Genomic DNA, 288,358 nt, shown 5'->3' with positions numbered 1-288,358 from the left:
TGGAAGTACACTTCAACATTTAAGGGCACTAATTTTCTGAATAGGATGTGGTAGCACATAGAACTGACAAGAAATAGCTCATGAAACAACAAAGGTTCTGTGAATGTACCTGGGTTAAGCTCTATCACATTATTTCTGTGCCTGAATGTGTCTGGCACTTCCTTTCCCACAGACCCTACAGACTTTTTTTTCTTTTCTTTTCTTTTCCTTTCTTTCTTTCTTCCTTCCTTTTCTTTTCTTTTTTTCTTTTTTTTTTTTTTTTCTTTTTTTTTTTTTTTTTGAGACAGGGTTTCTCTTTGTCTTTGAAGCCAGACCTGGAACTCGCTCTGTAGACCAGGCTGGCCTCAAACTCATAGAGATTTGCCTGCCTCTGCCTCCCAAGTGCTGAGATTAAAGGCATGTGCCACCACCGTTCAGACCTACAGTCTTTACTTACAGTAATAGGCCAGAAGATGAAAGGCATGTATCTGTGGATGGCAAAGGAGTTAAGGAAGATGAAGAAAGCGATAATGGACACTTCCATAGTGAGAAGCAGAATCAGAATTGGGTGTGTAGTCGTTGTTTCAAAGATGTGTAGTCCAACGAACATGCAGACCTGGGTGGAAACATACACACATTTGAGCTGGTGCAAGGGTTTGCCCCTACTTCTGAGGTCCTCCTCCACAGACACACCCAGACACACCATTCAGCTTACCAAAGTCAGGATCTTGACCTCGGCGTGACCCATAATCCAGAATTGTTTATTGCTGTCTTTGAATTCCCACCTGTAGCGTCGAAACCCTCTTTTTGCGCCTGCAGCATCTTTGGTATGTAATGGTGTTTGGCCAGGCGGAGGTGCTGCCATGGTTAGCAGTAGTTCTCAACTTTTCACCGCCCAGCCCCGCCTGCAGTCCCTGAACAGGCCCAGCTCGAGAGCCTGGTGACTTCAGACCTGTTTAAGGGCAGCGCTCAACTGAATTCCAACGCTTATGCTTTGTTCAGCACGAGCACACCTCATCTCGTGGACCAGTAGGATCCCCTCCACCATGGCAGAGGCCAGATATTTCCCCACCTCTACGCATCCCTGTGCGCTAAGCCCCACTGGTCTAGGCTTTCCTAGAAAAAGGAGTGGCAGCTTTTGGTTGCAGCTCGCTGGGGTCCTGCCTCTCCCATCCTCCTGGGGCTGCCTTGTGGTGGAGTGGAAGTGGAATGCGACTTTTACACAAGGCCACAGGAGGAAGCAGAAGTTTTGCCAGCTTAGCAGCCCTGTCTTTATGGTCACACACAGGTGGGCTTTGGGGATCAGTGATTATACGTGGACATGGGTTTCTGCCAAATGGCTGGAAGGGCTAGGTAACTTCAGCATAGCTCCTGCCTCGGTGTTAACGTGGATGTCTTACACTCCCAGGACCTTCCTCATGTCATTCTTCATCTTCTTGGTGACCAACAACATATTGCAGATACACATAACTGCAGCCACGAGGCACAGGATCTGTCAGACACAAGACTGGTAGGAAGGAAAGCCAGATTAGTTTACCACTAGCTCAGCCTCCATCAAAGAGGGCATATCTCCAAAATATACAAAGAACTAAAAAACTAGTCAACAAAACACCAAATAACCCTATTAAAAATGGGGTACAGAACTGAATAGAGAAATCTCAATAGAGGAAGTCAGAAAGGCTGAAAAACACTTTAAAAAGTGCTCCACATCCTTTGCAATCAGGGAAATGCAAATCAAAACAATTTTGAGATACCAACTTAGTCCTGCCAGAATGGCTAAAATTAGAAACACCAATGACAACTCATGCTGGAGAGGATGTGGAGAAAGGGGAACACTCCTCCACTGCTGCTGAGAGTTCAAACTTGTACAGCCATTTTGGAGATTAGTATGGCTGCTCCTCAGAAAAATGGGAATCAGTCTACCACAGGACCCAGCAATCCCTTGCTTAGACATAAACCCAAATGATCCACATCCACGCAACAAAGACATCTGTTCAACTATGCTCATAGCATCATTATTTGTAATAGCAAGAACCTGGAAGCAACCTAGATGGCCCTCATCTGAAGAATGGATAAAGAAGATGTGGAAAAAAAAAAAAAAACCAATGTAATCTTGAAATTCACAGGCTAGTGGATGGCACTTGAAGAAACCATCCTGAATGAGGAAACCCAGTCACAAAAAGAGGAACATGGTAAGTACTCACTGATATATGGATTTTAGACATAGAGCAAAGGATTACCAGCCTATAATTCACACCGCCAGAGAAACTAGGATACAAGGAGGATTCTAAGAGATTCATATAAGGTCCCTCACAGAAAGGGAAAAGGACAAGATATCCAGAGCATATGAAACGTGGCAGGGGGGGGGGTGTCAGTGAGTGGAGAGGGAACTAGGAGAAAGAGAAACAGAAGAGACAAAAGCATGTGGGACTAGGAAGATTGTCAGGGGAGGAATAAACTAGAGAAGAGAGAGAGAGAGAGAGAGAGAGAGAGAGAGAGAGAGAGAGAGAGAATAAGAGAGGGAGCCTTTATATGTTTGAAGAGAAAACTGAACCTAGAGAAATGCCGAGAGATCTACAAGACTGACCCCAACTAACAATTTCATCAACAGTGGAAAGGCTACCATGAATGCCCTTCCCTGATGAGGTCGGCGACTAACTTATCTACCATCATGGAGCCATCATCTAGTAGCTGATGGAAACAGAAGCAAACACCCACAACTAAACACAGAAGGAAACTGGAATCCAGATGCAGAGAGGGAGGACAAGACCAGGCTACAGAAACCCACAGAGTCAGCTGACCTGAACAAGGAGGAGCTAATGGACCCCCAGACTGATAGCTGGGAATCCAGTGTGGGACTAACTCAGACCCCCTGAACATGGGTCTCAGCTAGAAGGCTGAGAGTCTAAGGGACCTTGGACAGTGGAACCAGGATGTATTCCTGGTGCACAAAAGGACTTTGGGGGACACACACCCCCATGGAGGTATACTCCCTTAACCTAGAGACAGGAGAGAAGGCCTAGACCCTACTACAAATGACTTGACAGATTTAGATGACCCCTCCTGGAGGGCATCAGCCTACATGTGGAGTGGGAGGGGGTGATGGGATGGGAGGGTGGTTCGGGGGACATGAGAGGGTTGGAGAGAAGGAAAGATGGAGGGAGGGAGGGAGGGATGGAGGGAGGGAGAGAGGATAGGGAGGGAGGGAAGGAGAGGGAACTGGGATCGATATGTAAAATAAAAATAAAAAATAAATTAATAAAAAAAGAAAAAAGAAAACAATGCAAAGAATCAATGAGATCAAGGGTTGGTTCTTTGTGAAATTCAACAAAATAGACAAACCTTTATCCAAACTAACCAAAAGACAGAGAGAATATACAAATTAACAAAATCAGAAATGAAAAGGGGGACATAAGAACAGACACTGAGGGAATCCAGAGAATCATCAGGTCATATTTCAAAAACCTGTACTCCACAAAATTGGAAAACTTTAAGGAGATGGAAATTTTTCTAGATAAGCACCACATACCCAAATTAAATCCAGAACAGATAAACAACTTAAATACACCTATAACTCCTAAGGAAATAGGAACAGTTATCAATAGTCTTCCAACCAGGAAAAAAAAAGAAGATCTAATATCAATACTCCTCAAATTATTCCACATAATAGAAACAGAAGGAACACTGCCAAACTCTTTTTATGAGACTACAATTACCCTGATACCCAAACCTCACAAAGACAGACCAATTTCTCTCATGAACATAGATGCAAAAATATTCAATAAAATGCTGTCAAACCGAATTCAAGAACACATCAGAAAATCATCCACTATGACCAAGTAGGATTCATCCCAAAGATGTAGGGATGGTTCAACATACAGAATTCCGTCAAAGTAATCCACTATATAAACAAACTGGAAGAAAAAAACACACATAATCATTTCACTAGATGCTGAAAAATTCAACACTCCTTCATGATAAAGGTCTTGGAGAGAATAGGGATACCTAAGCATAATAAAGGCAATATACAGTAACCCAACAGCCAACATCGAACTAAATAGAAACTCAAAGCAATCCCGTTGAAATCAGGAACACGACATAGTACATGAAGTTCTAGACAGAGCAATAAAACAACAAAAGGAGATCAAAGGGATGCAAATTGGAAAAGAAGTCAAATTCTCACTATTTGCTGAAGACATGATAAGTGGTCCCAAAATTTATACCGGAGAACTCCTACAACTGATAAACATTTTCAGTAATGTATCAGGATACAATATTAACTCAAAAATATCAGTAGCCCCGCAATATACAGATTATAAACAGGATGAGAAGGAAATCAGAAAAACATCATCCTACACAATAGCCACAAATAACATAAACTATCTTGGGGTAACTCTAATCAAACAAGCAAAAGACCTGTCTGACAAGAACCATAAGCCTTTAGAGAAAAAAATTGAAGAAGATCTCAGAAAATGGAAAGATCTCCCATGCTCCTGGATAGGCAGGATCAGCATAGTAAATATGGCAATCTTACCGAAAGTAATTACAGATTCAATGTGATCTTCATATGGAAAAGCAAAAAAAAAAAAAAAAAAAAAAAAAAAAAAAAAAACAAAAACAGGATAGCCAAAGCAATCCTGTACAATAAAGGATCATCTCTCAGGGCATCACCATCCCTGACTTCAAGCTATGTTATAGAACAATAGTAATGAAAACAGCTTGGTAGCTTGACATAAAAACAGACAGATGGATCAATGAAATCGAACCAAAGACTCCAATGTCAACCCACACACCTATGAACAGCTAATTTTTGACAAAGAAGCTAAAAGTATAAAATGGAAAAAAGAAAATATATTCAAGAAACGGTGCTGGTATAAATGGCTGTCAACATGTAGAAGAATACAAATAGATCCATATCTATCACCATGCACAAAATTCAAGTCCAAATGGATCAAAGACCTCAATATACATCCATCCACGTAAACCTCATAGAAGAGAAAGTGGGAAATACATTCAAATGCATAGGCACAGAAGACCACTTCCTAAATAGAATACCAGTAGTAGCACAGACTCTGAAAGCAAGGATTAATAAATGGGACCTCATAGAACTGAGAAGCTTCTGTAAAGCAAAGAACACTGTAACAAGACAAAATGGCTCCCTACAGAGTGGGAAAAGATCTTCACCAGACCCACATCTCACAGAGGGCTGATCTCCTATACCAAGAACTCAAGAAGCTAGACATCAAACTACCAAATAATCCAGTTAAAAAATAGGGTACAGATCTAAATGGAGAATCCTCAACAGAACAATCTCAAATAGCAGAGAGATACTTAAGGAAATGCTGAACATCCTTAGTCATCAGGGAAATCAAAACCATTCTGAGATTCCATCTTGCACTGATCTTACACTGGCTAAGATCAAAACCACCAATGACAGCTTATGATGGAGAGGATGTGGAGAAAGGGGAACATTCCTCCATTGCTGGTGGGAGTGAAAATTTGTACAGCTGCTGTGGAAATCAGTGTAGTGATTTCTCAGAAAATTAGGGATCAATGTACCTCAAGACCCTGCAACACCACTGTTGGGCATATACCCAAAGGAGGCACATTCATACCACAAGGACATTTGCTCAACTATGTTCATAGCATCATTATTTGTAATAGCCAGATCTTGGAAACAGCCTAGATGTCCCTCAACTGAAGAATGGATAAAGAAAATGTGGCATATTTGCACAATGGAGTACAACTCAGCGGTAAGAAAACAATGACATCCAAAAATTCACAGGCAAATGGACAGAACTAGGAAAAAACATCCTAAGTGAAGTAACACAAAACCAGAAAGATAAATATAGTAGGTATTCACTCATAAGTGGATACCAGACATAAAGCAAAAGATACTCAGCCTACAATCCACAACCCCAGAGAAGCATGAACCCTCTCCCAGAAACGGAAGCAGATGCAGAAATATGCAATTAGTCAATGGGCCAAGCTTCTGGAGTACAATTGAAGTAAGGGGGGAGCGATAGTATGACCAAAGGAGTGAAGACCGTGGTGGGAAAACCCACAGAAACAGCTGACCCAAGCTAATGAGAGATCACTGACTCAGGTCTGACATATGGGGAACCTGCATAAGACCGAACTAGAATCCCTTACTGTAGGTGATAACAGTGTGACTGGGACAATATATGAGACCACTGGCAATGGGTCTAAGATCTAACACTAATGCACAAACTGACTTAGTGGAGCCCATTGTATATGGAGAGATACCTTGCCCAGCCTAGACACAGGGGTGTGGGGATGGAGAGGTGTATTGGTCCTGCCTCAACTAGATGATGGGGCAGACTTAGTAGACTCCCTAGGGAGACTCCTCTATGTGGAACAGATGGGAGGTGGGGGGAGAGTGGGAACATTGGGAGAAGAGGAGTGAGTGGGAACTGGGATTAGAATGTAAAAAATAAATTAATAAAAAGAATCCCAATTGCTTTACCAATCTGCCAAAAATTTCAGTGAACAGTGATGCATACCCCATCTGAGTGGAGACCACAGGCAGTGAACAGTCTGGCTGAGGACAGCTAATATGTAACTGAGCTGAGAGTGGCAGCCCAAGGAGAGGGGGTATAGGGAAACCCAGCAACCCTCCATGATGGAGTGAGAGAGAGAGACAGAGAGACAGAGAGAGAGACACAGAGAGAGAACCAGCTGGTCTAGAGCAGACAAGTCCTGTGGTGTTTGGAGCCCAGGTGCTTCTAGAGTTTGGGTGCAGCTGAAAACTACTTTTAGAGGCTGCAATAGGAAAATCGCAAACTCGCTCAGAGGCTTGGGGAAAAACGAAAAGAAAACCTAGCAGGGAGGGGTGGTTATTGTGGAGGAAGCCCCACATACAGCTCCACCTGTACTGGTGACTGCAAAGCCACAGACAAGTGACTTTTTCATGAACTTGGGCCTTTTAGTTGGGCACGAATTTGCAACACAAGTTCTAATAGGTATTAATAAAAAAGCCCAGAGGCAAACATAGAGGAAAATGCTGAGAGATCAGAGCGATAAAGGAACAAACCACAGCCCTTGCCTACTCAACTTCCCAGCCTAAAAGGGATTGAGGTCCTGTCTCCTCCTCCCTCCTTATGACTTCCTCTCTCCGCCCAGAAGGATATAATATTACCTGAGTAAACAGAAAGTGTGCTGCAAGCAACTACCAAAACTCTAGAAATGACAGAGACATCTGGATTCCTGAACAGTGACCCAAAGTTCTTCTGTAATGTTGGGGCATCCATCTTCAGCCTTTAGACCTAGAATATCCAGCAGATTTCTCAGTGATCAGGAAATCGGAAGGACTTCCCTGTCTGTTTTGGCAAAATTCATCAGTTGCTTTCTTCTGTGTCCTGCAGAATTTCTGGCAGTCTCTTTCATGAAGCATGAACCCTGAAGGACTGTACCACCTTGTTTTGGCAATTTCAGCAATTGTTTTGCTGTGACTCCTACATGTTAAGTTCATATAACATACTGTCCAGCAGCTTCTTGCCCAAATGGCTAGCCTTGCCACATCGAAAGCAAACTTCATAAGGGGCTGCTTCAATGCCTATCATCTTCTTTGAAGTAATTGGTGCTGCCAGGAATAGACTTCTCTCACTACTGAAGTCTAAGTTCTTAAAACATGTTAAATGTCATATACTGCAGGTCTTTGAAGTGTTTAAAAAGATTGCCTATCTAACTGAAATATATCATTGTATACCCAAAAAACCTAACTAATATGACTATAAGGTAGACTATTATAGATGACTATTAATCTACATTTGAATTATATATTCTATTTTGTTTTTTATTTAATTTATTATTTTACATGTCGATCCCAGTTCCCTCTCCCTCCCTCCTTCCCCTCCCTTTTACCCTCTCTGCCCTCTCACATACACCCTAACCAGCCTTCCCTCCCATCTCCCCACCGCAATTCCATATGTAGGGCAATGCCATCCAGGTGGGGTCATGTAGATCTGACAGGTCATTTGAAGTAGAGACTAGGGCTTCTCTCCTGTCTGTAGGTTAAGGTAGTTATCCCTCTGTGGGGGATGTATTTGCAAGGTCCTTTTGTGCACCAGGGATACATCCTGGTTCCAGTGTCTGAGGTCCCTTAGACTGCTCAGTCCTTCTGGCTGAGACCTATATTTAGAGGGGCCTGAGTCAGTCCCATGCTGGATTCCCAGCTATCAGTCTGGGGGCCCGTTAGCTCCTCCTTGTTCAGGTCAGCTGTCTCTATGTGTTTCTGCCACCTGGTCTTGTAATCTCCATCGGCATCTGGAAATAGAAAAACTGGGCAAAATATCGGCAACTACGGACACAAGCATAACCAACAGAATTCAAGAGATGGAAGAGAGAATCTCAGGCACAGAAGATAAACTAGAAGAAATAGATTCATCAACCAAAGAAAATCATAAATCCAGCAAATCCTTAACACAAAACATCCAGGAAATGTGGGACACCGTGAAAAGGCCAAACCTGAGAATAATGGGCATAGAGGAAGGTGAGGAAGCCCAGCTCAAAGGTGCTGAAAACATATTCAACAAAATCATCGAGGAAAACTTTCCCAATCTGAAGAAGTACATGCCCATGAAAGTACAAGAAGCATACTGAACACCAAATAGGCTGGACGAAAGAAAAAGGACCACTCGGGGGCAGCGAATGGAGAGAGAAGTAGGAGAAAACGAGGGGGAGGAAAGGAAAACATGTGCAACCAGGAAGATTGAGCCTGGATAGGAATAGAAGACAGGAAAGAGAGAGACAGAGAAAGAGAGAACATAAAAGTGGGAGCCAATATTGGTTTGAAGATAAAATTGAACACAAAGAAAGGTCTAGAGAACTACAAGACTGCTGCCAACTAACAATCTGAGCTTCCCTGGAAAGGCTACCATAAATGCCCTTCCCGGAGTGTGAGATCAACAACTAACTTATCCATGGAGCCCTCAACTTATGCCTGTTGGAAACAGGAGCAAACACCCATACATAAACACTGAGTCAAAGTAGAACTCAGATGCAGAGGGAGAGGACAAGACCAGGCGGCAGAAACACATACAGACAGCTTACCTGAACAAGGAGGAGCTAACGGGCCACCAGACTGATAGCTGGGAAGCCAGCATGGGTCTGACTCAGGCCACCCTGAATATGGGTCTCAGCCAGAAGGACTGAGCAGTCTAAGGGACCTCAGACAGTGGAGCCAGGATGTATCCCTGGTGCACAAAAGGACTTTGCGAACACATCCCCCATGGAGGGATAACTGCCTTAATCTAGAGACAGGAGAGAAGCCCTAGTCACTACTTCACATGACCTGTCAGACCTACATGACCCCTACTGGATGACATTCCCCTACATATGGAATTTGGGTGGGGGGATGGAAGGGTGGTTAGAGTGCATGTGAGAGGGCAGAGAGGGTGAAAGGGAGGGAAGGAGGAAGGAGAAAGGGAGGGAGTGAGGGAGGTTGGGAGAGAGGGAGGGAGAGGAAACTGGGATTGACATGTAAAATAATAAATTAAATTAAAAAAATGCTTTTCCTCCAAAATTTAAGTTCAAGGACAAGTTACTGGGGAAAAGGATTTCTATTTTTGTTTCCACAGAAAATGAAAAGATGTGGATTCCTTCCAGACTAATATGGTTTGATCAAGCCAGACCCCCTGAAACAGAGTTCCAGGTGATCCTGCATTTAAAACAGCTGGACAAAGCAGCCTTCAGACTACAGCCAGGATTTCTGCATCTTCTTAGAATCCCCCATGACAGCGCCCCTTACCAGCAGGAAGTAGTTTGGTAAGAACGACGCCCAAATTCCCAAATATTGTCTATAAATGTTTGTTTTTATTTAAATGGACTTGGTTATATAAAATAAATAAAATTTTAAAAAGTCAAAAACATAAAAAAAACAATATTTTGGGAATTTAGACATAGTTTTCTAGACTACTTTCTGCTAATTGCTGGGTGCTGGTGATCTTGAAGGATCCTGAGAAAATTTAAAGTTAATGGCCTTCAATCTCATAGGAGACCTTGGGGGGGGGTCTTACTTAATCAAATCATATTAGCCTGGAAAGAAGCTACAGCTTTTCATCTTTTGTAGAAACAAAAGCAGAACCTCTTTTCCAAAGCAATGTATCCTTAGAACCAAATTTTTAAGTCAAGATACGTTTAAAATATATGTATTGGTTTAACTTAGCAGCCTCCACAATCAAATGTCTATCAGCAGTTAGCTCATTAACAGTCAAAAATTTCAAAGAAAATAAAATAATACACATAATCCAGCTTCTCTATATATTTTGCATCTTTACATGGCTTATTAATTTTTTTTACTCTATTCCTGTTTCAAGGAGGACCTCACTTTATTATCTTTGAATTACTTTTTTAGTTTATGGCTGTCCCTATACTTTTTTTTCTCACACCTAAGCCTACATACACTTTTTAAAGATACTGTGTCCCTTTTAGAGGTTTCTTTTTGTCTGAATATGTCTTTATTGTGTGTCTGTAATCTTTTTTGATCGCTGTTTTAAATTGTTAAGCGGGCATGGCTAGGACCAGAGTGGTAGCTTTGGCTGCTGGACCTACCCCATTCAGCTATCCAAAATGGGGGAGTGGGTACATTTACCACCAGCTCTGGAAGCCATGTTTACCACCCCAACTCTGAGAAACAGTGGGTCCATGCAGCACCCTGCCCACAAAGCCCCAGGTTGGGTGTCATTTGTAACCAGAAGTTTCTCTCCTGCCCACCAGTTCTCGACATGTTAATTATAAACTGTTTTGCTTATTATCTCAGGCTTATATTAACTAGCTCTTACAAGTAAATTAACTCATTTCTATTAGGGTATATTTTAACAGAAGAATTTCAGCTTACCTCACATCTTGCTTCCCTGGTGGCTGCGGGCATCTCCCTGACTCTGCCCTTCTTCTTCTCCCTGTGCCTCTGCTTGGACTTCCCACCTGGCTCTGTTCTGCCTGCTATTGGCCAAATCAGCTTCTTTATTAAGCGATGGTAATAAAGCATATTCACAACATACAGAAAGACGTCCCACATCATTAAGGTATATAAATATTATCTCAACTGTTATAAATTTAACATTATGAATATGTTTAAATTTTCTGTTGTGATACTAATGATCACATGAAATACTAATTCTAGAAAAAGGCTTCTTCTTCCTTTCTGTACATGATTTTGAGTTTGAGTCTATCAGGTAAGCAGACTGCTCTTTAGCCTGCTGTTCCTGCAGGCCAGGCAATGAGAGCAGGTCAACAGAGTTGCCCTTGCTGTTCTTCTGGGCAGTTGTGGATGCTTTTCCTGAGTACCTAGCTTAACCAAGAGGAATAAATATACTAGAATTTTCCTAACAGACAATCATCTAGAAAGACCCCGATGTTCCAAAAGAGATAGACTGTGTTTCCCTCACAAAGATGGAGTATGCTACTGGACAGTATAAAGAATTACAAGCTGAGAGAATAACATGAGTGACTCTCACAGATTGAGCAAAAGAAACCGGATATAAAGGAAGGACATGCCATACTGAATCAGGAGCTCTCAGGGGAAAGGCCCATGGTGAAAACTGCAAGTTGTTCACATATGTTACTGTGAAAACAGAAGCTGGGGTTCAAACGAAAAGTAAGGGCTGCAACAGCAGTATCTAGGACTCATGGGAAGGTGAATAAGAGAGTTTAGGACTAGGTGCAGGACAAGTCAAACTAGCTAGATAAAAGAGAGGGAAATGGTCAGTGACATCAGGCCACTGCCTCTGTCCCTGCAGAGCTCTTGAGGGCCATGTGTAAGGTTCTATTGTCTCTTCACACATGCTTATTTATATGCAGGTAATTGTAACTATGTGGAAATTGAATCTAAGAAAGCCTCCTCCTGTTTCAGAAAGAGTCCACGACCTTAATTAAGAAGTTAACTAAGAGTATTTGTATTTTGGTGGCCACAAGGAACAAAGAGAACCTAGTATATAGTTAATGGTAATTCAGACATCATCAAGATCAGGGAAGAGTAGCAGACGCAGGGTGAAGGGACACTAGCCCACTCAAGCATGTAGCTCTGGCAGGCCTTAACTTTCTCTCCCACTCCCTCTGCCTTGCTAAAAAACATTCCTAAAGCTAGTCATCAAGATCTATTCCCTTATTTGACCACTTCCTCCTCCTGAGGCTGACAACCAAGGTTCAGCTATCAAAGTATTAAAGTCTAGAAATCAAACCCCCCCCCTTTGGATCACCTAATTAACATGCCCAATCAAAATACACCTAGCCCATTCTCAGCTAGCCAAAATACATCCTAGCCCATTCTCACACAATCGTCCCCTTTTCCTCCTCTTAAAAACCACACCTGCAAGATCATTTGTTGTTATTTTTTGCCTGAGTCAGAAAGTAGTCATTAGCTTATCTTCCCTGCTTAATAAAGGCTCTGTCTATGAAGATGAGTATCTGGGTGTGGTTTGTACCTGATCCAGGGTCTGGGAGGAAGCACTACAAGGAATCTCCTTCACAGGGGATAGCCAGACTCCCAGGTAGTTCGAATGAGAATGACCCCCATAGGCCCATACATTTGAACACTTAGTCCCCTGTTAGTGGAACTGTTTGGGAACGGTGAGGATCATCTAAGGTGGGTTTTGAGTTTTCAAAAAATTCATTCCATCTCCAGGGCACTCTCTGTCTCCTTGTGGTTCAGGATGTTAGCTCTCAGCTGCACCTCCTGCCACCTGTCACCAGCCACTGCCACTCCATCACCATGAACTTTAACCCTCTGTGGGGGTTTGAATGAGAATGGCCTCCACATAGGCTCATATGTCTGAACACTGAGTCCCCAGTTAGTGGAATTCTTCAGGAAGGATGAAGTATCACTAGGAGTGAACTTCGAGGTTTCAAAATCCTGTGGCAGGGCCAGTCTCCCACCCATCCACCCACCCCTTATCTCTCTCTGCTTGTCTGTAGATCAGGATATAAACTTTTAGCCCCATGCCTGCCTCCCTGCCGCCATGCTGATCATGGGCTCAGCCTTGGAACTATAAGCAAGCCCCCAATTAAATGCTTGTTTTAAATAAGAGTTCCCTTGGTCACCATGCCTCTTCCAGTTTACTTAGGTAATATTATATCTTTTTGGGGCCTTTGATGGAGTTGAAGACTAGATACTTATAGTTTTCCTTAGTTATGACAAAAGATAAATTAGATACAAAACTTTAGATTCACAAACATAGGATAGATGATAGATTTTTTTTTTAAATTTTGCCAAACACAAATAGACTAAATATTGTAATTCTTGCTTGGTAACTGTTTTGTTATATGTAATTTTACTGTGTTAAAGTTAAAACCTTTCTTTTCAATTAGACAATAAAGAGGAGATGATGTGGGATGTCCTTCTGTATGCTGTGAATGTGTGTTGCTATTATTGGTTGATGAATAAAGCTGTTTCAGCCAATAGCCAGGCAGAATAGTGCCAGACAGGAAATCCAAACAAAGATACAGAGAAAAAAGAAAGCGGAGTCGGGAGACATCATGTGTCACAGGGAAGCAAGATATGAAGTAACAAGTCACGAGCTTTGTGGTAAAAGATAGAATAATAGAAATGGGTTAATTTAATTGTCAGTAATAAGCCTGAGTCATTGGCCAAACAATTATAATTAATATAGGCCTCAGAATGATTACTTAATAAGCAGCTGCGGGGGCCCGGCAGGTGGCCCCTAGTGATCTACTTCCAACCATGCCCCAGGCTCTTAAAGACTTTACAGTCTTCAAAATAGAGTCACAAGCTAGGGACTCATTTAAAAATGAACCCATGAGAGGCATTTCAAATTCAAACTCTAAGTCTGGGCTGTTTATTTTTTATCTGCATGTGTACATACCTATGCATATGTGTGAGTGTGACACGTGTATTGAAGGGGTTAAATTCTCCCACTCTCACAGCTGAGTTCTCTGAAAAGGACAAAACAGACATCTCTCCCACAAAGGGCCATTTATCTGCAATGACCTTATATTCAGAGACGAGGCCTGAGCCAGCTTCACAGTGTCTCAAGGACAAATCCAGCAGCCCCTTCTGAGTCACATCGAAAGTGGGACAAGCTTGTGCAAGTATGTCCAAAAAATGACGACTAAAAATCTCAGCCAATTAAAAATATACTAACATAGCTGCTGCTTGTTTAACCAATCATATATGAGATGACCTAACAATTCCTGAAATTCCCCTTAGCTCTACTTAAAAGGAGCCTGCACACGCCTCTCAGGGTCTCTGTCATTTTGTACAGGTGAACAACCCCACATGCATGCTAGAATATTAATAAACACTCTTTGCTTTTACATACTATTTGAGTCTGGGGTCATCCTTCCTCTGACTGTCTGTGTGTAAGTGTGTGGGCCTTTGCAAGTGGAGGCCAGAAGGAGGTGTCAGGCCATTCCTTGACCTGGAACTGTTACAGATGGTTGTGAGCTACCATGTGGGTGTTGGGAACTAAACCCTCGAAAGAACAGCAAGTGCTCTTAACAGCTGAGCCATCTCTCCAGCCCTCCAGGATCCATCCTGTTCAGAGCTACCTGGTGCAGCCTGCCCTCTACCCTAAGTAGCTAGGGCTTCCTCATATCCCGTGTTTCTTGCATGGCTTCTGAATGTACAAGGGAATGTAGGGAATGTTTTCCTGAAGAAATCACACTGCCTTACCATCAGTGGAGAAAACCATCATGTAAGAAGGTAGAAGTAGAAGCTGGGTAGACATCTCATGCAAAAATGTGCCTGCTGGATCTGAGTTGGATCCCACATATAGTGGTAATACTAGTTCTGAGAAGGCAGGAACAGAACATCACCTGGAGCTGTCGGCCAGGTTAATATTGTGGAAATCCCATGCACTCCAAGTTCAGTGAGAGATTGTCTCAAATAAATAAACAAACAAAAAGGGACCGCCCCTGGTCTCTACCAGCAACTAGACACAAGAGTATGCATGTGAGCATGCATACACACAAATGCACACATGCACACCCATGGCTAGAAAGGACAGATGTACAAAGGCCCCTTGGCAAAATGAAGCATCAGTTTGCGTGAGGGAGCATGATTGGTGATTTAAGTGCATATCTGACTGACAAAAAAAAAAGCAAGAGAGCCTCCGCTGCGACCGGCTAGCAGTGAGGGAGGACAAGGACAATTCTCAGATCTCTGGTTAGTCCAACACAGGAAGAACCTTAGGCAGCTAACAAAAGAGGTGCGGAAGGACAGGCTGAGAACCAACAGGCCAGGGAACTGGCTGGGAAACTCCAGCTGAGAGGAAGGAAGATGGGCTAGCCAAGGACCAAGGGAAGGGTGGCTGGGGAAGTAGCAGGAGCTAAGAGAGGGGAGGACACAGCAAGAGCTGACAGCTTAAACCTCTGGTGGTGGCACAAGCCTTCAATCCCAGCACTCTGAAGTCAAAGGCAGGAGGATCTCTGTGAGTTCGAGGCCAGCCTGGTCTACAGAGCGAGTTCTAGGACAGGCTCCAAAGCTACAGAGACACCTGTCTCCAAAAACAGTTGACAGCTTGGTGAGAGCTGAGCCAGGAGGGTCCCTGCCCTAGAGATGTCTAGGCTCCTGGAAGGTGCAGGGCAGAAAGTTTAAGCTTAAGACAGAGAGCAGAGACAGGTGGTGGGGTTTTGGAGCGCTCAGGGGAGGTAATAAGAGGGTCTATGTCTGCCAGGAAGGGGTGAGGAGACAAACAATACCAGAAAACTCCAGGCCAAGCAGGCCGCACAGAGCAGACAGGGCGGACTTGGGAGGACCTGATACAGACAGAATCCAAGGGAGCTGGTTGGAGTGGGGGGAGAAAGGGAGGTAGGCTCTAGAAGGGAGCTTGGGAAGGGGTGGGAGAATGGGGCAGAAGATAGGCGTGGCAGGGTAAAGGGGGCTGTGGGAGACAGAAAGGAGGACGGAAATGTGGGGGGGGAAGGCTGAGAATAGGGCAGGAGGGGTGGTCGGAGGATAGAGGGTCAGGGATGGTCAGGAAGGCAGTGAGTGTGGTTCGGGGGTCAATGGATGGGGAAGTGGGCGAGGTGAGGCAGAGTCCGAGGGGGAATTGAGAATGGAAGGACCGGGCGGAGGAGGATCCTAGGGGTAATGAGGGGCGGAGGGTGAAAGTGGAAGGATGGAAAGCATAAAGAGACTAGGTCTGAGGGGTAGTGGAGGGGGTTGGGGAGAACGAGGGCGGGATATGGGCCGGGTAGAGTCAGAGGGGCAGTGGGGGAGGCAAGGGAGGGAATGGGAGGATGAGGGAGGAGCATGACAGCGTCCCAGGGACATAGTGTGGGGAGGGGGGATGGGCGGAGCAGGGTCCGAGGGACAGTTGTGGGTGGTGATGAGGGGGGAGGATTGAAAGTTGTGGAGGCGGAGCAGAGGGGGAGGAATCCCGGGCCTATTCTAACTCCACTTTTTCTCTTCCGCACAGCGGGTTTCCGCTTCCCTCCTGGGCACTGGGTGAGGCAGTGAGGCCGAGGCTCGCAGAGGCAGCGCCGCTATGTGGCCCCCGGACGCAGAGCCGGAGCCCGATCCGGAGTCCCCGGACCGCCACCGCCCCCAAAGTGGCAGGACAGTGCCGGCGCTCCGCGCCCTGTTGCCGGCGCGCGCCTTCCTCTGCTCGCTCAAAGGCCGCCTCCTGCTGGCAGAGTCGGTGAGTGCGCGGGTTCCCCGGGTGCCAGAAGCCCCGTCCCTGTAGCCCAAGCCCCGGTTCCTGCGCCTCCAACCCAGGAGAGTCGCGCGAAGTTTGGCCACCGTCCCCAAACTTGGGGCAGCTTTTCCGTAGCTGAGCACGAGTCAAACTCAGGCCGGAGCCGTGGTTTTCCCAGCTTCTCCAGCCTGTGAGGCCCTCGAAAGGGACCAGAGAACACGGGTTTGGGGACTTAGTCCCCGCTGGCGCCGCGGCCTGGCCGCTGAGTGACCCTGAGCTCCTCCTCCCTGTGCTCACTTGGCTCCTCCTGGCTTTGGTCCCTGTTCCGCACACCCTTCCACCTCCCTGGGTGAGACCCGGGGGTGCGGATCCTGCGGAGTGGGACGAGCCCCCGGGGAGTAGGTGAGGCTGGGCTGAGTAGTGAAGGTGCAAACAGACTGACTGTCTCGGGGTAGTGAACCAATGGGGTGACTTCATCCCCTTCTTCCCCCCTCCCCAGCCATGCTCCTTCCTCCTTCCCACTAGTCCCCACCCGACTAGGAAGGTCTCCTTTGTCCTCTTAACACTCCCGCATCATCGCATGGGGCGGGAACTGGCATGGGGCCTACGGAGATGGTGAGAGGGTTGGGAGGAAGGACGCTCGCTGGAAGGAGGAAACAGCCCTTGGCAACAGCCACTTGTTGCTTAGATCCCTAGCAACTCGATATCTGATCTGTTCCCACTTAAGGCGCCCGAGGGGAGGGGGGCACGGGGACGGGACAGAAATTGCCTTTAACTTAATCGAGGGGCCCTGAGATTAGGTGGGAGGATTTCTGCCCTTAGGACTTCTCCCTTGTGCCTCCAGGACACATGGAGGAGACATCAACCCTGAGGCCACTGGTAGAATTCAATACTTTGTTCCAGGAACTTTGTACCAAGCAGACCTAGAGCCCACTCTTAGATTGGCCATCTCAGATCTCTGGAAGCCACGGGGGTAGGGGAACTTTGAATCATTGACTCACAGGCTATTGAGGAGGCTTCAGCCCTACCCTACCCGTGGAGAAGGGGGGAGTGCCAGTCAGAACTCAAAAGATGTCCTTGGCCTAGCTAAGTGCCAGAAATCCAGGCCTAGAAAAATAAGAAGGGTAAGGGGTGACTTCAAAGGACCCTGGTCCCATGAAAGTAGGGAGTCTGACATGGATAGGAAGCTAGGGGGAAGTGGACACCAAGAATTGGGGGAATAAGAAAATTTGTGTGTGTGGGGGGGGGGTTCACCATAATCAGACTTTATTGAGGGGGAGAATGAGAACAGAAAAGGGAGAGACATAGAGCAGCCTTTTAGCAAGGAAACACAGTGGGAGCTGATGACCTGGAAATCTCAAAAGCCTTTCTCTAAGCCTTAGTGTCCTGTTTGCCCAAGAGAAGCTCAGCTTCCCCCATGGCATTTTCAGGGAAAGGGGTGGGAATGGGATCCTAGAGATCAGTTCATTTGTCTGAAGCAGCCATAGTACTTCCTATGGGACATCAGAGTTTCCCCTTTAGGCACCTTAAAGTACTGAGCCATGGACAGACTCAAACCTGGCCGTAGTGACTGATATATGCCAAAGAAGATAAAAAGGCCTTTAATGCCCTAAGTACAGATGTGACAGCGTCCTGTTAGCTGGGTGACGCCAAGTCTGCTCCTTTTAAAGATAGGCTGTGAGTGACACATGATGGTGTTGAGGAACAAATTCTATTAGTCGTAGAAAGAATTAGCAAGAATTGGGCTTGAAAAGCCTCTGACCTATCATCTTCATCTTGTTTCCCTGCCATGCACAAAGTCTGAAGGACTAACCAGCAACCTTAGCATCCTCCACCCTACAGCTTTGTGGGTCAGGCTTCTGCAGATATAGTATAGTTAGCTCCACCTTTCATACAGGCTATCTGAACGGTACAGCAGGGACCCAGTGTCAATGCTGTCTCCAAGGGAGTTAGAATTTTGTTGAGATAGGGTTTCATGTATCCCAGTCTGCCTAAAACTTTCTACATAAAGCTGAGGATGACTTTGAACCTCTGACCTTCCTGCCTCCACCTCCCAAATGCTAGGATCACAGGCTTGTAACACCAAGCCTGGTTTATACGCAGTGTGTGGGATCAAACCCAGAGCTTTGTGTGTGCTAGACAAAAACTTTACCAGCTGTGCTACATTACATCTCTGTCCTCATGCATGGTTTTTAAAATGAAGATTTGTAGATGCACAAGAGTGTCAAGAAATCTCTATTAACAGCCTTGCATCCACCAGCTGAACGCTACAGTGGCTAACACTGCTCTAGCTGCTTTATCTTCTGCATCCACCAACCTCCCTTGTATTTCCCTACATTTAAATTCAATTGTAGACATCAGTACATTTCAGCTTCAAACACTTCAGTATGCATATCCTTCTTAAATGAACTTAGGGTTTTCATGAAAAGCGCATTATCTTAGGTTTTGGGTGTGAACTTTTCAAAGCAGAAGCTTTTAACTCCAGCTTGCACCCTTGTGGACATACCTGAGTTGGGTATGTTCGATTGTAAAGCCATGAGAGGAGCAGCCAGCCCCACTAGGTGGCCTGGTGGGGTGAAGTAGGAGGTGGGTGGCTATAGCTTCAAGATGAGGTCCTAGAAGGGACTCAGCAAGGTATGTGGATCAGGGTCCTGTCCTGGACTGGGGGAGTGGCAAGAGGTTGACTCTCCTTGCTCTTCCACAGGGTCTTTCTTTCATTACCTTCATCTGCTATGTGGTATCCTCAGCATCTGCCTTCCTCACGGTACCTCTGCTAGAGTTTCTGTTGGCTGTTTACTTCCTCTTTGCTGATGCCATGCAGCTGAATGACAAATGGCAGGGCCTGTGCTGGCCCATGATGGTAAGGATCGGGGATCCAAGATGAAAGGGTTGCCTGTCACCTGAAGAATCTGGGGTTCTGCAATTCAGCCCTGCTATCTTCACCAATGGTGGGCAGTTTTAATTCAGGGCCCTCACACCTCCACCCCTGCCCACCCAGCAGCAATGGGACAATGGGACCTGATGCAAGTAGTAAGACCTCCAGAGTCTGTGACACTGGGCACCCAAAGAAGGCTCCTGACCACCAGATGGAGCTGTTGCTCTGGAGGAATGTGCCTCAGCCACAGGCATTCAAGCCATTTCCAGCACAGTGGGGACTTGTGGGCCTTCCTAGGTTCTAGGCATCTGGCACCTGGCCTTGTTTAATCACCTGAGGATCTTCCAGTCCTGAAAGAGTGCTCTTTTAGTGGATAAAATGCATCACAGAGAATAGGCAGCAAAGGCTAGGCTTGAACTCTGCTCTCTAGAATTTATCTCCAGCATCCATGTAACCACCTAGTAATAGTTGCCCTCAATGCAGCCCCACTATAAGGACTAAGCAGAGACTATGATCATAAATGGATCTCGCTGTGGCAAAGCCAAGCCTCTTGGGAAGCTAGACTTTCTCCACTTCCCATTTCTGCCAAACTGCAGAGCCAGCTATAGCATAGTATACACCCTACTTGCTAGCCACAGGGCAGAGAAAATCCAGCTGGACCAGGGATGGGGCAGTATAAGCTGCCTGAGGCCTGCAGAACAAGAGACAACTAGATCAGGGCCAGGCCATGCAGGTAGAGCCAGGACAGGGACTCCATGGGTGCTAGAGCTAAGTGTGTTGGGCCCCCTTGTGTGCCACATTGTGGGAGGTCGGAACAGGGTGGACATGTCCCTCTCTCCTCAGGATTTCCTGCGCTGTGTCACTGCTGCCCTCATCTACTTCGTCATCTCCATCACTGCTGTTGCCAAATACTCAGATGGGGCTTACAAAGCAGCTGGAGTGAGTGGCTGCCCTACCCCCTGGTGGACATACCCAGCAGTGCCCCTTCCCTGATGCTACAGGTCATTCCCCTTCGCACCCACTTCTATAGTGGGTCCCGGGCATATCCTGCCCCTGCTTAGGCTCTGGGTCCCTATGTGGGTCTCTGCTGTTCCAGTCTAATTAAAAATTGTCCTGAGTTGAGAGGCTGTGTCTACCAGGCTCACAGCCCATCTCCCTCAGTTGCCATAACTCAGAAAGGCTGTGCCTGCCCATCAGCCCTGGTTGGGCCATTTCCTCAGTGTTGCTTGCATATGCCCAGTTTCCTGGTCCAGGAGCCCTGAGTCCTTGTAATGTTCCCATCCATTCTGTCCATGTTCCCTGCCATATGCCATGCATGTATCCCACAGGTTTTTGGCTTTTTTGCCACAATTGTGTTTGCAATTGACTTCTACCTGATATTCAATGAAGTGGCCAAATTCCTCAAGCAAGGAGACTCTGCAAACGAGACCACAGCCCACAGGACAGAAGAAGGTGAGTAGCCACTCCACATGGTCTCTGAAGAACCTCGCTGGTCACTTAATTTAGGACAGCTGTAGATTTCTGCCCTTCTGTGGGGACACTTGGCTAGTTTGAGGCTGAAGGAAAAGTGGGAAATGTTTTGAGGGAAAAGTGAGTATATGCCTGTACCTCTGGCACTGCAAGGTACCCTAATGTTCCCTGGGCAGCTTGTCGGGACACCAATCCATTTGGGACCAACCCACCTCTTTTTCCTTTCCTGCTTGGAAGCCCACAGTACCCAGGCAAACATAGGCAGTATGACTTGGGTTTTGTTTGGGTTTTTTGTTTTTGAAACAGAACTTCACTCTGTGTAACTCAAACTGGCTTAGAACTTACTTCATAGCCTAGGCTGGTCTCAAACTCATGGCAACCCTTACCTGGCTTGTTTGGATATTTTTTCCAAAGAAAGTACATCTGGGCCAGGTACTTTTCTGGAACAGGCCAGCAGTGCTAGACAGAGTTGTTCTCAGGACTGGTCTAAGCTGTGGATCTTCCCCATTGAGTACTACATGTCTGAAGTAGGACCTAGTTGGTAAGGTTTAGGGACCACCAGCTTCCCACTGGGATTCCCAGACACTGTCTGGCTGCTAAAAATGAATGTTACCCCAACTTATTCCTGATCTGTGACAAACAGGTTAAATGCTCCTGGATGCTGTCTTCTAGGCTTTGGGACCTGCACCAATTGCTGGTCAGCCAGCTCAGGGATCAGAGTATAAATGTCCATGGAGACATGCATTTTGAATATTTGGTGTGGTTTTAATATAAAAGTTCTTTTTGCAGCAAAAGTATTCTTATATGTTAGATGTGACTATAGCAAAATTTCCCTACTTATACAACCCTGGCTAATGGATGAGGGGGAAGAACCAGGGCTTGGAGAGGGAGGTAACCAGCATCAAAATACAGCCACCAGTGCTAGGGTCAGATACTGGTGAGGCATGAGGTTCCAGGAGGCTCTACAGAATCATCTTTAAAAAGCCAGATTCCATGAGCCATTAAAGTTACACCACTAACTGACCCTGACATGTTTTATATTCATTTCACAACACAAAATATATAGCTAAACTCATAAAATAGCTTCACAAACAAACAACTAACTAAATAAGGCTTGCCCATTTTCTAGTGTATTTTAGTTCAGGGACAAGAAATTAGTTGTCTTTGCCTTGTCTTGTTGAGTAAGGGTGGAGAAAGGAGTGCAGGTGTACAACTCCAACATCCTCAAGTGAGAGAGGGCATCTTGGGCATTCCTGGACCCCCTGGGAAGGAAGCATTTGGGCTTTGGGCTGAGTAGAAGTACCTCCTCTACCCCCTTGTGCCCCAAGGCCCAGCCTGCCATTAAGATGGGAGGGTGCCTGCTGGCAGTCTGGGGGTTCTTCCTCCTACCCCATGCTCCAGGGACTGGTGCTAGCATCTTCTCTTTTCCTTTCAGAAGATAATTCCAATTCGGACTCGGACTCGGACTGAAGGCCTATCTGCACCTGGCAACTGGAGCCACTCAGGCCTCCCACCCATACCGTCCTGGTGGGACTACAGGGGCACAGCAGTGGATGTGATTGCCCACATAAGAGCCAGTCTCTCGAGGTGACACTCCTGAGCCTCAGACTCAAAATTGGCTGTGCTGGCTTTAGTGCTGCTGAGCCAGCACATTAGGGCACTCTGAATATCCTACCTTCTCCCGTTTCCGTCCTAAAGAAGACCTTGAGTCTTTTAGCCTCACTGCCCCACAGGCACATCAACTGGAGGCAGTCACTGCAGTGCATGTAGCTGTCTTTCACTAACCAGGAAAGACAGAAACCACAGCAGGCTGACCCAGCCAGCCTCAATGGGCTCTGCATGGAGTGCTCCTATTCACACCTGCACTTTGTTAACTTTCAGGAATCTTTGTTCAAGAAGTTTTCCTTCTCACTGTGAAACGGGGGAAAAAAAAAAAAAAACCTAACTAGCCAAGTCCTCCATTGTAGGTCTGAGACCTTTTCAGAAAAGAGCCCAAAGGCCTGTTTACCAGGGCCGACAGGGAGCCAACCAGTGCAGGGGCAGTCACAAGTGGCTGGGCAGGCCCAGTCAAGCCCTCTCCTCCTGGGGACGCTGCAAGATAAAGTGTTTCCTCTGAACACCTGGGCAGGTCCACTGGTAACGTGGGCCTTCACTTGGTCGCTGATACTGTGTATGTTGTTGATGTTTTCTAACATTTTGTAATTTTTTTTTATTCAAAAGCAATGTAACATGGCATTTTCTGTGATCCACAAGGCCCCATGAATGTCTTGGGCCCATGTCTTGGGCATTTGTAATCTTCTTCCTACCTTGCATGTGAATCCTCTCCCTAAAATAATGCCACAGTGGATTAAAACAAACTGACTACCTTCTCGGAGTGTGCCTGACTGAGAAACTCACCCGCTGCCTACAGTGACTGCCCATGTCAACACAAGCAAGCACAATGGGTCCAGGCAAGTCACCTCTGCTGGGCATCAGGGCAGCATCTGATCACTGCTAATGCCTTTTACCCATTCCTACAGTCAAGGCAGTAAAGGGTAAGCAGACACCCTGGTTAGGATGGTATCCTGCAACAATTGAAACTTGGGGCTTCATGAGCAAGGAACCTCAGAGCAGATGCTTCGAGGACCCCAGCCAGTGCTCAGGCCCAAGCACACGGACAGCAGCAAAGCATTCCTTCAGCTCATGGTTACTGCACATGCACCAAAACACACAGAGGGTCAGACACAGAGGCCAAGAGGCTGTGCAATGCCCTGATGCCTGGCGAACTGGTACTTCCACAGTCTGGTTACAGCCTGTTGCCTGTGGCTCCATGTCATCCCCAAAGCAAGCTTGGTGCAAAAGTGGGATCTAAAGCTTTTGGGGAGAAAGAAGAGACTAAAACATTTTTATATGTCCATTTATTAAACAAGAACTCCTTCATGACAATACAGTATTCATTAGTGATTAATGTTGAGAAAATTATTTCCTTCTACATACAAAAATACAGATTTGAACACTATGAAAACAATCAAGACAAGTACCATGAAAAATTGGTCCTTCAAAGGAAATTGGGGAAGCTGAGGGCAGTGTGAGGCTTGGTCTGCTGTCAGGGACAAATCAAGGGGAGCAAATGCCATGGGACTCCCACATCACTTACTTAAAGCACAGGGTCAAACCTGGGAGTCAGGGGAGGCCCACCCATGGTGGCCATGTCAGATGGACCATGAGGCCAAGTTCAGTACTGCAAACAATACAAACCAGTTTATTCAACAGCCTTCACCTTGGAATGCCCACAGTCATGTCTATAAACTGCCAGAAAAGGAAAACTTGGGCATGGCCATACACTCCTGTATCTCAGCATTTAGGAGAAAGGGGCAGGATAATTGCTACAAGTTAAAGGCCAGCCAAGACTCTGTCTCAAAGATAACCAGACAACAGGAATAAAATGTGCTATTAGCGATGTCGCCGCAAAGTGCCACTAGTCATCCTGGCAGAAAGCTATCAGACACCTGATGACTTTTTTTTTTCTTCACAGAATCACATGTTTTGACTCTTCAAAAGAACAAAAACAAAGAGCTACAAGTTAATGTTTCAGAGAATCCGTACCTTTACTCAGCAACGGCTCAGCGAGTTTTTCTTGACCCAGACAACTCCCAAGATGCAGGGCCAGGAAAGCAGAGTGAGTGGCTAAGTCACCCTGTGCCCTGGCTTTACCCAGACCGCCACAGCAGGGAATCTACTGAATTTTAGGCCAGCCAGAATGCAGGCCATCCACCAGGGGGATCCACAGCCCTACCTGGAATCCAAGTGGGGTGAGCTCCAGAGCAAGGCTGTGGCGCTATCAGGAAGCAGTGGCACTTAGCCCGTCCCAGGAGACAGCCAGAGAACAGCCTGCAGCTGGCTAGGGTGGGAGGGCAAGGAGCCAAATGCAAGCTCTTCCTGCCAGACTCAGCAAGCAGGAAGGCAGGGCACAGGTGAAACTTGAAAAAGCGAGACCACTACCTTCTTATTTTTGGTGAGCAGCAGCTCTCCCAGTCTGACAAATAGTGAATGATGTCAAATAGTATTACAGGGACAAGACTTTTTTTTCAAAGAAATGGCCTCCGACCCTCAGAAACAATCAGCAAAAGTGCGTTGTGAGGAGAGCACAGTGCAAGGGGTAGGAGGAGGAAGTTTGACTTTGAAATTTCAAACACACAGGAAATTTAAGAGGAAAATGGCCCAAATTTCAAGACTGGTATTGTGGAAAGCAACATTGAAAGGACACTATCATGCTACAAAAATAGTGCTATCTGTTTTAACTAAATGTATAACCCCACCCCCCAACTCCATGATTGACAAGAGTGCTTATGTGACACATGGAAGGCACCAAAGGTGAAGTGATTATCATAAAATATACAAAGACAAAATTGCCTACTTAAAAAAAATACAGACTGTAATAAATAGCTTAGTGTTTCTGCCATGGGTTCCTAAACTCCTATGAACTCCAACACACACAGACAGCTTCACTCCCTAGCATCCCTCTAGATGGAGCCATGTCAAACAAAATCAAGTTATTAAAAAGCAATAATTTTAGGCAAACGATCAATTTCATCATGATTTGAATTATTTTTTTAAATGGGTTAGGAATGAAAGAGTTGGGGGCAGGTGGGCCCGGGCCACAGCATGCCCTTGCTCTTGCCCTCTCTAGCCCCGTGACTAGCTAATTTAAGCCCTGGATGGTAGTCATCTTCACTGCCACAGAAAGAGGAACAGAGTTGTGAAACTTGCTAAGTCAGAGGCGGGTGAGTGGAAGGGACCCCTGTCAGTCAGGCCTGGCCCTGCCTTGGGTTGGAGGAGGTGAGGTCATTCCTGCTGGGGTATTAGCAGCATCTCTCTTCGGAAACAATTATGAAAGAAATTGTCCGCCAGACATCCCATTAACAAGGCTGACTGAAATGGCTCCACGCATGTTCTTGCCATAATTATAACCAAACAAGTTCCACTAACTCACCATGGTCCAAGTGACATTAACCCTTAATCAGAGCCTCATCTGAATCAAGTAACCTAATGACACAAATACACTGTTCAAGGACCTATAATCTAAAGTTGATTGTAGGCAAGTGGCTAATGCTTTGAGCTTAATGGACTTGTGCTCCCTCAACCCACATATCCCCTTTCCTCTTAGGCTTTTTTTTTTTTTTTAAATAGGAGAAACTAGAAAGGGAAAAAAAATTCCCAAAGCCTCAGAACTTACATCCAATGCTACATAGGTTATCATGAAATCCAAGAAAATATTCCCTTTTAGAAGAAAATTCTAGATCTAACACTGATGGTATTTTTCCTTCAGAAATAATGGCTACCTAAACACAGCTAGGTTAAATATTTCAAATTACTTTCTCAACCAGACAGGTCTGATTTCTTTTAAAGATGTCTGCTACGATGAGAGAAATGACAGATTAAGGAGTTGAGCACTAACAAAGCCAAGAGAACGGGCCTGTCAGGTCTGCATCCTGTCTGGAATGCACCTGAGGCAGATGTCACCTGCTCAAACCCAGACTAGATGCCAGCACTGAGGGATGGTGGTCTCCAACATCCAGCTTTGACCTCAATTACACTAAGGGAGCATAAGACCTAACTCTTCTGAGGAGAAGGAAGTTAAGGACATGCTTCTGGGGCAGCAGAGGTTATGAACAACACATCAAGTGCCATCTATAATGTCACATTGCTCCTAGTACAGCCTCCTCATGCCAGGCCTGTCATGCAAACCTCATGAGTTCACCAAAGCCCCTGCCTAGCTGGCCCCCTATGGGGGCAAATGCTGACAAAATCAGGGAGAGAAATCCTAGACCATGCAACTTTATGGTAACTAATAGGTACATGGAGATGTCACACACTAGAAGCAGCTTCCCCGCTGCTTGAGAATCAGTCAACAATTCTCTACCCCTTCTGCTATCTGCTTAGTGTCACTATTGCTATGTAGATGACATCTTGAGAAAAGGCAGTCAGGCAGGAACACACTAACCATGAACTACTCTGTGTTCTGAACACAAATGGCAGAGTAGGAACCACCTACATTGTCATTAAATTAGACACAAGTCTCCAGGCTCCTAAGACTGACCCACAAGGAATCTGACATGGTCAGGAATGAATCCCCAGGCCACCTCATAGATAGGCAAGGAATTTCCTCCAAATAGTACAGTTTGTGTCACACACAGAGCTAGCCAAGACTCATTCAAGGCAAGCAAGAATTCACATACATGCAGAGACAAGAGAGACCTTCACTTCTTCTAAGACTGCCTGAACCACTAGAAACTTGAAAAGAAAAATGTTTTCAGGTGAGCCATGAAACTCTCTCCAGAAGCATCCAGCTCAGGGTGGAAGCCAGGGGTACCAGATCTGTCTATGGGTGTGAGCCTTCCAGCCAGGGGCCTGTAAAAAAAACCCAAAGCCAAGTGCTCACTGCACAAGGACCAGGGTGGTCCTTGCTGGTTTCCATGTGCCCAGGCTCTGCCCACTCTGATATTTTAGCATATTGCTAAGAAAGATGTGGGTACTGGGTGTGGGCAACTTACTGCACTCATGCTTTTTTTGTAGACAAAAGCAATCTGCCCTGCATGGCTATCTACTTTAAATGGAAATTCTCTGAAGAGAATTCCATCACAGCCCTTTCTAGGAGCCAATAAGTATCTTTAGGTTTTGACTCTCCATTCAAAAGGAAAAAGGGCTTGCCCTCTGTGCTTTTGGCAGGGAGGGTAGAGGAGGGGAGTGGTAGATGATACCCAGTAAACAGACACAGCGCCAAAATATACTTTCTCTGAGGATGTCAGTATTTACAACCGTCAGAACAACTAAATGCAAGAGGGCTCCAACCCCATGTCTCCATGACCACACCAGATGTCCCCAACAACTATATTTCCCTTCGAGTTTTGCTCCAACTAGGAAAGTCAGTTCATCCCATAGGCAAATGGAAAAATCTAAGTGACTTAAAATGCCCAAAACCTAAGTGACATTGGTCCATAGTAGACTTAAATAAAAACAAAAAAAAATTTTTTTTCCAATTTGCAGAGGCTATTTAAAACTCCAAATCTAGATTATCTTCTGTTTGCGCAGAGGCATGACAGGAAAAATATAGGTGTCTTTGCATTCACTGTAGGCAGCCATATTCCCCTCATGGCTTCTTACCACATTGGTTGTAGAGGAATGGGGCTGTGCATCACACTATTAGAAGGTGTACAAGCCACTCTGGTTCTATGGGAGCTAGTTAAATAGTACAAGGAAATACATATACAAAAGCCACAGGGAAGCTTCATAGCACAAAGGATATTAAATAGTTACTGGGATATAAATAATTACAAAGATAACAATTCTGACACTAAGATGCAACTAACTCTCAAGTCTTTCAGGCCCTAAAACACCACCACTGTTATCATCTCTCAGTATTCCCGGTCTCAATGGGCCTCAGGGTTAGTTCTTTCAGCTGATAACGCTCTCAGAAGGCCTCCTTTCAGCACATGATAAAATGGTTTTATTGAAATGATTTGGGAAAATGACCAGCAATCCAGTCTGAATGCTTTTTTCTTCTGGCTCACTTCAAAGATGGCCTTTTCCTGAGGCCTAATAACAAGATGAAGCTCTTGGGTCCTTCCAAGTGGGCCCCATCTGATGCAGGCCAAGTCTTTGTCACCCTGTTTTAAAGGGAATTCTCCAAGGGAGAGAAGCCCAATTTTGATTGTGTAGACATAATCAAGACATGCAAAATAACCAAGTAAAAAACTAAGATAATAGAAATCCAGATGTCATCCACTTCCCCATATCACAACATACAACAGGTTCAAAGTTGATAAAACACAAGGTCACAACATCCAAAGACAGACATCAGGAGCTGGGCAAGGCCAGAGAAGCAGGGAGGGGAGGTACACCAGACTAGCTGTCTTTGCACACGTGGCCTGGACTACTGCCAATATAGAACTGCAGCAGAACTGGATTACACTAGATGTTGGGTTTAGGGAGCCAGCCCCTAGTACTCCCCTGGCCCTGGCCCCAATCAGATATTGCCTGATCCTATTTCCTGTGGACTCCTGAGCCCTGCAGTGGTATATGGCAACAGTCCCTCTTTGCTATTCAACCATACAATGATGGTTGAATGATGTAGAGCCATGGCACACAGGGGCATCTCCTCAGACTTTCCTCCCCCAGCCTTGCCACCAGTTTCTGGCTTATGAACTACAAAGGACACTCACTGTTCAGGCTGTGAACAGTCTCAGTGGGAGACAGTGGGACTCTCTACTATTGCAATATCTTTCTACCAGCCATGTCTTCTCCTTGGTGAGGCTATACACAAAATATTAGAGCTACAACAAGGTCTGTAAACATCAACAGTTCAGAGTGAGAACCTGACATGTTAAAATAATTTTCCAAAAAGTTATAATTAGTCTCTGACAACATCAAAATTACAGCATCATTGGGGCCTGCTCAATCCTTTCACCACCAATATAATCTTCAGTTTATCAAGAACCAATCCAAAAGCCAGATGTAACTAGGATTCCTAACATGTTCCAGGACTTGTGTTCATAGTAAGGATACTCAGGCACCCAAAAAGACAACAGTGCCTCATGGCATATCTGTGGAAAGATGTGTCCTGGAGCAGATTCAAGTATTTTCAAATCCTAGATAAACTGACTCTGAATCACATTAGAGCTTGTCTTTGATGTTCAGAGAATTACACATGTCTATACAATAGAAGTGTGAGTTCGAGTGTGCCATTCTGTAACACACACACACACACACACTCTGCCTGCCCCCACATACACACGTGATCCTTGAGGCCAGCAAGTGGGCAAGTGCCTCAGCTGGTGGAAGGACTGTTTCTTCTGCAGCTTTCACCCAAGAAGGTAAAAGTGCTGAAACTGCAATTCAGCCTCAAGACAGGTAAGGTAGGCAGGTGACTGGCAAAGATGATGGTCCCCTATCCCGGGAAGTGAATATGGACCACAGGAAGGTGATTCATTTGAGGAAAAATCAAGTGCTTTCTCAGCAGGGTAGGAGACAAATGGTCACTGTTCTGTGAGTCAGTGTTCTCACAGGTACTCACAGGAAACTCACAGGTTTCCTGTCCCTGTAACATAAAGATCTGGCAAGGAAGTCACAGGAGAACATCCATTTGCCAAGCCCCTCAGAGTCCCACCCAGGTCAAGCTGGCTGCCTAGATTCCCTGGGCATGGAAGACAATGAGGGTGGATCTAACCAGCCAGACTCAACACCCACTCATAGTTCGCTAGGGGGCTGTCCAAGGGCCTCACTGGTAGCTCCAGCCCTGTACCTGCATCTTGTGACATGAGGTTCTCTTCTCAATGCCATTTCATAAAATTTTGACTCAGTACACATGACAGGTCAGCTCAGAGTCAAATGAGACCGTGTGTTCTGAGACAGACAGTTAAGACCTAGAGCAGTCAAAGAAGTCAGCTGCTCTCACAGGCACCAAATGCTGGAGGACCTGGGCTCTTCACACCACCACATATCAGTCACTGGGCCACTCTAGGCACCCTTTCCCAAAGTGAATTTTTACCAAACAGGACAAAATTCAACTGGATCACACAAAAATCTGACGTGCTGAGAGAAAGAAAACTTGATTAGAAGAATGGGTGTGAGGGCAGTGGGAAGAGACTCCAAAAGGTTCTCATGTGTCCAGGCGCTGGATCTCAGGGCGACTATCCACATCTCTAGATTCAGTGCGAGCTCGGATGTAGTCATTAGCGCTCTGCTGGCGAAGGCTGACTCTCCATTTCTGCACGGCCAGGAATGTGCTCACTGCATAGGCTGCTGTTGCCAAGAAGCCAAATATCTAAAATACACAGTCACAGTTTACCCTTGTGCATGAACACTGAAGCTGAAGCTGGGTGTTGTCATAGCGACCATAGCAACCCAAGCAGTGTGCAGCCCCTTCCAGCAGTACCAGTCCCCCAGCCCTAGTTGATGCACAGCTACCCACACAGAAGAAAAATCTAGGCTGGCATGAAGATAACTAAGAGATCTTTTAAATCTATTTCTTATTTCTTTTTCTTTCAGTTTTTTTTTTTTTTTTTGAGAGAGAGAGAGAGAGAGAGAGAGAGAGAGAGAGAGATAGAGATTAGATTCTCTTTGTAGCTCTGGCTGTCCTGAAATTTGCTCTGAAGACCAAGCTGACCTTGAACTCACAAAGATACAACAGCCTCAGCCTCCCAAGTGCTGGGATTAAAGTATACTCCAAAACTGCCTGGTTTGTTTACTTACTATTTCTCTCTCTCTTCTCTCTCCCTCTCTCCTCTCTCTCTCTCTCTCTCTCTCTCTCTCTCTCTCTCCCCCCCCCTCTCTCTGGGGGAGAGGGACAGGAGTGTCAAGCATTTGGTGGTCAGAAAACAGCCTTGGCTGTCAATCCTCTCTTGGAATAGCCAGTGAGGTCCCTGGACAGTCCCATAGTGAGCCATGGTTGGGTGTTGAGTCTGGGTAGTTAGTTCCATCCTCCTGACTGCCTATTCCAGCCCTGTACCTCTGTCTTGTGGCATGTAGTTCTCTTCTCAATGCTAGACAACCCCATGAACCTCCGGGGATTTCCCTCTCCCCATCTTGCCTTAGGACTACTGGGATTACATATGTACCTGTTACTATATCTGGCTTTACATGCGTTCTGGTAACTGAAACTCAGGATCTCATGCCAAAATGGCAAGCACTTTACCCACTAAGCCAACCTCTCAGTCCATTATCTTTTTAAAATATGTATTAATATTATTGTTATTATTATATTATTTTGAGGTTCTCACTATGCGGCCTTGGCTGACTTGGAACTTTCTATGTCAAATTTAAGGCAACCATCCTGCCTCCAGAGTGTTGGGATTACAAGTACCCACCACCACACCTGGCATTAAACTTATTTTATTTTTAAATCACAAAAGTACCTCTTTTAGTGCATGTAATTCACTATTATTAGTCCCAAAAGCAAAAATATAATGTAGACCAAATATGATATAGAAAGAATAGACTCTCACATGAGAACCCCACAGTAAGCCACCAAGCCCATGTTCTGTATCACCACAGCCACTACTGCCTCTCATCTGGGCAGCACCAGGCAAGATGAAGTAGGGTTTTAACTATTTAGTAATGGATCTCATGATCATTACTAAACCATGGTCAGTTTCATGGTTTTCAAAAACTTGCTTATTACATTCATTTATTCATTATTTTGTGTGTTAGGGGATGTTGGCACATGGGTGGATATAAGAGGATAATTTGTAGGGGTCAGCCCTCTCTTCCCATGAGAGAGCTAGGGCCCTTTACCTGCTGAACCATCTTGCTGGCCTGATTGCAGTGGTTTTTTTAAAGCCTCTTACCTACCCTCACCCATCACAAAAGTATTACGTGTTCTTTATTATCTATTTATTTGGTTTTTCAAAACAGGGCTTCTCTGTATTATTTTGGAACCTGTCCTGGAACTAGTTCTGTAGACCAGGCTGGCCTGGAACTCACAGAGATCTGCCTGCCTCTCTCTGCCTCTCGAGTGCTGGGATTAAAGGGTGTGCCACCAATGCATGGCTGATACGTGTTCTTTATAAATCAATAGCAAGGCAGAAGAAGGGCATCAAGAGTGAACCCTTTCTAATATCTGACCACTGCCTTTCATCTCTTGGTACTATCAAGGCCAGGATAGGGAAGACCTAAAGGAGGGTGGATAGGACACATGCCAGGAGACAGAGGAGAACAAGTCTCAGAAGCTACAAACTCAGCCTGTTTAAACCCATCTAGCCTGCTTACCACGGCAGCAATCTCTGCTCCGGTTCTGTGGTTTAAAGCAGCCAGTACAATTGAAGCAATAAAGAAAAAGAAAGTGCTGAGTCCAGTGTTGACCAAATCCTAAAGAAAAAGAGAAAGTAGAATTACTTGCAAAGCAACTAAAAAACTTTCCAACTAAGGCCCATGAAGCTCATTTCTCTTGTGCCTCAATCTCAGTCTTGGTGTCACAGGGATATTTACTCACTGGAAGTGGAAGAGAGTATTAAGGGTTTACAATACCGTCTTGACTAGAGAGCAACCAAAACTGGTACCATTCAGGATTTGAGTCAATTAATTCACCTGCAGTGCTGAACATCGAACCCAGGTCTTTTACATATACAAGCCAACAGCCTGCCAGTGTCATCTTTTCATTTTAGTTTTTGAGACATGCATCCTTGTCTGGTCTGGAGCTTGCTATGTTGACCAGGACGGCTTTAAACTAAGAGATCCACCTGCCTCTACCTCCCAAGTGACGGCAGTAAAGGTGTGCATCACCATGCCTGGCTATTTGTCACCTTTTAAAAAAGGTTTTCATATCATTGAGATATCATTAGGTCAAGCTTTCCAAGAATACAAATGTACTGAAACGGGAGCACCTTCCAGTATTCTCTTTCCTGTATGGCATCAAAAACATGGCATTCATACATTGAAAACATACTTTCTTAATATTAACAGACTTTCAAGCTTCTATGTCACCAAAGCCTGGAGGATTTTCAACAAGCAAAGTGAGTGAGATTACTAAATTATTGCTACATAAATGTGATTGGTGCATTTCTTTTGGAAAGGACAGTAATGATGGGGGAAGTCATTCTGTAAATATGTTTCTCTTACTGATTAATGAATAAAGCCCTGTTGGCCAATAGGAAAGCAAGATAGGCAGGACTAGGAGACAAGGAGGATTCGGGAAGAGGGAGGGAGGAGATTCAAAATGTAGGACCAAGAGAGAACTCCGGACCCTCTCTCTGGTAAGATAAGACCACGTGGGAATATTTAGAATAATAGGAATGGGTTAATATTTAAGACAGAGCTAGCGAATAAGAAACGCTAGTAACAGGCCAACAGCTTTATATTTAATACAGTGTCTATGTATGTTATTTGGGGCTGGCATGGTTCTGGGACCAGGTGGGTAGAAAAACTGCTCATAACACAGTAACACAGTGATTATGAGTCACTGCCACACGGGACCTAACCAATGAATGACTTGAGATAAGCTGTTGTGTTTCTCTGTGTTTAAAGTGGTAATAATCCCTTCCTCCTGGAGCTGTTCTGGGAAGCAAATGGATGAGTCAAGCACAGAGTCTGGCCCACAGCTAGGGTCCTCCTTTAGGCATTCACCAGCACTTTTGTTATTCCTGCTCTAGCATCAGGTCCTCAGTGTCCTGGGTCACACCTCATAGGCTCTGTGAGCTTCATTGGAGGAGAAACAGTAGGGAAAATATAATCTGTTTATGTGGTTGGCTGACTACACTACCAACACTGGCAGGTCCCTCAGGTCTAGCCTGATTCCCAAAGGTTGATTTTTTTTCTTTCTTTAATTTTTTTTTTTTTTAAATATTTTATTTTTGAGACAGAGTCTCACTTATAGCCTTGGCTGGCCTAGAATTCGTTATGTAGATCAGGCTTAAACTCATTGAGATCTGACTGCCTATGCCTCCCAAGTACTAGGATTAAAAGCACATGCAATTATCTCACACCCTGCCAACACTCTATCTTAATAGTACATCCTTGTGTAGCAGAAACCCAGAAGCCAGGGCTCCTACTGAGCTTCTGCATGGGCTAGAGGAAAGCTTCAAAGCAGGGAGCATGGCCTCTGTTCAGAGCTGACTACCAGCTATCATATTATTTAGCACACCAATAACTGTTAACACAGGCACAGTTCTGCCTGGATCCACCAAATCAATGCATACCAGGAGCACACACGCCCAGTGACCTGAAGAAGTTGATGTTCAGAACCCAAGGCACTGAGAGAGGACTCATTCCCTTCTCTGTGAGAGCCAAGCAGCATACTCACTGTCAGATTCCAGTTGATCTGGGGGATCCTCATGTGAAGGTTGACACTGAAGAGAATCAGCAAGACCCCAGTCACCACAAATGCACTGCAGCTTACAAACTCAAAAAAGTAGAGGCCTTCACATGGGGAACACTCCATGATGGTCTCAATGCAGATGAATGCAATCAGGGCCAAAATCTAGCAAGGAAATTGGAAATACATGTATACATTTAGTACACATCTATAGACATACATGCCTGCTGTGTTTTTAAAACACAACTGCACAGTATACTGTAGCAGGGTTCTCCTCTGCAGAGAGCAGTGTAACTAACAGAAACATGACTAGCTTCAACTTGTAGGCAGAAAGAGGTAGAGGAATTGGAATGGAAGGTCAAGTTCCTAAAGAAAACAGTGAAGGTCCCTTTACTGCTATACTGAAACCAGCCACGCATGGTATGGCCCTTTTAGGCCCTTTGGTCCTCTGGAAAAAGGAGGAAAGAAAAGTTTCTCTGAAGTGTGCTAGCTATCCCTTTGATCTTCCTAAAAAGAAACACTCCAGCTTCTCTTTACCTTTCACATACTAAAGACAAAGAGCCTGTCTTCATTAGCTCATATGCTTTTGGAAAGTGGGTCACTGGATTTCATTAATAGGTGGGCTGGTAGTTTACTTTTTAAAAAAAAAATTTTTTTTTAAATCTTTGAATAGAATCAATTTCTTCTGAGAAGTCAAACATTCTAGCATTGTGCCCCAAAAATTCAAAGATCATAAAACAAAAGAGATACCAGTAGACATGGCCATATGAACATCCAGAGTCCAGGAGAAGAAGGGGGTCTCAGTCTATGTTACTAGCCCTCTAAGCAAGGGCCATTAATAACTAATGCCTGCTCAGTCTGGATTCCAAGACTCTACTCATAGAGTTATCCATGTCAGTCCTTTACCAGACCCAGTTCCACTTCCCTGAGACATAGGTCAATGAAGCAGAGGTAAGCTGTTCCAAGGCTCTCCAGAGCCAGCAATGCAGCATTCCCTTGGGTTGGTTCAAACTGTGGAAGTTCTACCTCAGTTTTTGCCCTTCTTTCCCCAAGTTTCGTTCACACCTTTCCAAGCTTCCAATGTTTCCTCCCCAAATCTTCCCTGTGGTTTTCCCTACCAGACATGATTTCAGTCCACCATCTAGGTGTTTGACAATAGTATTAGACCACCTCCCTCTACTCGTATGGCATCAAGGACTAAAATGTGCACAGAGGCAACAGGGGACTTGGTGAGCCACAACCTCACACCTACCCTTCCTGAATCTGTCAGATTCTCCCTCTGAAAGGAAAGTTGGCTCTGCCATTCCTGCTGTCAAACCATCCACCTTTCCTAACCTACATGTCCGCTTGCTTTTCTATCCAAATCAACACACAGGATATAGGTTTGTCTGTTAAGGGATACAAAAATCCATTTAAGAATTAGTTCAAGAGGTTCACTGTGTAGCATGATGGCCCAGCATCTCATAATAGATACAAGTTTTCTTAGTCCAATATAAGATGAAACAAAGTCACTTACTACTTGTAATTCTTCAAAGCATAGACCTTAATTCTCCACCTGAATTACAAACCTAACTCAGTTCACAAAAGGGAAACACTGAAATGACTTTTTTTTCTTTTCTTTTCTCTTTCTTTCTTTCTTTCTTTTTTTTTTTTTTTTTTTCTTTCTTTTTTTTTTTTTTTTTACTCCTGTAATCAGATCTACTATCTTGAACAAGAAATAACACACTGTGCTGATGAGTTACAAATATTTCTGGTACCTACCTTCGACCACATTTAGGTGGAAAGGTAACACTTAAATTATTAAAATAAAAATGGTTCAAGGATATGCAAATGTGATAGGTCACTCATTCAGCAATGAATACAACAGACAAGAAGCCCTGCTTGTGATCTAATAATGATGTTCAGAAGTTAAAGGGGAAAGCTAAATTGCTAAGAACAAAAGAGAAAGAATAAAGCACAGGAGGTGAATGAAGATGCCAGTAGGCAGCTTGTAGAAGCTGTAGACCTGTGTGGCTTTGGGAAGCTTGGCTGCTAAAGGGGGTGAGGGAAGCAAGAGAAGGCCCAGAGGGAAGCTGCTAGGAGCAAACTCTCTGGGGCTGCAGCATGGTAAGCACCAGGAAGATGCCCAGGAAGGAAGGCTAGATGCACAGGGACAAGATCTGGGCACACAGTTGGCCCGTGGTTCTCTTCTCTTTTTTTTTTCAGTACCAGGGAAGGGAAGAGGTACAATATGATTTGAGTCTCATATAGGGAGAAGACAGCAGGGAGAGGACCATTACAGAGGCTGGAGAACAGGTGGAGGGCCTCTGCAATGACCTAAAGGGGAGGGTGGCACAGAACAGGAAGGTGACAGCCCAGAGGGTAAGCAGGGGTAAGAATTCTGGACATATGCTCAGGGAAAAACCCATGGGATTTGATAACGAGATTTGAAAAGAAATGAGACCAATGTAATTCTAGAATTTTTGCCTGAGTGATTAAAAGAATGACACTGCTACACTGACATAAGGCAGCTTGCCAGAAATGAGCAGGAAAGATCAGGACTTTGGCTTGGGACATGCTAAGGCTGAAATAACCTGCAGGCTGGAAGGAAAGCTGGGCGGGAGACTAGCATCCAGGGTGTGGACATTCGAAAGGAGGAAGGCCTAGGGGTAGGCCTGGACTATCCTGGACGCAGATGACAGAAAGAACTAGTTGATTTAGACTTAGATCTCAGGTTGCCAGAGACCAATGGAAGTGTTAAACTGGCCCCGATCATCCACACCTCCCTGATATTCTTATTCTTGCTCCTGTAGCACAAAACAAAGGGCTGAGATGTTACTTGATTGTGCAGCTTGTGTCAGAAACATCATTGCAGAGGCTGACTTGTTCTCTCTCACTCCAAGGTTACACTACTATGGAGTGACAGCCAAGTGAAAAGATATGGTGGAAGCCAACATCCTGTCTAGGAGCACAGAAAGGAGCCACAGCTAAACCATTCCAGGATTCTTGATCTCCCAGAAGAAGCTGGGGGGAAACAAAGAACTACTGTCCCAAGCCACTAAGTTTTGGGAGTCATTAGTTACCCAGAAATAGATAATACACTAAGGGGAACTTCATTCATAATACAGCTACTATTAGCAAGCAGTACCTGCTACTCACTGGTTACCAAGAATCAAGTACTATATAGGAATTTCATGGATTACCATTAACACAAGCCTACAACATAGGCATCAGTCCCATCTTACAGATAAGGGAACAGGGAACAGGAGACAGGGCCAGGATTCATAGCCACAACCAGGACTTCTTGCTGCCTTACTCTACTACCTCCTACCAAAGTGACCACTGTTTTGTATATCTTAATGTGTTCCAAATACCAACAAAAAAATTACACAACAGTATAAGCCATATACAAAAATAAAACCATGTTAATGGGGCTGGAGAGATGGCACAGCAGTTAAGAGTGATAACTGTTCTTGTACAGAACTCAGGGATCATTCAGTTCCCAACACCCTCATCAAATGGCTCATAACTGCCTATATCTCTTGCTTCAGGGTATCTGATACTTTCAAGCCCCCAACCCTGCACATATGTGCCACAAATAAACTTACACAGGCACACACAGAAACACATCATTTAAGTTTTTTTTTTCATCTGTAGAGGCTAGAAGAAGGCATCAGATCCCCTGGAACTGGAGTTATAGATAGTTATGAGCTGACATGTGGTTACTGGGAATTGAACCTACATCCTCTGGAAGAATGGGAAGTGCTCTTTACCACTGAGCCAACTCTCCAGCCCAACACATAAATTTTTTAAATGTTAAAATCTATACACAGCCAGGCACTGGTGGTGCACACCTTTAATCCCAGCACTTATGCAGTAGAGGCAGGTGGATCTCTGTGAGTTCGAGGCCAGCCTGCTCTACGGACCTAGTTGCAGGACAAGTTCCAAAACAATACAGAGAAACCCTGTCTTGAAAAACCAAACAAAAAAAATAAATCTATACACAGAACCTTATAATTTAGCATGCTTTTTAAAAATAGCATCCACAGGTATTTCTAAATAAATTATCACATAGTATTTACATGTAAAGATAAATCTATATACAGCATAATTTAAAATATCCCCAATGATAGCTACTTAGCTGTTTTTTTAAAGCTCTGCCATTATCAGCAGTACATTTTGGGGAGGGGGTGGGGTGGTGAATAGGCACAGAATATGCCACAAACTCTTCCAGAACAGTGAAATATAAAAATCACCTGTGAAGTAACCAATAAGAAGAAAGGAAAGATTTGGCCAATTGTGCTGGGAGCACCCCCCCCCCCCAATGTCACGGCAACCAAAGAATTAAACCACTGGACTGGCAGAAACCTTGTAAAAGACACAGATGTGAAAACCCTGACTGGTCTGAAGGGTAAATAAATGAGGAAAACTACAGCTTTTGCTCATCAGGAGGATCTGGCTGATCTGTAGGACATATTATTTTCAAAGCTGATTTGTAAGCTGATATTGAAAAGACTGTCAGGTTTCTACTACCTGTAGCTCTGGTGACATACTGTTCATGATTTAATAAAGTTTGCCTGGGGATCAGAATGCAAAGTTAGCCACACTAGCTAGCCATTGAGGCCAGGCAGTGGTGGTACACACCTTTAATCCCAAGACTCAGGAGACAGAGGCAGATGGATGACTGTGAGTTCAAGACCCAGGGCTATATGACAAGAGAATCATTCTAAAAGAGAAACAGAGCTCATGCCTTTAATTGAAGCATTAGAGATGTATATGAGGAAGAAGCAAAGGGCCTCAGGTGAAATTCAGTTTCTAGTCAGAGGGAAGACAGGTCTCCATTTCAGCCTTGGTAGCGGTAAAAGCTGCTTTGCTTTTCTGATCTTCAGCTTGAACCCCAATACCTGTCTCTGGGTTTTTATTAGTCGTGCTACATGTAGCTGACTGTCAACGTCAAAACAGAGGAAAGGAGAGCAAGGGAGGCCTGGCTGGCTGGTCAAGTTATTATATTAATTAGTACTTTAAAATTTTTAAGTTTTATTACATTCAATGTGTAAGAGAGAGACCTGGGAAGTGAACTCAGGTCATCAGGTTGGCAGCAAGTACCTTTACCCAAAGACTGATACTGCCAGTTCTACTCACGCTTTTTAAATAGTGAGAAAGCCCTACATTACCAGGAACCTGAATGTAAGCAGCAGTCAAGGCCTTCCCAGAGAGTGCTCTTCCCAGGACAACCAGATCTCTTGTGTGTCTGTGCATGGTGGAGCTGCATAGAGATCTATGCCGCGTGACTTTCCAAAGGCAGGCTCATTGTAGACGATGAAGCTCATGCTTCAGAGCTCCTCTCTTGCTTCTGCCCCTTGCAAAGTCCTGGAAGGGATCCCAGCAATGCACTCACATGGCTGTGTTTTCAAAAAGCCTATAAAATCAAGCTATTTAAACTGCATCTGCTCAAACTGCCACCTCCTTCCACTCCAAAGTCTGCTCCTTGTGTCAAATGATAAGGGAACAGCAACAGAGACATTCAAGGGTTCAACTAACTGTAAGTTGAGTGAAGAATGAATTAAATTTGGGGCTAGCTGTCTTTTCCACAAATGGTTAAATCCCTGTACCTTTACCCATGCAGGAATAGCTTCTGAGATACCCCACATTAACTACACTGGCCAAACTGACTCTGTGACAGAGGGTCAGGCCCTCAAATTTGTAAGATAAATGTATACTACATGCCAACTAGAAGCTTATAAGTAGTGGAGGAGAAATGGGGTTTGAACCCTATGGAGCAATCAAGTTGTCTTAAAATTTTTGCTGATGACACACATTGGGCTGTGATGGGAACCTGAGAAGTGGGGTCTCCTGGCTTGGGGATATTCTCAGCAATACAGTACATGTAGCTGCGAGCCTGCTCTACAGCTGCTCTCCTGGGTGGAAGTCACTTTAGAGAACTTACTCCAGGGTTTGAGGGGCACCACCCTATAGCAATATCACAAACTGCAAGTATGTGTGAGAGGTACAGAGCTGTGTCTCCACCTGTCAGGTTGCACCTCAAGATTCCAATAGGTTTTTGTTTACTTCTTTGGTTTTTTTTGAGACAACGTTTCACTGTGTAGCCCTGACTGTCCTGGAACTCTGTAGAACAGGTTAGCCTCAAACTCAAGAGATCTGCCTTCCTCTGCCTTCTGAGTACTGGGGATGAAAGGTGTGTGCCACCACTGCCCTGCTCAGTTTCCACAAATCCCGACAATCTCCAGTAAGATGGTACACAAGGCTACCTCCAACTCTCAAAACCCCCTGAAGAAATCAGTGTTCTGGTGACTCCTGCGTATATTTATCAGAGTCAATACCCTTTCCTCAAAGCACACAGTGCAGCCTCAAAGCAGTAAGGCAGAGAGAAGTGGGTGGGGTTACATGTGCTGACAGTAAAAGACATCCAGACACACCTAGCAAAGCAGCAGAGCTGAGTGAGGTGGTGCCCTTAGGAGGCAGAGGCAGAAGGATTAGGTCATCCTCAGAAACGTAATTAGTTTGAGACCAGCATAGGTGACACATCAAAAAAGCTAGGTGTAGTAGCACACCAGTAGGATATGAGGAATAGGTAGAGGCAAGAGAATCTCAAAGTGGAAATCAGCCTGGGCTACACCTGATTTTAAAGGTCAATGATTGCCTTCAATCCTGATGACCTAAATTTGATTCCAGGATCCCATGGTGGAAGGAGAGAACAGTCCCAAAAGTTGTCCTCTGACCTCTACATCCACAACCTGGCACTAGTGTGACAACACTCATACACATAACACATTCATATACACAACAGAAAATACAATTTAGCACATAACATTGAGCAAATAAGACAAAAAACAAGTGTTTGTATTCACAATCTTACATATACTGAAGCATTTATACTAAACAGTGTAAAACATTTCTATGGAATAGGACTGATTGAGGAAGAGGAATCAAAGATTTTTCTTCTTTGTATTTTAAACATCTTTTGTGGTAGGATATATGGGAAAGATGTACTTAAGAATTCACACTTATACAGTTATAATATATGTGTTAGAAACCTAATTATATCTAACTGTACACATATATAATAGGTAGATCACATGTACCTAAATTTAAAAAAGATTAGCCAGGTGGCAGTGGTGCATGCCTTTAGTCCCAACACTTGGGAGGCAGAGGCAGGGGACCTCTGTGAGTTCAAGGTTAGCCTGGTCTACAAATCTAGGACAGGCTCCAAAGCTACACAGAGAAATCCTATCTCAAAAAAACAAACAAAAAAAAAGGGGGGGGAGGAAGATCTACAGTAAAATAATAAAATATTGGCTCTTAGAGGTTACTAGCATTTAGCCCATAAGTAAATGGATATTTTTTAAAAACCATCTGAGTGAGGGTTGAGGATGTGGTTCAGTTGATGGAGTGCTTGCTCAGCATATGGCTAAGTGAACGATTGGTATTGTTTTCTGTTGTTGGTTTGTCTGTTTGGTTGGTTAGTTTGGTTTGTTTGCTTGTTGTATGATATTTTGTTTGTGTTCTGACAAATAAAACTTGCCTGGAGATCAGAGGGCAGAACATAGAGGCCAGACAGTGGTGGCATGTACCTTTAATCCCAGCTCTTGGGAGGAGGAAGCAGAAAGATCAAGGCCACCCTGCACTACACAAGATTGAACCAGTCTAGAAGAGAAACAGAGCCCAGCAGTGACTGCTCACACCTTTAATCCCAGCACTAGGGAGGCAGAGGCAGGAATATATAAAGCAGGAGGAGACAGGCACTCATCGGCCCCCAATTTGGTCTGAGGTTTTGTAGAAGTCCCTAGTGGCTGGCTGCTCTGTTTGTCTAATCATTCAGCTTTCACCCTCAATATCTGATTCCAGGTTTTTATTGTTAAGACTAAGTAGGTTCATGCTTCATTTGTTTTTGTTTTTTCAAGACAAGGTTTCTCTGTTCTGGCTGTCCTGGAACTTGTTTTGTAGATCAAGGCTGGCCTTGAACTCAGAGATCCACCTGCCTCTACTGGGCCTAAAGGTGTGCACCACCACCACCTGGCCAAACAGTGCATTTTTAATGGGGAAAAAAAAATGTTCATACATAGATCATTCATGGAACCTTGGTCTCCTATAGCCGAGGCTAGCCTTGAACTCACCATACAGTTAAAGATGGCCTTGAATTTTGAACCTTCCTGCTGTCCTAAGTGCTAGAATTAATCGCATGTGCTAGGCAGGCAAGCACTACTGTTTGAAAAATAGCCAGGTTTACTTATGGGTTAAATGTTAATAGCCTCCAAGAACCAATCCTTATTTACTTTGAAACCATTCATGAATATTTTAAAATGAAACAAAAAACTTTAATGGAAAATGAAAGCCACTCTGTACACATCTATGTTGATTCCATTTCTTTATCAGAAGAGTTCATCCGCTCTAGAGCCTGCTTGATGAGCATGCAAATACCAATGTACCTGAGGCTGACCAAATGGACCCACAGCAAGAGGCCAGCCCCATTCCCTCAAGCCCACAAGCAAAGACCCCCAGGGAAGACACTGGCCCTAACATTTTTAGAGGTACCTGTAATAATCAGCCTAACTAAACCCTAATGTCAGAACAGCTTTTCAAAGGATCCCACAAATTACAATGTGAAAGATACAAGCCCCCCAAAAAATTATACCACTTACTTTTTTTTTTTTTTTTAAGTCCTGCTCTACACAAGAAGCCCAGATGCTACCATGACCCTTGTGGAAAGCTGGTTTGTATGCTAGAAACATTGGGCAGTGCAGCCAAACTCTCTAGTTGTGAAACAGCATCCAAAACTGTGGCCATACAGCTCTGGAATTTCTCAGGCTAAGCATCCAAGGCCAAGTCCACCTTAACTACATTTCTGGTCTTGGGGTGCTTTCCTCTATTTGATACATGGGTTGTATGCCTTGAACACAAGATGCCCCTTCACAGCATATTTAATAAAACTACACAGAGATGTATAAAGGGAAGACGTGATAGCACTCAACCTGACCAGGTCATGTACAATTCACAGAGTGAAGCACAGAACCCTACTGACCCAGTAGGGTGGCAGTGCCGAAGTCTGCCGGGGACTGAGTGAACACACACATACTCAGCAGTGTCTACATGGAGAAACAGGTGGAACTAATTTTGGCGTGCTCAGAATTTAAGGTTACCAGTGGAGGCAGCACGTACCTTTAATCTCAACATCCAGGAGGTAAAGGATACCCATTTGTACTGCAAGAGTCCCCACTCTGGGAGTGAAACGTGACCTGTATTCAACAACACAGGCAATTACCAGCTCAGTGTTATTTCTTCTCTTTGCTATGACAAAATACCTCAACTTAAGGGTTTGTTTTGGCTTACAATCAATCACAAGCAGGCAGCTGGGCGGTCACACTGCATCCAGTGAGGAAGCAGAGAGAGATGAATGCTGCTGCCTAGGCCACAGGACGGTGCTGTCCACATTTAGGGTATCCCATTTCAGTTAACCTAATCTAGAAACTCCCTCACAGGCATGGCCAGGTTTGTCTCTCAAGATCTTGTCAAGTTGAAAATTGCTATGAACCATCATAGCTTCTTTAGAAGACCTGGGGTCAGTCTCTGTAGAACAGAAAAGGCAGGGAGGGCAGAGCCTAGGCTGTGTTTGCAAGCACAATAAAAGTGGGATCAAGGAACTAGAAAAGGCACCAGGCCTCCCCACCATTTTTCTGAGTCTAGAGCAGAGAGAGACATGGAGTTGCTCTGTATGTGCATATGCTTTTAAATGGCAGATCTTAAAACCTCAATCACAGACTGAAGAGATGGTTCAGAGGTTAAGAGCTCTGGTTGCTCTTCCAGGGGTCCTGAGTTCAACTCCCAGCAAAAACATGGTGACTCACAGCCATCTATAATGAGATCCAATGCCTTCTTCTGGCATGCAGGCATATATACAGGCAGAACACTATGTACATGATAGATAGACAGACAGAAAACTTCAACCACATTATATGGTTTGGAAAGGGACTTTTGTTACTGAGCCTGCCTCCGGAAGCACCCCAAAATGTCAATAGTTCACACTGAGTATACATCTGCATGTAAGGAAACTATCCAGCTCTGAAACATACACCTTCTATGTCCAAGGCCATAGTCTCTGTGCCATAGTCTCCTACATGAGATGCCCACTATATTTGGGATATGGGAAACCCCATCAGACAGAGTTTTTCTTCAAGGACACAGCATAAAAGTTGGGTGGCCAGTGCCAAGAGCATATCTGACAAAGTACATTCCTGATGACCATTTTCAAAAGGAGCTTGCTCTAGAAACACCTTAATTTTCCTAAGAAAGAACGTCTCTGGGCACTTCCCTCCCATGGAGGCCATCTCATGAGGAAGGAAGATCTTTAACAGTGCCCTCTCACCACTCAGACAACAGCACAGCCAGAGAGGAGTTTTTGGTTCCGATACAAAGGAATTCACAGCAAGTATAAATTACTTAACCCACAATCAACATTTCTTCAAGTTAACTTTGGGTTCTCCATTTTTCTCCAGATAAATAATGCCAAATTCAAAGATTTAAGAGTTGCAAAGGAGGCCCAGTGTGATGGTGCACACCTTTAGTCCTAGCAGATGCAGGGAGGCAGATGCAGGAGGATCTCTTAGTCCGAAGCCAGCCTGGTCTACAAATGGAGTTCCAGGGCAGCCAGGGCTACACAAACAAAGCTTATCTTTAAAAAAAAAAAAAGATTTGCAAAGAATGCTGGTCAATGGGGTGCACACCTGTACTACCAGCAATTGGTAGGCTGAGATGGGAGAATTTCAAGTTCCAGGTTAGCATAGCCTACATAATGAGTTTCAAGCCAGCTTGAGCTACAACTGAGACTTAGTCTCTAACAGAAACAAACAACAGAAAGGAAAAGAAGAAAGAACAACGGAAAAAGGAGAAGAAAGCAGACAGGCAAGCCAAATGAAAAGCCAAACACCTTCTCTTTAAGGGTGGAGGTGGAGATGGCCCCAGGTCCTTAATCTACACACACACACACACACACACACACACAGAGAGAGAGAGAGAGAGAGAGAGAGAGAGAGAGAGAGAGAGAGAGAGAGAGAGAGAAAAGCTGCCAACGGCTCATTCAGAGCAGCCAAGGTGCATTAAAAGAATGGTGCAGGCTGCTAGTGACCTAGGAAGTTATTGCTTGTCACCAAAGCCTACCAGTATTCTGACAGGCTTTTCAAGGCAGGTTCCACTCTATAAATAATTTTGTTGTTGATCTCCTAAAGCCATGAAGTGGAGCTTTAAAAATGCATTACTTTTTTTTTTTTTTTTTAAGTAGCTGTTTATACTTGCAGCCTGAGCAGGCACTAGTGTACACAGTTCAACCTGTGAGCTGCTTGTCAATAACGGCCTGCAGAGGATCACAATCTATTTGAGGATGTCTAACTCTTTAGAGAACACAAACTGTTATACAAAATATTCTCTTTCTTGTTTTTAAAAGGAAACCTGGAAGATCTCTTGTGGTCTGATGATATTCTTGCACGTGATTTCAGAGAGCCACAAGGTGGTCAGTATCTTTCTTGCCAAGAGAATACCCACAAAGTTTTACGGCAAATGCCACTCTGTCCCAAAACCTCCATTTCCAGATTGTTTAGATTAGTAAAGGAGCAAAACAACTATGCACTTGCAGAGGAAACAGCAAGTAAAAGGCCTTCAAACCAGACCCAGCTGAGGATGTTCAGAGACGTTGCTGGCACTGGAGTCCTTCCCACTGTTGCCTCCTCCCCGTGGTCCAGCTTCATTGGGTAAGGCTGAAAGCCCAGAAGGTGGCACCCATCCCCACAGGATTCAAAAGCAAAGCCTCCCCTCTTTCTTTCTACTTTAGTTTCAAGTAACTAATGCCACCCAATGGCTCTGGCATCCCCCTTAACCAAGTAAAAACAGGGCACTGCTCTGCTCACTGACCAAGAAGTCAGCAGTCTGTAAAAGTTTCAACTCAGGAAAAGAAAGTGAACTGTTCTGAGGGGGATGGTCTGTTGGGGGAAAGCTTTCTATGTCCCATTGCCCTTGAGGACCCAGATTCTCTGCCTGATCCACTGAGGGAGAGAGCTAGCAGCCCACTGAGCATGAAGCCTGTGCTCCAAACTTCAACCCCGTGCCTACTATAAAGTGCAGTGTTTATGAATGGTGACACGGCAGCCTCAGTGATACCCAGCTTCTGCAGGGGCCATCCTCAGTGCTCAAGTGGGCACTCAAAAGCATTCTCTCTTTAATTTACTCTTTATCCACCCTGTGAAAATCAGGGTCAGCCAACTGGTTTTTAATTGAGGTCTAATTCACAGTCCATAAAATTCCTAGTTGAGTGTGCAACCGTTTGCCTCTCCCAAAGAGAAGTCTGGTATTCTTGGAGTTTTGTTTGTTTGTTTTTTGCCTTACACATGCTGAACTTGCATTCTGCCACTGAGTTACATCCCAAGAATACTGACTTTTGTGGGATGTGTGTGAGTGTGTGTGTTGCACACTTGTGTAGCACCTTGGAGGATGTCAGGTGTCCTCTATTGACTGCCACCTTTTCTCCCAGAGACGGGATCTCTCACTAATTTGGAGCTCATCTATTATTCAGCTAAGCTGGTGACCACCAAGTCTCAGTGAGGATTATAGGGGTTTTAAATTGTTTTGCTTGTGTGTATTGCCTTTTGTGTGAGTGTGGTGGCAGTGCAGGGGTTGGGGTGTCAGTGGACAAGCCAGAGCAGTCAGGTCATTAGGATCGGTGGCAACTGCCTTTACCTACTAAGCCATCTTGCCAGCCAATCAGTTTTTAAGTTCCATCTTATTAGTAAGGAAAATGAGGCAAAGATGTCTTGCAACATGCCCTAGACTCATTAACAGCAGAGCTGAAGCCAAACCCAGTCTCTAGAACCCTTGACAGTAAGAGTGAGCACCCAGACTGGCATTCTACCAGAGAAAACAAAGGTTTCTTAGTGAAACTGATCTGAAGCAGAAAAAAGGAGGGAGGATTGGGGCGGGGGCAAACTAAGGGAGGGGGAGCAAGCCAGGCACAGTGTTGTGTGGGGTAAAGCCAAACCTTCATTTCTAAATACTATCTTTTTTATTTGTTTATTTAGTTAAAGGAGCCAGGGCTTCTTGACCAGTTCAGGGCTGTGGTGGGAGAGTCAAATGTTCGGCATGTCTTGTGCTCAGGGAAGAAGGGAATATGTTCCATACACATGGGAACTCACACTAGCCAAATCTGAGACAAGTTGAGCTTCAAAATACATAATGGGGGCTGGGAGCTCAGCTCAGTGGTACAGTTCCCAGCAGCAAACCACCAAAGCTCAGGAGCTTATGTGGCTATAAGTAAAGATACAGGGAAAATGGCATAGTAGCACATGCCTGCAAGCCAGCATTTGAGAAACTAGTGTGGAGGATCCATGTTCCAGGTTCTTAGAGTCAAAAAACAATTCATGGATTGAAAGCCCTGTTAGAAAGGGCAGATTAAAATCACTGTTTGGCAGCCTTCATAAAAATACTTGATTTGAGTAAGAATGATCATGCACCATTAAAGGTGATGCATGGAAGTGTGAGAAAGACTTGCATAGTCTAATAGTATCCTCCATAAAAAAAAAAATAAAATATTAAGAACATAAGAAAAGTGCAACTTGGCAGTGGAGACGCCTGGCACCAGTTACTTTCAGTAGGCTGGGATCACTAAAAGGAATGCGTCATCATTTCTGTGGTCTTCCTGACAGTACCACAAAGTGACCAGAATCCAAACAGCAGAAAACGTCAACAAACCCAAATTGAGGGCCATTCTACAAAATAACTGGCCTGTATCCTTCCAAAATGTCAACGGCATGAAACACAAGAGCTGACAAACTATTCCAGAAGCAAGGAGATTAAAGAGACATGATGCTAAACTCAACTTCCAAGTCACTCCCTTTCAAGATGGAGTTTTGAGACAATAAGGGAAACAGGAACAAAGTCTACAGAATCACTAATACTAATGCTTCCTGATTTGGGCAATTACACCATGATTACATCAGAAAATGTTCTTTGTTTAGGTCACTAAAGTATGTATGTTTTTTCTGTTTGAAGACAGGATCTCAGTATATAGTCCTGGATAACCACCAACTCAGAAATCTGTCTGCCTCTGCCTTCTGGTTTCATTTCCCATAGCCCCTGCTGTATCCTCAGAGTTCAGGGTCACTAGGAACCCTAATATAGCATATGCTATACTCAGAACAAGGTTTCCCAAACTTGGCTCTACTGACATTTTGGACTGGATCATTCTCTGTTGTGAGGGGCACCCTGATTACAGTATGGTGCATAGCAGTACCCCTGACCTGCCCCTGAAGTGGGTGCCAGTGTTCATGTCCTTCCCAGTAGTATCAAACATATCTCCAGATAATGCCAAAACCTCCTCTTGCCAGGTGTGGTGGTGAAAGCCTTTAATCTTAGCACTTGGGAGGCAGAGATAGGCGATCTCTTTGAGGTGTGAATGGTTGGGGAGGCAGGGGTTAAACAGTCAATATTATTCTCACTAAACATCAGTTACTGCTGCCTGTTCACATGGCTGCAGTGGAACACATACACAGTGCATGGACACAACTTTCTGTCTTCCAGCATTTACCAGTTCAGAGATGATGAATGAATAGGGTAAAGTCCTGTGGGAAGGAGACTCCAACTAACACTGACATGTAGGACATACACTTGAGGAATGGCCTCATTTCTTCAAGGAAGAAACAGCACTGATGTGGCTGGGGATGTGGTTCAGTGGGCACAGTGTTGGAGTTTGAAGCCACACAGGTCATGTGTAGTGGGCTATCTGTAATTAAAGTGTTCCTGTGACAAGATGTGAGGCTCAGAAACTCATGAGCCACGTAGCTTGGTGTACACAGAAGCAAACAGGTGACCCTGTCTCAGGGACACAGAAGTCACATCCAACCCAAGGCTGTAGTCTAATTGCCACACATGCTGCCCCTCCCCCCAGTGCAGTGCCAAAGAAGACCGGAGCTGTACAGACTGAAACTGAGAAATGGGTGCTGCAGAGGTGGCTGAGTAGTTAAAGAGTACTTACTGCTCTCAGATAGGACTTAAGTTCCCCCCCCCCCAGTATCCACGTCAGGTGGCTCAAACCTACCTCTAAATTCAGATCCAGGGGAACCGATGTCTCTGGCCTCAGTGGGCACCTGCGCTCACACATACAGACCTATACGTAGATACACACTATTTTTTAAAACAGGGTTTTTTGGGTCTGGGGTGTTTTGTTTTATTTTGGTTTGTGGTGGGGGTTTCACCCTGTATCCTTGGCTAGTGTTTACTATGTAGGCCAGGCTGGCTCAAACTCAGAGATCTGTTCCCTGACTCCCAAATGCTGGTATTAAGGGCAAGTGCCACCACACCCATTCATAAATCTTTTTTTTTTTTTTTTTTTTTTTTCATGACAGGGTTTCTCCATATAACAGCCTGACTGTCCTGAAACTCACTTTGTAGACCAAGCTGGCCTCAAACTCAGAGATCTGCCTGTCTCTGTGTCCCAAGTGCTAGGACACCATGCCTGGCCTAAATAAATCTTTTTAAAAAATAGAAATATATTAGGCAAATGCAATGATCTTGTTGTATAGATCCTATTTTCAAATAAAACAAAATGATAATTGTGGGGCTACTGGCACAAACTGTGTACACATCAGTTATTAGAGAACATCAACGAATTAACTGCTACAGATCTTACAGCTGTTGGAAAGTTACCAGCTGATACAGATGTTCACTTAGTATTTACAGCTGAGTGTTACGATGATATAGTGTTACGATAGATCTGCTCTAAAATATTACAAAATGGCTCAGTGGCTAAAAGCACCTAGGTTCGATCCCCGGCACACACAGGTGGCTTAGGTCACTAGTCACTCTAGTCCCAGCCCTCTTCTGACATCTGCGGGCATCAGGCATGCATGTAGTACACATACATACATGCAGACAAAACACCTACAAAACACATTCTTAAAAGCCAAAATATCATTTTTTGAATAAAATATTAAAGTTAAAAAAAGGAAGGATAGAGACAGAGTGTGGAGTGAAACTAACTGTCAAAGAAGGTGAAGGTATCTGGGGATTTGTTTCACTATTCTATTAGTATGTGTTAGAAGGCTCTATTTCAAGAAGCTAAAAAACAAAAAACAACAACAAAAAAAAAAACATTTTTTTTTTTTTTTGACGGTTAGCAAGGTGACTCAAGTTAAGTTTGGGTGATTGCCACCATGCCTGGAATCCACATGGTAGGAGGAGACTTTCCTTTTGACCTCCACTCATATGCAGTACTACATGTCCCTACTCCAAATGTATGAACTGACATGAAAAACACAGATGACAAATAAGCACAGGATTATCATCATTAGCCACAAAAGGAATGCATGTTCAAACTACTATCACACTCTCCATACCTACTAACTACAATGACTCCAACTTTAAAAACGCCAAGTGACAGCCAGGATTCCAGGTGTGTGACTTCATACTCCACTGGTAAGGAGGCAAATGGTGCAGCCTCCGAGAATGGTTTGACAGTTTCTTATAAAGTTAAACATATTCATACCATATGGCCTGGCAGCCTCACTCCTTGATATCACCCCAGAGAAATTATAGTCACCTAAATACCTGTTATACAAGTATTCATGTTGACACAACTCATGACCACCTAAATCTAGAAACAACCCAAATGTACTTCAGTAAATAGATAGCAAGCAATGGTAAATCCATCGAATACAAACTACCCAACAAGAAAGAAGAATGGATTACCAACACTTGTAACAAGGATTAATCTCAAGAGATCTACTTTAAGTAGGTAAGGCCAGATTCAAAAGGCTCCAGGTGATCTGATTCTATTCAGATGATGTTCTGGGGAAGGAAAAGCTATGTGGAAGAAGAATTAATGATTGAAAGGGATCAGTTGAAGCTGAAGGACGTGGTTGGGAACAGTCAGATCAGTGGTACAATGTGTATTTATCATGCACTGAGGCCCAGGGTTCCATCCCCAGCACACCTCAACACAAACAGACAAAAAATTATGTACATGGTAAACAGCTGCTCATCTCAGATTAGTAACATCAGGAAATCTTTTCTTTTTTGCTTACTGGCATGTTTTTAGTATTACTTGTAAAATTTCCTTAACAAGTAATTTTAAAGCAAAGAGATATAAAATTGACAACTCCTCTGGAGAGCATCACAAATTCCCTTCTGTTGCTCCAGGCTTCTCTGAGACTCCTCAAAACACATCGCCCTGGAACTTGGCTCCTCTCCAGTCACGTACTACCTACAGGGAACCTCCACCTGTGCCCTGTTCCTGGAATTATGTTCAGCTGGTTCCCTGCTCTATCCCTGAATATTCAATAAGATGGCTGAGCAATGACTGACCAGCAACCGGAACAGCATCTACGAGCCAACCACTAAACCATGTCCACAGGTAACTGGACATCTCTAACAAGTTATAATTAATGTCTCGTGTCAGCCCAAAGCTCAGGCTCAGGTGAGGCCACATACATTTCTAAGAATCATTAGAGAAAGGCTGTAGAACTAGCCCATGGCCTGCACTATTTTATGGATTAGAGATTTGAAACAGCACCCAACACAAGAAGTTACAATCTCCCCTGCGGCAGCTCCCTGGAAGTCCAGAACAAGGGTAAGTGACAGGCAGAGCAGAGGGGCCAAGTGAAAACAGCCCTGTGTCACAGGGAACTTAAAGCAGAAGCAAGCTTATTTTTGGTGGGAAGACTGAGGGGCCACCAAGCTTTTCTAGAAAACTTGATTTTCACATCCACCTTGGAAACCCATTTATTAATATGCAGATACTAAAATTAAGCACAAGCCTTATTAAGATGGATTCTTTTCCATGATACCTAACACAAGCCACACTCATCCAAGAATGGTTTGTAAAACATTTGTTTCCTATAAAAACAACAACAAAGGTCAGGTAGTGGTGGCACACTCTGGGAGACAGAGGCAGGCAGATCTTTGTGAGTTTGAGGTCAGCCTGGTCTACAGAGTGAGCATCAGCACAGCCAGGGCTACACAGAGAAACCTTGTCTCAAAAAAACAAAAACAACAATAAAAAAAAAAAAAAGAAAGAAAGAAAGGAAGGAAGGAAGAAAGAAAGAAATCAAGCACCACAGAGCAAAGCAAGCTAACAGCATGTCAGCTACATACCATAAAAACAAAAAAATATCACAACTCTGACATTCTAGTTCAGTTATGAAGCAAGTCCAACTCTAGCCTGCTCCCTACTGTTTCCTTGTGAACACTGCCTAGGGCAGGTTTTCAGAGCAGGTCTCTGGAAACAAGTAAAAGGGTAGAGAAGACCAACCCCAAGCCAGCAGCCAGGGACCTACCTGTTTTCCCTCCTGCATCCCCAGGTTAGATCCAAAGTTGCCTCAGACCCAGAGCAGGGAAGCAGGTGTAGTCAGAGTCCAGGCAGTGGGCAAGGGAGTTCTTCATGCTCATGGACAAGGAAAATCATGAAGTTGTTCCCTCATTCTCTTACATTCCAGACCCCAGGCTAGGTAGTGGTGGTGCACACCTTTAATACCACCACACAGGAGGCAGAGGAAGGAGGATCTCTGTGAGTTCGAGGAGAGCCTGCTCTACAGAGTGAATTCCAGACGGGTTCCAAAGCTACAGACAAACCCTGTCTTAAAAAAGCAAATACAAAAAACAAACAAAAACATTCCAGACCCTGGGCACCGAGGCAGCAGAGGCAGATGTGGACACTTACAGCTCTCAGAAAAGGACAGAAGAACTAGTCCTCACATATGGTTTCTTTTTTAATTTATTTATTCTGTGTGTGTGCACTAGTACACGTGTATACAGGTGTGTACATGTACATACATGTAGAGCACAGCCTAGGTTACATGACACCATGCCTCAAAAAAGAACAATAGGGATCAGGCTTTGTGGCACACATCTTTCATCCCAGCACTGTGGAGGCAGAGGTGAGCAGAAATCCATGATCTTAAGGCCAGCCTGTTCTACACAGGGAGCTGCAGGGCTACATAGTGACCCTGTCTCAAAAAACAATAAATAGGTACAAATAAAAACACCTTGAGTAAGTAACTCCTAATCCTCCTCTTCTTTATAATATGACTGACAAGTGCAAAATATCTAACTTTCTGACATGGTTTCTGTGAACTCCAGGAAGCAAAGTAGAACTACGAAATTGTGGTGTTTACAACGACAAACAGACCAGATGTTAGGATTTATACAAACGTGATTCCTAGGAAAGCTGGAGTGACTGTTAACATCAGACAAAGAAAACTTCACACAGAAAATTACAATGAAGAAAAGAGAACACTATTACAACAAAAATCCCAATTTACTAAGAACAGTCCCAAATGTGTACACAACTAATAACAGAGCTTCTAAAAACATGCAGCAAAAACTAATCACACAGAAAGACATTAGCAGCACAGTTGCAAGAGTCAACATTCTTTTCTTCATAATTGGTTTCAACCAGTAAACAAAAAATCTGCAAGAATACAGAAGTGATGAGGGAGAAAGGCCTCAGCACAACCCACCACTACTAAACACTTAGAAGAAAGTACTGCAAGAGCTTCATGACACTATTTGCTAAGAATTCCTTGAATATGACACCAAGAGGTAAGCAAATTCAAGTTAACATACAGAATTAGTACTACATATATCAAAACATAAAGGTACGAAAGGAATCCACAGAATGAAAGTGAGAATTTTATGAATCATGTATGTATAGCAGAGTCAATACCCAGAACATACAAAAGAACATAGGTACAAACCTATAACCGTAGGACTAAGGAGCTGACACAGGAGGATCACAAATTCAAGGCCAGCCTGAGCTACACAGTGAGACTCTTCCTCTACACAGACAGAATAAATAGGAGAGACTATTAAGTGTGGGCCAAGCAGAGCACCTAGAACTGCCATACACTGCTAGTAAGAATACAAATAATATGCCAGGGGGTGATGGCGCACAACTTTAATCACAGCACTCGGAGATAGAGGCAGGTGGATCTCTGTGAGTTCAAGGCCAGCCTGGTCTATAAAGCAGATGCCAGGACAGGCAGGATTGTTATGCAGAGAAACCCATGCAAAAAAAAAAAAAAAAAAAAAAAAAAAAGATATATCCACTCTAGAAAACTGTTTACCAAGTTCTTAAATAATTAAAAACAGGGAGCTGAAAAAGTAACTTAGTGGATTAAGAGTACAGGCTCAAAGGGCCAGAGTTCAATTCCCAAGATGCATGTGGCAGCTTGCAACCATCTGTTACTACAATGCAGGGATCAGACACCTTCTTCTGGCCTCCTCAGGCACCGGGCACAGACATGATGCACAGATATACATTCAGGAAATACTTCCATGTATGTAAAATAAAACATTTAATTAATAATTAAAACACACATTACCCTATAGCCAGCAACCACAGGAAACTCTCTGTGTGTGTGTGTGTGTGTGTGTGTGTGTGTGTGCCAATGTTGCTGGAGCTATGTTTTTTAGGAAAAAATAGTGAGCATCTCCTAACTTAACATTTTTAATGTAAATTAGCTCTAGGTTCAATAGAGGGGGGGAAAAACAAACTTCAATTTTGTCACTCAATCATGAAACAAAAGTTCCATTTCCAAAATGGTACCTATAGCCAAACAAGAAAGAGTTTGCTAGAGGAGACTACCTGAGACTGCAAACACATAGCTAGAGGTCATTTCTACATACATTCTGAACTTCAATAGAAATTCTCTCTCTCTCTCTCTCTCTCTCTCTCTCTCTCTCTCTCTCTCTCTCTCTCTCTCTCACTCTGTCTCTCTGTCTCTCTCTTTCTCTCTCTCTGTCTGTCTCTGTCTCTGTGTGTGTGTGTGTGTGTGTGCGCGCGCGCGCGCACAAGCATGCACATGCAAACAAGCACACAAATACATGTTGTTGCTGTATGGATATGCTCATGTGGGTGTATGCACATGTATGAGTGCATGTGTGGTGAGTACATGTGGAGGTCAGGGATCCGCACCTGGTGTCTTTTCTCAATCATTCTTCACCTTTATTTTTTGAGGAAGGGTCTCTCATCAATTCAGCTCGACTGGATGGCCAATGAGCTAGTGATTCACCTGTCTCTGCCCCCATCCCCTAGCACCAGATAAGTTATGAACTAGCATCCATAGTATGCCATCCCATTAACCTGAACACAGGAATAAAGGCTAACACAACATACATCCAATCATGAAGAAGCCATCTTTAATAGCTGAGAATACTGGCAATTTTCACTTTAAAATTTTTTTGCTACTTTTTTTTTTCAAAGGCATAAATATTTTAAGAGGTTGTTTTCCTATTCTGTGGTCCATAGTCAAGTTAAAAGTGTGCCATTCCTAATACAAATGTGTTCAACTCTGAGGACACTGACATAAAGGAGCTTTGTAAGCCCTGTGCAGGCCCAGATTCCCCAAAACACTTCACCAGATGTGAGGCTGGAGCAGCAGAGGAAGGACTGGCTTCAAGCGATAATCTGGGGAGCCTCGAACAGAGGACAAGCAATCAGAAAGGGCAGCTGAAAGGAAGCAGGTGGCCAGCTAGAGCCAAGAAGTAGGAAACCAGAGAGATGTGTGGGAAGACGGCGGCAGCAAGGCCAGTGATGCAGAGGGCAATGCAGCTTCAAGAGACCACACTCACTCACCCTTTCTGGAGCTGGTCATTTACTCCATCACCCCCAAAAGAAGTGACTGATCTTCACATAATGTGTCATGCTCAGGACCTTGACCCCAAGGGGTTCACAAAATGGGATAGGCCCAAAACCCTGGCCTGCCAGACACCTCTAACTTGACCTAGACAAGTTTAAACAGAGACAGCCTCATGCTCATTGGGACTTAACCACCAAGAGCAGGTAGTATGGGATCTGGAAGACATCCAGACACAAATATTTAAAACATCACAACACATTATAGACACAGAAAAAAAAAAAAAACTGGAATGCTTAAACTCTGCTTAACCATTCCTTTATAACCCCGCTGACTCTTCAGAGTTGTTTTGAGCTGTGCTACTGCAAAATGGGAAACAAACAGGAGAGCAGGGCACATTCTGAGCACTGCTGGGCGCTGAGCACCAGAACCTCATGCTGCAAATGAGCTTGGCTCCATGGACCTCTTAACCCAGCATTCCGAGCAAGACTGGGCCTCTTCTGCAAATAAGCCAAGGCAGCAAGGTTTCCCAGACTCCTCCCTGCAGTCCTTCCACTCACTTAAAACATAACAGTCTCCCCTGCTGGGATTCTTGGTTTGATAGCAACTGCACAGGGACTGGCACGGCACCTTCCTGAGAACAGTACCTTCCTCTGCAGTGGTCTGAACCTTCCCTTAATCCTATCACTCTCTCATGAGATGCTTTCAGGCTGATGGTAGCCAGCCCCCAGCTATCTTAGACAGTCAGTGCCACCACAGCAGCACAAGCCCTTATCCCCACACCCCCATTGCCTCTAAGTTCTCAGTCCTAGGCAGTCAGAAACCTCTACCAGGCAAGCCTGACTGATGGATGCCCTCCTGAAGCTGGCCCGAGTGGCAGAGAATGAAGTATCTGGCTGGCTTCAGGCAAGCTGAACAGAGCTGAGACTTCTTTCAAACGCACTGTCTGATGTGGTGAAAGGAAAATAAGGGCCAATGAGGCTCAGGGGTCACATGCTGCTCTTGACCATGCAGTCAGAGAGAAAAACAGTCCTACGGTAAGAACGAAGCTGTGACTCAAACCCTGTAAGGCTCAAGAGACCCTTTGAGTGTATCCTCAGAGCCTGTTTATCAATGAAGACTTCAGCCAAAAAACACATGCCTAAGCAACACAGGTGAACTCAACACAGTGTAACCTCAAAGCAGTCTGCAACCCACAAAGGTATGGGCACAGTGGTGAACCTATGACCCTAGCTAAGTGGGAGGCTGAAAAAGAAGGACCGCTTGAGTCCAGGACCTCAAGGCCAGCCTAGGAAACAATAGCAGAAGAGACCAGGCTACAGGGCAGGAATGGAGGGAGGAAGGAGCCCCTCACACACAACTCAGGTGGAAATTCTATCACCTGTCTACATTCATCTCTACTTTCTATCACACATCATTGATTGTTCAATAGATGTTCTAATACCTTAGGGATTTTCATGAGAAGGCAGCAGGGACTGAACCCAGAGCATGAAAGGCAAGAGCTCTACCACTAAGCTACAACTACCCCACAACTTAGGTTTTAAGAGGGACTGAGATCACTCCTTTAATCCCAGCACTTGAGAGGCAGAGGAAGGAGGATCTCTGTGAGTTCAAGGCCAGCCTGATCTACAAAGCTACACAGAGAAACCCTGTCTCAAAAAGGCAAAAAATAAAAAAATAAGTCACCAAGTCAATTACTTGCTTGCCTGTATGCATTTAGTCAATAATGTGGAATTGAATACACTATTATCTGCATACAGCAAAGAAAATGCTGCAAGGGTTACATGTTTATTAATTCAAAATAAATGTTTTAAATAGTATGTCTGGGGGCTGGAAAAATGGTTCAGAGGTTAAGAGCACTGGCAGGTCTTTCAGAGGTCCTGAGTTCAATTCCTAGCACCTACATGGTGGCTCAAAATCATCTACATGCCAGAACACTGTATAAATAATAAATAAATAAATAGTATGTCTGGAAGATAACTACATTTTATATCTTTGCTTAATTGAGAACTTACTTTATTATTTGGCTTAACATCATGCTTGAGCTGTGTCCGTATAATCAATGTCCCTATTGGATAAGTAAGACAGAAGCTACTGAAAGAAATGCAAACAAAAAGAAACAAGCTGTTGTTAAAGTGCTTGCTGAGTCAATCCCCACCTAAAGGGGGGGGGACAGACATTACTGCTCCCCACAGAACCCCTAAGCCAATGTCAAACAGATGGGGAAGGCAGACATGGTAGGGCACGGCACGTCTGTAATCCCAACACTCAGGATGCTGAGACAGGAGTATTAAGAACTGGGGTCCAGCCTGAGCTATATAGGAACTCCGTCTGAGAAGAACTAAACAAACAAAAACATATCCCCTCTGGACAACAGGCCACCTTTTCTCCCAGGAGATGCTGCTAATGCCAGCCTGAGGCTGGGTAATCAGAGCATGCAAACTGCACTTCAGGCTCCCTTCAACCTCAGGCAAACCAACCACACAGCACACAACCTGCCCAATTTAAGCAACAGTTACTTAGAGCAGGATGCTGAGAACAAGATAGCTGAGCCAGTCTGGCTAAATTCTGTATTTGTCAGGTCTGGATGCTCTACTAAGACAGTAACTGTAAATAGCTAGCTTTTCTTAAAAACTCTTCAGTCATTTTAAAACAAAATGAACTCCCTGCAAGCTACCTATAGAACTCTGAATGGAACACAGATGCCTTGACAAATCCCTGGCCCTGTGGACTCCCCTGGGACTTTCTTGAAATCAGTTGGTTTTTTGTGGGCTCCTAGCTTGGCAGCCCTTGGGCCTCCAAACTTCAGGCCAACAGCTGAGGTTTTCCCAGATAGGTAGTAAAGGTGGAGAAGGCAACACATGGGACATGTATAGGACCTGCCTGACCACTTTACCAAAAGCTTCTCACCACTCCACCATGCCATACATCAGGGCCCACACACAGCCTTGAGCAACAATCTATTCATCTCCCTAGGTTTCAATCCCACAACCATGTTCTATGAAGAATGTAAATGTTTTCTGCCTCACTAGTATGCTTTTGCTTTACTAGCCTAGAAGTAGGAAAAAAAAAAAAAAACAAACAAACAAACTAATTTGCCAACAGCAAGGAGTCAAGGAGTTGCTACAGTCCAAACCACCACTCCTTTAAACAGTATCACAGATAAGACTTGACTTCTCATATATGGTGCTTCCTAAGCTACTATGCTAAAAATGCCCAAGGCAAATTCTTGGGTCTTCCCCCAATCATATAATGGATAATAAAGATAAGGAAGAGGCTGGGAAGTTATAGTACAGCACAGGCCTAAGATATGCTAGGTCCCTACCAAAATTCACTCAACTTTCTCCCATCTGGCAAAAGGAAAGAATATGGTTCTTCCAAAAGCCAGACTCCTCACATGTAAACACACACACACACACACACACACACACACACACACACACACACACACACACACAAGCTGCCCCTGTAAGATTCTAACTATAGAGTCAACTTGACTGGATGTTCCCACTGTTCTCATAGTCAAATGAATCAGATACATCTTTTCATCCTGGACTTGGGACTTTTCCAAACTTCAACAAACCAGAAGACCAAACTTGGATGAGCTGTTAACACTTGCCAACAGTCAGGAGTTCTCCAGTATAGACAACAAACAGAAAAAAAAAAAAAAATGGTACCTTTGCCATGTAGATATGTATAACTTATCAACAAACCATAGGTACACCTAATTATCCAAATATGTTCAGAAAGCCCAGACCAACGAGAAAGAGAAACACAGTTCAAGCTCATGCTTTATCACAGGACATCACAAGACACAGGTCATCAGTCAAGCAAAGAAAAACCAGTAAGGGAGGGCTGGGCCGGGACAGCTGCCAGAAAAGAGGACACAGGTCCCTGCCTCACCCCAGTCCATTCACTTACAGGCCTGACAGGCTGGAGACTGGGGCCATGCAGCAGCACGGTGCCACTAAAGCTACTGAAGGGGAACGAGGGCCTTCTAGCCAGGTTGAGGTGGATTTACATGGAGGGAACTTGAAAAGAAGCTGTGTGAGAGCTGGGTGAAATGAGGCGGGACCCATGGTGTTCACAATAATGGCTAATATTTACCAAGTACTGCCCACAACTAAGAGCCAGACCACGCACCTTCTGTTCAGCCTTTGGTGGCACCCTCTCACCTGGACTCCTGACCATTCAGATCTCACTTAGGTCACTCAGACCCAGCAAGGCCAGGCTAAATAAGGCTCTAAGGGCATGGTCTTAAGTACAGGCGGTAAGCATCTAACGCTTGTGAGTTAAAGGGACCAGGGACAAACAGGAAATCTAGAGTGGGGAGCTTGAAACCATGAAGGATGCTTGTCCAGCATTCAAGCTATGTAGGGACAACGCTTCAGGCTGGAGGGAAGGTACAGGGACAGATGGAATCAGGAGGGCCTAGCAAGTATGGGTAAAAATCTGGCCCTCATATTCCCCTTCAGAGCAGTCATCTCAGGATAAGCTGAACAATTTTGAAATGAGTGAAAAGGCTGTTAAGTAGTTTTAATGGAAAACTAGATCTTGTCAGAATTGAGTTTCTAAGCCCTATTACCTGATTCTATGGAACTTGCATATTTCATGTCTGGTTAAATTGTTTGTACATGGCTAATTTGTTTAACTGAAAATGATTTCTGTCTGGAGGACAAAAAGTCAGAGTGGTTATCTGCTGCTGTGGAATAACCCTTCTGTACACTGTGAATATGTGTTGTTCTCATTGTTAATAAAAAGCTGACCATTTGTGATTCAGAAAAAAGAAACAGGAGGTAATGATCTTTGAATTTTCCCTTGAACAATTTGTACCGTTTTATTGATTTCCTCACTAATAAAATTGCTTATATTCTGTAACAACCATCTTTTTAAGAAAATGCTTTAAAACTAACAATCATTAACCGCACCCCAGCCCTCAGGAGGCAGAGGCAGGTGCATCTCTGTGAGGGCAAGGCCGGCTTGGTCTACAGGGCAACTGCCAGGATAGCCAGGGCTGTTACACAAAGAAACCCTAAAAAACCTACCAATCTCAATTCAGAAAGAACACAAACAGATGTAATGGAGATGCCTGATTCTTTGGACCCCAAGGGCAGTCTCTGCTGTCCTTGTCCTCCTCACTAGCAATCTCAGGGAGAGGAACCTAAACTATAAAGCATTTTAAGGCATGCATGAGGCCCTCGTTTTGACTCTTAGTACCCACAAGAGCAGATGTGTCATAATTCTTTTAAGTTGTTTAGTGTGTGTGTGTGTGTGTGTGTGTGTGTGTGTTATATAAGGGTTGCTTGCATTCTCAGAGCCACAGCTCTCTTCCTGGAAGTCATACAACAGCTTTCAGAATTTGAGTCTCTCCTTTCACGGTGGGATCCTAAGATTGAACTCAGGCCACCAAGCTTATGTGACAAGCACATTTACTGACTGAGCTGACCCTGCTGGCACATACAGATATTTTTTTGATTTTTACCTACTCTAGAAGTTATGCAGACAGGTCTGAGTCTCAAGTTAAACACACTCACAAACCCCTGGACGTGCACAGCTGAAGGGAGTTCTACAAGAAGAATCCAGGGCCCAGGTTTGTCTGCATGCCTGCCTGCCTGCCTGCCTGGCTGCCTTCCTTCCTTCCTTCCTTCCTTCATTCATTCCTTTCCCACTGGCACTGAAATCTTTGTGCCCTCCACTGTTTTTCATAGCTACACTGAAATCAGTGGGAAACCACAAAAATGAAGGCTTCCATTGTGCTCCATCATCAACCTCTGAGGAAGCAAAGAAATCACCCAGAACTAGCCATCGTTTGATGAAACCGACAACCTTAGGTGTTTGTTAACTCAATTATTTCCCAAACTCAGGCAATCCTTTCAGATCTGTGTGTACACACGTGTGTAACTGTGTGTTGTTGAGGATGCACCCAGGGTCCTTAGTATGTTAGGCAAGCACTCTAACACTGAGCCACACCTCCAGCCTCCAGAGACAAATTATGGACTATATCACAGTCTGTGGCTCTCTCTGGGCTCCTGGAACTGCTGTCCTTTGCTGTTAATCACGTTTTCTAAGAGTCACCATCACTCTAGCCTAACTCTTGGCTGCAAGCATCCACTCGACTAGAGGGGTACCAGAGGATCCCAGCTTGGCAGATAGGAGCAACTCCCCTTCTAAACACAGTTATCAGAAAACAAAGAACTTCAATAATAATTACAGGAGCCCTGGTTTTCATTTTACACTTCTCTAAGCCAACAGCTTGGCAAAGCTTCCTATGGTTTCCCCAACTTTTATAAAAAATCTGTCCTCTAAGCAAAAGCTTCTGTTTCCCAGGAGCAGTAAACACTCTTTATTTAAAAAAAAAAAAAATTAAAAAAAGAAAGAGTCATTACAATGCCATGCTTTTTCTCCAACATTTTCCACCAAAGCAGAGCCTGGTAGTTTAAATATACATTAATTTCCCCTTGTAAGTTCCTTGTGCTTAAATACCTTGACCTTATAAACTATGCTGAGTAATAATCCATATTTTTCTCTTTAATCACACAAACATGTATATTCATTTGCTTATTCAGTGCCTCATGATGTGCCAGGCACCTGGGACACAGCAAAAAAACTTAAAAACTTATTCCTCTGGGGCTGACAAAGATTTAAGCAGGGTGAGGGAGACAGAGAGTGGCACTGTCCTTCAGGAACTGAGAGGTAAAAGCAGGGCTCTCAAGCAATAACCTGAAGAACAGAGCCAAGAGGGCATTTTCACAAAGGGAGTAAGGGCAGAGTAATAAATCCAAGCGCCAAGACTAAGGTAGAAGAAAGCTAATCAGCATGCTGGTGAAGGACAGGAATATAGCTCAGTGGTACAGTCCAGCCCTGAGTACCACCCCCAGCACCTCCAAGTCAACAGCTAAAAGGTAACCAAGGCTCCTGATCAACACAAAATAATCAGTATTAGAAAAACTCCAGTCAAAAGAAAGAAATGTACCTTATTATGCTTTGCTTTATACTAGACTTGAAATATAATTAGTGCTCATCCCCTGTCCCCCTTCTAACTTCAATCCCTCATTGGTGAGAGCCTCATGCCACAGTCTTGGTAGGAAGAAGAGTCTGGCTCCTTAACATATCAGTGCCAGCTAGAGCAGTGATGTAGCTCCAAACAGAGTGCTTGCCTACCATGGAAATGCCAGGTGGGTGTAATCCCTGCACTAAGAAGGGGAGGAGAGGAGATTCGAAAGCAAACTCTCTAACTAGACTAGCCACACTGGTGGTGAATACCTTTAGTCCCAAAAACAAAACAGAACAAATCAATAAAATAAAATAAAGTTACAGAGTTTGAGTCCTTTCAAATAGAAGTTTTCCATTAGCTTGAGTATTATCAGCTACAAATACAGAATACTTGTTTTTTATGGAAAAATGTATTTTGTTGTTGCACCCCATGCTGGCCTCAAACTCACAAGATCTGCCTGCTTCTGCCTCCTGACTGCTGGGATTAAAGGCTGCTACACCATGCCATGCAGAAAAATGTATTGAAAAAAAAGTGTAAGCTTCAAGTTTGTTCAAGTGCTCAGTATTAGCTAAGTCATCCTCCCCAAGGGGCTCCAAATTATAAAGGCGTAAAGGCTTTGAGAATTACAGATTATAGCTGATATGATAGCTTTAAAATTAATGTGCACTAAGGTAGAGCTGGTACCAGTTATTTTAATTTTTTTTTTTTAATATTTATGTTGCCCGGCAGTGGTGGCACACACTTTTAATCCCAGCAGGGATTAAATCCCCCCGGGAATTTAGGCAGGTGAATCTCCATGAGTTCAAGGCCAGCCTGGTCTACAGAGTGAGTTCCAGGACAGGCTCCAAAGCTACAGAGAAATCCTGTTTTGAAAAAACAAACACATAAATAAAAAATAAATAAATAAAATATTTGTGTTGAGATGTATATAGATGGTTACATGTGTATATGCAGATGTATGTGCACATGTGTGCATTTGTGTGTGGAGGCCAGAGGTCAACTTGGAGTATCTGAGACAGGGTCTCTCAATGGCCTGATACTTGCAGATTAGGCTGGCTAGTCAGGGAGCCCCAAAGATGAGTCAAACCCCTCTTTTGTGCCGGGATTACCAGTGTACATCACCATACTCAGGTTTTTGTTTTGCTTTTTTAAGTGGTTTCTGGGGAGCCTCATACTCAAGCCCTCATTCTTCCATATATTCCAGTAGTTTATTTTAAGAGAAATACTTGCATGTAGTATAAAATTCAAAAGGTAATGGGAGCTATATAGTGAAAAATGCCACACAAGGTCTCAGCCACTCACTTCTCTAACTTAGAAAACAATCAGAGATACAGCTGCCTTGGTCTAATCACATTAGTATAACAAAGCACCCCAACTGGCTAAGATAATAAACAATAAAGATATATTGCTTACTGCTCTGGAAGCAGCAAAGTTCAAGATCAAGGTATTAGCAAATTGTGTTGAGCCTGTTTCTTATAGTTGACACCTTCTATCCACCAACATATAATGGAAGAGGCAACCTTTGATCTTCCTTATAGTGAACTAACATCATTCCTGAGGACTAAGCTCCCAGGACTATTCTCAAATTCCTTATCCTTTTGCCTCAGCCTCCCCAGTGCTGCGATTGAGTACCAATCACCTCACCCTGCTGAAGCTCTGACTCTTAACAATCTCGTCAGGTATTGGATTCCAATATATGAAGTAGGGCTGGGAAGTAGCGTTCAGACCATAGCAAGAGGTTTGGAACAGTAGTGACAATGAGAAAGGGCTTTGCAGATCTATAGGGCTTTGCCAGACAAGAAAAGCAACTTTTAAGATTCTCATGCATGATAAGAAATACAAAGTCCATTCCCTAAGGAAACTTCCTCCCACCCCACCCAACACGCAAACACCTCTGCCCATCACCACCCTGGAGCCACACTGACTTTCCACAACAATTTTAGATTCAGCTTTTCCCCCATACAAAAATCTCGCTGATAGCCAGGTGGTGGTGGCATCTGCCTTTAATTCCAGCACACAGGAGGCACTCTGATTCAAAGGCCAGCCTGGTCTACAGAGCAAGTTCTAGGACTACACAGAGAAACTCTGTTTCCAAAAAAGAAAAAGAGAACTCTTGCTGGCTTTTTGGTATGTATGAAGACAACAGCTGTCCAGTCCATCCATCTATTTAGGTCACCTATGATTTCTTTTTCTAATGATTTGTAGTTTTAAGAGTGGAGATCTACGTATTTTGGTAGCTTTCCATCTAAGTATTTCATTCTTTTCAGAGTTAGTAACTGTTTTTATTATTTTTCTTTTCTCTTTTAGCGAGACAGCTTCACTCTTCAAACAGGCTAGCATCAAATTCATGGTGACCTACCCACCTTGGCCTCCAAATACTGGAATTACTTACAGGTGTGAGCCACCATACCAGGCTTTTAAAGATTTTTTTTTTTTATTTCTAATCTCTGTGAGTTTGAGACCAACCTGGTCTACAGAGCTAGTTCCAGGATAGATTCCAAAGCAATACAGAGAAACCCAGTCTTGAAAAACCTAATAATAATAATAATAACAGCCTCTAATAATTTATTGCCAGAATACAAAAATATGGCTTATTTTTACATGTTGATCTTACATCTGATAACCCTGCCAACTTATTTAATAATTCTAGCTTCTCTACATATTGCCAGATAATTATCCATTCATCCACACCCTTTCACACGTACTTCTATCTACCCACCCACCTACCCATTCATCCATCCATCCATCCACCATCCATCCACCCCTACATGTTTGTACCTGTTAGAGTTTTCAGCATGCTGCTAAATATGTGTGAAGCACAGGTATCACTGGCCCTGTCTTGGGAAAAGCATTTGTTCCTTCCCACTAAAGTGGGAAGTTAGCTACAGAGTTTTCACAGTCAGTCTTCTCCAAGATGAAGTTCCCTTTTCTTCCAAGTTTGCTGACAATGTGTATCAGAGAGGGTGAATTCCAGGTTGGTGAAATGAATCAGTGGGTGAAGGTGCCAGTAATTTACTGATCGTTATCTTCCCAGCCCTGGTGCCTGGTCTTTAGACCAGCTCTCCAAAAGATACCTTCTAATGTAACTGTGGGATCTGGGACTGATGAGCTCTGCACAGCAGCTACAGCCAGTGTTTATCAGAGCTGAAGCTGTATAAGTGTAGCTGTTTTGTGCTACATATAGTTTAGACATGTTCCCACTGGGCTTTAGTGAAAACCCAGGTGTGGTTTCATCTGTTTTACCATCACATCCCACACATCTCAAGAGTATGACTGTGTTGACTGGCTTGAGGTTACACACTGACAAGGATCTCAGGTTTGCCTCTGATAAGAAAACACCTTAGGTTACTTTAATTCCTTAATTCTTACAATTCCTAAAATGCTTAATTAGTCATTTTCCCTCAATCTTCTATTACTGGGGAGAGGGGTGGGGCAGGGTTTAGAGATTCCAAGATCAAAGATCTGGAGGTAAAGTTTACTCTCACTCTTTTAAGTGAAGTACTCTTCTAGTTATGACAAAAACTCCTAGCACTCGTCCAAAGGTTTTCCACATTTTAAAAAAAACTTTAAAATTTGTATTTATGTGTATGAATGTCTGTGTGAGTATATACCACCTACATGGCACTAAGACCAGGAGATGGCATCAGATCTCCCTGAGCCAGAGTTCCAAGCAGCTGTGGGGCACCAGATCTGGGTGCTAGGAACTACACCCAAGTCCTCTAGAAGAATGACATGACCTTCATTAGCAATCCATCTCTCCAGCTTACTATGTGAGGTTTCTAACATCAAAATATGTTCAAGGAAATCACCTGGGGAATCTAGCTAAAACTTAAAAACTTTCAGAAGGTCTGAATTGCCTGATTCTGCAGGGGCCGAGGGTGGTAGTAATGCTGAACACAAGTACTGGAAAAGCAAGTAACTACAGATTTTCTTAGGCCTCACATAACAATGTTTATGAATTTACAAGACTTTTGTTTTGTTTTCCAAGACAAGGTTTCTCTGTGTAACAGCCAAAGCTGTCTTAGAACTCACTTTATACACCAGGCTGGCCCCTACCTCTGCTGGGATTAAAGGTGTGTACCACCATTGCCCGGCAATATTTTTAAAAGCCAAAATTTAATGAAGTAAAGAAATTAGTACTTTCTTGTTTATTCTTCCAGTTTAAATTTAATTTCTTGGAGTTTTTTATTTTGCTTTGTTATTTTATTTATTTTGAGGGAAGGCAGAGAGCCCTAACATTTAGCAAGGCTGAAAAGCCAAAGGCACAGGACCATCCAACTGCCACATCATTCAAATGGCCTGTCCTTCACTTGCCAGTGAAGAATGTGCAGAGATACACGGCAGTTAGGAGAGATCTTAAAAGCTGGACCCTAATGTCCTTCCACATAAAAAGTCACACTTTCCAAGGGGGTAAATACTGAGTTCGGCTCCTGCTCACAGAGACGGCAAAGTTCAGCAGTGAACTGATAACCAACATTCAGTACAAACCACTCCGTCTCCATTCTGAGGGGCAAGTTAAGAGGCAAGTTCTATTTACTTTCAAAGGCCTAGTGAGTAAGCTAAGCAAGGTCCTGGGCCTTGCAGTCCTCAAGACTCCAAGTTTAGCCCTGCCCTTTTTTTGACTCACTTCTGATTATCTGTACGGTACTCACCATTAGCTAGTTAGCTTTGTCTTTTAAAACAGGATCACACATTCCTCCACACCTATATTCTCTTTACTAACAGCAATAGCTAACACAGAAGCAATTCATCCTTGAGAACGTGTCAGATTACTGGATTAGGATTGGTTTAAAATTCAAACATGGATAATTTCTCTACCTATTTCTCATTAAAGCCCTTCAAAACTATGAATCAGAAGACCAAGCCTTCCACCCAGAAGAGAGAAAACCCTCCATGATTCTGCAACCTACAAACACTGAGTCTTTATTTTAAAGGGTGTCCACACTTGATTTTTCTCCCCCCAAAAAATGCTAATGCATGCACTCAGCTAAGCATGGCAGGACCAATGCTCCCTGAAAGAAAATGCATGTATGTTACAGTTCTGTGCAAATGGCTTCTCTGTCTGGCTGAGAAGTCTATAAAGTTTTGAGGCCTCAGTGGAAGGCTACCAGTGACAGTGAGTAGGAGGGATACCAAGGTTTTTTCTAATCTGGATCATGCCCTGTTCACAACAGAGATAAACCAAAGCTCAGACAGACCTGCTACAAAACCACAAAACAGAAACAACCCACAAGTCCTTGGACCAAACACTCTGGAGGCTAAAATAATAAAATAAGAGGACTCTGAGAAATGTGCTCTAGTATGCCTAAGTCCAATAGAAAGTTCCTCGTATCTGTCACCTCCCATACTAGCCGCCCTACCAAAATGACTTAACTCTGGGTACCAATTGGGCAGTCCCAACCATCGCTGAGTGGAGGACTACATTATGCAAAGGAGGGATCAAACGTCCGCAGTAAAGACTGGAGGCTTTATGGGTAGATCTGGGACTCCCCCACTGCATCTGGGCTACATGCCTCCATTCAACAAATATTTATTGAGCGTCCACCATCTGCTGGGCACCCTGCTAGGCGCCAGGGAGGAAACCATGCCACAGTCTCTGGCCTCTGTTAGCAGAGAACCGTCTGCGGTTACACGAACCGGAAAACCTGCCACAAGTTGCTAAGCACATTAGTAGCCAAGGGGTGGCACGGCCCTCGCAACCGGCTCCGCGCACCAAGCTCGTCGATGAAGCAGGGAGAGCACAGGTAGGCCCCGGTGCAGGTGTGCAGATACCAGGAACCCCTGAGGCTTCCGATCTGCAAAGAGCAGGCTCCTGTCGAGGGCGCGGTCCCCAGAGGAGCAGGGACTGCAGCCCAAGGACCTTGGAGTGTGGGGTGCGCCGGGTGGGGGCCGCGCAGCCCGAACTTGGCTCTGGCCCACCGGGCCTGGCCCCCTGTAGCTGGGTGCGGGGAAGGGAGGCGCGTGCTAGGCCGCCTACCCGTCCGCCCATACCTGGAGCCCCGCCCGACACCTACCACTTGGGCGACCTTGAGGCGGCCGAGCGCGCCGCGCAGGTAGTCGGGGTCGCAGCGCAGGCCGGCCAGCCCACGGCGCTGGCTCACCGGTTCGGTGGTGGGCTGGTACGGGCTGCTGGCGCCCGAGATCATGGAGGTGCTCGAGGCCTCGCCCTCGAAGCCGTCCAGCTCCTCGCCGCCCCGCATGCTGCCGCCCCGCGCGGCCGGTTCCCCCAGCGCCAGGAGCGGGCGGGCTCAGCGCAGTCGCCGCATCGCCCTCGCCTGACCACCCCGCCGCCGCCTCTGCGCCCGCCGCCCGCTGCGGCCGCGGCTCGGTCCGCTGGGGCTCGGCTCCCGCCGCCTCGGCAGCGGAAAGGGAGGGAGGCGGGAGCGGGCGCCCAGGGAAGGAGGCGGGAGCCGCGCGCCGGCCCGGAGGGGGCGGAGACTGCGGCCGGCGCGGGGAGGGGCGGGGCGCTGAGGGCTGGGGGCGGGGGTCGTTTAGGAGAGGAGGGGCGTTGCGGGCTGGGGCGGGGCCGGGGAACCTTGGTCACGCCCCCACCACGCCCTCACCTGCTGGGCATCTGGCCTGGGCTCCAGAGGTGGCCTGCTCCCATGGCTAGAAAAGCTCCAGCCAAGCAAAAGAGCGAAAAAGGTGGAGAGGATGGAGTTTGACCAAGGAGTCGCAGAGCTGCTTTCTCTGTCCGCAGCCTCAGAATCTGCTTTAGAGAAAGTAGGATCCTGTGCAGGTATTGTGGGGGACTTCCCGGTGACAACCATGATTAAGACTAGGACTGGAGAGATAGAGATTAAGAGGGCTCCTGTGGCTCACAGGGCGTCTGAACCCTCTTCTGGCCTCTATAGGCACCTGCATTCCCATGCACATATACTCTCCCAAACACACACACACACACACACACACACACACACACACACACACCAGAGAGAGAAGAGAGACTATGCAGGATAGTGAGATGGTTCAATGGGTAAAAGAACTTGCAGCCAAGCTTAATGACCTAAATTTGATCCTAGGGACCCACATGGTGAGAGCAAAAAAACTAGTCTCTCAAGTTGACACCTGACCTCCACATGAACTCCCCCCTACACACACTAAATAAGTAAAAGTGGTGAAGGTCAGCTATGTCTCTGCCCAGTACCAGGCACAGTGCCTAGTCCAAGCTGGACCTCACTGCAGCTATGTGATACACAACGAGGTGTAAGTGTGTGGGTTCCCACACTGGGCACCCTGAGAGAAGCTAATTCTGGGGCCAGAGGTGCAGTGTGCAGTGGTGAGAAGTCAGGGCTAATGGAGCCTGCAGAATCCACAGAGCCAGTGCCAACTTAGGATCTGGTGGCTTGACATAGAAGGGGTATGAGCACACAGTAGGCCCTTAGCAGATAATATTAGTCTCCTTGGCTGAGAAAGCTTTTGCAAACTCTAAGCATCAAGCTAGGTGAATTTTGCCCTGGAGTCATTAATTATGGGCCAATTTGTCATTCAAGTGTGAAGACTAATTTTATGCTTAAGTAAAACACTGACTTTCTAAGAATTGTCACTTTGACACTAAACCTTTCAGCACTCTAAACACAGAGCTTCCTCTGCTCTGGGCCCTGGGGAAGGCACTTGGATGATGTGTTATAATCATTAGTATTTTACACAAGCAGAGACAGAGTACCAGAGTGGAAGTAGCTTGTCCAAGAGCACACAAATACTACATGAGTAGAACACAGGTTCTAACTTTTTTCCAAAGACAAACGGACAATAGCTTCAATACTTAAATCACTTGACTTGACAAATATTTTGGGGGCACCTACTATAAGATAAGCAATATGCTAAGAATTGAGGGCAGGGGTATTGAGAAACTTCAGTGAGTAAAGGCACTTGTCACCAAACCTAAACACTTCTGTCTAGTTCCTGTGGCCTACATGGTGAAAGAGAGAACCTCTGACTCCAAAAGCATGCACCAGGGTGCTGCCACCCCAAGAATACATATAATAGCTTTTTTTTTAATTTGAAAACACATTCTACTCTCTCTTAAAAGTGAAATGACAGCAGGTCTCCTTTTCAAAGGGCATAAAACTACAGAGACAAAGGATTGAAAAGGAGACGACAACAAAATATTGGAAGCTGGAAAACAAAGGTGCACACAGTAACTGATACAGTACATCGAAGAGAACAGAGCTCCAAGCTGGCAGTGGGAAAGGTTGCCATGCAACTCAGATGACATATCCGAACAAAAGGTTCAGGAGTGAAAAAAATGTCTATAAAAGTAGGGGTGACTGGGGGGGAGGCAAAAATAAGATCCATTGAAAGCTTTGAAGAAGTACAAAAGGATCCCTGGATCCCTCCCATTGCACAGGCCTCAAGATGAATTGTTCTCTCTCTCTCTCTCTCTCTCTCTCTCTCTCTCTCTCTCTCTCTCTCTCTGTCTGTGTGTGTGTGTGTGTGTGTGTGCGCTCTCTCTCTCTCTCTCTCTCTCACACACACACACACACACACACACACACACGTCCATGCACACCTATGTTATCTCCATGTTTATTGAAAATATTATAGCACAACAGAAAAGATCCAAATGCTCTACTTGGTATTTCCAAAGTCATCCCCACTGCAAGCTGAATGGCCTGCAGGTTGGAGGGACTATCAAGGTCCAGAACCTTCAGCCTTTCCCTAGTGTCAGGGATTACCTCCAATGATGTGGGGCTGAGGCATTAGGAATAGAATTCTCTCCATTCTCTGCTGCCCCTGCAGCTATCATGGAGGAATCTCTACAGGGCCTCTCTGAATCTGCTTATGTGTGGCACAGCTGTTAGCCTCTTGTGCCGTTTCTTTCAGGGAATAGTGTGATCTGTGCACACACATGGTGTGGAGATCACTGCTGGCATGTGGAGCACTTCTCTATACGCTCTACCACTTTCATCATAGTTTTGGTGGAAATGTGGCCCATGATGGTGGGTACAGGTAAAAGAGGTTCAAGAGGGTCTCTTAAAAAAAAAAAAAAGCTGGGAAGGGGTGGCACACACACCTTTAAACCCCTGCACTCTGGAGGCAGAGGCAGGCAGATCTCTGAGTTTGAGGCCAGCTTGGTCTACAGAGTGAGTTCCAGGGCATCCAGGGTTACACAAAGAAACTCTGTCTCAAGCAAAAAAAGAACAAGCAAAATTCATTCATTTAGAAGACATGTGTGAGAGTACAGGCACACTGTCTACAACACAAGTGCACAGGAAAACCTTAGAGAGTGATCGCCACTTTCCACCTTGCTTGAGACAAAATTTCTTTCATTGTTCACTGGTGTGACTACTAGGCTAGCTGTTCTAACAGCTCCAGGCAATTCTTCTGTCTCACTTCTCCTAGTAGACAGTGTTAGGGGCAATCTAGAATTACAGATACTTGTGCTGCTGTTATGTATGGATTTTTAGATGGATTCTGGGAATCCAAACTCAAACACAGGTCATCAGATTAGCATGGCAAGTACTTTGCACCATCTCTGGGTTTGGGGGTAGGAATCTCTTAAACAGAGTTATCTAGGCACAGTAATGGGCAAGGCAGGGTACCTTACTGAAAATTGAAATGAATTAAGAGGAAGTTTGCTTATTAAATGTAGAGACTCCCAAGCTTCTTTACCAAGAGACCAAAAAGTTTCAACTCTTATCTAGACAACTTAGGTAGCTAAAAAGAAATACCTAAAGGGACTGACAGAGTTCCTCCAGGTTCAGCTGGCCAATTCTCCCTATCACTGAGTCAACAGCTATGAAATATTACCTAAGCCATAGACTTTCAAATGAGCTCTGTAGGGTCAATCATCTTTGACATAGTATGGCTCATGGCTATTAAACATTTAAGGAACATCAATCATGTAATATAAGTCAAAACAAGGAAATTCATCTGGGAAGAAATAAACAAGAAGACATGTAAGGCATGCCATTACCTGCTTACATGTGTGTTGGGACTAAGCAATGAACTTATGTCTGCAAAAAATAAGTTATTAAAGAGTATGTATATCATTTTATAACTATATCATTACAATTGTGTATATGCAAGTATCCTAAGTGTTTGCAAAGAAAATAGATGATCATAAAAGATTTAGACACTAGTGTGGTGGTGCATGCCTATAATTAATTCTTCATTGAAGATGCATAGGCAGGATAATTGCCTCAGTTTAAGCCTTAAACCGGTGTTTCTCAACCTTCCAGCTGCTGCAAACCTTTAGTACAGTTCCTCATGTTGTGGTGACCCCCAACCATAAGATTATTTTGTTGCAACTTCACATCTGTAATTTTGCTACTGTTATGAATTGTAATGCAAATATTTAGTATGCAGGATAGCTGATACACAACCTCCAAGAGGGTCAAGACCTATAGGTTGAGAACTGTTGGTTTAAGGTCATCCTGATCTTCATAGCTAGATTTAGGGCAATCAGGCCTCATACTAGGTCCAATCACAAAAACAAAACCAAAAGACTTTGGGTATGGTAGTGGCTTATACCTGTTGTCCCTACACTCAGGAAGTCACTTCTTTGTAGCCACTCTGGAATACTTAGTGAGCTCTAGACCAAAGGGAACTACAGTAAAAATTTAAATGAAGATTTATAGTCCCAGGCAGGGCATGATGATAAATGTTTATAGTTCCAAGTACTAAGGAGGCTGTGGAAGGAGAGTTTAAAGGAGGAAGGAAGGAATAGACTACAAAAGAGAATTTTAAAAGAAAAAACCCAGGTGGGAGGAGATGGGGCAAGAGGAGATGTGGGAGAGATAACTATGATTGGAATGTAAAATGAAATATATATATATATATATATATATATATATATATATATATATATATATAGAGAAAAAACCCACTTGGACAAACACATGGAAAGATGCTCAATGTCATTACTTATGAAGAAAATGTAAATCAAAACCATTTTACACTTGCTAGGACAGCAAAAATAAGAAAAACAGAGCTGGGCAAAACTCATACCTATATATATCCAAGCACTCAGGTTGAGACTGGAGCATGGCCATGAGGTCCTAACCCAGCCTCAGTTACACAGTGAGTTCTACAGAAAAATGAAGGAAGGAAGGAAGGAAGGAAGGAAGGAAGGAAGGAAGGAAGGAAGGAAACACACGGAGAAAGAAAGAAAAGGAGGAAAAGAGAAAGGAAGGAAGGAAGGAAGGAAGGAAGGAAGGAAGGAAGGAAGGAAGAAAAGTAGCAGTGTTAATGAGATAACGAAAAACTGGGACCCCACATACTGCTGGCAGGAATATAAAATGATGCAGCCACTGTGCTGAACAGATTAGCAATTTTCAAAAATATTACATAGACTTTCCATATGGAAGCCAGGGACATGCTGGTGGGCCCAGCTATTTGAGAAGCTAAGACATAAGGATCTCTTGAGACCATGAATTCAAGTCAAGCCTGGGGAAATAATGAGATCTTGTTTCAGAAACAAACAAAAGGTGCTGGAGAGATGGCTCTGCTGCCAAGAGTAGGTACTGTTCCTAAAGAGGACCCAAGGTCAGTTCCTAGCACCCATATAGTAGGGAAGTGCTCACAAATGTCTAATAACCCCAGTACCAGGGAATCTGGTGCCCTCTTCTGGACTCCAGGAGGCAATGCATTCATTTGTACAAACCCACATATATTCATAACCCACCACCCCAATAAGACAGGGGCTGGAGAGATGGCACCACAGTTAAGAACACTTAATATTCTTCCAGAGGACCCAAGTTTACTTCCCGGCACCTACAGAGTGACTCCCAACCACATGTAGTCCAGTTCTAGGGATTCTAATAACCTCTCAAATCCTTGCAGTCACCAGGAATGCAAATAGTGCACATGCATACATGCAGGAAAAAACACTCATACACACAAACAATTAAAATGAATAAATCTAAAAAGCTAAAAAAACAAAAACAAAAAAAACCCTGGTGTGGTGGCACACATCTTTAATCCCAGCACTCAGGAGGCAGAGGCATTTGGGTCTCTGTGAGCTCATAACTAGCCTGGCCTACATAGCAAATTCCAGGACAGTCAGGGTTATGGAGAGAGACACTGTCTCAAACAAAACAAAACAAAAACAAACCAGAAACAAATAAACAGACAAATAAATAAACCCAAAAGAAACGAAAACATGGTCAATGTGATGGCTCAGTCCATAAAAGCACCTGCCACCAAGCCTGATGAACTGAGTGTGGTCTCAAAGTCCCACAAAGTAAAGCAGAGAAAGAACTCCTGAAAGTTGTCCTCTGAGCTCCATACATGTTCCACAGCATATGAGTATATACACATCATCATCATCATCATCATCATCATCATCATCAACAACAACAACAACAACACACACATACACATAAACAACAACAACAACACACACACACACACACAAACAGTGTAGCAATTCCACTCTTGAGTGTACACTTCAAACAATCAACAGCAGGTGCTGAAGCAAAACTAACAGTGTTCATGGCAGCACTATCTATAGGAGCTAGAAGGTGGACACAACCCAAATGTCCATTATCAGACCAACTGATGAACAAAATATGGCACAACCACATGATGGAGGGCTAGCCATTAAAAGCCAGGCACGGTGATGGACACCTTTAATTCCAGCACTTAGAAGGCAGAGGCAGGGGACTCTGAGTTCAAAGCCACCCTGTTCTACATAGTGAGTTCCCAGACAGCTAGGAACACATAGAGAGACTCTATCTTAACAAAGCAAACAAAACAAAACAGCAACAGAAAGAAAAGGTGCTCTGGCACTGACACGTTGATGTATGCTAAAACTTAAAACTTTAAGAACATGCTAAGTGAAAGAAGGCAGACCACATAGTGCTTTATTGTATTTATATGAAATATTCAGAATAGCCAAATCCATAAGAAGAAAAAGCAGATTAACATTAGCAAGGGACTCAGTGAAGGACAATAAACAATAATTATTAAATATGGAGTTTCCAGATAAGTGATGAGAAAATTCTAGCACTATATTATGGTCATACGAGGTTTCAAAGTACTTAATGACACACTTCAAAGGGGCAAGAAGGCAAATTGTATTTATATATGTTACATTTATGTTTTATATGTACCACATACATAAGTACTCTTGGATATTAATAATATTACATAAAGGCATAGTACAAGAGAAAAACTTCTATAAATTTAGAACAGAGGAAATAGAGATGGGGAAAAAAAACATAAAATGGTCATTCAGTTAGTATTTCAAGAACTGAAGAGCATGAGTGTTTTATTTGAAGAACCCTCTTTCCCCCAATGCCCAGAAGAGTGATCAATCAGTTACAATTTAAGGAATGGTGCCTCCAGGGAGCAGGAAATGTCACTGGGTGACAGGCCTTGTATTCACAGAGCTATTTCATACTCTCTACCATGTGTTGAGTTAAAAGCAATTGTTTAAAAGGATCTCGGGAACTGGAGTACAGCTCAGTGGTAAAGTGTTCGCCTAGCATGCCCAAGGCTCCAGGTTCCATTCCCAGCACTGCAGAAGAGTAGAAAAAAAATCTTGGGGATTGGTGGTAAGCAAAGCAAATTTTTTTGCCAACAGGGACAGAGAGAGTGGCTATTGTGGCTAGTAAGTACAGTAGAGTATGTGCTGAACGCCAGTGGGTAGGAGGATACTCTCAAAGCTATATGCATCACCAGCAAAAGGATCTCATGTATTGGTCCTAATTTCAGCTGAGATATGAAATATGAGCACCAGGGTGGTGAGAGTTAGTGGAAAGGCATGTGGCAGAGAGGACAATGCATACAAAGGCCCAGAGATGAGCAAAAGCAAAGTACTGTGAAGATAGCCTGGAGTGTGGCTGGATGTAGGGGAGCACACCTGTAATTCCAATACTTGGGAGGTAAAACCAGTTCAAGGCCATGTCACAAAAACAAGCACACAAAACACAGGGTGATACACATCTTTAGTCCCAGCATTTGAGGGTAAGAGACAAAGACCTGTGAGTTCAAGGCCAGAATGGTCTACATAGCAAGTTCCAGTCCAGCCAGGGCTGCATAGTGAGACCCTGTCTAAAATTTAAGCAATCAAACAAACAAAAATAAAAACCCTGAGAGGGCTGGCAGGATGGCTCAGTAAGTGAGAGTGTTTGCTGCCAAACATGATGACCCCAGGACTCACGTGGTGGAAGGAGAAACAACCCCTGCGAGTTGTCCTTTGACCAACACACACACAAGCACACAAACCAACAAATAAATAAGGGCTGGAGAGACAGTTTGGCAATTAAGAGAGCCATGTCTGCTCTTTCAGAGAAAACCAGATTCAATCCTCAGCATCCACATGGTGGTTCACAACCATCTGTCATTCTGGTTCCAAGGGATCCAACACCCTCTTCTGACCTCCACCAGCAACAGTCATGCACATGATACAGCCATACACATGAGCACTGGGTAGGCACATCACACACATGCACAGATGCAGACAAAACACTCATACATATAAAGCAAATCTTTTTTTTAAAAAAATGAAAATAAATGTAATTTAGAGATAAAAAGGAGGAGGAAGCAAGTGCAGAATTCAAGGGGAGGACAGGCAGATGAAGCCAGAAGCTGAACATCAGCATGAACCTTGTGAAGTATTTCAGAGGGTGGGCTCCAAGCGGAAGACCATTTGGCACTAGAGCAACACAGTGGCCTGCCTCTTGGGACTCTCTCTGGCTTCTATGCAAGAGATGGATGGAACAGAGGCAAAATTGGAGGCTTCTTTCCAGTGCTTATTAACTGTTCTCTGCTCCTGGACACTCGCCTAAGTTTATTTTTAGTTCCAGAGAGAGAGAGAGACTCAAATTTTTCTCTTCTGATTTTTAACAGAAGTTCACAGACTTCCAAGGGGTGTTGTTGGGAAACCCACACGGATCCTTAAATAGTTGACAAAACCTGATATTATGATCCTGTCTTCAGTGGTGGATTGTAATGTATCAGAAGTCCCTAGCAATGTCTGTGCCGCTGTGTGTTGGCTAGTGCTAGAGGAAAACAAAGCCACTAACCACCAAAGAATAAGGCAGCACTCAGATAGGTCCCTATTGCAGGGACTGATCCACAATTCTGGGGCTGACTCAGTGCAAACAGATTCAGAGGCTAATGAAGAAGCCAGATGCTACTTTATTCCAGGCTGCTAGAGGGAGGGAAGAGCCTGCCAGAAGGCAGGCTCTTATCTTAGTCTATCAGTGGATCCAGAATGAACTGCTCAGAATAGCCAGGATAGGATGGAACAGAGTGAGTTCACAAGTGCCAGGGGCCAAGTCTTCCTCCATCTATGCAGTGGGAACCCAAACAAGCTCTCAGTCATTCACCTTTTCCTCTTCACTTAGCTGAGTACAGACCTAGCTCCCCCTGTAGCATCCTTGCTAAACAGCAATGCTTCAGTTCTCCTGGGTCAAGTCTGACATCTTCTCAAGTCCCTTGCTTGGCTTCTTGTTTAGATCTAGAATTGGTTCCTTTCAAAGGCAGCTACCTCCAAATCAGGGAGTTCCTCACTGCACACTAATACACACACATTCGCACGCATGCATGCACAGCTGCACACACATTTACTTTACTGGTCATCAGAATTCATAGCCTTCCCTGCCTCAGATGACCAAACCTACAAGTTTAGATTCCAAATTCCATGATACAAAATACTGGCCCAGATTCTGACCCCAGTGTATCCTGTCCATGGGTGAAGTGCCTGACCATGGTAAGGTGAGAAGAGCTCTCACTTCATTTCTTACCCAGGCCATCCCCCACTGCATCTTTGTGACTGCTGGAGGAGGGAGAGGTTTTTCTATGGCTTCAATGAGCTACCTGGTGTCACCTTCCATGTTTAACATACATACTCCATAACTAGCAAGGGCCCCAGAGAGACTTTAGACTCTGAAGAAAAATACAGACTAGTGGCAAGTAGGGTTCAAGCAGAAGGTATAAAATGATCCTAAGATTAGCAGTAAAGATTCTGGAGTAACAGCTCAGCAATTAAGAGCACTGGTGGTTTCTGCATCCTGTAGAGGACCCATATGGCAGCTCACAACTGTCTGTAGTTCCAGTTCCAGGGGATCCAATAACTCTTCTGACCTTTGAGGACAACAGGCATACATATAGTGCATGTACGTGTGCACACACACACGCACACACACACACACACACACACACACACAGAGAGAGAGAGAGAGAGAGAGAGAGAGAGAGAGAGAGAGAGAGGCAAAACATAAAATAAAAAAAAAAAAAGATTATCGTTAAAGCAGGCCTGGTGAGGCAGAGCTGTAATCCTATTATTTGTGAGGCCAAGGCAGGAGAATTACTGTGGGTTTGAAACCAGCCTAGAACATATAACAAGATTCTGTCTCATTAAAAAAAAAAAGTTTGGGCTGGAGAGATTGCCCATCAGTTAAGAGAACATACTGCTCTTGCAGAAGACCCAGGATTGATTCTTATCACCCTTGTAAGGTGGCCCACAATTAACTGTAACTCTACCTCCATAGGGCTCCAAGGGCATACGCATTCAAATGTGTATACTTCCATACAGGCACACACATACATATAATTAAAAAATCATCATTAAGCCGGGTGGTAGTGGTGCACACCTTTAGTCCCAGCACTCGGGAAGCAAAGGCAGGAGGATATATGAGTTGGAGGCCAGCCTGATCCAGATAGGGAGTTCCAGAACAGTCAGAGATACACAGAGAAACCCTGTCTCTGAAAAAGAAAGAAAAAAATACTAAATAAATAAATCATTTATTTTAATTTAATCTTCTTAGGAGTCCAAGACAGTAAAAAGGCACGCTTGAAGCATACGGAGGCTACAGAGTGAGTTCAAAGCCAGCCTGGGTAACTGAGAGCTTGCTCAAAATAGAGGAAAAAAATATAAGGAGCTGAAGATGTATCTCAGTGGTAGAATGCTTGCCTAGCATGAATAAAGCTCTGTGTTAGATTACCAACACCACAAGAAGAAAAAATTCCAAGATACAATTACCAGCATTAAGTTTGAACCAAACAGATGAGAAAAAATTTACTTTTGATGTTTCAATATTAATTACTTTATTTGAAATGATTCTGCTTTCTAAAGGCCTTTCAAAGGAAAAGGGTACCAGTATGACATCGTGGTATCTGAAAGATGGGGGAGGGGCCAGGGTCTGGAGAATTCCCAGGCAGGAGTGGTTGGTTTTAAGGGTTAGAGTTAACTGCTGTTTCTGAAAGAAAAAAAACAAAACAAAAAAACCAGAGCTTGTCCCTTTGGCCAGAAAATGCTTTGAGTCTTCTCTAAAAATAGTGCTTGCTGAGATTTTCCAGTTTGACATTCCATCTGTGACCAAGGACAACTTAAACTAATCCATTGCTCACCCCTCATCAGTCTCCAGTGACATCCCACCTTTGGGAGATCCCACTCTTTGTGTTCCCAGGCACCTCCATATATATCTGCTGCTGTTTGGTGCTGGCAGGGGATTCACCTGGTTTCCTTCCTCTCCACTTCTCCTCCTGGACAAAGGCCAAAAGTGTGGCCACAAGGAAAAGTGCAAACTGACTTCACTTATCCCCAAGACTGGTGTTTTGCTGGGCCAAATGGTGACTAATCTAGCCTAGCCATGTGAACCTCAGGAAGCCATTGAGGTAACCAGCAGGCGATACCCACAACCCAGTATCTGTTGATGGCTCATCTCATGTGCCAGGCATTGGGCTATGTATTGGGACCACTAGCTCTTACATGGGAACCAGGTTTGGGGAGTAACTGCAATCATAGTGATCTTGCTCAACATCCAACCCCGTTGTTAATGGTAGTATTTCCCATGTTCCTGAACAGGAAGGCTTTGATGGTTTTAAAGACAATGGTCCCCAAAGTGAGTGGCACTATTAGAAGGTATGGCCTTGTTGGAGGAAGAGTGTCACTGTGGGGGTGGGCTTTGAGATCTTTTACTCAAGCTACTCTCAGTGTGACTGCCAGTCAACTTCCTGTTGCCTGCAAGATGTAGGACACTCAACTATTTCTCCAGCATTATGCCTGCATACCTGCGGCCATGCTCCCTGCCATGCTAATGGACTGAACCTCTTAACTGTAAGGGAGCCACAATTAAATGTTTTCTTTTTAACAGATGCCATAGTCATGGTGTCTCTTCACAGCAACAGTAACCCCAACTAAGACAGAGCCCCCCGCAAGAGTGAAACAAAAAGACCCACCCCCAATGACTGGCTTGGGGTGTGTATAGGCCTTGAGATGAGAATCCTACCCTGGTGGTTCTCTCTAGAATGTAGGGGTTCTCAAACTGTCATGTACATAGAACTCATTGTAGAGGCAGATTCTATGTACCTCCCCAGAATGTATGATGCTGGGGGGCTAAGATGCCAAAAGGAATCAGCTGCCTCAAAAATCTGTAGAAATCTAAGGCTACTACAAATGCCCCTTTTGAGTGGGGAAAACTTGAAATTTCTTTTTGTCCTTCCTTCCTTCCTTCCTCACCCCCTCTCCCTCCCTTTTCCTCCTTGTGCTGGGAATGGAAGAGGGTAAGACAGCTGCCTTGCTGGGTATATATGGGCTCTGATGCTCTTTCAGTGCAGAGTGCTAAGGTACACTCACACATTTCTATCTAATTGCCTTTCTGCCTGAGTATTGAAAACTGAGTTCACATTGGCTCTTCCTATTCCCATCCAACAACACAGGGTTCGTTATAGTTTGTCTTCTTCTGATTATCCATTCTACCCTCGGTCCTCTGGCACTGAGAGAAATTCCTGACCATCCTTCATGAATTTCCTGGCCCTATGTCCCTTTATAACATGTTCTTCCATCCTCACTGCCACCCTCATCTTTACAAAGGTGTCCATAAATATCCTGTCACATGGCTGGGTCATCCCTCCCTGGTTCACATGCCCATACCTAGCTGCAATACATCCATGTGGCTACCTCAACAAAAACAACTTAAGGAAGAGAGGGTTTATTTCAACTCACATTTAAGGTAGATAACCCATCATATATCATCTTTCATGGTGAGGAATTCCTAGCAGGCGCTTGAGTCAGCTGATCATGTTGCATCCACAGTCAAGATGCAGGGAAAGATGATTGCAAGCGGTCAGCTTCCTTTCTTTCTTTAAAAAAAATATTTTTATTACCATTGTATGAGTGTTTTGGCTTCATGTATGTAAGCAAACCACATGCATACCTTGTGCCCATAGAAACCAGAAGAGGGTGCCCCTGAAACTGGAGTTGCAGATGGTGTGAGCTGCCACATAGATGCTGGGAATTGAAACAGGTTCTCCTGAAATGCAGCTAGTAGTATTAACTGCTGAACCATCTCTCCACCCACACCCCGTGCCCTATTTTGAAACTGAGTCTCTCTCACTATGCAGTCCTGGCTGGCCTGGAACTCATTTTTGCAGATCAGGTTGACCTCATATTCAGATATTTCCTTGCCTCTGCCAGCATACCTTGTAGCTTTCTCTTTTGTATGCTGTCCAGAACTCAAGCCCAGGGAATTGGACTGCATACATTTAGGATGGATCATCCCATCTCAATTAACCTAATTAAGGTAATCCCTTATAGGCATGCCCAGAGGCTTGTCTCCTTAGTGATGCTAGACCCCACCAAATCCTAAGGCAGGTCAACTTCTATGGCTTTGCATGTCTCACCCCATTTCACCTCTGATGCCCTGAAGGAGAGGGCTTTTTTTCCTATGGCAATGGCTAACCCTCCATGCCAGTTCATCCAATTCCCATACAGAGGAAATGTCTTTTCACCTGCTGACGTTCCAAACACATGCTACGGGCCTCCACAACTCCCCATTATACACACAGGTATACATTTCCCATGCTCTGCCCACTAAAAGACCTTAGCACCAAATTGTTGTGTGGAAAGAAGCCTGCATTTGAATGTGGAGATAAGAGAAATCATGGAGTTTGCCTGAAGCCCCCTGAACACTATCTCTGGCTGACTGGGCAGGCTCCATGTTCAATTCTCCATTAATAGCATCTTAAGTATCAACAAACCCATGTCCATGGGTCCTTGAGGGTGACCATAGTTATGAGAGGCAGAGAGGAGGCTCAGGGTTACATACATATCCACATATACAGATGCCCACGCACACAGATGGCAGAAAGCTGCCTAGTCCATGAAAACAAGCAGTTGCCCAGGTGATGGAATTTATGATTTGCCAAGAGAGAGCCTGTCTGCCCTAAAATAGCTATCTTGCTCAGTATGAACTGGAAATTTATTTCTTGAGTTTTTAGACCTGGTATTTGGCACTGTCCAGCCTAAGAAGGCCAGCCCCATCAGGGACATTGGGATTCATTCACATCCCCAGCCTGCTCCTTTCTGTACGACCTTGGCAGCAATTTCCTCTGACTCTTTGTCCATCTCTAAGCCATTTCAAAGTTCTGAGCTCTGTCCTTGCCATACAATTCATGGCTGTTTGTTTCAGGACAGTGCATTGTTAGGCACAGGCCTCAGAGTACTTAGGGGTCTCCCTTAGAGGCAGGTGAGATTCTTTCGTTTTTTGGAGAATGACACTGAGATGTGGGGAGATTGAGGGATTTCCCCAAGATCACTCAACTGTCAAGTTGTGGGGCCAGGGCTCACACTCAATCTGAATCTCCAGCTGAGGCAGTTCGGATGTCGAGGCTGCAGCTGTGAGCTACAGTCTCCTTTTCTGCAGCAGTCCTAGGCTGGCTGAATACCATTAGGGCTCTGAGTGCAGAGGAAACCATCTGGCAAGAATAGTTGAATGGAGGCTGTGTTGGGTGGTGTTTTCCATGCAGCCTGCCACCTCCTGCAGGGAAATGTTTACTCAACTTTCAACTTCCCTCTGTGCTTAGGGCAAAGCTACTGGTGGACACCACAGTGAAGTCCTGCTAAATTTAACTGGATCAGTCTGTATGTTACTTGTGTCTGTTTCCAGGGCTGGCCATTTGGTATTGGACAACCATTGTAGGGGCTCTTCCCTGGGGAAGAGTATTTTTCCTATTCTCAGCATTCCTTAGGTGCCTATAGTTCTTTGTGTAGGTTGAGGCCTCATGGTGTCATGTCAGTCTCTGGCCTCAAGCACTTTTTTGTCCTTGTTCAGGTTATGATTGGGCAGTCACATCGGTAAGGCTTTAAGGGTGTGGCTTTTGACATTACAATTTTACTCCCTCATCTTCTGGTTCTTAACTTCTGCTTTCTCTTTTGAAATGTTCCCTGAGCCTTAGGTGCAGGAATTGTTTTGTAGATGTGTCCATTAGGATTAGGCTCCATTAACTATGCATTTTGATTGGTTGTGGTTTTCTGTCATGGTGTGTCTGCTGCAAAGCCAAGTTTCCTTGATGAGGATGCTATTTAGTTTTCTTCCTTCCTTCCTTCCTTCCTTCCTTCCTTCCTTCCTTCCTTCCTTCCTCCCTCCCTTCCTTCCTTCTTTCCTTTCTTAAATATAGGGTCTCAAATAACTTAGGCTGAGGCTGGAGAGTTGGCTAAGCAGTTATGAGCACTGTTGCTCTTTTAGAGGAGGGGGTTTGATTCCCAGCACCCACATGGAGGTTCACAACTATCTGTAACTGCAGTCCAAGGGAGTCCAAGACTTTCTTCTGACTAGACATTGTTAATGCACTTATTGGTGTAAATATTGTAAATATTGAATTGTATAGTTTTTTCTTATGTTAATTGTAGTGTTTTTTGTATTAGACAAAAAAGGGGAATTGTGGTGATATATTATTTATGATTTATTAAAGCTTGCCTGAAGATTCAGAAAGCAAAGTCAGCGACAAGCTATAGATGTCAGGCAGTGGTGACACACACATTTAATCCCAGCATGGAGGAGGCCATGCATGCCTTTAAGGCCGCCACTTGGGAGGCAGAGGCAAGCAGATCTCAGTGAGTTTGAGGCCAGCCTTGTCTACAAACTGCCAGGACTGTTAACACAGGAAAATCCTGTCTTGAAAAACAAAACAAAACAAATAAAAGAAAATGAAATTCTACAATGACAATTTCTTCAGGGCTATGACAACACAATCAAGCTGAACAACTCCAACTAAAAATTGGCTTTGAACTACAAACTGCTCAGAACAATTTTGAGGTAGCTAGCTGAGATGATCCAGCCTGACAGACTACTCTAGCCAGGTCTTGAAACAAGCCCTGCATTTTCCCATTATGCAGAGACTGGACAACAAATGATACAGCTTGACAGTTAACCCAAATTTTCTTTTCTGGGTCCCCTAAAGATGCCATCATTCCAGATAGCAGGAAGTAACTAAGAACACAATATCCACATTCCCAAGTGGTGGGGTGGGTGGTTTTTGGTTACTCAACGGGTTATGAATTTTTGTCAATGTTTAGGGGGGGATCTATTACAAAATGGTGATTATGATCAGGAAGAAAGTTAAACAAAGAAGATTAGATTCAAGGTTTTTGTTTTGAAAAAAAAAGAAATTCAGATATGATAATGATAGGATAAAGGGGTAAATTATTGAATCTACTTTGAAAAGAAAAAAAAGAGAGGATATAGATAAGAGATAAAAAGGTAGATTATTTAAAAAAGGTAGATTATTGAATCTACTTTTAAAGAGCAACTACTAGTTTTAAATATCTTACATTGGATTGGACTTCTGTATAGTGCATACAAATATTGTACATTGATAAATATTTGAAATTAATTGGTTAAAACATGCTGTACTTAAGTTTCTAATATTGTTCAAGGTATTATACATATACAGCTCATTTATCAATTCAATGCAAATTTCTAGTTCTTAAAAGTTATTATTGCTACCTGTACAATAAGGAAATGTAGGTAATTAATCACTATCATTGAACTTTTAGTCACATTAGTTATGTTTTCAAGGTCAAACAGAGCTATATTTTAGATAGACAGGTCATCTTCAAACACGAGATCTACAGAATATGGCATTTGCAATGTTTCAATAACATAAGTTCTTTTTTTTTTTTTTTTTTTTTAATGACAATGAGACATGTCTGTTTCTGGCAGCACCAAGCTAGTTGAGAAGATGATGCACATTGAAGAAACACCATGTTGTTTACTTCCTTGGTAGCAAAGGTAAGCCATTAGGCAAGAGACTACCCTTGCCTCAAACGCTGACAGTGTGCTGTCCAAATTGGACAAATAGGACACCAAAAAGAATGACTGTAAACACGGGATAGTCCTTCAGATTATCCTGCTTCACAGAAAGTCTGTCAAGATATGCTAGGTTTATTGGCTGAAGATAGATGCCTCAACATTGCAGAGGAACCTTGGGTGAATATCCAGGCTGCCAGCTCTTTTTGTCATTTCTTACATTTTTTTTTGTCAGTAGCTTGTTCACACTTCCTCCTTACTCAGTTAATATCATTTCCTTCTTGGGTCTCTGAGGGAGTTGAAGACTAGATAGTTATAGTTACAATTTTCATTATTTATCAGACTCAGAAAAGAAACTCACTAAATATGTGTAAAGTATAAAGGTTGAGAGACATTAAAAGATAATCTGATAATGCAAATTGGAATAGAAAGTAAATTAGGTACAAGACTTTGGACTCACCAAGATAGGATAATGAAGTATTTTCTCTGAATTTGTCAAATGCAAATGAACTAGACATTTTTGATGAACTTGTTGCCTGTATATATGTATTTGCTTATTGTATAGTTTTTCTTATGTTAATTGTAGCCTTCTCTTTGTGTATTAGACAAAAAAGGGGAGAATTATGGTGATATATTATTTATGATTTATTAAAGCTTGCCTGAGGATTCAGAAAGCAAAGTCAGCCACAAGCTAAAGAGGTCAGGCAGTGGTGATACACACCTTCAATCCCAGGACTCAAGATTAAGAGGTAGACAGATCTCTGTTAATTCAAGGCCACACTGACTACACGAAATTGATCCAGTCCTAAAAGAAACAGCTCCCACAAAGATGATTTCAGCACCTGGGATGGCACGCTTTTAATCCCAGCACTAGGAGGGTGGAGACAGGAGTGATATGGCTGAGTGGAGAAAGGAATATAAGGAGGAGACAGGATCTGAGAGCTTTTGCCTTTGAGGATTTGTGGATACAGGATTGCCATTTCAGCTGGGTAGAGGTAAGATCTACTGGCTTGGCTGCTCTACTTCCCTGATCTTCAGCTTGAAGTTTGAATCCCAGTATTAGTTTCCAGGTTTTTACTTTTAATGTTACACAAACCAAAATGCCATAAATGGAAGGAGTGAGGTTAAGGAAGAGGTTGTTACAACCATGTTAATGAGTAATTGCTTTCAGGATCACCACACTGAAACCCTACCATTATGTGAGACATATATGAATCTTCTCTACTGCTGATGACTGGAAAGACATTTTACCTCTTCTTTATGAAGCCAAGGAAATGGATAGGGAAGTGTGAAGTTCTCCAATTTTGGTAAAAAATAAAGCATATTATCTCAGGAATATACAAACTGCTTTTACATTTAATAAATGAGAAACTATATACATAACTTTTTTCCCCCCTGAGAAAAGGGTTGAGAAGGGATTCTTATAACCTGGCTTTGAACTTGCTGTGAAGCCAAAGATGACTGTAAACTACTGATCTGCCTCTATGTCACAAGGGATAGAACTTCAGGTATGTATCACAACTTGGGAAGTTTAAGCCACCCTGTTCTGTAACTAGCCTGGGTCAATCTATTCATAGATGAAATACTCTACATTTTATGTCTGTGTGCAGTACTGGATTCTGAACCAAGGGCTTTGCATATGGTGACAAGCCCTCTAAACTATACCACTAACCTTAAAACCTATGTGACACAATGTGCAAGAGTATATATCAAGTGAAGAGCTGGAGGAAGGAGGATGAATCAAGCGGATATGACACTTAAATACAGATAAAACCAAGGCAGGGCATCTCAAGGTCAGCCTAGGTTCAAGAATGAGATCATATCTTGGAAGAAGAGCAGAAGTGTGATTCTCTATATAAGTATATGTGAGCTGGGTGGGATAGCACTAGCCTTTAATCCCAGCACTTAGGAGGCAGAGGCAAACAGATTTCTGAGTTTAAGAATAGCCTGGATGGTGGTCTACAGAGTGAGTTCTAGGATAGCCAAGGCTACACTGAGAAACCTGTCTTGAAAAACCAAAACAAACAAATAAAAACAAAGAATATGCATAGTTCAATATATTTATTTTAATATTTTCTTTTCTTAGGTTGTAATCTTTATTTTTTAATATTTTTCTTTTTTCCCTTTTCCTTTTCTTTCTTTCTTTCTTTCTTTCTTTCTTTCTTTCTTTCTTTCTTTCTTTCTTTCTTTGTTTTTGAGACAGGTTTTCTCTCTGACTTTGGAACCTCTCCTAAACTAGCTGTTGTAGATCAGGCTGGTCTTGAACTCACAGAGATCCATCTGCTTCTGCCTCCCAAGTACCACCATTGCCCAGCTAGTATTTTTATTTTTCAAAACAGGGTTTCTCTGTGTAACCCTAGCTGTTCTGGAACTCCCTTTGTAGATCAGGCTATTCAGGAACTCACAGAGCTCCACCTGCTTCTGTCTCTACAGTATTGGGATTAAAGGTGAGGGCCACCACTGCTTGACATGTTTGTAATTTTTCAGATTAAAATTTGAGGAGCAAAGTTGGTTAAGATGTCAATAATGAGAAATATAATTCCTGAGCAGGGCTTGTGGAACACAGCACTAGAGAGCTGGAGGCAGAAGGATGAAGAGTTTAGGCTAGCTAGGCTTCATGACCTGACCCAAAACAAAGGTGGCAGGAGTATTCCTCCTTTGAAGCTCCTCACTCAACTCTTGTTTTTTCTTACTGTTCAGTCTGCTCAAAAACAAAACAAAACAACAATAATGCCAGGTGGTGGTGGTGCATGCCTTTAGTCCCAGCACTTGGGAGGCAGAGGCAGAGGCAGGCAGATCTCTGTGAGTTTGAGGTCACTCTCGTCTACAGAATGAGTTTCAGGACAGCCAGGGATACACAGAGAAACCCTGTCTCAAACAGGAAAGAAAGAAAGAAAGAAAGAAAGAAAGAAAGAAAGAAAGAAAGAAAGAAAAGAAAGAAAGAAAGAAAGAAAGAAAGAAAAAAAAAAAAAAAAAAGAAAAAAAAAAAAAAAAAGGAAGAAAAAAAAATCTAACAAATAAAATAATTTCCACAATTCATGTATTTCAATACCGAGAACCCAATTTTCTCTTTTAATGTTTATTTATTTACTGATGGGGTGGGGGGGGGGCATGAGACAGGATTTCTCTGTGTAACTGTCCTGGCTGGAACTCAAGATATCTGCCTGCCTCTGACTCTCAAGTACTGGGTGATCACCACTACTGCCAACAGGTCTAATGTTTATTTTTCACTATGTGAATGTGTGTGGGTCTATGAATGTGAGTACAGGTAAATCCATGGAGGTTAGAGGATTCCCTTGGAGCTCAAGGTACAGGTGGCTGTAAGCCCTTGAGATGGATGTTGGGAGTCAAACTCCAATCCTCTACAAGTCAGTGTGTGCTCTTAAAAGATGAGCTTTTTGTTTGTTTTGGTTTTGTTTTAAAGGTAAACAGAGTCTGGAGACTGCTCAGCAGTGAGTACTTTCTACCCTTGCACAGAACCAGGGTTTGGCAAACTTTTAATGCCAACACTCAGGAGGCAGGAGCAAGCAATCTCTGTGAGCTCCAGGGCAGTCAGGGTTAAAGGCTGCAATCATCTCAAAAGAGTAACAGGGACCATCTCAGCACTCAGGAGCACTTGCTGCTCTTCTAATCTAGGTTTGATTCCCAGTACTGACATGGCAGCATACCACCATCTGTAAGTCTAGTCTTGAGATCCAAAAACCTCTTCTGGCCTCTTTGGTCACCATGCACACACATGGTGCAGAGATACACACAAGCAGTTATGAGTTCTAGGAACTGAACTTAGGTCTCTGGAGACTGGAGGAGCAGTAAGTATGTTTAATCACTAACCCATTTCTTCAGACCGCAATTTCTGATTATTTTAAGAGGGGTACATACTAAAAAAATTTAAAAAAAAATCTTACTGATGGGAGATGTCATTCTATATATGTTTCTCATACTGGTTAATGAATAAAGCACTGTTGGCCAATAGGAAAGCAAGAGAGGAGGGACTAGGAGACAAGGAGGAAGTAGGAACGGGAGAGAAGATGGAGAGTCTGGAGGAAGCAGAACTGCCAGCCGCCTCTCGCTGGTAAGACCACGTGGAAATACATAGAAATGGGTTAATACTTAAGACAGAGCTAGCCAACAGAATTATATCAAAGACAGAGTCTCGGTGTGTTAACTGGGGCTGGCACGGTGGCAGGACAAGACCAGGCAGCGGGAGGAAAAAAACCTTACTCCTTACATCTTACTGTATATGTTCTTATGTTGGTCAGAAGACAACTTCAAGGATTCAATCCTCTGCTTTCAAACATGTAGGTCCCGGAGATTGAAGTCAGGTTGTCAGGCTTCCTGGCAGCTTCATGGCACTGAGTAATCTCACCAGCCCAAGGTAAGTATTTTTAGCCACATACCCATATACCCCCATATGATCAGCAGGTAACAGATAACTAGTAGAATGATTTATCGAAAACAAAGTCACCAAAACCTGTAAACAGTCTGGATTCGTGTTTATTGAAGCCAGTAATTAGACATCTTCCCCAGCACTAGAAAGCAAGGTTCCACATGACTGCATACTGCACCCAGATAGAGCCGCACACTGGACTAGGGCTAGTGAGAGATCATCTGCACTCCTGATTTGAAGTTAAAAACACCAATGAACTCAGCAGAGAAACAACAGTGAACTTTCATTTACAGCATCAATATTGTTAAGGTCATGATGTACAGAGTAGTCACTTTCTACTTCATCAAGTTAAGGAAACAGTCTCTTCAGTTTAAATACTGGTTTTAAAATGCCAATTAAAAAAAAAAAAAAGTGCAGCTGGGCATTGTAACACACACCTCTAAACCCAGCACTTGGGAGGCAAAGGCAGGTAGATTTCTGAGCTGGAGGCCAGCCTGGTCTACCGAACAGTTCCAGGACAGCCAGGACTACATAGGGAACCCTGTCTTAAAAAAAAAAAAAAAAAAAGAAGAAGAAGAAAAGTGCAAATAAAATAATCTAGCAGCATATCTGTTGGAATTTTAGGAAAGACCAATTCACAGTCCTTATCTGGGCTGTAACTTTTAGGCTGGGCTTATTTAAAATTATCCACTTAAAAAAAAAACAGAGGTAATTACTATAATGTGTATAAATAGTCATAAAATTGTCTTTTACAGTCTACCATACAAGTGTATTCTGTAAATAGAATTAATAGTGAAGGCTGTTTATTATTTGGCCTTTGGTTCCAATGCTAGAGAATTCTAAAACAACAAAAATTACCTTATCTCCTCAAAACCCAAAAGAACCCTGAAGCTCCCCAAAGCTGGTAGACTTTGGCAACCACTGAGCATGTGGTAACATGCATGTTTCTTCTGAAACTAGGAGAATCCAAGTGTCAAAGGAGTAACAGTGGTCTCCCAGAAACATTCACAAGACCAGGCTTCAGCATGTCATTGGCTGGTTTTAGCACATTTTACACCAACACAAAATGTGCTTAGCCATTCAAATGATACATTTTAAATTTAGCATCTTTAAAAATCACACTATTAGGCATGTATCTTTCCAAGAATTCCTTGTTTCTGAGGTCACTCATTTTGCCCTGGCTGCTGCAGAGATGAAGTGACCCTACCTTTAGTATGGCCATATGGCATCCATAGGCCACTACATCACAACTTTCACTCTAGTTTACTGTCATCACCTAGGTGACCTGGTAATCTGAAACAACAACGCATGTTTAAAAAAAAAAAAAAGAAAACAAACAAACAAAAAAAAAACCCCAAAATAACAACAACAAAAAAACTGAATTAAAAAAAGAAAAATATAATATATTTCAACAGTAAAACCGGCACAAGAAACATCTTTTTGTTGTTAGAGAGGCAAGTAAGCACTTAGCTTTTTACTTAACAGTGTTCAGACCTTTACAAAAAGACTCGACAATTGAAGAGCCTTGTCATAAAACTAGATGTTAACTCATGCCCAGCACTACATTAGTGGTTAGTCAAGTCTGGTATGCATGTTAAGTAATGATTAGGAACATTATGCCAAGACACAATATAACAAACATTCATATAAAAAAGTAAACTCCATGGAAGTGAACTGTGGTTTTCCCCTTGGTTTGGACAACGAATGTTTTATACATTAAAGACATGGTAGTGTTTGCATTTACATGTGCTGTGTCACAAAGAAAACTCAAAGTGCTATTTCAAATCCACAGCAATCATTCTCAGAATGGTGGTGTGACATGATAATGTGCATGAATATGCCCCTAACAGGAAGACACACAAAACTCTCACTTCCATTAGAAAAGAAGTGCTACATTTTATGACAGACACAAACCTGTCACTTCCATTTTCAATATAAAGCACTCATTTGTTGGTCTGGTAGCAGTGATCAGACCATGGAGCTACAGAAAGAACCTTTTCGTATCAGTGAAGGCTACCACAGACTCTAAGGCAGGAATTGGTACAAGCCAATTAACCAGAATGCAATGACGTTAAATACTCCCAAACTTTATATAACACATTGCCATTATGGTAAAATGGGAGATCAACCACCATTTTCTATTAGTTGGCCAGCCTGTGGTAGTTAAAAATAATAATTTAAAAAAAACAAACAAACAAAAAACAAAGCAGGAGCTATTCAAAATATATAATTCAAAGTAAACTAATTTTTTATCTTTTGACTTAGAAAACAACCTATAGCAATTGCCTGCCCCAGGTTATATATGCACAGACCCAGCACTTCTCCAAGGACAACAGGACATGGCCTGGGCTAAGCATGTGGGTCTTGGGCAGCTGCCATCTTCACGCCTGTGTCAGTTCCACCTTTCTCAGGTACCCCGCACAAAATACATTTCCCATAAATTAAAGATGCATTCAGAACAAGTCTAATTCCCATTCTGTTTAGTGTTTAGTTTGGAAATGCTTCTAATTGTTAAGTCATAAGCGATGCTATTTGACTTCTACTGTGCATGTACTTAACACAACTCCCTTCTTCTACCTCCTTCAACGTTCAGCTTTCCCACCAGGGATTCTCTCGTCCCTTCTGAACTCTTCTCTTTCCTGGACTTTCTGTTACTTAATCCTCTTCCCAAGAACGAATGACTTTGCTACCACGCAACTGGTCAAACTAACCACCATCAGATCAATGACTTCCTAGTCTTGTTTCTCCATCCTGACAGCAAGTGGGCCCCTTTTCTCCACTCTAAAAGAAGCCCAGCTGCGCTTGCTTCCCATAAGAGAACCACAGCCCAAGAGTCCAAGGGACATCCCTACAAGGGGCCTGACATACAACCTTCCTAAATGTGCATTTCACACTCGGAAAGCCAATCAAGTATATATATATTTTAAAAGTTCATCTCCCCTACCCCAAAAAAACTGATAGCATGTGCCATATCAGAAAAATCCTGGTCTTATCAGATGAATATACATAGTTATTTGGTCATTTGACATATGCACTTTTAAAGGAGGATCAGGCTTCATTTTCTGTTGAAGGGCTTGTTACCATGGAGTCTGGCTTTCGAGTCATTCTATCCAGTTCTTCCTGAACATTTGACAACACAGTCTTTTGCCCTAAAAATAAATAAATAAATAAATAAACAACTAAATAAATAAATAAATAAATAAATAAATAAATGAACGAACGGACGAGAGCAAAATAGCAGTGTGAGAATTCCCCCTCACCCCCCACCAAGGGAGTGTTTCTCTGTGTAGCCCTGGCTGTCCTGGAACTCAATCTCTAGACCACATTTGCCTTGAACTCAAACGATCTGCTTGTCTCTGCCTCCTGTGTGCTAGAAGTGCACCCACTACCACCTGGCTGGGGTGTATAAAAGATTTTTAAATAGAAGCATTTAAAATCATACAGTCTTTAATCCCAGGAGGCAAAGGCTGGCAGATCTAAGTTCAAAGTCAGTCTGGTCTATAGAGCAAGTTCCAGCATAGCAGAGTAACAGAGAAACCCTGTTTTGGAAAATCAAAAACAAATAAAATCATACAGATTTCTGCTATCATTTGTAGTGACAACATCCTCAAAGACAGAAAAGCCTTTTTACCAAGGACAATGAGACACATCCTAACCTTGTTAATGCTAGCTAATGTCACAGGTCTGTGTTCCTCCAATTACTCAGTAGCCTTCTTGGAAAAGGAAAAGGAAAGCCTTTGTGCCAAACTCAAGGGGCCTTTCTGAAAACCCTCATCCCATCCCTAAGCCCTGTGTACTTTCTCCACCATTTCCCTGGAGGTCACCACTGAGTTTCAGGCATTTGGTAAACTACTTTCTTTCCCAGACAGGCACTCAGCTTTTATTTTTAACTGCAACACCGCAGATTTGACTAATGGGCTGATGATGTAGCTTTGGCAAAATATTTGCATTAACACACAGGGTTCGATTCCCAAAAAACAAAACACAATGACCCATAAAGTCATTTAAATTGACTCACATGGAAATACCATGTTTTACAATGAGATTAAGGTTAGGCAGTTCAATCCTGCGAAAAACTGCTGCTCCCATTTTCTATTGTCAAACAATGTCTGGGGCCTGGACAATGACCTCTGTTTCTGGGATAAATACTAGGTCAAGGCTGAGGCTTAGATCAGATTCTTGAGTCTCTAAGAAGTCATAAGTTGCTGGAGGCCCAGACTGCCCCAAGGACAAAATGATCTTCTAACATTCTTTTCTATTTTGGAAAAATCAATTATAGGAAACACCGAATTAACATGCGCCTAATGTGCCCTTTCTATGTGGGGCATTGTGATGCAAGCACACTCACAATCTTAGTAAAAGGATCAAGAGTTAGAGGCCAACATAGGCTTGTCTCTAAACATACAAAGGCAAACCTAAAAACATACTCTGCTGCTTGTCTAGTATTCACCAACTCCTGGGTTTGATCCCTGGCCTCACAAAAAGGAAATAAACATGTGATTCTCAAGGATTCCACCATTTTGTTTGAGAAACTTCCAAGACTAGCTTTTCCTACCAACTTAAACTGAAGGACAGATAGAGAGATCCTGCAGTCAGACAAGGCAGGTTTGCAGGTTCCAGTTCCCTGTAGGATTAGGGACAGTGAAGCAAAAGAAACTCTTCTTTTTCTTTTCTTTTTTTTTTTTTTTTGCATCACTTGCATGCCTGGTGAACAAGGAGGTCACAAGAGGGTATCAGATTCCCTGGAACTGGAACTGGAGTTAAGGACAGTTGTGAACCACTATGTGCCTGCTGAGAACCTGGGTCCTCTGCAAGAATAGCAAGTGATCTTAACTGTTATCTCTCCAGTTCAAGCAAATAAAAAGTCTTAAAGTATCACCTAAAATTAAATAAATGTCAACAGCATACCCCATGATGACCTCCAGTGGAAAGAGTTTCCAGATCAAGGGTATGGGCACAACTCAGATCTTATGCTGATTCACTCAACAGCCTGAATGTACATTAAATCACACTCAAAATGTAATGTGCCAAGGAAGTCTGCACAGCATAAGGAAGCCAACACAAGGCTCAGTCAGCTCTGTTCATAGCTGGTCACAACACTGGAGGTCTGAGGGCTGGTGAAGGCAATCGCTGCAGTCTGCATCACCATCCTGTCGGCACTGTGCACATCAGGGATGTCAAGCTGAGGGCCCCTACCTGACTTCTTGGCTGTGCTCTGCACTCCACCAGCACTAGGACTCCCAGGAGAGCCTGTTTTTTTACTCAACAGACTATTAAAGAAGCTGGCCAATACCCCTTCACTTGCTGCGTTATCTAAGGAAACACAAAAGAAAAACATAACAAAACATTATTCAAACTGACGACTTACAGAAAAAGTGGTTCTTAGATTGAAATTAAGCATCCTTAGCTGTCACTTTCTTAGCTCATGGACCACATCCACTGTAGCCACTGTTAGTGGAGGCTACATGGGCTCTGATGAGATTACCAGTGAAAATGTTTACATTTCCTACCTTTGAGGGTCACAAAAAAAAAATATTTGTTTTTGTCATCTCTGTGTCCTTAGTGAGTGTTTTTCAGTTTTATAAGCCTTTAAGCTCACAGTCTGTTATGAAACACTCATATCCTAAATTAAAAGATGCTTGCTGAACATGCAATTTACAGAATTTTCTTCTGATGGTTTACTGCAGACAATATCCTTGGTCTAGCTTGGTAAGAAAAAACAGCCAATTCATAAATAGTACTAATATAAACCTAAGAAATAAAACTATACATTCAAGATACACATTGTATACTGACTTCCTTAAGTTGTATTCTTTTCTGAAGGCAGCTGCAGGGTCTGAGGTCTTAAACAATGCCAGGCGCACATGGTTAACCCTTGCTGGGAAGTAACTCTTGCTGGAAAGACAACAGTCCAGTTTTCCTGGATTTCCACCCAGAGCCCCAGTTACTGTTATAGCATGCCCTGTGGGCCTAGCACTAAAACCTTTCCCCAAAGACAGCATACATACTTTTGATGTTTGGATCTGGTTTCTTTACTGATGTTCCTGGGGAGGCACTTGGTACACTAGCTGGTCCACCCCGACCCTGGGTCCTTGGAGAGCCAGAGGGTCCTCTGGCAGGAGATTCCTAAGTCCAAAAGGAGCCCATGTCACACATTGGTATAAAAATAACAAAGAAATACAAATTTCAAAACCAACACATTTTTGCATGTTTAAGGTGTAGTAGTGGTGGTTTGCTCCCAGCTCAGTCCATTTCTATGCCTCAGTCTCCTGAAAAAAGAGCTAAAAGCTTATGGATTCTCAGTTATAATCCTTCATCAAACATTTCTAAGATTCTATTGTACTTCTGGCTGTGGGCCTTTTGGGAGACCAATTCACTTTAAAATATAAAAGCCCACATAAACATAAACTGTTACAAATAATGGTGTAATGTTAGGAGGCACCCATGACACTGGGCCATGACCATCTGTTTGGTGTAGGTACTCACGGAGGTTCTTGTGGGCGTGGCAGGCTGCTTGGCAAGGAGTGACTGCAAAGAGAGGGACAAACTGGCCATTAACCAAGGCCTGTAGCATGAACTGAGGTCTGGAGAAAGGGATGACTCCAATGACTCTACTACATGGCGCCAATAAAGAGTCATGTTTTATACTATAAATGCAAAATAACCTAAATCCAGTATGACTCCAATGACTCTACTACAGGGCGCCAATAAAGAGTCATGTTTTATACTATAAATGCAAAATAACCTAAATCCAGTATTCAGTGTATGATGAAGACACCCCCAGTAACCAGTTTTGAAGCTAAGGAAATAATCAGGCCATAGAAAAGGGAAAGAGTTGGGGGAAAAAACTGCCCAAAACTGACAACCCAGATAAACTATTAAGAGAGAGTGACATGTCTAAAAATTTGGGTCAAAGAGAAATGTTAAGACTGGGTTTGTGTTCAAAACTGTCATCTTAGGTGAAACCAGGGTTAATCTGGAAGAAGTTGAAGATGAATGTCATAAAAACACACTGTATGTATGCATTAAACAATTAAAAATAAATGATTACATTAAATCTGTCAGCTTAGGGCTGGATGGTAAGAGTACATGCCTAGAAGCACAGAGCTGAGCCAGAGTCCCAGCACTGCATAAAACCAGGCATGGGGACATATGCCTGTGATCCTGGCACTTGAGGGTTAGAAGCAGGGTTCAATGCCAACCTTGGCTACATATTGAGTTCATGCCTACCTGGAATATATGAGAACTTGTCTTTAAAAAAAGAACAAACAAAAAAATCTAAACCAAAACCAAAATTCAGAAAAAAAAAAAAAAAAAAAAAAAAAGCAAAGCTAACAGGTTGGCAAATTACTCTCCTTATTTACAAAATGTGTATTTCTGCTTTTATACACTGTGGAAAAAATGGAAGTGATGACAGGTCACTTGGTAAATTTTGGTAAATTGTCAATTCAGGAAGTAAGCCAGCAAATCTTCCCAGGGCAAATAGAGCACATAAAACATACTAAGCCCAACCCTGCAGGATAGTATTTGATGCAGGCAGGCATCATGAGGCAGGTGCTCCAATTCCTACCTAGCAGAAACCTCGCCTTAACCTCCACACCTTTGCAAGCTCTCAAGGACATACAGCCCCAACCACCATCCTCCCACAAAGGGCACTCCATGCAAGAGAAGGCCTCTTACCTGTTGTTTCATTAGGAACACCTGCTCATCCTCTGCTGCCAATTCTTTGTCATGGACCAGCTGTGAAACAATACATGTTTATGGCCACAAACAACAAAATTTCTCAAATGACTGTCAAAATTCATTCTATGAAAATCTTGGTCTGGGCCTCTACATGGGTTTGGGGATCTTTCTTTAGACTGTAGTTACATTTTTCTAACCCAGTACAGACCCTCTTCTAGAACTAGCCATGGCATATAGCCAATTCATGTTTGTAAGTCTGACAGGTCCTAAACAGTACCTTCCACATCACGGTCTTCAGGAGACCCCAGAGGGAGGGGACACAGCAAAAATAATCTAGAAGTGGTAGGAGCATTGTTGGGACTTGACAGGAAATGTGACCACAATTAACATGGACATACCATCACTCACACTTCTTATCATGAGCCACTCCTGTAATACCAGATCTCATTTTCATGATTTAAAACCATCTAAATAAGGCCTTCAACGGACTGGCTAAGGTACCTTTCCCACAGGAGGCTTTACAATAAAAGCTTCATATGTGTCTTCTGGCTTCACGGTTGTAAAATTTTCATGTAAAATAGCTATTTTCTTTTCGTTATCCCAGCCTGCAGGTCTAAAGACAAGGAGGCACACATTAGCTTGCTTTGCCTGAGACTGCCTTCCCACATATATCTAAAAAACACTTCAGGTTATAAGTAACTCCTGGGTAAGGTTCTGTCCCACATCTCTAAGTCTGGAGTGTTATCAGTGTCTTTTGGCTTTGGGTACATAAGCCAAAATGCATAGCAGGCATAACTCATCAGATCAATGTGACACATCCTGCTCCAGGGACTCAGGGACACTAGGCCTAAGGAGTCAATGTGAGACACTGCCCCATTGGAAGGTTTTGGGAACCCTGTTAGACCAACAATGTACAAAGGATAGAGGTCCTAGGCTCTGGCTCTCCTCCTGTATTCTGTACCTCTTGAGGACATTTCTTCATAACAATTCTTTTATGGATGGTTCATTCATTTTGCTGGCATGGAAGATGTACCTTAAAGTCAAAGGGGAAACCATGGCCTATATCTATCCTGGGCCAAGAGACAAAAGGAGACCTTAGGTTCCTATGTGGGTGTTGTACAGCTTAACATTATAAGCAGGAAGCAATAAAGTTTGATCAGGGTTTCCATGTTACTCTCTTAAAGGTAGCAACCACACACTGTCCTATATATGACACACTTCTGAGATTAAGAAATTCTAGATTAAAAAAAAAGATAACTGACTGTTCTCACAACCCTCTCTCTCTTGTCCAACTCATAGTCCATAACTATAGCAAGAGGGTGTCCATCCAGGATGCTTCTCCCAAACAGCTTTGCTGACTTTACTAATTCGTACATAAGCAACTATAAAAAGATACAATAGTAAAACGGTACTGGACACAGCTGAGATACATCATGACTCATGAAGCCTGAAGAACCACAAGATGCTTCTTCATTACACACTAGCCCTAAGTCCAACCAAAATCCCTGCTCCCTGGGAATCACATAATTAGGAAGAAGTGATGACAAAAGCATATCACTCACTAAGTTTCTGCTTTCGCGCCTGTCTAATTGTTGTGTGTGATCTTCAGAGCTAGGTATGAACAATCTGAGTGAGAGAGACCCTCTTCAAACACAGGAGGTAACCTGTTTAGTTTCCCAGAAGCACTTGGCTCTTCTACTTTTGGCTTTTCTCAAATCCCTTGGTCTGCCTTCTGGTCTACCTCAGAAAACCACGCATCTTCTTTTTTAAAAAAAGATTCATTTATTTATTATGTACACAAGAGTACTCTGCTTGCATGTATGCCTGCACACCAGAAGAGGGCACCAGATCTCATTATAGATGGTTGTAAACCACCATGTGGTTGCTGAGCATCGAACTCAAGACCTTTGGAAGAACAGCCAGTGCTCTAAACTGCTGAGCCACCTCTCCTGTCCACAACCACTCATCTTCTAGCAGCACATCCTGGTCCCACTACATTAGCCCACTGAAGCCCTCCTCCTCTTCAGTACATGTCTATCTCTGTGTAATAACAGATCTCATTCATTTCTGTGTCCTCAGCAGAGAACCTGGATACCTAGGAGATGGGGTATAGCATTTGCTGAATGGACAAATGTAACTGTTAAGTCCAGAAGGCATCAAATCGCAACATCAATCTGCCAATTTAAGACCACAGCATGTGGCAATATGATTCTCTAGTTAGAATAAAACACCAATTCAAGAAAACAGGCTAGCTAAGTCTCTGGCTCAATGACGACCCCAGGAGCTTACAGAATGCAAATGCCAGATGCACTAAGCAGAGTTTAACCCACACAGACAGGGATACTGAGAAGAGGCTTGAAATCACCCTATCAACAGCAGTCACCAGGTGCTTTTACACAAGCCACTGAGGGTCCCCAAACTGAAACCTCTATACTTGAGTATCCCCACAGGCAGTGCTTCACCAGAACTGACAGTAAGTACACAAAAAGGCTTGCTTACATCCTGCCTTCCTTCAATGGCCACACCACCCACTTTCCTTAAACCAAATGAGCCAATCCACAAGGAGCAGAGAGGGAAGGCTGTATCTATCTGCCACCTGTCAGGTTCAGCCCAAGTACTTTCTCAGACAGAAGCACTACACTGAAAAGGCACAATGTAAGTAGCAAGCATACTATAAAGAGAAGGGCTTAGACACCACCACCTCCAAAGAACTCACATAAAAACTGCATCCTTCTCCACAACTAAGGCGGGTATGGTAAAGTGGAAGCCATATGTTTTATGAACAATGTACTTATACAGCAAGTCAAGGTTTTTCTCTTCCTTCACTGAGGTGTAAATCAAGGCAGCTCCATCTAATTAATCTGCTTAAGGAAAACCAATTAATTGTGAGACAAAAACCAATCACACATAAATAGTCCTCAATGGGCTAGGTGATCTGTTGTTTAGCCACATGTGAACAAAGCATGAAAAATTAAAAAACTAAAAAGGAACAGGAGCAGAGGAACCATGACAAACACTCCAAGCATGTGGAGGCTGTGTAGGATGCAGCTGTTTTTCTTTCTTAACACTTACACTGCTGTCATTCCCAAGGCTGTTTCCTGAGAAGCAAAACCAGTGGGACGACACCATCAGCATATATATAGAGGTACACAGCCTACTTCCCAGGCAGGTGGTCACAAAGGAATGGGTTTATCATTAAGAACACCTTCAGAGAAGGTGTCAACAAAGGGCTCAAAGGAAGCACTTGTCATCCCTACTCCAGAGTATGGAACTAAGATACCAACTACTGTTGGCTTTATATGAAGACTCAAAAATCTGCTGACATAGTGACTTTCTCCTGGGTAGCACAAACAAAGGAAACACCTGCAGCTTCTAACCTACTAACCGTACTGGTGATTGTACCTTTCTGAGTAAGGGCAAAGTCTAACAAGATGTCTAAGTACAATCAATGTAATTAGGCCATAAAATGGTCACACATCAGTTTCTTAATACAAAAGCCTTAAAAGACATGCCAAAGTTAGTATATATGAAATTACAACATAGGAAAACTATAAAACTAATTGAAAGATTACAACTTTTTTCCTCATGACAAAAAACTTCCCTGTGAGGCAGGCAAGATGGCTCAGTGATTGTGTAAAGATGCTTGCTGCCAAGCCAGACAACCTAAATTTGAATTGGAACCCACATGATGGAAGGAGATAACTGACCCCCCAAGTTTTCCTCTGACCTCCACACTCATGTGCCTTCCTCAATTAAGTATAATAAAAAAGAAAAAAAAAAAGGGACTACTCTGTGCTGAGGAGGGGCTGTGAAGACACTCCCTTTGGAGCAAAGCCTGTGTGTGCTCCGGGGCCCGATTCAGCATCCCAAGGATACACTGGAGGCAGAATCTCCGTAGGTGTGACTGTATGAAGTCCAAGTGCTCATCCCTGTAATCATGTTCTTTCTCCAGTATGCTCACTGCATCACACTGCAGGAGAGACAAAAGCAAGAGCAACATTAGCTTTCTGCTTTTCTGCCTGCTGAAGACAGGAACAGGGGTTTCTTCAGAAATAAAGAATTTCTAAAGAAATAATTCAACAGGGGTCTGGGTACTAATTAGAGAAGAGTAAAAGGAACAAGAGAGTTCTTGTTCATTCTGGCCTCAGTTTACACACAAAATACAGATGTAATAGGCCTGATCACTTCATAGTTGTTTTCAACATTAAATGGAGTCACATTGGGAGAGATACCCTTTCACACTGCTGTGCACTGCGCCCTCACTGCTGTGCACTGCGCCCTCACTGCTGTGCACTGCGCCCTCACTGCTGTGCACTGCGCCCTCGCTGCTGTGCACTGCACTCACTGCTGTGCACTGCGCCCTCACTGCTGTGCACTGCGCCCTCACTGCTGTGCACTGCGCTCACTGCTGTGCACTGCGCCCTCACTGCTGAGCACTGTGCCCTCGCTGCTGTGCACTGCGCCCTCACTGCTGTGCACTGCACTCACTGCTGTGCACTGCGCCCACACTGCTGTGCACTGAGCTCTCACTGCTGTGCACTGCACTCACTGCTGTGCACTGCGCTCTCACTGCTGTGCACTGTGCCCTCACTACTGTGCACTGCACTCACTGCTGTGCACTGCGCCCTCACTGCTGTGCACTGCGCCCTCACTGCTGTGCACTGCGCCCTCACTGCTGTGCACTGTGCTCTCACTGCTGTGCACTGTGCCCTCACTGCTGTGCACTGCACTCACTGCTGTGCACTGTGCCCTCACTGCTGTGCACTGCACTCACTGCTGTGCACTGCACCCTCACTGCTGTGCACTGCGCCCTCACTGCTGTGCACTGCACTCACTGCTGTGCACTGCGCTCTCACTGCTGTGCACTGCGCCCTCACTGCTGTGCACTGCACTCACTGCTGTGCACTGCGCTCACACTGCTGTGCACTGAGCCCTCACTGCTATGCACTGCGCCCTCACTGCTGTGCACTGCACTCACTGCTGTGCACTGCGCTCTCACTGCTGTGCACTGCGCTCTCACTGCTATGCACTGCGCCCTCACTGCTGTGTACTGCACAGCAAGGTAGCTTTTACTAGGAATAAAGCACTTTTGAAAACCAAAATGTGTTTAAAGCTACTTTCCCCCTGTTATATAAGAGACATATCCTCTCTAAAATTAAACTTGATTTCTATTTCTATTTCATCATTCTATTTTCACCACCAGTCTAGACCAGATGAACTGGCTTACAGACCCTTAAGAAAACTGCGTTCACGTAGGTTTGCCCTTGAAGTCAACAGGGCTTTCTGAATTAAGTGATGTCAAGTTTGCAGCAGCATTAAATGACAATATGTTCTACCCTGACACATTCAATGTACCTTAATGAATCCCGAATAAGCCCAATTTTCCCTTGAGAAGAAACTTCATCAAAGCTTCTGAAACTTTCTTTCAGATGGTGATTGTTCAATGGCCAAACCCAGGCAAGCTTACAATTCCCTGGACACACCTTTGTGCACACCACCAACACTGGGATCCCCAGGTTATGAGTCAGCACATTGTCACCCAGAGGGAGGGCAACACTGTCTTCATCTGAGCCTGAGGTCAGAGGCCCTCTTCTCTGTGGGGAACCCTGACAACCTTCTTCAGGCTCAATATAATCTTGAAAATCTTTCATAACTACAGAGAAAAAAAAAAGAGAAAAATTACACAGACACAAATAAAAATTCACCTTAGGTTTAGAAAATTAAGAAAAAAGGTAGTAGCAAATATAAAGTGGAAGCATTTATGCATAGCAGAGGTTGCAGCTTTAGGTTTAGGGATGGTGATGCAAAGTGCTAGATTAGCACCTGGTATCTCACGTCTACTGAGCTGTGAACTACGAAAACAGCAGACCTTAACATCCTCAATTCCATGCACTTCCTAAATAGGCTTTTATAGTTCTGTTTTTAAAAACAGTACTGTGGCTCAGACTTGAGATTTTCTGTGTGCTAGGCAAGCAGTCTACCACTGAGCCCTGGCCAAAGTTTTTAAAGTTCTTAAGTTCATACTAGTTCCTATGATAAAAACCATCACAAGTAAAACAAAACAAAGACCACCACCACCAATAATTCCCTCACATACACTTTTCTTACATATCCTACATTTTTCAAAGTGCGGACAGCCCAACCATTACATTACCTCATCACAGATGACCATTAGAAATCACAGTAACGCAACTTGTCAGGATCCTCATTAGTAAAGCTTACTAAATGTCTACACTCTGAATTTCAGAAGAGCATGCCATTTCTATATAGCAGAGGCAAGCAAAGACCATGGGACTGCCCAGCACCAGCCACATTTCCTCCCTGTCTCTACTCTTAGGAACTTAAGTCTTTACAAAAAGAAAAAGGGCCCTTAGGTAGAGTAGCCAATGGCTGTAGTTAAGCCAAATGAACACAAAGCCTGCAGGCCTGCGCCTATATGTTGTGTTTTGTTTTGTACTTGAACAGGGTCTCACCATGTATCCCTGGCTGGCCTAGAACTTGCAGCAACTGCCCTGTTCCTCCCTCTGACTCCTGAGTGTTAGGATTACAGCTGTGAGCCACCAAACCTAAATCTCTTCATGTGATGGGTAAAGCCCCTCCAGGCTTAAGAGCCATAGGCACCTGTATTTTTCTATTAAACCCAACAGGACTAAGGCCTGAAAAGGGCCTAAGTCCTTTTATACTTTGACCAAAAACATGCAAAGTAAATGTTACTAAAAGCATTGGGAGAGGAGGGTAGGGGACTGGAGACAATGGGTTATTGGTAAAATGCACTGACTGCTCTCCCAGAGTACTCATGTTTGATTCCCAGCACCTACACAATAGCTAACAACCATCCATAATATCCTTTTCTGGTTTCCATGAGCACTGCACACAGGGTGTACAGACATACATGCAAGCAGAACACCCATACACACAAAAACTAGAAATAAAGCACTCAAAAAAAAAAAAAAAAAAAAAAAGGAAGAAGAAATAAAGCACTACAGAAGATCAAGAAATTATTCTCATTGCTACTTCATAACTGTAATTTTACTACTGTTATGAATCGTAATATAAATATTTGACATGCAGGACATCTGCTATTTAACTCCAGTGAAAGAGTTGTTCAACCCCAAGGGGTTTCAATGCACAGGTGAGAACCACCATTCTAAATGATTGCACATGCCTTTAATCCCAGCATTCCACAGACAAAGGCAGGCAGAGCTCTGTAAGCTCCAGGCCAGCCTCGTCTACACACCAAGTCCCAGGCCAGCTAGAGCTACAAAGTAAGATCCATGTCTTAAAACAAAACAAAATAAAACCAAACTCTGGATGTCCAACAAGAGTAGGAAATTCACATATTTTTAAATAGAACATTGTAGAAAGTAGATTAGAAGATAGAAAATATGTATAACATACAGAAAGTACAAAAAAATAAGAACCTAAATGCTGAAAGTAAAATGTAGCTCAATGTAACCTGTTCTCTCTAGGTGGTGAAGCAGCCAACAGTTCACAGGAGAAACCTACAGCCCCACGGCTGGGAGGGACACCCCACTACTCCAGTTCACTACTGATGTGGTTCCCCTCTCCCCACCTCCCTGACTTCTCACTAGACTCAGTTTTGAGAGACTTCTTCTAAGGAAAAGTCTGACATGCAGCAAGGAACAGACTGACTATTACGGTTTAAACTGGTGGGTTTGGATACTGAGTTGACAAAGAATAGTCTTGTGACAGTTAATTTGTCATCATGACTAGGTTTAAAATTATTTAGGAATTGGCATGGTGGTGTACACCTTCAATCCCAGTGCTTGAAAGGCAGAGGAAGGAAGATGTCTAGGAGTTTGAGGCTGGCCTGGTCTACAGAGTGAGTTCTGGGGCAGCTAGAGCTACACATAGAGACCCTACATTAATAAATAATCACTTCTGAGACACAGCTCTGGGTGTGCCTCTAAGGGTGTTTTCAGACGGTTTATGGTTTACAGATAGAGATTCAGAATATCTATTCCATTCTGCCCTTTCACAAAGGTAGGAAAGTTTTCACCATGTCCCCATGCTACAGTCCCTGCTCCCAGACTTACTTTAAAAATTGAGAAAACTGGCTGAGCACTAGCATTCATTTCTGCTAACTGACTACAGATGTATTATGACCAACAACAGCCATATGTTCCTGGCACCATGCTTTCTTTCCTTGCCATGATGGACTGTATTCCCTCAAACAGTCAAAAAAGAAAATAAGAACCCAAGACCCAAAACCCATCTTTATACTGTCTTTGTCCTATTGCTGGCAGCAAGAATAACAACTAGTCCACCATACCTACAATCAAGCACCACCTTCTGGCAGCTCTAGGGGTTGCTTTCCCTTGGCCAGCTCTGGATCACAGTGGCTGATCACAAAGCAGTTCCAGATCAGGCAGGTAAAGTAGCATTCACTTGTTGAAAATAATAAATACTACAGGGAGCTGGAGAGATGCTCAGGAGTTAAAAGCACATCTTACTCTTGAAAAGGACAGGGATTCACTTCCAACCCCTGCCTCTCCTTTAACTCAAGCTCCAGAAGGATCCAACACCTCTGCTAGCACCTGCATTCACAGGCACAAATACTGTGTCCCCATAATCAAAAATACAGTAAGTCTTCACAAGAAAATACTGAAGTCTAATTAACATGGAAGGCAGCAGTCCTCTCAGCAAGAGTATCAACAACTACTTCCCTAAAAGTAAGCTAAAACCAGCGAGAACAAAAGTACTCTTTCAACATGCAGCACTAAGGCATGGCTATCATTCCAAACATCACAGACCAGGAACAGTAAAAGCAGAGCTCCTCAGACACATGGTTCAGCAACTGCTAGATACGCTCCAGTGGTCTCTCCTCTTCCCCCTAACCCAAAAGAACCCTGGTACTCAGAACACACCAGCCACATAGAATTAAGACTTTTCTGGACTGGCAATGAGGTCAGCAGGCAGAAGTGCTCACTGTGAAACACTGAGTTTAGCCCCTGGCACCTGTAATGGGAGGAGAGAACCTCCTGAAAGTCATCCTACACATGCTCATGCAAGTACACACACTCTAAGAAAGACAAAAGGACTCCGTTCTTATCCTCTTTAAAGGACAGCAGGCAAGTACACCTCCGCATTGCCTTCCTGGAACAGACATACTGCTAAAGTTCTAGTTGTCAAGAGGAAAAGAACCACACCCTCAAAATGACAAAGCAGAAAGCAGTGAGCCAGGGCTTTTGAGCTGTCTTCACAGGGCTGCTCCCTAGGTGTAAGATCTCATTTTCAGGAGAAATAAACCTCAATCTTGTTTAAGCCATCCTCCTCTCCAGTTTTCTGTCATCTAATCTTCAGTGACACAGACACCAATGACTAAGACCATTAAATTAATTCAGTGTCTCATTCCACAAGCTCCCCAAGAATAGGTATCTAGTCTGCTGTATCCCCAGCATCTAGAACAACACCTGGTACCTAACACTTTCCTTATCTGAGAAAGTCTGGTACCCTTGGCCAATGTAGCTTTTTTTCTATTTTAATAAATCTTTATAAGGTTGTCAATCCAAGAAAGTGTCTTCACAGAACTGGTCTGTAGTACATTAGCTCACTAGTTTGGGTGAGAAGATGTATGCAGCAGTCTAGAAACAGAACTACTCTGCTGAGCTGTCTTTAGCATCTCTGTTTTGCAAGAAAAAGAGGCAAGAAAAAGGTCAGTGGTTGAAGACAGATGAGCTGAACTGCATGACAATTACTATACCAAGATGTGGATGAGCCAGGAAGCATGCATGCAACAAAGGAAAGAATAAGCTGCCTGTTTAAGTTAATGACAGACAGGGGCAAGATGAAGTGTTGGACAGTAAGACATACAGTAGGAAATTGAAAGGAAACACCAAAATTTCAGAACTCTCTTGCCAGTTAGTATGCAGATACTATGTGCCATGCTCCAGAGCCCTCATCAATCCACCAAAGAGAGTGATGTCACCCTGTGGCACTAAGCCAGAGGCAGCCAAGCTTGCACTGGCCAAGACACTGCGGCTGCCGGTTCCACTGCCTGCCCCTCCCATTTCCCTGGCAAAGGGACAGAAGCTGATGTAACCACACAAACGCAAAGGAAGGAAAACCAAGCTTTTGAACCACATTTGGAAACCCACCAAATTTCCTTTAATGTCAAAGTTCTTTGTTCTCAGAAGGATTCATGTCTTTAACCCTAAAATAACTTATATATGCATCAATATATATTTGTTGCTGTTGTTTTCCCAGACAGGGTTTCTCCATGTAAAAGCCTTGGCTGTCCTGGAACTCGCTCTATAGATCAGGCGGTCTTCGAATTCACAGAGATCTGCTGAATTCTGGCTCCCAAGTGCTGGAATAAAGGCATGAGGCACCACTGCCCAGCTAAGTTTTATTGTATTTTAATGACCCTTCCCACACACACACACACACACACACACACACACACACACACACACAAAAGGATCTTCCTATTCCTGAGTGTAATCATATTTGCTAGATTTCAAAATAAACTAGTTAGAAAAGATTTCACTTCTTAAGGATTTTTATTAAACCTGTCAACAAGGAGACATGGGATCTCTATGGGATTCCAGAAACATGGGCTTGGGATTTGGAAGAAAAATGTCCCCAAAGACTGTCTGTCCCTATATAGTGGCATTACTGACTAGATGGAAGGGGCACTAAGATCTCAGTGAATTTCCGATGATGTGTACTTGGCTGAATGGCTATTAAAAGGGGGACCAAGATGAAGAAAGGAGGCACAGTAGACATGCCTTTGAAGGATATGCTTTCCCCTTCTTCCTATTCTTCGCTGCTTCCCTTCTGCAATGACAGACGGCCTTATCACAAGTTCAGAAACAGCCAAATGGCCATGGACTGAGAGCTCTGAAACCATAAGCCAAAACAAAGCAAACCTTCCAATGATAAATTCTTTTTCTTTGTTTTTGTTTTTTAAATACAGGGTTTCTCTATGTAGATAATTATGGCTAGCCTGAACTTGCTATGTTGATCAGGCTGGTCTTGAACTCACAGAGATCTGCCCATCTCTGCCTCCAAAGTACTAGGATTAAAGGTTTACATCACTGCATTAGGCCAAAGTATTCTTTTTTCATCTTGTCTATGCCAAGTAAATTCTATTGGCTGAAAGAGAAGGTAGTTGCAAAAATCCAAAGAGACTAACAAATTTTACTCACATTTTCGTTCCAGATCCCTCATTTCCTCTGGTGGAATTTTCATCTTGTCAATGTGCTCACGTAAAACACTAGCCCACTTCTGTAGAGATTCCATTACAGTCCAAGGTCTAGACATGTCTGCAACAAAAATGACCAGGGTCTCTGGCAAAGATTCAGCTGAAACTGCAAATTTCAACAGGCCTTTGTGGTAGAGGTCTCCATCTAAAATCCACACATTGCAGCGTGTGTGATCTGGGAAGAGAAATGAAGTGTCACGATCACCTAACAGTAACTGTCTGCACAGATAATGAGAACAGCAGCATTAAAAAGAGCATGAATCCACACAGAAACCCCAGCTCTGCAGTGCCAAACACCCAGTAGCCAACAAATCAGTATAGTATATAGAATGAATGGCCTAGGTTTTAAAAGTTTACATTATCATAGATAGGTTGCCTCTAAGATCTCAATAAAGTCTAAGGAGCAGAGTGAAATTAGCTCTCAATAACAACCAAAGGACACTCACATTTATTGATGAACTGTCCCTCAGTTTGAACAATATACTGTCCTAAGATACCAGCAATCTGTGAGGCATGAACAAGCTGACTTTTGTGTGTCACACTAAGCAACTATAGTCATCCTGTTAGAATAATAATTTATATACTCTAAGCATCTTTATCTTCTAAATATACACATGGAAGTATTTACAGATGAGATGGTATTAATGTCTGAAATTGGACCAAAAATAATCCAATGTGGACTACAGGGAGATCTTAAGATACAGATGAAATAAAACGTACCAAGAACTGGTAACTGAGTATTCAACTATAATTCTCTAAATTAACAGGATATTTTTAGAAATTTCAAACATATTCCTTAATTATTTTTTCTGTAAAAGTACCTTGAGAGAGGGAACTCCTAACACCAAAATGTCATTTCACTAACTTCTTTTCCAACATATACTTTTAAAACCTACCATTCTTTAGCCTCCTTGTTAGTATAATCAAATAATATCTATAAAAATATATTTTGTGATTTGACTGACTTTGATAATCCCTCATTGAAGGCCTCACCCTCCCTGGGGAGTGGGTGGGGGATGGGAGGTCTGTGGGGGACATGGGAGGACTGGAGGTAGAGGGAACTGGGATCAATATATAAAATAAGAAAAAAATATTAAAAATTTTTAAAAATTCTAAAAAAATAAAAATGCATTTTGATGAATTTAAATATAAAAGTATCTACATCTAGCTGTATTTCTAATCTCTAAATTATGTCAAAAATTTTTAGATTTATTTTTATTATTTCTAATTATACATAGGTGTATGTGTGCTTACAAGTGCTTATGTGTGCTGGAGTGCAGCTGCTCTCAGGCCAGCTAGAAAGTACTATAAGCCACCAGACGTGGTGCTGGGAACTGAACTAATGAAGTGCTGTGATGGGTGCTCTGGAAGAGTCGCAAGTGATCCATCTCTTTTAAACTTTATAACATATACTTAGAGTTAGGTATGCTCCTTAGAATATGGGTGGAGGGTATGTGTAGGTGCATGCATTCCACAGTGAAGTCAGAGGACAACCTGTGGAGAGTCAGTTCTTTCCTTCCATCATGTGGGTCTCAGGGATCAAACAGGCTCTCTTGGCAGCAAGTGACTTTCTCTGCTGAGCAACCTCACTGGTCCTAAAACTCCAGTATATTTTAGTTTGGGTCTATAATATACTTTGTACTCAAAAATCTGAGGTTTATATGCCTACCCCACTAGCAAGCACAGCTCCTTTACTCAGCTTTCCTTGTCAATGTCAAATATACATAACTCATCCATGTGTGGTTATCACATATCGCATGCAGCATTAGAAAGATATCTAACTTAGAGGCAGTAGTCCTTTGACGTCAAAGGTCCTACCACAACCCAAACACAACCCAACACTATTTTCTTCAGCAGGTGATTAGCTGTGAGATGTGTACTTACAACCCAGTCATACCACACAATTAAAGAGACTAGTGTTGAAAGAGACATAATTAACCTAAGGTACATGCAACTCTTCCACAAGACAAGGACTACCAAGTAAGTAGCTGGGGAAAAAAAAAAAAAAAAAAAAAAAAAAAAAAAAAGTCCTGTAAGGTCAGCAAAGAAAAAGGTCTCACGGTGACCTAAAGGATCTGAAGTAAATGTCAGCATAACGTTCAACTCAAAGACAAGTAAATGTGGTTACTGGGACACTCTGTCCTAAAATGTGCCTCAGACCTGGAAACACCAAGGGTATGGAGATGCAGAGCATCTATGCCAGCCTTTCCTTTCACCATGTCTCCATCACTCCCATCACACCCCATACTCTGTCCACCTGCAAAATGCACCACCATCCTCTTCCTCATGAGAAAATGGAAGTGAAGGGTTGCTAAGTCACTAATCAGAAGACACATAACTGCCTAACACAGGAGTGGCACTCCTAACCAGTTCTGCCTGGCTTCCAAGCCCAAGGTCTTCTCACAAACATCCAAGGTTCTGTAGGCTGGGTTTAGTGGCCTTAGTCATACAAGCACAGACTCAACAGACTCCAGTTGAGTTTAAACAGACTCGCAGTGCTTGTTTTTCTGACAGAAGATACAGGCCTTAACACCAGGCCTATTTTCTACATTCTTTTCAAAAGCATCATGATCACTAGTATTTAAACAGATAAAGGCAAACATAAAGAATGAAATTAATCAATATACTTCACCTTTAGACTTTACAAAAAGAGACCTAGGCACCCATAACTATCCTACAGTCACTAAAAAAGCTGAACATAAAACCCGAGAAATTATAAAGGAATCATTACAGAGTAGCATCTCTGAGAGTTTAAGGCCAGCTTGGTCTATATAGTGAGTTCCAAGGCCAGCCAGGACCACACAATAAGATGTCTCAAAAAACCAGAACCAAACTTAAAGTGAATAAAGTCCTTCAAATGACATATTTCACCTGTTCTCTTTGGTTCTAACAGAAAGCTGGGAATGCCTGGACACACAGGAGTCAGAGTCCTGCATATTACCTGTACAATGGAGTAACATATCACTCACCATCTCGGTCCTCATCATGAACACTGAGGTAAAGATACTCCAAGCCTCTTCCTTTTTTGCCGTGCTCTGCTCCTTGTAGTTTGGTCATGAGAGTTGTTTTACCAGAACCATCTTCTCCTATAAATGACATTTGTAAGAAGACAAAAGTGTGCTGTGTGTTATGGTAGACAAAGATGGGAAGTCATAACATCAACACAAAAAAGAACAACTAAGACTCTTAAGCAAGCCTGCTGCTAAGGCCTCAGCTCTCATGAACAAAGTAAATCTTCTCCAAGTATGGTTGGGTAGAGGCAAAGACAGCCAACCCCAAGAGCCCAAATAGCCCTCTACTGTAAAATTTCTCTACTTCACAAGGGAAGGAATAAGGCAAATCCACTAACTCTACCTGCAATTTCTAAGACAGACATCCAGAGAAGGGAGCGTCAAAGGCAGTAAAAGAAATAATGCTTCAAAACACAACTAACTTCAAAAGTCTAGGAATACTGAACTAAAATTCTGATTCTGAGCCAGGTGTGGTGATGCACGCCTTTACTCCCAGCACTTGGGAGGCAGAGAGGTGGGTCTCTGAATTTGAGGCCAGCCTGTTCTACAGAGTGAGTTCCAGAACAACCAGGACCATACAAAGAAACCTTGTCTTGAAAAACAAACAAATCTGATTCTGCCTTATAATCATGAAGTTTATAAATATTATTAACATGCATTTTATTTTAAAACATCTTCACTAGCACCTTAAACGCCTAGAAACTGTGGAAAAATTACTGACCTAAGCAAAACTCCTATGTACAGTCTCAGTCCAAGTGCTCTCTCATGTCTCTGGAACTACCCATATCCAACACCCTCCCTCGCATAATGCCCCCCAAACATAAAATAGAACCACTATTACCAAACATCCTTGGATTTAGTAATATGGAATTAGAGAACATAAGAAATGAAAGGCAGTCCACAAAGACCATCCCTCCTCAGCACCGTACCCTTTTCATGCTGGCACCACCCACCTAGACCACGGTGAGTGCTTATCCAGCCTGATTTCAGCACCTGCTCATTCTGATCTACCTGGCACGCCACAGACTGAGTTATTTCCCTAAAGCACACATCTGGCTATAACCTATCACAGTGGCCATTACCTGGATGAGAGAAACACAGGGAAACCACCAGGCAGTTATTTCCATAAAGATTGGGGAAGGGTAAAAGAAAATAAAATCCGTGAAAACCAGAAGCCTCAGGAAAAAAGGATTAATGCTCTGCCTTTCATGATCTGACCTCACCTTATCTTACCATTTAGAAACCTCTAACAGTGTCCAGACTCTTCACCCTCTTGTTATCTCTACGTGCTGTACCTAAACAATTACCCTTCAAACACCCGACTCCACAGTTCTCTTTCAACACATCAAGCAGTGTGATGCACCCACAACAGTCTGCTCTTGACAGGAAAGATGCAGTGCAACCACGCACACATCTGCCTGTGTTGGACTGGGATTCTTGCAGAGTATCTAAGATTGTCTGTGCTGTCCCATGGCTCAGCTCTCAGCTCTACAAACAGCTTTGCGTCGCTTTCATTTATATGAGATAACTAAAGCCAAAGAGGTTAAATGACTGACCTGACAGTCTAGCAGTAATGCAAGAAAGTTCCTGGGACAGACTCCCAAGGTCTGCTGCCTTTGGGGAGTCCCTTATGCCTCTGCTCAACGACTCATGAGGACAGAGGAAAGGCTTCGAGACATCTCAGTTCCCAGCCCAGGTCACCTAGTTCCCCCATCTTCCCCATCCAGCCTGTACATCCTCTTTTTCCTTTCTCCACACGCTCAACTTGGTGACCACAAGACTAAGTGATGATGGGAGTCAAGGAGGAAGGTCAATGATTGAAGGAATGTGCCACAAACCCACGCCACATCACTGGACTCCACACGGAGCTGCATTCTGGTGGTCAGGAGAGGTGTGGGCTTGGAGGTTCTCCGGCTAGAGTCCAGCGTACCCACTCTGGCCGGCAAGCGACAAACAGGCAGTAAGGGTGGAGAAGGTGGAACCTGTGGGAGGGGCACCGCCTGACCCACCCCGGCGCCCCAGGGCAGTACCCGGCTGCTCACCGAACACCAGAATGTTCTTGCCGGACGGCAGCTTGGACCGGGCACGGGTGGACACTTCGCTTAAGATCGAAGACCTGCAGCGACAATGACAAGAGCGGTCAGCGTGGGAGCGCCCAGGACCTCTCGGGCCGCGACTGCCCGTCAATGTCTGCCCATGGTACCGCCCGCTCCAGCCCTCTCTTTGCCCGGCCACGCCATCCGAGGCTCTGTGCGTTCCTCACCATAGACTCTGGCCTTCCTCCTCTTCGCTGGTTAGGTCACCGGAGGCCGCCACCGCTGGCCCATTGGGGCCCAGCAGCAGCTTCTTCTCCACCCCCACCGGCGCCATCTTGCCAACTGCAGCCACAAAGAGGGCCCTCCCCCGGGCCGGCTGAGGACCCACAAGGACCCTGGCTGGGCCTCGCCGCTCGCCCGCCTAGCCGCAGTAGCTCCGTTATCCAGCGCGTCGCGAACGTCCGGTGATGTCCGCGTGCGTCCGCGGGTCGCCGAATCGCTGCAGCGAGAGAGGCTGCTCCGTCAGGCAGCGAACCGGACAGCCTTGCGCCGGAGGTGGAGCCGTGGGTGCCACCCAACTCAGGGCGCGCTGGCGACTCCTGCAGGCCTGGACGCTGCAAGACCAAGCTTTAGAAGACAGCCCCATTTATGTCTCACCTTGTGCAAGTGCCATAAACGACCTCTTTGAATCTTGCTTAACTCTTAATAAGTGAAGTCAGGAAACTATAGCTCAGAAATATTAAAGAAACTTGGCTAGGATGTGGCCTACCATGAAAGACGCTCTGCAAAACCTGACTGAGCATAGGCTGGCATGCTTGTCATCCTAGCAATAGGAAACTGGAAGGAGAATCAAAAGTTCAAGGTCTTTGACTTCATAGGAAGTTTAAGCTAAGCATGAGCTATATGAGACTCTGCTTCAAATAAATAAATAAATAAATAAATAAATAAATAAATAAATAAATAAATAAAGCTTGGCATGGTGGCATACGCTTTTAATTCCAGCATTTTGGGAGACAGAGGCAGGTGGATCTTTGTACATTTGAAGCCAGAGTTCCAGGCTAGCCAAGAACAGTCCAAGACCCAATGCTACAGACTGCATCCCAGTTGTGTTCATTATTCTTATATAACGAACTTGGCATAAATTCTCAAGATGTCTTGAGAGATTATTACAAATCCTCAATGTTGCCTCTCATCTCCTCCTCTGTAGACTCTATTAGCTGTGCTTTTGTTTTGTTTTGATGTTTTTTAAGATGGTGTCTCTCTGTATGGCTCTGGCTGTCCTGAATCTCGCGGCTCACTTTGTAGGCCAGGCTGGCTTTGAACTCACGGAGATCTACCTACCACTACCTCCTGAGTGCTGACAGTAAAGGTATACATTACCACCACCTGGCATAGCTGTGATTTTTTTTTTTAAATCACAGTTAACAGTGCTCTTGGCTTTGCTTTGTTTGTTTGTTTAATGCTATTTTTTAGTTGTTTGTTTAATGCTATTTTTTAGTGAGCCCACATTTGACAGGAGAACAAGAGGCTATAACTGCTTTTCTTCAGTGAAGAAGGTCATGGGGAGAGACTGGATGCAAAATGGTAAAGACTGTAAAAGGGGAGAAGTAATAGAGAAGAGACAGAAAGAAATGTTTGTGCTTATCAGAGGTAACTTTAGGTATGGCCTTTACCTGAGGGCTTTTGCTATTCTCTATGGAAGCAGGCTAACTTTACAAGGCATTAATAAATATCATTAGGAAATGTGACATGGCAGGAAAAGCAATCAGCTAAGTTGTTTCTGGTAAAAAGGACTGTGATTCTGGCTCTGCAAAAAAAAAAAAAAAAATCTAGCAGCATAAATTTTACAGGATCTAACAATGGGCATGGGCATATAGTCTGCCAATTTGAATGTAAGTTGGAAAAAGGGAAGTGAGAGGGAAAAGCAGGATACAAGCCATACAAAGACAAGTGGTATGTGAGTTTTCACAGGACAACAGAGTTGAAGACTCTGGGCCAGTAAGCTCTAATCCCCACTACATGAAATTCTCTAATGTGATCAGGTGCAAAAAAAAAAAAAAAAAAAGGCAGTAGCTAGGGCCTACCAATAGCCAATTCAGGTGCCATCTGAGACTTAGAGGAGAAAGCAGCAGCACACTCACATACGCAGCAACAGAAGTGTTTCCAAAAATACTGGATGACAAACAGCACAGGCTAAAGCTAACAAAATGAGAAATTTAACAGGAGCTCTTACAGTCCTACAGTAGGGTTTTACAAAAAATATATCACTCAGTTAACCACTCAGTTAACAGTGATGGTGCAGGAATACATTTCTAGCATTCCATAAACTGGGCTTGGTGGCAGAAACTTGTGCTTTCAACACTTGGGAAGCTAAGATGGGGGGATAATGAGTTCAAAACTAGCCTGGGCTGCATAGTGAGATACTGTCTCAAAAACAAAACCAGGGCTGTGTTTGACTAGCAAGCACAATGTTCTAGAGTCAAGCCCTAGATCTGCTAAACAAAACAAGGAATGTCATTCTAGGATATATAGTGAGTCCAATTATAATGTAAAAGGTATAACTATATTAGCTATTACTGGAAAGTTGGTCACAGAGAATGTCAAAAGACATCAAAATTAGGTTCATTGGGAGAAGTTAAGCCCATTTTAAGGCCATACATTACAAATAGACAATAATATGACCTTGTTCTGCTACATCATGAAGTGGCTGAGGCTCATTAACATGAGGGGGGAAAGATGCAGAAAGCCAGGAGGGAGAAATGAGAGACACTGTAAAACAAGAATGCAGCCAGCAAGATGGCTTGGTGGGTAAAGGCACTTGCTGCCTTGCCTGATAAACTGAGTTTGATCTCTAGGACACACACGGTGAAAGGGAAAAAAATCTAACTTCTGCCAAGTTGTTTTCTCTGACCTTTTCATGTGCCCGTGCCCATATACACAATAAATCAATATAATGTAATGAATAAACAAAGCAAATAAACATATAGCAAAATGAGAACTTCACCACAGAATATGAGTGCTAAGACAATATCATAATTAACCTTTAGAAGAGGAATCCTTTAAATTAACAAATGTCAAATATTTATTTGTTGGGTGAGAGCCTTAGTTGAACAGCTTGAGAAATTGTCAGAGTTCTAGAGTGGACATTAGCACTAAGCAAAAATACTGAAGTGCAAATATCTCATGTAGTATTTATGGCAATATAATGTTAAGTGCTGTTTAAAGGCAACTAATTTTTTTCTTGTGATATATGTTCTTTGACCATAAGGAAAAGTAAAGGGACAAAATATTTGGTCTTATGGAGAAATTCTATCTAATTTTCACATTGAAAAATATATTTGCATTATAAATTATTGTACTATTTTGAAGAGTTTGTATCACAAAAATCATTTAAACTCTCATCATTCCCCGTCTCTTAAGAGTTTAGAAGAATATTTAACATTTTGTATCTTCTCCTAAGAAATTCTATTTCAAGAATCCAAACAAAAAAATCTGAGTCTCCTCTAGTCATATGGCTGCATAGTTGGGGCCTCTGATCAGCTTGTGATATTTGTGAGCAAGGTCTACAGCCCTTCGTCCTTGTTGAAAGGGGAAAGACCACAAAATTGAATTCCAATGATTTCCCATTTTTTTAACTCCATGAAAAATATAATTTACTTCTTCTTTGGTAAAGTTTTTACGAATTCTTCTTTTTTCTGTAATGAATGGAAATTGTAGAACATATTAATACTTGCTGAAATAAGACATCTTCTTAAGACTCAAATAAATGTATAACTTATTCTATAGATATAAACTACAGAATGAGACAATTTGATGCCAGAGATGCTTTTCAAATGGAAATTTACTTCAGTTTAAAAGATCATTAAGTGATGCGCTACCACTGTTGACTTCTTTCATATTATAACTTAATCCACTGAAATAATATCCACATCTATCAATCAAAAAGCAAGTTTATAAACATTAGATTTTAATGCAGCATTCTGTGAGGATGGTTAACAAAGAGCTTACCTATCATACAGATACAGTATTTTCAAAGGCTTCATAACTTCACAGAATAGCAAATACCAACATTTGTTATTTTGAATACCAGTTTTCTTTTGTTTTTTTGTTTTGTTTGTTTTGAGACAGGGTTCTCTGTGTAACAGCCCTAGCTGTCCTGGAACTAGCTCTGTAGAACAGGCTGGGATTAAAGGTGTGCATCACCAGCATCCAGCCCAGTTTTCATTGTATTGAAGACTAAGAGTCTTTTGAAGTTCACTTAAAAAAAAAAAAACCCCACAAAAGCCACATGTACCATCTATAGGGGTACTCAGCTTATCAAAATATAAAAGCAAAACAGGTCACATAATGGAAAAAGAAGTTTGTAGGTTTTCTTTTCTTTTCTCTTTTTTTCTTTTTCTGAGACAGGCTTGTCCTATGTAGCACGGGCTTGCCTCAAACTCACTATGTAGTCCATGCTGGTGTGGAACTCGGAATCTTCTTGCCTTAACCGCTGGAATGCTAGTATTACAGGTATATTCCTCCAAACTTGGAAGTTTTCGACTATCTGGTTTTAGATGAATAGCTTCTATAACAGAAAGAATACACAGTTGGCAGACAGTTATTTCAATTATCTTCTGGTGACTATCATGAGGAAACAGTTTCATTATTTGTGTGTGTGTGTGTGTGTGTGTGTGTGCGTGTGCGTGTGTGTGTGTGAATGATATGTCATGACATATATGTGTAGATCAGAGAACAACTTTGTGGAGTCAATTCTTTTCTTCCACTCTGATATGGGTTCTGAGGATCAAGTTTAGGCCATCAGGCTTAGTTGCAAGCACTTCTACTGCTGGTCTAACTCTCCAGTCCCAGTTTCCTTCAACTTTGGAGTTCACTGATACCTTGTGTGGCACTGTAGACAGATGCCAGAAAGACGTATTTAGCATTTCTGTTTGAGGCTGCTACTTACTTTAGAAGGAATGGATGTATCAAATTGGACCCTTACAAGCCAACACTGCTGACCATTTGTCTACCTTCCTAAGGTAAGTGCAATGGTTTAGAACATCTTCCCAGCAGACGCTGAGAAGTCATTATTATTATTTAGTAGTTAGTATTTAAAATGCTAACTCGCCCATGAAGGGCGAGGCATCTGAATGGCTTAGTTACCACTGTAACCCAGGCTCAGAACATATCTCAGACATTGTAGACAATCAACAATATTTATTAAGAGAAAAAGTTACTATTGATAAAACTGTTTCAAAACTTTTAAGTAAAGTTACTCCTTAGTCTGGAGATTGCTGGAAAACTGTTGTTACCCAAGTTTCTTTAAAGCTTCACTTGGTAAATGACTTGATCTCCTTATAATTAGGACTGGGTAAGTTATAACTTTTAGGATACTGAGGCCTTAAAGTGGTTCACATAAAGCACCCGACCCCCCATTTCCACTAAGCCTGCCATTTCCCTTACGAATTCTAAAGCAGAGGACTGGGTAATTTTGAAAAAGGCACTGTAGTTCAAGGATTCACTCTATGGCCATTTGAATGCAATTTTAAAACATTATTATTACTACTATTATTATTAAATTATTAGGTTTCTAGAAAGCCTTGCTATATAGCTCACAATTGCCTCAAACTTGTAAGCTGTCTGCTTTATTTCTTGGATTAGGGACACGAGTCACATACCCAGCCTTAATGCTATTCTTAATATCCACTGTATGTTACAAAAGAAAATGAGAAAAAGGGCTTAATTCCAGAAATACTTAATTCTTTCACCATAGCAAGCCATCCTAAAAAGAGCTTTGGGGCAGATTCAATGCTTACATGGTACATTGCCCTTCCTCAAAAATGATAGGCTTAAAACTTAGTATATCTGAGTATAAACTACAGTTACAAGAAGGGTAATGAGACACCTAATATATAAGGGAAATGAATCAAGAAGAATAATAAACTGATCACATACTAAATATTCCTGGCTTGATTTAAAAGAGAGATTATATGGGGGAATGTTCTTCTGTATATATGTTTCTCTTATTGGTTGATGAATAAAACACTGTTTAGCCTAAAGAGGTAGGAAGATAGGTGGGGCTAGGAGATAAGAATTCTGGGAAAGGTAGGCAGAGGGGCATCACAGAGAGATGCTATGTAGAGCCTGGGAGGACAGGACACACCAGGCGTTCTCTGGTAAAATAAGGCCATGTAGAAATACATAGATTAGTAGTTATGGGTTAATAATTAAGAGAGAGCTAACCAATAAAAAGCCCTAGATATCGGCCACCAGTTTTATAACTAATATAACATCCATCCGTATGTTTACTTGTGGCTCAAGGGCTGGACCTCTTATGACAAATTCCAGCAACAAAATTAAGCTGCATTCCTTTAATTCCAGCACTTGGGAGGCAGAGGCAGGTGGATCTCTGTGAGTTTGAGGTCAACCTAGCCTACACAACATGTTCCAGGACAGCCAGGACTACACAGACAGAGAAACCCTGTCTCAGAAAGAGAGAGAGAGAGATTAAGTCAAATGAATACTTCTTCAAAATACTCTTGTAAGTTCTAAAAAAGCAGGCCAAATTATTATAACTGCTTATCAACATAATTAGAGGAAATAGTATTATAAAACAACTAACATCAAATGTTTAATAAATGTCAGGACTTGAGAAGTGTCAGAGTGGTTAAGAGGTACAGGGTTCAATACCCAGTACCAACATGGTGGCCAGCAACCCTCTACAACTCCAGTTCCAGGGGACCTGATGTCTCCTCTGGCCTCCATGAGCACTGCATGTACATGGTGCACATACATACATGCAAGGAAGCATTCACATGAGTAAAATAAATACAATCTATAAAACCAGTTAAAGATAAGTAAATAAAAGGAATGTTTGTTTCCTAGAGCTCTTTCCCAGGTGGTGGCAGGCAGCAAGTAAACAAACTGCATAAAGGGAGGAAGAGGTGTCTCTTTTCAATAGGTATACAAGCCAAGCCTTATCATGTCATGTAATTATGGAGAACAGTCATTCAGATGTTCTCTTCTTTTTAGGAATATGTAGAATGAAAGCAAATTTAAAAATTAAATATATTTACTTCGTCCTTCAGAGGCAATAGATTCTTTACTAAGTTGTCTTCTACGGGGGGTCAGCAAAATTTCTGAAAAATATAAAAAAACATTTAGTATACTTACAATAGCAATATAAGTAGTTTCATATCAAATCTATTATAGTATGATACCTCTTGCCCTCATAGTGGTAATCATTAAATGAACTAGAAATAACTTCGTTTATTTATTATATTTCTTACTGTATATGAGTGTTTTGCCTGTATGTGTGTGTGTGTTTACTACAGTTGTGCCTGAAGAGGGTTCCCTGGAACTGGAATTACAGGTGGTTGTGAGCCACAATTGGGTGCTGAACTGAATGAACCTGGGTTGTAAATAAGAACAACTAAGTGCTCTTAACTGCTGAGCTATCTCCTCAGACCCACCTTTTTTTTGGTTTTGTTTTGGCTGTCCTAGAACTAGCTATGTAAACTAGGGTGGCCTTGAACTCAGGGATCTGCCTAACTCTGATTCCCAAGATCTGAAATAAAAGACAAGTGCCACCACACTTAGATTTTTGTTTTTTGTTTTTTCCTTTTTTTTTTTTTTTTTTTTTTTTTTAAACACAGGGTATCTATAGATCAGGCTGGCCCCAAACTCTGTATACCTAAGGATGGTCTTGAATTCCTGATTCTCTTGCCTCCACCTCCCAAAGGCTAAGAATATAGGTATATGCCACCATGCCCAGTTTAGGGAGAATTCTTAAGCCATTACAGACCAAAACTACACTAGTATAGCTTAAGTTACTGGTAACCTAGAAATAGTTTTTTTTTCAACAGTATTTCATACTCTAGTCAATATACTTAATACTTTAGAGGATAGTTCAGAATGTATATCCACAGTTATACTTAAAGTTGATGAATTAATTACCTTTGTCACAGATAAGTGCTTTCCTTAGTTCACTTTTATATTTATCTTCAGCTTCCATAATGACTTTATGATGATCACATAGGTATGCACAAGAGTGCAAAAGCTTGCTAAAATTTCGGCTATTGAGGAGTTTTCTTACTGCTATACAACCTAGAAAACAAATTTAACTTGGTGTGCAGATGTTACAAAATTATATACTAATAACTTTGCGAAAACAGATAACCTCTTAAAATGATAAAGTGAAATTAGGAAAATTTCAAGAAACCCCAATTTAGAGAGGAAAGAAAATACATATAAAGAAATAAGAGTCTAGCCAGTTAGAGTGTGGTGGTAATAATGCCTAGATCTCTGTACGGGCCACATTGCTTATTACTGGGTGGTGGTGGTGCATGCCTTTAATCCCAGCACTCTGGAGGCAGAGGCAGGTGGATCTCTGTGAGTTTGAGGCCAGCCAAGTTTACAAAGTGAGTTCCAGGACAAGCTCCAAAGCTACACAGAGAAACCCTGTCTTGAAAAACTAAAAAAAAAAAAAAAAAAAAAAAAAAAAAAAAAAAAAAAAAAAGAAGGATTGGGTTGTGGTAGAGGTATGAACAATTATAGTCACACAGAAAAGAAGCATCCAACCCACTGTGGCAACACTTGCCTATAATCCTCAGTACTTAGGAGGGCAGGAGGTTTGCAAGTTCAAGGCTATCTTGAGCAATTTTGTGAAACCTAGTCTCAAAAAAAACAAACCAAAACAAAACAAAAACCCCCAAAACTGAAGGACAGGTCAGTGTACAGTGCTTGTCTAGCATGTGCAAAGCCCTAGAAAAAGAAAAGGGCTGAGGATTAGCTTAGTTGGTACAATATTCAACTAACATTCACAAAGCTCTGGATTAAATCCTTATCATAGCATAAAATTGAGCACACACCTGTAATCCTAGCATTTAGAAGGCAGAGGCAGAAAAATCCTTGCTTTTAGGGAGGCCAGGTGAGGAAATATAAGACTCAGTCTCCAGTAAACAGAAAAGAAAAAGAAACAGAAGTATTTACATTGTTTTGGTTTTTAGCCACTAAGGGAAGGTACCTAAAGAAGTGATGGTTTGACTGAAATGTATACCATTGTCTCAGGCATCTGAATACTTGGTCTCCAGCTGGTGGTACTGTTTAGGAAGGTTCAGAAAGTTATGGGCTTTTGAGAGTTCAAAGATTGGTGCTGTTCCAGTGCACTCCCTTTCCTTCCATCTTGTGATTCAAGATGTGAGCTCTTAGCTCACATGATGGTCACAGTGATGGACTCCTTTTTTTTTTTCTTTTCTCTTTTTCCCTTTAAGGTTTATTTAGTTATTAATTATGTGTAGTGTTCTACCTGAATATATGACTACATGTCAAAAGAGGGCACCAGATCTTATTAGAAATGGTTGTGAGCTCCCATGTCATTGCTGGAAACTGGATGCAGGATTTCTGGAAGAGCAGTCAGTGCTCTTAATCTCTGAGCCATCTCTCTCTCCATCCCCCCCCCCCCCAGTAATGAACTCTTATATCTCTGGGACCTCCTTTTCTAAGGTGCTTTGGCCATGGTATTTTATCATAGCAACAGAAAGGTAGTACAGAAATGTTCTTTATACCCAGTCAATTTTCTTTTCACTTTAAAAATTATTTTAAACACCTAAGAGTAAAGGCCAGAGCATAAGAAACATCTGTGTATACTTTACCTAGTTTCATAATTATTAAAACACAGAGTCTTTTTTTTTTTGAGGCAGCATTTCTCTGAGTAGCCCTGGCTGTCTTGGTATACACTCTGTAGATTAAAGGCATATGCCTCCACCAACTGTAGAAAGTCAAATTTTATTGATATCTCTCCCATTATAACATACCCACAAGGACAATGGAATTTGCATTAAAATAGCATGCATTTGTGAATACTTATGCACCCCTAATAGAAGGTTTCTGCTTTTTAAATATAGGAAACTATTATCTAAGAAAATAATGCTTACTATAATCTAACATACAGTGCTTGTTTCTATTGCTATGAAGAGACACCATGACCACGGCAACTCTTATAATGGAAAAGAAATTATTATTAGGCAAGGCACAGTGTTACACACTTATAGTCTCAGCTTCTTGGGAAGCCAAGTTAAGCCAGGAGTCACTTAAGTCCACAAATTCCAGGCCAGCCTAGCCATTATATAAATACCTCACTCATCTTTCCAAAAATTTCATCAAGTGGCATTAATATGATGAATGTGGTATAATCTAATGCTTCAGTGTTGAAACTGTGATCTACCTTGAGTAATAATGTACAACAGATGTTGATTATATTTCCCTTTAACTAAAGAAATATTGTATAGTAACTTTATAAACTCACTCCAGAACTCATATGGACCTAGGTGGATGATCTAGGAACTGTGGTTTTAGATTTCTGAGAAGAAACTATTTCAAGAAACAATATTCATAAATACAGACAAACTACAGGTGATAAATTTTTAAGGGACTGGAAGTATTGCTGAGTTAGGTAAAGAGCACTTGCTATTCTTGCAGAGGATTTTATTTTGATTCCCAACATCCATATAGTGGCTAATAACTTCTGCAACTCCAGTTCCAGGGGAGCCAGAGCATTCACAAAACACACACATATACATGAAAATAAATATTTTTTTGAGACAGGATTTCTCTATGTAATCTTGACAATCCTGGAACTTGCTCTATAGACCAGCCTGGTCAGAGATCTGCCTACTTCTGCCTTCTGAGTGATGGTATTAAAGGCATGCACTACCACCACCACCTGGCTACAAAGAATTTTCTTAAGCCACTGGTTTTAGCTAGGTGTGGTAGTACACATCAGAAGACCACAAGTTAGAGGACAGTTTGGGCCAAATGGTAAGACTCAAAATAAATAAAAGACTCAAAAAAAATTAACAAGCTTTGGCATAGTGATGCATGCCTGTAATCTTAGCACTCTGGAGGCAGAGGAAAGAGGAACACATATATTTGAGGCCCAAGAGAACTGAGACAGGCAATCACAGGGACAAGTTTAGTAATGTGAGACCGTACATTTTGAACAATCTCCTTTTCTAAATATGCATTTGACAGCTGTGGTGGTTTGAATGAAAAATGCCCCCACAGGCTCACATATTTGAATAACTGGTTCCCAGTTGATCGTGCTGTTTGGAGAGGTTGAAGGGGTGCAGCTGGAGAAGTACCTTACTAGGGGAGAGCCTTACCCTACCTTCAGTCCATTTGTTCTGTTTCATATTTGTAGCTGTAGATATGATCTCTCAGCTTCCTAATCCTGCTTCCATGCCTGCTGCTTGCTGCATGTCTCCCTGCCATGATGGACCCTTCCCCCTCTGGAACTGTAGCCAAACTAAACTCTTCCTTCTGTAAGTTGCCTTGGTTATGATGCTTTATCACAGCAACAGAAAAGAAACTAATTCAGCAGCCTAGTTCCACTGTCTAGATATAGTATGCACAAAAAAAAACCCCTTTCTGAGCAATGCACTAAACAATCTTGGACATTACATTTCCATCTGCATATCTGCATCAGACTACACATATACTTTTCTGTGAACAATGGGATAACTTTCTCCTTTCTTGACAACAATCAAATTTAGATAGGTTTTTAGATTGTTACTATTATCACTACTATCATCATCATTATTATAGTATTTTTAATATGTATATAGGCGTTTTGCCTACATGTATATCTGTGGACCAAATACATGTAGTGCCCAAGACGGTCAGAAGAGGGTGTTAGATTCCCTAGAATTGTAGTTATAGATGGTTGGGAACAGCCATGTGGTTGCTAGGAATTGAACATGGGTCCTCTGGAGAAATAGCCAGTGATCTTAACTGCTGAGCCATCTTTCCAGCCCTTTATTTTTTATTTTTAATTGTGTGTATACGTGTGCATGTGTGCATGTGTGTGACTACATGACTCCCATTGCCTTATATATTTAAATGTTTGTTTTCCGGTTGGTGGACTATTTAGGAAGGATCAGAATGTTCAGCCTTGCTGCAGGAGATATGTCACTGGGAGATGGGCTTTGAAAGTTTCAAAAGCCCATGCCAGGCCCAGTCTTGCTCTTTCCCCCCATCTTCATCTTGCGGGATAAGATGTAAGCTCTTAGTTACTGCTCCAGCACCATACCCACCTGCTCCAATGATGATCACAGATTAACCAACCCTCTGAAACTGTAAGTAAGGCCCCAATTAAACACTTTCTTTTGTAAGTTGCTTTGGTCATGTCTTATCACAGCAACAGGACAGTAACTAAAATAGTCATAGAAGCCAAAATAGAGTACCAGATCCTCAGGAGCTAGAGTTTCAGGTGGTAATGAGTAGTGGATGTTGGAAACTTAACGCAGGTCCTCTCCAAAAGCAGTGTGACTCTTAACCACTGTCCTAAATGTAGACAATTTCTATTCAAATATATTCCCAGTGTATCTGAATATAAGGCATAGAAAGGCCGATCCAGCCTCAACTGCTTTTGGGTGCATGTGCAATAAGACAAATTGTGTTCTCAAGTAAAATTTTAAGAAGTATCCCCTATTTACCATCTTATGCCAATGCAGGATTGAATGGACACATGTTTGAAATCAGATGCATTATGGGGAGGGATATGCACAGTAAGATGATTATATGACCTAATCTATCAAAGCAGAGAACCACCCATGTTGTACCTTTTAACAACTAAACTTCTCCTTTTCTTGAGCCCCAAATAATAGAGTCCTGAAGTACTCTAGCTAGTATAGCCACTGTCAATCTTGACAGTGTATCCTTCTCTAATCTGTACAAGTGACTGTCTCTTAATAAAGTCACCTTGTTATTTTTGCACATCCTTGTGAGCCCTATTTTCAATGCTTTGGATTGCTGTGGAATGACCCTTCTGTACACTATGAAAATGGGCTGCTCTCATTGTTAATAAAAAGCCGATTGGTGGCTGGGTAGTAGCGCACACCTTTGACCCAGTACTTGGGAGGCAGAGGCAGACAGATCTCAATGAATATGAGGCCAGCCTGGCCTACAGAGCAAGTACCAGGAGAGGTTCCAAAGCTACACAAAGAAACCCTGTCTCAAAAACAAAACAAAAGGCTGATTGGCCAACAGTTAGGCAAGATTTTCAGGACAGAGAGAATGCTGGAAAGAAGTCAGAGGAGTCACAAGCTTCCTCTTAGGGAAGAAGCAACATGAGAAGTTCATAGATGAGGTAAGCAAGCCTTGGGGCAGCATATAGATCAATAGAAATGTGTTAATTTAAGTCGTAAGAGCTAGCTGGAGACAAGCCTAAGATGTTGGCCAAGCACTTATAATTAATAATAAGTCTTTGTGTGGTTTTTTGGGAGTGGGCTGGTGGGACAGAAAAATTCCACCTACACTGATTGGATAAGAGGTCAAGAACCTGAAAACACATGCTTCTAACCCTAGCCATTAGTAACAGCACTATAAAATGAGACCCAGTGTCAGTAACTTAAAAAAAAAAAAAAAGAATGAATGAATGAATTGATAATGAATAAGTCACCAGTTTTAGGGGGGAAAGACTCCAGGTAAACTAACATTTCAAGTTCAGTAAAATGAAAATAATAATGAATCAATCAACTGGTTTTAAAGGGAAAATAAGGGGTTATGTAACTTTAATGTAGAAAAATAAGTAGGATGTTAAGAAAGAGAGGAGGGAAAGGATAAAGTAGTAGTAGAGCTCTTGTCTAATATGTTTGAGGCTCTTAGGTTCAATCCCCAGTAATAGAGACAGTGTGTGTGATAGTGGACAAGAGAGCAAGTGTCACATTTTAGGGAATTAAGGGAATGAGTGTATAGAGAAGGAATTAAGAAGAGTCACCAATAAAAGTAGAATAATATCCTGGCATGGTCATACATGCCAATAGTCCCAGCACTTGGAGGGCAGAAGCAGGAGGATTACTGAAAATTCAGGACAAGTCTGGCTGAGGAGATAACTTAGTGGTTGAGAGCACTAACTGCTCTTTCAGAGGATCAGGGTTCAATTCCCAGTACCCATATGGCAGCTCACAACAGTATATAACTCCAATTCTTGGATGCCTGATACTGTTCTGGGCTCCTTGGGCATCAGGCACAAGTGACAAATAGGCATACATGCAAGCAAAAGCCCCACCCCAACCCCCACACACTTCCCCTTCCCTCTAAAAAGGGAGGAGGGTAAAGTAGATAAACATTTAAAGGGAAGGCAAATTGCACCAAGTATTTGGATTTTTAAGATGAGGAAAAATTAGCCTTGTTCAGGTAGGACAAATGGATGTAATAACCCAAATCATCTGCCTAGGTATTCTGTAATGAACTCAAGAGGGTACTCTAAATGCTGTAATTTTTATAAGGAAATTACAACAATAATTAACACCAATTAGATATGAACTACCCAAATCAAGGAGTCAAGAGTTTCAGCACTGAAACATTAGGTTAATCTGGGAGTGATGGCTATTCTATTTTGGATGAGAACTTTCATCTCTGTTGCTCTGAAGCTGATTTATAACCACAATATGAATCCCATATCTATACACTGTCTTCTAATATAATTATAAAATCTTTGCTGCAGTTCCTTCCTTTAAATCAGCACACCTGCATTCCAGCTATTTAAGAGATTGAGGTACTCTGGGCAGTGATGGCACTTTAATCCCAGCACTCAAGACACAGAGGCAGGCAGATCTCTGTGAGTTTGAGGCCAGCCCTGGTCTACACAGCTAGTTCCAGGACAGGCTCCAAAGCAATACAGAAAAACCCTGTCTCAAAAAAACAAACAGGAAGGAAGGAAGGAAGGAAGGAAGGGAGGAAGGAAGGAAGGAAGGAAAGAAGGGAGGGAGGAAGGAAGGAAGGAAGGAAGGAAGGAGAAAGGAAAAGGAAAGAAAGAAAAGAAAGAAAAGGAAATAAAAGAAAAAAAGAAGAATTGGTAGGTATGAGGAAGAGAAAAACTTGGATCAGTGCAGTGAGATCTTATAGAAAAAAAATCAGTAGCGGGGCTCTCTTCCTGTTCCCCATCATGTCGCAAGATCAAGGCAAAAAGGAGAACCCCACGGGGAACTGCGCATCTGCATCTGCATCCGCAAGCTCTGCCTCAACATCTGTGTTGGGGAGAGCAGAGACAGACTGACCCGGGCAGCCAAGGTGTTGGAACAGCTCACAGGCCAGACACCTGTGTTTTCCAAAGCTAGATACACCGTCAGGTCCTTTGGCATCAGAAGAAACGAAAAGATTGCTGTTCACTGCACTGTCCGTGGAGCCAAGGCAGAAGAAATTCTGGAGAAAGGCCTGAAGGTGCGGGAGTATGAATTACGGAAAAATAACTTCTCAGATACTGGAAACTCTGGAACTGGAATTCAAGAACACATTGATCTGGGCATCAAATATGACCCAAGCATTGGGATCTACGGCCTGGACTTTATGTGGTTCTGGGTAGGCCAGGTTTCAGCATCGCAGACAAGAAGCGCAGTACAGGCTGCATTGGGGCCAAACACAGAATCAGCAAAGAGGAGGCCATGCGCTGGTTCTAGCAGAAGTATGATGGGTTCATCCTTCCCGGCAAATAAATTTTATCCAAAAGGCCAATAAAAAATTTTCTCAGAAAAAAAATCAGTAGTGGGGTATGGGACACTAGGTACATTAATAAATTTACTAGAAATATAAAACTATATATGGAATACTTAATACCTGTTTAGAGCATAATATAGAATAAATATCTACCTCTCTGCTCTCTGAAAACATATTTATCTTGCTCATTTAAAGTTGTAGACAGTGTTGTGACAAAAAAAAATAATAAATATTAATTGCATTTACTCATTTGGGCACACCCTAATGAAAAATAGACAATATTGATTTATGCTTTTAAAATTCAAATTGTTACATATTCAAAGGAGATGAAATTAAATCATAAGGCAGAAACCTTATAAATTAACTGCAGATACAGATTCAATTTTGAACTATTATAATTAAAAAATATTCACCTGAGCATCTATAGTTCAACATTTTGAAACAGTTGCCATTCGCTTGAAAACCAACTTCTTTATCTATTATGTCTAAACACAATGTAAATGGATCTGAAAAAAAATGTAAAATGTAAGAATTTTTGTTTAATGAAAAGGTTCTGAAATTTATAATATTTATTAAGCCTCAGATTTTTCATACATTTTCTCTCACTATTAAGTCATCTTAGTGGATAAAGAGAAAGATTCTGGATATGAGTAAATGGCAGGTGTGTCAGAGTCAAAAGTGTGACTTACACAGGGCAGATATACCAAATTACATTTAAGTTTCACCCACACCAAATACCTATTTTCTTGAAAAACCAAATAAACATTTTAAATCATACCTGTTACTGGTACTTGCTGCCTTCCATTTTTGACAATGTTAGTTGGATGTTCAACAACATGGTCACTAAAAGAAAATGGATACTACATTATTAGAAGTAAAAATTCTTTGGTGTGGGGGAGATTTTAAACAGTATTGTGGTTCAGAATGTCCAGCAGAAATATGAAGCTGTTTCCAAAACCTACTACTATAATCTGAATGTCAACTGTGCCCCCAAAGTCCATTATTCAAGTCCTGATGCTCAGCTTGGCACTACTGGGAGATTTTGAGATGTTTAGGAGGTAGGATCTTGTACAAGGTCTTAAGGTCACCAGATATATACCCTTGAAGGGGACTGTATAACACTGGCTTGTCCTATTTTCTTGGTTCATGGGGTGAGTGGTTTGCTTCAACATATGCTCCTGACACCTTATGCTGTCCTTGCTAAAGACCCCAAAGCAAAGGGTACTCAGTCCACCATGTCAGACAGTAACGTCCCAAACCATGAGTCAAAATAAACCTTTTCTCTATAAAAGTTAATTGCTTCAGGTATTATGTTATAATGACAGAAATCTGACTACCAAGTCAACAAAATTTGGCCAAAGTAGGGTCAGAGCCTTGTTTGAAGGTGTAAACAAGACTGCAGAAAGTAATAGTATTGATAAAAAACAGAATGAAAATATTATAAGAGGGCTAGGGATGTAGATTTCTTCTTCTTTTTGATTTAAAAGAACCAAGTCTCCTGTATCTAGACTGGCCTTAAACTCTATTTGTATTAGAGGGTGACTTTAAATTCTGCCTCTAACTCCTGAGTGCTAGGGATTAAAGTATATGTTACCACACCCAGTGTCTGTGGTACTGGAGCCTTGAGTTTATTCCTAGCATATGTTGTGAGGGACAAAGTAAATGTGTAATAGTCTGAGTCAAAAAATGAACAGGAACGTTAGAGGAAAGAGGCTAGGGATAAATGGGTAATAGTCTGAGTTCTAAAAAAAAATGAATACAGGAAAAAACGTTTAGAAGAAAAGATGGACTAGCTCAGTTGCTAAAGTGTCTGCCTAGCATTTGTGAAGCCCCGGGTTCAATCCCCAGTAGTACATAAACTGGGTGTGAAACCTCATACCTTAATTTCAGCACTCAGGGGGTAAAACAAGAAGAATAAAAAAAATTCAAAGTCATCTTTTTCAAAGAAGAAAAAAAAAAGAGAGAGAGAGAGAGAGAGGAGGAAGAGAAGAAAAACAGCAAGAATAAAGGCAGAAAGGGAGACCAAAATCTGGGAGGACATGGAGGACAGGATAACAACTAATAATATAATAATATTCACTGTGATAGTTTGAATATAATTGGCCCCCATAAACTCATAGGGAGTGGCATTATTAGGAGGCATGGCTTTAATGGAGTAGGTGTGGCCTTATTAGAGGAAGTGTGTCATTGTGGGGGTGTACTTTGAGGTCTCCTTTGCTCAAGCATGTTCACTGTGGTATACAGTTGCTTCTGTAGCCTGCAGATCAAGATATACAACTCTCAACTCCTTCTCCAGCACCATGTCTGCCTACATGTCACCACATCCCTGTCAGCAGTCACCATGTCCTGTGGTGATGATAATGGACTAAACCTCTGAACTGTAAGCCATCCCAATTAAATGTTTTACTTCATAAGAGTTGCCTTGGTCATAGTGTCTCTTCAAAGCAAAAGAAACCCTAACTAAGACAATAGCCTTTTGTAAACTGAGCACAGGACATACACCTGTAATACCAGCATTTGGAAGACCTGAAATAGGAATATCATGAGTTGTAAGCCAAACTGACCTAATCTCAGAAAAAAATTCATATATGAAATCACATGTTTATGTCTGGTAAATAAATCCTTGATGGGAACTGGAAAGATCGCTCGATGGTTAAGTGGTCCACTTCCAGAGGACCCAGGTTCAATTCCCAGCACCCACAGTGTAGCTCAGGGGATCTGACACCTTTTTCTGGCCTCTTTACAGGCCCTAGGCATGCATACAATACACATACATACATACAGGCAGGTACCCATACACAGAAAATAAAATAAAAAGAAATAAATATTTAAAAGAGAAAAAAAGGATATGGCAAGATGTATGTTTATTTTGTGTTTTGAGATAGTCTCACACAACCCAGGCTGGCTCTCAACTTGCTTTGTAGTGGAAGATGACTCTGGGCTCCTGATCTTCCTGCCTTCACTTTCTAGGTGCTGGTTTTATAGACATGTGCAACTATGCCCAATTGATGCAATACTGGGAATCAAACCCAGGGCCTTGTGTACACTAGGCACACACTCTACCAACTGAAATAACCCTTTTGTCATAAATAACCATTTTATGGAGGCCAATTTCAAACTGCCACAGATATTAACAACGATTATTGTTAATCTCTAGCCCTATTTGTAGTAGGTACAAGACTGAAGGGGAAAACAATTAAAATGCAAGTAACTCAAACTGACACTAAAATAATAATAGCTAAGATAGAAACATGGTCAATCTTAAAGTTGGAGAGATGGCTCTGCAGTTATAAGCACGACTAGTAAGAGCTCTTCTGGAGGATACAGATTTGATTCCCAGCACCCACATGAAGACTCATCACTCACTGTAACCAGTACCCAGGGATCCACTGCCTGCTCTTCTGTCCTCTGTAGGCACCAGGCTCACATGGTACATAGACACACAAGTGCAAACCATTCATTAAATAAAAAATAAAAATAGGGCCAATCAGAAGAGAAAAAAAGAGAGTATGGGTGAAAGCCTTGGAACATAAGGCAAGAAGGCTAGCCCACAAACATATCTCAGCATTCTGCAATTTCCTATCCCCGAGAAGCAAGGTTAAAACTGCCACTGACAGCAGTCTTGACAGTTTCTATGCAGTACTCCTAAACTGCCTAATTTTCTCAATTTTGATAAAACTGTAAATTTCCCTTGGCTAGTTTCTATTTTTCTTTTGGACACTGGTCAAAAGCCTAAGCATATTTTCATAAGACACTCTGGACTTTTTCACTTTCTTTGAAACCCTCTTCCTCTTCCACAGAAAAGCTCCTTATTGACTGACATTACTCAGCATGGCAATTTTTGCAACCCCTAACTCTAAAACTCATGGCTTTCTCTTTCCTTCTCCATCTCTCTCAAACTGACAGCTACTGAGATTAACAGCTTGTTTGCCTAGTTTTTATTTCAAACTAATAAAATTATTCTTGAGGAGAAAAAAAAAGGAAAGGGAAGAGAAGGAGTGATAATACCATCCATCGTTCTGGTACTTAGTTTACCCTGTAATCTGACCAGAGCATAGCCTCCTCTTCATTTTCCTTAAGTACAACAGACATCAGACAAACACAAGAAAGGGTTTAAGAGGAAAAGCTATACGCCTACATCCAATCTTACATGCTACCTGTGAGAGGAAAAGGGCAGTTAAAGGAAACAAAATTGTCGCGGGGTGGGGGGGGAGAAGCAATCCCAAATTGGGTTTTCACCAAGTTTACTACAGTAAACTTACAAACTAGTTTTTGTCATATTGCTGATAGGTTCAATGCTTTATTACTTCAAATATAGGGACTTAGTTTAAGTTTTCTTTTGTAAGCATAATTTCTAAAATTCAAATTTTATTGTCTTAGGGTTTCTACTGCTGTGATGAAACACCATAATCTAAAAGCAAGTTGAGGAGGAGTAAAGGGTTTATTTGGCTTAAATTTCCATGTTGTAGCCCATCATTGAAAGAAGTCAGTGCAAGAACTCTGGATGCAAGAGCTTAGGCAGAGGCCATGGAAGAGTGCTGCTTACTCACATGCTCTCCACATAGCTTGCACAGTCTTATAGAACCCAGGACCACCAGTCCAGGGATAGCAACTTACAATGGGCTGGGAATTGTCCCATAAATCACTAATTTAAAAAATGCCCCACAGGCTTCCATCAGTCCCAATCTGATGGAGGTATTTCTTTAATTGAGGTTCCCTCTTCTCAGATGACTTTAGCTTGTGTCAAGTTGACATAAAACTATCTAAGTATTTCATTCAATTTGAAGTCTTCAGATCTTGGGACATAATTCAGTTGGTAGAATGCTTGCCTAACATGTATGAAACCCTGGCTTTGATCACTAGCATCATATAAACTGGGGGCAGTAGTACACATAACTTTTTGTTATCATGAGACCATTTCAAAAAAGAAAATAAAGCAAATATGTCTTCAGTGGCTTCCCACATCATGTGAATTAAATCCCCAAATCCTGAGAACAACATGCAAAGCCTTGATAAACTAGAATCCATACTTCCTCATCCAAATTCATTGGTCATTTCTTTTTTCAAAAACTTTAGAACTGGGGATGTAGCTCATTTGGAAGAGTACTTATCCAGAATCATCAGGTCATGGGTTCACTCTTTAGCACTGCAAAAATCGGGTGTGGTTATACTTGCCTATAACATCAGCACTTGGGAGGTAGCGGTAGGAAGATCAGAATTTCAAGATCATCCTCTGCTACATATAAGCTTGGGATATAAGAGATACTGTCTCAAATTTTTTTCCTTTCCCATCCATGCTCCCAGCAAGCAGCACTAATGAAAGGCAGTGAGGCACAATAGCAAATATACTGGAAAACATGGGAGTAGGAAGGAAACTATGGAAGAAAAAGGGGTTGGCAGGAAGAGGAGGAGATAAAAATATTCTGAAAGGTTGAGAGGTGGTGGCGCAAGCCTTTAATCCCAGCACTCTGGAGGCAAAGGCAGTCCGATCTCTGGGAGTTCAAGGACAGGATTCAAAGCTACAGAGAAATCCTGAATATTCTGAAAGGGAAATAAGATAAAGTATATTAAAAAATATATGAAATTGTAAAAGGATAAATGCATTTAAAAAAGGAAACAAAAAGAATTCCTACTTTAGCCTTCTCCCAAAACCAGATTTAACCATTCCTGTATCCATAATGCTTAACAACAGGACACACAATAAATACTTATTGAGTAAATATGCACTATAATCATTAAACTATACCTTGATTGAGAAACAGAATCCTTTTGGTTAAAAGTCATTTTTTCATTTAAGTTTTGAGTACAGCTTGAAGTGGCTTTATATAAAATCTTATTCTGCCCTCTCTCCCTGCAGCAAGGATTAAGAGGATTTGTGTTCTTTTTCAGAGACTTCATTTGGTTTTCATTTGCACAAGCTTTAGATGTGACTTCACTGGACTTAAAACTGCGAAGCTGTCTAGACTGGTTTATATTCTTATTTTCTGCTTTGGTACTTCCAATACTATCTGTACAGAGATGTTTCAAATTGTTCTGTATTTTTACTTTCACAGATGGGGCGTTATCCTTATATTGTCCACTTTGTAATTTTTCCTAAAATATAAAAATAGCAAGTAAATAATTTCAATACAATCATTTCTGTATAATATGCTTTACATTACCTTTAAATAATATATAAAACTTCATGATTTTTAACACTTAACAATAAAAGAAATACTTTACATTAGGAAGAGAAAGAGAATTTATTTAATATTAGATACCTGAGAAGCTACCTGAGGGGAAAAAAGGTAGATATATAACAGTTTCACAACAATAAGGTAAAAGAGAACCAAATGCTTTTAAAATGTTGAACAAAATTATATAGTCCCAGGGAGATGGCTAGGTGAGTAAAGGTGCTTGACAACCTAAGTATGATCCCAGGACCCACATGGTAGAAGAAGATGACTAGCTTCTACAGGTTGTCTTTGGGCTTACATGTATACACTCATTCACACACCCAAACATACACAAATAAATAAATAAACATCAAGAAAATAAAACACAAGGTGGGAGGGGAACAGGGGAGAAGGATTTGGGGGATTGGAATGTGGGAGGAGGCTGAGATATAAAATAAATCAATGATTTAAAAAAAACTATTATAAAAGAAACTATTCTCAAGGAGTGGAAAACCTGTCTACATAGTAAACAATAACTACAACACAAAAAATCCTTAATATGCTTGATCACATAAAGTATCTTTGAAAGCTCTCCTTGGGACTAAGGACAATGAAGGAGAATGGACTTAAAATGGAAAAAGGACAAGAAGCAAAACCAATGGCAATCAAGACACAGAAAGTCATATATAAATCATGTACTAGATAATTCTACCCCAACCTCCAAGACAGGGTTTCTGTAGTCTTGGCTGTCCTGGAACTTGCTCTCTAGACCAGCCTATCCTCTAGCTCACAGTGATCTGCCTGTGATCACTGAGGATTAAAAGTGTATGCCACTAAATGCAGCAAACTCTTAAGTAACACTAATAAAAAGCCCCTACCTAAGAAAAAGATAACAATCATATGGGAAGGTAAGCAAAGGAGACAAACAGTTCATTAGACAGGAAGCATAAGTAGCTCTTAACCATATGAAAAATCCCTCCATCTCAATGTAATAAGAGAAATAACTACTGAAACTACACTGCAGCATCTTCCTTCTCTACCAAGACAGATTCAAAGCATGTGAAGAAATAGCTTGAGCACTACCGGCTAGACTGTATCCATGTATCCATGATTAAATAACTTGACAGTTAACATTTTTTTTTTTTTTTGAGACAGGGTATCATCATGTAGCCCTGGCTGGTCTAGAACCTGCTATATCAACCAAGCTCAGAGAGATCCCCCTGCCTCTGCCTCCAGAGACAGATTAAAGACAAACAGCCCAGCCTTTAAATTTTTATTCCATTTCTGTCTTGACAACTTTTATACAGCTCTCTGTGCTGATTCTCAGAAGATTTAACCTCAAAAGCTCCAGCTAACCAGTATCAATTGTCCCAGTAAAGCAAAGGTTTTGATTAAGTGGTTCTGGGTCTCTTGTTAATCACAACCGCTGACTCATCAGTCCCAGCTGACCAGAAGTACAGATCTTAGTAGAAAATTGCAAATATGAAGCTGTCTCAAAAGTATAATTCTCAAAATTCCCTCTGGAATTTCACAAACCAGGTATTGCTACCAACATTCATATCTTCCAAATGATTACACACAATACATATTTCCACCAAATAGCACATTTAATTATAGGTGTCCATGGGGCCTCTGGTAATGCATCATTATTTATCCCTAGTATACAAATGGACTTTGGGAGCCCATTCCACTTAGAGGGATACCCTCTCATCCTAGACATATGGGGGAGGGCCTGGGCCCTGCTCCAAATGATATGACAGATTTTGTAGACTCCCCATGAAGGCCTTGCCTTCTCTGGGGAGCAGAAAGGGGATGGGATGGGGTTTGATGGGGGGGAATCGGGAGGATAGAAGGGTGCAGGAACTGGGATTGACATGTAAAACAAGCTTGTTTCAAATTTAAATTAAAAAAATATAAAAAAAATAGTAGATAGACTGTGATGCCACATGCTTGTAATCCCAGCACTTGGAAAGCAGAGGCAGGAAGATCAAGAATTCAAGGTCATCTTCCACTACATACTGAGTCTAAGGCTATATGAGATCTGTCTTAAACAATAACAAACCCACCAACCTGTTGGCTCTTGTGGCATATGCCCATAATTCAAGCATTCTGAAACCAGAGGCACAAAAACTGCCCATGTACCAGGCCAACTTGTTCTATGCATTCCAGGCCAGCCAGCATTACAAAGTGAGACCCTGATTCAAACGAACAAACAGACAGACAGAAAATCTAGAAACAAGGATCGGGGGACATGGTTGCACAACACTATAAAAATGTCCTTAATATTAAATAATTGTGCATTTTAAACACGAATGGAATGAAGCCACACAGGGTACTCATGCCTATAATCCCAGTACTTGGGAAGCAGAGGTAGGAAGATACAAGAAGTATGAAGTCAACCTGATCATCAAGTTCTAGGTCAGCAAGGGCTACAAATAAGATCTAATCTCAAAAAAGTAAAGAAAGTTTGAAATGAAATACTGTTATATATTTTATCACAATTTAAAAGAACAAATAGTGTATGCAGTAAACTAAAAACCACTGAATTAGGTAACAAGTAAATAGAATGAAAATTACATCTCAAGCTGTTGATGGCTCAGTCAGTAAAATACTTGCCTTTGAAAGCACAAGGACTGGAATTCAGATCCCCAGAAACCACATAAAAATATAGGGATTAGGGTGCACATCTGTAACCCAGGTGGGACACAAACCGATCCCCGGAAACTTTCAAACAAGTTCCAAACCAATGTGAAACTGTTTCAAACAACATGTGGAAAGCACCTTGAGGACTAACACCTAAAGGAGTCCTCTGACTTCCACAAGCTTATCATACACATATGCGTTCTCCCAACAACAATGTATGTGGAAAGAGGTCAGGAAGTCCAGAGTGAATGTGTACTATTGACATGGGAAAAGCTATGTCAAGGACCTCAACGCCTTAGACCCATGGGAGTGGCAAAGCCTTCCCTGGTTGAGGCTCAGAGAAACTGGCAAAACCCAAATAATGGCAAGTAGGCTTATATTAATCATGAAAGCTCACTCTTTAGCTTAGGCTTGTCTCAACTATTTCTTACAACTTAAATTAGCCCATTCATACTAATTTACATTCTATCATGTGGCATTTATTACCTCTCTTCTATCTTGTACCTCCTGTTTCTTCTCCATGTCTCCTAGCTTCTCCTGCATGCCTAGATTCCTTATCCTCTTCCTTTCTTTCCCCAGAAATACTGCTTATACCTCCTACCAAGCTATCTGCCGTTCAATTTTTGATTATATCAATCACAGCAATACAGCTTCACACAGTGTACAACAATTTATTATGCTATACTTTTATCATTATTTTAGTGTATACCTTTTACTTAATAAAAAAGTTTACTATAAAACAGAATACAGTTTTAGTCAGCAGCATTCACATATGCACCCCCTTTTGTAAAGTGATTTATTTAAACTTAGGCATATAAGTGTTTTGCCTGCACATGTGTATGTTCTCTATGTGCATTATCTGGTACCTGTGAAGTCCAGAAGAAAGTGTAGGATTCCCTGGAACTGATACATTGCATGTGTGCTAAGAACTGGACCCGGGTCTTCTCCATGAGCAGCAAATGTTTTTAACCACTAATCCATAGTCTAGGCCCTCATACTTCATAATTTTATTGCATCTCAGGATCAAAACCATCTTAGTTTGAGAAATTACTGTCATGCTTGCATAATGATGGAATTATCTACTGATGCATTTGTCAGACCATACCCCTACAGTTTAGACACAAAACTAAAGTGGGGAAGAGTGATGGAAATTAGATTGTTTCTTCCGAACATTTGTTGAACTATTATTATTCAAATGTTAGGTTTTTTTAGTTTTATCTTTGGTATAGCTAGTCTTCCCTGTTACCATTTCCACTTTCTAAAAATCATTTAGCAAGCTAGAAAGAGTTGGTGCTTAAGAAAGGTTGTTGCTCTTCCAGAGAACCTGAGTTTGATGAAGCAAGACTCCTTGAAGCAGTGTCCTAGGTGATACAACAATCAAAACAGCTGGGACAAGGCAGCCTTGCAGACTACTACAGCCAGGATTTCTGCTGCTTCTTAGGATCCCCATGGTATTATAGCATCCCAACCAGCAAGAAGTAGTTTGGAGAAAATGATGCCCACATTCCTAAATATTGTCTGTAAATGTTTGTTTTCATTTAAATGGGGTTGGTTATAAATAGGTAATGATCACAACCAATCTCTTTTTAAAGGTAAAAGGAGATTATGGTATAGGAATGAACACTTTGTTTTGGAATGGATTTTCATTTATTGATACAATTTAAGGTCAATTCTGTCATATGTATATTTTGACTCTTGTTTAGGTATTGTATTTGCATAGCTTATTTAAAAATGTAATATATAATTAAGTACATATTATAGTTACCTATAACAGTCAAAACTTATAGTTAGGTTTGTTAGGTTTTTCTAAATATGTAGAGATATATTTCAAATGGATAGGCATTCTTCAAACCTTTCAAAGACCTACAGAATATGGCATTTAAAATGGTTTAGGGTTTTTCTTGCCAGTGAGACATAACTGTTCCTGGCAACACCGCCTGCATCAGAAAGAAAGATGGACATCTAAGAAACTCATTATGAAGTTTGCTTCCAATATGGCAAGACTAGCCATTTGGGCAAGCTACTGCTCTTGTCTAGACTGTTTAACTATATGCTTTATAAAGGACCTACAGGAAAGTGACTGCTGAAACATGATGGACAGTGCTACAGGGTTTCTGCTTCATGGAAGAGTCTGCCAGACAGTCTGCAGGAAACAGAGAAAAGTGACTGACAAACTGCTAATACAGGTGAACAGTTTGAAATTTCCTGTTTTGCTAAGGAATCTGCCAGACACACTGTGGCCTATGGGCCGCAGATGGAACATTATAGAAGAACTTAGGGTGACTGATCAGGTAGTGAGTTGTCTCTGTCAATTCTAGAGTTTATATATTATCCTTCTGTGGTCTTTGATGGAGTTAAAGACAGATAGGTTATAGTTTTACTTAGTTAGGATTAAAGATAAGTTACATATGATGTTAGAATCACAAAGATAGGATGACAGAATATTTTCTTTAATTCTTGATAATGTTAATGAACTAAATATTGTAATTATAGTTCTTGTTTAATAACTTTTATTATATGTAATTTTACTATGTTAAAGTTAAAAACCTTCTTTTTATTTAGACAGAAAAGAGGATGATGGGGAATATTCTTCTGTATTTATATTTGTTTTATTGGTTGATGAATAAAACACTGATTGACCAGGCAGGAAGTGACATAGCTGGGCAGAATCAGAAGATAAGCAGGGACAAACAGAAAATCGCTCTCTTCTCTGCAGAGACATATCAGGCAAAGGGGATGCAGGTCCGGCATTCCTGGTAAGCCAAGACCAGGTAGAAATACTTTGATTAATAGAAAAATGTGTTAATAGTTAAGTCAGAGCTAGCCAACAAGAAACCATAACCGATGGCCAACAGTTTCATAATTAAAAAGAAAAGAAAAAAAAAAACATTTGGGAGAGCTGGAGAAATGGCTCAAGGGTTAAGAGGAGTAACTGCTCTATCAGATGACCCAGGTTTGATTCCCAGGTGGCTCAAAACTGTAACTGCAATTCCAGGAGATCTGAGGCACTCTTCTGGCCTTCTGGCATGCATATGGTGCACAGATTAAATGAAGGTAAAACACCCATGCACAGTAAATTAAAACTAAAAAGAAATTATTTAGGAGCTGAAGAGATGGCTCAGTGGCTAAGAGAACAAACTACTGTTACGGTAGACCTGGGTTCAGTTTCTAGCACCAAGAGCAAGTGGCTCATAACTACCTGTAAGCCTAACTCAAGGAGATCTGACACTATCTTCTGTCATTTTCTTGGGCTCCCTTAAATGTGTGGTGTGTATATACATATAAATAAAAGTAAACACAAAATAAATAGGACTTGGAAAGACAACTCAGCAGTTAAGAATTGTTGCTACTTTTCTAGAGGCTATAAGTTAAAATACCAGCACCTATGTCAGGCAGCTCACAATCACCTATTACCCCAGCTCCATCGAATCTAATGTCCTCTTCTGAACACTTCAGGCATTAGAGACACCTTCCCCCCCACCCCCCACCCAAATACAAACAGTCTTTTTTAACAATAAAGGAAAAAAAATGTAAAAAAAAAATGTGTTCTATGTCCAAGGTTGAGTTCTTTAAGTATTACTATTAAAATTTACATTAAACATTTAAAAAAATAACTGGAGACAAACATTTTTACTGCCAACCTATACTGTTTTAAAGTATTTGCACAGAATTTTCTATTCTGTGAAATGAAAAACACCAACCTCTTTTTCTTCTCTTTCACACTGTTTAATTCTGCATATAATTTCCTTTGCTGCCTTCCAATGCTCTTCAAGATTCTCTTTTTCATTTATGCCCTTTAGTTGGTCTGCTTCATTTTCATCAAGAGAATTCTCTCCTAGACTTAGAGATAATTTCTCAGCTTTGTAATATGGGAGGCATCAGGGGTGGTGGTGGGGAGACAGAGGAAAGGGAATATAGTAAGTTTATCATTACTAGGAATGTTATCACACACTAAGGACAACTACACATTCCACCCCATTCCATCTTTAAATTGTATACCCAAATACAATAACTGGTATATTTTCACTTAATAAGTGGAAAGAAGGCATAACAGGCCTAGGACTTAGTCAAAAAGTAGACTCTACTTTTCATAGTTTTGGAAAATGACACATGAAAATGTTATTCCAGATACAAGATTACTGACTTTAAAGTAGTCTGTTTGGAATACAAGAATTAAAGTCAGGTTTAGTCACATGCTAAGCAGATCTATCACCGAGCTACATCTCTAGTCCAAAAGTAGACTGTTTTGGTTAGTTTTTCATTCAGTCGATGTTAAGAGTCATGTGGGAAGAGGGAACCTCATCTGAGAAAATGCCTCTATCAGATTGCCTGTAGACAAGTATGTGATGGCATTTTCTTGATTAATGATTGATGCAGGCAGGCCTAGATCACTGGAGGATGTTCAATCCCTGGGCAGATGGCCCTATGTTAAATACAAAAGCAAGCTAACCAATCTATATAAACAGTATTTCTCCATGGTGTCTGATTCAGTTCCTGTCTCCAGCTTCCTGTCTTGAGTTCCTGTCCTTAATTCCCTTAAGGATGTACTTACTGTAAGGTATAAGCTGAAATAAGCTCTTTCTTCCCCAAGTTGCATTTGGTCATAATGCTTATTACAGTAGAAAGCAAACTATGGAACACAGGTATGCTTAAAATACAGTCTTTAAAAATGTATTATGTAACCAGGTGTTGGTGGCACACTAATCCCAGCATTAAGGAGGCAGAGGCAGGCAGATCTCTATGAGTTAGAGTCCAGCCTGGTCTACAGAGATAGTTCCAGGAGCTCCCCCCAAAAAAAGTATTATGTACATAGTTTTTTGTTCACAAAGAAATCTTATAGCTACTACCAGCTCTCTGGGTTCCAGCTAGACTGCTTATCAAGTCTTTGAATATACCAGTTTCCCTCCTGAGCTAGGACCTGTTGCTTAGGCCTGAGTCATTTGCCCATAGCACATTTCCTCTTTTCACATGATTAACTCTGGACATTCAGATCTCTTTTTTCCAATGACTTTGGGCCCTTTCTCCCAAAATCTTTGCTGCTTTAAATCCAGTTGAGAACTCTTTGCTATAAGGTATTGCTAAGTATCCACAATACATGTCCTCATAATTGTTATGCCAATTTTTAAAAATACCTAATCTCAGTTTTTACAATTACTATTTCTTTACTTAGCCTAAACTTACAGGCTCACAGTTTGCTTATAACACTACCCTCAATCCCAATGCCTTTCATGGTACTTAGCACATGATAGAAATTCTAGTACTTTAAACCAATGAACAAATGTACTTTGTATTATGATTTAGAAATATAACATGAGGCATAAGTAGATTCTCTCAGCTACTGCTATCTGAATGTTCTCTTCTACATAAGCTTGAGTATGTTGAAAATGCTCTAATTGTCATTTCTACATTACTCTCTCTCTCTCTCTCTCTCTCTCTCTCTCTCTCTGTGTGTGTGTGTGTGTGTGTGTGTTCTAATTTTTGATTCAAGGTTTCTTTGTGTAGCCCTGGCTGGCCTGGAACTTACTCTGTAGAGCAGACTGGCCTCGAATTCACCGAGATCTGCCTGCCTCTGCCTCATGAGTGCTGGGAATGTATCCTTTTCTCAAGTCTAAAAAGAAATACTTGGAATCTAAAACAGCTTGAGTTATCATAGTACTTACAAATTTCTCTTTAGCAACACTGGTTATTTCCTTCCCTTCCCTTCCCTTCCCTTTCTTTTCCTTTCCTTTCCTTTGGAACAAGTGTCCCACTATGTAATTCAGATTGGCTTTGAACATAAAAAAAAAATCTGCCTGCCTCTGGTCCTGAAATTAAAGGTTCTGTGTCACTATATCTGGAAGTTGATATTTTGGATTTTTTGTTTGTTTGTGATAGAGTATTACTATGTAGGTTTGGCTAGCCTTGAACTCTGCCTATTACTGCCTCCCAGGGCTAGGATAAAGGTGAGCACTACACTGCTGAGCTAGTTGATATTTTCCTAAAGTAACAGTAAACTTACTAATTTTTTTGCAGTTGTGAAGCACATAAGTGGCAGCTTTGTTTAGCTCTTCATTCTTAAATTCAGTTAAGGCTTGTATCATTAGTGGAAGCCCATTGCTTTTTAAAAGTTCATACTGATTTTCCTCTGTAAAAATATAAAAAATTTAAATGGTGATTATTTTTTCATAAAGCTTATAAAGCTTTGCATGAAGTCATGACTTATCACTGTGATAATTATGAACATAATTCAAACTTTCTCAAAAGTATTTTCAGTTTAGCTATATGTTTACACAAGCTACCTAAGTCTCATTCATAAATGATGATTTCTAAATGTTGACGCAGTATAGCATACCTCATAATAGTAATCAAATAGCTCTCATTTGGTGTCAAAAAAGGATCAAGAGTAGGAACTGGAAAGATGGCTCAGTAGTTAGGAGCACTTGCTGTTCTTGCTGAGGACCCAAGTTTGGTTTCCAATACCCAGATCAAGTGGTTCATAATCACCTCTAACTCTAGCCCTCCTTTTCTGGCCTCTGTTGGTACCCAGAGACACACACATACATATGCATAAATAACAACATTCTTAAAGGGTTAAGAGAAAGAATAGAGAAACTGATAAAGAAAACAAAAAATAAGGGAAGAGAGTAGTGGAAAAGTGAGAGGAAGAAAAATGATTAGAAGACAGCAAAGTGGAGATTGTTGGAAAGATGGATTAGATAGGAGGGAGACTAGGATGAAAGAGGAAACAAAATCTTTGAAAGTTTTCACTGAAAGAAGAACTGGCCTTTCAAGGTTTCCAGTGAGGGATAACAGGATCTGTATACTGACTCAGCAAAAAGACGGAAAATCGAGAGAGACAAGGAGGTGCAGATGAGGTAGCTGTTACAGTTGTACTGGTGAAAGGTGGCAATGGGCTTGGGGCACAGGAAAGAAATATGGAGTGAGAAAGAAAAGTACAACCAGTGGCCTCTGACTAATTGAATAGAATAGGAGGAAAAAAAAAACTGGAGCTTAATTTTCTGGGAGAAAAGCTGGATTTTAAGCCTTTCACACAATAAGGAGAAAGAAGCAAAAGCATTGTTTCCATCCCACTGTTTTAGTAAAGACACTGAATTAACTGAATACTCACCACAATCCTCTGTGCAATGACCAATGGCAAGCATGATGCTAAATTTTTCTCCTGAATCAAGACTCTCATGAAGCAGTAAGGCCAGAAGTTTTGAAACAATGTGGTATTTGGATAATACCACTGAAAAAGTAGCTACTAGTTTAATTAGGGGGGAAGAATACAAATTTAAAATTTATAAGTATACATGTACTATATGTTTTCAGAGCTTATTCAGGAAGATTATCATATGCCTATATATTATCTAATATATACATGGCATGTAGCATTCAATATATGTGTACAAATCTCAATTTAAATACATACATTATAATAAGATGACGGTTTATTTATAGTCCTCATTATATATTCTGCCTTTTGAGTGCTGGAATTAAAGAAGTACACCACCACATTCTGGCTTATGTTCATCTTTTTTAATGGTTTCTTCTTAGTTGTTTTGCATGATGTTGTAAATAAGAACTAATGCTATATTCCTAAAAGGTAAATATACCTATTCTTACATATCTCATTATACCTACACTAGGCAATAATGACATCACTAGATAATCAAATCCTCCTTGACATTGAAATAGTAATAATACTATGCCACTACTACTGTTAATGATGCATCATAAACCTATGATGAACTGTGATAACATTAAAGAAGTCTACTATTATGCTATACTTTTACCTTTAAAGTATTTATTTTATATTTTATTGTTTGAGACAGGGTCTTGCACAGTCCAGAATGGCTTTAAATTTATTATTAAACAAAGGCTAACCCTCTATTTCCTAAATGCTGGGATTATAGGTATGTACTACTACCTACTACCATTCGTGGCCTTCAAAGGGCTTTTAACAGAGTTCATTGAGAGTCTAATAATATTGGCATAAACAATATAGTTGTGAATTTCTCAAGTAACTATTATCATTTAATTTTTTCACAGCACATATGCCATGGTACACACACAGAGGTCAAATGACCTCTAGACTTTATCTAGAAGTTGATTTTCTCCTTCCACCAATGGGTCCCAGGATTGAACACAGGTTACCAGGCTTGGCAGCAGGAACCTCTACCTGCTGATACATCTAATGGTTCAATGAACTATATCTCAACTATTTTTATGTCTTTGTGACTCAGCACACAGCAGGTATTCATTAACTGCTTATTAAACAGCCATCAGGGGCTGGAGAGAGTAGTTAAGAGAACTTGCTGGTCTTACAAAAGGAAACTCAGATTCAGTTCCTAGCAATGACATGGTGGCTCACAACCACATGTAACTCCAGTTCCAAGGGATCCAATGTCCTCTTCTGAACTCTATGGGCACTAGAACACACTATGTACATACGAACACTAAGGCAAAACACTAATACACATAAAATAAATCTTTACACAACCATCTACTTTTTGGGTTGTTTGTTAATGTAAAGGGTTCCTTATAACTAGGATTTACAGACTATTATTCTGAGTGTGCAGGAAGCAGATGTCCGTAGTTATAGTTCTGCTTCTCACTCATGTACTGGGTATGTCAAACATCACCCTCATCACAAAGGCATGTTTTATTTTTTAAGATATATATGTGTGTGTCTATATATAAGTATATGTCATATGTATGCAGGTGCCTGATGAAGCCAGAAGGTATCGGATCCCTGGGAGTTGGAGTTCCAGGTGATTGTGTGGTGCCCAACTTGGGTTCTGGGAATGAAATTCAGGTCCTCTGGAAAAGCAGCAAGAGCGCTTAACTGCTGAACCACCTCTCTAGCCCATGTTTAATTATTTACATAATTGCTAAAATTTTGTACACTGGGTGTTCCAATATCTCAATGTCTTTTTATTTGACATCTACATTTATTTTTAATTAAAGATGCTTTTTTTTTTTTTTTTTTTTTTTTTTTTTAAAGACAAGGCCTTGCTGTGTTACCATGGCTGGCTGGGAACTCAAAAGATCTACTTGCCTCTGCCTTCCAAATGTTAGGATAAATGCATGTACTATACCACATCTAGCTCAAACAGCTTTTTAAGTAAAATAATGACTTAATAGGATCTTATTTTGATTCTTATTAGACCTAAAGGCAAAAGATGTAGATGTGCATTCTTGGGGAAGCTGTAACTTATGATGGGAAAATAAGGAACTGAATAGGTAATTTGTAAAATTCCTTTCCATTTGTAAGAAGCTGGAAATTTTGCCCCCCAATAGTATTTAATGTGGCATTTCAACATTCACTGTGTTCAATTTAAACAAAGTTCAATTTTCACTCACAATTATTAGTAATACATGCATCCATGGTCTTTGTCACCATCACTGCAAGCTTAGCACTGGAAGAAGTATTGTGTGAATCAGACTCCAGATGCACAAGAACTTGAGATAATACATCCAGTCCACCCGAAGATACAAAGCAGTTCTGAACTTGTGCTTAAGGAATAAAGTAGCAAAACATTAATATTTCAAAAAAGGCAGGTATATGGTTTCATTCAATTATTTTACATTAAATACTTTTAATTTGGCTTTTCAAATACTGAGATTCTCAAAAATCACAGAATTAAAAATTCTATTTATATGCATATGTGCACACACATCCATACATATAAACATAGTAACACCCTTGACATGATACAATTAATTATATGTATAGTGGGAGATCTTTTATTTCATTTCTAGGAACTGGTGTGTTCTGTGGTATGATTAAACTACACTTCACTGCAGTTGCAGAGAGGGAGAAGTGATGAGAAAAGGGGTCAAGGCCAGGCTGAAGAACCCCACAGAGAGCTGACCTGAATAAGGGGGAGCTCACAGACCCCAGACTGATAGCTAGAAAACCAGCATAGGACTGACCCAGACCCCATGAACATGGGTCTCAGTTAGAAGGCCTGGGTAGTCTATGGGACCTCTGACAGTGGAATCCTGGTGCAGGAAAGGACTTTAGAAGCACATTTCCCATGGAGGGATACTCCCTTAGCTTAGAGACAGGAGAGAGGGCCTAGGCCCTACCCCAAATGACTTGACAGATTTTGATGGAGGATGGGACAGGGGGTGGGGCATGGGAGGATGGGAGGGAGAGAGAGCAGGAATCGATATATAGAATAAGAAAAAAAAAACTATACTTCATAATTATTAAACAAGTATTTCAATAGCGATATTAAAAAAAGATTCAGTAGGGGTGAGGAATGGAAAAGTAGTCTAGGCCTATCATTTTAGCCCTGTAAAGGCAGAGGAAAAAGATAAGTTGTAGCCTGGATTTACAGCAGGACCCTAACAACATGATAACAATGAAAGACCAGATTTATTCATTTATCTTGGTCATATAATGAGCAATTGCTTTCTAAATTCCAATGCAACTGATATCTCAGATTGCTTTACTCTATAAATGACAATGTGTTTCATTGTTTCAAAAACACATACAATTTTTTTTCTTTTTGAAATACAGGGTTTCTTTATATAGTCCTAGCTGTCCTGGAACTTCCTTTGTAAACCGGGCTGGCCTTGAACTCACAGACATCCTCCTGCCTCTGCCTCTCAAGTACTGGAATTTATAGGTGTGCACCACAACACCTGGCCACATATGCCTTTTTTTATTTATACCTAATTGTATTTCTTCTTGGAGCACAAAATTCTAATATATCATCAATCAAAGATTCAGTGACAGATATACACATTGACATGTGACACTATTGCTCCTGACAGCACTGAGCTATTCCCAAGAGTATGTTGGGCACCAATGACACTCCTTCTGGAGTTCATTCTCTCTTCAGATACTGGCCTCTTGGGGCAAAGAACTGCCCCCACCCTGACCACTGACTTTGGACACACTGTCCTACTGTGCTTGCAGAAGATATACTTAGAGACTGCTGAATCCTGCCAACTCAAGGTAAAACAGTTTTCAACCTCTCTGCATCTGTGTTGGGCAGTCAGTTACACTAGGCCTTAGCCAAAGCCAGCCAAAACTTGTTGCCCCTATGCTGCTACTACTGTGAGATTTTGGGTGACTATCCAGGCACTATCCAGGTGTGTTCACTTGCACCTTCCTGCCTACCCTAGTATTGTTATCTTCCTTCTCAGGTCTTTGATGAGGTTGAAGACTAGATGGTCACAATTATTGTCCTCTCTTCCTATAAAGAAATATTAACTACAAGACTTATTTAGGACAACTTCGTTGTAACCTGTTATGCCTTTGCCCTAGGACTGGACATGTAGTTCTTGCCAATTGCTCTATATTGCTTCACTGGCAGGAGGTTTCAAATTGTGTATGTTTTTACCTTTCCTTTTCCTAGAGCATACTTGATATTTGCTATCATTGTATATAGTTTTGTATCAAGCCTAAATCTTCTTTAGACTAAAAGGAAAAATGTAGTGATACACACACACACATACACACACACACACATGTATGCACATAGTGCTGACCATGCCCATTTAGGTGGGGCCACAAGTGCTGATGTGACCAGTTAAAAGAAGGGGCTTGGAAGCCCCGTCAGGTCATAGAGAGCATCAGAGTGGCAGGGTCTACATCCTTAGGGCTAGAGAGACGGGACAGTCACTTGTTTCCTTTGTAAGTTATTTTCTCCTAAAAAACTCCATGTCATCCTACTGGTCGAGCATCCTGATTTCCACACCTATAAGTATATTTTTGAGACAAGGACTCACTATATACCCCAGGCTTTCTTCATTCTTGCTGATTCTTCCCAAGTGATATTATAGGCATATGCCACCATGCCCTAGTTTGAAATTATTCCCTGAAGCTCTGAAGTCAGTATCTTTATAGCTCATATCCTAGAAACAGGCTTATGACCAATGGTGATGAGGCTAGTAGTTAAAAGCCTGCCACAAAACTTTTTCCTAGTTTAGCCTACTTCCAAGGATGATGATTTAAAATCAAAGGTGATTTAGAGCAAAAATTAATTTAGTATTATAAACAAGATATATTAACATAAAATGATATTATATATGAACACTATTCACTTTTTTATTTGGTGCTAGTGACTGAAATCAGAAACATATACACAGAAAGTAAGACTCTCACTGCTGAAGAGATGGCTCAGCAGTTCTAAGGCTGACCTTTAACTCCTGATTTCCCTGCTCCCACCAATGCTGGGATTACAAGTTTGTGCCACTATCTTATAAAGAAACTGAAACATTTTACAATGTAATAAAATTTATATTTTTTATTTATATCGTAACTGACTTCCACAAGTTGTTCTGACTTCCTTGTACACTCCATGGCATATGCAGTTTCCATCCTTCCTTCCCACATAAACAAATGTAAATAAAATATTCCCATATAAATTCCCATATATACATGTACCATAACACACATGTGGAGGTCAGAGAACAACTTTCAAAACATGGTTTTCAACTTACATAAATATGAATCCTGGGTATCAAACCCAGATAGTCAAGCTTAATGGTAAAAAGCCTTTGCTTGCTGAGCTATCATGCCATCTTGTTTTTTTTTTTTTTTTCCTTTTGTGGGGTGGTGGTGGCATGGTTTTTGAGACAAGCTGTCTCAAAACTCACTCTGTAGATCAGGCTGGCCTTGGAACTCACAGAGATAAGCCTGCCTCTGCCTCCTGAGTGCTAGGATTAAAGGTGAGTGCTACTATCGTCTGGTTTGCTATCTTGGTTTTAATGACAAGCACACATTTTCAATATTATAGTGACTACAAAACAGCTTCTTCACTATGAAGTATTTCTAATTATTTTTTTTTCAAAAAGGAAGGCTTTGTTGTTTGTGGTTTTCAGAATTTAGTTATTAACTTTATTTTATGGGATAAGGTCTCATGTAGCCCACCACCTTCTTCTGGACTCTGTGGGTGCCTGCATGAATGTAGTGTATATACAGACAAGGAAGCACCCTATTCATGAACATTATAAATCTCCTCACAATTTAGATATGATTTCTGCAATATTTTGCTGTTTTAGTCAACTTTATCACAGTGACATCATACTTAAGATAACTTATAAGGAAAAAAGGTTTACTTTGGGACATCATTTTAAAGATCACAGTCTACAGTCTAGAGCTCTGGAGCCTATGGCAAGGCAGTGCACATATAGTAGTAGCACATGGCTACATAATAAAGGGAACTGATCACCTGGTGGAGCCAGGGAAGCAGAAACAGAGAGAATCAAGGGTTCTTACATTCTCTTCAATGGTATATGACTCACTTCTGTTAGGACCTACGTCCTAAGGATTCCATGAGTTCCAAATAGCACTATAAGCTGAGGACAAAGCCTTCAATATATGGATCTTTGGGAGACATTTATTTAAAATGATAGCACAGGCACTGCATATATTTCATTAAATTTACACTGAAGTATTTAGTCAAATATTTTAATTTTTTAAGGTAGGGTATCTCTCTGTAGCTTAGACTACTCTCTAATTCACTATGTAATCTATTATGGTCTCAAACTCACTGCAATCCACTTGCCTCAGCCTCTCAAGTGATGGGATGACTTTGTGTATCACACTATCTTTTTTTTTTAACCTCAGATTTATCTACTTTTATTTCATGTATATGCATGGCTGCCTATATGTATGACCATGTGTACCCATGAAGGCCAAAAGAGGGTATTGGATCCTCAAGAACTAGAGCTACAGTTGTGAGCTGCCATATGGGTTCTGAGAATTGAACTTGGGTCCTCTGCAAGAGTAGTCAGTACTCTTACTTTTTGATCTATCTCTTTAGCCCCAGGCTAGTTCGTCCATCCACCCTTCCTTCCTTCCTTCCTTCCTTCCTCCCTCCCTCCCTCCCTCCCTTCCTTCCTTCCTTCCTTCCTTCTGCACATTATAAAATGATGGGGGCTGGGGAAATGGCACAATGGGCAAAGCATTTGCCAGCAAGCATGAGGACCTGAATTTGGATCACCCATAACTATATCAAAGCTGGCCAAGGCACCGTGTGCCTATGCCCCAGTGCTAGGGAAGCACAATAGACGAGTTCCAGGGGCTTGCTTGTCAGCAAGTCTAGTTGAAACAACAAGCTCCAGCTTTCCAATTCCAGTGAGAGACCTTGTCTCAAAAAGTATGGTAGAGATTGAGAGAGGAAGATTCCCAAAGTTATTCCTTCACCTGCATATTGGAATGTGCAGGGAAGTGTCATGCAGCCACATGTTAATACAAGTACACACTCCCATTGTGTACACAGACAAATGACAGTTTAAGGTTCCAATAATTTGTTGGGGCATGTAGAAATACAATTGATATTATAGGTCCTTATATCCTGAAATCTTCCTAAAATCACTATTAGCTAGTGTGTCTGGATACACACACACACAATCATGTCACTTATGGGGAAAATTCCTTCTTTTCAATCTCTATGAATTTTATTTCACTTTCTTGCCCTATTTCACTGGCTAGGAATATCTAATAAAATATTACATAAAAACAATGAGAATAGCAGTTACATGTAGCAATATATATATATATATATATCTTTTATCATATCATTTATGTTCCCTCCCATTCCTAGTTTACCAATAGTTTTTATTATGAAGACATGTTACATATGCATAATACTTTTCCTCTATTAAGGTTACATATAACCCTTTTTTCTATTCTGTGATTATGATTTTTATTATGTTAAACCAATCTTGCATGCCTTTGAGATAGGTCACTTGGTCATAATGTATTACCTTTATTAGGTTAGAAAATACTTTTTGAGCTCAGACCAGTCTAGAACTCATTACGTAGGTCATGATAGACTTAAACTGGTGGCAATCATCTTGACTAGATTTTTAAATATTATTCTATTTTTTAATCTAGGGATGGTCAGAATTGGTTAGAATGCTTGTCTAGTATACACAAATCAGTGGGTTCAACTCCTAGTACCACATAAACTAAGAATGATAGTGCACATTTGTAATCCCAGCATTTGGTGGGTAGAGGCAGGAAGTTCAAGAGTTCAAGGTTATCCTTAACTACATAGGGAATTTGGAGTCAACCAGTTTCTATGGGGCTCTGTCTTATATAAACAAATAGTATTTTTATATCTGTTAATAATATTGACCTGTAATTTTGTTGTAATGCCTTTTTTGTTGTTGTTGTTATTTTTTTTTTTCAAGACAGGGTTTTTCTGTGTAACATTCCTGGCTGTCCTGGAACTCATTTCATAGACCAGGCTGGCCTCGAACTCACTGAGATCCATCTGCCTCTGCCTCCTAAGTGCTGGGATTAAAGGCATAAGATACCACTGCCCGGCTGCAATGCCTTCTTTTGGCTTGGGTATAATACTAGCTTTATAGAATGTATTCAGAAGTGTTTCTTGTAATGATATGTTTTATTAAAACTTGCCTAAGGATTCAGAAAGCAAAGTCAGCCATAAGCCATAGAAGCTAGGCACACACCTTTAATCCCAGCAGCCTGGAGATAAGAAGTAGTAGTATACAACTTTAATCCTAAGACTCAGGATGAAGAGGGAGACAGATCTCTGTGAATCCAAGGCCACGAAGGGATACATGAGAGTCAATCAGTCTAAAAGAGAAATGTGAGCTCACACTTTAATCCCAGGACTCATGAGAGTTACTTAAGACAGGCACAGGGTCAATATCAGATTCATTCTCCAGCCACACTAAGGAGAAGCAGCAGTCTGAGGCTTGGTTAAGAGCTCGTGAATCAGCTCTTTCAGCCTGAGCTAGAGGTGAGAGCTAGTGGCCCACTGCTTTGCTTTTTGAATTTCAGCTTGAAGCTTGAACCCCAGTATCAGTCTCTGGGTCTTTAATTAATTTGTGATACAGTTTCTTCCACTTCTATTTCTAGAAATAACTTATGAAGAATTGGGGGGGGGCTTTTTTCCATGAAATGTTCGGTAGAATTCACTAGTAAAATTATCAGACTTTGAAATTCTCCTGTTTATTACAGCTTTAATTTATGAATTCTGTTTCTTTGATACAGAACTATGGAGTCAGGTGTGATGGCACACACCTGCAATCTCAGCACTTTGGAGGTGGAAGGGAGAACCAGTTCAAGATCAGCCTCAGCTACACAGCAAGTTCAAGGCTAGCCTGAGCTATATAAAATCCTGTCCTGAAAAAAAATAAATAAAAAACATGGGTATGGAGAGATGGCTCATTGGTTAAGAGCACTCTCTCCTCTTGAAGGGAGGGGATGTTAGTTTAGTTCCCAGCACCCATATGGCAGCCACAACTTTAATTCCAATTTCAGAGGCATTTACACCCTTCTTTTGGTCTCCAAAGGCACTATACAGGAAAACATACTCATAAAAATTAAGAAAAAAAACCTTAAAAAAATAAAAAAAGAACAAACAAAACCCAGATAGAGGAATATTCAAGTTACCTATTTCTTTTGAGCAAGTTCTAGTAACTTATGTATTTTAAAGAATTTCTCTAATTTGGGGGCTGGAGAGATGGCTAAGTGGTTAAGAGCTCTGACTGCTCTTTCAGAGGAAACTAGGTTCAATTCCCAGACCACACATGGCAGTTCATGACTGTAATTCCAGCTTTAGGAGACCTGACACTCATGGGAAACCACCAATGCATATAAAATAAAAATTAATTAAAAAAATAATTTGTCCAATTCATTAGAATTGTCTAATTGCATTGTAAAACTGTTTCTACTATTATTTTGCTAAACTCTTGAGTAAGAGATGGAGAGCTGAGTCAGCAGTTAAGAGAACTGGCTGCCCTTACAACAGACATGGGTTTGATTCCTAGCTCAAGAGGTAACGTAACTGTCTGTAACTCCAATCCCATGGAATCGGAATCCAGATCCCTCTTCTGGCCTCTATTGGTACCATGCATAAATGTGGTACATAGGCATACATGCAGAGAAACACTCATACACATCAAATAAAAACTAGGAAATAAAATATAGAGTGATGTCACTTTTCATGGTAATTTGGATTGATAATTTAGATCTTTTGAAGGGGGGTGAGTTAGGGAGGTTGAAGACAATGCATCACATTGTAGCTTAGTCTAGCCTGAAACTCACCATATATGTAACCCAGGCTAGCCTTGAACTTTTAGCAATCTTTATCCCTCAGCTTCCTACAACCTCCAGAAATAACCACATATGTAGCTATCAGTCATCTTTTCAAGGTTTTTTGTTTGTTTGGTTGGTTGGTTGGTTTTTTTGTTTTTGTTTTTATTTGTTTGTCTGTTTGGGTTTTTTTTTTTTTTTTTTTGGTTTTTTTGCTGTCGTTCATTTATTTTTAAAAAACTGCATATGCTCTGACCAGGGAAGCAGATCAGTGCCTTGCTCAGCCATCATCAGAAAAGCTTCCTTCTCCTGCAGATAAAAAGAAATTACAGAGACCCATAGCCAGACATTATGCAGAGATCGAGACCTTGGAATACTCAGCCCTAAATGGGATATCTCTACCAAATCCATCCCCTCGGGGCTCAGGAAACCCCTAGGAGGAAGTGGTGGAAAGACTCTGGAGCCAGGGAGGATAGAGGACATCAAGAGAACAAGGCCCTCTAAATAAACATGAACAAAGCTCATACAAACTCACAGAGACTGAGGCAGCAGGTACAGGGCATGCACAGGTCTGAACCAGGTCCTCTAACTAGGGCTTCTGTTTAGCATTTTTATGGGATTTTATGGGATTCCTGACATGAACGCTTTTACCCAACTCATCCAACTCTGATGTAATAGTTTTTATTTTATCTTATATAGTTTGTTATATTTAAATTTTTTTTAAAGAGTAAGTAAGTATTACTTAAATATAAAATTTGTATTTATTACAATGGCATTGTGTGTATGCAAGCACTATAGCAGTCAGAGAACAATGGTGTGGAGTCAGTTCTCTTCTTGCACCTTTACATAGGTTCTGAGGATCAAACTTGGATCATCAGACTTGCATCATATTGAATGGCAAGAGCCTCTACAGACTGAGCCCATGATTTTTTTTTTTTTTCATTTCTAACTTAATTCCATTTTTGGTTAGACTGTACATCCTGTGAGGTTTTACTTTTGTTATTTCACTGCTCTGTTTCATCAGGGTATTTAGGAAGATTAAAAGCAAAACAACAAACTATAATGTAAAATGGGTGTAGTGGTAAATATTTATATTCCCAGAACTTAGGTGTGGGAAGAAGGATCATGAGTTCAAGGTCATCTTTAGTTATATAGAGAGATCTATATGCTAGTCTAGGCTATAGGAGACCATTCTCAAACCTCCATCTCTCAAGAAACAACTATGCTGCTGTCATCATCGTTCCAATGGCTTCCCAATAATATCTACTTCCAATATTTTCTTACCTTCAAAAGTTCAGCCAAGAACGGGAGGCAGAGGCAGGTCAGTATCTGTCTGAGATCAGCCTGGCCTATACAGTGAGTCCCAGGCCAGCCAGGACTACACTGTGAGACTTTATCTCACACAAAAGTCTATAAATATATCTATAATAGTCCAAATTAGAAGCATAAAAATCATCAATTGAATTTCATAGTTTTTTTGCTATGCTTAGAAATACAGTTCTTTTTTTTTCTTTTTCTTTTTCTTTTTGGTTTTTCGAGACAGGGTTTATCTGTGTAGCCCAGGCTGGCCTCCAACTCACAGAGATCCGCCTGCCTCTGCCTCTGACTCCTGAGCACTGGGATTAAAGGCATGTACCTTTACCACCCAGCAAAATATAGTTCTTAATAATGAATACTTACTATTATTTGCAAGAGTAAGTCCAATAAATGAGCATATAGGGCGAATTATTTCAGGTTTCATGCAATTCATTAGCCATTCGTTCGCATATGGAAAAAGTGAACAGCAAAGCATTTGATTCTCATCTGAAAGAAGAAAGGCCAACCATGTTATATTTTGACTTTTGCAAACTATTAGTCTCAATTTGTTTTTATATTTGTATATAAATAGTTGAAATAATTACCATTTTGAGGATTGTTGACACAGACACACAGAGTACTGCACACTGAAGACCACAACAGATAACTCTGGAAAACATTATTATCTGACAAATTCAACTCATAATTTGAAAGAACTGTCCTATTGGGTTAAAAAAAAGATAATAAATTATAAATGCACTAATGTCCTAAACAATGAATAATAAGACATTTTAGTTACTTACCTGAACAACTGTGACAGAACTTCAATGCAACCTGTTTCTCTTATAAGCGTTTGGCCATTCCCTTGAGAATAGACATATATTACATGAATATGACTTATTTAAAATTAATTTTATAGAAATTAAGATATTTAAAAATATTTTAATTAGCTTTGAAGATACTTTAAAGTATAAGAAAGTATACAGAATTACAGTTTTATTATGGAAAATATACCATGCTCAGCAACTTATAGCATTCAGTTTTTCTCTAAAAATTACAAAATGCTTAAGTAATAGTTAGGCTATAATATATAAAGAATCTCCAAAGTAAAAAAAAAAAAACACACACACACACACACACACACACACACACACACACACACACACAAATCTTTTTTAGGTTTTCTAAAAAATTGAGATGTAATTCAAGTACCTAACAATTTCAAGAATTGTATGTAGCAAGTTTTTTAAAAATAAAGGGATTAAGGAGATGGCTCAGTCAGTAAAGTGGTAGCATAAAGAACAGAGTTTGGTCCCCAGCTCTCTCGTAAAAAATAAATAAAAGCCAGCCACAGTAGTTTATGTCTGATCCCTGAGGCTTGCTGGGCAGTCAGTCTAGTCAAATTGGAAAGCTTCAAAGGCCTTGTCTTTAAAAAAAAAAAAAAAAGTGGCAATTGCTTGAGGAAGGCATCCCACATCAACCTTCAGGTTCTACAACAAGCACCCACATAAGCATATACATAAACACACATACAAAGTCCTAACTAGCTACACTTCAGACTATATTTTCAAATTTTATTTTGGGGGAGTCTTTTGAGACAGATAGCTTTGGAGCCTGTCCTGGAACTAGATCTTATATACCAGGCTGGTTTCCAACTCACAGAGATCCACCTGCCTCTGCCTCCCAAGTGCTGGGATTAAAGGCGTGTATTAATTACCACTGCCAGGCTTATTTTCAGTTTTTCAATAAATCTAAAATTATCCCCAAATAAATACCATTGAGGTCCAATACAGTAAATATTGTAACAAAATTATCAATTCTATGAAAAGACAACCAATTCACTAAATGTTTGTTTTTCTTTCTCAAAATTAAGTAGTACAAATCACTATTTGTTGGGGGGGGGAGGTTGAGACAGGGTTTCAAATCACTATTTTTTAAAATTAACAAATGATTAAATGGTATAGATATGAATACTTTGCTTTGGAATGGATTTTCATTTATTGATACAATTTAAGGTCAATTTTGTGATACATATATTTCTACTCTTGTTTAAGAATTGTGTTTATATAGTTCATTTAAAATGTAATGTATAATTTAATACAAATTATAGTTACCTATAATAGTCAAAACTTATAGTTAGGTGAGTTAAGTTTTCTAGATATATAGAGATGTATTTGGGATGGATAGGCATTCTTCAAACCTTTCAAAGACCTACAGAATATGGCATTTTAAATGGCTTAGTTGTTTTTCTTGTCAGTGAGACATAACTGTTCCTGGCAACACTACCTGCGTCAGAAAGGAAGATGAACATCAAAGAAATGTGTTATGGAGTTTGCTTTCAATATGGAAAGACTAGCCATTTGGGCAAGATACTGCTCTTGTCTTGACTGTTAGACTTTATGCTGTATAAACTGGACATGCAGGACCACAGGAAAGTGACTACTGATACAAGATGGATATTGCTACAGGGTTCCTGCTTCATGGAAGAGTCTGCCATTCTGCAAGGCACAGAGAAAAATTACTTTCAAACTGCCAATACAGGCAGACAATTTAAAGTTTCCTGCTTTGCTGAGGAGTCTGCCAGATAGACAATGGCCTATGGGCTGAAGATGGAACGTAACCTAAGATCTTCAGGTGACTGACCAGATAGCAAGATGTCTCTTGTCAATTCTAGAGTTCATATATTATACTTCTGTGGTCTTTGAAGGAATTGAAGACAGATAGTTATGACTATAGTTTTCTTTAGTTAGGATTAAAGATAAGTTACATATTAAGACTTTAGACTCAAAGATAGATGATAGAATATTTTCTTTAAATCTTGCTAAATGTTAATGGACATAATATTGTTAACTTTGGTTCTTATTTGATAACTGTTTTTATATATTTTGCTATGTTAAGGGTTAAAACCCTTCTTTTTATTTTAGACAGAAAAGAGATGATGGGAGATATCATTCTGTAAATGTTTCTCTTATTGGTTAATGACTAAAGCACTGTTGGCCAATAGGAAAGCAAGATAGGTGGGACTAGGAGACAAAGAGGTTTCATGAAGAGGTAGGAGGAGATTCAACATGGAAAACAGAGAGAGCAGAACTCCAGACCCTCTTTCCAGTAAGCTAAGACCATGGGGAAACATTTATCTTAATAGAAATGGATGAATATTTAAGACAGAGCTAGCCAATAAGAAACACTAGTAACAGGCCAACAGCATTGTATCTAATACAGCGTCTCTGTGTGTTATTTGGGGCTGACATGGCTGTGGGACCAGGCCAGCGGGAAAACTGCTTGTAACAATTAAATGTATACTATGAGTTCATTCTTTAGAGCTAGTTTCTCTTGTATGTTAATGAGATTAAAAAGTCACTAATATATTAGGGAAGCAGAGACAAGTGAATTTCTGTAGTTTACACAGTGAAACTGTCTTTTAAAAAGGCACTAATATAACAAGAATGACTTGAATAAAAAAAAGTATTAATGACTATCCCACAGAATATATTAAAATATTTTTAAACATTCATGAGTGTACTTACTATTATTTGAAACCAGAACCAAAAGAACATAGATGGACATTCTTTTCAAATTAGTGTTTGAATCATCATTAGATAAGAGCAAAGTTAAATCTTGAAATAACTCTGAAGTACACAAAGTTTGCTGACAGTACACTGAAACATAAAATACAATTTTCATTTTAATATATTAGCACAAAAATACATTGAACAAAATACAAAGTTGTCAAACTGGGGATGCTTTTTAACTAGATGTCATTTAATTGGCATATACTGGAAATAATAAGATTCATGAAAATTTGACATGTGCTTACTTAACAGACAGAATTAGCAATATTTAAATTTTTTAAAATCACAATTATTTACTTGTGTGTATACACATGTGCATAAGTGTATGTGCCCACCAACAGGTGCAGACATGCCACAATGCTTTTATGGATCATACGACAACTTATGGGAATTAGTTCTCTTTCCTTAACATGAGTTCCACACATCAAACTCAGACAAGACCTTTAACTACTAAGCCATCTAGTCAGCCCCAAACAAGCAATAAAATCCCAACCAAATAAAAAAATGAAAATCAGACCAAGCAGAAGTGAGACCAAGTGGAATAAGCAAAGAAGAAAGCAAGAAAAACAAAAAAACTCAACTATCGGCTTTGCAAAACAGAGGGACAAGCAATTATTCATGGTATCTCTTAGGATGTTTGAAGGTGAGCTGGAAAGTTGGCTTGGCGGTGAAGAGCACTGGCTGCTCTGTCAGAGGACCTTAGTTCAGTTCCCAGCCACCACATGATGGCTCATGACCATCCATAACGTAATCTAGTGCCTTCTTCTGGCCTGTGGGTAAAAAACTGTGTGTGTGTAACAAATCTTTTTTAAAAAGGGGAGAAAAAAGATGTTTGAAGGTACAAGTATTTCAAAGTTCAAAATAACACAAGGTATGTTGCAATTCCAATACTTAGGAAGCAAAACAGAAAAACTATGCATTCAAGGCCAGGCTGTGCTTTATAGTAACTTTGACTCAAAAAAGAAAAACAAACATAGGAAACAAACAAAATAACCCTTAAAAATGAGAGTCAAGCCAGGTGTGGTGGCATTCACCTTTAAATAAAGAGAAAAAAATTTAAACACTTATTTAAAAATATTTTAAAGATGTGAAAATTGGGGCTGGAGAGATGGCGCAGGGGTTAAGAGCACTGGCTGCTCTTCCAGAAGTCCTGGGTTCAATTCCTAGCAACCACATGGTGGCTCACAACCATCTGTAATGACATGTGGTCCTTCTTCTGGCCTGCAGGCAGACATGCAGGCAGAACACTGTATACATAATAAATAAATAAAATAAAAAAGATGTGAAAATAGAATTTTGTATTTTACCATTTTCTTCTGCAATAGATGCTAATGTGTATAAGGCTGCTTCTTTTACCATGCTATGCTCACTTGACTTTGCAAGATTTTTTATAAACATCAAACCACCAATTTCCCGAAAATAAACACCTGCATCACCTGTAGGATTTGCAGATAAAACAAGATAGAAATTGTAATTACTTTGACTATTTGGTTAAAGACAAAAGAATCAAATGGATAACACATAATGCAACGTAGAAGAGAAACAACCATGCATATTAATATATCACAGTACCACAAAGCTGGAATCAGACTGGGTTGTGGGTTGTGGTGGTCTATATGTGCAATCCCAGTGCTGGAGAAGATCCTCCCAGTCAAAAGGATCCAGAGTTTAAGATCAGCTTGTTGTTGACTGTTTTTCACTCTTTCTCTTTGGGCTCTTTTACTCTTTGGGGGCCTGCCACCAACCTCTTAAATAAATCACACACAGAGGCCTTTTCTTTCTTATAAAAGTCCAGCCTTCGCTTGGCTTGCTTCTTGCCAGTTCTTCTTAAATTATCCTGACTACCTTTTGCCTCTTGGCTTTTTCCTTTTCTTACTTATGTATATCTTACTTGCATTCTTCCTCCATGGCTGGCTGGGTGGCTGGCCCCTGACATCCTCCTCTCCTTGTTCTATCTTGCTCCTTTCTTCCTCTTCCTAGATTTCTCCATTTATTCTCTGCCTGACAACCTGCCTATCATTTCTTCTGCCTTGCTATTGGCTATTCAGCTCTTTATTAGACCATCAGGTGTTTTAGAGGCAAAGTTAAACAAATACAGGATAAGCAAAAGAAACACATCTTTACATCATAAACAAATATCCAGAGCATAAACAAATTTAACATACCTTAAAATAATATTCTACAACACCAGCCTGTGCTACTTGAGGAAATGAGATGAAAGAGAGAAGAGAGGGAAAGGAAGGTATAGACTGAAAGGGGGAGATGGAGGAAGAGAATGAGGAGGGAAAAAGAAAGGAAAAGAGAAAAACAATAGAATTATGAATAAAGTTCATAATTATGTCTTACTGTTTTGTTGACAAACTGAATGAATAGTGATCAAAACTTCCTTTTGTGACAAAGGGTTGCCCATGTGATACTTCAGACATTCCAACAGTAAATTCAGGTCTGTCTTCACTTCTATTGGAGAAAAATTGTTTTAAAAGCAAAGTTTTCTTTCAAAGATCAATAATTCAAATCCTATTTATAATTATACACCTTTGAAATGTTTGCTTTTTAAAATAATAAGCATATATTTGCTTTATAATCTAGGAAAGATATTTAAAAGATATTTTAAGTGAACTGATATTTTAAATGAAAACACAACAGAATTTATAGGATGCTAATGAAGCAGTATTTATGAGGAAATTTCCAGTACTAAATGCCAATGTTAGAAAAGAAAGTGGCTCCCAAATCAATGACCTTAGCTTCCACCTTAACAAACTTGAAAAAGAGCAAACTCAGCCCAAAGTAAGCAAGGAAAAAAATGTATAAAGACAAAAGCTGAATTCAGTGAAACAGAAAAATGAGAGTGGGATCAGAGAGATGGCTAGGTGGTTGAGAGCACTGGCTGCCCTCCAGGGGACCAGGGTTCAATTCCCAACATCTACATAACAGTTCACAATTGTTTGTAATCTAGTCTCAGTGGATCCAATGTTGCCTTTTGACCTCACTCAGGAATCAGGCATCAGGCATGCACAGATATACATTCAAGCAAAGCACATCTATCACATAAAAATAAATTTAAATTTTTTTAAATTAAAAAGAGAAAGTTCTGGCCTGGCATTGGTGGCACACACCTTTAATCCCAGCACTCGGGAGGCAGAGACAGGAAAATCTCTGTGAGTTCGAGGCCAGCCTGGTCTACAGATTGAGTTTGGAGCCAGGACAGGCTCCAAAACAATACAGAGAAACCCTGTCTCAAAAAAACGAGAGAGAGGGAGGGAGGAGAGGGAGAGAGAGGGAGAGGGAGAGGGAGAGGGAGGGAGAGGGAGAGGGAGAGGGAGAGGGAGAGGGAGAGGGAGAGGGAGAGGGAGAGGGAGAGAGAGAGAGAGGTTCTTTAAAAAGATCAATGAAACTGGTAATTCTCTAGCCAGACTAATTTTTGATGGATGAGTACAGACACAAATATTAAATGAGAGAAGAGCCAAGTATGATGGTTTATGCCTATAATCCCAGGAGGCTGAGGCAGAAGCATTTCCACAAACTCAAGGGCTACATAGCGAGTTCCAGTCCAGCCTAAGCTACAGAGAGACATAGTAAATTAATAACCACTACAGAGTCTGAAGATATTCAAAAGGGACATTTTATGTATAATTTCACACAGATTCAATGACTTAGATAAAATAGAAAAAAATAGAAAAATCCAAACACATCTAGGAACAAATTATCTGAATAATACTGTATTTATGAAAGAAGCTGCAAACATAGTTACAAAGCTTCCCACAATGAAAATTCTAGTTACACATTATTTCATTTGAAGACTCTACAAAACATTTTAAAGAAGAAATCTAAAAGGTTAAATAGTATCCAAAATGTTATTTCCTAATTAAAAAAATAGGTCTCACTATAATCTATGCTGATCTCAAACTTAAGAGCCTATATGCCTATATGCCTTCAGTAACCAGAGGCACACCACTATGCCTGGCTTCCCAATGTTTTCAAGTTTGCATTACCCTTGTATCAAAACCAAAACCATTAGAAAGAAAATTATAAACCAATATCCCTCATGAATATACATATAAAAATCTAGTAAGATATTTTAGTAAGTTGACTCCAACAATTTACGAATAATACATTTTACCCAAGTTGGTTTATCCAAGGAATACAGCATGGGTTTCATATTCAAAAGATATGCTATATTGAAAATCAGTCAATATAACAACATACTGAACTAAACTCAAATCCTCTTTTATTAGGTAAATGAAATGATTTATAGGTGTTAGAGTAACTTTTTCTTTTTAAAGTTTGTATTTCTTTTATTTTGGCTTTAAAAGTACTGTATTAGATCCATTCATTCATTCATTCATTTGTGAGGAGGCACATGTGGAAGGAAGTCAGAGAATATTTTGTAGGAATTTGTTCTCTTTTTACACCATGTGGGTCCCAGGAATTAAGCTCAGGTTGTGAGACTTGGCAGCAAGTGCCTTTACCAACTGAGCCATCTGTCTTTGACAGCCTTGAACTAATATTTACAAGGGGTAGCCTAAAAAAAAAAAGACACATACTACAAAAATCTATGATACATCAATCAATATTTAGTCTTCTACTTTAAAAAAAAATCACCTAGTGGGGTGGGAGGGAGAACTCTGGTTGGGATGTAAAATGAAATTTAAAAAAAAAATGAATGAAATAAAAAAAATCATCTAGCAATTTGTTTCAATGAAAACAATGCCATGCAATTTTTAAAATTTATTTTAAATTTTAAATTAAATGTTTTGTCTGCATGTATATCTGTGTGAGGATGCCAGAATCCCTGGAACTAGAGGTACAGACAGTTGTGAGTTACTGTGTGGGTACTAGAAATTAAACCCAGGTCCTCTGCAAGAGCAGACAATGCTCTTAACTGCTGAGCCATCTCTCCAGTCCCATGAAACAATTTGTTATGAACAATATATAGTACAAAGGTTTTCACTGACTTGACTTTGGCAATAGCCAACATTTATTCATGATTATTATGTACATTAACAAATCTACAAGATTATAAGTTTGTACAGATATCAATGTCACATCAACAATTTTAAATTTTAAATAGGGTATGGTGCTTTTCAGTTCTGGACATAATATAGGACTTACTCCTCCCCTATCTTCCTTCACAGACTTTAAGATTTCCTATCATAGTCTTTCCCTTCTTAGTCAAAGCACCTCCTTAAATATACAATTATCACATTTCATCTTGATTTAACCTTTCTGGGGGCTGAGCAACCTAGTTCCTTCAATTACTAAAGAAAAACAAAACAAAAAAAAAAGCAACAAGCAGTAAAAGAAAATGCGACAGAATAGACTAAAATTTTTAATTTTTTTTTTTTTAAGACAGGATTTCTGTGTAGCCCTGACTGGAACTTGGTATGTAGACCAGGCTAACCTTGAACTCAAGAGATCCACCTGTCTCTATATCCTTGCCTTCTGAGTCCTGGGATTAAAGGCATGTGCCCCTATCTGGCTGTTTTGGGGTCTTGAGGGGGTTGTTGCTGTTGTATGTTTTAGATAGGATCTCGCTATATAGCTCTGGCTGTCCTGGAACTCACTATATAGACTAGGCTAGACCCAAACTTGCAGAGATCTGCCTGCCTCTACCTCCCAAGTACTGGGATTAAAGGCATGCTTGCCAGCACTGTTGATTTAAAATTTAAAACAAAATTTTAAGTTTCAGGATATTATGCAGAATGCAAAAGCAGCTCAGTCTAGAAGGAAATATTTTCAAACCAGATATTCAATAAGAGTTTGTGTTTACCCTCTGAGACTGATCCCAGGGCCTGCATAGCTGCTCACATCTGTCTTCTAGTTTCTGGAGATCTGATGTAGCCTTCTAACCACTATGGGCAGTAGGTATGCAAGTGGTGCAAATAGACATGCAAGAAAAATATCCATATACATAAAACTTTTAAAATTAGTGTGTATGGGGGGGTGTAGAGGTCAGAAGGCAACTGTAGAAGCTGGTTCAGTTTTTCTACTATGGATCCTGGAGAACAAACTCATGTTGTCAGGTTTAATGGTCTTTACCCACTCAGCCATCTCACCAACCTCCCCACAGCTTTAGCCTGCTATCTGTCCATCTGTCTGTCTGTCTTATCTATCTAGTCTTAATACTACCCAGGCTGGTCTCAATCTTGCTCTGTAGCTAAAGATGAAGTCTTGCTCCTTCTGCCTGCACCTCTTCACTTCTTGTACCTGGGAGTGGCCAGACTACCAGCAAAGTCTCCAGCAAACCTCAGGTCATATTAACATTATCTGTGCATCCTATACAGCTTCCCAGCTTCTACTTCTCAGTCCTCTTTAAAACTTCTTGAAGCCTGGTGTAGCAGTGTTAAGACTTTAATCCCAGCACTAAGAAGCAGGCAGATTCCTGAGTTCCAGGACAGCCTGCTCTACAAAGTGAGTTCCAGGACAGCCAGGGCTACACAGAAATCCTGTCTTGAAAAAAAAATTTTTTTAGTATATTATGTCACACAGAGAAACCCTACCTTGAAAAATAAAAACAAAGAAACAAAAGCCCCAAAACAAAACTTCTTGAACTCAGATGAGGCCTTTTTAACCCTTTGTAGTCAGACAAATGTGATGTGTAATGTGTTATCTGAGAGTTAATATTAGTAGTTAATAAAGGAATCTAGAATAAAAGAACCTAGTTTTGGAAAAAAAAAAAAGAACCTGGCTTTGCCTGGGTTGACTATTAACTAAATTGTTACTATGTGGCAAATCAATGCCAATGAAGCCATCATACCTTTTGATCTTACTGATATTCAATAAATTTTGGGGGTGGAGATATGGTTCAGTACTTGCCTAGCATAAACAAAGTTCCAGTTTTGATCTCCAACACTACATAAAACAGGCATTATGACAAATACTTATAATCCCAGCAGTTAGGACCTGGGAGCGGGAAGATCAGAAGTTTAAGGTCATCATGTGCCACATAATCAGCTTGAGGCCAGTTTGGACCACATGAAAGCCTGACAAAAAACCAATTCTAACTTTGACTTTGTAGACAGGCACAAACATATTCATTATATTTATGACAGCACCCTCACAACAATGAGCCACCATGTCTAGGGACCATTGTTCTTTTATATTCTACCAGTAAAACAACTATCATATGACCTATCCCATCCTCAAATAGAGTCTCACTATATATAGTCCTGGATAGCCTAAAACTATATAAACCAAGTAGCCTTGAACTCAGAAATCTGCCTGTCTCTCCTTCCTGAATGCTGGGATCAAAGGCATGACCCACCATGCATGGCTCATATGCCACTCCAAGTATCAGCATGACATTCCCCATGTCTGCTTCCTCATGTCATGATAGGCACAAAGTAAGTGTCAATATGCATGCTATGCCATAGTAATTTCCTTCAAGTTGATATATACCATCTTGGATGGAAGCTCATTAAGACCCAGAATGAAAGTAGGGCAGTGGTAGTACACACTTTTAATACCAGCATTGGGAGGCAGAAGCAGGCCTCTGTGAGTTCAAGGCCAGTCTGGTCTACAGTGAGTTCCTGAACAGTCAGAACTACAGAGAAACCCTACCTCAAAAGGGGCAGAGGCAGGCATGATGCTGCACCTTTAATCAACCCCAGCACTTGGGAGGCAAAGGTAAGCAGATTTCTGTGACTTTGAGGACAACTGGTCTACAGATGAGTTCCAGGACAGCCAGGACTATCTCAAAAACAACAACAAAAGACCGAAAATGAGGGTCCTTAAAAGTTAGGAAGTAAACAACTTAGAAGCCTCAGGAAGTCCCTGAAACTAACCTGAGGTCCTAGGCCCCTTCCTCCTCAAGGTAATATAAGGGGTAAGAACTGCTGAGAAACACCAGAACAAAACAGTAGCTTTGAAGAAGCATAGACCCCTGGAAGGAGAGGTCAGCTGGGCTGCCTGAAAGATACTTTCCAACCTGTCAAGCTGTCTGCGGCTTTCACCCATGCTGGGGCGGACTTTTGATGACACAGCTGCCTTTGAGTCATTTCTGCTTCTGTAAATAACTCCATTCGCATGTGGCCATAAGTAACCCCAGTAAACTCACTGGCAAGTAGTATCTGGTGATATCCTTACTTTGGTCTATTGGCAATTCCCAGTCTGGGATAAGTAGATGTTTATGTCCCTCAGAAATACTGTCATGCATGCAAAATGATGAATGATTCTTTCATTTTCTAGAGGCTGTTAAATATGATACACACACACACACATACACATAAATATACCCACAATTACACAACTATAAAATATATAAAACTAGTCCCATTACATGATTCATGGATTTCTCACCTTGTATTTTCTTTGTATTCTCACTTTCCATGCTTGTCTTTTTCTCCTTATATTTCATCTAGAAGATAGGGTATTTTTAGTTAGACCAGCTTCTAAGAAATATTCTAGGCAGTATGCTTGCTTCAGTAACACATATACTAAAATTGGAATGATACAGAGAAGATTAGCACAGCTACTTCACAAGGATGAGGCACAAATTCATGAAGCAGTCCATGTTCCAAAAAAAAAAAAAAAGAAAGAAAAAGAAAGAAAGAAAGAAAGAAAAAGGAAAAAAAAAAAAGAAAAAAGAAAAAAGGAAAAGAAAAATGAAAGAATGAAATATTCTGGGCATGATGGGGCAAGTCTGTAATCTATAGTCAGGAAAGGGAGTGGCAGAAGGACCATGAGTTTGAAGCCCTGAGCTACATATATAAAGTTCCAGGCCTGCCAGGAACTTCAGAAAGAAAGGGGGTGAGGGGTGGGAGGAAGATTGTCTCCAAACAAACAAAAAATCCTCACAAATCATGGGTGATCCCTGGGACCCACATGATAGAAGAAAAGAAACTTTCACTGGATACCTCCTAACCATGCAAGTGCTAACCCATACATGCACACACACACACACACACACACACACACACACACACACACACACACACACAGAGGTACAGAAACATATGTACAGAAACAGAAATAATTAAAAATAAATATTTGTAGCAAAGAACCAGTTGCAATTTTCTAAAAGATAATTTTAAAATTATAAATAGCTCATTTTCCAAGCCAAAAGTATGTGCCAAATAAAGCAATTATGAAATGTTTTCAGTAATTTTTTGAAAAGATAAAAATTACCACCAACAATGAGATTTAAAAAGTTTTTACTGTGTCCTCTTAAGGGAAAAACAAAAACTCAAAAACGTTTTCACATAATAGAAAGCACAGTCCTTACAGGTTTTACTCATTCTCCAAAACAGTGTTTCTCAATCTTGCTAATGCTTCTACCCTTTAATACAATTCCTCATATTGTGGTGACTCTCACAACCATAAAATCATCTCGTTGCTACTTCATAACTGTAATTGGAATGTAAATATCTGATATGCAAACCCCCCGGAGGGGGGTCACGACCCACAGGTTTAGAATCGGTGTTCCAAAACGTCAAAAGGTCAAGTGCAAACTTTACTAGGAAAACTAGTAGGGAAAATAAATAAGAAAACTGCCTGAGTATTTGTTCTCTACCCCTTTAGTCCTAGGGATAGGACTCAAGATAAATCTATCATTAAGCAACCTACTCATCTCCTGACATGAGCTTCTCTAGAAACGTTCATAAAAACAAAAACCAAAATGAAAAAAATATGTATCTGCTCCACCCCCCATGAGAGACAGAACATCTTTCTGGGTGGGGCTGGCAGAGCTGAAAATCCTAGGTTTAACTGCTATTGTAAGTTGTACAAGGTGGACGTCTCTGCCTTGGAAGCATATACACTGTGGAAAGCATCTCTCTCTAACTTGCCCTATCAACTTTCTGCTTCCAAGGTTTAAAGAGATTAAAACATGCCATTCAAGGTCCAGAAAATACTCTGGGGTAACAAGAACCAGCTCAAAGATGGATAGGATGTGGGGGCCGAAACTCTCACCCTAGCCCAGGTTCATCTGTACCGCGGGTCCATCATCTTTCCACTGGTCCCTCCCTGTCTTTCACTCGAGGCTACGAGGCCTGGCTCACCTAAAGAGCCCAAGGAGTCTTCTAACGAGGGCCGGCGGTCGGTCCCACGGGTTCCTCTCCACAATTCTCGGTGTACCGGGCACTGCTCCCAAGCCTGGCTCTGCCAGACCTCCCGGGAGCAATCACCCAGATCCCAAGGCTCGCGGTTCAGTTGATGTTCCCCTGGGACACGTGGTTCTGTCCTCGTTCTCACAAACGAAATCCCCTGTGGACCCAACACTTTCCACACAGCACAATCACCTGGAGCAGCACGGGCGTCCACAGGCGTCCGACAAGTCAGAGTATGATGGTCTTTCCCACAATGCGGCCTGGCGCCAGCTCAGGAAAGCCCTGGTCCTCCTCAGCTCAACGTGTCCCTTCAGGTGAGCCAGTTAAGCAGGGCCATGCCATCACCACAGCTCTGGGAGCAGGAGTCCGCCAGTCCCAGAAGGCAAAGTTGGGCTGAGCGGCGGCAACACCCTAGACCGGAAGCGGGAACTGCAAGCCTTTACCCTGGAGCCGCGAAGCTTCTCAGCCCCACAGCAGCTCTTCCCCAAGGAAGCCCAGACTACGACGCCTGACTGGGTTTCCCTCCCAAAGCCAGGCAAGTTTACATCCGCTGGGCGGGACTTCCGGCTGGACACCTGCAGCAGCCTATTCTCATAGCAGCAGCTGGCTGGTCGCTCTCTTACTGAGGGCAGGCTGGAGGTGGTCAGCGCGTGGTGCCCGGTTTTAGATGGAGAACGTTATAACCTGAGCTTACCACCTCAGTATTTAGGGCTTCCCTTCTTGGAAAGGGACATTTGCTCCCTCCTGACTTTGTCCAACACCAGACTTTCTTCCATTACATTGGACATTCGATGCAGGTCTTGAGTGAATTCCTAAACCACAATTTTTAGTTCTGCCCAAGCCAACCTCACACTGAGACTTAAATGTAGTCCAGGTGTAATGTTTCCTTTCTAGCAGAATCAATCCAATAGGACTGTCGGGAGATGGAAGTGCTGTCAGAGGGCTTCCCAGGCTGTGGGAGGCTATTTAATAAAACAGACAGCCAAGCAAAAAATGACACAGTAGTATCCAAGAAAATAAAAGCCCTATCAGCCCCGCGTGCCCCCTCCACTTGTCAGTTATAACAGGCTCTCACATAGGAGACGGCCTTTGAAGGTATTATACAGCAGGCAGTTTAAGAGCCTTAAGCTACTGAGTCACATTAACAGGTTTAGCAAGCAACACACAAGTCAGAAACTAAGCCCTACTCCCATTTCTATATTTCTAATTTGCTGCTATTCCTCATCTTAAAGAGTATTTTTCATCTAATATAATAGTAAATGTTATTATTCCAATTTGATTATTCATTAAAAGGAAGTCTACGGAATGGGACAACCCTATGAAATTTCAACAAGTAGGTAATAGTGGTAAAAACTATATATATATATGTGTGTGTGTGTGTGTGTGTGTGATATAATGAATGACACTGTAAGGAAATGGCATTGTTTTCTGATAAAACTACATATCCTGAAATGTTTCTTTTAAAATTCTATTTTAACAAATAATGATCTTTAAATGTGCACAGCTAAAATCCATGTCTTCAATTCTCTTCAATTCATTGATATGGTTGTTTTTACTTTTTCTAATAAAACGTATATGTCTATGATATGTAACTGCCAAGTAGCAAACCAGTATTAACTACATTACAAAGAGATAGCTTTTATTCTTCAGGAAAATGGCTTTTCCCCCACCACCTACCTCAAACAACAAGACTATATTACAAACAAGAAAAATGTTTATTAAGGAAAACAATTTAACAGATTTTACAAACTAAAGCACAATATGAAGACAATTACAGTTTCATTCATTAACATATTATATGTGGTACTTATTCAGTCATTAACATATTACACGGAGTGCTTATTCTACAACTGGAAAGTTGCAGAAGTCTGTGACATTCCACTATAAATGTAAGTATTATTAAAAATTACAAATTGCTTGGTGATTATTTTGATAACTTCTTGAGCAGCAGCTCCTGTAAAAAAAAAGGAGAAAAGTAAATCTTTGAAAATAATAAATTTTAATAGTTAAATAATATAAGCCAGACTGGGCCTGGTGGTACATGCTTTTAATTGTAGCACTCAGAAAGCAAAGACAGGAGAATCTCTGTGAGTTCAAAGCCTGCCTGCTAAATATAGTGTTCTAGGCCAGTCAAGGATATACAGTGAGACCCTGTCTCAAAAAAAAAAAAAAAAAAAAAAAAAGCCCAGCATTGGTGGTGCACGCCTTTAATCCCAGCAGCACTTAGGAGGCAGAGGCAGGCAATCTCTGTGAGTTCAAGACCTGGTCTGGTCTACAAGCTAGTTCCAAGACAGGCTCCAAAGCAATACAGAGAAATCCTGTCTCGAAAAACAAAACAAACAAAAAAGAACAAGAACCAGGTGTGGTAGCACATGACTCTAGGAAGTAGAGGCAGGATGATCATGAGTTCATGGCCAGTTTCAGTTACAAAGGGAGGCCAACCTGGGATACATGAGATCTATGATATACAGAATACACTGTAGATAAAGCAGAGTACAGAAGAGAGAAAAAAACAAAGCAAATCCATAAAGAAAGCAAAGTTGTTTAAAAGTAATCTAAAGTAAATACAGCTTACTGAGTCATAACAAAATAAAAGACTATAAATATTTTTGTTTGCTTTTTTGAGACAGGGTCTCTCTATATAACCCTGGCTGTCCTAGAACTCATTACATAGACCAGACTAGCCTCAAACTGCCAACTGTCTCAGCCTCCCAAGTGCAGGTAGTAAAGGAAGGTGTGTGCTGCCATGCCCAGCAAGACACTATAATTCTTTATAACTATGTTATTAAAGAAAATAGAAGGCTAATTTTAGGAATTACCCAATGAAATACTGGGCAACAAATTTTAGAAAAAAAGTTATTCTTAATTATGGGATTTAGAAAGCTAACAAGATATAGTGAATGAACAAAGAAAAGTTTAAATAGTAGTTTGGTTGAAGGAATTTTTTAAAAGGATACAAAGAGGCATAAAGATCTTCTTCAGCCAGGTGATGGTGCTGCACACCTTTAGTCCCTGCACTTGGGAGGCAGAGGCAGGTGGATCTCTGTGAGGTGGAGGCCAGGCTGGTCTACAGAGTGAGTTCCAGGACAGCCAGGCTACACAGAGAAACCCTGTCTCGAGAAACCCAAAAATCCACAAAAGATCCTCTTCAAAGAAAGCCCTTCTGTTGCATTCAAGAGTGGTGTGTGTGTGTGTGTGTGTGTGTGTGTGTGTGTGTGTGTGTGTGTGTGTGTGTGGTACACTGAGGATTGATGGGAGATGTCATTCTGTAAATATGTTTCTCTTATTGATTAATGAATAAAGCTCTGTTGGCCAATAGGAAAGTAAGATAGGCGGGACTAGGAGACAAGGAGGAGAAAGGAAGTGGTAGGGAGGGGATCCAAGATGGAGGAGTGAGAGAGAAGGACACCAGCCCCTCTCTCTGGTGTAAGATAAGACCATGTGGAAATACTTAGATTAATATTTAAGACAGAGCTAGCTGATAAGAAACTAGTAACTGGCCTACAGCTTTATATCTAATACAGTGTCTCTGTGTGTTATTTGGGGCTGGTGCGGCGGTGGGACCAGACTGACAGGGAAAAACACTACTCAATACTAGTTAAACAGCACACTGTTACTGAGCCACATCCTCAGCTTTGACATTCATTTCTAATTCAGAATCACTCTACACTATACAACAGTGCTCCTATAAAGTACTCAAAACAAAACACAAAATGGCAAAATTCCACCAAGACTCTACTACACACCAAATCATCTTTCAGGCTCCACAGATAAAGCAGAGTACAAGAGACAAAAATATCTGCTGCTTGCTCACTTGGGTCTTTCTCATTCGAAGCAAGAGAAACGATAGCTTAAAAATAAACAATGTATAGTTTTTAAAATGGCTAAAGAGCTGCAATAAAAAAGAAAAAAAAAAAAAGAAAAGGAGGAAGAGTACAAGAGAACTGGCTCAAGTTTATGTAGGGAAAGCCTCAGAGAAGAAGCTTCAAAAATCATTACAAAACATACAAATTAAGGCCTTCTAACTTTAGACCTCTCTGATTGTATCTCTCAGAATCTGGACTAGAACTGAATAAATAATATACTCTTTTCTGTGAATTTTCAATTACTTTACTATTTAGACATAAAAGAATTATTTTACTTAAATAAATTATCAGGAATCAGGCTTTGTGTTTGCTTAACATACAATTTTCTTAGGTCTGCATTATTAGCATTCTGAACACTATTAATCAGACTGGATCTGCCTTCAAAATAATCATTCACCTAGATAGGAAAATAACATAAGCAAGCTCAGGCCATTGAAAGTAATAGGCAGGAGATTAATTTTTTTTTTTTTTAAGATAGGGTTTTTCTATAGTTTTGGAGCCTGTCCTGGAACTCTATCGACCAGGCTGCCTCGAACTCACAGAGATCCCTCCTGTCTCTGCTTCAGGAGTGCCAGAATCAAAGGCATGCGCTACCACTGCCCAGCTGAGAATAATTTTTTAAAAGGTATTATTTACTTACTGTTTGTGCTCCCCCTTCCCCTGCCATTAATATGTTGAAAACTCTCAATGCAATGGTATTAAAAGATAGAGCTTCTGGAAAGTGACTAGACCATGAGAGTGGAGCCTTCATAAATGGGTTTATTCCCTTATTAAAAAAAAAAAAAAAAGACCCTGCAGGTTTCTTTTGACATTTTTAAAAAGAAATATGTGAGAACACAGTAAGAAAAAAAAAATACTATATATGCTTCTGGCAGAGAGATCACAACAGAACCTAACGATGTTGGCACCCTCAGTTTAATCTTTGAAAACCATAAGAAATAAATTCCGATGTTTGTAAGGTACCCATACAGTAACCAACCAAATTGACTCAAAGAAGAAATGGTAGGACAAACAAAGGGGTCTTTATGAAAGAAATGGCAGCTTTGAACTGGGCTCTGACAGACAAAGATCTAGGGCATGTCTCAGGGAAAAGAAGGTACACAGCATCTTTAAGGCAAGTTAGTCTTTGTTTCTGAGAATTATTCGAGCAGAAGACAAGATAGTGAGAAGCAGAAGAAAGGCCTATGTGTACTCGTGCTCAGAAAGTTAAGTGAGGCTCTTGATCAAAAGCATCCCTCCAAAGGACTAATGACTCTTTATGTAAGGAAAACAGTATAGAGAGCTAATGACTAACCTAAACTTAACAGCCTGCTTCATTGACCTCCCTAACTAAAGTAGCTAAGAAAACAAAAGCTAATATAAATAATTACTCTGTAACAACAAGTAAGTCATTTCATAATAAAACTCACCTCCCAGAAATGCAGCAATGGTGTGTGGCTCAGCAGCTCCATATCGGCAACTACAGGAAAAGAGGGAGGTATGAATTTTTATTAATCTCAACACAAACGGGGAGTACTGTTATCTCTATATACTCTCAAGAATACTCACAATTCATGGACGTAATCATCTTTCACCATTACAGATAACCCATATTCCTGAAGGAAGCCAGTAAGACAGGACTTCAACTTCCCTATATCTTCTTCAACTTGATAGTTAGATACTCCTAAAAAATTACATATGTTATAAATACATATATGCATTTTTATTAAATTTGTGGGCTGGATGTACTAGCACACAACTTTAATCCCAGCACTCAGGAGGCAGAGGCAGGTACAAAGTTAATGCCATGACAGCCAAGGCTGCATAAAGACCATGTCTCAGGAAAAAAAAAAAAAAGTGATTCAAATTAATGGCTATCTCCTTTGCTTACTTAATCTAGTTTCAGGTGGTCTAATCAAAATAGTAAGTTATGAAACTAAAGAACAAAGTAATAAAACATGAAACCAACATCTGAAAGTATCACAAATCGGTAAGTAAAGAGATAACTAAAATCTACCACAAACTGAAGTTCATTAAGTCTTTGTCAGGTTCAGGGACTGGCAGTTAGTAAAGTGGGACTCAGCATGCACAAAGCTTTGGGTTTGATCCTGATACCACCTAAACCAGGCACGATGGTCCTAATCCCACCCAGCATTCTGGTGTGGTTTATGTCTATTTGTTTTTAAGTCTTTGTTAATTATTGTTCTAGAAGAGTAATATATAATACTTAACAATTATGTGATCAAAGAACTAAAGAGAAAGCACCTTACTTATGTTCTTTAAGTTTTTATTTTCTTTCTGTTTTGGAGTCTTATATATCCCTGGCGGCCTCAAAATTGCTGCAGCCAGGGGGGTGACTGCACTTCTGATTCTTCTGCCTCTACCTCCCAGATGGGAGAGATAACAGGCATGTGCTTTTTTAATAATGGAGATCACTAAACCTAGGGTGTCATGCATGCTACAACTATAAATTAGCTAATTTCCCACCCTTAATTTCCATTTATAAGAGATGAAATGATATTGAGTGTATAAAGCCCTAATAATATATAACATTTATTGAACAATAGTAGATGATGGATACTATTCTAAGTGCTTATACACTGACTTAATTCTCATAAAAACTCTATGAAGTAAATACTATTTCCATTTATAGCTGTTTCATCTAGTTACTTAGCTCATGAACAGCAAAAGTAGAATGTAAGACAAGGATTTTGTTGTTGTTTTCCCATGCAGGGAATTGAATCCAGAATGTTAGAGCAAGGATTCTACCAACAAGCCAGTCCTAAGTTATTTCTTTCTCTTTTTTGTTGTTTGCGATAGTCTCACTCTGTATCCCATGCTGACTTCAGACTTCAGTCTTTCTACCTCAGCCTCCTGAATGTTAGAACCATATCTAGGTGCCAAACATCTCAGTAAAGAGAGTGAAGATGTCTCGTAGACATTTAATTCAGTCAAGACTTTGGGATCTCAAGCCTACCTATCATACAACTACTTGAGAACTTCTCTCTGGAACTGCCTCAGTTCAATCAACAAAACACCGGAGATGATTTAAGGCTGGCAAGATGGTCAGTTTGTAAAGTGCCTGCTGTATAAGCAAGAAAATCAGACTTCAATCTCCAACAACCCACATAAAAAAACTGGGCATAGTGGCATGTCTATAATCCCCATCATTGGGGAAGCCAAGACAGGAGGACCCCTAAGGTTTGCCGGCCAGCCAGTATAGCCAAATGTGTGAGTTCTCAGTTCTGTGAGAGACCTTGTCTTAAAACGTAATGTGGACAGCAACCAAAGATACCTAATGTCAACCTCTGACCTCCAAACACAATCAAATATTTGTACATACCCTCCACCTCAACTTGTTTTAAACCCCTGTTTTTGAGTGGTTTCCTATGCAAAAAATAACCAAAGTACATTCTAGTCAAATGGTATAAGTAAACCAATATATGCTTAATGATTTTTTTTTCCCCTTCTAGTAAATGTGTTCACTGTGTCCATAAACTAGGGGTTACTTCATTAGTTGGGACAACTGGTTTTATAAACTATCTACAATGCACTGCTATGCAATAATCATGTACATTTACAATTACCAAAAAAAATATATTCTGAGCACTGTGGACATTTAAGATTATACAAGTTTTCCAAGACAACAAAAAAATAATGAAGATACAAGGAAGTCCTTGTATCTTTCTTGGCTTCAGAGTTCAGAAGCCACTGATATACTGCTTGTGGGTTTCCTATTCCTTCAGGTTAAACTCAATGTGAGTTACAGGAGTAAACTAAGAGCTGGGAATGGTGGTACACATTCATCAATAGTCTTCTGAAGGATAAAGCAAGACCAAGAGTTCAAAGTCAGCCTCTGATAAACAAAGAGCAAGTTCCAGGCCAGGCTTTAAAAACTAAAAAAGCTGACTGTGACTGATCATATCTATGATCCCAGCACTTTGGAGATGCAGGCAAGAGGACTGCTACAAGACTGAATCCAGTGTGAGTTATGCAATGAGTCAAGGGCAACCTGAGCTATACAATGAAACCCTGTCTCAAACACACACACACACACACACACACACGAGACAAAAAAACAAAAACAAAACAAAAAAACTAAAAAGACTATTAGAGAAGACAGAAGTCAATTATGATAACAGAAAAAAAAATTTCCTTCTATACATATTCAACCAATACTCAACTCTAACAGTTTTGAATCAAATTATCTATATGTAAGTAGTTTGCCTTAAAAATCAAATAGTAGTTCCTTTAAATACCCACAGAATACTGAAACTCAGGTCAAGTGTTTCTGTTTTGTGGGGGTTTTTTGTTTTGTTTTGTTTTGTTTTGAAACAGAGTTTCTCTGTGTAGACCTAGCTGTCCTGGAACACAGTCTATACAGCTGGTTGGCCTTGAACTCAAGAGATCCTCCAGCCTCTGCCTCCCAAGTGCTGTGATTAAAGTTTAGTGCCATCAATGCCAGTGTTTGTTTGTTATTTGTTTTAAACAGTTTCTCTCTACAAAACAATGGCTGTCCTGGAACTCATGTAGATCAAGTTGGTCTCAAACTCACGAGATCCACCTGCCTCTGACTCCCATGTGCTAGGATTAAAGATGAGGGCACTATACCTGGCATTAGGTCAAGTATTTGTTCAAAATTTTATTGAGCCAGATGTGATGGTTCATGCCTATAAATTCAGTACTTAAAGAATCTGATGAAAGATCACAAGTTCAAGGCCAGCCTGAGTTAAGTAAGATCCTATCTCAAAACAACAACAAAAACAAAACAAACTACAAAACAATGAAAAGCCAAAAGCTTTTTTTTTTTTTTTTTTTTTTTTGTATTTTTTAGAGACAGGATTTCTCTATGTAGCCCTGGCTGTCCTGGAACTGCTCTATAGGCCTCAAACTCAAGAGATCCTCCTGTCTCTGCCTCTCAAGTGTTGGCATTAAAGGTGTGTGCCACAACTGCCCAGTTATTTTCTTTGTATCTAGTAAGTCAATTGCTGTTCTTACCTGGGTATCTGCCATGCTGTTTATGAAATCTATCAACAGCCCGCAACATTAGGTACAGGACTATCTCATTATCTGGATTGTCCATGCTAGAAACTGAAAGAAAAAAAGAAAATAAAACCAGTAGAACTGGACAACTTACAGCATACAAACAACAAAAAGCTAACTCCATACTTAAGTTTCAGGATATAAGACAATATTAGCCAAAAACAACAACAACAAAAAAAAACTAAGGGTCTTATGGACTACTAGCTGGAGTATCTACCAAAGGAGAAAAACAGCCAAGTGGTACAAGTGGTAGTGGCACACCTTTAATACCAGCACTTGGAGGTAGAGGCAGGTGGAGCTCTTGAGTCTGAGATCGAGGCCAGCCTGGTCTACAAAGGGAGTTCCAGGATAGCCAGAACTGCTACTCAGAGAACACTGTCTCAAAACAAAGAAACTAAAACAAAAACACCAAAAAAAAAAAAAAAAAAAAAAAAAAAGTAGAAACACAATGGTGTAGTTTTTATACACAGCACACAATGCACTCAGTAATCTAAATATAGTGTTCTGTATTTATTTTTGTATAACATATACAAATTAAAATCATTCAGGTAAATGTACAAAATAGAATATAAAAAACATTTTTATAAAACCATTTATTTAACGCTATTATACACATTTTAGTAATAACTTTTAACTTAGCATTTAGTTATTATACTCACTAATTTCATCTTTGTTGACTGTATCCAAACCATACTCTTCAGCTAAAGAGCGACATCTTACCACTCGAAGGAATGCAGAATTGCTGCCTGCAAACAGTAAGGTCTTCAGAATGGTTATGACAGGTGAATATAGTTAATTATGGGTCACTTTAAGAACAAGAAACTGGGGCTACAGGATGACTCAGCAGTTAAAGACAGCTTGGTGTTGATCAAGAGGAACTGAGTTCAGTTCCCAGAATTCATATCAGGTATCTATGACTACTTGTAACTCCAGCTTCAAAGGGATTTGATACATCTGACCTCTGAAGGTACACATCTCCATACACAGATATGCACATAATTTAAAAATAAAATTGTAAGCATTTATTCATTAAAAATTTTATTGAGTGGCCACAGTACAACAGGTTATGTTAAATATTGAATATCAATGGTATGAACTAATTCCTTCTTTGTTTATATTCTCAGTTTTGTGTGTAAGAAAGGCTTAAAATTTTTTGTGTCCATGTGTATGTTCTTTGGGGCTTCCTCTGTTTAACTGATAAGTCATCCCTTCAGCCCTGTAATTAATTTTTTGGAGCTTTTACTTGGGTTTATTGTATATGCAGGGATGTGCTTACCCATATGTGTACATGTGGAGAATAGAGATTGATTCTAAGTACCTTGTTGCTCCACTGTTTTATTTTTATTTTCACCTTGTATTTTTGTTGTGTGTGTGGTTTTGTTTTTGAGACAGGGTCTAGTAGAAACCCAGAGTTCACCATTTCGGATAAAGTGAACTCACTTCCTCATGTCTGCATGGCCAGCACTTAACCTACTGACCTATCTCCCCAACCCGCAACTGATTCAAGGAGAACGCTTTCACCCACTGAGAAATTAGGAGAAAACCCCAGAAGCCAGCCATGAACTATATGCAAATTCTTAATTCCATTATAGTCATTTAAGACAGATCAAATGAGTACCTATGGCCCAGTCTTAAAATTTCCTTTTTATTACAAGATAATAAAAATTTACTTAAGGACACAACCCACTTGGGAATTTCAGCCATTTAAAACTCCCAAGAACATTCTCTGTAGCATATTTTTATCAAGCAAAATAGGAAATTAAAAGGACTTACAAAGCAATTTTAATTCTTTCTCGGAAATGGACTCTGGTGCCTATAAAGAGATAAATGCAGATTTTTCTCCACCACAAGTACATACACACACAAAAGATAATACAGGGCACAGCTCAAAATCAATGGCCAAGGGCTCAATGAAATGAGAAGCTCTCTACAAGAATTGGGAGAATATTTCACACACCTGTTTTCTTATATCAGGAGGTTCTCATTAGATAGACAAAAGAAACAAGAAGCTAGGGTAATGCTTTCTATCTCTAACCCTTTCCTGGTTGAGTTCCATGCCTGCAGGGAGTAGTACTTATTGTCAAAGTGCAATATGCTCAGCAGCTTACCTGGCCAACAGACTGAAGCAATTTGGCAACGTGATTACCCACAGCAGCAGCATCTTTCTTTGCTTTCTCACGGTAACTAAAAAAAGAACAACAAAATCCCTATAATTAAAATTAGCAATACTTAAATCACCTGTAAGTGAAAAAATGTATTTTAATAAAAAAAATACTGATTTAGAAACATATGAAATTGAAAATGATAGAGAAATGCCACCAGCAGCACCTCTTACTAGTCAGGGGTCATTTAGGAAATGGCAGTAAGACTTTTGAAGTCCTCTAAAACCAAGACTCCCATTATACTCTACAGCACCCAACTTAATTCACCCAGGCAACATCCATGGAGTCTTTATTTATTTATTTATGTTTATTTTATGTATGAGTGCTCTATCTGCATGTGCATCTTTAAGCCAGAAGAGGGCACCAGATCCCACTAGAGATGGTTGTGAACCTCCATGTGGTTGCTGGGAATTGAACTCCGCACTTCTGGAAGAGCAGCCAATGCTCTTACCTGGGCTAGAGAGCAGCCAATCTCTCTAGCCCTGAGTTTTTATTTTTAATCGTTTTCTTTTGGTCATTAATCTTTCATAACTTAAGGAGTCAATAACTGTAAATAAATTCCTATTATCTAAGTATCCCTACTCTGACACACATAGACTTGTAAAGTTGAGTCTCCATGGATGTTACCTTTTTATAACTGGGGTATGGTTCTGATGAATCCAAGGCTACTACTGGCTTGGCTTCTTCCAGGGCCAAGTATTGCCATACAGAGAAGATCTTGGTCAGTGTCTAGCAAATCTTGGTTTGTTGTCCTAGTCTAAGAGTTGAAATACTGAAATTTGGGAAAGGGCAATTGAAAACAGAAAGTAGTATGACTTTAGGGACATTGCTCAGTAGTAGAGTTCTTGCTTAGCATGTATATGAGGACCTAGATTCAATCCCCAATAGTATTACCCTCACCCAAGAAAGAAATATGACTATATCTGGGAGAGACTCAGCTTTAATACTGATTATTTTTACGTGTGTGTGTGTGTGTGTGTGTGTGTGTGTGTGTGTGTGAGAGAGAGAGAGAGAGATATGTAAAACATTTTAAAATGTAACATTAAACATTTAAAATATAACATTTTTAAAAGTTTTACATGATTTATATTATGGGGCAGCTTTGAAGTATGTGATTTTCTTTGTACTTCAAGGAGGTAGGTTGTTAGTAAAATATTTTTTTGGGTCCACTATCAGAAACCAGGGTCCTGAGTCCCTCTAGCAGGGCAGATTTAAACAGTCTGTTACACAGTTTAAAAACAGTCAGCAAGGTATGGTGGTACACACTTTTAATCCCAACACTCAGGAGGCAGAGGCAGCTGGATTTCTGAGGGTTCAAAGCAAGCCTGGTCTACAAAACTAATTCTAGTACAGCCAGGGCTACACAGAGAAACCCTGCTTTGAAAAACAAACCAAACAATAACAAAACAGTCACTTACACATTCTGCAGTTTTATGTATTTGCTTGAATCTGCAATCATATCAGGAATTGTACCTCGAACAGGCAAATTTCCTTGACCTTCTTTAGCCACAAATTCCTTTAGGGCACGGGCTAGTATCCAAAAAGAAGGGGTCTAAAAGAACAAAGAAAAACTACAAGTGAGGGGTGTTTATTTTGAGCTGGAGCGGAAAGCAACAGCATCTTTATTTCTTGTTACCTGTTTGGTGATGTTTATGCAGCGATCATCATTGAATATATCTTCAATACTGCTTGGGACCTAACAAAGGAACATGAAACACTTACTTACATTAAGAATTCTGGCTGGGTGGTGGTGGCACACACCTTTGATCCCAGCAATCGGGAGGCAGAGCCAGGCTCCAAAGCCACAGAGAAACCATGTCTCCAAAAATCACACACACACAAAAAATTCTGTTCACCTTTACTTTCAATGCTATTTCTTCAATAAGTTCTTTGCATTTTCAAAGTGCAGCAAAATAACTTCTGATGTATTTAGAATCAGAATCTGATTTTTTTTTCAGTAAAAATGCACAGATCTCACATGTACAATTGGATAGTTATACATATGCATTTTCAACATTCTCTCCAACTAAGATAGATGTTCTTCAGTTAGACTGACTTACATGGCATTCACTCAGCAATACTGTTTGAATGTCTTCAAAATGTCTACAAGACTTAAGTGCTTTCCTTATATGAAAGGCAGTACTCTGGCTAATGAATTGTAAAAAAAATTCTAAAAATATTCCAGGCATCTTATTCCCTAGTTCCCCCAAATTAAAAACAAAACTGACCAAACTGCAAAATAGTAATAATGATTAAAAAGTCTTTTGTACTACTATAACCCAAATTGAGCTTAAATTCACTATGTAGCCCAAGCTGACTTCAGGCCTCAAAATTCATAACCCACATGCCTGAACCTCCAAAATGCCTTGATTGCAGGTATTTATAAGCTACCATACCTGGACTATAATTTTTGAAATGTACAAGTCATTCATAACATCTCCAATCTAAATAACTGCTGTCAGAAGAAAATGCAAGGTAACAAATTTAAGTTTTTGAATAACCACTCCCCAACTCCCCAGAGAGAGTTTTCCTGTGAAGACCCAGCTGTCCTGGAACTCACTCTTTATATCAGCCTGCCTCTGCCTCCCAAGTGCTGGGATTAAAGGCCTGAGCCACCACCACCCAGCCGAGAAACACTTCTTTTGACTACCAAGCATCACTTATAATTCTTACGTCCAAATTCACAACTATCCATAAATCATATTCTCAAAATAATTTATATATTTCTCTAAATGAAAAAGAACAAAAATAACCTATTATATGGTGAAACACTAACATCATTTTAAATAAAAGAAAACTTTTTTTAACTTTTTTGAGACAAAAGTCTCATGTAGCCCAGCTGGTTTTAGATGACTACTGATCTTCTTGCCCCTCTTCCCAAGTGGTAGAGCTATAAGCATTCACCACCATACAGCACTCAAAACCATATTAAAAGAAATCTCAAGTTTTGGGCTAGACATGGCACATGCTTGTAATCTCAACACTTGAGAGGCAGAGACAGAAGTATCACAAGTATCAAGACTAGCCTGGTCTATATAGCAAATTTTAAGTTAGCTTGGGTACTTATTTCTAACTTACTATACATTTACTATACATTACTATACATTTAAGTATTAGGATAAACTGTTATATCAATTTTTATATCAGAAAAACTTCAGCAATTCCTTTAATACCTGAGTTACATTTAGTGCTGTGTTCACATTTTTAATAGCTTCTTCAAAATTCTCTTCATCTTCTGGAGCTCCATTCTCATTCTTTAAAATCCCTGTTAAAGTAAGAAACAGTAAACAAACAATGGCTCTTTCTATTTTGTCTTCCCAACACAGAAAAACCTTGTGAGGCTCTAAACAGGGGGGGGGGTCATAATGCTGAGCCTTAACAGGAAATACAGCTAATATTTGTTCTTCTTAAACTATTTTAAAATGGCTCATTTATTCTGAAGGGAAAAGTAAAATTAAGAACTCATGATGGCATCATCTGACAAGAGAAATCCAATAAATACCGACTTCAAGCAATTGTTTTTTTCAAAATTTATGTAACACTATTATAATGCAGAAAATTACCTTGTCTAATCAAATCTCTGAAGTCTTCTTTTTCTTTATAGCTTTTAGGAATTCGCCCATTTGTCTAAATTAATTAAAAATTTTAAAGAGCTAGTTATTCAAACTCATAGTGGAAATTGAGTGTCTAAAGTTTTCTTCATTCTCCATAGTAAGATTTTATTTTAAAAAATGTCATATATGTATTTGAATATATATTATCAGTGACATCCAAGGCTCTCTTAATTTGGAAAGAGGAACCATAGGCCATTTCTTTCCATTCATTCCTCACAGTAGTTTCAGGATGAAATTTACTGAAATTCCCAACTTGTTAATTAAAAGATCAGTATTGAAAGAGTAGTAGTTGAATTTAAACTAAAAGTTCCCATTTTCAATACACTCTAGAGACACAGGAAAACATTAACCTCCCAGAACCCTCAAAAGAGATTGAAAATACAGTCACATATAATTTTTTTAAAAAAAGGGCATACTTCACTATACCACTGTGCTAAATATTTAGCTATGATCACAATCCATGGAGTATGGCTATGGTCCTAAAAACAAGACAACAAAAAAAAAAAAAAGAAGAAAATATCAGTATTAGTATTAATTCTTCACTTATACCATCTAGTTTTCAATATTTACAACTATCTTCTAATACATAGGAAGTAATAAACAGAGACAAATGAACTGGTTTGATAAAAAATGGTTTTAGAAATGATTTCTGAGTGGCTATGGGGTAGCTCAGTGAGTAAAATGCTTGCCAGGCATGGCTAAAAACTAAAACTTCAGTGAACAGAGGTCAGGACAGGCAGATCCTGGAGCTCTCACTGGCCAATCAACCTAAGTGAATGGCTAGCTCCAGGCTCAGTGACGAGGCACTGTCTCAAAAAGCAAAGTAGAAAGCAACTGAGAGAACCTGAGGTTTAACTCTGGCTCCACAGGTTCATATTTAGCTTTCTGTAACCCATCCCCCAACACACACACACTGAGAAAGAGACCATGAAAGAGAAAGACTGAGGTCAGGTATACAATAGTCCCTTTTGTTTTTCAGCAAGAAAAGCATCAGACACACCACCCAAAGGTACAGCTCTAATCTCTTCATTTCAGGTATCAATACTAGGCTGAAAAATGAGAACTTGCTGTTTTCTGATAACCAAATGAATTAACCGTAGGTTGAAAAGGAATTTAAAATTCCCTGGAGAAACAGGGCCACGGAGAGAACTAGGATAAATTAATGTTCATTTTCTTGACTTGGGTAGTGACTACACTGCAAACTTCGGTTTATCTACTTTTCTTCAACAAAAAAGTATTTTAGACAGGTGTGGTGGAGCATGCCTTTTTTCTCAGTACCTGGGAGGCAGAGACAAGTAAATCTCTGTGAGGTTAAGACTAGTCTAATTCTATAGGTGAGTTCTAATCCAGCCAGGGCTACACATGAGACCCTATTGAGTTTTCTTTTTCTTTCTTTCTTTTTTTTTTTTTTTAAACTTTTCTTTATCCAAACAAGAATATGAAGTTTACAATACTTTTCCACATTGGTATATTATATCAATGGAGACATATAAAAAATGCACACACACACACACACACACACACACACACACACACACAAAAAACCTTAGGTCTAAAAAAATAAAAAATTGAATTGAAGCCAGGCACAGTGGCACATACTCTTAATTCAGCACTCTGGAGGAGGCAGAGATAGAAGGACTGTCACCAACTGAGGGTCAGCCTGATCTACAGAGTATATTCTAGGCCAACCAGGATTATTCCTTGAGACCATATCAAAAATGTCAAAAGAAAAACAAAAGTTTAACTCTAAACTTAAGCACAAGAACACATACACACACACTCTTCTCTCTCTCTCTCTCTCTCCTTCCATCACTCCCTTCCTCCCTCCCTTTCTGTCTCTCTACCAACCTTTTTTTCCATATGCTCCAAATCGTAAGACTGAAAATGTTCTCTCAGTTCAGGAAATGGCTTATCTAGTCGTAGATCCTCCAATGCATTATCTGGATGTGATTCTATTACTGTCAAACAATCCCAAAAGATGCATTTAATTCTTTAATAATATACTACATTATAGGAACTTAAGACACATACACATTTTGTGTGACCAGTTGGTCGGAAATGGGGAGAGGGCAGGGAAATCCTTATTTTATAGCCCAGGTTAGCTTTGAACTCATGTCAATCCTCCTGCCTCATCATCCTAGTTGTTGTTATTGTAGGCATGAGCCACCAACACCTGACGTATAAGAGTGTGTGTGTGTGTTTGTGTATGTGTGTGTGTGTGAGAGAGAGAGAGAGAGAGAGAGAGAAAGACAGACAGACATAGTCTTACTTTAGCCTTGAGAGAGAGAGAGAGAGAGAGAGAGAGAGAGAGAGAGAGAGAGAGAGAGAGAGAGAGAGACAGACATAGTCTTACTTTAGCCTTGATTAGCCTGGAACTCATCATGTAAACCAGGCTGGTCTCAAAATCACAGAGATCTGCCTCCTAAGTGCTGGAATTAAAAATGAATGCCACCAAGGCTGGTTAGAAATCTATCATAGTTAGTTAGTTAGTTAAGTTAGTTAGTTTTTCAAGACAGGGTTTCTCTGTAGCTTTGGAACTAGCTCTGTGGACTAGGCTGGCCTTCAACTCACAGAGATCTGCCTGCCTCTACCTCCCTAATGCACCTGACAGAAATCTATAATCTTAATGGTCATAGTGCCTACTGCATTTTTTTTCACTGTGTTACTGGAGTATGACTTATATATAGTAAATATGCAAAGTTTAAGTGAGTTATAAGGGTCTGTTTTCTTTTAAGGCTATCCCAGCCTCACCTTGAACTCTATAATCTTCTTAGTACTAGGATTATAGGCATGTGTATTACTTCATCTGGCTGACTATAAGTTTTAATGAAAGCACAATTCCTTTAAAACAGAATTTATTACTGTAACTGAGAAAGTTCCAGACTGACAAATGTATGCATAGGCAACTCCATCCTTCTCCATCATCTTCAACAGAAAGCATTACTACCTACATAGCCCTCTTCCCTAGAAGAGGGTATCCTGGATGTTTGCTTCTTTTACCTCAACATCAGTTATTCTCCACTTCCTGATCTGACTTTGGACACTGCCCTACACGTGAGAGAATACAAAACAATGTGCAATTTCAGTGAGTGTTTGTAATGAGGTTATAATTTTGCCACTTGCTATGTCACTTCAGACAAGTAACAAATATCTTCCTATGCAGATATGGTAATATCAGCATAATAAAGATTTTCTAAAGAGTAAATGAAATCATTTACATAAAAGCAGACATACAGCTAACAATAAGACCTTCTAATTACCATGTTTCCTTTTACCCATTCCTAAAAACATCTTCCCTAAGCTAGAGGCTCTTGTCTTCTCTCCCTCCTTCTCCCTTCCTCACCCCTCCTCCCATCATACCACCAGAAATTTCACAGCCTTCAATCTTTGCTCCTTTAAGTTCTTCACTATCTACTTAACGTTAGGGTGATCTGTTTAAAGTAAAAAGTTTACTCTGTCACTTTCCCACTTTTAACTTTTTGTTTTGTTTTTCAAGATACAGCCCAGCAAATATCATTTTTTTTTTTTTTTTTTTTTTTTTTGTTTTGTTTTGTTTTGTTTTGTTTCCAAGATAGGGTCTCTCTGTGTAGCCCCATCTGTCCTGGAACTTGCTCTGTAACCAGGCTGGCCTTGAACTAACAGAAATCTTCCTGCCTCTGCCTCCCCAGTGCTAGGATTAAAGGTGTGTGCCATCACAGCTCCCCCACCACACACACACACACACACACACACACACACACACACACACACTTTTAACTCTTAAATATCCCAACATCACTTGCTAAAAGATTATCCTACCTGGCCAAGTGACACTACTTCTTGTGATACTGTCATTGTTAATAGCTATTATTACTTAGAGTACTACAGGAAAATTTTATAAAATTCTAAGATTAAGATTCTAAAGGAAAAGCTGATATCAACCCTCGGCTGATGTAAGCCTGTCTATGAATGTCTCTGGTCTCATTTAACACTGTTTCTATAGGAATAGGAGTAAGGAAAAAGGCTTATCGTGTGTAATTGAACATGAAATGGGAAATCTAAGGCCAGTATGAGACTGGAACAAGACTGGTATGAAATGTTGGTATAATGCAGTGGTTCTCAACCTGTGCGTTATGACTCCTTTGGGGTTCAAATATCAGATATCCTGCATATCGGATAATTTACAACTCATAACAGTAGCAAAATTACAGTTATGAAGTACCAACAAAATAACTTTATGACTGGAGGTCACCACAACATGAAGAACTGTATTAAAGGGTGGCAGCATTAGGAATGTTGAGAACCACTAGTGTACTGTCTGTATCAAAGTGACACGTGCACTCACTCTTGTGGTAGCCATAAATACACTACTTGAGTTAGGGAGAAAAAGAACCAGGCACTTACACAGTGGTCAAACCTCTTAACAAGATGAAGTTGTACATTACGTCTCTGATCTGCATCTATCTATAATGCTATGATATGTAAGGAAATAGCAGACAAAACCTATGGAATCAGTCTAGAGAGATGCCTCAGTGATTAAAAGCAGTGGCTGCTCTTCCAGAGGACCCAGGTTCCATTTCTAGGACTAATGTAATGGCTCACAACCATCTGTAACTCTGGTTCTAGATGATATGAGGGCCTCTTCTGGACTCTGCAGGCACCAGGCATATACTTGGTATACAGCCATACATGCATGCAAGACATCCATACACATATAAGTAAATTAAAAAAAAAAGACAAACTATTGAATCTGATTGTTTCTTTAAACCTGTAGCCAGAGATATACTGCTATAAATTTAGAGCTCAAACAACCAATAGCAAGTCCCATATGCTTAACAATTTTACCTGGGTGTTCTTTTATAATAATCCTCATATAACCAACTAGTCCATATGTCCTACAGATCAAAAGAGGGATCTGGGAATTCCAGAGGACATCTGCTAAACGAAGTAATGTACTGTAAAGGAAGGCAAATAAGAACATAAGCAAGTGAATATATGCCAGACATGGAACTGTCTAACATAAATAAGCAAGAGTTTAATGGAAAGCAAGCAATTTCACTTGGCTGCAATCTCAAAAATGTTGAACAAGAAGGATGTAAGACCCTAATCTGTTTTATTAGGAAAAATGCTGGTAAAAACATTAAACCTTTTTGATTTGTTTTGTTTTGTTTGTTTGTATTTGGTTTTTGGTTTTTTGAGACAGGGTTTCTCTATGTAACAGCCCTAAATGTCCTGAAATTCACTCTGTAGATCAGGCTGGCCTCGAACTCATAGAGATCTGCCTGCCTCAGTCTCCTGAGTGCTAGGATTAAAGGCATGCACCACCATGTATATATGTATACACCTACAAATCTTCCTGTAATTAATAACAATTTAACTAATTTGTATTTAATTTTCTAGGTTTTGGTATTTTTGAAACTATGTAGTTCAAGCTAGCCTGAAACTTACTGTGTAGGCCAGACTGACCTCAAACACAAAAAATGAGTGTTGAGTTTACCGGCTTATAGCACCATAATTGACTTCTAATTAATATTTCATCATTTAGCAATATCTAATGTTCACTTAAAGCTCTAAATATACCCAAATATTTTACTTTTTCTTCCCTATGCTTTCAAAGCTAGAATACATACAAGAGCATCAAATTAAATACTTCTTTTAAGAATTTTAGACACCAGACAAAATATGTATACAGAAAAATGTACATAGGGAAAACTATGCAAATAAAGTAAGACTAAGAAAGATATTAACATCTAAAATTTACCTTTCAAGAAGCTGAGTTGCAACCACAACAGTAAACCTACAGAAAAATGAAGGATCATTGTCTAGAAGGTTTTCTGGACTCTAAATAAGACAAGGGGAGGAAAAATTCAACAATTTCACAAATTAAACATGGCAGGAGCAGTTAAGCTATATTAAAAAAAAAATGAGCCGACAAATTAAATTCCAACTAAATGTAAGTAATACAATGACTCAAAATTCTAAGTTCTGGGACTTTGAATTATTTTTAAAAATATACTGCATTATAGAAAAAACAATATATATGTATTATACCTCTTCCACAAAACTTCCAGAGACATCGCTATTTAGTTCTTGTAAGAATTCCATGGCAGCTTGAGCTCGGTTCTTTCAAAAACAAAGCATTTGACTTGAATTAGAAAGTACTTAACTACAATACAATCCCCAAGCTTACAGATCAAGAAAAACTGTGGAAATTTCCTAATTCCATGCATAGATGTGACAATTCTACTCCTCAGTATTTAACTGAGGTTCAAGCAGAATGTTACTCAGGGTTGAACCAGATTAGCACTACCAGAGTTCTTAAATGACCACATTATTTGCCCTCACTTTTGTGACAGGTAAATGACAAAAATAGGTGGCAGGCAGGGTTACACTGGATCAAGTTCAGACACACTCTATAATCACCCATGTCTATAATCCCATCATTAAATAAGTGCAACTTTCATTCTGAATATGAACATGGATTTCTAAAGTTTTCACTTAAACTATAAAAATAAAGAATTTTCTGGCTAACTCCACTTACTAATTTCTTAACCATAATACTCCATCCACTGAACATCAAAGTTATTAGGACTTTAGTAAAGGACAGAGTAAAAACACAGGCAGTACTCTAAAATTCTTCAACTACCAAAAGAGATTTGCCAGATTAGAAAATGAACTATCCCTACTTTTTACTCAGAGAATAAGATCTTTTAAAGTCAGAACTTTTCTAGCAGCCAAGATAAAGTGGATTATTAGATGTTCACATACAACCATACTTTGTAACAGTGATTGCTTACCTTGCCAATACTGCTTTTTTGAAGGAAAAAACTAAAGGGGATTAAAAAAAAAAATTCAAGATTTATATGGCTATAAAGCAAAAGTTGTTTACCATTTGTAATAATGTCTATCACATTCAAATATTAATCAATTGTATGTGTGTGTTTACTTTTCTTTACCACTGAGCTATATGCTCCCTAACCCACAAACACTATTTTCATAAAAGACTATAACAGTCTTTTTTGGAGGAAGAAAAGTGGACAGGTTAGTAAATCAGTGTTCCTCAAGACAAATTTCACAAGATGCTCTGAGAGTTCTAAGAATGAAAAAGAGAGGAAACACCATATGTTATACCACCTTCTTGGAAAGTCATAATGTACCTGATAATAAAGTTATATAGTAAAGAAATTATAACCTCCTTTGAACCATTCCCCAAACTCATTTGACCATGAAATCCACTGTCCCATTTAAGAGCTATTAACATTTCCTATAACCAACATTCTGCAGACACTTGGGAAATGCTGTAGTGAACTGTTTGCTTTGGCAAGAAATTACCAAAGATTCACTCAGGCTTCCTCCCACACATATGCCGGTCACATCCCATAGGCCTAAATTGAGGCTGCTGATGAGAATCTAGGCACAATTTTGTGGCAAGGACACATGGTTCCATAAAAAAAGAAACCTTGGGCTGGAGAGATGGTTCAGTGGATAAGAGCACTGACTGTTCTTCTGGAGGTTCTGAGTTCAATTCCCAGCAACCATATGGTGCCTCACAACCATCTCTAGTGGAATCTGGCATAAAGTCATACATGCAGATATAGTAATCATACATAAAATAAATCTTTAAAAATGGAAAAACAGAGAAACCTTATACTTAGCACATCCTACATAATCAGCCAGATAAGCTACAATAATACAACTTTTATTACTTTACAGATATCAATAAAAGAGTTGTGGATAGCAGAAACATACTATAATCCAAAGAAAAAGTATTAAAGTAATATGAACTAAATTCTGTTTTTCCTTGAATTAATGTTTACTTGCTATTTAGGGACAAATATAATGGGCTCTAAACCCTTGAGGAGAATAAACATGAAATCAAATTGGGAAAAGTTCTCAAACTCTAAATATGACTATCTCTATAGAACAAAACACAGATCACCTATAAAGAAGCATTTTTAAATAACATGGTACAATGAGAAATATACCAGACTACATTTAAAAGATAAAAATGAGAGGTACTGCTCTTATTCCTTTTTCTTTTTTAAAGATAGTCTCACTGTTTAGCTCTGGCTGTCCTGGAACTCACTATGTATATCAGGTTGGTCTTGAACTCACAGAGATCCACTCTACCTCCTGAGCACTGGAATTAAACGCATGTGTCACATGTTCAGTTAACTGTTCTTGCTTATTGTATTTGATGTCCCAAACACAATTATTATACTGCACTAACATTAAGGATTTAGATAGGACTCAGAATTCACAGGTAAGAGAAAAATGACTACCACTTTGTACTAACAGCAGTGAAGACAGTGACAATGAGTTCTGTTTGTTTTTAGTTTACTTGCCAGACACTGTCCCAGCACTTCACCTTTATTCACTCACTTTTTCCCCATAACCTACACACACACACAGTCATGAGGTTCAATTAGCACTCAGGCTCATCCTGAGCGCACTACCTTCTAACAGGTTCATATGGTAAAAGAACAAGACATACTTGTTTCCAGCATCTTCTCCGCTGACCTGCTTTCCATCAATAATTGTAAATGATCCAATACCTGAGGAGACAAAAGACAAGTCAAAAACATGTTTTGGTTTGGTGTTTTGTTTTGCACTTATTGATTTGAATGTCAGGGTACTTGGCTACTGCACACATGTGGAGGCCAAAGGTCAACCCATGGGAGTTGGTTCTCTCCTTCCAGGGGTCAAACTCAAATTGGCAAGTGAGTACCCACTGAGCCATCCTGACAGCCCAAGAATAAGTACTTTTTATGAGAACCTTAAGTTACTTAGAAAACAATCACCAATGTTATATTACCTGGTAATACCAAGTTTTTAAGAATTTCAGTTCCTGTAGCAGTTGCATTTATTAGGCAAACATGTGCAGATTCTAAAGCTTCTTGCCCATGATCACCCCACAACCTACAAAACAAAACACAAATTGAACATTAAAAAGTTCTCAAAAATAATGACTTTCTTATTTGAATGATGATATTTAAAGTATTCTTCTATAAAATAACATATAACATACCATAGCAAACATGTGAGATACGAACTGATATAATTGTGAGGGTTATCTGACAATGTAATTGAAAACTTCGATCAATCATCCTTTGTATGATATAATCAGTACTATTAAGCTGTCTTTCTAGTCTTTGTTTTATTCCTTTGAAGCCAGGTAATTTATAGAACAGAAAGCCTAGGAATATACTTATTAACATTAAAGAAAGGTGCTAACACCTTTGTCTCAGCACTTATTGTCTCAGCTTTTCAGAAAGCTGAAGCAGAAAATTATATAATGTTAATTGAAATATAAACAAATAAAATCTATAAAAATACAATAGCCAATGAACATTCTAGAATGATTAAAAGGTGCATACATTAACAAACATGAAGGTATAATAAGAATCAGAAATACAAGTTATAACCTGATTGATACTGGCATATCATTAACAAGTTCATAATCACACACATACCATGGTTTTGGGGCCAATCTGGTCACCTTGACTCCCTGACTCCTTCACGTAAAACACATACCCAAAACAAACCCAACCAAAAAAAAAAAAATCTACTATTTTTTTCTTCAGAACAGAAAACATGGGGAAGCTCAAAAGTACTATTAAATGCCCACAGGACGAAGAAAAGACTCTGACATTCTTTTCCTGCCACCATAATAAAGCCTACCTCAACAAATTGCACCATTTGAGTTTTCATTTACTGAGCATCTATCTCTTCACTTTAAAGGGTCCCAGACCACACTGCTGACACAGGGCTTTTGCCTAGAAGAGCTGATCACTGAATGCCTGTCAGTTGGAGGAACAGCCTGGGAAATGGGACACTTGCTGGCCTGAGAGCCAGGCCTTGATCACTGGCTGCTACCTGCCCATCCAACTTCATTTCTGTTTCCTTCTGACCCTAAAGCCATAAGCAGTTCTCATTATACTGGATAAAATTTTGTACTTTAAGGAATGGACTTAATAAAAATCCTCTTCTGGTACCTAGTAACCTTAAATATCTTCTCAGTTTTGTTGTCTATGGTTTTATGTACACCCAAAACACAAGAACTACAAGAGTATAAAAGAATTCATAGTAGTTACAGTTCTGTTGACTTCTCTCTCTCTCTCTCTAGAAGCTTGGGAAAAAGGATGGTTATGAAAAAGCTAAATGGACCCAAGTTGAAAACCTAACTTTTTTACAAGTCTTAGTTGCCGGTATCAAAGACCTTCTGCCTTCAAGGACAGGCTCAGAACTAAGTGTCTAAATCCCTGGTGCAGTACTAATTAGGCTGTCAGTACAAAGGGAAATTCCCATCTTTAGGGACACAGTGTATCATGGGAGCTCCTGAGAGGAGAGGTGGTGGCAAGCACTTTTATAACTTCCATTGACTCAACATACAGAAGATAATAAGTAAGAAAAGGAGAGGGAAAAGAGCAAGGATGGGGAAGTAGTTGAGGGATCCACCTGATGGTTTAAATATGCCCTGTCTGTTAAGATTATTTACAAATGGCTACTGAATCCTAGAAATGCAGCTAGCATGAATTAAGACATTCTTTATGTGTGAAATACTTGATTTATAAGACAGTGTTAACAACAACAACAACAAAAAAAAAAAGCCGAGTAACTTTTTTCACAATAATTCCATGTTGAAATGGTAATACTCTGGACATACTACGTTAAATAAACATTATTTTAAAATGATTCTGGTGATGGGGTATGTAAGTTTGGCACCATGCATGATGCCCAGAGTTCCACCCTCGGCACCTAGAAAAATGGATGTGGTTCTCTCCACACGGGTAATCTCAGCTGTTGGGACAGAGGCAGGAGGATTGCTGCAAGTTTGAGCCCAGCCAGGTGTACATGGCAAGTTCCAGGACACTCAGGGTGAAAGGATGAGAGGAGAAAGGACAAAAACTTGTATTTGAGCCTGGCCTGGCAGAGAACATCTGCAATCTCAGCACCTGGGAGATAGATGCTTAAGTTCAAGGCCAGTCTGGACTGCGTAAGGCCGTTTCTCAAAATAAAGAAGGGTAGGAGGCAGCAGTAGCAAAAATTACTTCCCCGGCATTTTACTCTCCCCATCCCCAGGTCCCTCCTTTGTAGCCCAGGCTGGCTCGCAATTTCCGATCCACCTGCCTCTGCCTCTCAAGTCCTGGGATTACCAACGAGAGTCCACCACCACGTCCGGCTTCTTTTAACTTATTTCAAAGATGCCTACTGTAAAAATTATAATTGCGGACACAGATTGCTCACATGGAACTATCATTATGCATTTCTATTGGACAGCGCTGGCGTGGAACAGTATCAGCCACTCGGTGCAGCACACTCGGTGCAGCACACTGCGGTAGGGATGGGATACTCCCGATCCTCTTGTTCGGTGAACGCAGGGGGCCGGCCACGACGGTGCAGACCAGGTTCGAGGAGACACCGTGCACCTCCAACCGCACACAGCCTGGCGCGGCCCTGCAGGAAGGGGCGTCCCGGCCTTCGCCCAGCACTGTGGCCGGTGACCAGAGCCTAGAGCGCCGGCTCCCCACGCCCCGCACCGCCGCGCGCCGCGCCGCGCCGCGCCAGGCCCGAGGGAGGCCCGCCCAAGCCGCCGAGGCACTTAGGCCCCACAGGCCTCCGGAGAGCCCGCAAACCCGCCGGCTCGCTCACTGGGAAACCCTGGCTCACCTCAGCTGCCGGTCGTACTTCTGCTCCTTGAGTAGTTTCCCCTGTTGCGCCATTGCCGCGCCGGCCCAGCGTACAGCAAAGCCGAGGTAGTAGGTCCCCACCCACTCACTTGTGCGCAGGCGCACTTAGGAGCCTTTGGTGACCACCGCCTGCAGTGCGCCGCCAGTAGGAGGCGACGCAGCCGCACTGCGCACGCGTCACGGGGAAGTCAGGCAAACTAGAGGCTGGGTCCAGAGTAGTTTCCCTGTACCTGCAGTAACTGTGGAGAACTCTGTTTTTAAAATCAAGCCGACTTGGATTTTAATCGCTTACTAATTGTGAAAAATGGCTCTTTCCCGTTCCAACCTTCAGTTTGTTCACCTGTGAAATGGTCCCTTTTTTAAAATGAGATTTTGTAGCTGGGCGGTGGTGATGCATGCCTTTAATCCCAGCACTTGGGAGGTAGAGGCAGGTGGATCTCTGTGAGTTCAAGGCCAGCCTGGTCTACAGAACGAGTTCCAGGACAGCCAACGCTGTTACACGGAGAAATCCTGTGGGGGGGGATGGGGGGGTTGATGAGATTTTGTTTGTTCTCACTATGTAGCCCTGATTGGCCTGGACTCACTATGTAAACATACTGGCCTCAAACTCACATAGAAGACCTGCATCCTGAGTGTTGAGATTAAATACATGTGCCACCATGTGGGTCTTGAACTGAGATTTTAAATACAGAGAGCGTCAGACTCACACAAAGGTCTTGTATGGACAACTTTCATTATGATTCCTCTGATTCACCCATTTCTTCCCTCCTCTCACTAGGCAAGCCCACACCTTGACCTGTTTCAAACGACAAAGCTAGCGGCTTCTATCAGTGAGGCAAACACTGATAAACCTCAGTTCTCTTCTGAGTGAATTAACAGCTCCTGAGGGCCTCCCGAGGGGGACAGTACACCAGCATAGTACCAAGGTGGCTCTCTTACCCTAGTGGGTAGATATAGGAGCCCCACCCCACTACTTCCCTCCAAGAATGTTTCCTGTGGTGGAGGGATGGAATGATGTTTTGAACAGGAAGGAGCAGTATCATCTCTTAAGAGTTCCCTCATAGCCAGGTGGTGGTGGCACATGCCTTTAATTCCAGCACTCTGGGAGGCAGAGGCAGAGGCAAGTGCTTCCCTAATAAATAAATCATTATCTTGGGTTGGTGGACTCATTTAAACCCCTCTTTGAGTTCGACGCCAGCCTGTTCTACAAAGAATCCCAGGACAGCCAGAGCTATACACAGAGAAACCCAGTCTTGGAAGAGAGAGAGAGAGAGAGAGAGAGAGAGAGAGAGAGAGAGAGAGAGAGAGAGAGAGAGGATGATGAAGGAGAAGAAGAACAAGAACAACAAGAAGAAACAAAGGGGGAAGAGTCCCTCGGGTAACAAATGAGAAGAGAATTGGGAAGTTTAAGAGGCAGCTGGGGCTGGCCATGAAGGTCATAAACAAGGAGAAATTTAAAACTGCAATTGCCATGTGGCACAGGATGACTGTCCTGTGGTGGCCAATGCTAAGGAAGGAGTTTATGAGCAAGTTGAAGACCAGAGGAAGCAAGAGGCTTGATGACAAGTAGAAAAGGAAATAAGAATTCCCCTTCCTCTGTATCCCAATCTCTACAGGGGTCTCCAGATTAATGATTGCTAGATCCCTCCCCTCACATCCTGAGATTATTATCTCGGCCCATAATGAGACTATATCTTCACACACATGGTCTCTCCAGTCGCAAGGGGTTGCAGGGACACAAGAGGTGGCTCAGTTTGACAGTAATGTTGCAGTGCTGATAAATCCACTTCCCCTGGGCACAGTGTCAGGACTGAGTTAAGAGCACACCCTGCCATGACTTCCCTCCCAGCCCCTATGGAACCCAACTGATGGGAGAGAAGGGCATGAGGCTTTCCCAGCTCATGACGTGCATCTGTTGTCACATTTCCTTGTCCAGTTAAACAGGTGAAACATGAGAGATAATAAAATACACTCAGGGAATGCGAGAAGGTCAAAAGAGACAGGTGAAAGTTCACTCCATAGCCTCTCATTCACAATGGCACCAGGAAAGGAAAAATCAACAAATGTGATTGAAAATGAACTGGGGGCAGGGATGAAGGGTTGTACTTTGAGAAGGATTGAGTTGTTGATGTCTGTAAAAAGATACCTCAGAGCATGCATTTCTTACAATTTTTCATATTTACTTATTTATGGGGGTGTGTGCAAGAATGTCATGATGCACCTGTGGAAGACCGAAGACAACTTGCAGAGGTCACTTCTCTTCTTCCATGCAGGTTCCAGGGAAAACCCAAGTCCTCCAGTTTGATGGGAACCTTTTCCTCCTGAGCCATCTTTCTGCCTCTTTCCTTTAAGAAAAAAAATATTTCTAAATGTGCATATGTGTGTGTGTATTCACATTGTAAGTGCATGCGTTACAGGTGGTTGTGAGCCATCCAGTGTGGGTGCTGGAAACTGAACTTGGGTCCTCTGCAGAGCAACATGTGCTCCTAGCTGCTGGGCCTTCTCTCCAGCCCTTGAGATTTGCTAACTTAAAAAAAAAATGGTGCAAAGGAAAAGAAAGAACTCAGAAAGTAGTCTGTCACTTTAGTCACTGAAATTAAAAGATTGAAGCAGGGCCTTTCCAGAAGCAAGCTGTACCCTGTAGGCCACAAGAAGGAGTTAAAATATTTGCATGGAAAAAAACAAAAAACAAAGAAAGAAAGAAAGAAAGAAAGAAAGAAAGAAAGAAAGAAAGAAAGAGAAAGGAAGGAAGAAAGAAAGAAAGAAAGGAAGGAAGGAAGGGAGAAAGAGTGAAGGCCAGGCGTTGGTGGCACACGCCTTTAATCCCAGTACTCAGGAGGCAGAGACAGGCAGATCTCTATGAGTTCGAGGCCAGCCTGGTCCACAGAGCAAGTTCCAGGACAGGCTCCAAAGCGATACAGAGAAACCCTGTCTTGAAGAACAAAACAAACAAAAAGAATTAGAAACAAATACTATGACATTTCTAGCCTTACCAATTCAAGTCTGTTATTTCACCCATCCTTGTTGATCTCTACCCTGATGGTCTAGAGATTTAGGAGAAATTGATGGTCTAGAGATTTAGGAGAAATTGAAGACAGTCTATGATCTGTGAGAGACCAGCCAAGTATGAAAACAGTAACATCTCTTGTGGTGCTTGACCACTAGACCTCTCTGTCTGATCTTCTCCAACAGATGCTCATTGTCTGATTATTGCCTCTCTCCCTAACCTTATAAGCAGCCTGAAGCAACTGTGGGTCTATAATGTTCACAGTCATATCCCTCATAACTGACCCCCCACTTAACATTTGCAAAGTGTCTGATAAATGCTTCCTGAATGATGGGATAAAGAAAAATACATACATACATACATACATACATACATACATACATACATACATGCTTTTATTTATGTGTCTGAACCTGAGTTTATCTGTAACACATGAGTGCAGAAACTGCTGGAAGCCAACTTCAGTTACAGAAGCTTATGAGCCCTTGTGTGGGTGCTAGAAATGGAACCTGGATCCTCTGGAAGAGCAGCCAATGCTCTTAACCACTTAGCCATCTTCCCAGATCCCACTGTATTTATTCTGTATTTTATATTATTTGGGAGCTGGATGTGATATTGCATGCCTTTAATGCAAGCACTTGGGAGGCAGGGGTAAGCAGAACTTTGTGAGTTCAAGGCTAGTCTGACCTATATAGAAAGTGCCAGGCCAGCCAGGGCTACACAGTGAGACTGTGTCATTACAAATCAGATGATTTGCAAGATGACTTAGCAAGTAAGGACACTTAATGCTGAACTTGACAGCTTAAATTTGATAACCAGGATCCACATGGTGGAAAAAAAGAACTGAGTCCATAAAGCTGTCTTCTGACTTACACACACATCTGGAAACATGTGCACGCACGCGCACGCACGCATACACACACACACACACACACACACACACACACAGAGAGAGAGAGAGAGAGAGAGAGAGAGAGAGAGAGAGAACCAAAAAAATAAACATAAAATATTTGCTTTGGTTAGCAGGATGGTTCAGCAGATACAAGTGCTCTTCAAGCCTTGTAGACTGAGCTGGATCCCCAGAACCAACAGTAGAAGGAGAAAACTGACTCCCAAAAGTTGTCCTCTGACCTCCACATACATGCCATGGCACCTACCAAAAAGCACACACAAAACAACAAATCATTAAAATGACACTTGGCAATGTGTCTATCATTTACTCTGTTAATTTCATTTCTGGACATTTATCCTAAGGAACTCAACACACACAAGCACACACACACACACACACACACACACACACACACAAAGTTGGATGAATAAGGATGTTCAGTGCAATGTTATTTACAGTATTGAAAACTGGAAGGTCTACCAGAGCAATGTATGAAGAGTCAGTGTGAACTTCTTCAAGGCTAATCAAGCAGGGATGGATGTGCTTACCTAGGGCAGTAAATGAAAAGGCTGGTGACAAGGCTATATACATAATCTTGATTGCTTATGCATAGTAGAAAAGTCTGGCATGAGAGTCACTAAAATATTAGCAGTGGTGATGCTTGGGGAGTGATAGCACAGTAATTTAAATTTTCTTATTTTCTTACATGTATTTTCCTGATTCTAACAAAGTTTCTGAAGTAGAAATGTGTCTTTATAATTTTAAAAGAAACATTTGGGGTTTTAAATTCTCCAATGCACTACGCAAAAGGGGGAAAGGGTATAAATCCTAGGAACAGAGAATTGCATCTGGGGTGCCAGTAGTCACAGTTACTATCTCCTCTGACCATCTTGTGGTCTACTAGGCTCTCTATTCCAACCTTATAGATTAATTGATAAGTAAAATGTAAATTCAGACTCAAAAAGGTTAAGCTATCTTAAAGATGGTGATCCTGGGAGCATGAACAGCATTTTTGTGATCTACCTGTATCTACATTCCAAGACCCATTACTTTACACCATATGTATATATGTATATATGTATGCACACACACACACACACACACACACACACACACACACTTGAAGTGGGACCATATGTGGTGTGTGTGTGTGTGTGTGTGTGTGTGTGTGTGTGTGTGTATTGCTATGGACCAATGGACCAAAGAAATTCTTTTTAGTACTAAAAATAAAGACTCAAGCCTGGCCCACAAGCCCTAAGTATATAGGAAGGAGTGAAATGGAGACATTATTCTGTCTCTTGGTGTAGCATTGGGTGTCTGTTGTTTCAGTGTATATCCACAGAGAACCCTATAATATGGACAAGGCCAGGGCAATCCTGTCACTCTCTTCTAGAGCACAAACACTGTACTTTGGAGAAGGGAAGTGAGAACTGGCCAAGATTGTGTTAGGCATGGCTTTGTAAGATTCCCACACTCTCTTAATTCAGCCTTTTCTCATATTCCCACATCCTTTATCCCCCTGCACCATAAATAGTGAAAACCAGAAGCTACTGATGTCTCTGAGACCAAAGAGTAAACTGTCAAACAGATAAATTAATGTGGCCTTAAAGAGAGCATAATACTGAAACTGGAGGTGTCTGAATGGGAACACAGTGTCCCCCAAGTTGACCTGAGTAGGCTTCTAGGGCCACTATGCCTTCACTTGAAAGGACAGATGTCATTGAATTTTCTTACTTGTCTAAATTCACAGAACTAGGGGGAAATTACTGAAAACGATGATATGCAGGAGGGACAGAATTTGGCTCCTTCATCTGGTGTAATACATGGTGTGTACTCTAATCCTTGTAAGTGCAAAGGGCTAGTTAGTAAAGTTCACTTTCCACCTGCATTTTTACCCTCCCTACTCTTCCCATCTCCAGTCTCTCTCACATCTACCCAACATTCCCCCTTGTTTTCTTTAACTCCTTGCATATGTCTATACAAATGAGAAACAAATGTGGAATCCACTTCCTCCCCCTTGCTGTGATTTTAAAGGACTTGAGCGGAGGAACCTAACAGCCTAGATTTTCATTTTTGCTCTGTCATTCACTGTATACTTTTGGCCATCACTCAACCTCTCTGAATCTTGCTATCCTCATCTGTAAAATGGAGCAAAAATCTCCCCTGGGTTACTTGTCTAGGCGACACTAAATGCATATTGACGTGAAAAATTCCAGTTTTATTCATTTGTAATATTTATTTTATTTTCTATGTATAGGAGTTTTGCCTGCATGTATGTCTGTGTACCACTTGCATGCCTGGTACCTGAGGAATGGAGAAAAGGGCATTAGATCCTCTTGGAATTGGAGTTGTGAGCTACTGTGTGAGTGCAAGGAATCAAACCTGGGTTCTTTGCAAAAACCACAAGTACTCTTAAACACTGACTTATTTCTCTAGCACACCCCCATTTTATTATTTTTAAAGACTGTTTTATTTAATTTCATTTCATATTATATGTAGTTTGCCTCCAAGTATGTGTGTGTGTATATACTTGCATGCCTGGTAAGGATCAGAAGAGGGTGTTGGATCACCTGGAATGTGAGTTAGAGACAGTTGTGGATGCTGTGAACTTGTTGTCCTCTGCAAGCACAATGAGTTTTCTTAACCACTGAACCATCTAGCCACCCAATTTTATTCTTTAAGTAATATAAAAAATATATATATAAGGCCCCAATTGCTGCTGTGAAGTGGAGGGATCAATGGAGTCTGTTCCATCCAAAAATGCTGAAGGGCATTGTAAGTCTTTCAGGAAAGGGTATCTGGTTCACTTTAAGAGACAGGACTCTATGCCTCCCCTGGAAGCCATCATCTTGGCAATCTGTAGGTGATATTTCTAGCTTGAAGATCTAGAGCTTCAATAATGCTGAAATTGTCCAGGTGTGGTGGCACATGCTTTTAATCCCAGCACTATGGAGGCAGAGACAGGCAGATCTCTGAGTTCAAGTCTAGCCTGGTCTACTGAGCCAGTTCTAGGACCGCCAAGTCTACACAGAGAAACCCTGTCTCAAATAAACAAACACTGATGGGCTCTATGGTTGCTGGTCTTGGAAACCACCCCCTTTATCTAGAACATGAGTTTTTGACTCCTACCCTGAAGTCAGATCTGTATTGAGAGCCCCTTCTTGCTCTTGGGTCAAAGCAAGGCAACTTTACAGGACTAGCAAATCTCTGAAGTCAGTCCAGCTATCTAGCTAGCCATTAATGAAATATCTTTATCTGGGGAATTGGAAGAGGAAACTGAGACAGTGTCAGACATGTAGGGGAGCCAGGTAGATAAGATGACAGATGATATACTTCCCAAGGTTAATCAAAAGCAGAAATTAGAATAACAACCCCTGATCAACATCTGACCAGCAGAGAGATTCTACCAGTGGTTCGTCAGCTATTCTTGGGCATAAGGTCCTGGGTATGACTATTTGTCCATCCTTCCATTCACCCATCTATTTATCTTTCACAAACTGCCTGCTGAGGCCTAGCCAGAAACAAGCCCTATCTTTGGCACAAGGCCACATGAAAAGATGAATCAGTTTGGACCTACTGGAGCTAGTGGGTGGAAGATAGAAGACATCCCAGGAAGAGGATACAGTAAGGACCAGGGCTGGTGGATGGGGAAATGTTGGGCCAAGGCAGGTATGCAGGTTCCTTGACAACAAAGGGGAGGCCTAAATGTCCCAGCGGGTGCATTGATGGCTATGGAGAGGCAAAGAGAGGAGGCACAAACAGCAGGATTTAGAGTGATAAGCAGAAAGTCCCAGTAGGAGGGAGGCTACAGAGAGTAAGAGGGAGGCTGGGAAGCAGGACCTCACACTTGATTCCACTATAATGTCTTCACTGGGCCGAGCTAGCATCCTCCCAGCCCAATGGCTGATGCCACTCCTTCCTACTTCTACTCCAGGGCTCTAATTGCACTTGGGCCAAGGGTTTGGAGATGGCCAATCCTATGCCTATCCCTCACATCTACTCCAAGATGCCCAGACCTTCGTAGCCACAGGATTCCCAAGTCCTCATAGCATCTGAAATGAGACAAACAGGGAATAGATCCCTGGTGCTTTAGCTAGATGACCTTGGGCGAGTCATCCCACCTTTCCCTACCTCAGCCCCCTACCCTGTTACAGAGCTGCAGGGTAAACACCGTGGCTTGTGGAGGTGGGTATATCACAGGAAGGACCTAAAAGCTTGACCCAGCCCCCACCATAGTTTCTGGAAGACAGGCTAGCCTTCAGTTCTAGACACTTGCTGGTCACTGAAACCTTCTTTTCCACCTCAGGGGACTTGGGGGGCCCAAAACACAGGTCCTCAATGATGGCACTGGCTGCTCAGGGACAACAAGCCAGGGGGGGGGGCATGCAATGGGAAGTCCAGTAGTCCACAACGTGGATGGTAATCTCGTTTCCCAGAGTTCATACACGTGCTGGCAGAAAGGAAAGAGGGTGATGGGGACTCAGCCGATAAGAGATGAGGAATAGGCTTATCTCTTATTGACCTCCTACCTCGACTTGGGACTTCACCGGCCTGCAGGCCCGTGGGGGCAGGGCAGGACCAGCCTCTCCTGCACTGTTGGGGGGTGGGGGGCGGGCCCCTGGGGAACCGCTCCTCCCGCCTGCCACCACTTTAAGAGGCTGCTCCACCGCAGCAAGCAGGGCCGGAGCCGCAGACGGAGCGAGCGGACAGAGCAGATCCGTCAGGTACACCGCCGCGGGGACAGCAGCGGCATGACCGGCCACCACTGTTGGGGCTACGGCCAAGACGACGGTAGGCGCAGACCCCTGGTTCTCACCCAGCTGGGCTCGCTGCGACCCACGCTTCCGACCAGGTTTTCGGAACCCTCAAGACCCACGCTCCAGAACCCACCCGGACCTTTCTCTCTCGTGCAGTCCCCAGAACCCGACCCCTGCTTTGCATTCTCTGATCCGGGCGCAAAGTCCGCGCTGTGCCCCGGGCCCTCCAGGGAACCACTGGGCTGCTGAGCGCGCCCTGCCGCCGCCTCCGCGCAGCGCGGGACTGCAGCGCTGGCTCCCACCCGGCCCCACACTCTCTCTCCACCAGCGTGCACAGCGCTTGCAGGTGGCTCAGGACTACGGGGGCGGAGGAGGGGGGTGGCCGCGTCGCAGCGCCACGCGCGGGTGTCATTGCGGGGAGTGCGCACAGCGGGTATGCAGGGACCTCCCGAGAAGCGGGTTCGGTGTCCCCACGAGAGTTTCCGCTGGAGTGTCCGAGTTGCGGTGCAGGCTGGTACGCGAGGAAAGAGGGAGGGCACTTGGGGACACACGCGAATGTCTGGGTGTCTACACCCGGTAGAGTGTTTCAGCGCGTCCTAAGTGAGTGGGGCTATGGGTACTGGGTTTGGCCAGGAGAACCGCTTCTCCATTCTGCCTCAGTTTCCTCTTCATGCAGAGGGAACATGGACGAAGCCAGTGAGTCAGGCAACTTGAGTGTGGGACAGGTCAGCTCCCTTTGGGTGTGTTTCTTACCTAGATGAGATAGGGTGTGGGGCAAGCAAAGGCTTCCCCATTTCCTAGAAAAGGTCAATCACTCAGGATTGTGGCTGTCAGGAGGGGAACCCAGGCCGGGCAAGTGGAGGGGGATGCAAGTGCTGGACCGGGTACTGTTCCTCTGGCCCCACTTTTTCCAGGAATAGTCATTTTGTGACAGAGAGCAAACGCCCTGGACTATTATCAGGATTAGGAAACTGACCAGAGATGTTGCGGTGTTGTCCTCTCTGGAACCCCCCCAAAACAAAGGATCATGTCTTGGTAGGGTAACCTCAGATTTGGACATATTGGACTGGACAGAAACATTCAGGGTAAAAGAGGGTGACAGAGACAGGCAGAGATGGAGAGAGAGGCAGAGAAAAGCCAGGTTGATAAAAGACCATCTTACCCCCTGCATGCACTGGATCTGCTTTTAAGTGCCCTTCCTCCCCCTCACCCGCCCCCGTAGTCCCAGTACCCTATCCCTAACATTCCTGTTAGCCCTGTCCTCTAGCTCTGTACCTCGAGCATCCTGAACAGTTTGTACCTAACCCTCACCCAGTCAGACCTGGGCAGTCTAGCTTAGAGGAGGGAAGGACAGAGGACAGAGGTGCCTAAATGCGGCAGTGCTCACAGGGCTTCAAAAATAACCCAGTAGGGCTGGGCCACCATTCTGAGTCATCCATTGGGGACACAGCTCTGTCGGCAGGCACCTGCTGCTGTTTTCTCGGGAAAACTTAAGAAGCCAAAAAGGGGGAGAAGCGCCAGCCGGCAGTAGCTCTAAAAATAGGCTGTATCTCAGGATGTTCCCTAGGGAGATGCTGAGCCTCCCCACTGCAGATGCAGCCTCTGGGAGGCAGGTGGTGGGTGCCTGTGGGTGTGCATGCAGGTGTGTGTGTGTGTGTGTGTGTGTACGTGTGTGTGTGTGTGCACGCACACTCTTGGGTGTATTCATGCATGGGTATGCGATCCCTTCATTGGGATTCCAATAGGAGGTGTTTATGTATGAGGGTGCATACGTGTGTATGTCGGATGCAATCAGCAGGGCCAGTGGGCAGGGAGAGATTGGACCTTCTTGAGGTGAGCTCAGGTCACTGCATATTCATATATATATATATATGCATGGACCTGTCAGCACATGTTTGGGGAAGACAGGAAGATGCAGTCCATACACATACCATGTGTTTTACCCATGCATGTGAACATGTGTGAACATGCATGACTCACCCTTAGTTTCTCATCTACAGCATGCGCATCATGCTGGTTTCTACCTCATAAAGTTGTGCTTATGAGGAGACAAGCTGGGGTACAGGTGGATTTACTATCTGGAACCACCTCTGAACCTATGGCTGTGTTATGTCCCTTGCCCTACAATGCTTCCCGAAGCTCCTATCAGTGCTAGTGAAAGGAATGGGAGAGGTTTGGAGGCTATTTCCCAGACAAGATAACAGAAAATGAATCAAGAAGTGGACAGAGGTGGGATTAGAACTCAGGCTTTGTCCCCTTCCCTTCCAGAACTTCCCTCATCCCACAGCTTGACTGGCCTGAGCCCTTGATCCTTCCCTACCTATAGGCCCTTCAAACTGGCACAAGTTGTATCCCATTGCCCAGGGAGATCGCCAATCACCCATCAATATCATATCCAGCCAGGCTGTATATTCACCCAGTCTGCAGCCACTGGAGCTTTTCTATGAAGCCTGCATGTCCCTCAGCATCACCAACAATGGCCATTCTGTCCAAGTGGACTTCAATGACAGTGATGACAGAACTGGTAAGTGGCCTCCGCCAAAACCTGGCACTAATCCCCTTCATGCCCTCACCATGGGTGGGACAATCTTATGAGGGGCAGCTTGCTGTGATAGGGAAGGGAAACTCTACCTCTCACCAGCTGTGGTGAATCCCAGAGCTCAGTTTTAGTCTTTCATTGTATAAAGTGGAGTGATAATATTCTCTAGGGTCATAGAGGGGCAGTGAAAAAGAAACTGATGTGATGTTTGTAGTCCCGCATAAAACAGATGCTCAAGAAATGCTAACTCCTTTCCTCCCCTTCCTCTCAGAGCTTCAAATTGTGTTTACTTTTACTCCTAGCTTCTCATTGACCTACTTGAGGCCTAGGGCCAAGCCCTCTTCCCTGTGATCAATCCAGGCCCCCCAAAGGAAAAGGAGGGGACTGAGGTGTTCTGTGTGCCAGGCTACATGCTAGAACTCAGGCAGTCCCAGACAGGGCGGTGGTGGTGGATACCTTTAATCCCAGCCCTTGGGAGACAGAGGAAGGCAGATCTCTGAGTCTGAGGCCAACTTGGTCCACAACAGAGCAAGTTTCAGGACAATGAGGGCTACACAGAGGAACCCCATCTCAAACAAACAAACACAAGAAAAGAAGAAAAAAAGAAAGAAGGAAGGAAGAAAATGAATTCAGGCAGCCTCTCATTATTTAGTCTTCCCAAGAATCCAGTGCCATAGCTGAGGCTCAGTGCTAAAACACTTACCCAGCATGCACAAGGCCTTAGCTCAACACTTCGAGGGCTGGGGATACAGCTCAGTTGGTACAGTGCTTGCTTAGAATGCACAAGGCCCTGGGTTTGAGCCCCTGCCTCTCATAAAACCCAGATTCAGCAGTACATACTTGTAATCCCAGAACTCTGGAACTGGAGGCAGGAGAATAGAAGTTCAAGGCCAGCCTGGGCTAGTGACCCACTCTAAAACAACCACCCTCCCATCATATGGGTTATCAAATGCCCAGCAAGCTTTTGTTCTTGCTGCAGAAGGAAGACAGTCTAGGAGACCCCCAGGAACAGAAGGCAAGACACCCCTTCATACTGACCCCTTCACCAGCAGCCCCAGACACAGGATATGGCGTCTAGATGACAGTGTATGAAGTAGTTTGTAGGCCAGAGCACACCTGCTCCAGCTTCATAGGCCTCTCCGACTCATCCATGACCTTTAAGGGCCTTACCACCATGGACAAGAGTGAGGCCTGCAGGAAATTGTGGCAGTGCCTTCCCAGGCCTCTGCCTTAGGACCAAAGTACAGGTTTCCAAGATAAATTCCCTGGCAGGCCTTAGGAATATTCTGTAGTGAAGGAATTTTGTTCTCATCACAAGGTCTGTAAGGGAGAGTGGTGAGAAGAGAACCTGTTAGGGTTTTTTATGTTAAAAAAAAAAAGTTGTTTATTTTACTTCTCCCCACCCCATACTCAATGAAAGCACTCAAGAAAACTTATCTGCCAAACAGAAAATCAAGAGAAAAGAAAGCCCTGCTGTTTATAGTATATGTATTAGTTGCTTAGCTCTAAGATCTTTGGGAGGGTAGTTTTAAAAGAAAAAAAAGGAAGAGACTTAGCTAGCTACAGTTTTTCCTGCAGAACTAAGCCTAGCAGAGCCTTAGAAAAGAGAGACAGTATATTACCTTGTTTTGAAACCTAAGAAAAATCTTTTATCCAGATCCTTGGAAAGGCAACATGGGACCCTAGACAACCCTGGATGATAGTTTATGGAGGAGCAGTTTTCATGGCTGTCCCTTCAAACAGCCTTCAAAGCTTCCACTCAAACATGCCTCTTTGCCTTAGGATCAGAGTCCAGGCTTCAAAGATAGATTCCTAGGTAGAGGCCTTAGGCAACAGTCTTTACTGAGTATTTGTGTTTGGTCTGAGGGTTCACATGAGAGGCCCAGCTGGGGCTCCACTTCCCTGCCAGGCCTGAGGAGCCAGGGACTCAGTGGAAAGAGGAAGACAGATGGGACTCTGGCACCATCCATTGTAGGTTACTTTGGAGGTCAAGTGGGCTGATAACCACAGAGCACCACTGAACAGTCACAGTGAACAGTGAACATCTGCAACCAGATAAAGCAGGAAGGGAGATGCCCCTCTGATACCATCCTGTAGGGTTCTAGGAGAGGAACACTACAGATGGACCCAGAAGTCTCCCATAGAACAGCCTAGGATTCTGTGATGAGCCACCAAGCCCTGACTCTTTTTGTCAACCAGTATTATGACCCCTAGATCCCGTTTCTGACATAAGGCAGGGCAGCAGAGACAGGCCTCTGGTTTTGTCCTGATCATCCGTCATGAAGGGGCCTGGTAGAACTCTGAGCTTAGAGCTGTCACTTGATCTAGGAGCTCACATTCAAGCCTAGTTAGGGCCTCTCCACCAACAGATCCCTTTCATCTGGAAATTCTATCAGTCTCAAGAGGCCTTATGTGTAGCCCTAGATCATCTGCTATCAAGGTGAGAGAGTCACAAAACCAGCATGGCTGGAGCCTCTAAAGATGCCCTTTATACAGGGGGTGGCCCTGGGAGGCCCTGAGATTATCTGGGAGGGTAGGGACTCTCCTATTCCAAGGCAAGGCAAGGGTCCAGGTTGTTGGGAAGCAATGTGGCCTATCTGGTGATTAACAGTTTGAAACACAGAAGAAATAGGTTTGCACTGTAGCTCAGCACCTCGTTTTATAACCTTGACCCATTTCCTCCTTTATAAAATAAGCCAGGCAAGGAGCCATACTCCTTTACTCAGTACTCAGAAGAAGAGGCAAGCAGATCTCTGTGAGTTCAAGACCAGCCTAATCTCCATAGTGAGTTACAGGCCAGCCAGAGATACATAGTGAGACCTTGTCTCAAAAAAAAGCAATAAATAAATAAATAATAAAGTAAGATAAATTGGTTCAAAAATAAGTTCTGTCTCTTTTGAGCTACTAAGATAACAGACAAAATAATTGTTCCAACTCAGCCTTGGGTCTGGACCCCAGACATGGGAGGCCTATTATTAGACTAAGAGGTAGACCAGTCTTCAGGAAACCTGGCAGGAATTGGAAGGAGGGACCAATGCAAAGCCCTCCTTTATCAGAACAGCTATCTAGAAGGCTATCACACCTTCTGCCTTGATCCAGACTGGTGGAGGGGAGGGGGATCAGACTATATACACTGGTGGTTTCCACATGAAAAGTATAGCCCTTAACCAGACTTGGTAGTATAGGCCTATAATCTTCACCACTCTGGAAGCTGGTGCAGGAGGATAAGTTCAAACTGAGCCTAGAAAATTAGCAAGACCCTACCTCAAAATACCAAAAGTCCAAAAAGGGTCAGAGATAATAGTTCAGTGGTAAATTGCTTGCCTAGCATATTTGAGACCCTAGGTTCAATCCCCAACATCTCGCATGCACATGTAGTCCCTACCTGGACTGCCTGGGACTGCCACCTACCAAGTCGAGTACTGTGCCATGTGGACTGCCACATCTCACTTCTACCCACAGTGGTGACTGGGGGCCCCCTGGAAGGGCCCTATCGTCTCAAGCAGCTCCACTTCCACTGGGGCAAGAAGCACGACGTGGGCTCAGAGCACACGGTGGACGGCAAGTCCTTCCCCAGTGAGGTGCGATCTTTGCTGCATCCCTCTGCTGCCTGGGAAAGAGGGGTGTATGGGACAGTGTGGGGCTCAAGGATGCCTGGGGCAAGGGCTCTGGAGAACATGTGGAAGTGTACCCAGGGCCTTTGGGAGAGACCCCCTCCTCGTCTGCATGATCTCCACATCCCTGAACACATCCCAGAGTTTTAGGAAGGGCCCCGAAATGGGATGGATGCTACCTGTTGTTCTCTAGGGGCTTCCTGGGATCCTGGGATTAGGGGGCTTGCAGCCCCATCTCTTCCAGAGGGAGCAAGGGGAGACTGATTTCATGTGCCTATTGCTTCTGGAAGTGCTCAGTCCTGGCCTGACTTGGCTTGTTTTTGCCTCTCCAGCTACATCTGGTTCACTGGAATGCCAAGAAGTACAGCACTTTTGGGGAGGCGGCTGCAGCCCCTGATGGCCTGGCTGTGGTTGGTGTCTTCCTAGAGGTAGGTGGTGGATCCCTGGGGCAGGGAAGAATATGGAAGGCTCATATGCCCTTATTTTAGAATGAAGGGATTGGAGGCTCATACTGTTTTCTCCCTAACAGACAGGAGATGAGCACCCCAGCATGAACCGCCTGACAGATGCACTCTATATGGTTCGGTTTAAGGTGAGACCAGAGGTTGCTGTTCCTTTCTAGAGTGGCCAGCTGGGGAGAGAGGATGGATGAGACTGGCGCATAGAGTGGCCCATTGACTTTTGCCTTCTGACAGCACCTCTGGCTGAGACCCAGGATCAGGGTCTTCTTCATCACTATGGGTGCCTAGCATACTACTTGGTAGGGTATGTATAAAGTACTGATCGTATGGATGGTGGTCTGCTACATAGCCCCAGCGAGGGCATCCAAAGGCAAGAGTATGAACATGATGACCAGAGAGTCCCTAAAGCCACAGCTTTTACATGTAAGCAAACGAGAGGGCCTGGCTCTGCCTGGGAGGTGGCACCTGGGGTCACAGATGTTTGCCCACAATTTGCATCATCATGTCAAGAAGAGGCCCAAATCCTATTGACCTGATGGCAATAAGCAAGGAAGCTGCTGGGCTGATCTTGGTAGGAGCTCTATGCTAATTCCTGGGTTCCCATCCTGCCCAGGATACCAAGGCCCAGTTCAACTATTTCAACCCCAAGTGCCTCCTGCCCACCAGCCTGCACTACTGGACCTATCCCGGCTCCCTGACCACACCACCGCTCAGTGAGAGTGTTACTTGGATTGTGCTCCGGGAGCCCATCAGAATCTCTGAGAAGCAGGTGAGTCCTCCCAGAGTTCCAGGAATAGGAGCATTCAGATTTCTACCATGGCAGGGTAACCCCCCAACTAGCCCCTTCCCATTTGATTCCCATCATTGACTGCTAAACCAAAAGATCTTTCATTGCTGTACGTTTGGTTGCTAGTCCTGGGGACCTAAGCCTGGAAGATGGGAAGAGGCCTGACGCTGGGATTACTCTTAGTGTGTTGCAGTCATAAAGTTGCTAATGTCCAAATGTCTCAGTTAGACAAGATTGGAATTAACCTTCAGATTCCATGTTCAAGGGCCCATTAGGAAACAGATAACTAAGGGTAGGGAGAGTGAAGCCAAGCAGGAGAAGCAGAAGGGTAGAGCTCCCTAGGCAGTATCTGGGATTATAGAGGAAAAGAGCACCCATCCCTGCCCTGACCATCTTTTTACCTTAAGATGGAGAAATTTCAAGCTTGCTTTTCACCTCAGAAGATGATGAGAGGATCCACATGGTGAACAACTTCCGGCCACCACAGCCACTGAAGGGCCGGGTGGTCAAAGCATCCTTCCAGGCCTGACCTACCCACCCACCCAGCCAGCCACTGGGGCACCATCTTCCCAAGGGCTTCCATGTCAGCGGACACCAAACCATCTGCGGCTCTCTCCCTGAGGGTGCTGTGGGCCCTCCTTCAGCTGGCTCGCCCCTTAGCTACATTGGAGGGTTCTTGATGGGACTCTTGAGTTGGGGGTACCCTTCTGCTGCCCTGGGGGCTAGAAGAACAGGAACTGAGCAGGGTCCAAGCCTGGGCTTCCTTTGCTCCCCAAGACCCAAAGGCCCCTGAAAACTTCCTCTTGTCTTCCCTGCTGGCTATGTCAGCAGCCCCAGCTGGAGCTCACACTGTGATGGCCAAGACACAGCTCCTTGGGGTAGGCAGCTGTCTCTGCCATAAAGACTCAAGCAATAATTAGAGGTGGGCAGAGCTGCCCACTCTGCATTACCTCTTTTGCAGGCCTCTGCCATACATGCACCTCACTGCCAGGCCGTTAAAATAGCACCCAGATGCTGGAGGTGATGTGGCCTCCTCCAGCCACCTGCTGTCACGGCAGGCCCCAGCTATAGCTTACATACTGTCTCCCTCTGTTCCTACCCAACCACCAAAGCCACCTACATAGCAATCCATTCATGTACTAACGAATAAATTCATTTATTCATGGAACAAATGCCACCCGAATACCTATGCTCTACCTATGCTCTGTCCAGGACTGTTCTGGGCTGTGAGAGGCGGATAATAGTGAGTCAAGGAGGGACTGGCACTAGGCAGTAGTTGTGGGAGCAGAAGGAAGTAGAGTTGTAATTCTAGCCAGTGTTCCATGGCAAAAAGGAGGATCAGCACATTTGAGGTAAAGGACAGGGCAGGGCAGGTGTGAAGTTCCCAGGTGAGAGCCTAACATGACTGTAGAGCTGATCCACAGGGCAAGGGTTTGGAGGGTGGGGGAGGGCCCAGACTATTGAGGAGCCATCAGCAGGGCCAGGTGTGCAAATGGGAGAGAGATTCTCACACAGTAAGGGCAGGAAGTGGCAGTCAGTGGCAAGGAGACAGAGAGCAGCAGAGGACAGGTGAAAAAGAAGAGACAAAGAATGTCCCCAGGGAGAGGGTGGGACAGAATCCTAAAAGGAATTGATTGTGTTAGATGCCCATATTTGCCAGCCCCAGAAGGAAATGTTAAGGTGGCACAAAAATCTAGATCTAAACTTTGTATTTTCCAAAACCTGAAAATGAGTGTGTGTCCCCTTCAATTTACACCAGAAATACTTCCCGAGGCTGCTCACCTTGGGGTTTAGAATCTCAGTGAGCATTGTGACCCTAGTGATGCAGCTGGGCAGACAGCACACAGTGAAGGGATCCAGGAATAAAGGGCTGGGGACATGGGGTAGCAACCAGTGCAGCAAAAGTGCAAGTTTGGTCACAGGTGGGGAGGGACCACTGAGGAGCACCTTGGGGAGAAAAATACGGGCTGAAAGCATGGCTGGCAGGTCACCTGTTCACAATATCCCTAGCTTTTGTCATTTTCATTGTATTAGAACCACTGAGCCTTGGAGTTCTATGGAAGGTTAAAAGGGAGCTTGCAGCAAGGGTTTGGTGGCACATGCCTTTAATCCCAGCACTCAGGAGGCAGAAGCAGGCAGATCTCTGTGAGTTTGAGGCCAGGCTGTTCTACAGAGTGAGTTCCAGGATAGGATCCAAAGCAATACAGAGAAACCCTGTGTTGAAAAACAAACAAAGAAGGAGGAGGAGAAGGAGGAAGAGCAGGAGGAGGAGGAGGAGAAGGAGAAGGAGAAGGAGAAGGAGAAGGAGAAGGAGAAGGAGAAGGAGAAGGAGAAGAAGGCCAGGCTTGATGATATAGGCATGAAGCCTCAGCAACTTTAGAGGCTAAAGCAGGATAGTAAGTTCAAGATCTGCCTGAGCCACAGACTCAAAGGCAGCTAGAAAGCAAAAGAGAGAGGGGCCCCAGGTACTATCCCTCTCTGAAGAGCTATAAATAGTTGTTGGCTGGTGAGAGAGGGAAAGCCACTTTTGTGTGGGGGTGGGGTGGTTACTGATAGGTTGCTTATGACCCGGTGTATGGCTGGCTCCACATCCAGCCTCATACGGTCAACATTAATGGGATTTGGTAGCTCTTAATAATAATGACATGATGTTGGGAGTAAGATGGGTTGGTGGGTCCCAGGGAGAGTTGGAGGGATCCCAGGGTCCCAGGGAAAGTGGATAAGATCAAAATACATTGTATACATGTATGAAATTTCCAGAGAATAAATAAAAAATGAAAGTAAAAAGAGGGCTGGAGGTGTAGCTTAGATATAGCACTGACCTAATATGCATGAGGCCCTAGGTTCAATCCCAATTCTATAAAAAAGACAGAGAGAAAGAGAGAGGAAGAAGAAAAGGAAGGAGAGAGGGACAAAGAGGAAAACAAGGAAAAGAAGAGCGACGCTTACTCTGTTGCACATCCTGTTCCCAAGCTCAGGGCACATTGGCCTCCAGTGTGGGAGGACAGGAAGGGGAGGGCCCTCAGCAGCAGCTGCCTGACACAGGGCCAGACACAGTTGGGTCCTTGACTTCAGGCTGCTTTCTTTCTCTGGGTTTCAAGACCAAAGGGTAGGGGAGACATCTGGAGGCAAGTTTCCCCCTGTTAGGGCCAGGTGGCTTTGGCAAAGGGGAAGTAAAGCTAACAATGTGAACGGTAAGAGCAACAAAGGGCCTAGGGCAGAGGTCCATCCCCCTCCCTACTGTCTGAGAATTGCCATTACCCTCATGTTACAGGTGAGGTTATGAAGACAAGTGGCAGCGCAGGGGTTGAGATGGATCTGTCTGACCACTCTCTTGCTATACACCAGGGCATCTGGATGGAAGGGGCATGATGGGGCCTCCTGGAGGTGGCAGAATAGCCGAATTCTGATGGGTATGCCTGACACTTGTCCAGCCTTCTGGGGATTGTGGCACCTCAGGTTTGGCACTGTGAAGGACTTGGAAAATTGGAGCTGGTTTTATAATTATCCCAAAGCTGCCAAGAAAGCTCACTCCACAAGTCCTTTCTCTTAATTAATTTTTCAAATTTAAAACTATTTTAAAACCCAATGTGACCTCTTTATATTATAATCACAGCCTAAAATCTGACCCTTTTATATTCAAATGGGATGGCCCAGCTGGATCCCAAATGTCTCCAGCAAATCTGGCCTCCAGGGGCCTATTACTGGGTCTGACTCTTCATTCAGAACAAGATCCTTGGTGCATTTCAAGGATACAAGACAAGATAGGTTCTGTTTGCTCACAAGACTCAGAGAAGCCTTCCCTGGATAGTCAGGGTGGGCCTCCGAGACATAGACCCATGTAGTGCACAGGCATTATTGAATCTGTGTCCTGGCTAGGGCCATGCCCCCCCCCCCAAATACCTCATAGAGGAACCAAGTCTGGAACCCCAAAACAGGTATATGGCCATGAAGCTAATATCTCCTGGAGCTCTTGTTTCTTCCAATTTCCAATGTCATGGTTGCTACTACAGCTGCTTCTGCAGAAAACTGGGAATATCCCCGATGGATTGAGCTAGCTGTGGACACCCACCCTCTAGGATGCTCCTGTCAGGTGAGATTACGAGGAACCTGACAAGAGTTGTTGTCTGAAAGGGGGACCACAGCTGGAGTTGATAGGTAGGGGATAAAATAGCAGAGGCCCTTCGGTTGTTGCTGGAGTTGGCTGGAGACAGAGAGGAAGATCAGATAACAGTATCAGCCAAACCGGGACATCTTGGGGAACTTGTGACACCCATGGGTCTCAGCACCAACTCTGAGGCTGCCCTCAGACACAGAATGTACTACTGACTGTTGCAAGTCAGGGAGAAGGGGAGCAGGGTGATTCTGCACATAAAACATTCTGGCATTTGTTTCCTAGCCACAGCAGGGCGTAGGGAAGGCATTTATCTCTTTGGGGCACAAACCCTAGGGCAGACATTGTAGATCTTGTCATAACCTCTCTGAAGCCTGTTTCCTCCTCTGTAAAATTGAAATGAGACAATGTGAGCCACATCTGTAGCTTCAAATTTTCATATAACTATATGAAAATGTAAAGGGAAATAGTGCTTTAGTGCAGGAGACTGAACCTAGTCATTCAAGCATGCTAAGCACATGTCAAACAAGTAATTTTAATAATGAAGTTTAGAGTTGGGGGTGTAGAAGTTTAGAGCAATTGTTCAGTTAACAAAGGCCCTGGGTTCAATGAGAATAAAAATATATTTTATTTTAACAAACTATAACTTAAACATACCCATTTTTATGTGTCATCAATACAAACTGTTACTGAGATATTTTACATTATTTTCTGTACTAACCTTTGGAATCCGGTGTGTTTCACACTTCTGGACATTCTCTATTTGAAGAAGCTGTACTTTAAGTGGCTGGCTTTAAGTGTGCTTTAAGTGGGGACTGTATTAGATGGTGCAGTCCTACACATGTCACTCATCACAGGGTTATCTGCTGGCACAGTTTCTGGGCCTGCAACCTGGCAAAGTGGTAGCAGGATGGGAATCAGACCTGCTCTGGAGTTTTGTCCCCTTCACAAGAGCAGCCTTTGTCATTTAGTGTCAAGCTGTCTCCTGTGCCAGGCCTGTCTCATCTAGGAAACCTCCATTCCCCTATTTTGCTCTAGCCCTGCTGGCCCTGCCTCTGGACCTGGCAGAATGTTTGCTTGTTCCCCAGTAAAGAGATCAAGGCTTGGCAAGGAGATGGTTGTTGGGGATTGGTGGGGTGGCAGTGTCCCCAAGAAAGATCCTGCCTGTGTTGAGAAAACTTGATCATTCTGGGGAGATTTCCTGGAGGAGGGGCCCAGAGCAAAGTAGCATCATTGCAAAGGGATGGAAGCCCGGTGGTGGGGAACACATAGCAAACAGAATAGTGAGAGCTCTCACCTACAATATGGATTCACTAAGAGAAGATCTGGGCAGGGTTGGATGGGGTGAGGGGTGGGGTGCTAGAGACTCGAAGGCTTTGGGAGCTACTAATGCTCCCTTCTGGCTAAGGACCATGGGAGCCCCAGGAGTCCAAGAATTGCCAAGAAATGCTGGATTGAAAGGAAAGAGCCCTTCTCTAAGTTCTGGAAGGACTGGGCATCACTTGGCACCTAATTCACTATCTAAACAAAAAACTTTGGGGCAACCTTATAAGGTACCATCACTGACTCTTTACAGAGTGCCATTTCAACCTGTGGGATGGATTTCAAGTCTGGGCCTGGCAGTGAATTGAGTCTAAACCTCTCCAGCTGTACCTTGGGTGTTTTTGTTTTGAGGGCTGTGGGAGGGTGAGCAGGTGGTTACTTTCTCCCTTCTTTCTCCCTGCCACTCTTGTGGCAGGCATTGTGAGGATCACCTAGGGCCAGTGAGCCCCCGGGGTCCTCCCTGTCTTCTCCCTCAGTTTCTGCTCCAAACTACAAGTTCTTGGTGGTGCTGGGAATGAGTGGCTCTAGAGGGCACCCTATCTCATCTCTGCTTATCAAAGCCCCCTGGGGAAGTGGGGGATGAGACCTTTGCTACCAAGGCTGCTGAGTTCAGGAGTGGAGTTGGGGGTGTAATTTCTTCAGCCAGAGGAATCCTTGAGCATCGAACACCATTAGATAGAAATAAACACGGAGGCCACGACAGAACAAAACCTATTGAGGTGAGCCGGTAACAGACCTAGGATTAGACTCCTAGTCTAATTCTCTTCACTATCAGGAGGGTTTTCTGTTTCTGAAAGACTCATGTCCCCAAACACTTCCTACTTGCTTGCCATGGGGCCCAAAATCCTTCTGTCTGAGCTTCCTGGTTCACAGTGAAGACACAGGCTTTGGATGAATTTAAGTCCCCTTAGGAGCACACTAACACTTTCTCAGGGGATGGTTTTATCACCACCACTTCTGTGTGAATTGTTTTCTAGGCCTCAGTTTCCTCACCTTTTATTTTAATTTTAGGAGCCTTGGCTGGTTTGGAACTTGCTATGAAACAGGCTGGCCTCAGCTTGCATCTGCCTCCAGAGAGCTGGGATTAAAGACCATTCCAGACCCAGCTTCCCCACTTATAAAAGGTGTGGGGGTGGGGTGGGGGGAAGTTTGAAAAGTAGAAAAGCAGGAGAAGAGAAAATGGATTTCCTAGAGGTAGAAATAGATGCAGGACTGAACTAAAAGCAAAGGGCTTTGGGTCTTAGCTGTGAGTCACCCCTCTGGGCACCCCCCAAACTGAAAGGAGACATGGTGCTGGTAAGTCAGCAGGCTCTCAGTCACTGGAAGAGCCCCTGCCTAGACCTCCAGACCTTTGCCCACTACTGAAGAGAATGCAGGGGCTGAATTTCCCACCAGCTTCCTGCAACTTGGGCTCAGAGCTAAATCTAATTCGTTTACGGAAAACAAAGACATAGTTCTGTTTTTCACATATCCAAGTTTGTGAACCCTGACCCATACAATAGTGAGGGCCGTACTTTCAGAGAAGCTAATGCCAGGAAATGATTTCTCCCCTGGAGATCGAAGCTCTAATGGTATTATTTTGGGCAGGAGCGGGTAAGATTAAAGAACATTTTGGGGGTGGCCAAACCTTTGGAGGTCTGGCCCCAGTGCTTAATTCAGAAGCCTGTGTGGTTTCTGGGGATGATTCAGAGGACCTAAAGGGGGCTCTGGTTCTGGGGGCAGAGTTACTCACATGTGTCCTTTGCCCTGGAGTGGGAGTTACTGGAGACCTCAACTCCAACCTAGCCACTTGAGATTAGCACCAACTGGCAGTTCCAGTAATTCGTGGGGGTCCAGGTCAGAGTATCAGCATCTAGTTTTTCAGGCTTAACAGCCTTCAAGGCTCCTGTCCAGAGCCTGGTACCCCTGAGGTCAGAGGTTATGCTGGGGAGATATGGAGAAGTGCTAGAAAGAAAACAAACTAAGCCAGAGGGAGCCTGGAGCAAAGACAAAAAAAAAAAAAAAAAATCAGGTGTTTGTTCACAAGCAAGAGCTCTACCTGGCTCCCAGCTTTGGTAAGTCCTTGTGTGAGGGAAGCAGCCTAGAGATGGGCCCTCAGTATTTGCAGCTGTAAGACCTCACCATGCCAGGCCAGACAATGCTGGTTCTTCTCTTTACACTGATATTTGGGAAAACTGACATCATGACAGTTACGGAAATAGAGAAAGGCAAGGCCAGCACTTTGAACTCTGTAATCATGCCCTGTGCTCCCTGACAAAACTTGAAAAGATTTTAAAAAAATCTTTTAAATATAATTTCAGATTCACAGTACGGTTGAAATACTAATACAACAAATAGACCCACAGACTTGCCATCTAACCCTTTCCCTCCTCTGCCTTCTCTTTGTCATTCTCTTTCTTTTTCTCTTCTCTCTGTGTGTGAGTGTGAGCACACTTGCGTGCGTGTGTGTGTGTGTGTGTGTGTGTGTGTGTGCAAGTACTTACTGAGGCCAGAAGAAGTCACTGGATCCCCTAGAGCTGGAGTCCCAAGCAGTTGTGAGCCATCTGTGGTGTTTGGAATCAAATTTCAGTTTTCTGGAAGAGTAGCAGCACTCTTTGCCCCGCTGCTCCCATAAACCTCTTTATCTATACATTTTTACGTGCAGGGTTCATCCCAAAGAACCATTGGTCTAGTTGGAGGCCCTGGTCTTTGCTACACCATCAACACTGAGCTCTCACTGGAACTCTTCCTGGACATTGTGTTGCTACCATGGGTCCACAGGACTGACCCCTTTCCCATGCTCCAGCAGATTGCAGATGGGGTGTGGGTAGATGTTGGGGTGAGTCAACACATAACCCTAGTTCTGGGCCTGGGTGGTTTCAGGATCGATCAGCCTGCCAGCTCTCCCCTGTCCTGTCCTCACCACCAGCATTGCCCTGGCTAGTTCACCCCTTGCAGTGATGAGCTAGGGACTGGACCAGTTCTCCTGCCTCCACAACCTCAGTGTCCGTTCTCCCACACCTCCACCAGCAGGTTCAGGTGTTGCCCAGGCAAGGTATAGGGGCCACTCTCTCTGTGACAAGCAGGGACAGCTCTCCGGCTCTTATGACCTCTCTAGCTCTTCTACCTGCCTCAGGCATTGATGGTTGTTAGGTCCAGGGACACACAAATAATGGGGGACAGACAACGGAAGTCTATGAGGCCAGAAGCAAACTTTATTCCAATATAGAAAAATATCACCATGGGGGCACCAAAAGCTTACCAGTTAACTGGGACAACAGCCAGAGTTCAGGCTTCTGAAACTGTGGCAATGGGGGCCAATTTCAGTGTGGGTCAAAGAGCTTTTACAACCATGAGTTCAGACTCAAAGTCACATTACATTTTAGGTTACAGGATGTTAGGGTGTTAACTTAGGGTGTTTGTGGAAGCCTGTGGCTGACACAGCCACTTTCCTGTCCCTGAAAGAATGCAAGGTAGAGAGTAGGGTCACATAGGACAGTTAAAAATTAAGGGAATGCAGCACAGAGGATCCCATAGAGGCGATAGCTAGAAGCCAACCTTTGTCAGCTGTACCTGCATAGCTGGGAAGCTGGGAGGTGGGAGACAGTTGTTAAAAGTTTACCTCTGTACACAGTGGCTGCCAGGATGTCTGCTCTTAAGGCAGAAAGTGGTTGTTAAAGGTTAACAGTGGCTGCCAGCTTTTTTTCCCCAAATGTGTTTGGGCTTAGAATTTTATATTTCGATATCTCTGGACCCTTCAATGGTGTGTGGGGGAGGCATCTCTCCAGTGCCCATGCTACCACATGACAATGAATGATGGGGACAGTTCTCCCAAGCTCACAACATCCGTGCTGGCTTGCCCACACCTCTGCCCACAGGTGCTGCCCAGGTGAGGTGTGGGTCCACCTTCCAGAAAGCAGCCTCTTTTTGTTTGCTTTGTTTTGCATTTTGAGACAGGGTTTTTCTGTGTAGCCTTGGCTGTCCTGGGACTTGAGCAGCAAGCACTCTTAACTGCTGAGCCATCCCTCCAATCCCCCTCTCTCTTTTATAATGTATCTACACACATAACACTTAATAGCACCTTGCTGGAAACCAAGTTTTCATCATATAAACTTTTGGAGGAACATTCTAGATCTAAAATATATTATTTTTGGGGGGCAAGGTGGCACATGCCTTTAATCCCAGCACTTGGGATGCAGAGGCAGGCGGATCTCTGTGTGTTTGAGGCCAGCATGGTATAGATAATGAGTTACAGGACCACTCAGGATATAGGAGATACTGTCTCACAAAAAACAAAACAAAACAAAACAAAAAAAAAACCAAAAAACAAAATGTAGGTATGATGAGTAGTGTTAATTGCCAATTTGATAGACTCTAGAATACCTGTGGAAATCTTGAATATATAATTGTGGTGGGAAGATCTGTCCACTATGGGTGGAACCATTTCTTGGCTGTATAAATAGAGAGAAAAACCCCTGAGCAGCAGTATGTGTTTATTGCTCTCTGCTTCTTGATGGTTGTGATATGGCCAGCTGCTTCAAGCTCCTGACATCACATCTTGACATCTCCCATCATGATGGACTGTGAACCAAAATATAGCCTTTCTTCCCTTAGTTGCTTTTGTCAGGCTTTTATGATAGTAATGAGAAAAAAAGTAAGATAGTAACACTATCAGGGAAATGTTTCTGTGTTAATGTGCTTTGTCAATAGGTACATAATATTGGCTTGTTTCTCTACTAACATTATTAAATTTGCATTTATTTATTATTCATTCATTTATTCATTTATGGTGCTGGGGTTTGAACCCAGAGCCTCATACATACTTGGCAATATTTCCTCTCAGACCTTTCTAAATTTTTTACATTGTGTAAATTAAATTATACACAGAAAAAATACATAGCTCGATAAATACTACAAACTGAACAGACCTGTGTACCTACTCAGTCACCACTAAATGGGTGTCTCCTCAAAGAAACACCCTTCTGGTTTACAGCAGCACAAAGCACATTTGCCTGATTTTGAACTTCGGGTAAGTAAGAATGTTCACTTCAGAAACCTTAGTTTCTGGTTCTTTCACTTTTATGTCTGTAGGATGCTCAGAAACTATTTTAGAGTGCTCCAGGCTCCTGCTTGCTTATTTTTCTTTTTCCCTCGACAATTTCATACATGCACATAATGCATTTTGATACTGTTTGTTATAATATTGAATGAGGGGGCCGTGGCGGGTTCCATGGCAGGCAAGGGACAAACATGCCAGGCAGACAGAACTTAAGTGAGAAAGGGGGAAGGGAAAGAAGAGAAAGAGGGAGAAGAGAGACAGACAGACACACACACACACACACACAGAGAGAGAGAGAGAGAGAGAGAGAGAGAGAGAGAGAGAGAGAGAGAAAGAGACAGGAAAAGTCCTGTCTGCCCCTTCAGAGGAACTACGTTCGGAACCAGAGTGGAAGTTGGTAGAGTTCTTTTCATAAAGGCCCCTTGAACCTTCATACAGACTATGTAGTGACATAGCAGCCACAGAACCCTGGGCTAGCCAGGGGACTGCCTGAGTGCATGCTGCCAAGATACAGGGGGCAGGCCATCATAACATAACATAACATAACATAACATAACATAACATAACATAACATAAACACTGTTCACCCAAGACCCTCTCTGACCCCTTCACTCCTTCTGAACCCCTCCTTACCAGCAAATTCCCTTCCTACTTCCATGCCTTTTAAAAAAATTACACTAAATTTAATTAGGGTTCCTTACATAAGCATAGGTGTGGAAGTAGACCAGTCTGGCCTCAAACTCACAGAGATCTGTCTGCCTCTGCCTCCTGAGTGCTAGGATTAAAGGTACCACTGTGCTTGGCACTAATACTTTCTTATATTAATAAATACATTGTCTTCCAGTAAGAGGCTAAGATGAAATAAAAAGAAAGTATAATTTACCTACACATGTGATTTAAAAAAAAATCAATCTAGTGTCTTATTTATAATAGGAAGAATAGTAATTTGTGACATATAGTATGATATTGTTTCTGGGGAGAGATAAGCGCATGTCTAGTCCTCCAACTAGGGTACAACAGACCAGAGAAAAGATTCCATTCAACTGAATTTGGTGAACCAATGAGTTTAATTGTATGAGCTAATTACTGGTAGCCATACCACCACAGAAAACCTCTGCTCCCCCAGGGATGTGAGGCCTTATACAGGCTATCTTTTACTGTATCTCACTTTGTGAGCCCTCTCCCTTTCCACAAGCAAAACGGTTAATAGGTTCCTTTTTCTAAGGGCCTCACATGGATAGTAATGGCTACTCTGATTTCAAGAGGACAAAGGTCATGCCATACCTGGAGAACAGTGTTCCACAACCCAGACATTCAATTATGCAGCCATAATCAAAGCTGTATTTACATATACAAATCATGTGATTTTAATGTGGTGTGCATGGATATGTAAATGTGATGAGGTGATCTAATGTTTGTATTCATATTCAAGACTTCTGTAGCACAGCAGTCAACAAATATAGGAATGCGAATGATCCCGGGGTAGTTGTCCTCAGCTTCAGATAACTCTGTAAAATTCCAAACACTGTTTTTTTATTGCTATAATAGATTCCCCAAGGCTGAGTAGTTTCTAAAGAAGGGATCTTTATTTTGGCTGACAGTTCTGACATCTGAAAAAAACCAAGTGAGTATCTACTCAACTCCTGGGGTGGGCCTTGTGTTGCTTCTATTCCTAGCAGAAACTGAAAAGACAGAAAGGTGTCTAAGAAGGCAATTGAAGCTACAGAGATGGCTCAGTGGTGAAGAGCTCATATTTCTCTCACAGAGAACCCAGTTCAAATCATAGCATGGACCATGCTCACAACTGCCTATAACTACAGCTCCAAGGGACCCAGTGGCTTCTTTTGAACTCCAAGGACATTTGCATTCACACATGCACAAACTAACATGTGATGCACACACACACACACACACACACACACACACACACACACACACAATTTTAAAACAAAATACAGCCAGGCAGTGGTGGTGCATGGCTTTGATCCCAGCACTCGGGAGGCAGAAGCAGGCAGATCTCTGTGAGTTCAAGGCCAGCCTGGTCTACAAGAGCTAGTTCCAGGACAGCCTCCAAAACCACAGAGAAACCTTGTCTTGAAAAACCAAACAAAACCAAAACCAAAACAAAACAAAAACAAAAAAAAATAAGACAAAATACATGTTAAGAAAAGGAAAGCTGGGTTAGAGAGATGGCTCAGAGGTTGAGAGTACTAGCTCTTCTTCCAGAGGCTCACAACAATCTATAATGATATCTGGCGCCCTCTTATAACCTACAGGCAGAACACTGTACACATAATAAACAAGTCTTTAAAAAGAAAAGGAAAGCTAAAGAAGAGGAGGAGGTAGGAGAAGATGAAGAAAAAAGATGACGATGATACTAGTATCAAAGAGAAGCGTGGCATGGTGGCACACAACTTTAACCCTAATACCCAGGAGGCAGAGGCAGATATCTGTGATTTCAAAGCCAGCCTGGTCTATATAATGAGTTTCAACACATCCAGAACTACATAGTGAAACCCTGAACAAAACAAAACAAGATAAAATGTCTCAAAAAGAAAGGCTTGCTTTTGTAACAGCCTGTTCTGAGGTATAACTAAGTCCACCTAACTGGTACTATGATAATCTTACATTAAAGATGCATACCCACACCCTAATTTTCTTTTTGAGACAGGGTCTCATACAACCTAGGCTGGCCTTGAACTGAGTATGTAGCCAAGAATGATCTTAAATGTTTAATACTGCCACTACCTCCAGGGTGCTTGGAATGCCATCCTGTACAGCTTGTGCACTGCTGGGACTCAAACCCAGGACTTTATGTTTATCAGGGAAGAACTCTACCAATGGAGCTACATCCCTAGCCCCTGAATTACATCTTAAAACTTCATCACTTTTCACAGGGTGTGGTGGCACACTTCTTTGCCCTCAGCACTTGGAGGCAGAAACAGGTGCCTGGGAGTCTGAGAGTGCTTGACATATATTGTGAGTTCCAGGACTACACAGTGAGCCCTGCCTCAAAAAGAAACAAAGTTTCACCACACATCACCACCTTATCACAGGGGTTTGATAGGGCAAACCACATTCAAAGCCAAGGAACATTACACAGTCTCCTCTCACTGTACAGGGTAGTATTCTTGTAAATTTTGCTATCTGTGAAAACTGTGGAAAACTATTTTGTGTTCCCACATTAAGTGGCGTGAGTGTGTAGGCTTCAGTGCTCACAGGCTGATCAGTCACCCAACAGAACATTCAGGTGAGTCCTTTGAACACTGGGTAGCACCCACAAAGTCTCAGGGGACTCCAGCACTCCTGACTGCCCCAAATTCCACAGGTTTGACTAACAGCACCAGCCCCACTAGATTCTCCTAAACCCTCTAGGATGGAAGCATGTGTCCAGGGAGTGCAGGAAGTGCCCGGAGGCCTGGGCCTGGCCTGAATCAGAGGGGTCTGTGAGAGCCACTGAGGATGCAGCCTCCTTAGCGAGGTCCTGAGGGGGCAGATAGCTCAAAACTCTATGTGGACTTTGCTGCCCGCACACAGTATATTCCAGACTGTCTTCAGGACCTGCGCTCTTTGGGGTTCTGAATGTACAGTTCTTCCAGGCCATGTAGGAAATATATCCCCAGTGGACAGCGGGGTCCCATTATCTGTGGCCTCTGTGGGACCCTTCATGTAAAACCTTTACCTAAATAACACACCAAGAGGACTCAGGAGCCCTAACAAGTATAATTAAATATAAAATAATACCCAATGACAGGTAACAATAGGTAAGGTAAAACACCCCTGATGGCCCTCATGCTACATTTATTAAAAAATGTGAAAAATAAATTTTTTTAGGGGGGGAGACAAGTTTTTTTAAAATACCTTTCTCTGGTGCCCCTGAGGACCTGATCTTTGTGATACACCAGTGACACAGCAGTGATCCATGGAGCCAGTCATTTAATCAGATTCAAGCCATTTTTAGTAAGTACTTTTTTTTTTTCTTTTTTTTGAGATGGGTCTCATATAGCTGACCTCAAACTTACTATGTGGAAAAGACTAGCCATGAATTCCTTATTCTCTTCTTTCCACCTAGCAAGGGCTTGGATTACAGGTGTGTACCATGCTGCCCAGATTTTTTTTTTTTTTTTCCCCTTGAAACAGGATTTCACTATGTAGCCCAGGCCAACTTGAAACTCTTCTGCCTTGCTCCCAAGATGAATGGCATGCATGGCTCTCATTTGCAGATGTGGTACTGAAAGTTAGACTAGTTAAGATACTTGAGTTAGCTGGGGACAGGACCAGCCTATTTCAAAGCCAAGTGTGAGTCCAGGAGTTAAGCACCCCACCCCCAAATCACTTGCTCTGTTATTCCTGGTCAGTGTAATTTCTTAGTGCTAAGCTAGCTTGGAAAGCAGGAGGGAAAGTTGAACAGCACACACACACACACACACACACACACACACACTTAGACACACCTTCTCTGCCAAGGGAGCTGATGTGTGGTGCTTCTTGCCATGTTTATGCCCCCCTGTGGCCACACAAAGAGCTGCTGTTTGGTTCCTGGTTCATTCTAGCACCACTAGGGGCCTCTGCAAAGCCTGGCTATGTTGAGAAAGGCAGCAGGTTATCAGTGAATACACTATGGACATATTTCTGCTGTTGGTATTGCTCTTGCCTTTCTGGAACTCCTAGTTCTCACTTCCTCTGCTGGCCGAGGTAGGTACAGTGGACAGCTGGTCAGCATCACGGGCCGAAATGCTTGACATGGGGGACTAAGTCATTGGCTGTATTGTCCCCAAAGGCATGGAAGAGAGAGGACATTCCCGGTAGAGGTACAGGACGGGGGAAACTCTGGAGGTAGTTCTGTGAAACTGGAGGTTAATGTGAGAAAAAAAATTAAATTTGACCCAGTCTCCAACATAGCCTGGAGATGGGGGTGCCCTGATTATAGTCACAGGTCCTAGTTCTTCAGACAGAAATAACTCTGGAGCCAAGGAAAGGAGGCCAGGTCCACCCCCACACCCTGAATCCATCCCCCGCCCTCATTCGGCAGTCACCCCACACTTGGAGGTGCAGTGTCTGCTCGATGTCATGAGAAAACAGAAAAGGGACTCTAGATGCCACAGAGGTCCCTTGCCCAGCTCGCACATGCAGCCAGTGACAATGCTGTGCCTCTCGTGTCCACCTGACCTAGAGCCCCATCTTGTAAGCCACAACACCACATAGGATATCCTGTGGCAGAGCTTCCAAACTCTTGGAAAAATAAGTGTAAAGTGTGGTTAAGTGTCTGTCAGTTCATTCATGAACTTCAAGGTTAATGGAGCCACCCTAGTCCACAGAGGGGAAGAAAATACCCAGCTCTCACTAGCCTCTCAGTCTTCTATGAAGGCTCGATCAGGTGGAAGCTTGTGGGCTTTGAAGTTTGCCTTTGGTTGATGAAATAATGTTTGGCCTCCCAACAGTATGCTTACAACACACTAGCTGTGTATCTTCCACAGTGGGGACCCATAATGCGGGTAGTGGCCAGGAGCTGACAGTCCTGTTTGACTTAATAGCCTTTAGGGAAAGCAGATAAAGCCTCAGCTGAGGTGGGGCTATCTTCCTTCCCACCATGGGATGTTTGGCTCGCCCCCTTGTCTCTGAAATACTCAGATGACAACTGATTGTAGACAGATAAACTTCCAGGAGACTTGGCATCCATAGAGTGAGGCTAAATTCATTTATTTGACCCCCACCAAGTTACATTTATTATCCAGAGGAGTGTGGTGAGGTCAGTTCAAGTCTCTGAATCTTTTCATACTTCTCATACACAGGTGTCTTTAGTCAGGCTTTTGTGTTGCTGAGGTCAAATGTCATGAAAAGGAACTTAAAGAGGGAAGATTTACTTCATCTCCTGGTTTTTGAGGTCCTGTGGTGATGGCAGAGAGCATATGGCAGAGCAGGGAAATTCACTCCATAGCACCCAGGAGGCAGAGAAAATGGCAGATAGGAAGGAGCCAGGGCAAGAGGCAGCCACCAAGAGGAGCCCCAGTAATCTGCTTCTTCCAACTAGGTCCCAACTTCTCCCCTTCCCCACCTCTCAAAAATGCCAACTTATTAAAACCATCTATTCATCTGCTCACGATGCTGTAACCGTTGCTGGAAAGGGCATTGCAAACACACCGTGGTGTTTTGAATGGTGATAGCCCCCAGAGACTCAAGTGTTTGAATGCTTGGCCCATAGGGAGTGGCACTAGAGGGAGGTGTGGCCTGGTCTGGGTAGGTGCTGCTTGGCTAGAGGAAGTGTGTCACTGTGGGGCGGGCTTGAGGTCTCAGAAGCTCAAATTAGTTCTCTTCCTGCTGCCTGAGGATTAAGACATAGAACTTTCAGTTCTTTTCCAGAACCATGTCTCCCTGTATTCTTCCATGTCCTACCGTGATAATTGACTAAACCTCTGAAACTGTAAGCCAGACCCAATTCAATGTTTTCCTTTATAAGAGTTGCCATGGTCATGGTTGTCGCTTCACAGCAATAGAAACCCTGACTAAGATACACACTCATGGGTGCATTCCACTAATCTCCTAGGCTTTTGTTAATCCAATCAAAATGACAATCACAAGCAATCATCACTCTAGGCATAATGACATTGCCTATAACATGTACTTAGGGGATGGAGGCAGGAAGATGAGCTGGAGGCTAGCCTGGACTACATAGCCAGGCTCTGTCAGATGTGAGACACTTCCACTGCAGAGGTATTCCATTATGAAACATTTGATTTGCTGCAAAACAGGATGAAGCCATTTTCTTGCAAGATTCCGCAGAGCCTGAACATTGTGTAATTGGGAGGATAATCAGAAAATGTGTCTATAACTGTCCTTCCTTCCAAGCAATGCTCATTTACTGAGGTCAGGCCTCACAAGGAGTACAACTCAGGGGAAGCACGGAGTTGTGTTTTCAGTCCTATTCAGCCATGGCCCAACGGCCCGGAGACAGAGCAGGCAGGTTTGGCCATAGGATCCAAGGCCTTCCAAGTCAATGACCTTTACCCCTTCAGTTTTGCGCTGTACCAAAAAAAAAAAAAAAAAAAAAAAAGTTTTTCCTCCCTTTGATACCTGCCAAAGCCTTACCAGAGAGAGCCTTCCCTGATTTCTCAGAGAACGGCCTTCCCTACCTAGAGAGCTCAGCTAGTAAAGACTCCTACCCCCAAGCATGATGACCTAGGTGTTGGAAGAAGAGAATTCCTGAAAATTGTTCTCCGACCTCCAAGTGCGTGCTGTGGCATAGGTACGCCCAGCCCCCTTCTCCAAGAAGTAAGGAGAGAGACAGACAGACAGACAGACAGACAGACAGAGGCAGAGGCAGAGACAGAGAGAGACAGGAGAGACACAGAGTGACCACCCCAGGGCCCGGGGCTAGCCCTCCAGTCCCGCCCACTCCCCAGCCATTTCTTCTGCGCATGTACAGGAAAGTGGGCTTTCCCACCCTGCCCCCCAACTGCGAGGTAGTCAGTGAAATAAAAAAGAATGTAAAAGTTCCTACAGTTTCCTACCCCAGAAGCAAGCATTGTCAACTCCCTGCCCCATTAAACTTTTCTTTCCAGACAAATAGGCCAGCACAATGAGGAAGGAAGGGAAAAAGCACAGAACATTGCTGTTATTATCAACACGTCCTCTCTTCTTGGTCACAGTCAGCCTTTTCTACTTCACATTCTGTCCTGGCCAATTCCAACACCACACTTTACCTACTAATAGATGCAGGGAGTGGCAGATCAAGCCAAGGTGGGGTCACTCAGCTAGGGGAGGCCCAGAAGTGGACACCTGCACCTCTCTATTCTCACATACATCCCAGGCTACCTGCAGGTCCCTTACTTCACCTGGAGCTGCCCACGGGCTTGCTCTAGTCAGGGCTTCTCTAAGAGAGGCGGGGAGGGACTGTGGCACTCGCAGCTTCCTGAAGAGTTACTGTTTCCTTAGGAAGCACTAACTGGGATTCAGCGACATTGCTTGCTGACCTAGAGGACTTGGAGGTTTCCCTGAGCTGGAACCTTTCGATGAGCGAGCTTGAGGCGCCCCCTGCTGGTAGCCTCTGCCTGGTTGCTGCAGCAAGCGAAAGGAAAGCACAGCCAAAGCACACTTCCAGGGGGCTCAGAAGTGCCTCTCCTGCATCTGTTTTTGGCCTCTTCCCACGCCAAATTTTCAACGCTTTCTTTCACACATCCCCAAACTTACACTCACGAAAGGATATGAGTCATTTTCAACTTGGAGTGCAAACTATAATCGCAAGACCCATCCAACTACGTCACTTCCGAGTAATTCGTTTTAACTTTTTAGATTATTTTTTTTGTTTGACTGCTTCTATTTTTTTTTTTTTTGTTTGTTTTGTTTTTAAAAGTTGGGCTAGAGAGATAGCTTGGCAGCTAAGAGCATTTGCTCCTCTTAGGAGGGATCAGGTTCAATTTTTAGCTCCTTCATGATGGCAATTCCAAGGCAAGCCATGCTAATCCCATGGATCGAGAATAAGACCACTACCACAGTTTAAAGCCAAATTTGAAGCAAGAAAGTTTTAATTAAATACTGGCCAGATGGATGGGCTCTAGCCAAGTCCATACCCAGGTTCCTGGGAATTAGCCCAGAATCAAGTATGGCAAGAGCTTAAGAAGGATAATACATAATTCGTTGCATTTCCCATCAGGTCCAAACAGGGGCAAACATACATCCTGATGTACCTCCAACTGTGAACCTCCTGCCCACATGTGATCGAGTACATCTGATTCAGATGGGCCAAATATACTTGTTTAGAGGAATGAAAAACATGTGGCTTGTTATCTCCCATAAACAATAGCCTCCAGCATTTGTTGGGCCTGGTTGGGCCAGGGGCTTAAAGATCAAAGGTATTTTTGTTTCATGGATCTCTTAGGCATAGTAATTAAAACTTAAAAATGTCACTTTAGCCCTCCCATCTGCTACCCTCTTCTGACCTCTAAAGGCAGCAGGCACACATGTGCACATATATACATGCAGGCAAACATTCATACACACAAAAGAAAACATACATCTTGAAAAAAAATTTAAAATACTGCGCACATGTGTGTGTGTATATGTGTGTGTGTCAAGAGGGGGCAAGTATGCCCACAGAGTCCAGAAGAGGATATTGGATCCTCTGGAAACATGTGAATAGGCTGAGAGTCCTTGCTCCCTTGGCTCCTCACCTAATCTATCCCTCAAAAGACCAAAAGGCAATTTGGTTGGCATCTTAGTTGCTATGAAGAGACATCATGACCCCAGTAACTCTCATAAAAGAAGGCATTTCACTTGGGGTCTTGCTTAAATTTTCAGAGACTTCGTCCATGATCATCATGGCTGGAAAGCAGACAGACAGGGGATTGGAACAGTAGCTGAGGGCTTTACAGGCAGGAGAGAGAAAGCCTGGCATGGGTTTTTGAAACTTCAAAGCCCAGCCCCTGTGACACATTTCCTCTAACAATGTCACTTCTACTCCAGTGAGGCCATATCTCCTAATCTTTGTCAAACAGCTCTGTTAATTGGGGACCAAACATCCAGATATTAACCTATGCGACCATACTCATTCAAACCACCATAGTTGGTTTCCTGGGCAGAAAATGCCTCCCCCAGAGTATGGTATCACACCTATGTAGTCTCAGCACACTGGAAGAAGGCTGAGGCAGAAGGATTATGAGGTCAGCGTTAGCTTGGGGTATCCACCAAGCTCAAGGACAACCTGAGCTACATAGTGAGATTGATAGGGCTCCTCAGTTATAAAAGCAGCATTTCTGTGAGGTTACAGCTGGCCATGGTCAAATCATTATCACGTCAGAAAGGAAGTGTTTTGCTGAAACAGCCTGTCCAGGAAGATAGTCTGACTTGACTGAGCAGACAATACCAGGAAGGACAGACTTCAGACTCACTAGTGGCCCTCTGAAACTGCACTTAACTTCCTCTTCCCCAAGCCTCTATATAAACTCCAAATATTCCCTCTTCTTCTTGCAGACAGACCCCTTCACTCCAGAGGGGTTGAAATAAACAGCTACCCTGCGAAGTCAGACTATGGTTTCTTTGTACTGCCTCAGAGATCTTATCTAGAAGGAAGGGAGGAAGGAGGGGAGGGAGGGAGAAAGGGATGAAGGGAGAGAGGGAGGGAGGAAGGAAGGGCCACCTAAATAAAATAGCACCCAAAAAACCAGGATGGGACACTGAACAAAAGGTATGTTATTGATCACAAGTGCTAACCTACTCTGCCTAACTAGATTGATATGGTAGTCTCACCCTCTAGACATGGATCTGAGTTTGTGCAGAAGTATATGGCAGTTTTTCCAGTCACATTTCTAATTGACAGAGTGGGAATACCCAATCAGCTGGTGAAGAGATATAAAGATGAGGGAGGGGGCTGGAGAGATGGCTCAGCAGTTAAGAGCACTGGCTGCTCTTCCACAGGACCTGGGTTCAATTCCCAGCACCCACCACTATTTGTAACTCCAGTTCCAGTGATCTAACATTCTCTCTGGCCTCTGAGGGGAGCAGGCATGTAAATGATGCACAGACATACAAGTAAGCAAAACACACACACACACACACACACACACACGCACGCACGCATGCAACACAATTTGAACCAAATTTGAAGCAAGCTTGATTTTTATTGGGGTGTACCCAAGAACTAGCCAGCAACTGCCTCCTAAGTTGGGTTAAAGAGAGCAGCCCCCAAACTATCTCTTGGGTCTCTTTTAAAGAGTAATCCCAGTACTCAGGAGGCAGAGGCAGGTGGATCTCTGTGAGTTCTAGGCCAGCCTGGTCTACACAGCGATTCCAGAACAGCCAAGACTATAAATGTGATTGGGGAGGGTCAGGGATGGTAAGGGTATTCTCAAAAACAAATCAAGGTCATAGGTTGGGGAAGATTATGTTCTAGGAAACAAGAGAGCAACTCAACTATCACAGTAAATAGAAACTTATATTTTAAAATAATGGCTCCTGCCTTAAAATGGAGTCAGGCAGGTTCCTCAGGAGGATATGTGGTAATTAGAATGCTAGAGCTCATGTTGCCTGGCAACACAAATGCCAATGGACAGTGACAGGAGCTGAGTCTTTAAATTGTATTTTCTTCTGAGTCAGTGATCAGAGAAAGCAATGGGTTGGCACCCTAACCCTGCTTTCCTCTTACCTTCAGCATTATAGACAACTGTTAGTTGCCCTGCAGGTGCTGGAACTTGAACTAGGGTTCTTTGGAAGAGTAACCAATGCTCTTAAATGCTGAGCCCGCAAAAAAATCTCTCTCTCTCTCTCTCTCTCTCTCTCTCTCTCTCTCTCTCTCTCTCTCTCTCTCTCTCTATCTATATATATGTGTGTGTGTATATATATATATATATTATAAAATTATAAAACTGCAGAACTAGGTATGTGCTGTAAGTTTTTAGGAATAAAGTGGCCTAAATACACTGAAATCCTTCAGTGCAGAGACAGCTTTTCAATGTTGGGATGAGCTTGCAAAACAGAAAGACAAAGTTGAGTGGGCTGGGCAGCAAGGATGCCACTGCAAAGAGTAAAAACACTGAAGGCTTTTTACAAACTCTCGGGTCTCAGGCCAGCTGCTGCAATTTTAGTAGAAACACACTGCCACTGTCTCAGTCCTTCATATACAAGAGTCATATACAAGAGTGTCCTCAAATGCAGTTTTCCTACATAGAAAATCCTCACTGTATAGCTAAGGAAGCAGGGTACCTTCCTGGAATTATCCAAGAGACCCATGCCCCTGCTCCACTAACTACTCTAGGTCATGTTGGTTTTTGTTTTTGAAGCAGAATCTTGGACTGGCCATTGACTCACTAGGTAGTCAAGGATGCCTCTGAACACTGGATCCTTCTGCCTCCACTTCTATTTTGGGATTGATCCCAGGATCGTGCAGGCTGGGAAAACACTCTACTAATGAGCTACATCTCTAGCTCCATCCTCTGTTTTTAAAATACCGTTTTCTTTTGCAATTATACAAGTTATGTCAAATGGGGAAACATATGTACAATTTTGTTTGCTCATATAGTCTAGGAACACCTTGAACTGATTGTCCTGCATCTCTCTCACAAACACTGGGATTACAAGCATGTGCCACTGTCCTTGGCTCTGGCAATGTATATTCATGGTAGAGAAGTGTAATTTGGGAAGAAAGCAGGTACACAGGTGGCACTGGGGGTGAGGGGGGTGGCCGGCAAGGTAAGCATGTGCTTTACTGTCAGGCCACAGAGGCTGCACTGGCTGACACTGAGGAGGAGATTAAAGAGATTAGTGAGCAGCTAGAGAATGAGGGGATGGAGGGGATTTGGTGAATATGGCCCTAGGTGTATCTCTACTCTTCTTCGGCATGCATGCCTGGTTACAGTGAGTGCACATTTCAAGCAGACATTTCATTAAATGAACCTTTGTTGTTGGAGCCATGGGGTGATAGAGATACAAGAAAAGCTGGGAACTCTGAGGGTCTGTGAGGAGGTGGATCAGTCCTAGACCATGTGGAGTAATGGATGCATTGACAGAGAAACCCATTGGCTGCTGAAACTGTGGGGCCTCATAGAGGGAGGGGTGACCACTGGGGCTTCGTTGCCATCTGTTCTTTGTCCGGTGCATTTCAGTTTGAAAGCCTTAATTTTTGTTTTGTTATTTTGAGACAGGGTCTCTTTACATAGCTCTGGCTGTCATAAAACTCACTATGTCTACATACAAGGCTGGCCTCGAACTCACAGAGATCCACCTGCCTCTGTCTCTAGAGTACCAGGATTGAAGTCATGTGCCATCATCGCCTGAAATTAGGCACTCTGGCCAGGAAAGCAGGTAAGCTAACTGTGGGTTTTCACCTTTCCCTTGTCTCCTCCATATCCAATACCCAAGTCTCATGCCAAGGTCTGTAGCAGACTACTTCTATAGCCTCTCTTCACTCTCTGCTTCCATTCCCAGGGGGCTGAGCAGATCCTTGTGGAACACCCTGCTTTTCTCCTCCCTGTGGACCCCCTCCTAGTCCATCCCCATTCCTAAGCATCAGCTCCCACTACCTAGAAACACATTTACCAGGAACCCCCAGTAGGCACACTTAACAGGACCCCAGAAGAATTCCCTACCAGACAACACACAGTCACCACACTCTCCTAAGAACCAGAGAAGGCAATAGAAACCAAGGAACCAAACACCCACCAACAAAAACAAGACAAGATATCAACACCTAGAATTACAACTATCCCAAACCCAGATGTCTAGATGGCAGAGTGAAAACACAACAACCAGGAAAACATGTCTACATTGGAGCTCAGCAGTCCCACTGCAGCAGGCCCTAGAATGGCAACATTGCTGAAGCACAGGTAAAAACTTTAAAACAGGGTATTTAAAAAGGTAATGAATAAATCCCTTAAACACAAACAGTAGAATGAAAATAGTTCAAGACTAGGAAGTGGAAATAGAATCGATAAAGAAAACCCAAGTGAGGGAAATCTAGAAATAAAAATAGGAGCTCAAACAGGAACCTCAGAGGCAAGACTCACCAACAGAATACAAGAGATAGAAGACAGAATTTCAGGCATCGAAGCCATGATTAAAAAAAAAAAAAAAAAAACAAAACAAAAAACAAAAAAACAGATACCTTGGTCAATGAAAATGTTAAATCTAAAATAATCCTGCCACAAATCTTGGACACCATGAAAAGACCAAATCTAAGAATAATAAGAATAGAGGAAGGAGAAGAAACCTAAAGAAAAAATTGTCAACAAAGTCACAGGAAAAACATTTCTAACATAAGGAAGGAGATGCCTATCAAGGTCCAAGAAGCATACAGAACAACAAATAGACTGGATCATAAAAGAAAGTCTTCTTGGCGCATAATAAACAAAATACCAAATGTATATAACAAAGAAAGAATATTAAAAGCTGTAAGGGGAAGAACCAAGTAACATATAATGGTAGACCTATTAGAATAACACCTGGCAAGAGTGGTGGTGGTCCATGCCTTCAATCCCAGCCCTGGGGAGGCAGAGGCAGGCAGATCTCTGTGAGTCAGACCAGCTTGGTCTACAAAGTGAGTTCTAAGACAGCCAAGGCTACACAGAGAATCCCTGTCTTGAAAAACAACAAACAAACAAACAAAACCACAAGGAACAAATAATTCCAGACCAGAACATACATCAAAATAGAGGAAACATGCTGGGCAGTGGTGGCACACACCTTTAATGCCAGCACTCTGGAGGTAGAGGCAGACGGATCTCTTTTAAGATCGAGGCTAGCCAGGTCTACAAGAGCTAGTTCCAGGATAGCCTCCAAAGCCACAGAGAAACCTTGTCTCAAAAAAACCACAGTGGGGGGGGGAATGACACACATGTTTGAACACACACATACACACACACACACACACACACATCATTTAATCAATGGAATCAAATTGAAGATCCAGATAAGCCCACACACCTATGGACACCTGATTTTGCCTAAGAAGCTATATATATATATACATACATATATATATATATACATATATACATATATATACACATATATATATACATATATATATACACACACATATATATACATATACATATATATATATATATATATGTATATATATATATACACACAACCAGAAAAAAAAACCAGAAAAAAAAAGACAGCATCTTTGAGATCTTTGAGCTAGTCAAACTAGATGGCTGCATGTAGAAGAATCCAAATAGATCCATACTTATCACCCTACATAAGACTCAACTCCAAGTGGATCAAAGTCCTCAATCTAAAACCAGATATATTGAACCTGATAGAAGAGAAAGTGGGGGAATAGCCTTGAACTCAATGGTACAGGAGAAGATTTTCTGAACAGAACACTGATAGTGCAAACACTAAGATCAGCAATTAATAGATGGTACCTCATAGAATTGAAATACTTCTGTAAGGCAAAGGACATCATTTGGACAAAGTGGCAGCCTACAGAATGGGAATAGGTGTTTTATCAAATACATACCTGATAAAGGGTTAACATCCAAAATATATAAAGAATTAAAAAATCTGAACATCAAGACAACAATAACTCAATTTAAAAATAGGGTACAGCTCTAAAAAGAGAATTCTCAAAAGAATAACATCAAATGACTGAGTAACACTTAAAGACAATGTTCAACATCCTTAGTCATCAGGGAAATTAAAAAAATCAATTTTACATTTGCCAGAATGTCTAAGATCAATAAACAAATGAGAGCTCATGCTGATGAGGATGTAGGATAAGGGGAACACTCAAATGGTGCTAGTAGGAGTGCAAATTTGTACAGCTACTACAGAAATTAGTGTGACAGTCCCTAGGGAGATGGTACTCAATCTACCTCAAGATTCAGCTAAACTACTCTAGAGCACATACGTAACAGATGCTTCATTTTACCACAGAGATCCTCAATCTTTAATGCTGCTCTATTCATAATATCTACAAATTGGAAATGATGAATGGATAGAGAAAATGTGGTTCAATTATGCAACCAAATACTACTTCACTGTTAAAAAAGTGAAATGAAAGCCACAGGTAAATGGATTGAACTAGAAAAATAATCATCCTGAGGGAGGTAACCCATGCCCAGAATGACAGATTGGTAAGTATTTGCTTATATGTGGATATTAGCTGTTAAGTCAATGATAATCTAGCTGCAGTTCACAGGAGTTGGGCTAGGAGGAACTGTAAGGACTACGGTTTTTCCTCCTGCCGCCCGGTCTTGTCCTGCCGCTGCGCCAGCCCCAAATAACACACTGAGACTCTGTATTTGATATAATTCTGTTGGCCCGGTTACTTGTTTCTTATCGGCTAGCTCTGCCTTAATTATTAACCCATTTCTGCTGATCTATGTATTTCTCTTACCGGGGAGCTGGCAGGCATACTGCTTTCTCCCGACTCTCCATCTTGGCTCCTCCTTACTACTTCCTTTTTCCTCCTTGTCTCCTAGTCTCGCCTATCTTGCTTTCCTATTGGCCAACAGTGCTTTATTCATTAACCAGTATGAGAAAGTATGAGAAATACATACAGAATGACATCTCCCATCATCTCCTCTTTTCTGTCTAAATAAAAAGAAGGGTTTTAACCTTAACATAGCAAAATATATGACACAACAGTTATCAAGTAAAAATCACAGTTAACAATATTTAGTCCATTAACATTTAACATTTAACAAGATTAAAAGAAAATATTCTATCATCTATCCTATTTGTCTTCAATTCCCTCAAAGACCACAGAAGGATAGTATATAAACTCTAGAAATGACAGAGACATCTTGCCTTGTCAGTCACCTGAAGTTCTTCTGTAATCTTCCATCATCAGCCCATAGGTCATAGTGTGTCTGGCAGACTCTTCAGCAAAGTAGAAAACTTTAAACTGTCTTCTTGTATTGGCAGTTTGTCAGTCACTTTCCTCTGTGTCCTGCAGACTGTCTGGCAGACTCTTCCATGAAGCAGGAACTCTATAGCAATGTCCATCTTGAATCAGCAGTACTTTTCTGTGGGTCCTGCATGTACAGTTTATACAACATAAAGTCAAACAGTCCAGACAAGAGCAGTATCTTGTCCAAATGGCTAGTCTTGCCATATTTGAAGTAAACTTCATAATGCATTTCTTCGATGTGCATCTTCCTTTCTGACACAGGTAGTGTTGCCAGGAGCAATTATGTCTCACTGTCAAGAAAAACCCTAAACCATTTTAAATGCCATAATCTGTAGGTCTTTGAAAGGTTTGAAGAATTCCTATTTATCTCAAATATATTTCTGTGTATCTTGAAAAACCTAATTAACTTAATTTTAAGCTTTGACTATCATAGGTAATATCTATAATCTGTGCTAAATTACACATTAAATTTCTAAATGAGCTATATAAACACAATACCTAATCAAAAGGAGAATATACACATCACAAAATTGACCTTAAATAGTATCAATAAATGAAAATCCATTCCAAAACAAAGTATTCATATCTATACCATAATTCCCTTTTTACCTTTAAAAAATATTGGTTGTGATCATTAACCATTTATAACCAACACCATTTAAATGAAAACAAACATTTATAAACAGTATTTGGGAATTTTGGCGTCATTCTTTCCAAACTACTTCCTGCTGATAGGGGGCGCTGTCATGGGGATCCTAAGAACATGCAGAAATCCTGGCTGTAGTCTGCAAGGCTGCCTTGTTCAAGCTGTTTTGAATGTTGGATCACCAGGAACGCTGTTTCAGGGGGTCTGGCTTGCTCAAACCACATTAGTCTGGAAGGAATCCACAGCTTTTTATTTTTCTGTGGAGACAAAAATAAAAATCCTTTCCCCCAGTAACTTGTCCTTAGACTTAAATTTTTGAGTCAAAGCATTTTTAAAATATATAAATTGAATTAATTCAGCAGCATTTGTTTTAACAGTTGTTGTTTCCTCAGCAGTCAAACAATGCAAAGACAATATAATATCATACAGTAACCAGATTCTCTCTGAGCTTTTCATCTTTACGTGGCTTTATTATTACTCTGTTTATTTTACTTTTTATTTTTTGAGACAGGGTTTCTCTGTGTAACTTTTATCTGTCCTGGAATTCATTCTGCATACCAGGTTTACTTTGCAAATCACAGAGATCTGCTTGCCTCTGTCTCCCGAGTGCTGGGATTAAAGGTGTGTGCCACCACACCCAGTTCCTGTCTTTTTAAAACCATTTTTTTATTCTCTCCCAAGCCTACGTATTTTTTAAAACACACTGTAAACTTTTAGCGCTTTTTCTTAATGTGAATCTGTCTTTACTGTAAATCTTTTTCTTTTTCTGGCCACGAGTCTTTTATCTGGAATTAGCTCCATAGACAAGGCTGGCCTTGAACTCAGAGAGATCCTCTTGCCTCTGCCTCCCAAGTGCTGGGATTAAAGGCATGCACCACCAATGCCCTGCTAAGAGTCCTACGTCTTAAACTCACAGGCAACAGGAAGTGGTTTGAGACATTAGGCAGTGTCTTAAGCATATATGAAACCTCAAAGTCTGCCTCCACAGGTACATACTTCCTCTAACAAGACCCCACCTACTCCAACAACACCATCCCTCCTAATAGTGCCACTCCCTTTGGAGGCTATTTTCTTTCAACCCACCAAATACATATATATTCTCTCTTTTACCCTACAGATCCTTTGAGTATTCCAGTTTAGTGGATTCCAATTTAGTGTTTTTGTGAGATTCCTGAGTGTACCAGGCTTTTTCTTTTGGGCCATCAACCAGCTCCTAAATAATGACAGTCTTAGTATTAGTTTTGAATGCTTGGCCTAGCCTACACTCGTTTCTGTCTAGCTATTTTTACTTAAATTAACTTGTTTCTCTTTATCACTTTTACCTCAGGGCTTATTACCTTTCTTACTTTCTTTCTGTATGTCTTGTCTACTGGCTGGCAGTGACTACCTGCCTGGCTTCTGGTCCCTCATTCTTTCCTCCCTTTTCTCATTTTTCTTCTTGAGCCTAGATTTCTCCTATTTATTCTATCTGCCCGCCAGCCTTGCCTATCCCTCTCCTAACTAGCTATTGCCATCTAGCTTTTTATTAGAGCAATCAGATGCCCTAGGCAGGCAAGAGGAAACAAATGTAATATATCTTTATATAATTAAGCAAACATCCTTACATCATTAAACACGTGCAGCATAAACAAAAGTAACACACCTTTACACAGTTAATGTAATATTCTGCAGCATAAATAAATGTAACTGATGGGAGATGTCATTCTGTATATGTTTCTCACACTGGTTAATAATAAAGCACTGTTGGCCAATAGGAAAGGAGGATAGGAGGGACTAGGAGACAAGGAGGAAATAGGAAGTAGGGAGGAGGAGTCAAGATGGAGAGTCTGGAGAAAGCAGTATGCTGCCGGCTCCCCGGTAAGAGAAATACATAGATCAGCAGAAATGGGTTAATAATTAAGACAGAGCTAGCCGATAAGAAACTAGTAACTGGCCAACAGTATAATATCTAATACAAAGTCTCTGTGCGTTATTTGGGGCAGGCGCAGCTGCCGGACAAGACCTGTCGGCAGGCGGAAAAACCGAACTCCTTACAGATGGCGCCCACGTGGCCAGTAAGAACTTCCACTTAAAATTTAACAAAAGGTTAAAGATGGGTTTTAGAAACAAAAGAACAGAGATAAGCAAGGTTTCTTGGTAGCAGCATTTTTCTCGGTTGGACTCTGACTTGCTAGAGACAAGCAGATATTCACGCGGCTCCTTTAAGGGAAGGTTCCTGACTCAGCATAAACGGCAAAAAAACCGCACAGCTTTTAAATAACTGTGCTAACAATTTATTGGTGTGTATGAGAGATGGAAATGGCAGTGACCACATCTCCAAGCAGGCAGCATGCTTTCTGGGTGGCAGCGCAGACCAAGGCGGTGAGCACAGCTTTCTGTGCTGGCTGGTAAAAGTACCTGCCACCATCTTTGGTAAACCGTGGCTGACACAGCTATGATTTCATTTTAGCAATGTTGTTGTTTACCAGATAAAAGACTTGTGGCCAGATGAAGATAAAGATTTACAGTAAAGACAGATTCATATTAAGAAAAACCTCTAAAGGTTTACAGTGTGTTTTAGAATATACGTAGACATGAAAAAAATGGTTTTAAAGAGACAAAGAGGAACTGGGTGTTGTAGCACACGCCTTTAATCCCAGCACTCAGGAGACAGAGGCAAGCAGATCTCTGTGATTTTCAAAGTAAACCTGGTATGCAGAGTGAATTCCAGGACAGATAAAAGTTACACAGAGAAACCCTGTCTCAAAAAATGAAAAAGTAAAAGTAAAATAAACAGAGTAATAATAAAGCCATATAAAGATGAAAAGCTCAGAGAGTATCTGGTTACTGTATGCTATTGTGTTGTCTCTGCATTGTTTGACTGCTGAGAAAATAACAACTGATAAAGGAAATGCTGCTGGATTAATTCAATTTATATATTTTAAAAATGCTTTGACTCAAACATTTAAGTTCAAGGACAAGTTACTGGGGAAAAGGATTTCTATTTTTGTTTCCACAGAAAATAAAAAGCTGTGGATTCCTTCCAGACTTATGTGGTTTGAGCAAGCCAGACCCCCTGAAACAGAGTCGCTGGTGATCCAACATTCAAAACAGCTTGGACAAGGCAGTCTTGCAGACTACAGCCAGGATTTCTACATCTTCTTAGGATCCCCATGACAGCGCCCCCTATCAGCAGAAATGGGTTAATAATTAAGACAGAGCTAGCCGATAAGAAACAAGTAACTGGGCCAACAGTATTGTATCATATACAGAGTCTCTGTGTATTATTTGGGGCTGGCGGCGCAGCGGCAGGACAAAACCAAGCGGCAGGCAGAAAAACCCGTACACGTTACATGTAACAACACCCTTGCCTAGTTAAAATAATATTCCACAATGCCTGAGTGTTCAAGTGAGTGGGTCTCTGAATCTATTCCTGTTTCCTATACCTTTTCATGGGCTCTTCTCCTGCTTTGTTTGCTTTGTCCTATTCTGGTGCATTAGGTTTTGTTTGTTTGCTGGTTTTTAGAGACAGGGTTTTGCTGTGTAACAGCTCTGACTGGCCTGAACTAGCTCTGTAGACCGTGCTGACCTCAAACTCACAGAGATCTCCTGTCTCTGCCTCCCGAGTGCTGGGATTAAGGGCATGTGCCACCACCATCCAGCCATGTTAGTTTTTGTTTTAACTTATTTTTTTTTTACTATCTCTTAGAAGCATGTGTATTTTCTAATGAGAGACAGAAAGGGGGGGGGGGGTGGACCTGGATAGAAAGGGAGGTGGGGAGAAACTGTGAGAGAAAAGAAAGAAACCTTTTTTTCTTTTTTTTTGTTTTGTTTTGTTTTGTTTTTCTTTTCTTTTTTAGTGTTTTTGAGACAGGGTTCCTCTGTGTAGCCCTAGCTGCCCTGGAACTAGCTCTGTAGACCAGGCTGGCCTTGAACTCACAGAAATTGCCTGCCTCTGCCTCCCTAGTGCTGGGCTAAGAAACCTATTTTCAATAAAAGGAAAGGAAGGGAGAAAGGAAGGAAGAATGAAAGAGAGAAAGAGAGAGATAAAGAAAGAAAGAAAGCTAAAACTAACCCTTCCATATGACCCAGCTATACCACTTCTCAGCATATGCCCAAGAGACTCAACATCTGACTCCATGGTTACTTGCTTAGTCATGTTCACTGTTGCTTTATTCATGACAGCTAGGACATGAAAACAAAGTAAGTGTCTTTCAACTGATAAATGGATAAGAAAAATGTGTACAGCTGAACGTTGGTGGCACCCTTGGAAGATAGAGGCAGGCAGATCTATGTGAGTTCGAGGCCAGCCTGGTCTACAGAGCTAGTTCCAGGAGAGGCTCCAAAGCTATACAGAGAAACCCTGTCTTGAAAAACCAAAAAGAAAAAAAGGAAAAAGAAAAAGGTTTACATGTACCCTATGGAATATTAACCAACTATATAAATGTGAAATTTGCAGATAAATAGGTGAAACTAAAAATGATCATATTGAGTGAAGTAACACAAACCCAGAAAGGTAAAGGTCTCAGGTTCTCTCTTATTATGGCTCCTACTTTCAAATCTTCATATATGTGTAGACCTCACTTTTTCACAAAGAAACGTCTCTTTGCAACAGAGACCAGTATAGTAAACCACATAAAAAATTTCCCTTTCCATGTTACCATGTTCATTGCGTTCTTCTTGTTCAGATCTTTTTTAGGCAGCCATGTTGATGAAACTTCAAGAGAGTAGCTTCTGACATTTCTAGGAGATTAAATCTCACAGCAAATTATGAACATGGTAACATGGAAGGGCAATATTTTATGGAGCCCCAACCCTTGAAACAGAGTAGTAGACAACTAAGGAATGCAAAGAGCAGGAGAAATAGGCTTCCTCAGGGAAGAAGCCCCCAGATGGCTATCCAATACCAAGTAGTCAGCCCTCAGACCACAACAAAAAAGAAAATTAGGTGTACATTACAGGTGGGAAGCATGTGTTCATATCTTACTTAGGTGAGGATTACAACCCAAATAATAGGTTTTATGTCCCCCGCCCCCCATGTTTCTCCACTGACCCAGTAAACCAGATCAAGCAGAACTGAAAAAGTATAACAGCATGTATATTGAACAAAGCAACTCCCGGGCAAGCTCATTGATCCCAAAGATTGAGGCCAGAGAAACTGTGCACCCAGGCCGGGGCCGGAAAGTTTTATAGATTGTAGGTGAGGGGTAGTGATGTGTCTGCCACCAGCTGGGGTTGTGCCCCAGTGTGGTTAAAACAAACAAACAAACAAACAAACAAACAAACAAACAAAACCTGATCACTTAGGTGAGGACTTGGGCAGCTGGCAGCACCAGGGCAGGAAGTTGTAATAGCTGCTAAGAATGTGGAAATGGACTTTTGGCACTGTTCCCTTGTTCAGAGACTCTCTGAGCAGGCAGGGTTTGCATGGGGGGGGGGCTTCCCAGACTGCAGGGGCAAACTAGAGGCTCCAACTGAACACCACAGAATTCTCATCAGCTGTAATCCCAGCTTCTCTCTAGTCCTACCCTCTGTGGTCTCTGCTTTCAGTTGCACGACCCAACGGCCATGCTCTCCACTTAAAGTCAAATTAATCCATGTTGATCTTATCCTGCATTAAATATGAAAAGGCTATGAGGATCCCTAGAAATGCAGGACTGGATGTTAAATGGTAATAAATTATTATCAAGAAAGATAAAACAAGCCTGTCAGTGGTGGCACACCTTTAATCCCAGCACTCGGGGAGGCAGAGGCAGGCGGATCTCTGTGAGTTTGAGACCAGCCTGATCTATAAGAGCTAGTTCCAGGACAGCCTCCAAAGCCACAGAGAAACCATGTCTTAAAAAAAAAAAAAAAAAAAAAAAAAAAAAAAAAAAAAGGACAGTATGAAGCTAACAGGTTAGGTGTTACTGGGTTTTGTAGTTCCCTTTCACTGTAGTTTTTGCTTTGTTTGCTTGTTTTTGAAACAGTAAGCTACTCACTATGTAGTCCTGACATTCCTGAACTCACTATGTAGACTAGGCTGGGCTTGAATTTACAGAACTCCAACTTGTTTGGAGTTCTGGGGTTAAAGGAATGTGCTACCACCCCTGGCTTTTTGTTTGTTAACAGTGTTGGTATGTAGCCCAGATGGGCCTCTAACTCATGATCAGACCATGCCCATCTTTTTACATTGTGATTTTGTATTTGTTAGGGTTGACTGGCCTAAATCAATAGCTCATTTTAATTCTTATTTGATTTTTCTTTTTCTTATTTGCTTTAAAGTGAGCCTGAATGTTATTTTTTTTTATAGTTCCAAAAAGGGTGGTACAAGTCTATAATCCCAGCTACTCCTGAGGCTAAGGTTCAAGATTGACTCGGATTACTTGTTAAGATTGTCTCACAGTAGCAAAAGATGAGGTGGGTGGGCAGAGGAGAGAGGTGAAGAAGTGTCTCTGTGGTAGAGTGTTTGCCAGTATGTGGGAGGCTCTGAGTTCCATAGTACCCAAAACCAAAATACAACCTACAGTAAGTAAAACAGGGCCCTTAGCACATGCCATTAACCCCAGAACTGGGGAGGCAGAAGCAGGTGGATCTTTGTAAGCTGGCCAGCCTGGTCTAAACTAGCTATGACTACATAGTGAGAGTCTGCCTTAAAAACAAAACAAAACATTTCCAAACAACCATCCTCTTGGTTACTAAGGCTGAATAACAGGACATATATCACTCACAGATTGGGGTTCAGGCTTCTCAGGTAGGCCAGTGTGTCTTTCTTTCTGGAGACCCCATTTCTAGACCTTTCTTCTCTCTTATTTTTCTTTGAAATCAAGGAAGGATTCTACTGGCACACATATATAGGAAAGCTCTATTAAAACAATTTATAAGGGTAGTGGTAAAGACTGGCCTCTGCTGTTGTTAGGATCAGAAAACATTGAGGAATATCTGTTGTTCTGGTCCTCTGCCTTTCCCAAGCTACCAACTAGTAATAGTGCCAGCTACCATCACTTGTCTCTAATAGGCCAATGTAATTGTGAATTCAAAGCAGTGGTTAGCAACATTTTAGATCAGAAATTTTAGAAGGCTCATTCTAGCTGTTTCCAGAGGAAAGATAGTTAAGACTAAATGTAATTTGGCAAAAGGGAGTCTGGAGACTTGAAATCTGGCACTGGCAAATGGTGTGAAGGTATTTAGGAGGTGGAAATGATAGGATTAAAGTATGTGACAAGTTAGCCGGGCGTTGGTGGCACATGCCTTTAATTCCAGCACTCTGGAGGCAGAGGCAGGCGGATCTCTGTGAGTTCGAGACCAGCCTGGTCTATAAGAGCTAGTTCCAGGACAGCCACAGAGAAGCCACAGAGAAACTCTGTATGGAAAAACAAACAAACAAACAAACATGTGACAAGTAAGGGAGGCATCAAATTGACCCTAATGTTTAGACTTGGGTCTCCTAGTGCCAATGGGATCTTTACTGGGTTAGGAAGAAGAGCAGGTTTAGAAAATAAGGTCAGGGCAAGTACAACTAGAGTCATCCATACTGCCTTCAAGGCAAGTGCCCAAAAGGTTGATGATTAAGGGTGTGGCGATAAGGCAAGCAGAGGAGCAAGGAGAGAAGAAACAAAACCTGGAGGAACCTATGCAAGAATGAACAATAAGGAACCAGAGACCTCTCTAGGTTCTGGGCCTGAGGGTGTGGCGATAAGGCAAGCTGGGGGTGTAGTCCCACGTGACAGCCTGGTGGCGTTGTGGCTGCTCAAATGCTACCGTATCCCCGAGGGTAGAGAGCAGGGCGGCTCCTCCAGGCCCCGCCTCTCTGTCTTCCTCTTTCCCTCTCCATCCATTGGGTAATGACTATGTCTATCAAGGGCCCGCCTTCGAAGTTAAGCCAATAAGAAATGGCGGGAGGGAGCTTTCTTCTAGTGCTGGTTCCTAGACTAGGGGCCTCTCTGGGGAAGTAAAACCCGGTCTCTGCAACGGAGGCACTGCACGCAGGATCTGAGCTGAGAGCCTCTGTCGAGTGCGAGCGGCGCAAGCTGGTGAGGGGAGGACGAGGGTACGAGGTAAGGAAGGGGACGGGTAGGGGTGCGGGCATGTTCCCCAGCCTGGCCTGCGGGCACCTCAGGTGATGGGGCGGAGAGGAGATGAGGTGAGAGGGCGGGACGAGCTGGTCCCCGGTCGTGGTCACCCCACTCGCGCGCAAGCGCCACGTGGGCCCGCGCACTAGTGGAATCGGCTGCTTAGCCGGTTCTGTGCAGCTTCCTTAGTACTGGAGCGCCCGTGAGCTGGGCGTTGCAAAGTGGATTCCTGTCTCACAGCTTGGAAAGCCAAGGTTCAGAACACTAAACCAGAGCCCGGGTTCTTAACCAGTGAACCTTGCCTCCAGGGGCGCTAAATTCTGCCTCATCTGCGGAGAACGGTTTTCATTGCGCCCAGCTGCCTGTACTTTCTGCAGGGTCAAGGGGCGTCCGAGGCCGACTGCCTCTGAATGACCTCATCTGCCCCAAGTTCAGCCGGCTGGGGAATGGATGGTCTGCACTGGCTTTGGGAAATCAATTTGACAGTGCGTTTATACCCTTTGACCTACTGATTTTGGAAACAAGTAAGGAAAAGGTGGCTGTAAAGGCCGTGCAGTTTGGTGTTTAGTAAGTACCAGGTTAGCGGAAACAAGCTCCAAGTCTCCAATAATTGTGAATGTTTATGGCAAACTCGACAAATTGTACTATCACTGAAAACATTGTCTTTAGCACGGAAGCCAGATTAAATGTACTTGGCTCAACGATATAAAACCCTGTACCGAATAACTAGAAGAATGTACCCCAATGGCAAAAATAGTGAAAACCTCTTTTGATTTAATTTAATTTAAATTAATGATTTAATTTTTCTGTGTAGCCTTGGCTCTTCTGGAATTCACTATAGACAGGCTGGCCTTGAACTCAAGAGATCTGCCTGCTTCTGCCACCCTAGTGCTGGGATTAATGGCGTGTGCCACCACACTGGGTCTTCTGTGTAGCTGGCCTCTACTTCCCTATGCTTCCCAAATGCTGGGGTTGAAGGTTTGCATCACCACCCCGAACTCCTTGAATCCCACCCTGCATGGCTGGCCCAGAATGATGCCAAAAACAATCTGCTATGTAAATCAGGCTAGCCTTGAACTCACAAAGTTTAGCTTGCCTCTGTCTCTAAGCCTCCCAAATTCTGGAATTAAAGTCATGTAGCACCATGCCTTGCCTGAAAGTGTCCTATTCTATTTTATTTTTACAAACTTACACAACCCACCCCTCACCCCTTTTCTTTTTCTGTGTATCCCTGGCTGTCCCGGAACTCTTCTTTGAAGACCAGGCAGGCCTCCCAACTCAGATCCCCCTGCCTTTGCCTCAGGAGTACTGGGATTAAAGTGTACCCTCACCACCTTTAATCCCATTACTACTCAGGAGGCTGGAGCAGGCAGATTTATGAGTTTTAGGACAGCCTGATCTACACCAAGAATTTCATGCCCTCCAGGGTGGCAAAACAGTGACAACAGCAAAAAACATTCCCAAATTTGTGAGAACAGTACCCAGTGGCTGTAATTCTAGCTACTCTGGAATCTGAGACGGGGAGGAGCTAAAGTTCAAATCCAGCCTTGCAACTCGTTGAGACCCTGTATAAGTATAGAAGGGGGGCTGGGCATCTATAGATCAGTGCTATGGAGACTAGTGAAACAGGTCTGTTAAATATAGGTCACTGTGGCTCTGAAATTGCCAAGTTGTGCTAATATTTGAGGACCTGTTGTGTACCAGGTACAGGACTGGACTCAGGATAGCTGCCAGTTAGCAGCTATGTGTCTGGAATTCATGGAGTAGATAGATTGCTTGGGAGGGCAGCTACCTAAGATAACAGCAGGGGAGATTAAATAAGGGAGCTAGCTAGATAGGAGGCTTTGGTCTGAGAAAGGGCTCAGGAAAGGAGAGGAAAAGGCACAAGGCAGCTAGCTGGGAGGAAGGCAGGAAGCTCTTATTGGCTCTATAAAACCAGAGAGAATATTAGCAAAAGAAATGTTTTAAAAATCTGAACTTTGAAGTTTTCATAAACATTAATTTTTCAGGCTGAAAAACAACCCACCTCCACTTGCCAATATAGTTTCAGAATGTCAAGTACTGTATCCTACCGGATCTTCAATTCTGCGAGGAATCGTATTGCTATATTTCAAGGGGGTAGACGCTTATACTCAAGGGATGCCTCAAATAGGAATCAACTGAAATGGAGGCATTTTCTTCGGACATCTTCTACTCTAAAGAACCATACTCCATGTGGTGGCTTTGCTTCCCAGAAAGCCTTCAGACACACATCAACCGAGGAAGAGGATTTCCATTTACAGCTTAGCCCTGAACAGGTCAATGATTTGCTTCGGGCTGGCGAGTCATCTCACAAGCTTTTTGATTTCAACAATGGAGTTCCAAATTCAGTGTTAAGGTTTGAGAGCAACCAGCTGGCTGCCAATTCCCCAGTGGAGGACCGACAAGGTGTAGCTTCCTGCATGCAAACCAACGGACTAATGTTTGGTATTTTTGATGGACATGGTGGCCATGCATGTGCACAAGCCGTGAGTGAGAGGCTCTTCTACTACATGGCAGTGTCCCTGATGTCCCACCAGACCTTGGAGCAGATGGAGGAAGCAATGGAAAACATGAAGCCTTTGCTACCCATTCTTCAGTGGCTCAAGCATCCTGGGGATAGCATTTATAAGGATGTCACATCAGTACATCTGGACCACCTCCGAGTCTATTGGCAGGAACTTCTTGACCTGCACATGGAAATGGGCTTGAGCATTGAAGAAGCATTGATGTACTCCTTCCAGAGACTAGATTCTGACATCTCACTGGAAATTCAGGCTCCTCTGGAAGATGAGGTGACAAAAAACTTATCCCTCCAGGTTGCTTTTTCTGGGGCAACAGCTTGCATGGCCCATGTCAATGGAATTCACCTGCATGTAGCAAATGCTGGTGACTGCCGGGCTATCCTTGGTGTCCAGGAAGACAATGGTGTGTGGTCCAGTTTACCGCTTACCTGTGACCACAATGCTTGGAATAAGGCTGAGCTGTCCCGGCTTAAGAGAGAACACCCTGAGTCTGAGGACAGGACACTCATCATAGATGATAGGCTGCTGGGTGTCCTCATACCCTGCAGGGCCTTTGGGGATGTCCAGCTAAAATGGAGTAAAGAGTTGCAAAGTAGTGTCCTAGGGAGGGGCTTTGATATTGAGGCCCTCAACATCTACCAGTTCACACCACCCCACTACTACACTCCACCCTATCTGACTGCCAAGCCTGAGGTTACATACCATAGGCTGAGGCCCCAAGATAAGTTCCTTGTGCTGGCCTCAGATGGTCTGTGGGACATGCTGGGCAATGAGGATGTGGTAAGGCTGGTGGCGGGGGCACCTATCCAAGATTGGTTGCCATAAGCCGGATCTGGACCAAAGACCAGCCAACCTGGGGCTCATGCAGAGTCTGCTGCAGCAGAGGAAAGCCAGTGGACTCCATGCAGCTGACCAAAATGCAGCCACACATCTGATCAGACATGCCATCGGGAATAATGAGTATGGGGAGATGGAGCCAGAGCGACTAGCTGCCATGCTGACCTTACCAGAAGATGTAGCCAGGATGTACCGGGATGACATCACTGTCATGGTGGTGTTTTTTAACTCCGAGTCAATTGATACATATTTTAAGGAGGGTTAAGAATCTTGTCCTGTTGCCAAGGCTAACACGAATACCCTTTAAAACATCCTCACTTCTAAGAGAGGAATTCAGACCTTGTTAAAGAATAGGAAGATGTAGATTGCTGAGTAATTGACTAACAAAGGAAGGTAAGGAAACCCAGACTTAGGGGGAAAGCATTAGCAGTGATTTTTGTCTCTGTGCATTGGTCAACTAATATACAGCAGACAGAATAAAGACTAAAATTGGCTTAGGCTCACATAGCTCATGTCCTTTATTTTATAAAGACACAAACAGTATCATTCTGTGCTTTTAAAGGATAAATTTAATCATGAGTCTAAGAATAAATAACTTCAGGATCTGAGACCCAGTTGCAAAATCTACGAATGTGATCTGAACTCTGTTATGGGCAACTTCTAGGCTATAGTTTTTGTTTATTTTGTTTTCTAATTATAGAAGCCTAGGTTTACAAAGCAGTCTTCAGCACTTTTCTATGTCATATTCTAACTTCCTGTGTGTGTGTGATTTTCTGTAGTGACTGAAGATATTCTGTGCCATTTGTATTTTAAAGCTCGTTAAATTTATTTTAAAACTGAATCCTCAAACTTGCGTTTAGAGCCACTCATCTTGTATTCTCAGCTGAGGATGAGAGGGCCAAGGTCTCTGAGTTGTCTGAATTTAATTGAATAGCCTTTAGTCCCTTCTTTGAGTCAAACCTTTGAGCCATACTGGGAGGTAACTTGTGTCTAATCCCTAACCCCCGGCTTTCTGCTCAGTAAAATGTTCCTCCAGGTTTAGCCACAGAATTATTCATAATTCTCATTCTTTCTGATTATATCCTTCAAACACTGACGCAATACTACCTCTGCTATGCTGCCCAGCCTCACCCTGCTGTTACTGGAAAATCTTTCACTTGTTCTATCTTCCAAAGTTTGGAAGAAAGGCAATGGTGTGGCCAGGTGGTAGTTGTGGACATTGAGGGTGGGCTTATTCAGTGGTTTATGAATTTAAGATTTCAGCCTGAGTCTAGAGTTGGGAAAAGAAAGCCCTAAGAGAATAGCCATGAGCCAAGGCTTTCTCTTTGCATCTTGGAAAGGAGGAGGGAGACTTATCAGATGGGACACCTGCCCCTGCCTGTTATGAATTGCCATTGCTATGCCTCAGGGATTAGACCATATTTGGTATGAGAGTTGGGTGGAAACTGAGATGCATCTGGTCATAGGGGCTGTAGAATCTTTGTGTTTGCTTGAAAGTTAACCCACATGGATCCTTTTTAGGGGATACATTTCTCCCTCTCTTTGGTGGCTGTGGCATTAAACAGCAGGAAATATGTCCCTAAATGGAAACACATGTTTTTTTTTTTTTTTTTTTTTTTTTTGGTAGTTTTAATTTCCTATACCTCATCAGAGCACCTTAGGTGAAGTGTTAGTCCATTCCTTGTCTCTTACCCACTATGCCATCCATGCACTAACAGGTAACTAGGTTTGGCCCCCTTGCTTTTGCCAGTAGACATTCTGTCAAGAGTTGGGGTGGGGCTAGCAGAACAGCTCAGTGGATAAAGGCTGCCAACCCTGGAAACTTGAGTTCCATTCCTGGGACCCACCTGGTGGAAGGAGTTAAAAGTTGCCCTGTGATCTCCACATGGCACATGTACTCACAAAGTAAATAAAATGGGAAAATATGGGGATTGTTCTTCAGACATTTTCTAGTGATACAGTCTCATGTTTTTCAAATGGGACTCTTGGGTCCTTTTATTCTGAAACCATTACTGTTACTTCTGATCTCTCTCTTTTTTTTTTTTTTTAACTAAAAAAAACGAGGGCAGTTCTTTGGAGGGACCTGCCTGTATCTACGCTTGGGTATGTTCACTTTCTGTAACTCATGCTCTCAGGTGTGACTTACCTAGGGGAGGGGGGGGGCCTTTCTCTTAACCCTCACGTGTAAGAGTATCCTAAGTAATTACCCCAACTGTTGCCTCAAAGTAGAAAAAACCTGGGTGTGCTGGCACATGCCTTAATCCTAGCACTTGAGTGGTGAAGGAAGATCAGAAGATCATGACACCCTGACTACCAAAAAAAAAAAAGTGTCCAGGTAGGCACAAAGGCCAGCCTAGGCTATACAGTGAGAACTTGTTTCAGGAAAAACAAAAACAAAAAGGTAACCCCAAATGTGAGTCATTATTATTCTAACTTGAGGATTTGCTGTTTGAATGGAAGACACTATTTGACTTTTTTTTTTTTTTTTTTTTTTCTGTTTTTCATGCTAGCTAAACCCAGGAGTACTCCTGGGAGCCTTAACTGGTATTCAATATCTGAGTCCTATTTTGGAGGCTGGCAGAATGGTTCTGATTTAGGTAACTTATCCTGAAGTTGATAGAACACAGGCCTCACATTTGTGTCTCCAAGAGTTTCTGTGTTTTCTCACTGCTAATGGATGCTCCTGTTTTCCAGCTGAAATATTAAGAAGAAAGGCTGGCTTATCTGCCTTTTCTCTCCTTCTGATCTCCTTTCTGTGCCTGCTCCAGTGAATATTATTGCCTTCAGGTTACAAGTCAGTATGTCTGTCTCCCTGGCCATGGGTCTTGGCCATGGCCCGCTGAAGCAAATGAGCTTTTTTGCTTTGGGACACAGAAATGGGAAAGGAGATTCATGGTCCTTGTCAGTTCTTCTAAAACTCTTATCATCCTTTTCATGTAGAGATTTCAGTTTTTAGACTTAAAATTTAAATAGTGAGATTGGCCATTTAATATTACAGATGTAACTTGAAGGAAGTATGTCTTGGTGCTTAAAATGACATTTATGATTTGGGTTATAAGACACTGATGGAAATGGTGTAATTTAGATATTCAGTGTTTTTGTACAGCGTTGCTGATTTCTGAACTTAGTAAAGCTGTAGAAAAGATAGTTTTGAATGTATGCTAGATCATCTTAATAAGATTCAGTTTTCTGAGATGTTATTTATAACGTGAAAGCTAATTTATTATAATGTAAACTTTGAGGTGTTGTAATATATGGATGTTTTCCCCAGAAGTACATTTGGCTTAAAAGCTAAAAAGCTTTTAGGCACACTGGACAAAACTTAGTTGAGACACAACTTTTAAACACAGGTAAAATGTAAATGGCTTGACCTTCAGATAAAGAAGGGTATAATTATGCAGGTCAACAACATACTTGTTTTTCAAGTATGTTGAAACAAACAACAGCTTGTTTTTCATTGGACAGCTAGTGGGAAGCTGTAACCCCCCCAGGTTAAACCATAATCTGGAATGGAGCCATCAGTTTCATGTCTTTGAAGGGCAGGCGCTTGCTGTGTGTAACTCCCTTTGGATTTGAAGGTCAAGGCTAGTGATGCAGCCTGTGATGTAAGATGTCATGTGTGTAGCCTGGTGGGGGAGGCATGTGTAGGCTATTTCCTGAGCCATCTGAGGTTCCATCCCTTCTTCCTTTGGTTCCTGGTGTTTAACTTGCCTCCTGGAAAAATATTTCTTACTATGCATTTTCTTGGAACAATCATTAACCATGTTCTTTAATAATTACTGGCATTTGTATTTTAAGCTGTGTACCAGTGTTCCTATCTGACCCCGATTTTGTAACCTTTGAGGATATTTAAGTAACTTTTAAATAAAAGAAGCAAAATAAAATTTGGTTTCCCGTTAGTTTGAACATTAATTTTTTAACCCTTAGGATGCTGGCCCGACTTTTGTTTCAGCGTTTTTATCTGACCAAGGACAAGTTTGGACTATTGAAGACCCTGCTCCAAGGAGAAGCATAGTGCACTAAGACTTTTAGTGCTGAGCACATGGGAAGTCCTTTTAAGAAGTTTTTATTGTTTGTAATGTTTTATTTTAAACTAAGTATGTGCATTTGTCTCTGTGGGTAAATCATGTGAGTGCAGATGCTCAGGGAGGAGTTTGCAGTGGGAGTTACAGGTTGCTATGAGCTGAGTTAGGTACCAAACTCAGGTCCACTTGAACACACTTAATACTGAATCATCTCTCCAGCCTCTGGAGGAATCATTTATGTTTGCCATGTAAGTGGAGAACTGAGAAGGGAAGGCAGGCCCACTATGCACTCTGGGCCAAGACCTGCTAGGATTTTGTAAGTTTACTTCGAATCTGCTTGCAAAAACAGCTTTTGTGTTACTAGTTGTAATTTAAAGAGGCCATGTGAGATCTTGGGTGGAAGGGTTTTTTATTGGAGGAGAAAGTGAATGGAAAAAGGGGAGGGGGAGGAGAGAGGAGACTGGCTTCTGGGGGACAGGAGTAACAGAAGAGAGGAAGGGAGGGAGAGAGTAGGAGACAGGAAGAGAAATGGGGGTGACTAGGGCCCTTTTAAAAAGGGAACATAATGTGCATAGGTGGTGGTCTTGGTGGCCACAGCTTAGGGCATATCCATCCTATCAGAACCCGAAGACAGGCCAGTACAGATGCTTGAATACTTAACACTATTAGTATAAAGCCAGTCCTGGGAAAAAGTCTAGGCTTGCACTGTGCCTCAATGGGTCCAAGATCGAATTGTTCAGTGGGTCCTTTAAAAAATGTCGGTACAGGGGCTGGAGATATGGCTCTGCAATTAGAGCACATGTGCACCAGCATGGCTGGCAAACATTGGGCATCATGGTCAGATCCAGTTCCTAGTACTACATAACTACAAATTAAGGGGATCCTATGGCCTCTGCTGACCTTGGGCATTGTACATAGATGGTGTACATAGACACATATCCAGGCAAAACACATCTAAAAAGTTTTAATGTAGATACAAATCTTTAGTCATTAGTATTTTAGTTAGGGCTTGGTAATTAAACTAGGTCTCAAAGAAGTAAAGATGTTTTGATTGAGATATAAAGGCATATTTATGGGGTACATTTTGATGTGTCAATTTGTGTATATATTGCATAATGATCAAATTGAGGTAATTGGTATATTCATCACTTTTGGTCATGAACAGAATTTGGTAAAGGAAAAGTTAGAAAAAGGAGTACTGGGGATTTTTTTTTTCAAGACAGGGTTTCACTGTGTAGCCTTGGCTGTCCTGGAACTCATTTTGTAGACCAGGCTGGCCTTGAACTCACAGAGATCCACCTGCCTTCTGCCTCTTGAATGCTGGGATCAAAGGTGTGCACCATCACCACCTGGCCTTACTTTATTTTTATGTGTATGGGTATTTTGCCTGCATGTATGTGTAGATACCACCTGTGTGCCTGGTACAGGTGGAGGTCAGAAGAGGGCACTGGATCCCCTGGGACTGCAGTGACACATGGTTGTGAGCCACCATGTGGGTGCTGGAAATTGAACCAGGGTTCTTTGGGAACTACTGAGCTATCTCTCTAGTACCAGATTGTTTGTTGAGACAGGGTCTCCCTAAGTAGCCTTGGCTGGTCTGTAACTTGCTATTATATAGACCAGGCTGGCCTTGGACTCATAGAGATCTACTTGCTTCTGCCTCCTGAGTGCTGGGATTAAAAGCCATCACACCCATTCCCTTCATCCTCCTAGATTCTTTTCAACACAGGGTCTTGCTAATTGGCCTGGACATCTAGACCCTCGTGCCCCAGTCTCCAAACCATCAGGATCACAGGTATGAGATACCATCACCCAGCTGGAAAAATTAAATGATTAAATGTATAGATTTAATCTTCCATCACTAGATGTTTCTTCTTCTTCTTTTTTTTTTTTTTTTTGAGATAGGATTTCTGTCTGGCTGTCCTGGAACTTACTCTGTAGACAAGGCTACTAAATACCCATAAATAGTCTCTAGTAGAGACTAACCTGAATTGTCTGTGGCCAGATTCCCAAGTAACTGGTTCCATCTGGGGCTGGTGAATTTTTACTATTTGTGGGAGTGCTGGTCTCATTGGTCTCTGACCTTTTCTTTCTCAGTCTTAGTCTGGGCAATGGCTTGGATAGGGCAGCAGGAGCATAGTGAGGAGGTCAGGATAACTCTTCTGATTTTCATCAACAAGGGTAAAAGCGGGTGGGCAGGGCTCCCAGGAAAGCGATTTATGGAGGAGCACCCTGGAGCCCGCTGTACCTGCCCACAGATCTGCCTGCCTTTCCCAGACCCTGGGAAGCCCTCACCAGCCCCCAGCCCCCTGCATTAAGAGGAACAGGATGTTTTCCCAGGGCCGCAGCTTTGCCTACCCTAAATGCACAACCTTGTATGTCCTGGAGCTAGTCATTCAGGCTAGAAAGGGGTGAGAAGCTCATGCTACCGGCAATATGGGACAGGAAAGGGCCGTCCATAGAAAGGGACACAAAAATGAAGCTTGAGAAATGATCCAGTCAGTGTCTGGGGACAGGGCTTCTGAGGCATTGAGGAGGTAGGTGAGAGAGTCCCAATAATGTGGGAAAAAAGCTTTTAAAATATGCCTGGGTGGGCAAGGAGGGGCCCTCAGATTACCTCTCAGGAAAAGAGGATGGTGCAGGGTAATCTGGGTATGGTGTTGTGGGAGACCCAAGGAACAAGAGCTCAAGGTCGTGCTCAGGTGCCTGCCAAGTACAAGGTCAGCCTAGGCTGTTTGAAACCCTTCCTAGAGGAGCTAATTCAGAGTGGCCTCAGAATGGGTATAGCTTCTCTTAGGTTAGGGCAGAACCAGGAGTTCTGCCTCATCTCTGTTTTCCTGTGACTTTACCCTGTGACGTTAGTGTTTGTCCGTGTTAGTCTTCCCACTCCATTCTCCGGCCCCTCCCACATACCTACCCCTGTTCCATCCCAGGGATACAAAAGCTGGTTGTGAAATGAGTTAGGAAAGATGGCTGGGTAGACACCAAAGAAAAGAGAAGGATCTGCAAAAGAGGAGGTCGGAGAATAGGAGGAAAACAGCAAGCTGTGGCATGGAAGCAGAAAGAAGGGAGGAGTTTGGCCACGAGGATCTAGTATCAGAGAACATGGATGTGGATGGGCAGAAATTACTAATAGCTACAAAAAAGCCCCACTGCAAGGGGGGCAATGGCTGAACCATAATCTCACTTGGGTCTGGGGACATTGTACCAGTCTAGATGCTGAGGGAGAGGAGAGGGTTGGGTGGGTGGTGGGAGTGTCATCCTCAGCCAGCATGTCTTTGTGTTTGTGAAAGAGAAGAGGATCCAAAGTTCATTCGGGAGTTCTGGGATTTTGCTGCCCCCAAATGAGGCCATAGCATGGAAAAGTGGGAGACTCTTGAACCCTGCCTGGTGGCTGGGTCACTAATTTGTGAGGATACAGGGATAAGAATATCAGCAGGGAGTGCTCTGCTTTGTGAATGAGGTCACGGCAGACACGAGGCTACCTCTAGATGTCGCCATCCAGCTGTGCTGGTGTCAGCAGAAGCAGGCTTGAGGAGGGCTGCCCTGAGCAAATGAGGATCTGCGTCCTAAAACGCTGAGCAGCATCTCCCTGCGGTGCAGCCTGATACACCTTCTGGAAGCCCCACAGTGCTGGGACTTGGGGGGGGGGTATGGGGTATGGGGTGGGCTCTGTTTTGTGCTTGTGGCCATCCAGTCTTGCTTTGTGGGAAGGGGCTGTTGAGACCCAGGCTTGCCAGAGCAGGTGGTAGGTTGCAGGTGGTATCAAGTGGCTGCCATCCCGACCAGCTGTCTTCAAGGTACTTGTTTTCCTCTGTGAACTACCTAACAATTATAACCAATTGCATTCTTATTCGGTTCCCTGTAGCTGGTCCTACAGCCAAGCAGCCTTTCAGTAATCCTGCACACAGCTTGTCTCAGCTTTAAGAATAGCCTAAGTCATTTCTATGCCCCAAAGGGAAGCTGTCCCCGCCCCCAGGCAAGTGCAAAGGCCATACAGCAGTCAGATCTGAACTGTTGCTTCTCTGCTCACTTCTATAATCCTTTGGGTGAGAGCTCAGATGCCTTTTCCCTAGACAGGTCTTCCTCCCTGCCATAGTCATGGAGAGAGGTTTTATAATGTATCAAGGCTTTGGACTTGCTCTTCCCTATGGCTGGGACACCTGGCACTTTCTACCTCCTCTTGGCTTACCCAGGTCTTTGAGCCTGATTCTGCTAGATTCTAGCTTGTCTGGGAGACTCCCTGGCTTTCTAGGTCTCTCTCCCAAGCAATCCCTCTCTATTTTTAGCACTGAACAGTCCTATTTATTCTCTCCATGGGTCTCCCATCTCATCTGTCTGCTTTCTTTGTAGCACTAGGATTCTGGTTTGGCTTTCCCCTGGATAACTGTGCATCAACCCAATATGTGGCATGAAGTATATACTCAATATTTAAAATGTGGAAGAGGCTGGGGATGTAGCTCAGTGGTAGAGCACTTGCCTAAATTTATGAGGTCATAGGTCCAAACCTCAGTGTCACAAGACAGACAGACAGACAGATAGGTGATAGGCAAAATGCTAGGGATGAAAGAATGAAAGAAAAGGGAAGATTTTGGTTTTCTTCCACAAGATAAAGTGGAGTTTTCCCAAGAGTTAGAACATTTCTTCTGGCTGCTCCTGGGACAGAGACTAGAATCTTTTACTTCTCATTGTGATTTGAATAGTACCTCAAATTCTTTCACCCTCCACCCATCAACCAGTGGATTCTAATTAACTTTATCCTCTTTTTTTTTTTTGTTTGTTTGTTTGAGATAGCTTTTGCTATATAGCACAGGCTGTGTTTAAACTTTCTGCCTTCTTCCTTTAGGCCTTCCAGTTGCTGTGATTAGAGGCATGTATGACCAAACAAATTCCCAGTCTCTTGAATCTGAATTGAACTTAGGGACTTGTAATCAAGACAACATAGCAAAGGGTACATTGGGGACTGGGTAGGTAAGGTGGCAAGCTCTGTAACTGATGATTACCCATTATTATACTACTCACTCTAGTTATGGTTATGTTGGAAATTTAATTTTGTCTTTTCCATTTTCTTTCCTCTTTTTTTTTGTGTGTGGTAGGAAGGATTTAACTCAGAGGTCTGTACATGCTAATAACTATTCTACTGCTGAGCTACATTCATCATCCCTTTTATTCTGATGTTTTCTTTGTTGTTGTTTTGGAACAGACTCTTTCATAGCACAGGCTTGCCCTTGAGCTTTGCTGTGTAGCTGAAGCTGACCCTGAACTTCGGATCCTCCTTTCACAGTCCCAGATGCTAACTAAGATTAGTGCACTTCCATAACCCAACACATGTCTGGGAATTCTTTTTTATCACCATCAGTGACATCTACCACTCTCTCCTGCTTCCAGTGAGAAAAATGTCTGGGTCCCTTCCTGGTGTGTGGGGGCTAAGTGTGAACTGGCTCCACCCATTCACCCCTTCTACTGCTTGAGCCTCTCTGATCCATTTTCAGCCAGGGAGGGACTATAGCAGATGCTCAGTTTATGATAATTTGAAATAATACATACATTTGTGTATGTTCTGGTCAGATGCTGTGCCAAGCACTTTATATGTATTATCTTCTTCAAGCTAGGACTGCCTCCATCCCCAACTACCCCTGCCTGTAATCAAAGTGATTGGCAGGCTGAGACAAGAAGTTTGTGGTTTGTGAGTTCTGGGCTAGCCTGGGATATGTATTGAAACTCTCAAAAATAAAGAAACAACAACACAAACCCCAAAGCTGGCTATGGTGGCACAGATCTGTAATGCCAGCTGTCAGGAGGCAGAAGCAGGAGGATTGGGAGTTCAAAGTCATCCTCAGCTATATAGTGAGTTTGTGGCCAGCATAAAGTATCCTGAGACCCTCTCTCAAAAACCCAAAACACAACAAAAACTATGTACTATTGTATTTAATCCTCACACAACCCTTTGTACTCAGAAAAACTGAAGCTGGATAGATGCTCTGCAATGCCCAAGGTCATAAAGTAAGGTGGAGCTAAGCGTCAATTCCTGCTGCTTGACTTCACAGTTGATTTCTTCCTTGTATTCATGCTGCTGTGTTGATATTTATTCCTCCAACAGGAACATGCTCCAGCAGCTGCACAAAGGGTCCATAGCATTCTAGAAAGGAGTGAGATGTGGGTTCACAGAAGTGACATAAGCAAAAGTTGGGGTAGCATTTGGAAAAGCATGAACCGAAAGGAACAGAAGGGATCTGCTCTGAGGCTAGGACTTCTGTCTATGCCTGAGATCAGAGCCACATTGATACAACTCCTTGCAAGGGACAGGAATGCTATGAATGGATTTTACCCTGTGTCCCCAGGCAGCTGGGCCTTTGAGGCTGGGAGAGCAAGTAGAAGCTAGGGAGTGTTTCTCTCCAGTGAGCAAGAGGAGCCAGCAGACCTTGGTATGGCCTTCTTTCCTGATCCCAAGGTCTTGCCCTGGTCTCTGACTCAGTCCACTCATCTTGCCTTGGGACTGGCATCTTTAGCTTGGAGATGGGCCCAGAACCCCTTAGGCACATAGTGAGGCTTGCTTTCCCATCCAACACCTGTGAAAGTTTATTTCAGAGGGCGAGACAGAGGGAGGGTGGGCCAGACAGCTATACCAGAGCATTTGAACAAAAATGGTCATGGCATTGGTGTTTGTAAAAGAGAAACAGTGTTGACATGACTTCACTCAGCACAAGACACAGACCCTGCTGCAGCCATTTCAGCAGGTTTTAAATGTGACTGAAAAAAAAAAAAAATGAATGTAATGGCTGAAGAACTTTATGGATGATATTGTAAATAAGTAGCGTAATCGGAGATCAACAGAATATACAGTGTGACTCCAAGTTGAAAGAAATCCTTCTCCCATCCCTCATGCTTACTCTTCCATCAGCTCCCTCGTGACTTACCCCATTGGCCAGGCAGGCAGTGGGGGAGGGGAATGAGACTATCTTGGGAAGGGGATGAGATCATTCTAAGGCTGGCTGATTTAGAACTGGGTAACTTTTTCCATCCATATGGCTCTCAGAGACTTCTGCACTGGCTCATAAACCTTGGCGCCAGCCTTGGGGATCTGTCACAAGGCCCCTCCTCACTGTGCAAATGGGGGCAAAAAACTGCATGGGGCTGGGGTTAGGGCTTAAGTTGAAACAGAGTGACAGAGGGATGTGGGGATGGGGGCATGCACCTAATGAGTCTCGGTGTCCTGAAGCTCTCTAGGAACCAATATGGGTAGATGGTGCACTTTGTGGGTGAAAGTCACCTTGCAAGGAGCAGAGCTTTGCCCCAGGCAGTTCCTCTAACACCTATATTTGGGGATTCCAGTTGGCTAGCCTCTCCTGCTCCCAGTCCCCCTCACTTCCCCCACCCCCACCCCTGCCAGGATCCCTTAGGCTCTAGCCCTGCAAGGAGTCGATGTGGAGTGGAGATCTGGCCTAGGAAGAGACTGAGGCCAAAGTCTAGATCAATACTTGATTGGCTTCAGTTTGCCTTCCTCTGACCTTATGCCTCCAGCCACAGTGTCAGTCAGGCTACCTAAGTTCCAGCCTTCAGGTAATAATAAATAGTCTTGGACCTTGAGCTTGGTCACATCTCTGAGCCTTTTCCTAGGGAGTTCACTTACTCTTCCCTCTTCCCTCTCTAGCTGCCTTTGTCACCTCCTTAATCCCGAGATGAGTCAAGTACCAACTGACCCCAAGTCAGTGTCCAGCATGACAGTTTATCTGTGCTCGTCTCAACCTGGGGCTTGTATCTAGGGGAAATTCTAGTATACATTGAATAAAGGAAAAGAGGAAGGCCTTGGGATAGAGATTAGACAAAGACTAACTGTGTGCTCAGTTCTGTTCTGTGCCCTACTTATTGCTACTCTGTGCTAAGACTTCCAGGGGCAGCCAGCAGCGTCTGGCATCTCAGGCCCTATCATACAAAGTAAGAGAATGTGGAATGAGGTACCTTCACTGGGCTTAGTAGGCAAGGAGCAGAAGCTGGGCAGAACCAGAATGGGCTGGAGTATTTCTTTAGCCTGGGTTTTGGGCAGCAGGGCTGGGAACAGAATACTATGGTTGGATGGACTTGTTCCTGGAAAATCCCCATAAGCCTTTTCAGCAGTGTGCTTTGTGCCTGGCACTCACTCCTTCAGAAGGGAAGGAGCAAGTCCTTTTCTGCTCCTGAACCACTCAGGCAAGGCGCTTGCCCTCTCTGTATCCAAGCTGGGTTCTGGACTGGCACATCTATTGAGTATTGTCCATTGACCTCACCAATTCTGCCAGCCATTCTAAAAGCAGGGGTCAGGGTTCCTATAATTTGAGAAGGAAGTTGGAACTCTAAGATGCTATATGGCTTGGACAAAGCCATATAACTGCATTAGGGTTGGAGCCCCTATCTACTGATGGTACATGGTGCCATTCTCCCATTCCTACTTAGAAGTCTCCAAAGGGCAATGTGCCCACAAGCTGAGGATGCCACTTCAAGCTCAGTGACTTCTGCCCAAGGCCTAACCTGGCCCAGTGCCTGTCACTCTCAGAATAACCCTGGAGGTTCTGGGCATGGATTGCAGTCCATTACCTGGGATCTATTTTTATCCTTCGGGTAATGAGGAAGTCTCACCTTGTGCAGTAACCACTTGGGACAAGGCTGGATCATGTGGCCTCAGCCCCAAGTGATCTTGCTGCCCTACTGGGAAATGACCCCGACTGGAAGGGGGAAGACCTGCCCTAGCCTCTTCCCAGAATCCTTACAGCCTATCATCCCAACATACTATACCTCAATGTCCATGCATACATGGCCAGGGTTTCCAGAGCATTGTTTGTTCTTCATGTCCAATGTCTTATGCACTTGCATAGCCAGAAACTCTTTCTTCTGTGTAGCTTCTTTTTCTTTAATTTAGTTAAAGGGTTCTCAAATCCAGGTACAGGGGCCATTTGGAGATTTAGTATCTAGAACTTGACTTTCAGAGTTTAGGTGTTAGGATGCTTTGGGGACAGTGAGTGGTGGTGTTTGAGGGGGTGACAGAGGTTGTGAGCACACTCACACAAACTCTGAAAGGTCAAGTGATTCATAACCAAGGAGTTATGGACCCCAAAACTATTTATATAGAAGAGTCAGTCCATAGACACATGGGGCACCTCATAGATCTCCTCACTGCTAAAATAGATGCGTATGTGTCTCCAGAGGAGGAGGAACTGTGTCCTGAGCCTGTCAAGGGAAGATGCTCAGAGGAAAAGACCAGAAGGAAGCTTGGCATGGTGGTAAATGACTGGAATCACATTGCTGGGAGGTTGAGGTGGGCCATTTAAAATCTGAAAACCCCAGCAAAAGTAACAATCCTATCTCAAAAACAAAGACAAAGAAACACTGGAAGAAAACTTGATTCTTAGAAAGTTACCATAGCAACACAGTCTACAATGACTGCAGCTAAGGTGACAATAATAGTAGTAGCTGCCCCACCACCACCTCCTTTAAGGCCAACATGGTGTCCACCCTGTGTTGAGTCAGGGCTCTGCTTATACTATCTCAGTGAGCCCCACAGATGTTCCTCTCTTGGTGGAGAATGGGCAGTGGGATGAGCTCCATAAATGTGATTGAGTTCTGCAGTATCTGCAGCTTTCTGGAGGTGGATGCTGAGGCCTCTGCCCTCAAACACCTTGCTGCAGTGCAGGGTATCAACAGGAGGGCTGGCCCCTTGGGGATACCATCAGAGAGCCAGCCAGGCCAACGGAGTGAGCTTCAGTCCACTTGGCCCTACTCCTCTTGGCGCTGGGGCTGGAAATAGCAGCTGCTCAAGTGCTGACAATCAAAGGGCAGCTAAAAAAGGCCCCTCAGTCTGGGCACTGTCGCACTCGGCTTGCAGGGCCTATTTTGGGGGAGAGGGTGCCGACGTGCCAATGGAAAATCCATGGGTGGGAGTCTCCAAAGGTGGGGGGCCCATATGACTTCCTCTCTCCATATTAGCCTCCCTAAACATGAGCACGTATACACACACACACGCATTGCATGTTTAGCCTTCTTTTTCAACTGTTTGACCTTGTCATTGCATATAGTAATCCTGAAAAGGGATGAAGAAGCTGAAACTCAAAGAGATGTATCTCTGTTAGTAGAGAGTTTGCCTACCACATAAGCAGTTCTGGGCTCTATCTCCAGCACTAAATCAATTGGGCATGGTAACACATACCTGTAATCCCAACACTCAGGAGATAGAAGCAGTAAGATTAGAAATTCAAGGTCATCAATCTCTGCTACATTGAGAATTTGAGACCAGCATGGAATAAATGACACCCTGTCTCAACAACCAATGCTTACCCCCATCCCAAACTCAAGTGACATTTCCAAGGAAGGTCTCACAGCTAGGAAGCAGGGGGGGCCATGGCACCCAGGCCAGTGCTGTTCTCTAGAGGCAACCATCTCACTGAGCTAGCAAACCTACTGCTTTCTGAAGAGGCAAAAGCTCTGTGATGGAACAATGAAGACATGTTCTGTGTTGAATGAGTATGGACTGAAGACACATGGAAAGAATTCCCATTGGAAAGCCCAGGTTAGTTCTGAGGGGATTTTGCCTGACTGTAGGAGAGGCAGCTCCTGAAGAGAACCCAACCCCCACCCATCCTGTGACCACCTGCTCCCCCCTCTGCCTGGGCCTCCAGAGACCAGCTGCCCCTGCCAAGTTTCCAGGGAACGTGTCAGATAAGGGGCCTGTGCTCATGACTCTCCCTCACTGGTCCCTATCTCTGTCCCTACTGCCATCACCAAGCGAATAAGAATAGCACAGTCTGGTGAGGGACACACACAGGGGCATCAGTCTCCTCGCCATCAGTGCCAATCCCACCCAACTGCCTGTTATCCTGTGCCCAAAGTCCACCACACATAGTAAAGTGCCAGTTTCAGCTGCAACTCCTGCAGCTCTAGGGGAGGATCAGGAGGAAGCCACATTGCTTGTGTGCTTTGGTCTCTGTAGTGGAGCCGTTTGATCCCACAGCTAGATGCTGTCTCTCTCAGGAAAAAGTGGCACAGAATTCTATAAAGTCTGACAGCTAGCTGGATCCTCTCCCCCAGGCTATGGCCCCTGATAATGGAGGCTCTGCCTGGGTTCTGAATGCCCTTGAGAACTCTGACTCTAGCCAGTGAGGATTCAGATGGGGTAGGATCCCTGTGTCCTATGTGAAGCTGTCCCTGGGGTATGGTTATAGGGTAAAAATGTATGCCATGTTATTGCCTCTGCACAAGTCTCCTTTTAGCATTCAATGCAAGGATATGAGGGAAGGGTCTGTACTTATGGAACCCATGGTCAGTGTAGGCATGACATGGAAAGGGGGCAGAACCACATTTCTGAGTCACTGTGATACCTGATTGTAATTAAGGCATCTGAGTCCCCCAAGTCCTCTAATCACTATCCTGTATAATGCTCTCAGTCTGACTCACCATACAGACCAGCAACCCAACTGCCCTCCACCTAGATCATTGTCTTCATCACCTCATTTTCATGACTCTTTCCCTTGAACCCCAGCTTGCCTTCTGTCCTTCTGCATTACCCACCACTCACAGAGAGGCAGCCAGGGATGCTAAGGGAAGAGAAGAGATGGTGTATGGGTTTCTTGCATACTCATACACATACTCACACCACACAGAGAGGACCACACCACACTTACACACTCTCAGGCTTACACATGCATGTGCTCGACAAAGTGGCAAGTCCACCAAAAGGTCCCAAGCTCAGTCTCCCAACATTGTCCCTGCAGGTGGGTCTCCACAACTCCTGGATTCTTGGGATCCTGCCATCCCTCTGAGGTCTTCATGGTACAAACTAACAATGTCTTCCTGCAGTAGCAGGATGGTTTGGAGTGAAACCTTGGGAAGAACTTTCTTCCCTGAGGCCCAAGCTAGAGTCCTGGGGTAGGTGTAGATGTGTTTGGGTCCCAAGGTTGTTTCATTGTTTTGCTGGTGAGGTCTGGACTGACCTTGGAGCCTCTAGCTTCAGGAGCTCTATCGCTGAGGCTGGAAAAAGTTTAAAAATATCTCCATGTTTACATTCTTTTCAAGCCTGTCCCTTTGATCTGGCCCTATGCCTCTGAAAGGGGCCTGGGAGAGGTGGGAGCATAGCCCCCCGCTGTGCAGGCTCCTTATGTCCCCAGCCCAGTCAGAATTATGTTACACCCCTCACATCAAAGAACCAGAGAGAGCTTCCATCAGTGACCCATCAATACCAATGGATGCTGGATTTGGGCTCTGTTCCATACTTCTCCAAAACTTGGGCCTCAAATGCCTCTAGGGAGTGTGAATGTGGGGCTGAGGGCATTTGTGATAATCTGAGGAAAGCCACAATTACTACTACAGAGTGCCTGGCTATGTGCTTGCTAAATATATTTTACAATTATATAATGTAGTTCTCCCTGAAACCTCATTTTATAAACCAGTAAACTGAGGATCAGAGAGATGAAGTGATCTAAAACACATAGCAAGGATGAAGCAGGTATGGTGCCATCTTCTATTCAGATAGACCACTGATCACTTACACATACACATCTTGTCTTACTGTGGTGTAGTAATGATGTATGATCTTACTGACATAAATCCTTACAGGTTCACCAACTCTCTCACTATGTGTTTTTCTTCTTCTGTGAGTTGGGAATGATCCTATGTGATCCTCATCTTCTTTTCTAGAATGGAGCTATGCATAACAGAAAAGTTTTGTGTCTACATATGCTCAGGGTCTGAACCTTTTAACACTAGTGGTCATCCTCTATCTGATCCTGGAAAGTCAAGGAAGATGTTGTCCAGTTTTTTTTTTTTTTTTTTTTTTTTTTTTTTTAAGACAGGGTTTCTCTGTGGCTTTGAAAGCTGTCCTGGAACTAGCTCTTGTAGACCAGGCTGGCCGTGAACTCACAGAGATCTGCCTGCCTCTGCCTCCCAAGTTTTGGGATCAAAGGTGTGCGCCACCACTGCCCGGCCAGATGTTGTTCAATTGGGACAGATATCTCCATTTGCTCTGGGTTCCTGTCATTAATCCTTCCCTTTGTTGGTTTCCCATCTACCTACTTACCAACTTATCATCCATTTATCTAATCCATCCCACTACTTATCCATCTATACACTCATCCACCCAGATGCTGATATCCATCCGTAAAAGGAGCCAGTGAGTACAAAGATACCAGCTTGGATGCTGCATGAACCCTCTTCTTTTTGGTCCACTTCCCAGTTTTACCAGAAGGAGATGGTTGAGTGATCTCTAAGGTACTATTGAGGGATCTTGAGGGAACAGAGACCAGCTGAAGGATGAGTACACTTCTACAGAAGTCACAGAGACCTCAGCCACAAAGGTGTATCTTGTACTCTGGTTCCAGACTACCGGATATGTTTCTTAACCTCTATGACCTTCATGATCATCTACCTGAATATGGGGCCAATAATCCAGTCATAGCAAGCTAATGGAGAGTTGAAATAAGATGTTACCTGTGAAAGGGTTTTTTTTTTTTTTTTTTTTTTTTGTATACTGAAGACTTCTGAGAAGGTTTAAATTAGACAGTGAATGGAGTGAGGGTAGTAGGGTGGAGAAGGCCCTGGTTGGGTTGGGGTGGTCAGTGCTATATCCAGTGTAGATGTGTGAAGTGTTGGTTTCTGAGTCCAGGGCAACTGAGAGTGGCCTCAGAGTCTATCTGGAGGCTCCCTTCCAGGCCAGCTGGGATGCCTGCCCTGTTCTATTGCCTGGGCTTGGCTATCCCATAGCAACTGCCAGCAGCAGAGAGATTATCTCCTAAAAATAGGGTTGAGCTCTACTGATGTTGTTTTCTCTCTTCCCCATAATTTATCACCATCAACTCTTGGTGCCTAGGACAGCAAGTCTTTCCCTAGATGCCAGGGACTATTAGGAAGGGGATGTGTAGAATCAACCTATGTGCTGTCATAGGGGCAGGGATCACAGATTAGTCCTGAGGTATTTGTCAGGCACTGGGGACATCTTTTAACCATGGGCAAGAGGCAGGGGTTCACCTGGAACTGGGAACCATTGAAACCTCCTGACTCACCCCAATGGTGTCCATCTGAGTGACCCCCCCCACCCAATTTTCTGTAAATGTGCCCATGTTCTCCTGTGGGTGAGATCCAGTGGTGTGGAGCCTGTGGTGGGACAGAAGGAACTATTCCCAGTTTTAGCTCTCCTGTTCCTGCCTCAAGCAGCCCTCAACACTCCTCCAGAGGCTGAGGCACCTCTGCCCATCCCACGTGTAGTTGACTCATGCACAGGGATTTGAGTATGCTCACACATGAATGGAGGATACATATTCACAAGACTGTGTATCCCCATATTTCAGAGATGTCATAAACACAGGAATGCCTCCTGGAAAGACACTCCACCTTACCTTCATAGTTAGGGCTGGTAGGCTCTTGGAGATCCAACTTGCATTGACCCCAAGTTCTCAGCAACAGCTCAGATGATGTCCTTGTGTTCTTCTTTACAAGTCACCCTACCAAGCTTCTGGACTTATTTTGTATAGCAGGAGAGGGGGCAGGCATGGGGGGGCAGGTGTGCTCATTCACACATGAACACATGTGCATCACAGTACAGTCATGCTTTTCAGGGTCCAGCCTGGCTCTCTGAGCCTTTATTATTGGGCAAAGAGCTGCCATTTGGAGTGCTCCCATGGCCATCATGTAAAGTCAGTGCTCAGGCTTTGGGGACATGCCTGGTGATAGTGTTTCCACTCCAAGAAGACAAGGGCTCTTACTCTGTCTTGGTCTCCAGCGTATCTTGGGCACTGGGTCCTTTCTCAGTGAGTTCAAATGGAGCTGGGGCCAACCTCCCAGCTGGGGCTGCTTGGATGACTCACACTGCTGCCTTTAGGGGCACACTGTCTGCTGGCTGATCCAGGTCCTTCTTCCTTGCCAGGGCCAGATGGGTGAAGACAAGAATGAGGATGAAGCCTGAAGGGCCCAAGAAGAACAGGTAAGTCCTTAGCAGGGATGAAAAGGGTACCTCACTAATCTCCTTGTCATTGGTGTTGGTTCTCTATGGTATTTTCTAGACAGTATCCCCATGTTGGGTAATGAATCCTAGTGTCTGATGAAATCTGATTGGTTGGTCTATTCTGCTCTTAACTCACCAAAGTCAAAGCATAACCCAGGTTCCTAAACCCCCCTTTCAGGAGGCTGAGGCAAGAAGATAATATGTTTGAGGTCTATCCAGGCTACAGTGAGTTCCAGGCCAGCTGGCAGCAATTTAGTGAGACACCCTTTCAAAATAAAAAGTTTTTACAGCTTTCTATTAGAATCATCGAAGAAAATCATCAAAGAACAAATTTATCAGAGTAACGTAGTAAGGGATGGGGAGGGTGACTTGAAGGAATTAAGCTGAACTCCTCCACAGGCAGTGTAACCTCAGATAAGTCACCTAGCTTTTCTGAGCTACTGTGGCCTCATTAACAAAGTTAGGAGACAGCAGGATCAAACTCCCAGGCTGTGGGAAGGATTTCATCATGTGTCTGCTATAGCACCCCGCTCCCCATAGGCAGTGGATGATAATGTGATAGTAAATGCTATTTCCTGGGGTGCACAGGATGACTGATACCTAGGGCAGTGGCTCCAACCACTCATCACCCTTATCCTTGCTGGAGCTCAGCCTTCATTACCTATTGCTGCCAGGGTGCCCAAAAGGACACCCACTGCTGACAGCTTCGTAGGCATTCCCTTCATGCGGCCCACCTTACGCATGCATTGGCCTTCCACGTTGCAGCGACACACGATCACTGGGGTGAGGAATGAAGATGAGAGTGTTAGAGAGGCTTCCCAGCTGCTTGGAACCTCCTGTCTGGAAAGCTGGCTGATATATGTTTTTGTGCATACCTCTGTAGGTATGTGTGTGTGTGAAGGTGCATACTCACTCCTCTGTGTATGTGGCAGGATGCACAGATATGTCGGCCCAGCTACACATATGCAAGTGTATAGGCATGCGCTGTCTATGTGACTATGAATGATGAATACCCAGGCTCTTTCCCCTGTACCCTGATGGCTCCCTCAGGAATTAACGATACCAACCTTGACTGCACCCAAGTCCCAGACTTACCTTGGACCTGGAGTTGCCACATCTGGGCATCATGGTGGACATTCACAGGTACCGTGTATTCACCTGGCTCTACCCAATGCAAGGCCAAGGTAAGGTAGGCATGGGAATCTGTTGGGTTACAGAAAATAATTAGGGTCACTAGCCTGGACAGGCTCCATCAGACCTGCTCCCCTGTACCCAACCCTACCTGAACTCACTTTCAAGTGAGCCTACCCTCTATAGTCCCATTCCCTTCCCTTGCCACATACCATTCAAAGACTGGAGGTGCCAATCCCGCTGCACTGTGGGGTTGGGACCAAGAGTGAAGCTGTAGGGACCATGTCCATTGGCCGGGTCAGGGTCTGCACTGGCCCCACTGACAACTACACCATAGTCTTGGCGGGGTGTACAGAGGTGTCTGCTGGGCCCAGGGGCCAGAGTCAATGCTGGGACTGGAGAGGCCCTCAGGAAATGAACCACAATGGTGGCAGAAGTGCTCAGTCGTGGCTCATCTGCATTGTTGGGGAGTGAGGGTAAGCCCTAGAGAACCTGGGCTGGTCTCCATACACCCCACACAGTTCATCAGTCTTACTCTGCTACTTCCCTCCATACTCCTGCACTCCAACCCCTTCTTCCCACTGTCACTTCCCGCATCAGTCTCTTCCTCCTCATGTCCTTCATCCTTTCACTCTTCAAAAAACTGTCAGACCCACCTGCATCTCTCTCGATGCCAAGTCTGTCTCAGTGTCTATGCTACCATGCAGACATGACCTGACCCTGGGGGGAGTACATCTCTTCTGATTTCCATGGAACTCCTGAAGTACCCTTCCCAACACGCTTTCCCAGGGCCAGCTGTTTATCCTATTAGAATGCCATTCACAGTTTCCAACACCTGGCTTCAGTGTCCCATCTCCTAGCATTCCTGCCTCAGACACAGCTCCTGGCCCTCCTTCCACTTCCCTAACCTTGTACTCATTGTCTTGTCTGTCCCTGGAGTTGGTACCCTGAGAAGCCCAAGGGAAATTCTGAATGGCAAACTTAAAGGGTGGTTTTCATATAAAGTTCCCAAGTGGAATTGTAACCCCCTGAGAAGACCTCAGTGCTGCTTGATCATACCTGTGTCTTGGGCCTCCACAAGCACAGTGTAGGTGTCTCCAGGCTTGGCACCTTGCAGGGACTGGGCTGTGTGCACCTCCCCCGAGACCTCCTTGATGCAGAGCCAGCCCTCTGAGTCATTGACCAGGGAGAACCTGGGGCCCAAAGAAGAAGGTATGTTTAGAGACACACTGGAACAATATACAGGTTCTTGCCCAGAAACTTCCAGGATGACATGGCCCACTCAAATCCCCTGTGATTCAGGGGCAACAACAGTGCTGGTAAGCCCAGCTGGCCACTTTCAGAATTTGTTGGTGATGAAGAGTTTGAATTGTAGTTAGAGGAAAGATTATCAGAACATGGGGAGCAGGACGTGGTCTGGTTAAAATTCACTTGTTCCAGAGCATCCTGCCAAGAAGTCTGGAGGGCTCAGACCCAGGCAAAGCTTCAATCTGTTTGCACTCCCTTTGGGGTCTAAACACTTCCTCCATTCCTGCTTACTCCATCCAACCTGATCCTGCAGGAGCCAGAAACTTGGCATTACTCATAGTTTGGGAAATATTCTCAGCCATACACAAAATGAGTTTTTCTGGGGTGTTGACGTCATCCTTGGGGAGCAAGGGAAGTCCAAGCTAGGTAAGAGGCAGGGCTTTTGGCTCACCTGAGGGTTCTGCTCATGGGCTCTGAGAGCTGGATGGTCAGTAGGAGGGAGCCAGCTGGGGTGCTGACTGGGATGCTGGTCTCATAGCTCTCCTGGTCCAACTTGAGGGGTGGTATCACCCTTTCCACCAATATAGTCACTGTGGCTGTGGCTGCAGGGCCTGGGTCTGTGCCCACCAGTTCCTCCACATTCCGCACTACCACTACCACCTTGTGGTGAGGAGCTGCCTCATAGCTGAGGTTCTGGAACCAGTGAGTTCTGGGTCACTGTGTGAGTCGGGGTACAGCACACTTGTGGCCCTTCCCCACCTGTCCATATCCTAACCTTTGGAGTCTAAGCTGGACACGATCAGAGTCTGGCTCCCAGGCCAGGTCAAAGATCCCTTTTGGGTCTCCTTCTTCAATGGCAAAGTCCATAAGGCGGAAGGCAGGTTCCAGGTCAGCATCAGTGGCCATAAGTGTGGCCACAAGAACCCCCGGCTTCGCATTCTCAGGAAGACTTACAGGTCCAATCTGGAGAGATGGAGATGTTTGGTAAATATTACCAGCACCCTCCCAGTGATCTCTGCAGCTCTGTGTCAGCTTACCTGGGAAGCTAGGAACTCAGGGGCATGGTTGTTGATGTCTGTGATCATGACTGACACCTCACATGTGCTGCTGAGGCCTGATGCAGGGGAGGGATTGTTGGTGAGGTTCCAGTGGGAGCAGAGGGAAAGGGGCCCAGGTCACCACCAGGGTACTTACCACCCTCTGATCCTGCTAGGTCAACAGCCAGCACCTGAAGCAGGATGGCCTGGCCAGCATGAAGTGGGGCGGTGCCCAGTGTTACCCTGCCTGAGGTAGAATCTAACTCGAAGGCTTCTCCTTTAGCCCCCTCTTCAGGCTCAGGACTCAACAATCGATACACAACGTGAGAATTGGGTGACCCAGGGGCATCCACGTCCTCTGCTGACAGTGTAGTCACTTCAGTTCCTATAAAACAACATTTCCATCCACATCTTGAGCTTGCTTGTATGAGCGCATGCGTGCACGCACTGTGAGGCTTCGATATAGAACTCTGAAGCTGGACTCACTCCAAAGAAGCAAGACGGATGCTTTCTATGAACTCTACTGTTCCCTCCCTCCTGACAAGGCCCATAACCCACCTGGGGGGCTGAGCTCAGGGATGCTGATTGTTGGGCCACGTGGGGAGCAGACAGGTGCATTGTCGTTCTCATCCATTACCACCACCTGCAACTCCAGGGGTTCTGCATAGTCCTCACCATGGGAATTCTGAGCTCTTACTTGGAGCAGGTACTGTAGTGGGCAGTGGGGAGCTTCAGATCAGCCAAGAGTAGCTCCAGGCTGGAGTGGATTGAAGTCCCTTCTGGTGGCTAGCCCCACCTCTCCTGGGCTGTCTTCACTGTCTCAGCATCTGTGGGGGATGTGACAGAGCACCCTCCAGTCTCCCCTGTGTTTCCCTCTCACCTTACCTCAGCCTGGGCCTCTCGGTCCAGCTCCATGGTTACACGGATCCTCCCCTCTGCATCCACATCAAAAGGTCCTGGAGGCTGGCTTTCCAGCTGATAATGTGCATCCCCTCCATTCCAGTGCACCTGTGAGGAGGATGTAACATGAAAGCACTTAAGGCTGAGAGACAGGAAGAAGGATCTATGCCAGCTCTAATCCCCCCAACTGATTCCCAGGCAAGGAGCCTGGACCCTAAGAACATGTGGTTAGCTACTTGTGACATCTTTACACTGCTTCAAGCCTGAACCTTTTCCAAGTTGCCTAAATGACAAGGTTACTTTATTTTCTGCTTTCTCAGTCTGAGCCTGACCCCAAGGCATTCCTAGAAAAGGCTGGAGACATTCCTGGCTTGGGTGACAATCCCCATGGCAGTGACAGTTGGCAGCTGTATTCCCTGAGAGAGCCTTAGTCAAGTTGGGGATGCCAGAACACAAACCCATACCTACTAGAGGATAGCACATGATGGGCTGTGCCATTAGTCCCTAGGCCTTACTACTCACTTTATAGTGGGAAGTGTGTATCTCAGGAAGGAATGGGGGTCAAGATGAGTTCTGGGCACTCCTCCCAAGTGTCCATGCAACTCAGGCCCAGCTGCACTAGCCACACGGTTACATCAGTCACTGATAGCCACTTCTCACCTGGGCAATGCTGTGTGGGTATGCAACTCTGAGATTCTCTGCCAGGTGAACAGGCTGTAAGGGTACCCAGGTGCTCTGTACTATGGAGATCTCCACAGTGGCAATGGCCTGGTGGCCTGAGGCCTGGTCTCCCATGTCCTTGACCTGTACCAACAGCTGGTAAGGCTCTTCAAGGGTATGGTCTAGGCTGGTGCTTCCTAGAAGGGATGGAAGGTCAGCTGAGCATGGACCCAGGGAGCAAGGCCCAAAGCAATTTCAGGCAGTGCCAAACAGAAATCCAAGTATATTACAAGTGTTCAAAAGACTCTTGGGGGCCTGGAGAGATGATTAAGTGGTTAAGGACACTGATTGCTCTTCCAGAGGACCCAAACTAGATTTCCAGCACCACAGGCAGCTAATAACTGTCTGTAATTACAGTTCCAGGGGGCCTGATGCTATCTTGTACAGTGCCAAGGAAACATGGAGGCAAAATACCCACAAATATTACATATCTGTGTACACACACACACACACACACACACACACACTTTTTAAAAAAGATTCAAAAAGATAAAAAGAAAAAGTGATAAGGAATGAGATAGTCTTTTTTTTAAAAAAAAAAAAAGATTTATTTTATTATTTATTTATGTGTATGTGTGTATCTGCATGAGTACAAGTACTAGCAAAGGCCAGAAAAGGGCATCCAATTCCCAGAAACTAGAGTTATAGATGTTTATGAAATGGCACATGGGGGCAGAGGATTGAATCCAGGGCCTCTGCAAGAGCAGCCAGTGCTCTTAAACAAAGCTATCTCTCCTATGACCATCATGAGCAGGCAACTAGTACTTGACAGATGGCAACTTCACTTCCATAGTAAAAAATTGATGGACTGCTGAGGTATCTGGATGACCAGGGTGGAGAGAAGGACAGATAGGTAGATGATAGGAAGAGGGAATGGATGATTGACTAGGTGGGACTTTGGGTATGAGGATAGAAGATGAGCAAGTGTTGGATAAATGGGCTGCACAGGTCATTTGGGGGTAGATGAGTGAAAAGGTGGACGGCTGGTATTGTAATTTAAGAAAAGCATCATGCTAGAGAAAGATGCCATGTGACAGGGTTCAAGAAGAAGGGTTTTTTTTTTTTTTGTTAGGGAAAAGGATCATAAAAAGGGGGAAGGGGAGGGAGGAGACAGGCCTCCAGGGAATAGGAGCAGCAGGAGAGGAGAGAGAAAAGAGAGGAGCATAGGAAGAGAGAGAGAAGGATGGGCAGGGCCATTTAAAAAGGGAACATAGTGAATATGCACAGGTGGTGCTCTTAGTGACTGCAGCTGAGGCATATTCTGTCAGAATCCCAACGACAGGCCAGTACAGGTGTCTGAATAGTAACAGCTGGGTTAAAGTATGAGTCACTTATCCATCTATCCCCAAATTGTACCACTGATCTAACTTACAGAAGTAGATCTATCTTGATATCATTCCTGAGGTATCTTAACTACAGCTTCTTCACCCATTCTAGACTGGTCTCCATCTATCCCACATCTAAACTTGCCATGCACAACACAGCCTTAGCCTCTGCCTAGAATGCCCTTTCCTTTCATCTCAGCTCCAACCCATCAATCACTTACAGCTCAGAGGCCCCTTCTTCAGCATTCCATGACTCCCCTTGCCACCAAACTCAGTCCATGCTTACCCTTGGGACTAAGGGCCAGAGATCCTAGTCGAGGGTCCAGTTGGAACATATCTGGTAAAGGCTGAGTTGGAGACTGGCTCAGAATGTGGAATCGAAGATCTGAGTTAGCTGTACCTGGTGCATCCCCATCAGAAGCCTCAAGGAAGAGGAAGGGGATCCCTGGGGGTGGGGATACAGTGTAAAATATGGTAGGGACAGGGAGTATCCTGTACATCCCCTCTCTTCTCAGAGCTTCCTTCTATGTTCAGCATTGTATCAGGGTTCTGGAGGTGAGCCTGTTTTTCATTCCATTTCTCAAACAGGCAAACTGAGACCCAAAGCAGATGGAACTGTTAAAGAAGTTGGAGGGTATAGAATGGAACAGACTTTGGAGGACAACTTGGGTCCTGCTGATTTGTCAATGGTACCTAACTGTCTCTTTACTGTCTGATGTCTCATCAGTGTCTATCTGACTTTACCACACATTGGTTGTCCTTGTCACTCACCAGGCCTGGTGCCCTGGCTCAGCTGAGCTCTGTAGATGGCCTGGGAGAATTGGGGTACCTGGTCATTCTCATCTTTTACATGCACAGTCACGAGCTGTGGACCCCACAAGACATGTCTATCCTTAGACTCCAAGGTGACCTGGCAAGAAGGGATAGTTAATCTCCAGTCCTGTCTTGTCTGCTCGCCCCTATACCTTACTCTGCCATACCTGGAGTTGGTACTCTGCCTTTTCCTCCCGGTCCAGGGTCTTTGTCACCATCAGAAAGCCAGAATCTGGATCCACAGCAAAGAGTTCTTGATTTGCTGTGCTTGAGTCCCCTGATAACACAATCTGGCTTTCATCCCTCCCAAGGGGCAGTGGTAGCTAGGGCGTTAGAACAGAGGCAAAAGAGCTACAGGTGTGGGCTATTATCTCAACCCATGGGTAATAAACCCCTTAGGGGTCATATATCAGATATCCTGCATATCAAATATTTACATTGCAATTTGTAACAATAGCAAAATTGTAGTTATGAAGTAACAACAAAATAGTTTATTTGGTTGGGGGTCAGGACAACCTGAGGGACTATATTGAGGGGCTGAAGCATTAGGAAGGTTGAGAGCCACTGGGCTACAGGGTAACACCTTTACATAAGGCCCCATTTTATTTATTTATTTTTACTTTTTTATCTAAATTAGAAACAATCTTATTTTACATACCAGTCCCAGTTCTCTCTCCCTCCTGTCCTCCCATTCCCCCACCAATCTCCCAATCCACTCCTCTGAGAGGGTAAGGCCTTCCATGGGGGATCACCAAAGTCTGTCACATCATTTGGGGGAGGACTTAGGCCCTCCCCCGTGTATCTAGGCTATAGGCACTATTTTAAATATAGGGAAACTGAGTCTCAGAAGGAGCGGGCACCTGCCTGGAACCTTAAATCCAGTAAAGAAAGCTTCAAAGGCCTTCTTTTCCTTTTTAGACATGGTTTCACAATATGGCCTAGACTGGCATCAAGCTCTTCATCCTCTTGTCATGGCCCCTCCTGTGCTAGGGCTACAGGCACATGACATTACACTTTCTATTCTTTAACTCAAAGCTCTGCTCTCTTTGGGATTTAAATCTTGTTAGCTACTTACACTAATCCATCATTTAGAAAGTTATCTAAGGAGAGCCAGAGCAGGAAAAAGAACAGACCCTAGAGGTTGGAGAAGCATGATATCGAGGGTGATGGGAAGCCACCCTGTGTGCGCAGGCTCACCTTGATTATGTAAAAAGGGAAATTTCCACCATAGTTTTCAGGGACTTCCACATGCAGTTCTGCAGGCTGGGCCTGGGTGCTGAAAGCCTGTTGGAAATTCTCACCTTGTTCCACAGGCACTGGCAGGAAGAGGGAATTTCTGCCCCTTCCCCCAGCCTAACAGCTCTTAGCCCCATCCATCCTCTGGTCTTAGGCTTCCTGCTTCCACAGCAGGCCCATAGCTCTCACTCTGAACTCCGACTCCCACACTACTTTTGTGGGCTAGTGTGATGAGTCTGGGTGGGATTGGGGACAAGGGTGCTAACCGCCAAGGATGAGATCTGAAGGAAGAGGCAGGGCCCAGCTCACCTGAATAACAGAGAGGCAAAGCAGCCATAGCCAGGCAGCAATCATGGTCAAGGTGGGCCTGAGAGACATGAAAGGTGAGAATCTAGCCCAGAAAGTCAGGAAGAAGGGCTCTGTCCTATGCACATGTCCAGAGGGATCTCACTATAGACTAGTCTCTTCTCCCTGCAGTGGACTGTGATTCTCTGTTGCAAATGTTCAGTTCCTTGGTCAGACCAAGTGAGGCCCCCCAGGACCAACAATACTGCCTCTTGGCTCTTGCTATCACAGAGCACCATAGAAATTTTCACCTCCAAATCCCTTAACTTGCTGCTATAGCCTGCCCACCCCCCAGCAGCTCCTAAAGTGGTAGTCATTTAGCAGCCCCACCAAATCACAGAAATTAGATCCTGGACAGACAACTGTCACTCCAGCAGTTCCATGTTTCAGGCAAGGCCTCAACAGCATGGCCTGGCCAAGGTCATAGAGGACTTGACCACAAGAGGAATCATTCTGGAACAGAGGACTTCTGGCTCAGGCCTTGGAGATTATCCCGTTTCCTACTACCACCCTTAGGGCCAGAACTCTGTCCTCACTTTATATTTTGCACGTAGCTTAGAATATGCAACATTATCTGCCCTCTGAAAGATGGATCCCTGAGAATTCTTACCTAAATATCTGAAGGATAGGGCAATGTCCCTACTCCCAATCTCAGCCCTGCACACCATAGCTCCCAGCCTCTCACCTACTGATGCCCCAAGTGTCTCCCTTGGTCCAGCAGCCAGAAGAGAGGGATCCTTCTTCAGGGAGCTCTGGCACGTTGGGCTAGGTGGGGCAGGGCAAAGGGGACACTTAAACAGGTAGGCGGTCTGGACACTCTTGCTTAGGAATGGAAAATGCCACTGAGCCCACAGCAGTAGGCCTGGCCCCCGCCTAATCCCCCCAAGTTACTTATTGACTTTGGAAAGCTAGGACTGCTCAGCATCCGTGACTGCCAGCCCTAGGAGGTGGGCAGATCTTGGGCTGTCACTCCCACCTTGACACAGCCCAATGAGCACTTCTTGGCCCTCTGGGCTTGGACACAGCTTCTTTTCTGTGGCTTCAGACTTGGCCCCAGTTCTCTGTGCAGTGGCATCTGTAGCTAGATCACTGCAGATACTGTTCCTTGTGCCTGGACTGCTTGTCCCACACTTCCTCACGGTGGTAAGTAGCTACTTATGCTTTAGCAAAAGGCACAAATAACCCCCTTTCTAGGAAAGCTTCAACCTTCCTAATGCTTCGACCCTTAAATACAGTTCCTCAAGTTATGCTGATCCATCCCCAAAAATATTTTCATAACTGTACAGCTACTTCCTAACTGTAAATTCTGCCACTGTTATGAATAATAATATAGATATCTGATATGCAACCCCCATGAAATGGTTCTTTGACCCACAAAGGGGCTGTGACCCAGGTTAAGAACCACTATCTTATGCTAATAGGCTGGATTAGGACCATCTCTGGAAGTATCCCCATTCCATATCATGAACTGCCTCTACCAAAGCACAGAAGGCATCAGCTTGTCTCCCATCTATTAGCCGGTGAGTCCCTCTGGGCAGGACACCTGACCTTGTCTTGCCCCAAGTACTCTCAAGTGGCTTGTGGTACTAAGGACTGGGAGTGTAACCCAAAGAACAGGTGACCCTGAGTGGGTGTTAGGAGCTCAAGACCGTACATCAGTGACACCAGTGTTTGGGAACAGAAAACTGTGAGGTCCCCTGAAGCTCCCCAAACCCCACACTGGCTCCTGAACACTGACAAGGGTCCAGCACTGCACTGTCTCATGCCTTCAAGCAGAAGAGAAAAGACTGACTTAGCTCAGGTGACTTTGAGGGGGTTCCAGGGATGACCAGGGCCTCCTCACATCTCCCATAAGGCTCACCAAGGAGTCCCAGCAGAAGTTCTGTTTTCTGGGAGTCTCAAATGAGGGAGAGGGGTAAGAAGATGCTGGCCTCCCACCTCTTACTGTCCTTCAATGTTTTGGGGTCCCCTGAGGACTTCTCATGGCGCATCTGGTTGGCTTCTTGGGATGGGAAACCAGGCCAGGACAAACTGAGTATCTACTTTGGGGTCACTGAGGTACCCAGTCTGGACTAGTGCTGTATGTAGGGTTGTTGAAGGGGCCCCACGCATATTGAGTGCTTACTGATCAGCACACAGAACTTCTCTGAGCATATACATTTGTTATTACACCCACTCCATTATGAAAAGGGGACTGTCCTTTTTCATACATTGGGGTACAAGGAGGCTAAGCAGTTTGCTCAGGGCTTGGGTTGCTCTTCAGGTTTGGGGACTTTTACCTACCTTGATAAGAGCAAGCTTTCACATACTTCAGTGTGTGTGGAAACAACAGAAACTTTGAGCAGTTAATACTGCCTGGGTGAGGATGCACGGGAGTCTCAGGGGTTCTTCGTGTACACACTGAGAAGCCGCCTTCAAATCTCTTTCTGATACTGAGTGAGGTGCAGCCAGAGTTATAACCATGTCTCAAGGGCTCCCAAGAGTTTGTGGAATGAAAAACAATGTGGGCTCTTGTCCCAGGCTGCCTCCAGGCTTCGGAAATTAACAGACCTATATAGCTGTTCCCCACTCAGCCACTTCCTATCCATCACCAAGTGGGATTGCTAGCTCCTGAAAACATGTTCAGGAGTCCTTATCCTGAACACACGCCAAGACCCTCAGTGGATGCCTGGGCCGTGGGATAATACCCAATCTTCTGTATACTGCATTTCTTCCAGTACTGGCCTTTTCACTTTCTGAAGCACTTCATAGCCTCTATTTGTCATATATTAATTGCCAGTGTTACTCTCTAAAAAGGCTATCTGGTGACTAGCACTGTTATACTAGAAAGCCATTTTGATAACTGAGGTGACTTCTAGGTGACTAATAGGTGGGTAGCATATACAGCATGGATACTCCTGACAAAGGCTGACTCATATCCTGAGTGAGACAGAACTAGATGGCTTAAGATTTAATCACATTACTCAGATCATTATCTAATTTAAAATTCATGAATTGTTGGTTCCTGGTATTTTCCTTTTCATATTTTTAGACTGTAGCCAATCAATGGTAACTGAAACCATACACACAAAAGAAACTATAGGTAAGTGGAGGCTCCTACAGGTAAACTCCTGTGCTATCACCTGTATCAAGAAGGGTGAAGGAGGGGCTGAGAAGATGGCTTAGTTAATAAAGCATGGTGAGCTGAGTTCAGATTCCTAGGACCTATGTAAAAAGCCAGGTGACACTGTTGTAATCTCAGTACTGGGAAAGTGGAGACAGGGGAATCCATGGGGCTTGCTGGCTAGTTGGTTGCTATCCAGTTGCTAAGCTACAGTTTCGGTGAGAGACTCCATTTAAAGAACAAGGTAGAAGTGATGGGAAAGACACCTGACATCTGCCTTTAGCCTCCAAATACACGCTAGCCTGTGCACATGCACACACAGCCACAGCCACACTTAGAGAGACACACTCAGAAGGAGGGAGTGGAGGAGGGAGACAGAAAGAATCTTGAAGGAGAGCTGGCCTGGTAATCCCAGCTATACAGGAAACCAAGACACAGAATTTTTAAGTTCTAAGGCAGCCTGGGCAATTTAGAGACCTTGTCTGAAAATGAAAGGGCTGAGGATATAGCTAAGTGGTAGAGAACTTGCCTATAACACAAGAAGCTCCAGTCTCTGTTAAAAAAAATAATATAGGGAGAGTCATGTGCTCCACTTATAGGAGGGTCTGGATGTAGGCAGTGGATGGCACACAGGGACATATCCTACACAGATGTGAAATCTACATTTCCAAACAGGAGTTGTTCTTTCAAAAGAGGGACTAGTCAATTTATTAACATAGACACTCAGAGTACAGAATGCTGAGCCCCTGTAGGATAATGTCAGCCAGGAATTGGAGAAGCCATCAGTGCCTGAGTGTGCCTCCCTCAACACCTACTCTTAAACACCAGCCACCTTACCTCCCATCTCTGAAGTCTTCCCCTCCATGTCTTTACTTCAGCTGATTTCCACTCCTTGGGAGAGCCAGGGCAGAAATACTGCTGCAGAGCCTGAGCCCACAATCTTGCCAGGCTGTGAGATCCAATCAAACTGTGCTTCCTGGGGCAGCCTCAGTTTCCCTTTATGCATGGAGAGGCAATGGAATCTTCAGTCAGCCAATGCCAGGCCCCAGTGTGGAAGAGTCTAGATAATAGGCTGACTTCTGGGACATTTCTCCTAACCACCATAGGCTTCCCACCTGTTCCCTCCATTGTGCAGGCCAAACATTAGGACCATCAAGACCACATACTAGGTCATGGGGGCTGGGAGCCCTTATCTCTCAATTTCAGCATCTTTTTCTGCTTTTGAAACTACCATGAAAGAAACATACTCAACAGCCCTGGCTTGTCAGGAAATAGTCTTTATTACAAAAATCTGCATGTAAACAAACAGCAACCATACTGAACAGCCTCACTCCAGGGCACACACCCCCACTCGGAGAAAGGCAGAGTCCTGTCCAGGATCTGGGTTCAGGCTACTTGGTATGCATGTGGGCCTGCACATGCATCTCTGCGGGCCCAGGCCTTGCTGGCCTCTTGGAGTTGCCTCCTTGGTCAGAACTGTATGTCTGTCCATGACCATGAGACTGAGCACACACAGCTGACAGTTCTGAGAATCACAGAGCATGGGTCGGCCCTGAGGCATCAAGAGTGGTTGGTTGGGCCAGCCCCTCTACCCATGCACTTGGGCCTTAGAGAACAGAGAGGTCATGGCAGGACTTGGACTTGGCACGAAAGGCCATCTTGCGGCTGTTTCGAGCTACAATGCGGCCCAGAAAGCGTTTGGCCTTCTTGCCAAGGCTCTCGCGTCGCCGAGTACCAGCTTGCCGCCGGGCATTATCCTCTTTGCTGTCCCTTCGCAGGCGTATCTGGCGCACAACACCCTCAAACAGTGCCTGGACATTGTGATGCAGTGCTGCTGATGTCTCGATGAACTTGCAGTCGAAGACCACTGCGCAAGCCCGGCCCTCTGTGTGGTAGGGACAGACATGTGCCAGTAAACAAGGAGCAGAGTATGACATCTCAAACCCTGGCCATATCTGACAGCGATAACTCAAGAATTCTCTAGTAATGGAAGAAGAAACCTTAGATCCTTTTTTTTTTTAAGAGACACAAAGATCCCAGCTCCAAACATCGCTGGGTCACTAATAGGCAGAATGTGCCTCCAAAGTTTATAGTGGCCCACAAAAATTACATTCATTTATTTAAAGCCCAGTGTTTAAAATATATTCTGTAGTAGTGGATGAAGGCAAGTGAAAACTATTCGACGACTGAGTATTTTAAGACTTGCTGTTATAATGAATGGCCTAATGGACTGGGCAAGGTCACCAAGTTTGAAGTACTGCATGCCACAAAGGAGGATGCTGAAGCCTGATGAGGAAGAATGGTGGGGTCTAGAATCAGGCTCTGACCTCCTGATTCTCTATATGCTCTTCCATTTCCTCAGTCTCACTCTTGTCTCCTGTCAGGCATGAGCCTGAGGAGCAGTTGAGGAAGGTGGTTGCATGTCTTAGTTCCCCTAGCAGATCTGGTTCTTACTTTCTCTATGTTTTAGACCTTTGGGAGCCTGATGGACCAGAAGCATCTCCCTACCTTCCAACACCAAGTTTTCTTACTGAACATTTTTAGCCACTGATGATCCCCAGGGACTCAAGCTGAGCCAAGACTAACTGGCCTACAGCCCAGCTAGGATCTCCCTCCCTTTCCTGACCTAATGCCTGCTTACCATCCACAGAGACTTCACGAGAGCGCACCAGGTCACTTTTGTTGCCCACGAGGATGATGGGCACATTGTCTGTTTGTCGTGCCCGCCGTAGCTGGACCCGAAGTTCGGATGCTTTCTCAAAGCTGCCCTTGTCTGTTATTGAGTACACAATGACGTATGCGTCTCCCATGGCCATGCAGTGGCCAGGCAGCCAACAGCTCCCATCCTGGAGAGGACACAAATATATACACATAACCCTGTAATTCCCAGAAAGACCCTTCCCCAGCTTTGCTTTCCCTCTTTCAGACTGAATCCTACCTGTTCCCAAATGTCATAGACCATGAGTGATGCCTCTTCTCCATCCACAGTAATAGAACGATCATATGTGTGCCCTAGGAAGGGAGCCAATAGCCAAGTTATCAGTTGCCTGGCTAAAGTTCCCAGTGTCCAGTTCTTCGGACCACACCTCTTGATAACTCTTTTCCACTAGCAGATGGTTGCTATGATCAAACAAAATGACAAGCCTGGGAGCTGGAGGACATGGGATGCCCCACCTCCCTCTCTATGACCCCAAATTAGCAAAGTACTGGGTGTCCAGAGCTCCCTGCACTCCTGCTGCCCAGGTCCAGCATGCATGTGATCACAGTGGCTGGAGTTAGCATAGTGGCTGTCTCCCACTGGAGATCATGGGCACCTAGCTTTCCTCTCCTGGAAATTTCTGATTTTGTTCCTGCCAGCTCTGGCAGGCAGGAATGTCCTGTCCTAAGCCGCAGAGAAGTCATACCCCACACTCAACTTCTATACCCTACCAAGGACTGGCACATGGGTAGGGAGAGGTTGGAAGCAGTTAAGTAGGGATGTGTGGTGGCCCTGCAGTTTCTCCATCTTGGGCATAGAAGTAACATGATTCTGAAATTCTTAAAATTCCACAGTGTTTGCTACTTTTAGTCTAGGTACCCTGCCTCCCAACTATCTTTCTCTAAACAGCTCAATTCTCTCACCTGCAGCTTCTGCATCAGGCCCGTCCTCTATACCACCAAAGATGCGAGCTAGAGCGCTCTTGCCCACACCAGGTGCCCCAAGCAGCAGCACCTTGTAAACGCCCTCCTCTGAGCTGCTGCCTCCTGAACTGAGCGAGTCGGAGGAACCTTCGGGCCAGTCTAGCCTCTGCCCCTGTGTCCGAGTTCCCGCTGCAGTTGCTGCTAGGGAGCCTGGGGCTATGGCAGCCTGAAGGTCTCGCTCATCCACCGGCATGCTCCTGCGGTGCAGTGGGGGTGCCGGGCCCCAGGGTGTGCTGCCTCGACGGCGGTCACGCTCCCTGCCCGCGCCACGGCTCCCTCCTGCTCCGCTGCCGCCATTCAGGGTCATTGTGTTGGATGCCGTCTAGGGAACCAGGAATCCGGATGGCAGCTCTGTCGCGGGAGCAGGCGGGACCCTGGAGTCAAGAAAGATGCTTAGGACGACGGACCTGCCAGAACCCATTGCCAGCCCCGAGGTCTCCATGTCTTAACCAACAACTCAGATGGACCTGGGTCCCCATCCGTCCCCAGTCCAGACGGGGTGGTTCATCCCACTTGGTCAGGACACTCACCAACTCTCACAGACGCGATCAGGATTTGATCTGTACTCCAGCACAGCTCACCGGGGAATGAGATAGAATCCGCTCACAGACCCCTGTTCAGAAAAACTGGGACCCTTGTCGCTGTCAAAACTGCAGTCTTTTTCTCCTCTGCTACTTTAGCCCCTCAGCTGGCGCTGGGTCGCAGCCCTAGGGCAGCCTATTTAAACCTCCGCCAGCCTGGCTCCCGCCCTCACTCCTACCCCCACTCCCGCCCCCGCTCCCCAGTCCAGGTCCCAGGTCCACGCTGCTGCTGCTGCTGCTGCGAGGCGGCTGACGCATCCATCCGCCCCCGGGAATCCCCCACCTCCCTTCTAGGACCTCAAACTCGCTAGGGAGGGGCAGGTAGCTGGGAAGAGGCGGTGCGTGGGGGAGGCGGGGGGGGGGATGAGGGGGAGTGTTTGTTGAGGCGGGTGTAGAGGGCAGGCGGTGGAGGCGGATGCTTGGTCCAAAGGCTGCCAGTAGTGGGTAACTGAATCTGTGAAGTACACTCCCTTTGGAGAAATATTGACTGTCCCTTTAAGAATGAATTTTCCCTTCTTGTATTCAAACCAGGCCTGTTACCCAAGCCAGTACACTAGTTATGGGCTGGACACACTCAAAGCTCATGACACCCATTCCTACATGTATGGACCCTACCTAACTCCAATTGAGAGTGTCCTAAACTGGCATTTCTGGTTTCAACACTAAGTCTTTCCTATTCCAGTCTTGTTCTGGGACTTATAGTCTCCCCAATGAGACTACTCTTCATATTGAAGGTTGGTATCATCCACGACTCCCTGGGCCCCTTAGAGAGTTATAGGGAGCCCACGGGTGTGTGTGTGTGTGTGTGTGTGTGTGTGTGTGTGTGTGTGTGTGTGTGTGTGTGCCCAGGCCGGGGGGGGGGCTCCTCTGTTAGAGCCTTCTAGGTGGAGGTGTATGCTTGTCTCCTGGAGAGAAAGGAAAACACAAACTCAAGTCCCCACCCTAACTCTAAGCATGCCAAGCAGCTGCCAGTAACTGCTAAAAATATCTAACCCTGGCCCTAGCCATTTTGTTTCTGGGCATGAGGTTGCCCAGAGTGGGGGAGATCCAGGCAGATTGTGGGGAACTGCTCAATGAGACAGCTCCTTTATAGTCTTTCTGTTCCTGAGCCCCATGCTGGGC

At 42.9% G+C, this 288,358-nt stretch overlaps 10 protein-coding genes, 1 non-coding gene and 1 pseudogene across 12 annotated transcripts in view; 5 read left to right on the top strand and 7 right to left on the bottom strand.

Moving 5' to 3' along the window:
• The window catches only part of LOC127234728 (CKLF-like MARVEL transmembrane domain-containing protein 2A), an 11,986-nt gene extending 11,142 nt beyond the window's left edge, over nucleotides 1–844 (bottom strand). The window contains exons 1-2 of the mRNA XM_051201823.1: nucleotides 695–844; nucleotides 437–595 (exon numbers count right to left, since the gene is read on the bottom strand). Of these exons, the coding sequence (XP_051057780.1) occupies nucleotides 437–595; nucleotides 695–844 (309 nt within the window). The remainder of the gene's footprint in view (nucleotides 1–436; nucleotides 596–694) is intronic.
• A 15,183-nt stretch (nucleotides 845–16,027) lies between these two features.
• On the top strand, nucleotides 16,028–23,297 carry Cmtm3 (CKLF like MARVEL transmembrane domain containing 3). The gene is made up of 6 exons (XM_051201633.1): nucleotides 16,028–16,045; nucleotides 16,377–16,598; nucleotides 19,300–19,455; nucleotides 20,314–20,409; nucleotides 20,799–20,922; nucleotides 22,376–23,297. Exons 2-6 carry the CDS (start codon nucleotides 16,446–16,448, stop codon nucleotides 22,408–22,410), a joined length of 564 nt encoding a protein of 187 aa, XP_051057590.1. The 5' UTR covers nucleotides 16,028–16,045; nucleotides 16,377–16,445; the 3' UTR covers nucleotides 22,411–23,297.
• A 7,167-nt stretch (nucleotides 23,298–30,464) lies between these two features.
• Nucleotides 30,465–69,738, bottom strand: Cmtm4 (CKLF like MARVEL transmembrane domain containing 4). The gene is made up of 4 exons (XM_051201632.1): nucleotides 69,343–69,738; nucleotides 34,715–34,891; nucleotides 32,686–32,784; nucleotides 30,465–30,742 (listed from the first exon to the last, which is right to left on the bottom strand). The coding sequence occupies exons 1-4, from the start codon at nucleotides 69,526–69,528 to the stop codon at nucleotides 30,578–30,580; spliced, it is 627 nt and encodes a 208-aa protein (XP_051057589.1). The 5' UTR covers nucleotides 69,529–69,738; the 3' UTR covers nucleotides 30,465–30,577.
• Nucleotides 69,739–90,789: 21,051 nt separating this feature from the next.
• Nucleotides 90,790–115,129, bottom strand: Dync1li2 (dynein cytoplasmic 1 light intermediate chain 2). Its single transcript, XM_051201657.1, has 13 exons — nucleotides 114,885–115,129; nucleotides 114,664–114,737; nucleotides 112,580–112,696; nucleotides 109,555–109,785; nucleotides 103,867–104,036; nucleotides 102,260–102,353; nucleotides 101,100–101,235; nucleotides 98,885–98,996; nucleotides 98,381–98,440; nucleotides 97,187–97,228; nucleotides 96,709–96,826; nucleotides 95,897–96,013; nucleotides 90,790–93,849 (listed from the first exon to the last, which is right to left on the bottom strand). The coding sequence occupies exons 1-13, from the start codon at nucleotides 114,989–114,991 to the stop codon at nucleotides 93,749–93,751; spliced, it is 1,479 nt and encodes a 492-aa protein (XP_051057614.1). The 5' UTR covers nucleotides 114,992–115,129; the 3' UTR covers nucleotides 90,790–93,748.
• A 2,882-nt stretch (nucleotides 115,130–118,011) lies between these two features.
• On the bottom strand, nucleotides 118,012–171,265 carry Terb1 (telomere repeat binding bouquet formation protein 1). The gene is made up of 19 exons (XM_051201522.1): nucleotides 171,053–171,265; nucleotides 169,113–169,170; nucleotides 163,161–163,271; nucleotides 162,122–162,250; nucleotides 160,770–160,901; nucleotides 158,046–158,106; nucleotides 157,848–157,963; nucleotides 157,627–157,749; nucleotides 148,278–148,430; nucleotides 146,041–146,175; nucleotides 144,931–145,056; nucleotides 142,634–142,791; nucleotides 135,881–136,227; nucleotides 130,913–130,977; nucleotides 130,548–130,640; nucleotides 122,596–122,745; nucleotides 121,716–121,778; nucleotides 119,102–119,224; nucleotides 118,012–118,352 (listed from the first exon to the last, which is right to left on the bottom strand). The coding sequence occupies exons 2-19, from the start codon at nucleotides 169,168–169,170 to the stop codon at nucleotides 118,165–118,167; spliced, it is 2,331 nt and encodes a 776-aa protein (XP_051057479.1). The 5' UTR covers nucleotides 171,053–171,265; the 3' UTR covers nucleotides 118,012–118,164.
• LOC127234535 (60S ribosomal protein L11-like) lies at nucleotides 129,587–130,176 on the top strand (annotated as a pseudogene).
• On the top strand, nucleotides 169,230–169,332 carry LOC127234777 (U6 spliceosomal RNA). The gene has a single exon (XR_007835600.1). It is a non-coding gene; the product is annotated as a U6 spliceosomal RNA (small nuclear RNA).
• A 1,291-nt stretch (nucleotides 171,266–172,556) lies between the features above and the next one.
• Nae1 (NEDD8 activating enzyme E1 subunit 1) lies at nucleotides 172,557–197,293 on the bottom strand. 2 transcript variants are annotated; one of them, XM_051201349.1, is made up of 21 exons: nucleotides 197,174–197,280; nucleotides 196,417–196,458; nucleotides 194,319–194,422; nucleotides 193,998–194,058; nucleotides 192,301–192,331; nucleotides 191,555–191,626; nucleotides 191,265–191,344; nucleotides 190,349–190,458; nucleotides 187,373–187,482; nucleotides 185,941–186,003; nucleotides 185,474–185,537; nucleotides 185,084–185,175; nucleotides 183,547–183,606; nucleotides 183,329–183,462; nucleotides 181,857–181,932; nucleotides 181,522–181,561; nucleotides 180,408–180,494; nucleotides 179,704–179,796; nucleotides 176,275–176,389; nucleotides 176,136–176,185; nucleotides 172,557–172,814 (listed from the first exon to the last, which is right to left on the bottom strand). In XM_051201349.1, coding segments are annotated over exons 2-21 (1,554 nt in total). In that variant the 5' UTR covers nucleotides 196,419–196,458; nucleotides 197,174–197,280; the 3' UTR covers nucleotides 172,557–172,704. The 2 variants fall into 2 exon arrangements, with proteins under 2 accessions (XP_051057306.1, XP_051057305.1); XM_051201348.1 differs by lacking the exon at nucleotides 196,417–196,458 and having other exon boundaries at nucleotides 197,174–197,293.
• Nucleotides 197,294–209,466: 12,173 nt separating this feature from the next.
• LOC127234727 (carbonic anhydrase 7) lies at nucleotides 209,467–213,331 on the top strand. Its single transcript, XM_051201821.1, has 5 exons — nucleotides 209,467–209,572; nucleotides 211,851–211,969; nucleotides 212,335–212,430; nucleotides 212,532–212,594; nucleotides 213,077–213,331. Exons 1-5 carry the CDS (start codon nucleotides 209,467–209,469, stop codon nucleotides 213,329–213,331), a joined length of 639 nt encoding a protein of 212 aa, XP_051057778.1.
• Nucleotides 213,332–248,555: 35,224 nt separating this feature from the next.
• On the top strand, nucleotides 248,556–252,656 carry Pdp2 (pyruvate dehydrogenase phosphatase catalytic subunit 2). The gene is given in 3 exon segments (XM_051201532.1): nucleotides 248,556–248,737; nucleotides 250,762–252,090; nucleotides 252,092–252,656. Coding segments are annotated over 2 exon segments (1,593 nt in total). The 5' UTR covers nucleotides 248,556–248,737; nucleotides 250,762–250,803; the 3' UTR covers nucleotides 252,398–252,656.
• Nucleotides 252,657–270,892: 18,236 nt separating this feature from the next.
• On the bottom strand, nucleotides 270,893–280,703 carry Cdh16 (cadherin 16). Its single transcript, XM_051201569.1, has 18 exons — nucleotides 280,557–280,703; nucleotides 279,836–279,893; nucleotides 279,488–279,574; nucleotides 278,458–278,613; nucleotides 278,249–278,387; nucleotides 277,764–277,922; nucleotides 276,093–276,289; nucleotides 275,418–275,540; nucleotides 275,091–275,241; nucleotides 274,690–274,917; nucleotides 274,533–274,609; nucleotides 274,271–274,458; nucleotides 273,947–274,204; nucleotides 273,307–273,440; nucleotides 272,460–272,702; nucleotides 272,212–272,319; nucleotides 271,778–271,894; nucleotides 270,893–271,073 (listed from the first exon to the last, which is right to left on the bottom strand). The coding sequence occupies exons 2-18, from the start codon at nucleotides 279,878–279,880 to the stop codon at nucleotides 270,976–270,978; spliced, it is 2,508 nt and encodes an 835-aa protein (XP_051057526.1). The 5' UTR covers nucleotides 279,881–279,893; nucleotides 280,557–280,703; the 3' UTR covers nucleotides 270,893–270,975.
• A 3,532-nt stretch (nucleotides 280,704–284,235) lies between these two features.
• Rrad (RRAD, Ras related glycolysis inhibitor and calcium channel regulator) lies at nucleotides 284,236–286,977 on the bottom strand. The gene is made up of 4 exons (XM_051201571.1): nucleotides 286,596–286,977; nucleotides 285,913–285,986; nucleotides 285,616–285,820; nucleotides 284,236–284,859 (listed from the first exon to the last, which is right to left on the bottom strand). Exons 1-4 carry the CDS (start codon nucleotides 286,960–286,962, stop codon nucleotides 284,582–284,584), a joined length of 924 nt encoding a protein of 307 aa, XP_051057528.1. The 5' UTR covers nucleotides 286,963–286,977; the 3' UTR covers nucleotides 284,236–284,581.
• Nucleotides 286,978–288,358: the final 1,381 nt, after the last annotated feature.

The sequence above is a fragment of the Phodopus roborovskii genome, unplaced genomic scaffold, assembly GCF_943737965.1.
Source record: "Phodopus roborovskii unplaced genomic scaffold, PHOROB, whole genome shotgun sequence".
Taxonomy (NCBI): domain Eukaryota; kingdom Metazoa; phylum Chordata; class Mammalia; order Rodentia; family Cricetidae; genus Phodopus; species Phodopus roborovskii.
The sequence above is the reverse complement of the archived record's forward strand: the minus strand, read 5'-3'. Positions and strand labels throughout refer to the sequence as shown.

Bases quoted from the DNA above. Each gene is read 5' to 3' on its own strand.
- Terb1 (XM_051201522.1), bottom strand. From the start codon at position 169,170: ATGAAATATAAGGAGAAAAAGACAAGCATGGAAAGTGAGAATACAAAG. The intron at 157,750-157,847 runs GTAATTATTTCA...TTCTTCTTTCAG, and splicing joins TGTCAACAATCCTCAAAATG to ATGAGAATCAAATGCTTTGC. The intron at 121,779-122,595 runs GTAATTAATTCA...TATATTTTTCAG, and splicing joins AGCACTTATCTGTGACAAAG to AAATTTTGCTGACCCCCCGT.
- LOC127234727 (XM_051201821.1), top strand. From the start codon at position 209,467: ATGACAGTGTATGAAGTAGTTTGTAGGCCAGAGCACACCTGCTCCAGC. The intron at 209,573-211,850 runs GTGAGGCCTGCA...TTCTACCCACAG, and splicing joins CCTTACCACCATGGACAAGA to TGGTGACTGGGGGCCCCCTG. The intron at 211,970-212,334 runs GTGCGATCTTTG...TTGCCTCTCCAG, and splicing joins GCAAGTCCTTCCCCAGTGAG to CTACATCTGGTTCACTGGAA.
- Cmtm3 (XM_051201633.1), top strand. From the start codon at position 16,446: ATGTGGCCCCCGGACGCAGAGCCGGAGCCCGATCCGGAGTCCCCGGAC. The intron at 16,599-19,299 runs GTGAGTGCGCGG...GCTCTTCCACAG, and splicing joins GCCTCCTGCTGGCAGAGTCG to GGTCTTTCTTTCATTACCTT. The intron at 20,923-22,375 runs GTGAGTAGCCAC...TTTTCCTTTCAG, and splicing joins AGCCCACAGGACAGAAGAAG to AAGATAATTCCAATTCGGAC.
- Rrad (XM_051201571.1), bottom strand. From the start codon at position 286,962: ATGACCCTGAATGGCGGCAGCGGAGCAGGAGGGAGCCGTGGCGCGGGC. The intron at 285,821-285,912 runs GTAGGATTCAGT...TGTCCTCTCCAG, and splicing joins TCTATGACATTTGGGAACAG to GATGGGAGCTGTTGGCTGCC. The intron at 284,860-285,615 runs GTAAGCAGGCAT...CCTACCACACAG, and splicing joins TCGTGAAGTCTCTGTGGATG to AGGGCCGGGCTTGCGCAGTG.
- Cdh16 (XM_051201569.1), bottom strand. From the start codon at position 279,880: ATGATTGCTGCCTGGCTATGGCTGCTTTGCCTCTCTGTTATTCAG. The intron at 278,614-279,487 runs GTGAGCCTGCGC...CTAACGCCCTAG, and splicing joins TCCCTTTTTACATAATCAAG to CTACCACTGCCCCTTGGGAG. The intron at 271,895-272,211 runs GTAAGTCTGGGA...TCCTCACCCCAG, and splicing joins GTGGCAACTCCAGGTCCAAG to TGATCGTGTGTCGCTGCAAC.
- Nae1 (XM_051201348.1), bottom strand. From the start codon at position 197,226: ATGGCGCAACAGGGGAAACTACTCAAGGAGCAGAAGTACGACCGGCAG. The intron at 194,423-197,173 runs GTGAGCCAGGGT...TTTGTTTTGTAG, and splicing joins AAGTACGACCGGCAGCTGAG to GTTGTGGGGTGATCATGGGC. The intron at 176,186-176,274 runs GTGAGTATTCTT...CTTTTCCTGTAG, and splicing joins GATGATTACGTCCATGAATT to TTGCCGATATGGAGCTGCTG.
- Cmtm4 (XM_051201632.1), bottom strand. From the start codon at position 69,528: ATGCGGGGCGGCGAGGAGCTGGACGGCTTCGAGGGCGAGGCCTCGAGC. The intron at 34,892-69,342 runs GTAGGTGTCGGG...TTTCCTTGCTAG, and splicing joins GCCTCAAGGTCGCCCAAGTG to ATTTTGGCCCTGATTGCATT. The intron at 30,743-32,685 runs GTAAGCAGGCTA...TGTGTATTTTAG, and splicing joins GAGCAGAGATTGCTGCCGTG to ATATTTGGCTTCTTGGCAAC.
- Dync1li2 (XM_051201657.1), bottom strand. From the start codon at position 114,991: ATGGCGCCGGTGGGGGTGGAGAAGAAGCTGCTGCTGGGCCCCAATGGG. The intron at 104,037-109,554 runs GTGAGTAAAATT...TTTTCTCTGTAG, and splicing joins GAGGGATCTGGAACGAAAAT to TTATGAAAGATTTTCAAGAT. The intron at 98,997-101,099 runs GTGAGTTCTTTG...CCTTGTCTTTAG, and splicing joins GAGAAGGATGCAGTTTTTAT to ACCTGCAGGCTGGGATAACG.